Below are 286,564 nucleotides of genomic sequence, written 5' to 3' on the forward strand. Positions count from 1 at the left end.
TAATCTCTGAGGAGGCAGCATGAAGCTCCGTCATTCTGGATAGTGGTTGTCAGGAAGGCAAAAGCCCACCGCTGGGGAGAAAGTGCTCTGGGTTGTGTTGGGGTAAACAGAGTGTGTTTCTGTTACCAATGTTGCAGGAGAGGGAAATGTCACATACTAGGACCTGCAGGAGTCTTTAGGATAGACCGCCAAGGGAGGGTCCTTGGCTTCCCGAAGGAAACAATTCAAGAGCAAGCTAGAGTAAGGGGAAAGCGGGTTTATTTAGAGAAAACACGTTCCATTGGTAGAATGTGGTCATCTCAGAAAGAGAGAGCAGGCCCAGGGTGGTGGGGTGGAAGGTTTTTATGGGTTTAATGATTTCATAAGCTAAGGAGTGGGAGGAATATTCTTGCTATTTCGGGGTAGGGTGGGGATTTCCCAGGAAATGGGCCACTGCCCACTTTTTGGCCTTTTAATGTTCCTCCTGGGAACTGTCATGGCATAAGGGGGAGTGATTTTTGGTATTACAGTGAAGGTATAATGAGCTAAAGGTCAATGCAGACCATTGTCAAAGCCACCTTGGTTCCAGCCAGTCTTTATTGCATCCCAACAACTATACCCCTTCTTCACTATCTAGCGTTTGTGTCCTGTCCCTTTCCCTCCTATTTCACCAAGGCTATTGCCCTGAATCATTCCCCTACCCCACCCTCAAATGGAAACTATTACTCTTATCTAAGTTTCAGAAGGAAGCTGCAAAGAGAAACAAGAACCAGTTAGAACCAGCTAGGCCCAAAATGGTAGAAGATTTGACTTTCAGTAGACCTTGAGCCTCATTATACGCTCATTGTAATTCATGAACCTGCTACATGACACACCCACCAGCGCCATGAGTGTTGACGGTTGCCATGACAACCGGAAAAGCCCATACAAGGACTGAAAAGGAGAGCTGCATCAAATTGGGGTCCAAACCACACCCCTGTTCTCAGAGTCATGAATATTCCTCCCTCTTTCCAATTCCCTCCCTTTTACCTCGACCATCCTATATATTTGATGTCTCTGCCCAAATTGGGTTGAGAAGTTGATTTGTGAACTAGTTTCCCACTTCTCCATTCTTTGGCCATTGAACAAAGCTTGTGCTATTCCAGTCTCAGCATTGGTTTTGTTATTGGCTGGGCAAACTAACTGGAAAAAGAACCTCCCTGGCTGAGACAGGGGTTCTTGGCCTGGGCTAGGCCCCCGGTGTGGGTCCAGTCAACCAATTTGGTAACATTTCCACTTATTGGTAAAGCCAGAGCACAGAGCTTCTCACCAAAGCCACTTCTGAGCTCTGCCCCATCCCTCTCCTCATCATGGCCCATAAACCCCTTCTTGGGAGCCAGAGTTTCCATGCCCAGCACTGCGTGGTTTGATCTGATGATTACTTATGAGAACTAATATCTGAAAGGTCGGAGCCACAGGAGGTGTCCCTGTGCAGCACAAGTGGCAGGCGACCACTGGTGGCTGTGGACATATTCCAGGTGCTGCCTGCATGTCTGCCATTTACTCTTTTATAAATTTATTTTATTGGAACATAGTTGATTTACAATGTTGTGTTAGTTTCAGGTGTACAGAACAGTGATTCGGTTATACATATATATACATTCTTTTTCATATTCTTTTCCATTATGGTTTATCATAAGATACAGTAGAACCTTATTGTTTATCCATCCTATATATAATAGTTTGCTGCCATTTACTCTTTATATTAATCCCCACCCCCAAGTCGCAATCCTCAATTCCTCTGGGGGAGCTCTGAGCTGCTTTCCTTTCTCCCAGATGCCACACCTGAGGGTAATCCATTGTAGTCAGATTAATTACAAAAGTTGTCTTTTTACTAAAGGAAGTGGGCAGACTCTGGAAGCCTTTCATAATAATAGTCTCACAAGTAAAGGAAAGCACACAGATTCCAAGAACCAATGCCATTTGCATTTTGCTGGCACATGTGAGTATGATTCAAAGACTTAAATCAGGTGGCTTTCAAAAAAATTTTGCTCGTTTATGTTTCTCTGACAAGGATAATAACTCTAATGTGTGGCATTTACATAGTGCTTTTCATCAAGCACCAGCTCAATGTTTCCCTAACAGCTTCCAAAGTCCTCTTTGTCCAAGTTGCTTTGGTTCTTTTTGTTCTCAAGAGGGTTTTCCGGCACCTGTACCTGACTTGTGTCTCTTAAACTCAGGAGGGAGGTGGGCTTTGAGGAGGAGGCTGGGAGCCTTGGGGCCAGTGGCCATTCCCCAGGGTGTCAGGCCCTAGGCACAGTTCCCAGGGGCTCCTAAGGGGCACATTCTGTGTCCTCCAGGCCGTGCTTGACTGCCCTAAGGGGGTGGCCCCCCTCGTGGGCTGGGCACTGAGTGTTCCCTCCAGGCTGAGCAGGGATTTGTGGGGCTGTATCCCGGAGGTGCTGCAGACCACAGTAGCGTCCCTGATCTCAGTGCCTGGGGCCCAGCTCTCCTGAAGCAGCCAGTTGCTAACTTGTCGCACCAACTTCCAGCCTCACACCTATGGCCTCCCCTGGGGGCAGGGGGTGTGTGTCTTTCTCTGTGGGGCAGACACCTTAGCTCCCAGGCTCATTCCACATTCTCCAGGAAGCTTGCCCTGGGCAAGGCCAGAAGCTTCCCAGACCTTGGGTTTCAATGGTCTGCAGGAGCCCAGAGCATCCTCCCCAACTCCCCCTTTTTCCCCAGGGCTCTCTGCATGTCAGAGCCCAGGCTCACAGCCCAATCTCTCTTGGGAGCCCCAGGCAGCCAGGGAAGCCAGCGGGGTTGAAAGTCCACAGCTGAGATTACACCATGCTGAACTTTTAATTTCTGGTCTCCGAATCTTCATATAGCTTCCTCTCTCTTTGTCCTCAGGACCTTCCTATGAACTAGGTAAGACTCTGCCCACTGTGTTCCTTACACATAAGGGATCTCTGGCTTGTGAGGTGACCCAGGTCTGAGGTTACACAGCCAGGAGCCTTCAGACTTGCTTCCTCACTCGAAGGCCAGGAAGCTGATGGATGCTGCCCGTCTTCTCCTCTTGTAACCCAGCAGAACCCTACAGGGCCTCCCCAGGGCAGACTCCTCCCCCATATCCTCTGCTTTAGCTCCTCTCTGAAGTACCTAGATAATATCTGACACACATTTCCTCAGCTGTTTTACAGATGCTAAAACCCCCAACAAATGGAAGAAATTAACCACTTGATGACCATGAACACTGTAGCCCCCAGAACTATAGGAGCCTGAGGATTGATAATGTTAACCCCTGTGAGCCCACCGTGTTACCTCACCATCAACCAATCAGAAGCATGCACAAGCTGATCACATGTGCTGGGATGCCCCACCCTCACCTGGCCTTTAAAAATGCTTTCCTGAAACCCATCAGGGAGGGTATTTTGATTTCTCCATCAAATCTGAATGAGATCCTTGCTGGGTAGAGTAATCTTGGTTGTAGGTTTTTCTCCTTCATCACTTTAAATATGTCTTGCCAGTCCCTTCTGGCTTGCAGAGTTTCTGCTGAAAGATCAGCTGTTAACTTTATGGGGATTCCCATGTGTGTTATTTGTTGTTTTTCCCTTGCTGCTTTTAATATGTTTTCTTTGTATTTAATTTTTGATAGTTTGATTAATACGTGTCTTGGCGTGTTTCTCCTTGGATTTATCCTGTATGGGACTCTCTGTGCTTCCTGGACTTGATTAACTATTTCCTTTCCCATATTAGGGAAGTTTTCAACTATAATCTCTTCAAATATTTTCTCAGTCCCTTTCTTTTTCTCTTCTTCTTCTGGGACCCCTATAATTCGAATGTTGGTGCATTTAATGTTGTCCCAGAGGTCTCTGAGACCTGTCCTCAGTTCTTTTCATTCTTTTTTCTTTATTCTGCTCTGCAGCAGTTATTTCCATTATTTTATCTTCCAGGTCACTTATTCGCTCTTCTGCCTCAGTTATTCTGCTATCGATCCCTTCTAGAGTTTTTTTGTTTTTGTTTTTGTTTTTTTTGCAGTATGCGGGACTCACTGTTGTGGCCTCTCCCATCGCAGAGCACAGGCTCCGGATGTGCAGGCTCAGCGGCCATGGCTCACGGGCCTAGCTGCTCCATGGCATGTGGGATCTTCCCAGACCAGGACACGAACCCATGTCCCCTGCGTGGGCAGGCGGACTCTCAACCATTGCGCCACCCGTGAAGCCCTAGAGTATTTTTAATTTCATTTATTGTGTTGTTCATCATTGCTTGTTTCCTCTTTAGTTCTTCTCGGTCCTTGTTAAATGTTTCTTGCATTTTCTCTATTCTATTTCCAAGATTTTGGATCATCTTTACTATCCTTATTCTGAATTCTTTTTCAGGTAGACTGCCTATTTCCTCTTCACTTGTTAGGTCTGGTGGGTTTTTACCTTGCTCCTTCATCTGCTGTGTGTTTTTCTGTCTTCTCATTTTGCTTAACTTACTGTGTTTGGGGTCTCCTTTTTACAGGCTGCAGGTTCATAGTTCCCATTGTTTTGGGTGTCTGCCCCCAGTGGGTAAGGTTGGTTCAGTGGGTTGTGTAGGCTTCCTGGTGGAGGGGACTAGTGCCTGTGTTCTGGTGGATGAGGCTAGATCTTGTCTTTCTGGTGGGCAGGTCCATGTCTGGTGGTGTGTTTTGGGGTGTCTGTGGCCTTATTATGATTTTAGGCAGCCTCTCTGCTAATGGGTGGGGTTGTGTTCCTGTCTTGCTAGTTGTTTGGCATAGGGTGTCCAGCACTGTAGCTTGATGGTCGCTGAGTGAAGCTGGGTCTTGGTATTGAGATGGAGATCTCTTGGAGATTTTCACCGTTTGATACTACATGGAGCTGAGAGGTCTCTTGTGGACCAATGTCCTGAAGTTGGCTCTCCCACCTCAGAGGCATAGCACTGACTCCTGGCTGGAGCACTAAGAGCCTTTCATCCACACGGCTCAGAATAAAAGGGAGAAAAAGTAAAAAGAAAGAAAGAGGATAAAATAAAGATAAAATAATTAATAAGAAAAAAAAATTTTTTAAGTAAAAAAAAAAAAACGGAAGCACGGAATCCTAGGACAAATGGTGAAAGCAAAGCTATACAGACAAAATCTCACACCGAAGCATACACATACACATTCACAAAAAGAGGAAAAGGGGAAAAAATAATCTATCTTGCTCCCAAAGTCCACCTCCTCAATTTGGGATGATTCGTTGTCTATTCAGGTATTCCACAGATGCAGGGTACATCAAGTTGATTGTGGAGATTTAATCCGCTGCTCCTGAGGTTGCTGGGAGAAATTTCCCTTTCTCTTCTTTGTTCGCACAGCTCCTGGGATTCAGCTTTGGATTTGGCCCCGCCTCTGCATGTAGGTCTCCTGAGGGTGTCTGGTCTTCGCTCAGACAGGACAGGGTTAAAGGAGCAGCTGATTCGGGGGCTCTGGCTCACTCAGGCCAGGGGGAGGGAGGGGTACAGATGTGGGGCGAGCCTGTGGTGGCAGAAGCCAGCATAACATTACACCAGCCTGAGGCATGCCGTGCGTTCTCCCAGGGAAGTTGTCCCTGGATCCCGGGACCCTGGCAGTGGCAGGCTGCACAGGCTCCCAGGAAGGGAGGTGTGGATAGTGACCTGTGCTCATACACAGGCTTCTTGGTGGCGGCAGCAGCAGCCTTAGCATCTCATGCCCATCTCTGGGGTCCATGTTGTTAGCCGTGGCTCGCGCCCATCTCTGGAACTCCTTTAAGCAGCACTCTTAATCCCCTCTCATCGCACACCAGGAAACAAAGAGGCAAGAAAAAGTCTCTTGCCTCTTTGGCAGGTCCAGACATTTTCCCCGGACTCCCTCCTGGCTAGCCGTGGTGCACTAGCCCCCTTCAGGCTGCGTTCACGCCACCAACCCCAGTCCTCTCCCTGAGATCCGACTGAAGCCCAGCTCCCAGTCCCCGCCCACCCCGGCTGGTGAGCAGACAAGGCTCTCTGGCTGGTGAGTGCTGGTTGGCACCAATCCTCTGTGCAGAAATCTATCCACTTTGTCCTCCACACCCCTGTTGCTGCACTCTCCTCTGCGGCTCTGAAGCTTCCCACCTCCGCCACCTGCAGTCTCCGCCCGCAAAGGGGCTTCCTAATGTGTGGAAACCTTTCCTCCTTCACAGCTCCCTCCCACTGGTGCAGGTCCTGTCCCTATTCTTTTGTCTCTGTTTTTTCTTTTGCCCTACCCAGGTACGTGGGGAGTTTCTTGCCTTTTGGGAGGTCTGAGGTCCTCTGACAGCGTTCAGTGGGTGTTCTATAGGAGCAGTTCCACATGTAGATGTATTTCTGATGTATCTGTGGGGAGGAAGGTGATCTCCATGTCTTACTCTTCCGCCATCTTCCTCAACTCCTCCAGGGAGGGTGTTTTGAGCACTAACTGCCCAGGACTCCTTGATTGGTGCCCTGCAATAAATGCAGCACTTTCCTTGACCAAAATCCAGTGTCAGTATGTTACTGAATCCAAGTTCGGTCTGCTCACCACAGGACAGACCAATAATAGGGAGATGGCGTGTTGAGGCAAGGAAGAGAAACTTTATTCAGAAAGCCGAGTGACTGAGAAGATGGCAGATTAATGTCCCAGGGTACCATCTTATCGGGGTCTGGATGCCAGTTTCTTTTACAGAACAGAGAGGGGGAGGGGGTGAGGAAGTAAAATAAAAAGGTCATAAGGACCAAGATGGCAGACTAGGAGGACACGAAATTCATGTCTCTGCACAACTAGGGCACCTAACAGGAACCGGTGGGGGACCACGGACACCTAAGGTGACAGGAGGAACCCCCAGCGACCAGCTTGCAGGACCTTGGTTCTCAGGCCGGAGGTCAGACCCGAGCTCCTGTGGTGGGAGCTCTGAGTCCAAACCACTGGCCTAAAAGAGAACTTCAGATACCAGGGAATATTAATTGGAGTGAGGCCTCCCAGAAGTCCTCATCTCAGCATGAAGACCCGACTCTATCCAACTTCCTGCAAACTCCAGTGCTGGACGTCTCAGGCCCAACAACCAGTAAGACAGGCATACAGCCCCATCCATCAAAAAAAAAAAAAAAGAAATGACAAAAAAATATGTTACAGGGCTTCCCTGGTGGTGCAGTGGTTAAGAATCTGCCTGCCAATTCAGGGGACATGGGTTCGAGCCCTGGTCTGGGAAGATCCCACATGCTGCAGAGCAACTAAGCCTGTGCACCACAACTACTGAGCCTGCGCGCCACAGCTACTGAGCCCAAGTGCCACAACTACTGAAACCCATGAGCCTAGAGCCAGTGCTCTGCAAAAGAGTAGCCACTGCAATGCACCACAACAAACAGTAGCCCCCACTCACTGCAACTAGAGGAAGCCCATGCACAGCAACGAAGACACACCATAGCCAAAAAATAAATAAAATAAAATTTAAAAAATATATATATGTTGCAGACGAAGTAACAAGGTAAAAATCTACAAGACCAAGTAAATGAAGATGAAACAGGCACCTACCTGAAAAAAGAATTCAGAGTAATGATAGTAAACATGATCCAAAATCTTGGAAAGAGAATGGAGAAAATACAAGAAACATTAACAAGGATCTAAAAGAACTAAAGAGCAAACAAACAGTGATGAACAACACAATAACTGAAATTTAAAATACTCTAGAAGGAATCAGTGGCAGACTAACTGAGGCAGAAGAATGAATAAGTTAGCTGGAAGATAAAATGGTGGAAATAAATGCCAGGGAGCAGAATAAACAAAAAAGAATGAAAAGAATGGAGGACAGTCTCAGAGACCTCTAGGACAACATTAAACACACCAACATTCGAATTATAGGGGTCCCGGAAGAGAAAGAGTGTCTGAGAAAGTATATGAAGAGTTATAGTTGAAAACTTCCCTAACATGGGAAAAGAAATAGTCAAGCAAGTCCAGGAAGCACAGAGAGTCCCATACAGGATAAATCCAAGGAGAAACATGCCAAGACACATATTAATCAAACTATCAAAAGCTAAATACAAAGGAAAAATATTAAAAGCAGCAAGGGAAAAGCAACAACTAACATACAAGGGAATACCCATAAGGTTAACAGCTGATCATTCAGCAGAAACTCTGCAAGTGAGAAGAGAGTGGCAGGACATATTTAAAGTGATGAAAGGGGAAAAGCTACAACTAAGATTACCCTACCAAGCAAGGATCTCATTCAGATTCAATGGAGAAATTAAAACGTTTACAGACAATCAAAAGCTAAGAGAATTCAGCCCACCAAATCAGCTTTACAACAAATGCTAAAGGAACTTCTCTCGGCAGGAAACACAAAAAAAGGAAAAGACCTTAAATAACAAACCGTGAACAATTAAGAAAATGGTAATAGGAACATACATATTGATAATTACCTTAAATGTAAATGGATTAAATGCTCCAACCAAAAGACACAGACTGGCTGAATGGATACAAAAACAAGACCCATATATATGCTGTCTATAAGAGACCCACTTCAGACCTAGGGACACATACAGACTGAAAATGAGTGATGGAAAAAGATATTCCATGCAAACGGAAATCAAAAGAAAGCTGGAGTAGCAATTCTCATATCAAATAAAATAGACTTTAAAATAAAGACTATTACAAGAGACAAAGAAGGATACTACATAATGATCAAGGGATCAATCCAAGAAGAAGATATAACAATTGTAAATATTTATGAACCCAACATAGGAGTAGCACAATACATAAGTCAAATGGTAACAGCCATAAAAGGGGAAATCGACAGTAACACAATCATAGTAGGGGAATTTAACACCCCACTTTCACCAATGGACAGATCATCCAAAATGAAAATAAATAAGGAAACACAAGCTTTAAATGACACATTAAACACGATGGACTTAATTGATATTTATAGGACATTCCATCCAAAAACAACAGAATACACTTTCTTCTCAAGTACTCATGGAACATTCTCCAGGATAGACCATATCTTGGGTCACAAATCAAGCCTTGGTAAATTTAAGAAAATTGAAATCATATCAAGTATCTTTTCTGACCACAAGGCTATGAGACTCGATTTTAATTACAGGAAAAAAAACTGAAATAATACATACAAGCACATGAAGGCTACACAATATGCTACTAAATAACTAAGAGATAATGGAAGAAATCAAAGAGGAAATCAAAAAATACCTAGAAACAAATGACAATGAAAACACGATGACCAAAAACCTATGGGATGCAGCAAAAGCAGTTCTAAGAGGGAAGTTTACAGCACTACAATCTTACCTCAAGAAACAGAAACAAGTCAAATCAACCACCTAACCTTACACCTAAAGTGATTAGAGAAGGAAGAGCAAAAAAAAAAAAAAAAAAAAAAAAAAAAAAAAAAAACCCAAAGTGAGCAGAAGGAAAGAAATCATAAAGATCAGATCAGAAATAAATGAAAAAGAAATGAAGGAAACGATAGCAAAGATCAATAAAACTAAAAGCTGGTTCTTTGAGAAGATAAACAAAATTGATAAACTATTAGCCAGACTCAGCAAGAAAAGAAGGGAGAAGACTAAAATCAACAGAATTAGAAATGAAAAAGGAAAAGTTAACAATTGACAGTGCGGAAATACAAAGGATCATGAGAGATTACTACAAGCAACTATATGCCAATAAAATGGACAACCTGGAAGAAATGGACAAATTCTTAGAAAAGTACAACCTTCCGAGAATGAACCAGGAAGAAATAGAAAATATAAACAGACCAATCACAAGTAATGAAATTGAAGCTGTGATTAAAAATCTTCCAACAAACAAAAGCTCAGGACCAGATGGCTTCACAGGAGAATTCTATCAAACATTTAGAGAAGAGCTAACACCTATCCTGCTCAAAGTCTTCCAAAGTATAGCAGAGGGAGGAACGTTCCCAACTCATTTTTTGAAGCCACCATCACCCTGATACCAAAACCAGATAAAGACGCCACTAAAAAAGAAAACTACAGACCAGTATCACTGATGAATGTAGATGCAAAAATCCTCAACAAAATACTAGCAAACAGAATCCAACAGTACATTAAAAGGATCATACACCGTGATCAAGTGGGGTTTATCCCAGGAATGCAAGGATTCTTCAATATATGCAAATCAGTCAATGTGATACACCATATTAAGAAATTGAAGGATAAAAACCATATGATAATCTCAATAGATGCAGAAAAAGCCTTCGACAAAATTCAACACCCCTTTATGATAAAAACTCACCTGAAAGTAGCCATACAGGGAACCTACCCCAACATAATAAAGGTCTTATATGACAAACTCACAGCCAACATCATTCTTAATGGTGAAAAACTGAAACCATTTCCTCTAAGGTCAGGAACAAGACAAGGCTGCCCACTCTCGCCACTATTATTCAACATAGTCTTGGAAGTTTTAGCCACAGCAATCAGAGAAGAAAAAGAAATAAAAGGAATCCAAATCGAAAAAGAAGAAGTAAAACTGTCACTGTTTGCAGATGACATTATACTATATATAGAGGATCCTAAAGATGCTACCACAAACTACTAGAGCTAATCAAGGAATTTGGTAGAGTAAGATACAAAATTCATGTACAGAAATCTCTTGCATTCCTATACACTAATGATGAAAAATCTGAAAGAGAAATTAGGAAACACTTCCATTTACCACTGCAATAAAAAGAACAAAATACCTAGGAATAAACCTACCTAAGGAGACAAAAGACCTGTGTGCAGAAAACTATAAGACCCTGATGAAAGAAATTAAAGATGATACAAACAGATGGCGAGATACACCGTGTTCTTGGATTAGAAGAATCAACATTGTGAAAAAGATATATTACCCAAAGCAATCAACAGATTCAATGCAATCCTTATCAAATTACCAATGGCAAATTTTTACACAACTTGAACAAAAAATTGCACAATTTGTATGGAAACACAAAAGACCCCAAAGAGCAAAAGCAATCTTGAGAAAGAAAAACAGAGCTGGAGGAATCAGGCTCCCTGACTTCAGACTATACTACAAAGCTACAGTAATCAAGACAGTATGGTACTGGCACAAAAACAGAAATATAGATCAATGGAACAGGATACAAAGCCCAGAGATAAACCCACATACATATGGTTACCTTATCTTTGATAAAGGAGGCAAGAGTATAAAATGGAGAAAAGACAGCCTCTTCAATAAGTGGTGCTGGGAAAACTGGACAGCTATATGTAAAAAAATGAAATTAGAACACTCTCTAACACCATACACAAAAAGAAACTCAAAATGGATTAGAAACCTAAATGTAACTACAAATACTATAAAACTCTTCAAGGAAAACATAGGCAGAACACTCTATAACATAAATCACAGTAAGATCCCTTTTGATCCACCTCCTATAGAAATGGAAATAAAAACAAAAATAAACAAATGGGACCTAATGAAACTTAAAAGCTTTTGCACAGCAAAGGAAACCATAAAAAAGAAGAAAAGACAACCCTCAGAATGGGAGAAAATATTTGCAAATGAAGCAACTGACAAAGGATTAATCTCCAAAATATACAAGCAGCTCACGCAGCTCAATATCAAAAAAACAAACAACGCAATCCAAAAATGGGCAGAAGACCTAAATAGACATTTCTCCAAAGAAGATATACAGATTGTCAACAAACACATGAAAGGATGCTCAACATCACTAATTAGAGAAATGCAAATCAAAACTGCAATGAGGTATCATCATCTCACACTGGTCAGAATGGCCATCATCAAAAAATCTACTAAGAATAAATGCTGGAGAGGGGCTTCCCTGGTGGCACAGTGTTTAGGAATCCACCTGCCAATGCAGAGAACACAGGTTTGAGCCCTGGTCCAGGAAGATCCCACATGCCACAGAGCAACTAAGCCCGTGAGCCACAACTGCTGAGCCTGTGCTCTAGAGCCCGCAAACTGCAACTATTGAACCTGCATGCCACAACTACCGAAGCCCCCATGCCTAGAATCCATGCTCCGCAACAAAAGAAGCCACCACAATGAGAAGGCTGTGCACTTCAATGAAGAGTAGCACCTGCTCGCCGCAACTAGAGAAAGCCTGCACGCAGCAACAAAGACCCAACACAGCCAAAAATAAATAATAATAAATAAATAAAATAAAATAAATGCTGGAGAGGGTGTGTAGAAAAGGGAACACTCTTGCACTGTTGGTGGGAATGTAAATTGGTACAGGCACTATGGAGAACAGTATGGAGGTTCCTTAAAAAACTACAAATAGAACTACCTTTGACCCAGCAATCCCACTACTGGGCATATACCCTGAGAAAAACATAATTCAAAAAGAGTCATGTTCCACAATGTTCATTGCAGCACTATTTACCATAGCCAGGACATGGAAGCAACCTAAGTGTCCATAGACCAATGAATCGATAAAGAAGATGTGGCATATATATACAATGGAATATTATTCAGCCATAAAAAGAAATGAAATTGAGTTATTTGTAGTGAAGTGGATGGTCCTAGAGTCTGTCGTCATACAGAGTGAAGTAAGTCAGAAAGAGAAAAACAAATACAATATGCTAACACATATATATGGAATCTAAAAAAAAAAAAAAGGTTCTGATGAACCTAGGGGCAGGACAGGAATAAAGATGCAGACATAGGGAATGGACTTGAGGACACGGGGAGGGAGAAGGGTAAGCTGGGACAAAGTAAGGGAGTAGCATTGACATATACACAGTACCAAATGTAAAATAGCTAGCGGGAAGCAGCTGCATAGCACAGGGAGATCAGCTCAGTACTTTGTGACTGCCTAGAGGGGTGGGATAGGGAAGGTGGAAGGGAGACGCAAGAGTGGGGGGATATGGGGATATATGTATGCATATAGCTAATTCACTTTGTTATACAGCAGAAACTAACACAACATTATAAAGCAATTATACTGCAATACAGATGTTTAAAAAAAAAGGTCATAAGTCTTGAAAAATATCTCCTGGCTTGGCCAGCATCTAGGAGGGGATGTATTAATTTCTTTTCTACAGCCATTCACAGGTGGGCAGGGTCAGAATGTCTCCCTGTGAGCTAAACAAAGACACTGTAGTTTAACATTCAAGCAGAGGGGCAGGGTTCCCTGAGGCAGGCCATTATGTATGATTATAATAACAAAAGCAAAGGTTAAAGTAAAAGAATCAGATCCAACATGGAGTCAGATTTTGCTCTTCCCTGTTACAAGTAGAGTAGATTGGCTTTACTCGGACAGGTGAGTGGACCCCAGTTTGGTTTGGTAACACTCTTCCAGGCCCACCCCTCAGAGGGACCCTGAGTGCCACCCTTGGTCCAGAGGGCCTGGGTGAACCCCCACCCCCACCCCATGGGGCTGGCTGAGCCAGTTCAGTCTGGAGGGCGGCTGCAGCTCCAGGGCAGGCCGGGCATATGCAGTGCTGAGAAACTCCCATCCATAAAGTAAAATGTACTTTATTTGAAAAGAAATAGCCTTTAGGGACATCTCTACAACTGAGAGTACAAAATGAGTACAATTTACCTAAGAATGGCATGAAACAGTTTCTGAGTGATTCCTATGTGCCAGCCACTGTCTTTACTCATGAAATTCTCATAAGGACCCTGTGAGGCAGGTACTCTTACCATTATTCCTATTTTACAGATGAGGAGGCTGAGGCATGAAACGAGCAGGAGCCTGCAGGGACCTCCTGGGTACAAAAGCCTCTCTGTGTCCCATTTCTTCTTCTTCTTCTTCTTTTTTTAATATTTATTTATTTAGGATACGCCAGGTCTTAGTTGTCGCACATGGGATCTTCATCATGGCATGTTTTAGTTGTGGCATGTGGCCTTCTTAGTTGCAGCATGCATGTGGGATCTAGTTCCCCAACCAGGGATCGAACAAGGCCCCCTGTTTTGGGAGTGTGGAGTCTTAGCCACTGGACCACCAGGGAAATCCCCCCCATTTCCTATTTGTAGAAAAAGGCTTTAGTCTCCTAGGCCTGAGTTCCAAAGAGTAGATTCAAGCAGGTGCTAATTAGGGAAGTAAGGGGATACAGAAACAAAGAAAAAGCAGTCAAACAATAGTTCAGTGATAAAACAGAGTCCTAGGGATATACATTAACAATCTGATACATATCTTTTGAATTGTTCTGCAGGAACTAAAGACCCCCACCCAGGTGGAGGTCAGGCTGAGCACAAGTGTGTAGACCCCAGAGTGGCTGGAACCAGAAGATTGATTGAGATTCCTGCACTACCACCCTGTTACCTCACCACCAACCAATGAAAAGAAAGTCATAACCCCTGCAGCCCTCACCCAAAAACCCTTCCCTGAAAGCCATCAGGGAGTTTGGGTCTTTTGAGCATGAGCCACCTGTTCTCCTTGCTGGGCCCTGCAGTAGATATTTCTATTCTCCAAACTCCAATGTTTTGGTTTGCTTGGCCTCAATGTGCATCAGGCACACAGACTTGGGTTCGGCAACAGGTAGAGAAATAAGTAACTTGCCACAGAACTAGGGTTCAACCCTGTAATCTGGCCCTGAGCCCACACTCTTAACTATTAGATCACACTTCTGAAGATGTCTCACCAAAATGGAAAATATTTGAGAGCTAGAACTGAAACCACACAACTCAGATGGGATTCAAAACCAGTCAGAACTCAGATTGGGACTTGAACCCATGGGCTGGAACTCGAACTCACTGTCTTTTAATTGAGATTGCATACCTGGTCTCAGGACTTAATGAAGCTCAGGTTTTTTATGTCCCAGCACAGAAGGAGTTCAGCAAGAGGCAAAGTGATAGGTTAGAAGTGAATTTATTGAGAGAGATAATACATTCCGTACACAGAATGCGGTCCATCTCAAAAGGCAAGAGTGGCCTTGAAATATGGGGTGGTTAGTTTTTATGGGCTGTGTAATTTCATAGGCTAATAAGTGGAAGGATTATTCCAACTATTTTGGAGAAGGGGCAGGGATTTCCACGAATTGGGCCACAGCCCACTCTTTGGCCTTTTATGGTCAGCCTGGGAACTGTCAGGGTGCCTGTAGGAGGGTCATATGAGGCCCAAGGTCCACTGGAAGTCAAATTTTCTGCCATCTTGGGCCTAATCCATTCTAACCAGTTTATGTCACGTCCTATGGCTATGTCATTTTTTACTTTATTTATTTATTTTTAAACAAATTTATTCATTTATTTTTGGCTGTGTTGTGTCTTCGTTGCTGCGCAAGGGCTTTCTCTAGTTGCAGTGAGTGGGGGCTACTCTTCATTGTGGTGTGCAGGCTTCTCATTGCAGTGGCTTCTCTTGTGGAGCACAGGCTCTAGGCATGCGGGCTTCAGTAGTTGTGACACATGGGCTCAGTAGTTGTGGCTCACGGGCTTAGTTGCTCTGTGGCATGTGGGATCTTCCCAGAATGGGGCTTGAACCCGTGTCCCCTGCATTGGCAGGCAGACTCTTAACCACTGCACCACCAGGGAAGCCCCTATGTCATTCTTTTTAAAGGTTGTGCTCTGCCCCCTTCCCTCCTGTTTCAGAATGAGTTATGAACTAAATAATGCCCAGAGAAATTCAGTGCTAAATAAAAACCATTTGTAGGGGAGAGTGATGGGGGTGAGTGGGGCCCACAGTGAGTCCACACCTCAGGCCCCAAACACAAGGGCAGGCCCCAGGCAGGTGCCCCACAGGATTCTGACAGGGCCCCCCTGTGTCTGCTCATGCTGACTCCCCAGAACTGACCAGGGATTTGATCCTTTTCTCACCTCCTCTCTGCCTCTCCCCTACTTCCTAGAAGCTGTGCTGTTCTCTCTGCAGGACCACAGGTCTCTGAGCATTGTTTATCTTCAGGGCGCTGCTGACTAGGTGCGGGTAAATGTCTGGCCACACCTGGGTCAAAACCAACCCAGTCACCCACAAGCTGCCTGGGATGTTCTGAGTGGGCAAATCAGTGCCCTTCCTGAGCAGTGAAAGTAACTTTGGGTTTGCCTCTTGGTGGGTGTCGAGCCAAAATACACAACCAAGCCAAAGATGGACGGAAGGAAAGATTTCTTACTTGCAGCAAGTAAGGAGAACACTGGGGATCTTTCCCAAAGCAGTGTCTCCCCAGCAGCAAAATTGGGGAAGTCTTAAGCTAAGGGTACACGCATATTCATGAAGGGGCTTGAGCAGAGGAGAATTCAGCATAGAATTGGGGCAAAGGTTGAGAGTCCAAGCTTTAGCTGCCTGAAGTCATGAGGGTCAGAAAAGGTCAGCAGCATCATCCCTTGGGTTCTAGCCAGTCTGAGGTCTCAGCCTCTAGTCTCCATCCTCCACCTAGGTGGGGGCCTTAGTTCCTGAGGAACAACTCAAAGATAAGTATGGATGGTTATGTATATCCTTTGAGGAGGAACTAGGACTCTTTACCACTGAACTATTGTTTCTTAACTGCTTTTCCTTTGATCCTGCATTCCTTTGTTCCCTTAAGATCATTAACTACTGTTCAAGGGCAAGCATTGTGGCCAGGCTTAGATCCCAAAATGGCTTAAGCCAAAAATGGCTTCTCTTATGTCAAGAAAGCCATGCCTGGTTCTTTCTCCAGGGACCCCCTACCCTATCTGCTTACATTGGGGCATGCCTCTTTTCCTACCACGAGGTTCTATTTTCCTGGACACCTCACCTTGCTGGGCCTTTTCTTCCCTTTCCCTAAGTTCCTTAATTTAATATCTGGATCTGGTTTTCGGTTGAACCATTACCGACAGTGAAGGTGCTGGCTGATAAAGTGGTTATTTCTCCCGTGGTGTGAGTATTTTGAAAGGTCTGTGGCTAAGAAATCTTGTATCTAGGTGACTGCTTAATACATAGATTGAATGAATGATGAATGAATGAAAGGAGCCTTCCAGAAAGAGCCTTGTTCCTGTTCGGAGTGTGGCCTGCCTCACATCTGAGTTTTGGTAGCACAGGAGAGGTAACTGATTTCAGCTAAGCTGCTTGGGTCGTAAAAACAAATAGCCTTGCAGGTAACATGGAACCACAACACTGGGAGCCCTGGTGCTGGCCCAGGAAGGGGCAGCACTCGGGGCCAGCCAAGCACATTCCCTCACCCACGGGCCGGGGGCTCATCTCTGAATATCTGCTCTGTTCTCCTTCAGTCTCAGACTCACTGCTGCTTTTTCTCTCCATTTATCTGTTCTCTCCTTTATTTATCTCCTATAGCTCCTGCCTCTTTGTAGCTTCTATTTCTTCATCACTTCAACCTGGCAAGACCCCTCAAAGCCCTATCTCTCCTTCTTGGGCTTGTCCCACAATATGAACATTGATTTTATCCATATTCGCAAATTCAAATGCTTTTTAGACAACCAGACTAAGGCCACCAGGGACAAACCTGGGTCTTGACCTGACAAAGCAGGTTTATTGACCTATGGCAATGTGAGAGAGCTTGAAACCTAGCAGGACCCTGCGGGGCTCCTGGGCACGGAAGCCTTTAATGTCCCCCGTTTCTTGTAGGGAGCAGACCTTCCTTGACCTTCCCTGAGTTCCAAAGGGCAGATTTGAACAGTTCCTAATCAGGGAATGCAGAGACAAGGGAAGAGCAGCCAAGAAACCACCTGAGGCCAGATTAAAGGAACCAGAGAACCTCATCAAGATGAGCAGACCAGGGAGTTCCCTGTTGGTCCAGTGGTTAGGACTCTGTGCTTTTACTGCTGAGGCCCCAGGTTTGATCTCTGATGGGGGAACTAAGATCTCACAAGCCACGCAGTGCGGCCAAAAAATTAATGAATTAAAAAAAATAACCTTAAAAGAAAAAAGACTAGGAGACCACCTGAGACCAGATTAAAGGAGTGCAGGCCCTGTACACACCTTAATCTTGTCAGCAACCCCACCCTTGAACTATTGCTATACAACTCCTCACCAAATCCTCCTGGGTTGGGACACATAGTTTTTCTAGGCAGGAGACTGCTGTGTCCCTCTTTGCCTGGCAAAGCAAGAAAGCTGGTTTTTTCTACTTCACCCAAAACTCTGTCTCCGAGATTCGATTTGGCACCAGTGCACAGAGGCTGAGTTTTCAGAATCAAGCTCACACCAAAGGAGGCAGGAGGCATCTCACCAAATGCAGGAGAAATTGAGTAGAATACTGGGGAAGGGTAGAGTGTAGGTGATATTTAAATGAGCAGTATTTTTAGGCTCACAACAAAGCCAGGCTCTAGTGGGAAGGGGTCAAATCAGGTCTGGGCTACAAAGAGAACCAGGGCCCTCTTTCCTCAGAATCGACAAAGCCAGGACAGATGTGGACCACTGTGTCCAGAAAGCCCTTAACTGCAGCTCTGCACCTGGGCTGTAGACCCAGGCTGCCTCCCTGTGTCAAAATGACTGAGACCCTCCAGGTAAGAGGGGATGTTTCATTCGTATTGAAAGAATTTCAGAGTGAGATTTCTGACCATCTATGATTTTAGAGAACAAAGTTTCTCAGTGAGTGAAAACAGTCATTCAAGGAAGGGAGTTATGACATTTTACAGCTTAAGCCTGTCTTTGGGAGACACTGTTTTCCATCAGCTTTTCAGCTTGATTTATCTGTGTCTGTTATTCCAGCATAAATGGCCAAGCAGATTGTTATTTCACTTGGTCCAAGAGGGAGGATCGGATTGGCCCAGTCTATCTCTGCAGGCTGGGGCCCAGCTCAGGCACTGGGTGTCAGCTTGGGATCCCCCCAGCCTGAGTCCCCTAAGTTGGAGCTGGGAATGGGGAGCCATGGGCCCTCTTTAGGGCTGGCCTCCTGCAGGGGCTGTGGGTGCGGCCAAGATCATGTTTGTATGCCTGGCGTGGGGCAAGTAAATCCTGCACATGAAAATGGAGCTCCAGAGCTGAGCAAACTCCCTCATACAGATGGCCTGGCTCAGGTTCAAAGCATCAGACCGTCTCTACCAACTGGACCTGCTCTACTGCACCGGTCCAAGTGGAAGGCCTTAGGGTATAGGATAAACTGCTATAACACAAATCTGAAAACACAAGGCCTTAAACAAGATGGAAGTTTCTTGTCTCTCAGGTAACAGTCCAGGAACAGACAGGTGACCTAGGTGGCCAGCTCTGCCATCCTTATGGTTTCCACTTGTAGTCCAAGTGGCAAATGCAGTTCTTGCCAATGCCCCAGCCAACAGGGAGGGGAGAAGCGGGGAGCACACACTCAGTCCTTTTATGTGCAAGATTGGGAGACAGGATATGTTATTTCAGTTCACATCCTGGTGGCAGGGTTGGTCTCATGTGAAGGAGGCTGGGAAATGTCCTTGGCTTGGCAGCCATATGCCCAGGTGAGCCTCTCTTACTGTGGGAAAGCGGAGAGCAGACAGCCCCCAACACTCAGAGACATGGACCTTCAGGCTAGCCTCTTTTAGGCAAAAGCTTCCTCCCCTCTCTTGTCCCATCTTGGTCTCTGAAGGAACCAGAGATTTTAACACCTGAGCCTCCCTGCACCCGGACAAATGGTGAGCGGGCCGTGGATCCTGGCAGGGGTCTCGCTGCTGATGGCGATGAGAGCTTACTTCACCGTGTCCTCCTGCATTGTCCTTCATCACCCAGTCCCCTTGTCCACCCATCCCTGTCGCTTGATTTCAGATGCCTACCCACCCCCTCTTGCCTCCAAAGGGCTTTGGTGGGTGAAGCAGGCACTGCGCCAGGGTCCCAGGAGCACCAGAGCATCCTGAGGCTGGTCGCTGCCTCCAGGGTTTTTCCCAGCCTCCTCCAAACAGCCTGTTCTCTTCTCCCTCCCATGGGCCAAAAGGTGTGGGTCCAGGTGGGGACAGAGGGTACCGAGGCTGTGCTAGCTTTGTGCCCAGCCCCCTCACTGCATGCCCATCTGTGCAGCAGTCTTGGCTCAGTGACTGGCCACACTGGGGAGGCAGCTTTCTTCAGTGTCCAGAGCAAGCAGCAGAAGACAGGTGGTGTCCCAGGTACTGCAAGCACAAGCGCCATACCCGACCCAGATGTAGTCCTCCATAGCTGGCACCCACACTTGTCAGCCCTGATCCCCAAGCCCAGGCAGATGCCGCATCCCTGATGTGGTGGACACTCTTCTGACTCATGTCAGGACCAGAGGAAGTGTGTGGACAATGGACCACACACAATTATTGCACACAGACACCTCCCACCTCAACACTTGCTCTTACGTTCACATGGAGAAATGCCCCAGAGAAAGGAAGTCATCCTAAGGTAATAGTGACTTACCTGTGCATAGACCTGAAGCCAGTTTCACTGAATTTAAACCTAAGGTCTGCCACTTACTAGCTCTGGGGCCTTGAGCACATTATTTAACCCCTCTGAGTCTTAATTCCTTCATTTATAAAATAGGAGTAATAATGGGAACCCACTTCCTAGTCTTCACAGAGAAGATGAAAAGAATTGCTACATTAAAAGTGCTTATTTTGGGCTTCCCTGGTGGCGCAGTGGTTGAGAGTCCGCCTGCCGATGCAGGGTACGTGGATTCGTGCCTCGGTCCAGGAAGATCCCACATGCCGCGGAGCGGCTGGGCCCGTGAGCCATGGCCGCTGAGCCTGCACGTCCGGAGCCTGTGCTCCGCAATGGGAGAGGCCACAACAGTGAGAAGCCCGTGTACCGCAAAAAAAAAAAAAAGAAAAAAAAAGTGCTTATTTTTTCTTTTTGGCCATGCAGCTTGCAGGATCTTAGTTTCCCGACCTGGGGCCTAACCTGGGCCCTCGGCAGTGAAAGCGCTGAGTCCTAACCACTGGACCGCCAGTGAATTCCCTAAAAGTGCTTAAAACAGTGCCTAGCACAAAGCATTCAGTAAATGTTGGCTATTGTTACCTTCTAGAGCCCTTTGGATTTTTTTTTTTTTTAGATGTTGGGGGTAGGAGTTTATTAACTAATTTTATTTATTTTTGCTATGTTGGGTCTTTGTTTCTGTGCGAGGGCTTCCCCTAGTTGTGGCAAGTGGGGACCACTCTTCATCACGGTGCGTGGGCCTCTCACTATCGCGGCCTCTCCTGTTGCAGAGCATACGCTCCAGACATGCAGGCTCAGCAGTTGTGGCTCACGGGCCCAGTTGCTCCGTGGCATGTGGGATCTTCCCAGACCAGGGCTCGAACCCGTGTCCCCTGCATCGGCAGGCAGATTCCCAACCACTGCGCCAACAGGGAAGCCCCGGCCTTTGGATTTTAATAACGGATAATGACAATATGTGGCCTTGTGGAAAGACACTCAAGGGGTGGACTCTCACACACCAAGTTCCATGCAGGACTGAAACCCTGACACTTTCTTCCTCTCCAACCCCGTTCTTGCCATCATAGTCTTGGAGGACTTCACTGTCCAGGAGGATGTGCCATCCAATCACTGGCTTCTTGCCACCTGACCTCTTCTCCTCTCTTTCTACTTCTCCTATGTTCATAGTGGGGATATTGTCATTCCAATTTTCTTCACCTTGAAAAATCACTAACTCAAGGGTCCTATTATCTGACCACAACCTTCCATCCTCCCAGCTTGTCTATTCAGCTACCCCAGCTATAAAAGATCTTCAACATCATTAAAATATCCTGCCCATCCAGGTAATGTTCTCCTTATCCATCACCTCTTCCTCTCACTACTTCTTTTTTAAAAATAATTTTTATTGGAGTATTTACAATTTACAGTGTTGTGTTAGTTTCAGGTGTACAGCAAAGTGAATCAGTTATACATATACATGTATCTACTCTTTTTTAGATTCTTTTCCCATATAGGCCATTACAGAATATTGAGTTGAGTTCCCTGTGCTATACAGTAGGTCCTTATCAGCTATCTATTTTATATATAGTAGTATATATTAATAAATATACATACTACTATATATATTAACCCCAATCTCCCAATTTATCCCTCCCCCCTTTGTCCCCCCTGGTAACCATAAGTTTGTTTTCTACTTCTATGACTCTCTTTGTCATTACCTCTCTCTTGATTTATGGTTCATCTTAATCTGTGGTTCATCGCATCATTAATTTCAGTCAACATGCTAAACTCCTTTGCCTTCTGTCCTTTTATGCACCAGTCAGGCAAAATCCTAAGCCTGGATAATTCTGCTGTCCCTCTGCTGCCCTCAGCCAGTCAAGCAATGTTAGAGAAAATAAAGACCTGACACTAACATCTGTTAATGACTTACTGTATATCAGGCACTTGCCTAAGTGCTTCTCACATAATAACTCATTTACTTCTTCCAACGATCCTATGAGAAAAGGACTGTAGAGATGAGGCTCAGAGACATTAAGTAACCCATAAAAGTCACACAGTCCAGGTTTCTCTGGCTGAAAAGCCTAAACTCTAATCATTACATTAAATTGCCTCTTACATAAAGTCTCACAAAAACATCAGATTGCTACCAACTTATAAATTCATGGTCACCAACCTCATCAATGCCTGAGCTATAGCTATTTCACTCTCCACTACAGCTATTTCAAACTTTCATTCTTCTCAAATCTCTGATTTCCTGCCTTACCAGTCCCTTCAAGGTTTTATGCTAGAATAATTCCAAATTTTCAAGCACCTGAAAGGACCACAAACTCTGCAGTATTGGCAGTAGCTTGTTTAACCAAATTTGAGGGCTATTCTTGACAGGCAACCAGGTATTATCACTAAAGGCTTTCCCAGTTGAACCAAAGATGATGTCTTCACCTCTTAGATTTGGAGGAGGATGAAGAGGAGGAGACCATTTTTTAGGTTCAGCAGCCTCGTCAAGTGAAACAAATCTTCAATATCAAAGCAGTAGCAGAGGTCCCACTACTATCCATACTTTAGCATGTGGGTTGGCTACTGTTGCAGGCTCAGACCCAGGAATGCATCTGTCATCCTCAAACTGAATATTCACCCTCACTACCTATAGGATATTTCATTTCTCTGAAATCACTCAGGAGCTCAGGTTCCTTTATGATTTCAGGAGAAGAGATGACAGCAGTTCCCTGAGCACTACTATGAATTCTCCTACCAGGTACTATAGATTCATCATTGTAATATCCATCACCAACCAACCAGATACTACTATAACCTTCAGTAGCATCATAGGGGTGGCCAAACTCCTACAAGAGTGAGGAATCTCTCATAAAGTATATCACAGCCTGGTTTTGGAAGACCCTCTCCTCTTGCCTCTACCAAATCCCTGGCTATTATTTCTATTCCAGGAAATCCACCCTCTCACTTACCTTGCCTTCTCCTTTACCCTTCAAGCCTCAAGCACATCTCTGAAAACATTTTGGCCTCCTGATCAACGGAAACATTCCTCCAGGAAATTTATGGCTTAAGACCTCCATGAAAACCTCCTGATGGGGGACAGTTGAAGAGAAGTTTAGTGGACAGGCTGAAGAGATTAGATAGCCAGAGTAATAAAGACTACAGATGCCCAGGAACAGAAAATGTCAAGAGGCAGAAATTCATCTTCAAAGACCAGACTCTGCTGTTTATTTAAATGTAGGTAGCAGTAGATAGGGTGGAATGAAAAAGAATTAAGAGTCTTCCAGGCATGACAGGCAGTTTTGGAACTCCAGTCTGTACATCCTTACCCAAAACAGGTATGTAGGACACTTGAGGCTCACCAATTAGCTGATCTCTTATACAAATTAGCACAGGAATAGTCACATACTGACTCACTTAGTCTGGTCTGACTTGAGAGAAAGGAAAGATACATATGGAAAGTAGAGGAATGGGAATGGAACTGTAATGAGGCACTGGATGATGAGGTCAGCTAAATGGATAATATGAAAAGTCTATGAATATATGGAGACAACAAAAAATGTGTGTTGAAAGAAATGTGTTATGCAACACACTCCTTCAGTCAGGTTTTCTTATCTTGGAAGAAGAAAGTGAATAGAAAATGAGTTGGTGAGTAATTCGTTTCTTACTGTTCTTTGGAAGGAATTGGATAAAATAAATTATTTCTTCCTCATATGATTAGAATTAGTTTATAAAGTAACTTTCCTTTGGAATTTTCTTTAATGAAAGATTTTAAATTATAGAACCACTTTCTTTAAAAGTTTTAAGAATCTGTATCACTTTTTATGTCTAGAAATTTTATCTAAATTTTTTAACTTATTGGCAGAATGTTGTCTGTAATATCTATTTTTTAAATTAATTTTAACTTTCTAATTGTAAAATAAAACTGAAATAGAAAAATCACACAAAGGTATACTTCTAGTGAATTTTTTTTTTAAAGTTTAGCAAATTTTGATAAGGTCAGCAACACCTTTGTAACTACTAATTGGAACAATAAATAGCCACCCCAAGAGTCCCTCCATATGCCATCTCACTATCACTGCCCATGGCTAGCTAAATAAATAAATAAATACATAAATAAATAGATAAATAAACCACCATCCTAAGTTATAAGAATCAGGTTTTCAATGACCCAAGAATGCATCTTGAAACAATGTAATTTAGCCTTCCCAATTTTTTTTAACTGGCATGTCTTTTAAACCCCTTTTAATGCACAAATTTCAGTTTCTATCCCTTTTCCTCACAATATATCTGCTGAAGAACAAGGGCATTTTACCCAGAGTTCCACACATTCTGGATTTTGCTGACTGCATAGTCATGATGCAATTCACCATGTTCTTCTGTGCTCTGTAATTTCTACAAATTGGCAGTTGGATCCAGAGGCCTCATCAGATTCAGGTTTGATTCCTTTGGCAAGAACTGTAGGTTGGGTTGTTTGTGTTCTTTCATCAGAAATCATATAATACTTTTCTCCCCACACCATGGCTTGCTCATTGCATAGATCCACTAATTCACTGAGGGCTGAAAAATATTTTGATTCTGTAATTTGATTTCCATTCATTAGCTGAAATAATTTTATAAAGGAATGCTTCCTTCATCTATTACTTGGTTACTCAGAGATACAGTTCATATAGGAAAGACAGGATATAGTATTTGATTCTCTCCACATATTTACCATTTTTCAAGGTAATGAATTGGTTTCCATCATCTTCTAAATGTGACCAATTTTTATATTGTTATGAATTCACAAATATAAATGTATTTTATGGGCTTCAAGCAATTGCAATTATTCTTTTTGAAATTCAAGTTTGTATCAATTTTAGAAAGTGGAAATCTCTTCACATTGGCTCCTGGGTCCTTTTGATATGACAATAGTAGTCGTTAGCTTTCTTCATTCTCTTGCGTGATAAGATGCTCCAGGCTTATACATTTCTCACACCAAAATTAGAATCAGTCATTTAACAGAAAGTCTGATTAATTTTAGTGGGAACAGTATTTCAAGACCATGAGCTAGCTTGGATATAATGACTTCTTTAGTGGAACAGTTAGGAAAGCAAAATAAACTAAAAAGTATTCTTTTAAAATGAGTAATTTACATAAAATAAAATGCATCCATTTAAAGTATATAGTTCAATGAATTTTTACAAATTTATACATTTTTGTAACCACCACCCCAACCAAGGTATAAAACATTTTCATTACCAAAAATGTTATGACCTTTTTCAGTAAATCTACTCCCCCCACCAGAAATCACTGATATAATTTCCATTACCATACATTAGTTTAACCCATTCAAAAGAAAAGTATACTTTCCAATTATTAGATACTGTGTTCTTTAAATCCTCATTGAAATTTATATTTCTGTATGCTTGTTTCAAGTATATCCCTTGTAAACATTAAGTGTATACTTCTTTTTTTAAGGTAAGAAATGTATTTATTTAGAGAGAAACACTCCACAGAGTGTGGGCCATCTTAGAAGGCAAGAGCGGTAAGTGTATAAATTTTTAAATGTAGTTTGAAAAAGCTCCTTTGACTAGGCAGTTTGGCTTGTTTATATTTACTGATTATTAATATTTGGATTTACTTCTATAATATTTTGTTATTCATCCTGTTTATTTCCCCCCTTCTCTCCTTACCTGACTTTAGATCTTCCCTCTTTCCCTTTCCTTGCATATATATTACACACTCTATTTTTATTATTTTTAAAAGGTTATTAGGCCCGGAGGAAGATGGCGGAAGAGTAAGACGCGGAGATCACCTTCCTCCCCACAGATACATCAGAAATTCATCTACACGTGGAACAACTCCTACAGAACACCTACTGAACGCTGACAGAAGACCTCAGACCCCCTAAAAGGCAAGAAACTCCCCACATACCTGGGTAGGGCAAAAGAAAAAAAGAATAAACAGAGACAATAGGATAGGGACGGGACCTGCACCAGTGGGAGGGAGCCGTGAAGGAGGGAAGGTTTCTACACACTACAAGCCCCTTCGCGGGCGGAGACTGCAGGTGGCGGAGGGGGAAAGCTTCGGAGTAGCGGAGGAGAGCACAGCAACAGGGGTGTGGAGGGCAAAGCGGAGAGATTCCGGCACAGAGGATCGGTGCCCTCAGGCACACACCAGCCCGAGAGGCTTGTCTGCTCGGCCGCCGTGGCGGGCGGGGCTGGGAGCTGAGGCTTGGGTATCGGCTTTCAGTCGGAGCGCAGGGAGAGGACTGGGGCTGGCGGCAGGAAGAGAGCCTGAAGGGGTTAGTGCACCACGGCTAGCCCGGAGGGAGTCCGGGGAAAGGGTCTGGAGTTGCTGAAGAGGCAAGAGTCTTTTTTCACTTTCACTTTTGTTTCCTGGTGTGCGAGGAGAGGGCATTAAAAGGGCTGCTTAGGGAAGCGCCGGAGACAGGCGCGAGCCGCGGGTAAGGCGTGGACCTCGGAGACGGGCGTGGGCCGCCGCCGCCGCCGCCCACCGCCCGCCGCCGCCCGCCGCCGCCGCGGCCCGCCGCCGCCGCCGCCCCCGCGGCCCGCCACCGCCGCCGCCTGCCGCCGCCCGCCGCCGCCTCAGCCGCGGGGCCTGTGTGCGAGCGCGGGTCACTGTCCGCCCCACCTTCCGGGGGACCTGTGCACCCCGCCACTGCCGGGGTCCCGAGACCCGGGGACGGCTTTCCTGGGAAAGCGCACGGAGCGCCCCGGGCTGCTGCAATGTCACGCTGGCCTCTGCCGCCGCAGGCCCGCCCCACACTGCGCGCCCCTCCCTCCCCTCTGCATGAGTGAGCCAGAGCCCCCGCATCAGCGGCTCCTTTAAACCCGTCCTGTCTGAGCGAAGAACGGACGCCCTCTGGCGACCTACGCACAGAGGCGGGGCCAGGTCCAAGGCTGAGACCCGGGAGCTGTGAGAGCAGAGTCAGGGAAATCTCTCTGTGCAGCCTCGGAGGCAGCGGATTAAAGCTCCACGGTCCATTTGATGTGCCCTGCGTCTGTGGAGTGCATGAATGGACAGCGAATCATCCCAAATTGAGGAAGTGGACTTTGAGGACAAGATTTAAGACTTTCCCCCCTTTTCCTCTTTTTACAACGAATTATTCCAAAGTAAGGAGGTGGACTTAGAGAGCAAGATTTCAGACTTCTTGCCCTTTTCCTCTTTTTACAACGAATTATCCCAAATTGAGGAGGTGGGCTTGCAGAGCAAGATTTTTGATTTTTCCCCCTGCTCTCTTTTTGTGAATGTGTATGTGTAATCTTCTGTGTAAGATTCTCTCTGTATAGCTTGCTTCCACCATATGTCCCAGGGTTCTATCGGTCCGTTTTTTTTTTTCAATAATTACTTTCTAATTTTAATAACGCTACTATATTTCATACTTTATTCTATTTTACTTTACCTGCTCTTTCTTTTTTTCCTACCTTCCCTTCCTCCCTCCCTCCCTCCGCTCTTCCTTTCCTTCTCTCTTTTTCTTTCCTCCCTCCCTCCCACCCTTCTTCTTTCCACTTTCTTTTTCTTTCCTTCCTCCCTCCCTCCCTCCTGTCTTTCTTTCTTTCTTTCCTTCCTCCCTCCCTCCCTCCCTTCTTCCATTCACTCTTCCTTTTGCTTTCATTGCTCCCTCCCTCCCTCCTTTCCTTCTTGCTTTCCATCCTTCCTCACTCCCTCCCTCCTTTCTTTCTTTCTTCCTTCCTTCCTTCCTTTCTTCCCTTCTTCCTTTCTTTCCCTCTCTCTTTCTTTCTTCTACTAATTCTTTCTTTCTGCTTTTTCTCCCTGTTATTCTGAGCTGGGTGGATGAAAGGCTCTTGGTGCTGCAGCCAGGAGCCAGTGCTGTGCCTCTGAAGTGGGAGAGCCAACTTCAGGACACGGGTCCACAAGAGACCTCCCAGCTCCACATAATATCAAGCAGCGAAAATCTCCCAGAGATCTCCATCCCAACACCAGCACCCAGCTTCAGTCAATGACCAGCAAGCTACAGTGCTGGTCACCCTATGCCAAGCAACTAGCAAGGCAGGAACACAACCCCACCCATTAGCAGAGAAGCTACCTAAAAACATAATAAGGCCATAGGCACCCCAAAACACACCAACAGACGTGGACCTGTCCACCAGAAAGACAAGATCGAGCCTCAACCACCAGAACACAGGCATTAGTCCCCCCCACCAGGAAGCCTACACAACCTACTGAAACAACCTTAGCCACTGGGGTCAGACACGAAAAACAACGGGAACTACGAATCTGCAGCCTGCAAAAAGGAGACCCCAAACACAGTAACATAAGCAAAATGAGAAGACAGAAAAACACACAGCAGGTGAAGGAGCAAGATAAAAACCTACCAGACCTAACAAATGAAGAGGTAATAGGCAGTCTACCTGAAAAAGAATTCAGAATAATGATGGTAAAGATGATCCAAAATCTTGGAAATACAATAGACAAAATGCAAGAAACAGTTAACAAGGACCTAGAAGAACTAAAGATGAATCAAGCATCGATTAAAAACACAATACATGAAATAAAAAATACTCTAGATGGGATCAATAGCAGAATAACTGAGGCAGAAGAACGGATAAGTGAGGTGGAAGATAAAATAGTGGAAATAACTGCTGCAGAGCAAAATAAAGAAAAAAGAATGAAAAGAACAGAGGACAGTCTCAGAGACCTCTGGGACAACATTAAACGCACCAACATTCGAATTATAGGGGTTCCAGAAGAAGAAGAGAAAAAGAAAGGGACTGAGAAAATATTTGAAGAGATTATAGTTGAAAACTTCCCCAATATGGGAAAGGAAATAGTTAATCAAGTCCAGGAGGCACAGAGAGTCCCATACAGAATAAATCCAAGGAGAAATACACCAAGACACATATTAATCAAACTGTCAAAAATTAAACACAAAGAAATCATATTAAAAGCAGCAAGGGAAAAACAACAAATAACACACAAGGGAATCCCCATCAGGTTAACAGCTGATCTCTCAGCAGAAACTCTACAAGCCAGAAGGGAGTGGCAGGACATAATTAAAGTGATGAAGGAGAGAAACCTGCAGCCAAGATTACTCTACCCAGCAAGGATATCATTCAGATTTGATGGAGAAATTAAAACGTTTACAGACAAGCAAAAGCTGAGAGAGTTCAGCACCACCAAACCAGCTTTACAACAAATGCTAAAGGAACTTCTCTAGGCAAGAAACACAACAGAAGAAATATACCTACAATAACGAACCCAAAGCAATTAAGGAAATGGGAATAGGAACATACATATCAATAATTACCTTAAATGTAAATGGACAAAATGCTCCCACCAAAAGACACAGAGTGGCTGAATGGATACAAAAACAAGACCCATATATATGCTGTCTACAAGAGACCCACTTCAGACCTAAAGACACATACAGATTGAAAGTAAGGGGATGGAAAAAGATATTCCATGCAAATGGAAATCAAAAGAAAGCTGGAGTAGCAATTCTTATATCAGACAAAATAGACTTTAAAATAAAGACTATTAGAAGAGACAAAGAAGGACACTACATAATGATCAAGGGATCGATCCAAGAAGAAGATATAACAATTGTAAATATTTATGCACCCAACATAGGAGCACCTCAATACATAAGGCAAATACTAACAGCCATAAAAGGGGAAATCGACAGTAACACAATCATAGTAGGGGACTTTAACACCCCACTTTCACCAATGGACAGATCGTCCAAAATGAAAATAAATAAGGAAACACAAGCTTTAAATGATACATTAAACAAGATGGACTTAGTTGATATTTATAGGACATTTCATCCAAAAACAACAGAATACACATTTTTCTCAAGTGCTCATGCAACATTCTCCAGGATAGATCATATCTTGGGTCACAAATCAAGCCTTGGTAAATTTAAGAAAATTGAAATTGTATCAAGTATCTTTTCCGACCACAATGCTATGAGACTAGACATCAATTACAGGAAAAGATCTGTAAAAAATACAAACACATGGAGGCTAAACAATACACTACTCAATAACGAAGTGATCACTGAAGAAATCAAAGAGGAAATTAAAAAATACCTAGAAACAAATGACAATGGAGACATGACAAGCCAAAGCCTATGGGATGCAGCAAAAGCAGTTCTAAGGGGGAAGTTTATAGCAATACAATCCCACCTTAAGAAACAGGAAACATTTCGACTAAACAACCTGACCCTGCACCTAAAGCAATTAGAGAAAGAAGAACAAAAAACCCCCAAAGCTAGCAGAAGGAAAGAAATCATAAAGATCAGATCAGAAATAAATGAAAAAGAAATGAAGGAAACGATAGCAAAGATCAACCAAACTAAAAGCTGGTTCTTTGAGAAGATAAACAAAATTGACAAACCATTAGCCAGACTCATCAAGAAAAGAAGGGAGAAGACTCAAATCAATAGAATTAGAAATGAAAAAGGAGAAGTAACAACTGACACTGCAGAAATACAAAAGATCATGAGAGATTACTACAAGCAACTCTATGCCAATAAAATGGACAACCTGGAAGAAATGGACAAATTCTTAGAAATGCACAACCTGCCAAGACTGACTCAGGAAGAAATAGAAAATATGAATAGACCAATCACAAGCACTGAAATTGAAATTGTGATTAAAAATCTTCCATCAAACAAAAGCCCAGGACCAGATGGCTTCACAGGCGAATTCTATCAAACATTTAGAGAAGAGCTAACACCCATCCTTCTCAAACTCTTCCAAACAATTTCAGAGGAAGGAACACTCCCAAACTCATTCTACGAGGCCACCATCACCTTGATACCAAAACCAGGCAAGGACGTCACAAAGAAAGAAAACTACAGGCCAATATCACTGATGAACATAGATGCAAAAATCCTCAACAAAATACTAGCAAACAGAATCCAACAGCACATTAAAAGGATCATACACCATGATCAAGTGGGGTTTATTCCAGGAATGCAAGGATTCTTCAATATACGCAAATCAATCAATGTGATACACCATATTAACAAGTTGAAGGAGAAAAACCATATGATCATCTCAATAGATGCAGAGAAAGCTTTCGACAAAATTCAACACCCATTTATGATAAAAACCCTGCAGAAAGTAGGCATAGAGGGATCTTTCCTCAACATAATAAAGGCCATATATGACAAACCCACAGCCAACATTGTCCTCAATGGTGAGAAACTGAAACCATTTCCACTAAGATCAGGAACAAGACAAGGCTGCCCACTCTCACCACTCTTATTCAACCTAGTTTTGGAAGTTTTAGCCACAGCAATCAGAGAAGAAAAGGAAATAAAAGGAATCCAAATCGGAAAAGAAGAAGTAAAGCTGTCATTGTTTGCAGATGACATGATACTATACATAGAGAATCCTAAAGATGCTACCGAAAAACTACTAGAGCTAATCAATGAATTTGGTAAAGTAGCATGTTACAAAATTAATGTACAGAAATCTCTGGCATTCCTGTACACTAATGATGAAAAATCTGAAAATGAAATCAAGAAAACACTCCCATTTACCACTGCAACAAAAAGAATAAAATATCTAGGAATAAACCTACCTAAGGAGACAAAAGACCTGTATGCAGAAAATTATAAGACACTGATGAAAGAAATTAAAAATGATACAAACAGATGGAGAGATATACCATACTCCTGGATTGGAAGAATCAATATTGTGAAAATGACTCTACTACCCAAAGCAATCTACAGATTCAATGCAATCCCTATCAAACTACCACTGGCATTTTTCACAGAACTAGAACAAAAAATTTCAAAATTTGTTTGGAAAAACAAAAGACCCCGAATAGCCAAAGCAATCTTGAGAACGAAAAAAGGAGCTGGAGGAATCAGGCTCCCTGACTTCAGACTATACTACAAAGCTACAGTAAGTAAGACAGTGTCGTACTGGCATAAAAACAGAAAGATAGATCAGTGGATCAGGATAGAAAGCCCAGAGATAAACCCACGCACATATGGCCAACTTATCTTTGATAAAGGAGGCAGGAATGTACAGTGGAGAAAGGACAGCCTCTTCAATAAGTGGTGCTGGGAAAACTGGACAGGGACATGTAAAAGTATGAGATTAGATCATTCCCTAACACCATACACAAAAATAAGCTCAAAATGGATTAAAGACTTAAATGTAAGGCCAGAAACTATCAAACTCTTAGAGGAAAACATAGGTAGAACACTCTATGACATAAATCACAGCAAGATCCTTTTGGACCCACCTCCTAGAGAAATGGAAATAAAAACAAAGATAAACACATGGGACCTAATGAAACTTCAAAGCTTTTGCACAGCAAAGGAAACCATAAACAAGACCAAAAGACAACCCTCAGAATGGGAGAAAATATTTGCAAATGAAGCAACTGACAAAGGATTAATCTCCAAAATTTATAAACAGCTCATGCAGCTCAATAGCAAAAAAACAAACAACCCAATCCAAAAATGGGCAGAAGACTTAAATAGGCATTTCTCCAAAGAAGATATACAGACTGCCAACAAACACATGAAAGAATGCTCAACATCATTAATCATTAGAGAAATGCAAATCAAAACTACAATGAGATATCATCTCACACCAGTCAGAATGGCCATCATCAAGAAATCTAGAAACAATAAATGCTGGAGAGGGTGTGGATAAAAGGGAACACTCTTGCACTGCTGGTGGGAATGTGAATTGGTACAGCCGCTATGGAGAACGGTATGGAGGTTCCTTAAAAAACTAAAAATAGAACTACCATATGATCCAGCAATCCCACTACTAGGCATATACCCTGAGAAAACCATAATTCAAAAAGAGACATGTACCAAAATGTTCATTGCAGCTCTATTCACAATAGCCCGGAGCTGGAAACAACCTAAGTGTCCATCATCGGATGAATGGATAAAGAAGATGTGGCACATATATACAATGGAATATTACTCAGCCATAAAAAGAAACGAAACTGAGCTATTTGTAATGAGGTGGATAGACCTAGAGTCTGTCATACAGAGTGAAGTAAGTCAGAAAGAGAAAGACAAATACCGTATGCTAACACATATATATGGAATATAAGAAAAAAAATGTCATGAAGAACCTAGGGGTAAAACGGGAATAAAGACACAGACCTACTTGAGAATGGACTTGAGGATATGGGGAGGGGGAAGGGTAAGCTGTAACAAAGCGAAAGAGAGGCATGGATATATATACACTACCAAACGTAGGGTAGATAGATAGTGGGAAGCAGCCGCAGAGCACAGGGAGATCAGCTCGGTGCTTTGTGACTGCCTGGAGGGGAGGGATGGGGAGGGTGGGAGGGAGGGAGATGCATGAGGGAGGGGATGTGGGAACAGATGTATATGTATGACTGATTCACTTTGTTATAAAGCAGAAACTAATAAAAAAAATAGAAAAAGTTATTAGTATGCATATTTAACTTAAGGTCTAATAGTGAACAGCATCTTGACTATACTGTCAAACAATTCAAAGCTCTTAAAATGCTCTCGTTTTCAGTTTCTTTCCTGCTTGTATACAATTTTTAAAATTAATTAATTATTTATTTTTGGCTGCATTTGGGTCTTCGTTGCTGCACATGGGCCTTCTCTAATTGTGGCAAGCAGGGGCTACTCTTCGTTGCAGTGCATGGGGTTCTTGTTGCAGTGGTTTCTCTTGTTGTGGATAATGGGCTCTAGGTGCATGTGCTTCAGTAGTTGTGGCACGTGGGTTCAGCAGTTTTGGCTCGTGGGCTGTAAAGCGCAGGCTCAGTAGTTGTGGCTCACGGGCTTAGTTGCTCTGTGGCGTGTGGGATCTTACCGGACCAGGGCTCGTGCCCCCTACACTGGCAGGTAGATTCTTAACAACTGCGCCACCAGGGAAATCCCTTATATGCTACTTTTGTTCAGTATTTTATTTATTTCTTATAAGGGGGCTTAATTTTTTCAATATTTATTAAGATATTTCAAATATGACACAATTCACCCATTTAAAGTATACAATTAAATGGTTTTTACTATATTCACAGATAGGTACAATCATTACTACAATCAATTTTAGAACATTTTCATCACCTCCAAAAGAAACTCCATACCCTTTAGCTATCAATCCCTACCCCTAAGCAACCACTAATCTATTTTCTGTCTCTATAGGTTTCCATGTATATACATACCACATATTGTTTATACATTAGTCATTGATGGATAGTTGGATTATTTCCACCTTTTGGCTATTAGGAATAATGCTGCTATAAACACTGGTGTACAAGTGTTTGTGTGAAAATATGTTTTCATTTCTGTTATACACTAGGAGTGGAATTGCTTGATAATATGGTAAAGCTATGCTTAATAGTTTGAATAAGTGCTAGACTGTTTTCAAAAGCAGCTGCACCACTTTATGGTCTTATTAGTGGTGTATGAGGGTTCTGATTTCTCCACATGCTCACTCACACTTCTTATTATCTGACTTTTTAACTTCTAGCCATCCTAGGGGTTTTGCTTTGCATTTCCCTGAGGACTGGTGATGTTGAGCCGCTTTTCATGTGCTTATTGGCCATTGTATACCTTCTTTGGAGAAATATCTGTTCAGATCCTTTACCCATTTCTTAATTGGGTTATTTGCCTTTTTATTACTGAATTTTAAGAGATCTTTATGAATTCTGGATACAAGTCCCTTTTCAGATATATGATTGCAAATATTTTCGTCCATTCTGTGGGTTTTTACTTTCTTGATGGTTGGTATCCATTGAACAAAAATTTTTTTAAATTTAAATTTGGTAAGTCAAATTTATCTTTTTGCTGTTGCTGTGCTTTTGGTGTCATGTCTAAGAATTCTTTGCCAAACACAAGGTAATGAAGATTTTCCCCCATGTTGTCTTCTAAAACTTTTATAGTTTAGTTCATTTACCTCTTTGATACATTTTAATTTTTGTTATGAGGTAAGAGTCCAATTACATTCTTCTGCATGTGGCTATCTGGCTGAACCACTGACATTTGTTGAAAAGACTATTCTTTCCCCATTGAATTGTCTTGGCACTCTTGTTAACAAATCAGTTGACAAGAGATTTACAGGTTTATTTCTGGACTTCCAGTTCTATTCCAATGATCTATTTGTCATGGTGCCCATATTATGATGTCTTATCATTGCTTTGTAATAAGTTTTTGTTCTGTTTTGTTAATTTTTTTGGCCATGCTGCATGGCATGTGGGATCTAAGTTCCCCGATCAGGGACTGAACCTGCACCCCCTGCATTGGAAGTGTGGATTCTTAACCACTGGACCACCAGGTAAGTCCCTGTAGTAAGTGTTGAAATGGGAAGTGTGAAACCTCTTTCATTCTTCTTCAAGATTGTTTTAGCTATTCTGGTCCCTTGCAATTCCATATGAACTTCAGAATTAGCTTGTCAATTTCTACACAGAAGTCATCTTGGATTTTGATAGGGATTACACCAAATCTGTGTATGTTTGAGTATTGCCATATTAACAATGTTAAGTCTTCCGATCCATGAATGAGATGTTTTTCTAAGTACTTAGATCTTTTAATTCTTTGATGTTTTATACTTTTCAGAATAAAAGTTTTGCACTTATTTGGTTAAATCTAATTCCTTAGTTATTCTTTTTTGATGCTATTGTAAATGGAACTGTTTTATTTTCAGATCATTTATTGAAAACGTGTAGAAACACAATGGATTTTTATATATTGATCTTTTATCCTGTGACCTTGTTGAACATAATCTTTAGTTCTAGTAGATTCTTAGTGGATTCCCTAGGATTTTCCATATACAAAATCATGTCATCTGTGAATGGAGATACTTTTACTTCATCTTTTCCAATTTGCATGCCTTTTCTTTTTCTTGCCTAACTGCCCTGGCTAGAGACTCTAGTACAATGCTGAATAGTAGTAAGAGCAGATATCCATGTCTTTTTCCTAATGTTCGAGAGAAAGCACTCATTCTTTTACCACTAAGCATAATATGAGCTGTGGATTTTTCACAGATGCCTTAATCAGGCTGAGAAAGCTCCTTTCTATTCCCAGTTTGTTGAACCTTTTATTTTTTGTAGCATGAAAGTGTGTTGGATTCTGTCAAGTGCTTTTCTTCCATCTACTGAGATGATGTAATTTGTTTTTTATTGTATTTATGATTGATATTATGTTGACTTTCAGATGTTTAACTAACTTTGCATCCCTCAGATAAATCCTACTTGATCACGGTGTATAATTCTTTTTTATGTTGCTTCATACAGTTAGCTAGTATTTTGTTGATCTGTACATCCCTCACAGGAGATATTGGTTTGTAGTCTTAAGATGTCTGGTTTTGGTATCAGGGTAATGTCTCATAAAATTGGTTGGGAAGTGTTCCCTTATCTTCTATTTTTGGGACTATTTTGTGAAAAATTGACATAAATTCTTTAAAATCAGCAGTGAAGCCAACTGAGCTGGGCTTTCCTTTGTGGGTAGTTTTTTTGTTTTTAAAATTACTACTTCGAACTGTTCACTTGTTAGAAGCCTATTCTGCTTGTCTATTCTTTTCTTTAGTCAGTTTCAGTAGTTTTTCTACTAATTTATCCTTTTCATCTAGGTTATCTAATTTGTGGTCATACAATCATTCACTGTATTCTTATAATCCTTTTTTTGGGTGGGGGCGAGAACTAAGATCCCACACAATATGCGGGATCTTAGTTCCCTGACCAGGGATTGAACCCGTGTCCCCTGCAGTAGAAGTGCGGAGTCTTAACAGCTAGAGTGCCAGGGAAGTCCCACAATCCTTTTGTTTCTAATAAGATCAGTAGTAGGAGGGAAACATATACATACTACTACATATAAAATAGATAACCATCAAGGACCTACTGTATAGCACAGGGAACTATACTCAATATTTTGTAATAACCTATAAGGAAAGAGAATCTGAAGAATATATATATATATATATATATATATATATATATATATACATACATACATATATATACACACACACATATATGAAATATATATGAAACTGAATAGCTGTGCTGTACACCTGAAACTAACACAATATTGTAAATCAACTATACTTCAATAAAAAAAGACAAAAAGAAATCAGTGGTAATGTCCCATCTTTCATTGGATTCTAGTAATTAGAATATTTTTTTTTCTTGGTTAATCTAGCTAAAAGTTTGTCAATTCTGTTGATCTTTCCAAAGAATTAGCTTTTGGTCTTATTGATTTTTCTCTATTGTTTTTATATTGTGTATTTCATTAATTTCAGCTCTGGTCTTTATTTCCTTCCTTCTGCTTGCTTTAGGTTTAGTTTGCTCTTTTTTCAGTGTCTTAAGGTGGAAGGTTAGGCTATTGATTCAAATTCTTTTTCTTAACATAGGCATTTATAGCTACAAATTTCCCTCTAAGCAATGTTAGGTGAATTTCGTAAGTTGTTATATTTTATTGTGTCATTTTTATTCATCTCAAAGTATTTCCTGATTTCCCTTGATTTCTTCTTTGATCCACTGGTTATTTAGGAGTGTTGTGTTTAATAACCCACATATTTGTAATTTTTCTCAAACATTTTTCTATTGATTTCTGATTTCACTCCATTGTTGATGAAAAACATTTTGCATTACTTCTATCCTCTTAAAGTTATTGAGGTTTGATTTATAGTTTAGCACATGATCTCTCCTGCAGAACATTCAGGTGCGCTTGAGAAGAATGTATATTCTGTTGTCTGTAAAGAGTAGTATTTTACAGATGTCTGTTAGATCAGTTGGTTTACAGTGTTGTTGGTCTTGTTTCATTGCTGGTCTTCTGCCTAGTTGTTACACCCATTATCGAAAGTGCGATATTGAAATCTCCAACCATTACTGTTGTATTGTCTATTTCTCCCTTCATGTGTCAGTTTTTTGCTTTCTTGTAGTTTCGTGCTGTTAATAGGTATATATAGAATTGTTAAACCTCCATAGTGTGGACTGACACTTATTACTTTATAAAATGTCCCTCATACCATTTTTGTTCTAAAGTCTATTATCTCTCAAAGTATAGCCACTGCAGCTTTCTTGAGGTTGCTCTTTGCAGGACACTTCTTATTCCCTTCTATTATTTCAATCTATTTGTATCTTTGAATCTAAAGTGTATCTCCTGTAGACAGTATATAATTATTTTATCCAGTCTGACAATCTCAGTCATTTGATTGGATTGCTTAATCCAGTCCCATTTATTTTTATTAGTATCATTGGATTAATGCCTAAAATTTTACTTTCTGCTTTCTATGTCTCATGTCTTTTGTTCTATTCCTCCTTTAATGCTTTCTTTTGCTTTAAATGAATATTTTCCAAAGTAGTATTTTAATGCCTTTAATGTATTTTCACTGTACTTTTTGAGGGTTTTTAAAAGTTTTTCTGGGCTTTACCATATACATCTTATCATGATCAGCTACAGATTTCCTAAGCTAATTCCATATAGGAACATTACTCTTATATAGCTCTATTCCTGTTTCCTCCTTTTTGTAATATTATACATAAAATTCCATTAATGTTACAAACCCAAAAATACTATTATAATTATTTAACCTACTTAAATGTTGACAACATGGGTTTGAACTGCATTCCATTTACACATGGAATCTTTTCAATAAACACATATTATAGTACTACACAATCCACAGTTGGTTGAGTCCATGGATGCAGAGCTGCAGATATGGAGGGCCAACTATAATGTTATACATGGATTTTCAAATGCACGAAGGGTCAGTGCCCCTAACCCCATGTTGTTCAAGGGTCAACTGTATAGCAATTTCCTTATGCTAATACAATTCCTACCCACCTCCTTTATGTTGTTACTAGCAACTACAATACACATACCTTACATTTCAGTATGGGCCCAATGACATATACATATTCTTTTATACAGCTGCTTTTTATAACAATTAAAGAAAATATACATTTATGCTGTCTTCTATAATTAGAGAATTATACAATATCTTATATAATTATCTTTACTGTTATGGATTCAAATTACCACATGGTGTCATTTGCTTTCAACCTTAACTCCTTTTTAAGTATTTCTTGTAAGGCAAGTCTGCTAGCAACAAATTCTCTCAAATCTTGTTTTATCTGAGAAAGTCTTTATTTCATCTTTATTTATGAAAGACACCTTTGCTGGATATAGCATTCTTGATTGACATTTTTTTCCTTTGAGCATTCTGAATATGTTACCCATGGTCTTCTGGCCTCCACTGTTACTGTTGAAGTCAATTGTTAACCTTGCTCCCTTGAAGGTAGTTGTTTTTCTCTTGCTGCTTTCAAAATATTGTCTTTAACTTTTTTTTTTTTTTTTTTTTTTTTTTTGCGGTACGCGGGCCTCTCACTGTTGTGGCCTCTCCCGTTGCGGAGCACAGGATCCAGACGCACAGGCTCAGCGGCCATGGCTCACGGGCCCAGCCGCTCCACGGCATGTGGGATCCTCCCGGACTGGGGCACGAACCCGTGTCCCCTGCATTGGCAGGCGGACTCCCAATCACTGCGCCACCAGGGAAGCCCTATTTGGTTCTTTTTAATATCTGTCTCCTTATTGATATTCTCCATTCGATGTGACATGGTCATATTTTCGTTTAGTTTTTACCATGGTTTCCTTTAGTTCTACTTTCAAGTGTCTCTCTTATAAATCCAACATCTTGTCACTCTCACAGGCAGTTTCTGTTGCCTGCTTTATTTCCAGTGTATGAGTTATACTTTCCTATTTCTTTGCATAATTATTGTTTGTCAGGGACTGAAGATTTTAGATAATATATTGTAGCAATGGGTCCTTCCCCTCCCTCACCCCCAGGGATTGTTATTTGTTTAGTGACTGGCTGTATTTTTAGTGAAATGTACTCCTTCCCCTCTCCCAGCATTAAGCTTTTGATGTATCTCCTCAAGAAGGCACAGATTTGTATATAATCACATTTTCCTTGGGGTTTGGTAGGGCTCCCTTGTTTCTTTGACCATGCCCAGCTGTTAAACTCAGATACCTGCCAGCTGCTGTATTGTTTTCAACAATGTTGTGGGGCATAAAATGCTCTATAAATGAATCCAATCATATTTTGTCTCCTTTAAAGGCATAGAGGTGTTTGAAACTTATCTCAGGATGGCTCCTTCAATCTGCCTTATTCCATGGTCTTCTCCTGCAAACTAGTTTACCTACAGTTTAGACTGTATTTTGAATTTCTTCTCAGTTGCTTTTTGCTACAACCTCTAGTGTTGTGCTCTCACGTTTGAAGTTATTGATGCTCTGTTGCAAATGAAGTCTTCTTTCAGCAGAGATTAGGAGATATTGGTTTCATAAACTGCTTCTCCAAGGTAAAATCTCTAAGCCAAGCACAGTCCAATCTCTAGTCCACGCATAGCTTGAACAATGTCAAACTTTTGAGTGACAGCCCTACTCCAGAAGCTCAGTGGTGGAAGTGGAAAAGCAGCCTGAGGCCTCAGCTTGTCTCTCCTGGCATGGAACCACCACTTCATGAGCCAGGGCAGAGGTGATCAGTGTCCCAGTATTCTAAGCATGACACACTCAAGGTGGAGCCTCCATTCTCTGAGTGCAGACTGAATAGAAGAAGGGAGCTCCCACTTCTCAGCCACACTCAAGACTTAACCTCAGCAACAGGTAGCTGGGGGCAGGATGAGAAAGACTGATATCCTGCTTTTCCCAGGTAGAGAGCCTTCCAATTGGGAGCTGCGGGAGAGGAAGCCTGTGTTTTTGGCTGCAGCAAAGAGCTGACATGTCACAGAGCTGACAAAGGGGTGGGGGTCTTGGTTCAAGTATTATAGATTCTAAACATTCGAACAGAATTTTCATAGGTTTTCTTGAAGAGATGTTTCTTCACCTGCTGTTCACGCACAGAACCATATTCAGAGGCTTTATGTGTTTTATTTTGTTAATAATTTTTGGGGACTTGCCTGGTCCAGTGGTTAAGAATCTGTCTTCCAATGCAGGGGATGCGGGTTTGATCCCTGGTCGGGAACTAAGATCCCACATGCTGCAGGGCAACTAAGCCCACAGGCCACAACTACTGAACTAGAGAGCCCGCATGCTGCAACTACAGAGCCCATACGTCCTGAAGCCCACTCACCACTACAGAACCCTCGTGCTCTGGAGCCTGTTCACCACAATGAAAGATCCTGTGTGCCACAACTAAGACCAGACACAGCCAAAAATGAAATAAAAATTTTAAAAACAGGGTTGTTTTTTTTTTTTGCCAGTTTCCGGGGAGCGAGGAAGTAGAGCTCCTCATGCTGTCATGCTGTAAATCATTCAGTTCTTCTTTTAACTTGCAAAAATTGACATCAATATTGTTTTACAAAGTTTACTTTACCCTCATTAACCATTTTCTTTGCTCACTATTCCTTCTTGTGTCTTAGATCTTCTTTCTGCTTTTCTTGGAGTAAACGCTTAAGACATTCATTTAATGAAGATATATTGGTAGTAAGCTTTTTTTTTTTTTTGCTGTATGCGGGCCTCTCACTGTTGTGGCCTCTCCTGTTGTGGAGCACAGGCTCCAGACGCGCAGGCTCAGTGGCCATGGCTCACGGGCCCAGCCGCTCCGCGGCATGTGGGATCCTCCCAGACTGGGGCACGAACCCTCATCCGCTGCATTGGCAGGTGGGCTCTCAACCACTGCGCCACCAGGGAAGTCCAGTAGTAAGCTCTTTTTAGCCAAAACGTCCTTCCTTTTTTTTCTTGATAGTTTTGTTGGGTACAGAATTCTAGGCTAACAGCTTCCTCTCAGTATCTAAAATATTATTCCACTGTCTTCTGGTTTTTACTGTTGTTCTTAAGCACCTGTAAGGACTAATTACTGTTACTTCTAGGTAAGGTCTTCTCTTGCTCCTTTAAGACCCTCTATTTTGGTGGTCTGCTTCATAAGGGTATTGCTCTGACTTCTCACTTTTGTAGGTTCTAGACTTTATCTTCCAGAACTTAGCTCAGATCTAGCTATTGACTTATTTCCCAGACTCCACAAATTTGAGGATGTTTGACTTTAATCAAATTTTTAAATTCTCAGCCAAAATACCTTCAAATATCATCCATAACCATTCTATCACCTCTTTCTCATACACTATTAGATGTTCACTGACCTTCTCCACATGTTCTTGATGTCCTTTAACCTCTCCTTCACACCCTCTGTCTCTGTAACGCACTGCATTCTGTATAATTGCATCTTGGTCTTTTATTTGTTGTTTTTCGTGTCCAAATGTTTTACTTTTTTTTTTTTTTTGCGGTACGCGGACCTCTCACTGTTGTGGCCTCTCCCGTTGCGGAGCACAGGCTCTGGACGTGCAGGCTCAGTGGCCATGGCTCATGGGCCCAGCCACTCCGCGGCATGTGGGATCTTCCCAGACCGGGGCACGAACCCGTGTCCCCTGCATCGGCAGGCAGACTCTCAACCACTGCGCCACCAGGGAAGCCCTACTGTTTCAGTCCTACTGATCATTTTCCTTCTCATGCGCTCTTGTTATCCCCCACCTCCACCATTTTTAATACTCTTGTTCCTTCTCAATTTGTTGATGTTCTCTTCTTTTCCCTGTATAGTATTTCAATGAATCTAAGCCATTAAGTATTGAAGGATACACCATTTTTTTGTACCACTAACATAACCAAAATATACAATGCCATCTAAATTTTAGAGATGTTAATTTTTAAAAATGTCTTTGAACACATTCATCCAATAATTCAATAGCTGCCATCGTTAGAGGTCAAAACCTACTGTTTCTCCTGATTTTAAAAAAATAATTTCTCATTTTTGTGACTCTGAATATGAGTCCAAGACTATTGGAACACTACCTATGAAAATTATTTGAGATTGGGTCTAAAGTGCTTTCTGTAAGAGAGTATTAACATTAATTCTGTTAAGTGTCTAAAGCCACTTCTAACCTGAAACAACTTTAATTTTTCTGACTCCACAAAAGTATGAGTCTGGGGCTTCCCTGGTGGCGCAGTGGTTGAGAGTCCGCCTGCCGATGCAAGGGACACGGGTTCGTGCCCCAGTCCGGGAAGATCCCACATGCCGTGGAGTGGCTAGGCCCATGAGCCATGGCTGCTGAGCCTGCGTGTCCGGAGCCTGTGCTCCGCAACGGGAGAGGCCACAACAGTGAGAGGCCTGCGTAGCACCAAAAAAAAAAAAAAAGTATGAGCCTGTGTTGGCTTATGGGTTCAAATTCTCAGGGAAGATTTTTTGTCTTCCCTCCACCCAGTTCTCTCTCTGAGGTAGGCTATCCTGGTTCATTCCTTCACTGAGTATATAATATTTTGAGGTTCCAGGTTTTGGAAGAGTATCTCACTCAGACTTCACACTTATGTAGGCCCTATGCTTTGTCACCATTTTAAAGTTTGGCTCATTCCAAAGTCCTCAGGACACCTGGAGCAGTTGTCTTCTTTAATGCTTACTTCTCTGGATTCATGCTTTTTGTCCTCCCCACCCCAAATTAATTTATTTTGAAAAATTTCAAGTCTCCAGAAGTTTGAAACAATACAATACGCATCCATCTACCTACCCTTAACTGATTTCAGCAGTTGTTATTCTGCCACATTTGCACTATCATACACACACACATTTTGCCTAACCATTTACAATAATAAAATACTTCATCCCTACATATTACAGCATGCCATCTCCTAAGAAGATTTCCAATATAAGCACAAATCTATTATCACACCTAAGGAAATTAAACATTCCATATCACTTAAGAGTTCATATACAAATTTCCACAGCTGTGCCTAAAATGTCTTTAATGACGGGGATTATTTAATTCAAGATCAAATCACAGTTCATGCATTTCATGTCACTGTTTGATCTAGAATAGTCTCCATACCTGTTTTACACAGCAGTTACTTTAATAATTCACATCAGGCATCTCTGTAAATGTCCTATATTCCACTTTTGTCTATTTCACATGATTAGATTTAGGTCAAGTCAAATACTTTTGGCAAAAATGCTACAGGTGATAGGGTGGAGCTTTGAGCATCTTTCTTCTTTCCTGGCTTAGCAATGCATTTAAAGAAGGTTTTTGTTTGTTTTTAAGTGAATCTTATCCAGCATTTCACATGTTTGAACCACCAGAGTTCCTCAGGGCATGCAGTCTGCCATACTGTCAGAAACTGATGTCCCTATGTATTGCCTTTCCAAATCAACAACAGTAACATATTTGTAAATGAAAGAACAGTGATATATTTACCACCACCTGAGCCCAAGTAATATGAAAAGGGTAAGCTTGAGACAAAACCTGGCATTAGGTACTGTATCCTACCAATTCATTTTTTGCATTTTTTATTTCCTAAAAATCTAGAGCAAAATATGGGTATATGCTGAGATCTAGAAGTCTAAGGACCAATTAAATTAGTGAAGGACAAGTTTAACTACTTAAGAGTTGAGGATAGATTTAAAAGCCTTGGGGTCCTGTACTGAAGTCTCTTCTTGTTTCATCAATAAAAAGGGAGAAATTATATTTATAACCTTCCCCCTTTTCATCCCAATAGCAGGAAGAAGAAACAGGAAAAAGGAAGCTATATGGTTGTTGAGAACTTACTATATGTCAACCCTGTGGCTACAAAGGATCTTGTGTCCATAGCAATTCCATGAGCTGCATATGACTATCTCCATTTCACAACACAAATAATCAAAGTAAAACTCTGGGCTCACAAAGATCAGTAAATCTATCACTTCAAATCAAAAGGTTTAAACCAAAGTCTCCCCAATGGCCAAAATCCATGCTTTTTCCACTACACGAAATACATCTAGAAAGATGATAATTTGGAAGTTTCATTCTGATATTTTACTTGATTATTCATGGCCATAAGCTCTGTATAACCTAAAGAAAAACCAAAGTCATATTTCTTGAAAGAACAGTCTACACTCAGTCATTAATCTAACCCACTGAACTCTTGCTGCTGCTCAAACTGGAGCAGGTCTTACCAAGGTCATCTATGGCTTCTGCATTCCTAAATTCAATAGCCACTTTAGCATTACTTCATCTCTTGCTCCAATACTTTATCACTGATACTTCATACCCCTTCTTGCCACCTTTTTCTCTTGTCTTCCATTATAGCTCTCCTGGCTTTCTTCCATGACTAATCCAAGGTATACCTGTGGAGTCTTTTTTCCTACTCCTTAAATGTTGTCACCTCTGCTATCATTAAGTATTCTACCCTTCTCATTGTATAAATTTCCTAAGCAATACCATACGCTTACATTGTTTTAGTTACCAACTACTATGCAAGTGACTCAACTCTGACATTTGTTTACTGAATGCCTACTGTGTGCTAGCATGCCTACCGTGTGCTAGGCATTCAGTGATGAATAAAACAGACGTGATTCCTGATGCATCTTACAGGTTCTATCTGCAGCCCAAGGATTTTTTGTAAGCACCAGAACTATGACCTACCTGCACCTTAATTTTCCAGAGGTACCTTAAACTCAACAAATCCCCAAGTCTTTTCCTCTCTCCCCCCTTTATTATTTTAATAGGTACCACATAAAATACGCCGTAGGCAACTGCGTGGCCTCAGTTATTGGTCTATTTCACTTTTTAAATCTCTAAAATTTGACTGCTATTTTCCATCTCCACTGCCAGACAGCTAGTTCAGGGCTCACCTAGATTACTCAAAGCCTACAATTGTCTCTTCACTACCAATCTCCTCGTAACTCATTCTTCATAATTAAAATGATCTTTCAAAAAGGCATGCCTGATTATGTCAACTCACCAAGTCCCATCGTGCTTAATATTTTTCAGGGGCTCCTTCTTGCCCTCAGTGAAAGCCCCAAACCCTTTAACATGACTTTCAAACCCCTCTGCTTGAAAAGGACACTGCTCATTTCTCCAGCTTAGTATTTTACTACTCCAACTTACATTCTATTCCAGACTCTATTCCAGCCAAACTGAACTTTTCAGGTCCTGGAATACATAGATGTTCTCTTTCTTTTTTAGGCTTCTGTATATTTATTCTCTTTTCCTTTTCTCTTTCACCTGGTCCTATCTTTTATGAGTGAGAGAGATCGCTTCCCTGACCAACAAAATTTGGGGTTAGATCCTTTCCTATGTGTTAATCCCTATCATAGCACTCATCATTCTCCAACAGAGCCTAAACACGTGAGGGAAGAGACTGTATTTTATCTTGTTCATGACAATATCTCCAGTGCCTCACACAGAATATAAATTTTTAAAATAAATTTAAATGATTAAGTATCAACTCAAAGAGGAAGAAAAAAAAGAAATTCATTTGAAAACTTTTTCAATTTTCTAATTTAATAGAAATAACCAAAACAATGTGGCTTTCAAACAAAGCTTTAAACTAATCTAATACAACTTCTACAACACATTCCAGAGCATTATAACAAGAAATATTTACAGGCAGCTAATGTATTAAATAACCATGAAAAGAAAATCTTGCTTTTATTACACACCAGCAAAAAACACAGGAACGGAACAATTAGAAACTGCAACCTTGTTTTAAAAAATTAAATATGATTATTTAGAGAATACAATACCACAGAAACAGCACTTTTTCTTTCAGAATCATATTGACGGGTAGTTAACTATGTGCAAAAATAATAGTAATTGTAATATTAGTAATAATAATAATGAGGGGAGAAGAGTTGAAATACTGGAAGCAAGGAACTAGTAAGGATGTGAATTTAACCCTTTCGTGTGTAGGTATGTCTACATAGAAAATCAACAGGCTTTCAGATTGCACAAATCTTTTTGTTATAGGCTTATATACATGTTTCACTGTGATTTAAAACATAGTTAATACCTACATTTTTCAGACCAGGAGCAGACATGCATTTCGTTCTTAAGATTGAAATTTAGGCCATACTTGAAAGGGAGTATTGCAGTGGCACTTAAAAAATCATTTCAGTGCCTTCCCACATACAAATTTGGTGAATTTAAAAGAACAACATTTTTAATTTTAAAGATCACTTGCTTTCTAGAAAAGGGCTAAACTTAATTTTGTACATTTTGTAGTTGGATCATAACAAATATATCCAAATTGACTTATTTTCGAAGATAATTTTGTTTCTCAGATACAATAAAAAATATATAAAAGACCACGAAGGCAAACACAAGGAACTAAATGGAAGAAATGTTATACATGCATTTTGACCAAATAAAAGAAACCATTATATCCAAGAGTACATGTTGAAATCTGAAAGGTCTATGTAAACTGTGGCATATAAATTTTTTCTTAAAAAAGTACCTTCAATTCTTTTACTCAAATGCCTACTTTTAAAAAAATATGCAACTTTCCCCAATTTTTAAAATAAAATGCCACAATATATTGTCATTAGCTCCAGCATACATTAAATTCCTTAATTTTTAAAAGATAGACTGGGTGATATGCATACAAACTTTCCTATAAAATCACCATCCAGGAGAGGATTATGACATGCTATTAGGCAACAGACTTAAAGCAGTGTTATTGCTTTATCAAGGAGGAGATAACTGTGAGAGAAATAAAACATCCAGGTCTGGTATCTGATCAAGCTGCAATACCCCTTAAACCTTGGATCACCTCCAGCAGATTATTAATATAGATGGTATAAGAATTCATGGTATGAATTAAAACTTGATTGTTTTAATTAGGGAAGTTGGCGAGGTTAGATTTTATAAAACTACTCACTGATCCAAAGTTAAGTATGCAAATAAGCAGTGCTGACCTCAAGAAATGAGATTTTTATACTTCATGTGTTGTATGTGAGTGGGCATGGGTACAGGACTTTAAAAGGCCAAGAGAGAGGGGGCCATAGCATCTACTCCCATTTTGAATACTAAGAGACTGTTTAATAACGTATGGTAGGCCACAACCCAGGAGCATAGTCAGAAAACCTAAGTCTACTGGCTTATTAAAACTAATCACTAATAGTTATATGGCAGGATACCTGCTGAGGTAATCGGTAAATCTATAGTTTGCACACCATAAATCTTTTGCTTCTATTTAAAAGCATTATTTCTTTGGATTAACTAAAAATCTCAAAGTGTTACAACAAAAAATTAGAATTAACTAACTTTAAAATTTATTTAAAATTCCCTTATATAAGAATAGAAGTCAGAAAGTACCTTGTTGATTCCAAAAAGAATAATTTCAACAGTGGATTCAAAGCCTTAACCTTTCTCTGTGGTAATGATTTGATGTTTCAATATAGAGCATGACCTACAATTTAACCATACTTTGGAACACATACATGCTTCACCTTGCAAAGCAATTCCTTCACTCAGTGCTAAAAAAAAGACAAATTTAAGCCAGAGGAACAGACTGAGGAACACTTTGTTCTTAGTGAAAATGAAAAATGGAGTGTGGTGAAAGTTTGCAAGCTTTTAAGGAAACATTTAACATCTACAAATCAAAAATACTGCCTTTTAACAAAGAATACAAATATAAGGGAGTATCAAAACAAACTGCCTTCAGGGATCAATATTCAATGTTTGTCTTTTTAAAACATAAATGAGCAGGAAAACATGTAAGATATCTGAATATCAATTAAAATTTTTATACTTTTTTACAGTCATATTAGTGCTGAACAAATCAACTTAGAAACACAACGATAAATGTGCAAGAAAAAAGCTTTAAAGAAATCTAAAGTGAATACCTTCACTTAAACGTGGTTTGTTGCTAGCTATATAATTTAATAGTAATTCCTCAGCTGTATGAACTACCTTCTGTTAAGAGAAATGAAGCCTGTCAAATGCTGGCAATAAGTAGCTTTTTAAGAACTAATCTTAAATTAAAAGAAAACAAAAACGCCATCTAACATGGAAATGTTTTGAATGAAACACATTACCTTTAAGGCCACAAATATCAAGAAATAAATATTTACTTAAAATTTTTGTTTCTGCCCCCGTTGGTAAAACCTATTATCTAAGACTCGTGAAAAGGATTCATATGAAGAGCAAGGATAAAATATTAGAACTCAGTGGCTTGGCAAAATGAAGTTATACTGTTACTCATCACTTTCCAAAAATGTGCCCTTTGCTCGGTTCTTTGTGACCGCCTGGAGGGGTGGGATAGGGAGGGTGGGAGGGAGACGCAAAAGGGAGGGGATATGGGAACATATGTATATGTATAACTGATTAAATTTGTAAAATAAAAAAAATTAAAAAAAAAAATGTGCCCTTTGGTAAGTCTCCTGATAAACTGAAATCATGAATGTTGTGGGAAAGAGGAAAATGCACACAGATAAAGGCATTTTTAAACAATTTTCTCCTTTTTATAAGAAACCTGTTCTTAAGAACTTAAAATTTGAGTAAAATTATAAAAGTTTGGTATATGTTTTGAAGTTTAACTTATAAGGAAACTGAAAAAGAAGCTAAAAGAAAGCCACAGAATGAAGTCAACAGCAATAATAAAACCAATATACCATCAGAAGGCTTGAATCATATTCATTTTTATCCCCACCACTTGTTAAGAAAAGAAAAACAACCCAAAGAAATTTGTATAATAACTTCTTTAGAGCACTTTATTTGATTCAATATGCACTAAAAAATATTAACCTCTTAGACAATTATGTCAAATAATTTTTTCTGAGTAGTCTACTGTCTGAACTGTTCAAGCTGAATTTTTAAAAAGGCAAATGATTTGCCACAAATCTGCTGATGTCTGAAAAATATCTAATGGCAAGTCTTCTATTTTGGTCACTTTACATTCTAACATGTCCATACAAAAGTAGGACTAAAATTTTTAACTCAACAAAAGAGAAGCCTGTACACAGTCTAGAACACGCATCTTGGATCTGAGCATCACAAATGAAGAGAAGAAAAATGAAACAGAGCCAAGGTGGTTTATCTGCCTCGGGCGCTAAAATCAGAGTAGTAAAGGTGGGTTTACTCCAGTAACCATTCAAGTGGGGATTGATTGGCTCATTTTCAGGATATACTTACAGGTCTCTTCTACGTCCTTTAAGCCCCCAGTCCATGCAAATGTCCCACTTGGTGGACGGATGAGTACTCTAACCCCACCGGGTTTATTTCAATATTTTGATATTTTAATAATAAGCTGCTTCTGAAGATTTTCTGAGAAGTCTGTTCTCTATTAAAATAAGATAGAACCTCAAAATATGAATGTGAACATTAGAAATAGACAGCATATATTACAAACCCATTCTTGATAGGAACATTAGTAAGAATACATATTAGCTTAAAAAACAGGCTCAGCAAATGTTGCTGATCTGCCAGAAGTTTTAGTTCACTATTTACAAATAAGACAAAGTGAAATACAGAAAATTTTACACATTTGGTAGTTGACAGATTACTGTTTGCCAATAGTGGTCTATCAGAAAACCGATATGAAGGAAGACTGGATAAGAGCCAGCTGTCACCGTCTCAATCAAATTTTAAATGTACAGAAAACTAGATTAACTTTCAAACAAACATTCTACCTTTCACAGGAATAACTATGATCAGATGATTTGATCTGGAAGTGCAATTCTGTGGAAGTGTCTTCTGGAAATGACTACTGTAAATGATCTGCTACTGAAAAGTTACCATATTTATTTCAGTAGAACATTAAAGTTGATTAAATGATGATCAATGGTCACGTTTCCTAGACTCTTAAGTATGAACAGAAAATAAACTACTGTTGAGTTCTTTAAACCAATATAAAACTAAGGCCCAACAGCATCAAAATGAGAGAAAATATAACAGCATGATGCAATGCACATCTGCACTGACATCAAAGTGGAATCTGAGCAACTTTGATTTTTAACTAGAAAATAAGCCAGTATGTATATGTATGGAGGGGGAGGCATAAAAGTTGGTTTAATAATTGTGCACTCTACTCCAAAGAGACAATTTAACCAGTGACATGACCCTTAAGTACTTGAACACTCAGTATCTGCACCAATCAATACCAAGTGATCATCAACATCTGCCCATTCTAACAATCAGAACCATTCTCTGTGGTAACAGAAATCTTCAAGTCATTTTACTTTCACTTTTGTTTTTACTTTTAAAGTTGCAAATAGAGTCCTTCCCCCCTTTCTTGACAAGAATGTGTTTTCTGTCCATTATTTCAATCTAATACTGTGTAAAAGCTATTAGCTTCTTCAAGGAGGTGCCCACTGTAGGCAGGATATTCCAGCAACACTTAAATAAAAGTTTTTCATTCTTTTCTTTTTTTAAACAATTGATTTAAGTTCATGTCATTTTACTTTATATGTACTGGTCTCTCATCTGACTTTAGGCGTTTTCTGCGGGGCTGTATAAAGTCTTCATCAGAGTCCTCAGTTACCTCACCATCATCCTCTTCCTGCTCAAACTCTGGCAAAGGTGCGAAGGTCCTGTCTGAGTAGATCTCTGTGAGTTTATCTTCAAAGTACAATGCAACTGCTTTCCCTGCCTGAGCTACTTCTGAATCAGCCTGCAAGCAAAAGATAGGAATATTCACCTATTGGTAATGCATATTCCTTCACCAAGTTTGCATGGTCTGAAAAGCTTACCTTCAAATTAATCTCTTGTGTTTCTGCATAAACTTGAACAACTTTCATCATCTAAAAAGGATACCAGAGTCAAAAAAAAAAAGGGAAATTATAATCCTTTCTAAAGTTATAAGACTGCATAGGATTGGCGACGAAAGTCAGCCATACTAGGAGGAACAAATTGCTATGACCAGATCAAGTGCTTTCTAAAATTATACAGAACATGGACCCCCTTTCTTAACAAAGCTGTTACTAAAGCTACTGCAAAATTGTCTCAAATTCTGAATTAGTGAGGTCAACCTGAGTAGGAGTTGGTTTGAATACATCGAGAAAAATATTTGTGAAAAAAATGATATAAGAAATATTTTTTTAAAAACTGCCAAACTTTCAACAACCACTAAGTCAGAATTCTATCTGTATGGCAATTTGTTAATCATAATTTAGTTAACTATTTTTAAAGCAGATAAAATAAGTCTTCTTCCTGGCAAATGTTAGCTATGGTTCATGAAGGTATACTTAATTGAAAATAATTTAACTGAATTAGAAAATAAGACAAGAAACTTGGGACTGTATTAATTTAACTTCAAGTGAGTGAGGTTTTACTATATTCTCTGTGGCACATTGCTATAAAGGTGACCAGAATTTGTCACCTAATAAGAAAAAATTTTTTTTATTTTAAAAAGTCACCTAAATGCTTCCAGAGGCAACTATGAGTACACTTTAAATGATTCAATTTGAATTTTTAATAACATTACTATGGCACCCAAATTTTATCAGCAATAAAGATTTTAGTAGTAATCTTTTTGAAGATTTTGTGGATTCTCATCCATTTTCTTCTCTTATAATAATGAAAATATTCCTGAACAATAAGAGACTTGAGCTTCCCAAAGATAAGAAAAATTTCCTTGAAGGAGGTAAATATCTATCACATTTCTTCTAAAGGTATGGATAGCTCATCTTTATTCTCAAAAAAATACGTAACCAAAGTTAATGAAAGTCACATTGCTGAGATCAGATAACTCAACATTATACACTCTGGGCTACTATTCAAGATGAGCCACGTGAGTTTATAATTTTAAGGTTCTATATTTATATGGTCAATAACAAAATCAAAGGACACTGGTACAAATGTCTTTCCTAAATGTACCCAAAATGTAGGCTTGTCTGTAATCATTTCCCACAAAATATACTTAACTACAGACTATCTTCTATACTTATCTCAACCCTCAACATGTACAGAAAGGGATATCCAATAATATTCTTAATTTATTACATTATATTTAAGTATATACTTCAAATTATACACAGTAAACTTTCTTCTTTGGAGCTGTGGATGAAATCAAATTTTACTTTTGACAGAACTGAAGCAGAATAAATTTTAAAAATCAACTTAGAAAAATCTCTTGGCAGGAAAAACAAAATCCAATAACCAAGTAAGCAAACAAATAAAAACTACTAATCCAAGACTCTATAGTTTGGAAGCTAACATACTTCATTAAACCTTTCACAGTTCTTGAAGATCAAACGAACATCAGCCACAAAGTCATCTGGGATTTGGTAGTGTTGGGAATGTTTTTTCTGAAGCTTCTTTTTCACGGTGGATAAATCCATAGGTTTCTTTATAATTTTATAGTAGTTTGGTATCTAAAGAAACAAATAAGGATAGATAAGGATTCTCAAAAAAATGCTGAAGTGTTTAATTTGAAAATGCAAAGCATATTAATTTTAGAGAAAAACATATGTTGATTGAGCCAGCTGCATGCAAATTTTGAGTATAATGAATTGTACTTTAAGTCTTCTGCCACAAGCACATCATGAAAATCAAATCATATGCAGAATATGTGGCAGTGTCCATGGTTAGTGAAGGACCCAAAGTTCTATCTTTAATAAGAAAATTTGGAAAAAAAAAGCAATCAGCAAGGGTAGCTAACCACTAGTGTTAAGGACAAATCTAGCCCATCAGAACTGTATGACTCCTGTTTTTTTTTAAAAAAGGGAAAAAGATTACAAAATGTATTGTTATTATTAGAGTATGGTATCTTTTAAAGGATAAAACCTTGTATCACAGAGAACTCTGGACATAACAATAGAGGGGAAAAGACTGTAGTAACACAAGATAAATTTTAATTAATCATTTAGGATTATACTTGGGAGTTCTGGCTGCAACTCTTGGCCAAAAATTTGTATCCTTGCAAAATAACTGAACATGGAGAAACTATTTAAATAGTTCATGAAAAGAAAACATTGCAAAGTAATCTACTGTAAAGTCCCTAAACTTGAAGAACAGACAGACAGACTTCCTGGTATCAGATGATTACTATCTGAACAAAACATCTTCCTTGTATCTAGATCTTTTGTACTTTAAAATCCATTCCTGAGCCTACCCAGTAAACAAATTACTATTCAATGCTCTATAACAGGCCTGGTATCCAATATTATCTTAATTCAACAACTGACGGCAAGTAAATATGTGTTGCATATTCTTATCCCATTTATAAGGCACTGAGCATCCCTGATATTCCTTTTACTATGGAATTTTAGAGCCTTTACTCCTTACAAAAATCTCTTGTAAGATAAACAAAGGGCATTGGCTTGTAAATTTTCCCACAGTCTTCTCTTAATCTTGAATGTTCATAAAAGAGGGCTTATGAAGCAGAACAAGTATGCAAGGTTCAACTTCACACTTTTATTCAAATTAATACTTTTATAGAGTTATTTTCTCCCTAAGATATAGATCCTAGAATCAATCATAGAACTGGAACCTTAGAAATAATTTAGTTCAATATTCCCACTGTACAGTTAAAAAAGTAGAGGCAGGGCTTCCCTGGTGGCGCAGTGGTTGAGAGTCCGCCTGCAGATGCAGGGGACACAGGTTCATGCCCCGGTCTGGGAAGATCCCACATGCCGCGAAGCGGCTGGGCCCGTGAGCCATGGCCGCTGAGCCTGCGTGTCCGGAGCCTGTGCTCCGCAACGGGAGAGGCCACAACAGTGAGGGGCCCGCGTACCACCAAAAAAAAAAAAAAAAAAAAAAAAAAAAGTAGAGGCAGAAAATTATGTAATTTCCCCAGTTATAAGGCTGGTTAATGGCAGAATTAGGAAAAGTTAAGTCTTCTGATTCCTAGTTCAAGACTCTTTCCATTATACCTGTACCTGTATCCTTTATGTCCATTTTAAAAGTATTGGGCTGTAACAGCTTTTGGAAAAACCCAAACGAACTTTTTGGCCAACCCAATAAAAGAGGAAGTGGAAATTAAATTCATTAAGTTTTTATCACAGCAATGGTCTTTAAAAACAAACTGCAATTTTAACAAGTGAATCTCATAGCCATTTAGCCCTAATAACATCACAAGTACTTCTTATTACTCAGAAATTTTATCAGGTACTATGCTAACACATTTTACACAGGTTATTGTACAGAATCCTTGAAATAACCCAATGAGGGAAGAAACAGTATTAGAAAAGAGAATTTGAGCACCTTGGTTGAGGAGATTATTCAAGCCTGAGTTTTAACATTAGCAGTCTAAGGCCACAGCCCATACTCTTAAGTATTATACTAAAACTTCTTAAACACGAAGGTACTAAGGTAAACAACTCACCGAAGCAGGAACTGGCTCCTGGAATTCAATACTTAATTCATGGCAATAGAGGTAAAGCAGAAGACGTTCACACTTCTGGCCCAAGAAAAGAAAAGAAAACCCATGAAATGTTTTCCCTCTAAAAAGATATTCTTAAGAATGAGAACTTTATCAGTACAAAGCATTATTACAACACACTGAAGATAAGCCTCCTACATACTAGCTATCCAACTAAATATATACCCAAAGAAAACTACCTTGTTTTCTATTTAGGTTTGAGACTATGACTATCTTCTGTCCTACTTTAAATGAACTTATCAAAGACAGAGTGCCTTTGTTCTTATCTGATAACTCAGGTAATTTACCTACTATTACCTCTTAACTATTTATACAAATAGAAAGGAGTCATTAAAGCAACATACAGCATTTTGTACAACAATTTATGATTGTTGCTACTCATTTTAATTCCCTGAGGCAGGCAAGACACATGCTATTCCCTTTCTTGAAAGGATTCTGCTCAGGCTCAAAATTAAATAAAAACTGTCTGTGTCTTCTCAGTCCAATTCTAGAATTTTGTTATACAATCAGAAGTAAATTGATATGCATTTTACATTTATAGTGTTTATATGCTTAAACTTCTTTTTAATATCCGTTTTTATATTCTAAACACATACCTTCTCCTCAAAGATAGTGGAAGATGGATTTTGCAAGTTTATACATTAGATCAAAGCCAAATGTAACTGTAATGACCACAGAAGTACATGAAAGATATTTTGTCTTTGTAGATCAGACTATAGACCAGATCAGCAGAAATCTGAGTGAAATGATGAGAGGATTCTGGATTTCATTCTTAATATGATGAGATGCTATTAGAAGATTTTAAGCAAGGAAGTGATAGACCTGTTTACATATTTAAAAAAGAATACTATGTACTGCATAGAAAATGGATTGTAAGGGGGCAAGAGTAGAATCAGGGAGTTCAGTGAAGAGATATTACAATAGTGCAGATGAAAAACTATGATGGCTGTCTCAGAAGGTAATGGTTGGGGGAAGTGAGAAAATGGTATTATAGTCATTCCTGATTCTTCTATTTTTAACAGATTTCTGGCTTGAGCAACAGAGATGACTAGTGGTACCATTTGATGATGGGAATTACTGAGAGAGGGATGCAGTTTTTTATGTCATTATTTTCTTGCTTTTATTGCTTTTGCTTTAAAAAATAATAATAATAAATAAATAAATTTATTTATTTATTTTTGTCTGCATTGGGTTTTCGTTACTGTGTGGGGGCTTTCTCTAGTTGTGGCGAGCAGGGGCTACGCTTTGTTGCGGTGCACAGGCTTCTCATTGGGGTGGCATGTCTTTGTTGCAGAGCATGGGCTCTAGTAGGCACATGGGCTTCAGTAGTTGTCGCTCACAGGCTCTAGAGTGCAGGTTCAGTAGTTGTGGCGCACAGGCTTAGTTGCTCCACAGCATGTGGGATCTTCCCGGACCAGGGCTTCAACCCATGTCCCCTGCACTGGCAGGTGGATTCTTAACCACTGCACCACCAGGGAAGTCCCCTGCTTTTGCTTTTTGAAGGAGAGGATTAGAAATCAAGATTTTGGCTGGGAAATGTTAAGTATGAGGAAGCTAGATATAAGAGCCTAGAGCTGAGGGCTACAGATAAAGATTTCAGAAATTATGAACATACTATCAGATAATGATATTAAAAAATGAAAATTTATCAGGTTATATGTACATTACACTGAAAAAAAAAAAGACGTATAGCCACACAACTACAGAATCCCTAATAATAAATCAACTTATTTGACACTTACCCTTTGGTCCACGGGGCTTAACCCCTGTGCAGTTTTCCCCTTCTTACTATGTTGCAAATTATCACAATCATATTCAACTTCTGGTTTCCCAATATCTCTGCAAAATGTGCATATCCAGTCCCCACTAAAGAAGGAAATAGGCAATTAGTCCATGTAATTATAACAAAACCCACTCTAGGGAAGCTAGTTCCCTAGAGGTTAAGTCTCCAGTTTCTTTGTTTTCTTTCCTTTCCAGTTTTTGTGGAAAAGAGAGGTACTATTTTTGCCACATCTCATAAAGTTATGTGATAAAAGCTTCCCCAAATGTTTCCATTCTTCAACTGATTACCTTCTGGAAAGCAATATAACCCCACTATCTCTATTTAAAAGGTGTCTGCCTCTTCATAGCACAAAGCTGATGATCAGCACTTGCAGCATAAGACCAATTCTCAATACCCCAGTATGACCATGACAGTGACCTCATATGCATGAAGAAGAAAGGAGTACACGATACAGTCCCTCAGGTATCTTGTACTGTTTTGGCATGTATTAAAGATGCCAAAAATATAACAATTACTTTTTCATGGCCAGTCTTTTAAATCTGCTCAGTCAATAGTTTTTTGTATCAGGATTTCTATCAAACCATAAACTCCAATTTGATTACTTCAAATGCATTCTCCCCTTTCTCTCCCCCATCATATATATATTCTAAGTCTAGGGATTATATTAAAACTGTGTCAACAGTTTCAATTCCTTCCAAAGCATCTGCCTTTGAGAGAAAGCTTTCAGTGGCAAAATTCTAACGTTCCAGCAGATGTTACTATCCAACGGAAACAAAAATATGAAAAGCCTTAATTTCAAGACCAAAATGCCAATTTTTTTCTAAAAGAGTAAAGAAAAAGAAGGTCCTTAATACATCTGTGGCAAAGGACTACACCTTTTAAGATTTAGGTAAGACTTACAATGCTTCAGAAAAGTATTCTGGCACTGTTCATATATCCACTACTTTTCTAATACTAAAGGCTGAATTTTTCAGAAAGGGTAGCATTAATCAACTAAAATCATTACTTCTCAGGAATCGGAGAAAAAATGTGAATCTTTCATCTATAGGCAGAAAGAAGCTCGGTTTTCCCAAGGACACTGGCTTATTTTCAATTAAAAAACCAGGGGGTTAGGGTAGGGGAAGAAGGAAGGCTTAAAGAAATAAGTATGATTCTACTATTTTATGGTCTCTGAAATCAATTTGAGACGAAATACCACGAACATAAATATGTTAAATGGAAGGGAAGAAAAAGAGCTTTTCTAATCCAAACTCTACTACTCATAGATGCAGAAAACTAATCCCTGAAAATCAGTGAACCACCCAAGCTAATTAAGTTAGTTCACTACAGAATTACGACCAGACTACAGGTATCGTAACCCAGCCCATTTGTTCTGCTGTATTAGCTGGAATCATCAGCTTGCACTGGATGCTCATCAATGAATGTTTTAATACTTGAAATCAGACTTAGCTGCCAAGGGGGTCATATAGTCTGAGGACAATGCTCATATGTTGCCCCAATCTTTATCTTTACCGTACCATCTTCTCTTCTAAATAACGAATTCAGTAACTGTCCATTCCAAAGTTAATGACTAAAAGACATTCCAAACAGGAAAAGTTGAGAAAGTTGAGAAATCTGCACACTGTGCTTCAAGCAGGCACTACCAACTAACAGCTTCCAGTAGTCAAGATGAAGCTATTCCTCAAAAAATTCAAGACAATAAAGGTATTTTTACAAAGTACTTGTTTTTTTTCTTTAAAGTGTCTTTCAAGAGCTTTCAAACATTAGAAAAGCAAGTTTTTGGTAAGATCCAAGAGTTGCCTCAAACTGAATACTATTCATAAATAAAGCCATTATTATAGACCCTATTAAAATTGATGGCAATAGATTAAAAAATTATCTTCAAGAGGAAATCAACTAAGTTTCTCAATACCCTAGTCTCTTGCACCTCATAATTTACAGGTTTATCTAATTTGCTTATATTAAGTATAAATTGAAGGCCAGGAAATAGTCTTTTTTTTTTTTTTTTAACGTTAATGCACAACTTAGATCTTGGACATTTCTTCATTCAGCTGTTAAATTTCTCTAGAAGGTAATGGAGTAATAGGCAGTCATTAAGAAGGCCATCTGCCCTGAATAATTTTGTTACTTATTTAGCTTATAAAAATAAACAACAAAAAATCATAGTTATTTCACTTGTACCTTGGAAAGCTAAGAAGTGTTGGAACATGACAAGTTAGATGAAAGACCTTTGGACATTTTTCACAGCACAAGAGATCCCCTCCATTTTGGCAGACAGCACACCAATCTTCATTTGGGTCATCATCTTTGCTGCTGCCATCTCCTCCAATCCTTGCCGACCTGTGCATGAGACTTCGAACTGGGGACTTTCCATTAACAAGGCTGTTGAGCCCTGACTGTTTGCAGCTTTCATTCACATCTGCAGGTTCAGTTTTCACGTGGTTTTCCAGGCCTGCTAATGCGTCCAACTCACTCTCCAGATGCAGGCTAGTTGAAAGAGGTGGTGTCAAGCTACTCTCAGGACTGCTCAACTAAAACAAAGCAAGGACAAATTCTTGAAGAATCATTTAATCTATACTGTTCGCAGTGTGTGCGTGCATGCATGTGTGCCTCAGAGTGTTTAAAGTTTTGTCAACATGTATATACAACATGAAATACTGACATAACTTAAAATTATTTTGGAATCTACTATTATTTATTATAAAATTATTTGAAATCATATTAGTAACATAAAAGAATGAAAATAACCCCGAAGTTATTCAGACATGTTAATGTATGATTTTAGGGAGCAGTCTCTGTAATACTGGTTCACTTGGATAATAAAGGAATTAATTAAACTGTTAAGCACATTGATTGGGAAGTGAGCATAGGGTTATACTTTTCCTGTAGAGAGCTGACAATTATACACTATTTTTCACTCAACAATCTGTCTCACAGCTTTTTCTTCCCCTTTATATTGGCTTTTTTAACCATTTCTTTTAATTGAAGTATAGTTAATTCACAATGTTGTTAGTTACAGGTGTACAGCAAACTGATTCAGTTATATATACATATGTGTATATATATGTGTGTGTGTATACACATACACACACATTTTTTTCAGATTCTTTTCCATTATAGCTTATTACAAGATATTGAATATAGTTCACTGTACTACACAGTAGGTCCTTATTCTCACATAGCTTTTGAAAAGCATTTTGAAATATTCTTCTGCCCACTTATCATTCTACTAATATAGGAAGGTTGTGACAATGTAAAATCTTTCACCACCATTTTGCACTGTTTTTAGGGGGTACTTTCCAAACTAAGTTCTGAATGAAGAGATAACAGTACTCTCTAAATCTACATAGTTGAAATTTCTATGTGCCAACCATGTAGAAAATGAGATGTAAGTGTAGGTAGGAAGAAAAAACCAAGATCAAAATTTCTAAATAAGAAGGGACTTGGGCCTTCCTTCATTCTATACTATAAATTTTATAAAATGTTCTACCTGAGGAATTCTAAAATGGTTAATAATTCATAAGCCAAAGGCAATCTTCTCATCACAAAACTCTGTGAGCATTAAACTTCTTTCATGTCAGCGGTCGTAATCCTGAGCTCACCGGTCCAGGGAAAATAGCCAAGGATTTTTGCAGCTTGAGTCTCAATGTGACTATTGAAATTATTAATAAATTCAGAACAAGTCAGAACCCAATTTAGAATCATGGCAAAAATAATGACCGATTACAACTAAAAGTTGAAACAAGTCCTTAATACAAGTAAGTCTTTTCTCATCAATTACAGTTGACACTTAGATGAAAAAATTCAGTTAGAAAAAGAGATATCTGCATTATACCACGCATAAAAATTCAAAAATGAATACAGGTCCACAGGACCACTAACCAGACTAATACACGCAGAGGTGGAAGAATCAGTGAAGTGACCTCCTTAAATCCCTGACAGATTCCACTGGGAACTTACCATGCAGGCACTCCTCCTGCCATCCTCTGTCTTTTCCTGTTTCACAGCTCCTGAAAAGCTACATATTTCATCTTCAGTGCCAGGTTCTTGCTTGACTTTCACTTGATCAGACTTGAAACTAAGACCTGTCTTCTCAGCAGTTCTTCCTGAAGACCCACAGCTAACAAAAACAACAAATAAAGGTCACATATGTTTGACTGTATGGTGTGCATAAAAACAATTATATGAAAAGTTTGTTAAGTTATATGAAATGTTCATTAAACTGAAAACAATTTATTAACTTTATAGCAGATAAGGATACTTCATAATGCAATTAAAAGGAGTGTATTATAAACTTGGCTTAAAATTTTTAAAAAACGTAGGTCAAACTTTCAGAAGACCTGAAAAATACATTTTATGGTCTGAGGCACTTATATCATTTAAGGAATCTAGTAAACAATCATTTTGTCTAGGCTATTAGTATAGTGATTGCTTCTCTCTATAATATGAGAAGTTTAAATTTTTCTCTACCCCCAAACATCTGAAGGAAACCTCAATAACAGTGGTTCATGAAGTGTCCTCAAAGGAATCACTGTTTCAGCTTTTGAGTCCTTATCTGAATTAATGGGATAATAGGCTAAGAGGACAGGTACATGACTAATTGGTTCTATCTAGTCCAAGCAAAACCACTGGCAAGAAAAGTGAATAACTAAGTCTGTATTACTGTCGAAAATGAAAACCTTTTTCACTCAATTTGTACTTTTCTTCTAAAACTACTGATTATTTAAAGTATAATTTAAAAGCCAAGCAAGTATATAATATAGAACCAGTCTTCAAAATGCATACACACATATATATATATACAAATACAGAACATTCATATATCTGAAATAAAATCTTTCTTACATTGCACTAAATTATTCAAACTAAAGAATAAAAATCAGTCATTTATTACATTTACCTTTAAAACACACACACACTCTTTCCACACTATCATTTCTTTTTCTTAATTCTTTTTTTTTAAGATTTATTTATTTATTTAATTTATTTTTGGCTTCCTTGGGTGTTAGCTGCGGTACACGGGATCTTTCATTGTGGCGAGCGGGCTCTTCGTTGCAGTGCACGGGCTTCTCCCTAGTTGGGGAGCGCACGCTTCAGGACATGTGGGCTCTGTAGTTTGCAGCACACAGGCTCTCTAGTTGAAGCACATGAACTCAGTAGTTGCGGCACATGGGCTTAGTTGCCCCATGGCATGTGGGATCTTAGTTCCCTGACCAGGGATCAAACCCGCGTCCCCTGCATTGTAAGGCAGATTCTTTACCACTGGACCACCAGGGAAATCCCCCACACTACCATTTCTTAGCTCTCTGCCCACCAAAAAGGCATAAGAAACTATGAACAATTCAGTAGCAGTGAGTGCCCCTAGTACCCAGAAGACTGTCTTGAAGCACCATTTCCCCACTAACATGACCAGGATTTCCTAGAGAAATTTCTGATTTCAGGCCTGAGGCAAGAAATGTACAAGATGAACCTGGAATATCAGGACAGGAAACAAGAATGCTTTCAACAACTACTGGGGTTACAGCAAAAGAACTATGAAGCCAACTTGGAAAAGTTCTGATAGGACAAATATGGAACAATTTAAGCTTCAATAAAAATAACTATAATTTTAGAATATATAAAATATGTTTAAATATATAAGCCCATAAAGTTAATAACATTCATTGGTCACTGTTGGAGGGTGCTGGGAATCAACTCATTATTATAAAAATAGGTAAATAAAGAGAAAGTATCAATTTATTCTGTCCTTCCCATAATCAAATAGCTGATGGCAGAAAATTTCTCTTTACAGAAGTATTCTAAACTAATAAACAAAGAAGGTATGATACAATAATTAAAATATCATTTTTAAACTAGTAAAAAAAAAAAAGAGCTAAGGCAATGATCATTAATGGGCGTTATCACAAAAGAATCAACAAAAGCAACCAGACATTTTGTGACTCTGAAAGAAGTACACATCACCACAATGAAGTATTCTCCCTACCCCTTTCCCTCAAATCAAACCTGAATCTAATCAAACCTCCTGATCTAAATACCAATATAGAGAAAAAAACAGAAGGTAGTGTATTTAAATGACAAGACGGGGAAATGAGGAAAACTCTGTAAGAAAAACAATACATTTCTTCAACAAATACACTGAGTTTGACCTTGATATATGGGTTGATGGCAATGTATAGTGCCTATCTGAATCTGATTCAAAGAAACAATTAAAAAAAAGCATTTATGAGAAAAACTGGGAAATCTGAACATTAACTAGAGCTCTACTGATTATTAGAGAGTCAGCTATTAAATTTTTTTAGGTGTGATAATGGTTCCATAGTTATAAAACTTTTAAATTCTTACCTTTAAGTGATATATACTGAAAAAACCACAAGTAAAATGATAAAATGTCTGAGATTTATCTCAAAATAATTTAGAACGGGGGGAATGGGTAGGAGTATAGAAGAAATAAGACTGGCCATAACTTGATCATTGTTTTTTTTTTTTTTTTTTGCGGTATGCGGGCCTCTCACTGTTGTGGCCTCCCCCGTTGCGGAGCACAGGCTCCGGACGCGCTGGCTCCGGACGCGCAGGCTCAGCGGCCATGGCTCACGGGCCCAGCCGCTCCGCGGCATATGGGATCCTCCCAGACCGGGGCACGAACCCGCATCCCCTGCATCGGCAGGCGGACTCTCAACCACTTGCGCCACCAGGGAGGCCCCATAACTTGATCATTGTTGAAGATGGGTGAAAAGTATACAGGAGTTCATTATAATAATCTACTTTTTAGAATACGTATTTGAAATTTTTCTTGATAAAAAGAAAAAATAAAGCTATTAATAATGTAAATACTCACCTGCCTCGACTACCAGTACTAGAAGTACTAGGGGGTCTCACAGGTGTGTGAGAATTGGATAAACCTGAAAAATAATAAGTCAAAATGAATAACTATGCAGGTAAGAAAATTCAGAATTCTACCGACTAATTACAGAATTCAAGTATCATAAGGTAATTCAGCAATTCCTGGAAATCAGCCCTTGTCTTAGTCTCTAAGTCAAGGATTTCATGTGTTATTGTTGACAGCTATCAATCAGTTTCTCTCAGCTGAGCCCAGATACCATTCTCAGAATCCTCTCAGAGCACCACTATTCAATCAATGGAAACTACCGTTATCAAGAGAAAGCTATTTGCTGTCCCATGCATTTGGTAAATATCTACCTAGATTCTTATTAATTATTCTTCCTTTTAAAAGTCCTGGAATACTTATATTAAACCTCAAAAATAATATGATGCAAAAAATGTATTAATGATGCATCACATGAAAAACCCACATTTAGAGCTGAACTACTCTTACTGTAGAAATAATGAGGTGGTATGTTTCAGTAAGAAACCATGAATATATCCCATAACCACTTCTGCACTGTCAATCTATTTGGAGATGCTTTAATCACTCATTCATGTAATAGGGTTAATAAAACTGGGATTTTGGAAGAGGTCTATAGCTCAGGACCTGATTAGTCACATTTTAATAGTTTCCAGTAAATTTTAAGTTTTTAACTGCAAATTGAAAATTCACTTGCCCTTCCTCAATTCTTGCTTTTTAAACAAATTTTCAATTTTTTTTATTATTTAACAAAGTGTTTTAAACTTGGATTTAAACCAAAGAATTCTTCAAATGACAACCTGTATTGTAAAATAGAAGGCATAGAAATTAAATTCATCTACAAATCCAGCAAAAAACATGAATATAACTGGGGGTTGAGGGAGGGGTACATTAGAGTTCTGAACAGTGTACACTACAGATATATATTATTATTTCAGTTTGCTGAAGCTTGCCCGCAGTATTGAAAGAAAAATAATTAGAACAATCAGGAAAAAAAAATGTTACTGCAATGGTTAAGTATATGTCTCAACTTGGCTAGAATATGGTACCCAGTTGTTTGGCCAAACACCAATCCAGATGCTGCTGCAATGGTATTTTTTAGATGTCACTGACACTTAAATCAGTAGACTCTGAGTAAAACATAATGAGAGTGGGCCTCTAATTAGTTGAAGACCTTAAGAGAAAAGACTGAGGTCACCAGAGCAAGAAGGAATTTTGCCTCGATTCAAGACTAGCATCAATTCTTCCCTTTGTCTCCACCCTGCTAACTGCCCTGTAGGTTTCAGAATCGCCAGCCCTAACAATCAAGTGGACCAATTAATTCCTTAACCTCTGTCTTCTCTCTCTCTCTCTCTACACACACCTCTCTCCTATTGGTGCTATTTCTCTGGAGAACCCTAATACATATACCGAGAGATACTTTTTTAAGGTGTTAAAGAAATGAGACAGTACCTCAGTTGACTTTACCTGATGATCCTGGAGATAGGGCAGAGGGTCCTGGGGAGGGATTCATGGTGCTTGTGGGCTGTGGGGGTAGGTGACTGCCTGAGATGTATCTACTTAGTAGATTATCTAAACTACTTGAACCAGCATCTTCCAACTAAAGAAAAAGAACAAAAAGATAAATATGCTTTGATTAAAAAAGAGAAGTTATTAATTTCATTAGTATAATCATTTATGCTCACAGTTTACTAATAAACAGATTACCTTATATCAAACTTGGCTTAATTGTTGCTTCCTTATGCTCCCTCGAGGACCCAAATAGTATACAGTTTATGTGAATATAGCTATAATTAATATGCTTCAGTAAATGATTGGGAGCTCAAGACAAAACCCAATAACCCACTAAATCCTTTGTGTTTTACTATGAAAATACCTCTGACACACTCTTACATTTTTGCCTTTTTTCAAGGTTGATGCAGGATCCTGTTTTCAGCATCCTGCCCCTAGTATCAGTATCCATGGTCCTGCCAGAATCATTCAACTAAGTAGGTACAGAATCATGTCAGTACCTAACTTAAGTGCTTTGAAAAGTCTGTATACTCAACGGAAAGCCTTTAGCCTGGGATATAAGTTCCCTTATTACACACAAAAAAGCCAGCAGTCAACAGGAAAACTGAGCCCTTTTCACACTTTATATGCAGAAGGTTAAAGCCAGAGGAGCTCGCACTGTGACTGTGAGCTGGTTCCCAATTTGAATATCAGTCCCCTGTTTTTAAACATCCCACCCACAATGAAGAACTGTGATGATGAAATGAGAAAATATTTATGTAAGAAATAGTAACAAACACTACTTAATTATGAAAATTACCTTAAGAAAAATTTTATACTATTCCATATCAGAGATAGTTAAACTATTCTTACTTAAGTAACTGCTAATCTTCTTGCTTACTGATCTACTTTTACCCACACCTGCCTCTTTTAATCTTCTACTAGAGGCAAGATTACTTTTTAGGCAAATCTACTTCTCATTCAAAACAGAAAACTGGGGACTTCCTGAGTGGTCCAGTGGTTAAGAATCCGTCTTGCAATACAGAGGACGCCAGTCGATACCTGGTTGGGGAACTAAGATCCCACATGGCATGTGGCAACTAAGCCTGCACACCGTGACTACAGAGCCCATGAGCTCTGGAGCCCGCGTGCCACAACTAGAGAGCCTGTGTGATGCAACTACTGAGCGAGTGCACTCTGGAGCCCAAGCGCCACAACTAGAGAGAAGCCCGCGAACCACAACGGAAGATCCCACATGCCCAACTAAGACCCAATGCAGCCAAAAATTAAATAAATAAATAAATATTTAAAACAAACAAACAGAAAGCTGAACATATACATTTACTTCTCACTCTCCTCTCAAAATCACACTGATTTTCAAGGCTATAAAACAGGAAAGAATGGCATCAAAGTAGAAACTCTGAAGAAAACTATAGACACAAACCAAGGTAGGATTGGATTGATATAAAAATGATCAGAATAAAGCAGCTCACAACACATTACAGGCAAGGGAGGACTCTCCTAAAGTAAATTGTTTTCATCATAAATATAAGTTGACCTTATCAAAAAAGTGGGTACAGAGGGAATGTACCTCAATATAATAAGGGCCATTTATGATATGCCCACAGCTAACATCACACCTAACAGTGAAAAGCTGAAGAAGTGAAAGCTTCTCCTGTAAGATCAGGAACAAGACAAGGATGCCCACTCTCACCACTTTTATTCAACATAGTATTAGAAGTCCTAGCCAGAGAATTAGACAAGAAAAAGAAATAAAAGGCATCCAAATTGGAAAAAAAGAAATCAAACTGTCACTGTTTGCAGATGACATGATATTATATATAGAAAATCCTAAAGACTCCATCAAAAAACTGTAAGAATAAATGAATTCAGTAAAGTTGCAAGACACAAAATCAATATATGAAAATCTGCTGCATTTCTATATACTAATAATGAACTATCAGAAAGAGAAATTAAAAAAACAATCCCAGGAGAGTTCCCTGGTGGCCTAGTGGTTAGGATGCCAGGCTTTCACTACCAGGCCCAGGTTCAACCCCTGGTCAGGGAAATGAGATTCTGCAAGCCATGTGGTGTGGCCAAATAAAGCACATCACACACACACACACACACACACACACACACACACACAGAAAAAGAGAAAGAAAAAAAGAAAACAATCCCGTTTAAAATCACATGAAAAAGCATAAACTACCCAGAAATAAATTTAACCAAGGAGGTCAAAGATATCTACACTGAAAACTGTGAAACACTGATAAAAGAAACTGAAGAAGACACAAATAAATGTAAAGATACTCTGGGCTCATGGATTAGAAGAATTAATATTATTAAAATGTCCATAATACCCAAAGCAATCTACAAATTCAATGCAATCCCTATCAAAATTCCAACGGTATTTTTCACAGAAATAGAACAATCCTACAATTTCTGTGGAACCACAAAAAAACCAAATAGCCAAAGAAATCTTGAGAAAGAAGAAAGCTGGAGGCATCGCAGGCCAGGATATCAAACTATATTACAAAGCTACAGTAATCAAAACAGTATGGTGTTGGCATAAAACCAGACATACAGATCAATGGAACAAAATAAAGAGGCCAGAAATAAACCTACACCTATATGGTCAGTTAATTTTAGACAAAGGAGCCAAGAATATACAAAGGGGAAAGGACAGTCTCTTCAATAAACAACGTTGGACAGTTGGAAAACTGGACAGCCACCTGCAAAAGAATGGAATCAGACTACTATCTTACACCATACACAGAAATCAACACAAAAGGGATTAAAGAACTGAAATGTAAGACCTGAAACCATAAAACTTCTATAAGAAAACATAGGCAGTAAGCTCCTGGATGTTGATTTTGGCAATCATCTTTTGGATCTGATTCCAAAAGCAAAAATAAACAAGTGGGACTACATCAAACTAAAGAGCTTTTGCACAGCAAGGAAACCATCAACAAAATGAAAAGGAAACTTACTGAATGAGAGAAAATATTCACAAATCATATATCTGATAAAGGGTTAATATCCAAAATACATAAAGAACTCATACAACTCAATAGCAAAAAATCAAACAATCCAGGGACTTCCCTGGAGTCCAGTGGTTAAGACTCCGTGCTTCCACTGCAGAGGGTGTGGATTCGACCCCTGGCTGGGGAACTAAGATCCTGCATGCTGCAAGGCACAGCCAAAAAAACAAAACAAAAAAACCCTCAAACAATCCAATTAAAAATTGGGCAGAGGGACTTCCCTGGTGGTCCAGTGGTAGAGAATCCACCTTCTACTGCAGGGGACGCAGGTTCGATCCCTGGTCGGGGAACTAAGATCCCACGTGTGCGAAGCAACTAAGCCTGCACGACACAACCACTGAGCTCATGCACCTCAACGAGAGACCGGGCATGCTGCAAACTACAGGGTCCTCACACTCTGGACCCTGAGCATCACAAGCACAGAGCCCACATGCCCTGGAGCCTGCATGCCACAACTAGAGAGAGAAAACCCGCAAGCCACAACTAGAGAGAAGCCTGCATGCCACAACGAAGAACCTGCACCACAACGAAAGATCCTGTGTGCCACAACTAAGACCCAACGCAGCCAAAAAAAAAAAAAAAAAAAAAAAATTGGACAGAGCACCTGAATAGACATTTTTCCAAAGAAGACATAGAGATGACCAGCAGGTACATGCAAAGGTGCACAACATCACTAATCATCAGGGAAATGCAAATCAAAACCACGACAAGCTATCACCTCACCCCAGTTAGAATGGCTATTAAAAAGACAAGAGGGGCCTCCCTGGTGGCGCAGTGGTTAAGAGTCCGCCTGCCGATGCAGGGGATACGGGTTCGTGCCCCGGTCTGGGAGGATCCCATATGCCGCGGAGCGGCTGGGCCCGTGAGCCATGGCCGCTGGGCCTGCGCATCTGGAGCCTGTGCTCCGCAACGGGAGAGGCCACAACAGTGAGAGGCCCGCATACCGCAAAAAAAAAAAATAAAAAATAAATAAATAAATAAAAAGACAAGAGATAACAAGTGTTGGTAATGATGCAGAGAAAAAGGAACCTTGTGCACTGTAGTGGTAATGTAAATTGGTACATCCACTATGGAAAACAGTATAGAAATTTCTTTAAAAATTAAAAATAGAACTATCATATGATCCAGCAATTCCACTCCTGGGTATTTATATGAAGAAAAAAAAAAGAAACAAAAACACTAACTTAAAAAAAAATTTTATTTATGTTTTTGGCTGCACTGCACGGCATGCAGGATCTTAGTTCCCAGACCAAAGATCGAACCCATGCCCCCTGCAGTGGAAGTACAGAGTCTTAACCACTGGACCACCAGGGAAGTCCCCCAAAACACAAATTTGAAATATATATGCACCCCCATGTTCACTGCAACATTATTTATAATAACAAAGTTATGGAAGCAACCTAAGTGTCCATCAACAGATGAACAGATAAAGCTACAGATGAATGAATAAAGAATATGTGCTATATCTATATACACAATGGAATATTAGCCATAAAAAAAAAGGAAACCTTGTCACTTGTGACAATATGGATGGACCTGAAGGCATTGAGCTAAGTGAGATAAGTCAGAGAAAGACAAATACCATATGATCTCAGTTATATGTGGAATTTAAAAACAAACAAACAAACAAACAAACAAACACAGAATCAAGCTTGTAAATAGAGAGATAGATCTGTGGTTGCCAGAGTTGGTAGGTGGGTGAAATGGGTGAAAGGAATCAAAAGGTACAAACTTCTAGTTATAAAATAAATCATAGGGAGGTAATGTACAGCATGATGACTATAATTAATACTCTACTGTATATCTGAAAGTTGCTAAGAGAGAAAATCTTCAAAGCCCTCATCTCATACACACAAAATTTTTACACTATGTATGGTGACTGATGTTAACTAGAATTACTGTGATAATCATTTTGCAATGTATACAAATATCAAATTACTATGTTGAACAACTGAAAATAATATATGTTACATGTCAATTATACCTCAATTTAAAAAAAGGTAAACAGGCCTTTCTCAGAAAAGCCCTTTAAAAACCTCATCTCAAAGACATAAAAGGGGGCTTCCCTGGTGGCGCAGTGGTTGAGAGTCCACCTGCCGATGCAGGGGACACGGGTTCATGCCCCGGTCCGAGAAGATCCCACATGCCGCGGAGCGGCTGGGCCCGTGAGCCATGGCCGCTGAGCCTGCGCGTCCGGAGCCTGTGCTCCGCAATGGAAGAGGCCACAACAGTGAGAGACCCACGTACCACAAAAAAAAAAAAAAAAAAAGACATAAAAGGCTAAAGGTGAGAGTTTGCCATGGGCTAGCTAGAGGGACGATTAAGAGATATTAGGAGTTGTGCCTGCTCAGTGGTCAGAGCTACTGGCCAAGGATTCACTTGTAAGCTGTAACTACAGGAAAATCCCTAGCTGCAACTAGAGTTAACTAGAGGATTTGTGAAGAGGGGCAGTTCCTAACATGGGCCACAGATAAAATTTGCGCTATATCTCACCTAAACATAAAGGAGGAGAGGATGATTCAAAACAGACATGAAAGTCACAAGTTACCTACTTCTACTCCCACTCCCACTCCTTTTATTCTCTCCCACCTGCGATTTATATCTCTGGCCAGAGAGACAATCCTAAGCTAGAAGAGTGGAAAGATTAGGAAGAGGCAAACCGCCAAGTACATAAAAGGGCTTCCCTGATGCCACTACAGCACCAACATGGAAATGCTAGCTTAAGTATTTACCTCGATATTTCACCAGACATGGATGAAGAGTCACTATAAATAAAGTTAGAAGTCTAACGGGAAAAATATTAATTAACATATTCATTGAACCAATGTTTTTTAAGCATCCTTAAATAACTGCATGGAATAGGTAAGTATTATATAAATAATTTCTATGAATTCAAAGGAAAAAGACAATCCACAAAAAAATTCAAATAATCAGTGAACCTGAGAAAAGATAACAAACCACATGAATAAAAGAAATATAAATGAAATAACCAAACATCATTTTTACCTATCATATTGGTAAAGATGGAAGACAGCCAGTACTGGGGACACAGTACAGAAATGGGTATTCTATAACATTTAAATTTACATGTGAATATCTGAAAGATGCACATTGTTTTCCCAAGACTTCATATTATCCAGTATAGTATCCAGATAAATTAAGTACATATTTTCCAAATACAGAAAATTGTTTACAAAGAATTTAATATATTAGAATACTACATCTATTAATTATAATCTAATCTGAACAGATTCTAATATTCATTTAGCTACTGAAAAAGTATTTAGGTTCATCATGTATCCCCTCAAGGTCAAAATTACTACCACATATTATAACTCCACTGGAGACGGATAGTAGAGTGAAATACAAAATAATTCAAGTTGAGAGAATTCTCTTTAAATCAACTTCTACTCTATACTGGATAGCTGTAATGATCAGTATTAAGATATATCAACAAATACCTGAAATTGCTTTGTATTTATTTCCTGTCTGTGTTGCATAGTTAATGCTACTTTGTCTGCTTGCTGTGTAACCTCCCCCAGGATTCTTTTCTTTTCCCTATACCATGGAAACTACAGGATAGGAGAAAAAGTAGATGATTCTTCAAGAGATGACAGGTTTGCTTCCCTTTCTAGTTTTGATTAATATGGTTAACTACTTCTTACTGTGGTTGTACTTTTGTGGTACCCACCTCTAATTGCTCTTAAAAGCAGGTGACAATAACGAGCGTTGGCAAGGATGTGGAAAAATTGAAATCCTCATACACTGACACTGTTGGTGGGAATGTAACATGGTGCACCCACTGTGGAAAAGAGTTTGGCAGTTCCTCAAAAACTTAAACATACAATATGACCCTGAAATTCCACTCCTAGAAATTTACATAGAGAACTGGTAACCTACAAGTTCACAAAAACTTACACACAGAAGTTCATAGCAGCATTATTCCTAATAGCCAAGAAGTGGAAACCCATCAACTGATGGATGGAGGAACAAATGTGGTATATTCACAGAACGGAATATTCAGCCATAAGAAGGAATTAAGTACTGATACATGCTTCAACGTGTTTGGACCTGATAAACATTATGCTAAGATAAAGAAGCCAGACACAAAAGGCCATATATTGCATCATTCCATTCATACAAAATGTCCAGAATAGGCAAATCCATAAAAACAAAGTAAATTTGTGATTTCCAAGGGTTGGGAAAGAGGGAAATGGAGAGTGGACTGCAGATGGGTAGTTTCTTTTGGGGTGATGAAAATGTTCTGGATTAGTCAGTGGTGATAGTTGCACAATCTTGTGAATGTACTAAGAACCACTGACTGAATTGTATGTACATTTTTTAAAGTTGGATTTTATGGGTATGTGAATTATATTCAGTTTTTTAAAGCAGTCAATACTTTAATAAATCAGTAAATAAAAATAAGGTTAGGCATTATGTCTGCAAGGAAGAGATGGTTCATAAGAGAAGGTATGGATTCTGCTCCTTCTACCCCACTTTAAAAAACTAAAGATGGGAGGGGATATATTCTGGAGCCTCTTGTCTTGATTTCAAAGTTCTTCTGGGAAAAGATGACAAGGAAAATCTAATAATGACCCATTTCCCTTATGATGCCCAGCTTTTCAAAGATGTGGAGCATCCATCCTTCCTCTGTCTGCTCTCTGTGGGAGTGGCCCTAGCAGATTATGTTAAGTTTGACATGAGCAACCTTTCTTTTCCATTTGAAAGTTTCTTAAGAATTGGAACAAAGTCTTGTTTCTTTTTATCTTCAATGTCCAGGCACTTTAGCATGAGTGCTTAGTAAAACTTAAATGACTCCTTTAATACTGTACCTACCTCTCTCTGGTTGCCCAAAGGCCCTTAATACTCTACCTTTCCAGGCCTATGATCTCAAACCACCTCCTTGCTATCTCTATGGACAGAAGTGGGGAGAGAACTGGACTTTCTCAGTTCAGTAATCAGGAGCTAGGCTTTGAATTCCAACTTACCCATTTACTGGGTGACACTGAGAAAGTCACTAACCACTCTTACTCTCTTCCATGAAATAGGGATATTATATATCATATAAGATGATTTCAAGCATTAAACTGAAAGTTTATAAATTATAAGCTTACAACTTATAAATTTTACTTTTTATTGATTTTTCCAAAATTTTCCATTCTATATAGTAGTCCAGTACTCTCAACACCACTACAGAGGCTTCCCTGGTGGCACAGTGGTTAAGAATCCGCCTGCCAATGCAGGGGACACGTGTTCGATCCCTGGTCCGGGAAGATCTCACATACCACAGAGCAAGTAAGCCCGTGTGCCACAACTACTGAAGCCCACGTGCCACCAACTACTGAAGCCCGCGAACCTAGAGCCCGTGCTCCTCAACAAGAGAAGCCACCGCAGTGAGAAGCCTGCGCACCGCAACGAAGAGTAGAGAGTCACGGGTCCTAGTGTCTTAGTAATTTCACTGCTCCTTGTTCCCATGGTGACCCCTGACTCTGAATAACTCATACAATGTTTGAAATGACCCAGTACAACCTTCAAGTTTTATATTTACATTTAAAAATAAAATGCTTCTAATTCAAATGAATTTATGAAATTTCAGAAGGCACTGAATGATATTTTTCTTCAGGAAAACGCTACAGGTGAAAGGGACAAGACAGCTCAGAGGCCCTTCCCATTCCATCTTCTACTCCTCATTATTACTTCCTCTCTCAGTAAACACCGCCCCCCCCCGCCACATGCCTAATATCTAGACCTTCCAATCTCTTCCTTTCTCAGTACAACCTGTTTGCACCCAGGGTTGACTATCCCTTTTGGACCTAATAGAAGACTGACAAAAATTTAACTGTGTTTTGGTACTGGGTCTCCTCTCTGGATCTAAACCTACATCAGAAGTGCTTCATTTAACACAAAGTTTGCCTGCTGGCAGATGACAGAAAGATCAGCAAAGCTGACACTCTGTAGCTTTAAAATACTGAGGAGTGTTAGTTTTAGCACACATAACTTTTTAAAATTCAAATTAATTATACTCTACTTTTTGGAAATTTCAAAAAAAATATTGCTCCTGAATTAAAAAAAACAAAAACAACCAGAAATATATATTCTAAGTCCCTAATTAACACAAGGTTTTAAATCTCTCACTCAACTTAAATACAAACCTGTATGGGTGGAATATCTGGCAGCGACGGAAGGTTTTCTGGATTGGTAACTGAAGGAATTAGTTCTATTGCTGTAACAGATGGGCTGGTGGGACCTCGATTTGCATTTGCCATAGTAGCTGTAGTAGGGCTGGTTGGATTGACTGGGTTGTTGTGCACCGACACAACAGGAAAGGGTCCAGCATGCCCTGGGTTTGAGTGCTGTTAGGAAAAAAGATGTTATCATTACTTGATCTGCCAGGATATCCAAATATGAACAATACCTTGACAACAAGTTTCAGTTTAGGAAGGATACACAAGTTCAGAGTTTGATACCTCTGGCTGAGAGACAAAGAAGTAGGCCCTCTCAAACTTATGCAGGAAAAATAAAATTCAAACTTATCATTTTTCTATTTATTTTTGTGTAGTATTTAGAAAAAAATAGACTTGCCAATAATTGTACCCTGTCAGACTGGTGATATGGTTTTACTTCATAACAAAGATCTATATATAAATAGATGATCTGGAAGCCCCTAAGGTTTCCAAACATCAGACCAGGAAAGCCACTGTTCAGCCTATATTTCACTTTGACACTTTTGTCTTTTTTAAAATAAAAATAATTAATTGTATAATTGTGTATTATGTAACTGATATGATAGAAAGAACAATGAATTTACAAATGGAAACGTTGGTATCAATTCCTGACTCTTAATACTATGTGACTTTAGGCCAAATCACAATCTTGGTAATTGAGAAATGTGGATAATGATGAATGAAAATGGATACCTGTCTTTATGAGGAGTGTTATGAGGATCATTTAAGATAGTACACAGATTAAAATCTTTGGGAAATAAATTACTATACACATATAAATCATCTGAAGTATTTAAAAACTTAAAATTCTAACATTCAGTGACTTTTGTAGGGGCCCAAAAGTCTAAGGACAATGTTCTGAGATGGTTGGTTAATCCAATTATGTAGCTTCTGCACCTTTCCAAAGGGTGTACCTGCCCCCTGGTAATACTTGAAGGCTTTCCAAGTACACTAAGGGGTACATGGATATGTGAATACTTTTAAGGAAATTAAAGTCTAGGTAGTTGACCTTCATATATACTTTTTTCCTGAAGAAAACCCAATTTACCTAAAAATGTGCCATGGTTTGTGAGTTCTTTTTTCCAACTACTTCTTTCACAACTGCCCTTCTCCTCCAAAAACAAAATACAAAACAACACATCTTTAACTCATTCCCAATCTTATCTAGCATATTGCCCCAGGGTGAAAAACAAAACAAACAAAAAATCTTCTGAAGAGACAGACAAAGGTACAGTTGAAAATAAAGGTGTCAAGTTGCTGACAAAGTGCCTGGCTCTGAAACCCAGGTAATCTTTGAGTGGGTTCTGATACTTGGTGATCAACAAAAACAAAGAAAGACCTGAAGAAGTTGTCAACTGATAAAAAAAGATTTTTAAAATCGTTTTGAATTCCCAGATACAAATTTTTGTGAACAAGTTTCCTGAGCATCACATAAAAACAACAACAACAAAAAAAACTAGTAATAAAAATCGGCGTCGAATTCTGACTTACTCTAACAGTACAAGGTAACAGACATACAAACATGCATAAATGAAGGAAGGGGAAAGTCTTCATGTATCTAATAAAGAAATGTATATCTAAAAGAATTTTATTTTTGTTTCCTAATAATCTTAAACCATGTAAATATATTGTTTAAACAACTGTATGGGAATAATTGTAATGAAAATTTGGTCTAAAGAAAAAGTTTTAAAGTTTAATAACTGCATTATAAACTGGAAATTTAAGAATTTTCAAATTGCAACAGACATCTTTCCAGCAGAAAATTGCAACAAACTGATTCACAAGTCTATCAAACTTGGGAATATCTTAAATCTGTATCTTAAATATATTAAGATAAAATTCTGTAAAAGTAGAACAGAAATTCAAGTCCATAGGGAAAAGGGAGTATATAATTTTGACTTTCAAAAAAGAACTTGCCTCTGTATTTGGGACTCCAGTGGATCCACTTACAAGAATAATGTAAGGGTTTTACTTTATAATGTCAATATTTACAATATGCTAAACAGTATGTCCTTTGCAACTACTTAAACTTAAACTTGTAATGGAAGTTTTAAACGTCAACCTTCAAATGTGAGGGAGTGTGTATTTTTCAAAAGTCTTTCTGGAGGTAACTGGGCCAAAAAGTTGAAGGATCGCTGATCTAGGACTTCAGTGTGCAGATCGATCTGAGTCAGTAAAAGTTCACATATTTATGAGTACTCCCCTCCTGGAAATTTTGATTCAGTGGATATGGTTCAGAATCTATTTCAGACATGGTTCCCCAGTCATTCTGATGGTCTTTAAATCATGCTTTGAGAAACATCACTCTGACAATTATAAAATGACCTTTATTTTTTATATAACTAGAAATCCTATGCAAAAGTAGCCTCATATTTATAATCTACCTCCTATACAAATATAATCTACTATTCAAGCAAAGATTAGAAAACATGCCTCTAAACACACTTATTTTTAAGAGTAGGTATATCCATCCTAAAAGGAACAATACTGAGTGAAGAGAAAAAAACAAAGTCAAAATGTCACATTAAAAGAGCAGAGGAACAATTTTAGGAAATTAAAGTTTTAATCTTAATTCTACCATTGTCTCTTATGATTGTGGGTACATAACAAGCTCCTTTGTTTTTCACTTCTGTAAAATGAATCAGTTGGACTAGATCAGAGATTCTCAACCCAAAGTATACAATGGGTTTAATGACATCAAAGAAACTCTTAAAATTTAATAAAAATTTATCGACATTTCTCCAAAGAAGACATACAGATTGCCAACAAACACATGAAAAGATGCTCAACATCACTAATCATTAGAAAAATGCAAATCAAAACCACAATGAGGTATCACCTCACACTGGTTAGAATGGCCATCATCAAAAAATCTACAAACAATAAATGCTGGGGAGGATGTGGAGAAAAGGGAACCCTCCTGTACTGCTGACGGGAATGTAAATAGATACAGCCACTATGGAGAAGAGTACGGAGATTCCTTAAAAAACGAAAAACAGAACTACCATATGACCCAGCAATCCAACTACTGGGCATATACCCTGAGAAAACCATAATTGAAAAAGAGTCATGTACCACAATGTTCACTGCAGCACTATTTACAATAGCCAGGACATGGAAGCAACCTAAATGTCCATCGACAGATGAACAGATAAAGAAGATGTGGCACACACACACACAATGGAATATTACTCAGCCATAAAAAGGAACGAAATTGAGTTATTTGTAGTGAGGTAGTGAGGTGGATGAAGTCTGTATGAATCTGTTGTACAGAGTGAAGTAAGTCAGAAAGAGAAAAACAAATAGCATATGCTAACGCATACATATGGAATCTAAAAAAAAACGGTACTGACGAACCTAGTGTCAGGGCAGGAATAAAGATACAGATATAGAGAATGGAGTTGAGGACACATCAGGGTTGGGGGGGGGGAAGCTGGGATGAAGTGAGAGAGTAGCACTGACATATATACACTACCAAATGCAAAGTGGATGGCTAGTGGGAAGCAGCTGCATAGCACAGGGAGATCAGCTCAGTGCTTTGTGACCACTTAGAGGGGTGGGATAGGGAGGGTGGGAGGGAGGCTCAAGAGGATGGGATATGGAGATATATGTATACATATAGCTGATTCACTGTGTTGTACAGCAGAAACTAACACAACATTGTAAAGCAATTATCCAATAAAGATGTGAAAAAAGAATTTAATAAAAATTGTATGTATATTTTTCTGGGACAAGAAGATACACAGCATTAATCAAATTCTCAAACGTATCAATGACCACCCCTCCCTCCACCCCACAACTGATTAAGAAAACTGTTGTCTTTTAGTTTTAAAATTATATGATTCTTACAAATGGAACTCTAGGCATACTTGTCTTTGGAGGTGTGGCTGCATCATGGAATACTGAGGGCCACTGTGCCTGGGTATCCCTGGTATTCGGGCAGCATTCTGAGCCAATCTCATCTGATGGGCTTGGAAAGCTCCACAGTTCATGTTGCCTCTTTGCATTGCTTGCACACTGATCAATCTTGGAGGCTGCAAAAGGCAGAAATTGCATTTATGTAATAATATTTATAAATTTATCTTTCAATTATAAAACGTTATGATAATAATTTTGTCAGGATAGAAGGGCATAAAGTAAAAAGTGTAAGTCATTTTCCTCATCTCTTGCCCCAATCTCCTTCTCTCAGTATATATGTTTTAAAGCCTATCAGCATTAACTTAATCAACCCTGGATTAATATTTTTGATTTGGATGGGAGGGAGCAGGAAAGATACAGGGATGGAAATGATTTGAACAAAAGCCTAAAGAACATGTCAGATCTTAGGAGGGAACAACATGGCTCTTTGGCCCAAAACCACGTTTAAACAAAAAAGATCTGGTATAGAGGCATAAAAATGTGTATACCTCCATAGTACTAGTGAGTTAATTTTGTTTCCCATCGTATTTACTTCTTGTCCTTCCTCACACCTCCCCCACATCCCTGCCATACCCAAGGCAAATGTTTAAACTGACCTTTGACCTCCGTCCCCATCAGTAACTTTGAAATGTGTAACTCATCTATATAGGACAGAGTGTACTCTCAAGGTCTTCATAATTTATACCAATAGTGCAGTGATATAATAATACTCGCCTGTTGTTGTAACATCTGAGGGGCTGCTTGTCTAGGGTGCTGCTGTGTTGTTGCTGTTGTTGTTGGTACAGGTGCAGGTGGCTGCTGCATCCTCATCTGTTGCAACTGCTGATGTTTCTGTGCATACACTTGTTGTTGCATGTGCTGGAGCCGAAGCTGTGCTAAGTTAATCTGTCCAGGGGTTTTACTAATGTGGTTTGTCCCTGGTGGAACTTGCCCAACTACAACATTAGGAGTATAACCAGGAGCTGGTTTACTCTCTATTACTAGATTACCTGAAGGATTTAAAAAATGAGAATAATTTGCATGTAATCAACTAACATCTACTTTGTGGGTTAATCATTATATTTTCCCCTTTCCTCTGACAACTATCACCACTCAAAGTTTCCAACAGCACAGCAGGGATGGGAGCTAGGTTTAAAGATGATGAAGATCAGAAACCTAATATAGTCCAAAGCCAATTAATTGACTTTTGATTACTCAGAATAATATATTATCTGCCCTTATTTTTGACACAGATGTTCAGAAAATTAAAGAGCTGAAAGAGACAGTATTAGAGGAGGCCCATCTAGGCAGTCTAAATCATCTCTAGCCTGAGAAGATTCAAGGATACTCAAGATTGCTAATACTGATTCCACCTGTCTTTGGATTGTCAAAATGTGCAGGGCAGAGTACTATATTGCTACAAAACTGTCTTCTGTGGAAATGCTGAATGTTTTAAACTACTTATACCCTTGGAGATGACAAATTCTCCTTCCTTTTTATAGAGCCAGGTACTTTCTAGGTATAGAAGGCAAATTTTAGTAAGGTTTGATCTAAGGTAGAGTTGGCAAACCTTTTTCCTGTAATGAGCCAGATACTTTAGGCTTTGCAGGCCACATAAAATCTGTCGTATACCCTTTGTTTTTTACTTGTTTGCTTTTACAACCCTTTAAAATGTAAAAACCAAACTTAGGTACCACGTCACACAAAAATAGTTTGCCGATGCCTGATCTAAAGGTATAGCAAATGAATATACACAAAGATTACATTTTTTTTTACAAAAGGCCAGCCACTTCTGCTTTTACAGCTTCCAATGGTGAGGACTTGACTATTCTGAAAATGAGTTTAGTCAATCTGTAGACAGCTCTAATTGTTGGTTAGTTTTGGGGGGTTTTCTTTTACTTTAAATTGAGCTGGTTTTGTATGTCTATCTGTAACTTAAGGCCCTTTGGTCCACACTGTGGAGTAACAAAAGCAAAGTCCATTTGTCTTCCATGTGAAAAGAGCTACTCTTATCTTTCAAACATTCCTCAGAACATGGCATTCGGACACATCAGCATACTGGATGGAGGTCCTCCTCAAGTGGGCAATTTTATACAATTAATACATAAGCTATTAAGCATGTAAGAAATTCTTCCAAAGACTAAAGACCCATTTGGTAAGTTTCTGATATGTAACACTCAATATCAACTTTAAAAGATGTGGGGAAAAAGTTAGAAATGATATGTAATTTAAAAAACTATACAAAGGAGACCCTCAACATTCTTAAAGTATATATATAATTATATATACTTAAAGATGTAATGAACATAGCTGAGGTAAGTTTCCAATGAAGAACAAATTTTCCAAAAAGTTTACATGTTAGAATGAAGTTTAAAAACTTTAAGTATCTAAAATTTGTTGTAGATGCTTTCTGCTCCTAATTCAGTGTTCCAAGTTATAGCCATAAAACGAATTATTTCTCACCTAAATTGACTACGTTCTTTGCCCAGAAGGTGGGATCACAATGGAAACGTATTGCTCCATTAGCAGCAGGGACAGGATCACACCGTGCTTTCAAAATATGGCGCAATTGAAAAGTAATCTAAAAGGGAAAAAATTCATATTAGTCTTAAAATTAAATATCACTTGAGAAAACATACAAGATAAAGACATGAAAGCTCATGCAGCCCCACAGTGTCCATCTCAGATGAGACAGTATCAGTGTTTAAAAAACGATATTAGCAATCGAAGGCACATGCTTGAATTTCTGCCATTTCTGGTGATAAACTACATTATACTACTAGGTATCTCCAAAACCTATGATTGACTCAAGACTTACTGTATGATTCCATTTATATGAAATTCTAGAAAATGAGAGAAATCAGACTAATAGTTGCCTAAGGCCAGGGACAGAGAAAAATAAGAAAACTTTTGTGGGTGACGGAAATTTTCTGTATTTTGAGGTGATGGTGATAACTTTTACTAAAATTCAAAATCTATACTTTAAACAGGTGCAATTCACTGAATGTAAATAACATCTTAATAAAGTCAATTTAAAGAAAAATAAGATACTATGTGTCTCACCAGTCGCTTGCTGTACAGTAGTGCCGTGCTGCTACCACTAGCAATTGCCCAGTTTGTAAAGTTCATAACATGCTTCACCTGCCGGGAAAGGCCTGTGATGTCATTCTGTTGCTGTAGTAACTTCATCTGTCTTTCTTTTGTAACATTCTGAAACAGAACAAGAGGTTCACTGAAGAATTCTGTATAAAAAAATCAACTCATAATTTCTATTGCAAGTGAACACAATACCTGTATTTCTTTTTAAAAATGGGAGAACTTAATAAGCTCCTCATTATTTAATGAGTCTATGATCAAGGAAAAAGTCACTAACAAAAGTGGGACCAAAACTTAGTTCTATAGTCGTCCAAAATAGACATTCCACATACAGAAATTAATGTTAGTGATATCTCCCCTTCCCTTCAGAAGATGAAGAGCCTTTGTTAAAAATAGTATTAGGCTAATCTAATATATAGAGCCTATGACATATGAGCTGACTTTTAGAAATAATTTTATATAAGCCTAACACACTTCTCAGGCCAAAGAAAATTTTGTGGTGCATGGCATGAGGCTGAAGTTAATTAAAATCTCTTATTTTCAACATTTAAGGCAAAAGGAGAAAGATGAATTCCAGAGCTCTAAGAGTAGAGCTAGGGAAGCTTCTTATATGACAAAAGTTCATAAAGAACAAGGGAGTAAGTGAGGGTGGAAGGAAAGACCAATTTGAGGAAAGTGCTGCAAAGGAAAAATAAACTGCTTTCTGGGAACAAAAATTCCCAGAAGGGACAGGTGATGTCCTATGTCCTTTGACATTCAGCATACTGAACAACTTGCCTCTTCGTTCTTAACCACTTTCTTACAAAAATGACTCAACTGGGTTTACTGAACAATTTTTTCCCTAAGGAAATAAGTTACTCATTTTATAATGTAAATCAATGGATAAAAATATTCAAATGACAGAAGTTTCATTTACAACTTCCCTGGAAATCATCCCTTTTATAAAGCTTTTAGGAAAACCTCTATCTTACAAAGTTTAGAAACACAGTGCACTAGAAGACATCTACTGCTTAAATCATTAGCATGTTAGAAATATGTGGCAGATTTATCAGTAGGTATTTGTGTATATTTTAGCATTAAGAGGCATCTTTTTAATTCAAAAGTTCTTGAAATGGTTTCAGAACATTACTTTAGACCTATAATTAAAATGTATTTACTGTAAGATAAAAGGTATCAAAAATAATTGCTTGCTCATGCTCTCCATTTACAAGCTCCTTCTGAAAACAAAAATCTATTAGGGTTAACTGCAACTCAGCTGGATATACAACAGTCACAAGAGACCTCAAAATTTAACAATATGTGTGAGAGTACTTTTAATTTCACAATTGTGTCTCAATGGCAAGATGTATTTCAAAAGACAGAAATTCAGAAATAATTCTCTGTTGACATTTATTTTATTTATATGTAACTGTGTCTAGTATTTCAACAATTTTCTATGAAGGAATGGAACAGAAAAAAAATCTATGAAAAATTTGAGGTTAATAGTAATTAAAAGTTAAATAATCAAATATTCATGTAATTTAAATTGTTACTATTCAATGGTGCTTTAAACATAACCCCGTATCATCTAAGCCAACTTAAAAGCACAAAATTTTGAGAACCAGCCAACTATGGTCAGTAGAGTCTTTGATTAAAACTTAATTTAGATTTCACAAATTGACTGGATTCTCATCTAGAAATTTACATTCACATATTACTCTCAATATACAACACAAAGACCTAATATAACAAAATTATGAGTAAAGTTTAAGTTTCAAAATGAGCAGCATTTTAAGCAAAACTATGGAACATTTAAAAAATAAAGTGAAGAACACACATGAGTCAGTAAGACTCCCAATATACATTCATATGTAAAAGTTAAATTGAGAACCTATCTTGTGGGGAGAAGAGAGAAGAGAGAATGTGGCAGGTCAGCTTTGTCTTCATTTATATCACATTTGAGTAATAATTCTTTCATTCCTAAGAGAACAACACTATCTCCTAACTGATACAACTTAAGTGTTGAATTGGGCTGCAAAGTAACTAACTTGAAAAAGGCCTATTTTCCAACAAAAAACACACACAAAAAATTTTTTAATTGACTTTACTTTCATACCCACCCCCAACCAACCTAAAAGAGCTTTCAATAAACATTAAAAAACAGCTAAAGAGCAAGAGAAGCAGTTTTTGTTTTATTTTGGCTTTGAATCATACCTCTAGCTGCTGTAACAGAGATTTTCCTTTCTTATTAATTTCATTGATAAGGGTGAAAATGGCCACTTTAATTTCCTGTTCTACTCGTTTGTTAGTCTCATTTACTTCTTTTATCCTGAATAAGAGAAATGCATCATTAGGTTATAGACTTATCCTATGTCTCTGAATTACCAACTGTTACAGAAATTCATCCAACTGGGCACTTAACCGAGTAACTAAAATTAAACCTTTGTCAAATGTACAACTTATGTTTTGGCAGACCTGACCACTCAATTTGGTCCAAACAAGTTATGTATGTAGACAAAGAATGGATTAAATATTTATTAATTTTAAATTAAGTTCATAAAGGACAGTTTATTAATCTAGATGGCAATCTCCTTTAGTTTCTATGACGTGAATGTGATACACAAACAACTGACATCAGTGATTGCTGGTTAGTTTCAAATATGGCACATTGTTCTTGAGAAGCATTAAGATTAAACAGAACCAATGTGCAAAAAAAAATGTTGCAACCAACACTACTATTATCTTTTGAAACAAGAGGAAGCTTAGATGCATTTAGTTTCACTAAAACTACTTCAAATGTGAATTCAGATACACTCCTCTTCCATAGGTTTTTCTCAAAATGATTTCCTACTGTATACGGTTAAGGGAATAAAACATTTTCATTCCTTTTTTTAAAAATAGCTGTTAGATGTTTTAGAAACAGGTATAAGCTCCCATGTAGTTATGAAAGTTCTGGCTGTAAATATGAAATAGCCAATACCTTGCTATTTATAAAATAGGAAGAGAAGAATTCTACTAATATAACTACATAAAATGTTAAACAATCATAAGATGGTAACTTTAAACCTTTATACATTCTACTTCTGTACAAACTATAACTGACACTTTCAACTGCTAAAACTGCCTTTCATTTACCAAATTCAGATTTGAATAACTTGAATACACCGGGTCAAAAATGTAGTTTTCCCTCCTTTGTACTTCAGGCACTGATTTAAAAATTTTATTCAATTTTGTCCTTATCTTATTAAAATGAGTGGAAGACATTTTTAAAAATTAGAATGCTGATCACTAGTGGTAAGAACACATGACCTTAAAACGATTTAGCCAAAGGTTGAAACCATTAAGCATGCTGAAAGCAAACTCCCCTGGATTTAAGCATGTATATGTTCAATTGTGAAGGCAGCAAAAAAAAATGAATGTACATTAAAAAATGGAGAAAGGTCATCGAAGAATCTAACAGGAGAACTATAGACATTTTATTACTTTAATACTTTTTTTTTAAGCTTTCTGGAGATGAAATAATCTCCCCAACCCTTGGCAATCTTGTAAACTTCACTTCTCTACACAGATTCAGGAACATATATACAAAATATACGTATAAAAATATTGGATTGCCATATGAATTATCTCACTATCCTTTCTCTGGAAAGGACATCCATCTGTAATTTATAAGAAGACAGTTATCCTCTCCAATATCATCTACAATATATCAGCAATATAAAAAACATCCTGACGTATCCACGAGAACTAACCATGACTAGTGTATATCTATATATTTACATATTAACTACAACCTCTGAGGAGCCTTTATTTTCCTTTGGTATCACTTTTTAAGATGAAAGTTATAAATTCTTACTAATATCTAATGTACTATTTTATAATGTATCAATAATATACAATGTACTATTCATTCATTCATCTTCAATACTTTTTGAGTATTTACTATGTGTCATTTTAAATCATCATAAATTAACTTTAATACTCTACAAGTCTCAAAATTTGTGAATCTGAAGAATAAACACGTATCAACCCTATTCATACCTCTAGGAACATATGGGTTTTAATTATGCCAGCTCCAAGTGTTTGTCTTTAAGGACTCCTTTAAGAGTCCTAATCTTCTTAATTTACTCACTATGGAACTTAGTCCCACTTTGCGGCATGCAGGATCTTAGTTCCCTGACCAGAGATTGAACCCGTGCCCCCTGCAGTGGAAGCATGGAGTCTTAACCACTGGACAGCCAGAGAAGTCCCAGTCCTCCTTGCTTTATCAATAAATTTAGTTTATTCAGAAACGAACGAAAACAGGATTTTTAAAAACTGATAGTGTTATTGATAAAATAACAAAAGCTACAATTTGAGGGTTTACTATATGCCAGAAACTGTGTTCTCATAATAATACCACTAAGATAAGTACTGTTTTTAATGCTTGTTTTACAGATGGAAAATTAATTTGTCCACCACTGTTCATACTCTCTCCTGTCTTCCACACAGTCTCTAGTTAAAATTTTGTAATTCAACTCTCTACATATTAATTGGTTTTTCTACATTTAACTAAAGCTGACAAAGACTAGAGTAGAGTCATATTAATTATAAAATAGTCAAAGATGTATCCTAAAAGAGTATTCAAAATTTGAAGCAATTAAATTCTCTTTAATTAACAATGATCATAATCCAAACTCAAACATATCATTTACCCCTCCAAAACAATGTTTATTATATATGCTTAATACAGAAGAAAAACAATTTAAACTGGACCCATCGTGTTTAATAATCCTTAAACTAAAATTATAGTTTTAAGGAAACACACTTACCTATTCTGCACCTGAGTAGCTGCAAAATGAACATAATTCTTCTTCTCAAGAAGCTTAGCCAGTAGATTCTCAATTGCACCTTTCTGGTTTTGAAAAGCTTCTTCTAAAAATTGATACCTTTAAAACAAAAACAAAAATTACATTTAAAATGGAAAATTTACGATTACGATTTGGAAATGAAAAACTGCTGCATGAGTCAATCTTGAATCTTTACTTAAATGATCAACATTCTATGCTGGCCACACATCCCCTATGTTACCAGCAACTTTTAACTACCAATCCCCTTTCCCTCTTAACCCGACACTGTGAAGCCACTATTAAGACCAAAAAAATTACTCAAAACTGTTCAAGTGCTCTTAAATTAGAGTTTTGATTCAGGATTGCATTTTTATAAAAATCTAAATACTGGTGTAAGCTGTATACATTTTAAATCATAAAATACAACCACATTGTACAAAATACTTTCAAAGGTGGGAAAACCACCCACAGTTCCAACAACATAAAATCGCTGCTACTATTGTAATATCTAGTTCCTTAGTCTTTTCAGTCACAATGTATGTGCAACTCTGCACCTGACTTTATTCTTTATCTTGTCTTCGCAATTACCACTTGAAATAATTTTTCAGTTCTAGACTGTAAATATTGTCAAACTTTTCCAAAAGGGTTATATCAATTAAAAATATGACCAACACCAGAGTTTTATTTTAATTTTGTCAACAAAGTGGTATATGTTAAGATTTGCTAATATTATAATAGTGAAAATTAGACAGTACAAGACTACAGTTCTTTGTTTGCTAGGAAGGCAGAAAGGTTTTCTTTGCTAGTTTTATTACCTCTGTGTAAATTGCTCATTAAGTCAACAAGCATTTTAGGGCTTCTTCTATATGCTAGGGATACATGGGTAAAAAAAATCCATTATTGTTCATATTTTCATAATAAATAGGCACAAATATGAAATGATACTACACTGTGAAATGAGCTATACTGGAGGCGTACATAGTCTGCAGTAAGAACACAGTGTCTATGATGAAATAAATCAAAGACAATACAAATAGATGGAGAGATATACCATGACTATACACCCAAAACAACCTACAGATTCAATGTGATCCCTATCAAATTAGCAATGGCATTTTTCACAGAACTAGAACAAAAATTTTTTACAATTTGTATGAAAACACAAAAGATCCCGAAGAGCCAAAGCAATCTTGAGAAAGAAAAACAGAGCTGGAGGAATCAGGCTCCCTGACTTCAGACTATACTACAAAGCTACAGTAATCAAGACAGTAGGGTACTGGCACAAAAACAGAAATATAGATCAATGGAACAGGATAGAAAGCCCAGAGATACACCCACACACAGGTGGTCACCTTATCTTTGATAAAGGAGGCAAGAATATACAATGGAGAAAAGACAGCCTCTTCAATAAGTGGTGCTGGGAAAACTGGACAGCTACATGTAAAAGAATGAAATTAGAACACTCTCTAACACCATACACAAAAATAAACTCAAAATGGATTAAAGACCTAAATGTAAAACCAGACACTATAAAACTCTTAATGGAAAACATAGGCAGAACACTCTATGACATAAATCACAGCAAGATCCTTTTTGACCCACCTCCTAGAGAAATGGAAATAAAAACAAAAATAAATAAATGGGACCTAATGAAACTTCAAAGCTTTTACACAGCAAAGGAAACCATAAACAAGATGAAAGAACAACCCTCAGAATAGAAGAAAATATTTTCAAATGAAGCAACTGACAAAGGATTAATCTCCAGAATATACAAGCAGCTCATGCACCTCAGTATCAAAAAAACAAACAAACCAATACAAAAATGGGCGGAAGACCTAAATAGACATTTCTCCAAAGAAGACATACAGATTGCCAACAAACACATGAAAAGATGCTTAACATCACTAATCATTAGAGAAATGCAAATTAACACCACAATGAGGTATCACCTCACACCGGTCAGAATGGCCATCACCAAAAAATCTACAAATGATAAATGCTGGAGAGGGTGTGGAGGAAAGGGAACCCTCCTGCACCATTAGTGGGAATGTAAATGGATACAGCCACTATGGAGAACAGTATGGAGATTCCTTAAAAAACTAAAAACAGAACTACCATACGACCCAGCAATCCCACTACTGGGCATATACCCTGAGAAAACCATAATTCAAAAAGAGTCATGTACCACAATGTTCATTACAGTAATATTTACAATAGCCAGGACATGGAAGCAATCTAAGTGTCCATCGACAGATGAATGGATAAAGAAGATGTGGCACATATATACAATGAAATAGTACTCAGCCATAAAAAGGAACGAAATTAAGTTATTTGTAGTGAGGTGGATGGACCTAGAGTCTGTCATACAGAGTGAAGTAAGTCAGAAAGAGAAAAACAAATACTGTATGCTAACGCATATATATGGAATCTAGAAAAACGATACTGATGATCCTAGGGGCAGGACAGGAATAAAGATGCAGACGTAGAGAATGGACTTGAGGACACGGGGACAGTGAAGGGTAAGCTGGAACGAAGTGAGAGAGTGGCATGGACATATATACACTACCAAATGTAAAACAGATAGCTAGTGGGAAGCAGCCACATATAGCACAGGGAGATCAGCTTGGCACTTTGTGACAACCTAGAGGGGTGGGATAGGGAGGTTGGGCGGGAGGCTCAAGAGGGAGGGGATATGGGGATATATGTATACATATAGCTGATTCACTTTGTTGTACAGCAGAAACTAACACAACACTGTAAAGCAATTATACATCAATAAAGATGTATTAAAAAAAAAAGGAACACAGTGTCTAAATCTGCCTCAACACCAAGGAATGCTTCACAGAGAAGTCAGAACAGAATTATCCTATGCTAACTGAAGAGGCATATTTGGAGAACAACAAATACTTCAACATACCTAGAGAAAGCCGTGAAAAGATCAGAATGTGAGACAATAATAAAATCCAGAACCAGACTGTGAAGAGCTGGGTATACCATGCTAATTTTTGGATTTTCGTTTTTCAGTAATAGGAAACCCTTGAAGAATTCCAACCAAGATGTAATAATCAGACTTACATTCCAGGAAAATCATCAGACAGAAATATAAAAGATCTGAAGAAGAGAGATGGGGAAGACTAGCTAGAACTCTAAGACAGTAGCTCAGATGAGTTATCAGGGTATGGTACTAATTGGTATAGCTGAATAAACAAACTTGAACAATGGACTCTGTCACAGAGATCAGCATCTTTGGTGATTTGAAAGTTTAACTGGAGCCATATAAAGTAACATCCATGGTTTAACCTAAAAACTGAATGCCTAGCTAAGGCAAAGTCAAGAAAAGATCACCGGAAATGAGAAGTTCAAGGTACAGACAAAGTTATAATTGTCTATGTGGACACAAATCATTAAAGTAAAAGCAGAAATTGAGATGAAGAGGAAGCCTATGAGCATCTAGATGTTTGGGCCTTCAGTGAAGGTCTCGGTTAAGGTAAATATAGGAGGAAAGGCTATGAAGTTGTTAACAAAAGGAAAGTTTGCTAAATGGAGGGGATCAAGAAGTGAAGGAAAAATTGAGAGAATTAGAAGGCAAAATTTAGAGCAACAGGGGGATTGTTGTTATACAGAACAGCTGGCTAATGAGGATTTTATTTTGTGTACTAAGAATTTTTTATTGTAGTAAAATACACATAACAAAACAAATCATTTTATGTTTTAAGAATATTTTTAAAGCAAAAAAAAACTGCCTACAATGTAAAGTCTAGCACATTATAACTTGTATGATATATTAATTAAACAGCACAAAACCATGTGAGTATTTTAATTTAAAAGGCTTTTAAAAGAGGTTCTACTTTTACATAGGTGAGCAGACTATTCCTTCATTGAAGAAACACTGAAGGAACAACATCTGATTTATTTCCTATACCATAATTTCTCTATGTCCAAAATGAAATACTTTGTTTAATCTGTACAGATGAAGCAGGAATATGAGATTTCCATGCTAACCCTTTTGACATAAGCTTACATTGTGAGGAAGAAAAGATCTTCTGACCCAGAGTTTAATTATGTCAGCAAATAAGAAGGCATTTGGCAGAAAGGTCAACAAGTATCATAACTCACAAAATTTTAATTCATAAAATTTAACCCTGCACACTTTTATTTCTTTTATCAACTCAAAATAAATATTTCAGAATCCTGTTTCTAGAAATGTCTTGCTGTATTCATATGAACAAGTAGCAAGCAAACACACCATGATACACCTAGGTGAAAGTATGTGTCTGTCCTTTCCTCCCCTTATACAGGAGTTGACATCTGCACTGGATGTTAAAGGATGAGTAAGAGCTTTCTAGGTAAACAAACTTGGGAGGAAGGTAAGAGCTTTCACTGGGGGGAAAAATCTGAATGTACAAAAGTACACAGTTCTGAAGCCACCTGTCATTTTCAGGGCTAAGGAAAAGAAGACAAAGCTGGAAGAGATGGGGAGGTACCAAATGTTAAAGAGCACTGTAAATTTTGCTGAAGTTGGACTCATATAATAAATAATAGTGAACCATCAAGAGATTGATAAAACAGTGACAATCAGGCTTGTTTCTTTCCACTTGAATAAACTTCAACTGTATTATTAGAAGAAAGATACTAACTAGAGCTTGAAAAACAAAAGAATATGGAAGTAGTTTTGGCTACAAGCTACTTCTGATTCTCTTAGCTAAAAGAATAAACTAACACTGAATTTTCTTTTTTGAACTGATCAAAGTAATAGCTGAAATACTTCAGAAATGGGGGGAAAGAATAACCAATAAATGGATTAAGCATAATTTTGTTAATATGTAAATATATCAAGCAATTTCTTAGATTTTAATCCTGCATATGAAGCAGTGATTCTTAACATGGAAGTCTTAGCCACATTGAGCTATTTTCAGTATTTCAAAATGTCTAGGTAAAAATTATGCATGCCCATGATTTACTTATGATGGGCCTTATAAGTTAAGACTTTCTGTGCTTCTGGCTAGAATTATAGAAACTCAGTATAACATATATACCACTGATTATCATGTTTTGGAGAGAATCATCGTGTGTGTGTGTGTGTGTGTGTGTGTGTGTGTGTGTGTGTGTAATTTATTGAGAAATAAATTATTATTTAATGCAGTTTGCTAAGAAGTTTTTGAAGAGAGGGCTCTCTTAAGTATGGGAAATGAATAAAAGGGTTTTTTTTTCAGGTTGAGAATCACTTAGCTATTAACTGCAAACTAACTTTTAAATGCACATTTAGAGTCTTACTAGGTTCTGAGTTGTACAAGGATGCTACTCTATTTGCCAATTACAGTATTATTCTTAGTAACTGTCAGAGTGTTTAACAATTGATAAGATTTTACTCTGGCACTTCTAGGGAAATATATCATCTTAGTTTGTATCCAAATTGACTATCTACGGAAACATTTTTTAAAGCTGATATGTAGTAATTCTGACTCAGTTTCTTTCTTAATTCAGTTATTCCATAAAATTTCATAAATAAGAATTACATAAAATTACATAAATTTTCAAGCATATATTAAACTACAGATTCAACCCCACTGAACCTATCATCCACTTGCAAAGAGCATCCATTTATAGCCAATTTTGTCAATATACCCACCTACTCTATCCTCAAGATTATTCTTAAAAAATTCCAAACATCATATTTTATCTAAGCATTTATCAGTATAGAAATGACAACAATTAGTCTGTTTTGAGAACTTACTCTGTTTTCAGGCACTTCGTGAAGTATCTGACATGGATTCTCTCATTAAATCTTTAGAAAGACTTAATGACTAGGTACTATTACTGTCTGCACAGTAATAGATGACTTGGACAACTTTCTATGTCTCAGTTCTTCAGAAAAATGTGTTAATATTCATCGCATTTATCTTACAGGACTATTCCAAGAATTAAATTGATCGAAACAACACAAAGCACTTAACAGTACTTTGCTCACTAAAGCACAGTAAGAGCTTAAAGCCAGTTATCACCGCTATTTTTTTTTTTTTTTTTGGCGGTATGCGGGCCTCTCACTGTTGTGGCCTCTCCCATTTCGGAGCACAGGCTCCGGACGCGCAGGCTCAGCGGCCATGGCTCACGGGCCCAGCCGCTCCACGGCATGTATCACCGCTATTTTTAGCAATAATTTTAAATGATTTGCACTGTTAAAATAAAAAACTTCAATCCTTCAACAACAGCAAAAAGCCTACAATGTATATAAAGACATCATAAAGAGTGTTTTTGAGAATTTTTAAATGAGGCTATCTATGTTCCTCATTCAAGACAATATATGAAAGGGAGATGATTATGTCATAAAGGTTCAGAAAGAGCTGCAGAGAGCATGCACTCTGAGCAACCATGATGAGAACCAAAAGGGTAGAAATCTCAAGAAAGCTTCGGGAAGATATCAGGATTCTCACATAAATAGAACAAGAAACAAACGCCAACTGTAATTAAATCTCAAAAGGAACACAGTGACAACTGATGTTTCAGTTACTTAAGACTTCATTAGTAGAACAGGCTGTTACTTTATATTGCTGCCTTTCTTCAAATTCACTAATCTTTTCTTCTGTAACATCTAATCTGCTATTAATCCCATCTGAAATCAAACACAGAAAAAAACTGGGGGAGGGGACAAAAGAGGAACAGTGAGTTTTAAGACAACTGTAATAACACTAATATATGTATGAGTCGCATCCCCAAATGGGAAGGGAGAGGGGGGAAAAATATTGGAAGAAATTATAACAATGGAGTAAAATTTCCCAAATTTGATGAAAACTATAAAACCTATATAGATCTAAGAAGCTCAACATCCTCCAAGCACAGGAAACATTAAAAAAATTACACAACGGTATATTATTTCCAAACAGCTTAAAGCCAATAATAATAAAAAAAAAATTTAAGTTCCTAGAGGGAAAAAGATACATTAGAACAGAGGAATAAAGATAGAACAGTAGACTTCTCAATGGAAACAATGCAAGTCATGATAGAGTAGAGCAACATCTTTAAAGTACTGAAAGAAAACTGTCAGCCTAGAATTGGTTACACAGCAAAAACAGCTTTCATATATGAAGGTGAAACTTTTGGGGATGATAAATATGTTCATTATTTTGATTGTGATGATGGTTTCACATAACTATGCCACCATAAGGCAGAGATCTAAAGGAGCTATGAGCTCAATGTAAGGATGTAATAAGAGTAACCTGCTCCTCTACCAACCCTACAGGACTAAAAGAAAGTTACAATAATGCTGTGGAAGAGGAGAGGGAAGAACCCTTAGAAGTAGCAGTCATAAAGCACCCAATGTGGATTTTTAGACAAAGTGCACATCATCTGGTTGTCCGAAACAACTTCATTCTGGATATTTAATGGTCCCAACCTGGCAGTGCTTGTATGCACTGGCAAAAGGAAATTCAAACCTTTACTGAAGAAAGCATCATAATTCTGGACAAAGTATGTGCATAAGTAATTTTCAAGGAAAATGAGAAGTTCATAGTTTAAAATAGCCATATATATATAAAGAAACAAAGCACCTTGAGCAACAGAAAAACAAAGAGGAAGAAAAGACCCACTAACAAAAGCAAAATATCTCTACTTACTATATTTAAGGAATGAAACACAAGCTACAACTATTTTTAAATGGGGGTAAAGAATACAGAGGACTTCTAACTTTTTGGGGTAACTCCCTGTGAATCTCAAAAATAAAACAAAAAAATCTCATATCTCAAAATATAATTTTTTAAAAGGGGGAGTAACAGATTTAAATTTTTTTAAATGCAATGAATGGATTTTAATGAAAGTTTAACATAACCAAAGAGAATATTCATAAACTGAGACTGTTCAGAAGAAAACACCTGTTTTACATTTAGAAATAAAAAAAGAAAAAAGGGGAAATACGTAAGTTAAGAGACATGGAGAATGGTATAAGGGAGTCTAACATACAGAGGTTAGAGTTCCAGAAGGAAAGACAAGAACACAACAGATGCATTACTTGGTGAGATTACTGATTGAAAGACACAGTCCAAAGATTGAGAAAACCAAATCAAAAGAGGTAATCCTAAAAAGCAGTCAGAAAATGAAGACAGGTTACCTTCAAAAGAATAACAGGTAGAATGTTTGCTGAACTCTTAAGGGCAAAAAGGCAAATGTACTTGTACAACCAATGTGCTAATAACAATAAAAAATAATTGACAACCTATACATAAACTGCTATACAAAGCAAAAATATATTTCAAAAAATGAAAGCAAAATGGAGATATTTTTAGACAAACTAAAACAAAATTCTCTGCCAGGGGATGTTTAGTGAAGATTCTAAAAATAATAAACTTCAGGCGAGGAAGATGAATCAAGGTAGAGGTCTGAGAAGGTGGAAGGAAAAAAACAGAAAGTGGGGAAAAAAGTGAAATAAATCTGTGAAACACTATACTGTACACTTTTAACTTACACAATATTGTACATCAACTATACTTCAATTAAAAAACAATTTTAAAGAGTAAAAAAAGTGAAGTAAATCTAAAACACTATATAAACTCAATAATAGTGTATTGAACAGGGGTAAGAAAACAAAGAATTGAAATACATTATAATTACAAGGAGAGTAAAGGAGAGAGAGGAATAAAGTTTTTTAAAATTTTTTAACTGAGGTACAGTTGATGTACAATATTTTGTTTCAGAGGTACAACAAAGTGATTCACAATTTTCAAAGGTTATATTCCATTTAGTTATAAAATATTGGTTATACTCCCTGTGTTGTACAACATATCCTTGTAGCTTATTTCTTTTATACTTAGTAGTTTGTACCTCTTACTCCCCTACGCCTAATAACCTCTCCCCACTTCCCTCTTCTCACTGATAACCACTAGTTTGTTCTCTATACCTGTGAGTCTTTTTCTTTTTCGTTATGTTCATTGGTCTGTTTTAATTTTTAGATTCCACATATAAGTGATATCATACAGTATTCTGTCTTTCTCTGTTTGACCTACTTCACTTAGCATAATACCCTCCAAGTCTATCCACGTTGTTGAAAATTGCAAAATTTCATTCTTTTTTATGGCTGAGTAATATTCCTCTGTGTGTGTGTGTGTGTGACACACACACACACACACACATATTATATCCTCTTTTTCCATTCATCTGTTGATGGACACTTAGGTTGCTTCCATATCTCTAGCAATTGTAAATAATGCTGCTATGAATGCTGGGGTGCATGTATCTTTCCAAATTAGTGTTTCCATTTTCTTCAGATATATTCCCAGAAGTAGAACTGCTGTATCATATGGTAGTTCTACTTTTAGTTTTTTTGAGGAATCTCCATACTGTTTTCCAAAGTGGCTGCAGCAATTTACATGCCCACTAACAGTGTTAAGAGGGCTCCCTTTTCTCCACATGCTCACCAACATTTATTATTTGTGGTCTTTTTGATAATAGCCATTCTGACAGGTGTGAGGTGATATCTTATTGTGGTTTTGATTTGCATTTCTCTAATGATTAACGATGTTGAGCATCTTTTCACATGCCTGTTGGTCATCTGTATGTCCTCTTTGGAAAAATGTCTATTCAGGTCTTCTGCCCATTTTTTAATCAAGCTGCTTGTTTTTTTTTTTTTTTTTGATGTTGAGTGGTATGAGCTGTTTATATATTTTGGACATTAACCCCTTATCAGTCATATCTCTTGCAAATATTTTCTTCCATTCAAAAGGTTGTCCTTTTGTTTTGTTGATGGTTTCCTTTGCTGTGTAAAAGCTTTTAAATTTGACTAGGTCCCATTTGTTTATTTTTGCTTTTGTTTCCTCTGCCTTAGGAGACAGATCCAAAGAAATACTGCTACAGTTTACAACAAAGAGCGTTCTGCCTATGTTTTGTTCTAGGAGTTCTATGGTTTTTGGTCTTACATTTAGGTCTTTAATCCATTTTGAGTTTATTTTTGTACATGGTGTTACAGAATGTTCTAATTTCATTCCTTTACATGTAGCTGTCCAGTTTTCCCAGCACCACTTACTGAAGAGGCTGTCTTTTCTCCAGTGTATATTCTTGCCTGCTTTGTCGTAGATTAACTGACCGTAAGTGTGTGGGTTGATTTCTGGGCTCGCCATTCTGTTCCATTGATCTGTGTCCATTTTTGTGCTGCTTTGATTACTATAGCTTTGTAGTACACTCTGCAGTCAGGGAGTGTGATACCTCCAGCTCTGTTCTTTCTCAAGATTGTTTTGGCTATTCAAGGTCTTTTGTGTTTCCCTACAATTTTTAAAATTGTTTGTTCGAGTTAATTCTGTGGAAATTATCCTCGGTATTTTGATAGGGGTCGCACTGAATCTCTAGAGTGCCTTGGGTAGTATGGTCATTTTAACAATACTGACTCTTCCAATCCATGAACACGGTATACCTTTCCACCTGTTTGTACCCTCTTCAATTTCTTTCACCAGTGCCTTATAGCAAGGGTCGGTCCCCAACCGGGCTGCACAGCAGGAGGTGAGTGGCAGGCGAGTGAGCAAAGCTTCATCTGTATTTACATCTGCTCCCCATGGCTCACATTACCACCTGAGCTCCACCTCCTGACAGATCAGCAGCAGCATTTGATTCTCACAGGAGCACAAACCCTACTGTGAACTACACACGTGAGGGACGTAGGTTGCGTGCTCCTTTTGAGAATCTAATGCCTGATGATCTGAGGTGGGGCTGAGGTGGTGATGCTAGCACTCAGGAGTGGCTGCAAATACAGATTACATTAGCAGAGAGATGTGACTGCACAGAGACCATAATAAATCAATTGCTTGCAGACTCATATCAAAACCCTATCAGTGAGTGGCAAGTGGCAAGTTGCATCTTAAAGAGTAGACTGGACATAAGCAATACACTTTGGGTTTCACTGTCTCCCATCACCCCCATATGGGACCATCTAGCTGCAGGAAAACAAGCTCAGAGCTCCCACTGATTCTGCATTATGGTGAGTTGTATAATTATTTCATTTTATATTACAATGTAATAATAATAGAAATAAAGTGCACAATAAATGTAATGGGCTTGAATCATCCCCAAACCATCACCCCACCCCCACCCCCAGCCCAGGTTCAAGGAAAATTGTCTACCATGAAACTGGTCCCTGGTGCCAAAAAGGTTAGAGACTGCTGCCTTATAGCACGGGCCTTTTATCTCTTTAGTAGGCTTATTTCTAAATATTTTATTCTTTTTAATGTGATTATAAATGGGATTGTTCCCATAATTTCCCTTTCTGATAGTTCGTTGTTTGTGTATAGAAATGCAACAGATTTCTGATATTAATTTTGTACCCTGCAACTTTACTGAACTCATTGATGGGCTCTAGTAGTTTTTTGGTGGGGAATGAAGTTTTAAACTGGTCTGAAATTATTAGGCAGTGGGTGATCATATTAAGTACAGACTTTGATAAGTAACAATTAAGAGAAAAAAACAGTATGAATAACTTTGGAGCTAGTAAAATGGGAGGAATGGAATTATGAAAAATACTTAGCCAATCCAAAAGAAGAAAAAAAAAAGGAAAAATAAAATGGGAAGGAAAATAAGAAATGATGAAATGGTAGATTTAAATGAAAATATAAGTACAGTTGAACCTTGAACAATGCAAGGGTTAATCTGCATATAACTTACAGTCAGCACTCCCAATTCAGGGTACCTCTGCATGCAGGGATTCAACCAACCAGACTGTGCAGTACTGTAGTATTTACTATTGAAAATATCCACGCATAAGCGGACCTATGCAGTTCAAACCCATCCATGTTGTTCAATGGTCAACTGTACTTACATTACATTTAAGTCACTAAGTCAGCTAAAGAATAAAGATTCTTAGGCTTAATTTTGAAAAATCCAACCATATTTGTTCATAAGCAACAAATCCAGAACATAAGGATAACAGCAAAGCAGAAAGTAAAAATGAAAGGAAAAAGGTATACCATGCAATTCACTAACCAAAAGAAAGCTGGCAAACAAGACAAAATTCAAGGCTAACATAAGAGGTCAACTCAAATGGCTCAATTCACCAGTAAAATCATTTTAAGTATGTTCCTGACAACATAGCTTAAATGTATAGAGAGCAAACAGTGATAAAACAAGAAGAATTTAAGAAATTGAGAATCATAATTGGAAATTTTAAGACATCTCTTAGTAAAAGAACAAACAGAAGACCTGAGGCTATAGATAGAACACAACATACTTGAGTGTAGAACACTACCTGAAGTACAATATACATTCTTTTCAAATACACACAGAACCTCCAAAGAAAGCAATTTTAGACTAGGCCAGAGGTCAGAAAACTTTTCGTGTAAAGGTCCAGACAGTACATATTTTTAAGTTTGCAGACTCTAAGGCCTCTAACACAACTGCTCATCTGTTCCTCTGCCTTCATAGTAAAGAGAGAAGCCATGGTAGCATGATTGGATTTGGTCTATAGGTCACAGTTTACCAATGGGTGGGTGCACTAGCCCATAAAGTGTTAACAAATTTAAAAAGACTGAAATAATACAAGCCACATACTCTAACCACAATGCAAATAAATTAAAACTCAAAGGGGGGAAAAGAAAAAGGTAAGTTTTCCATGTGTTTGGAAGTTAAAAAACAAAAAACTATTCTATAACCAATCCACTGTTCAAAGAAGAAATTATAATGGAAACTAGAAAATATTTTGAATTAAACTGTCAAAATTCCACGTAACAAACTGTAAGATAGGACGATGGCAGTACTTAATAGGAAATTAACATCTATTAGGAAAAGGGATGAAATTTAGTAAGCCAAGCATTCATCTCAAGAAGGGAGAAGATAGGGACTTCCCTGGTGGCGCAGTGGTTAAGAATCTGCCTGCCAATGCAGGCGACACAGGTTCTATCCCTGGTTTGAGAAGATACCACATGCCACAGGGCAACTAAGCCCATGCACCACAACTACTCAGCCTGCACTCTGTAGGGCCTGCGAGCCACAACTACTGAGCCCACGTGCTGCAACTACTGAAGCCCGCGGGCCTAGAGCCCATGCTCCACAACAAGAGAAGCCACCACAATGAGAAGCCCGCGAACCTAAACGAAGAGTAGCCCCTGCTTGCCACAACTAGAGAAAGACCACACGCAGCAACAAAGACACAATGCAGCCAAAAATTAATTAACTATAAAAAAAAGAATGGAGAAAATAAACTTAAAAGCTTTTTCACAGCAAAGGAAACTGTAAACAAAAGAAAAAGACAACTCTCATAATGGGAGAAAATATTTGCAAACAAAGTAACTGACAAGGGATTAATCTCCAAAACATACAAACAACTCATGCAGCTCAGTATCAAAAAAAACAAACAACCCAATCGAAAAATGGGCAGAAGATCTAAACAGACACTGCTCCAAAGAAGACATACAGATGGCTAAAAAGCACAATGAAAAGATGCTCAACATCACTATTAGAGAAATGCAAATCAAAAGTATAATGAGGTATCACTTGACACTGGTCAGAATGGCCATCATCAAAAAATCTACAAACAATAAATGCTGGAGAGGGTGTGGAGAAAAGGGAACCCTCCTACACTACTGGTGGGAACGTATAATAAATTGGTACAGCCACTATGGAGAACAGTATGGAGGTTCCTTAAAAAATTAAAAATAGAGCTACCATGTGATCCAGCAATCCCACTCCTGGGCACATACCTGGACAAAACCATAATTCAAAAAGATACACGCACCCCAGTGTTCACTGCAGCACTATTTACAGCAGCCAGGACATGAAAGTAACTTAAATGTCCATCAACAGAAAAATGGATAAAGATGTGGTGTATATACACACACACACACACACACACACACACACACAATGGATTATTACTCAGCCATAAAAAAGAACAAAATCATGCCATTTGCAGCAATATGGATGGACCTAGAGATTGTCATACTGAGTAAGTCAAAGACAAATATCATATGAAATCACTTATATGTGGAATCTAAAAAAAATGGTACGAATGAACTTATTTACACAACAGAAATAAAGTCACAGGTGTAGTAAACAAACTTATGATTACCAGGGGGTAAGGGAGAGGAGGGATAAATTGGGAGATTGGGACTGACAATATACACACTACTATATACAAAACAGATAACTAATAAGGACCACAATTACTGAGCCCACATGCTGCAACTACTGAAGTCCGCGCGCCTAGAGCCCGTGCTCCGCAATGAGAAGCCTGAGCACCTCAACGAAGAGTAGCCCCTGCTCGCTGCAACTAGAGAAAGCCCTCGCACAGCAACGGAGACCCAACAGAGACAAAAATAAATAAATAAAATAAATAAATAAATAAAAAGATATTAATAAAACCTGGTATCAAGAAATTTGAAATTTTAGACAAAAATGGACAAATTTATAAAAAAATAACTTTGCAAAACTGATAGAAGAAACAGAAAACCTGAACCACAGAGAATCTGAATCTATGTTAAAAAATCAATATAACCACAAAATTCCTATCCAAAATACCCTAGAGAAACAAACGCACCTGTGTCCCAGGAGACGGGAAGGAATGTTTTTATTTTTTATACTAGCCAAAACTAGAAACAACCCGAATTACTATCAATAAAAGAATGAATTAACTATAGCCAAGAGGTTCCCAAACTTTTTCAGATCATGGTGCCATTTAGCATCTCAGCATTTTTTTTTCACAGAACTAAAAGAAATACCTAACAAAAATCCAGATTTTTAAAGATATTTTAGTTATTCTTTAAACCGTACTTTTAGATACTTTTCTGTGTGTGTGTGTACGTGTGTGTATATATACATATATATATATCTTGTGATTTTTTTTAAGACTTTTTAAAAGTATCCAGTCAATGAATTCTTCTGTTTGCCCTAAGCATTCAAAGGGTAGAAACACCACAGTAAACAAGACAAAATAGGGTCCCCTTCTTCATTTCCTTACATTCTAATTAATCAGAAAACCAAAACTTAAATAGACTGATGTGACAGAGAGGATATGGATGGTTAAAAATTCTAGATTGGGTATAGAGAAAAAGGTTCTTTAAGAGTGACATTTATGCTAAGATCTCAAAGATAAGAACTAGCCATACAGAGATCAGAGATGAACCATAAATGACGAGAGGCAGGTTTGCATTGCTGCAAAGAAAAGTGACCAACCAATACGTTTCTTACTTTTGTAATAATTTTACCAATTAACAACATTTTTACCAACATACATCTCAACCTATCTGTCCCTTTGCCAAATGGTAACTGATGACTCTGAATGTTTCTTTCTCAAATATTCTCTCCCGATATTCCTCTTTTTCAATCTCTCTTAGCCATACTCAATTCTTTTTCTAGTCATAAGCAATCATTCTACCAGGTGACTGACTCACTGAGCCTATGTATTCCTCAGATAGTTTGATAGATCCACAAACTATGATATTAAAATTAACAAGTTTTTTTTCAGCAAACCCAAAATGAATTAACTATTTTTGGAGGTAACTGCTGAAATGAACTGCTATTGAACCATATATTATACTCAGTCTCAAGTCTCATAAAGACTCCCAAAACAGCAAGGACAGTCTCAGTTTTTGTATTATTGTACAGTCATCACCTAGCATGGTACCTGGTACATGGTGAGCACTCAAATACCTACTGAACAAATGAGCTGAATGAATACTGAACTTAAGTTCAATAAACAAGCTGCTTTTTCTCTGACAATAAATGCACCTCATGAAAACAGTATGTTTGGATAGGAAATCTTGATTTGTTGCCATAGCCCTTCCTGAGAAGACTGATGGTAGATACGAATTTGTATGTCATTTCTACTAGCTAGTTGGATCACATCTGAAAGGCTTTTTTGAACTTTAGGAGAATTTACAGCAAAACTAAAAACCCAGTTTGGCAAAAGTTCTTCTGAAGTAGTTGTTCTCAATCTCCACTGAATAACAAAAACCACCTGGGATGATTTACCAGTATTCCTAATATACTGTAAAAAAAATTTTTGATACCCAGGATGTCATTTAAGATTCTTATTTAACCAGTCTAGAGCCAGGCTAAGGCATCTGTATTTTTTTTAAAGCTCCATAGGTAGTTCTAATATACATATAGGATTGAGAATATATTCTCTAAACCTAATCTATCCATTCATTTGTCCTCCCGGTTTCTTTTTCCCCAGTACCAGTAAGTCTTTATTCATTGAATTTTCCCAGGGAAAAGAAGGGGAAGGGAAAAGGATCAGCATGTGTGTTACAAAATGATAGCAAATGGGAAAGGAAGTACCTGGCACAGCAAAATCAACCATCAAATAGAACACTCCCCAGATGGAATCGCCAAAGCTCAAGCGGGCTCAGTCTCCTGCAGTTCAGGAATGTGGGGAAGGGATGAGGGAAAGAACAGACAGGTACATGCTTTTCTACCCTCCTTCCCTCCCCATAAATTCAAGATTTCACACAAAGCTTTGGTTTCTAGCAGTAAACATGGAATTACATTCATCCGTCTCCTATTAAACAATCTTGTGGCCACTTTACGTAAGTTTCTTTCACCTTCATAAAAGTTCCTGAGTGACATGGATATACATTCATCTTTCCTTTTGTGGTCTCCCGACCCCACTTTCTACATGGAAGACCCCCTCATTGCTTCTCTCTACCCTAGAATTAGAGATTAAAGTAGGTTTTAATCCATCCAAAGACAACAGTCTGTTTGGCATGAATCACATCAAGGAATGGTCATGATTCAAGAGACTGGGAACAAGGGATGGAGAGTTCTTGCTTCAGGATTTGTGCACAAATCATTTAACTGCAGATACTACACAAATTAAATGTATGGTGTATGGGTTGTTTGTGGGGGGAGGAGGGGCATGATGGGGAAATAGAGGAGGGGGTAGGAATCTAGTGTTTAGGACAGAAACTCGTGTTCGAAATAGGAGAAGGGGAACACAAAATAAAAGTGTGGTTCAAGAGCCCCCCCAGTTCAAGAAGAGAGGCCCCCAAGCTTATGTTTCAGATCTTTCTGCCTGGTGCAGAACCTTTTGTCAAGGATGCTTTGGCTATTTTTCTCAATATAAAAAGAAGTTTGTAAACAATGAAAACCCCAAAAGAACATGGAAAAGATCAACACATTATATTTACACAAACTAGGCCACCTAGCAATCACCAAATCAGCTACTTGTGAAGTCCTATGAAATCCAAATACAATAACTAAAGGGGGGCAGCAATTAGCGGAGATAAGAACCCAGGATCAGACGTACATCACCCAATGAGTTCTACTGCATTTGACCCGTTACAACAGTGAGGTGGGTTTGCAGTGATCTCACAGCATGTAAACAACACCCACTCTCCTTTAGCTACCATGACACTAATAACTGCTGCAGCAGGGCAGGACGCTGGCTCTGGTAACCACAAAGAAGCCATCGCTGATGGTCTCTCTGGAAGCCAAGGAGGAAAGGTCCAGAATTGTTAAAGGTTAAGGATCTTGTCCTTGCTTCATATATCCATACCTGGGCAGCCCAAGATGAGTACAGAGGCATCGTTCTTAAAACCTATCCTTACCAACTCACATTTTTTTTTACAAAAACACACACTTATACCCTGTTGTGCATATAGGCCTAGGCTAATGCAGTGAAGGATGGATCTAGTATGTAAAGCGAGTCCTGTGCCCTGGGATTAGAGGTGTGGAACAGGAGCCCTTTATCACACATACAGACGGGCCTTCGCCTAATCTTGGCTTCCCCTCTCTGCGCCTTTTACCTGGCCCAGCCTCTCCTAACCTCTCTGCACCACCTTTTCCTGTTCAGACTAATTTCCAATCTTTCAGTAGAAGGAGACCAAGTCATGGGGCAACCCAGTTAAAACCTAGTCTCCCATGAAACACTTAAGATGGAGGAGTTTCAAGAGGACACTATGGCAGAAAATCCAGCTCTAGTTGGCAAAAATGAGGTAGCTCAATAGGCTATATACTCCAAATAGTTGTTCTCTCTGGTGATACAGTAACAAAAAGTATTCCTGCTGTGCAGACTCGGAGCTGCTGCCAACTTATCCCTGAGACTGCTCACATACCTCCTAAGAACACAGTGCAGGAATGAGGGCCTTAGATTAAAGTACACAAAAATACAAAACTAGAATATTTATATTATGGAAAAAAAAGTTAAATGCACAAGATACGTCATCCCCAAACAGCTAGCGCAGTTGGCATCCTGGAGAAAGTGGGACACAAGGTACAGTCATCCGAGGGAGCAAATAAATAAAATTTTATTGGCCCAGAATGGGGTAGGAGTGAGCTTAGAAGCAGCAGGTCTGCAGCTGTTCCCTCAACCACCCCTTTCACCTATCATCACACAACTCACTGCTTGGGACAGTTCTCAGCACCCTATCCCAAGAAGGGGTTATGAGAGACAAGATGTGGAAAACCCTGCCTTACCCCTGAGACATTCCCTCCCAAAGAATGTAGTGGATTGCGGTTTGGGTCCATCAATCTGGTCTCCTGCTTAATCTTTTCACTTTGGCATGGGAAATATTATTCCATATCCTTCTTTAAGAGTACAACAGGGCTTCCCTGGTGGCACAGTGGTTGAGAGTCCACCTGCCGATGCACGGGACATGGGTTCGTGCCCTGGTCCGGGAGGATCCCACATGCCGCGGAGCGGCTGGCCCAGGCTAGGCCCATGGGCCATGGCTGCTGAGCCTGCGCGTCTGGAGCCTGTGCTCTACAACAGTTGAGGCCACAATGGTGAGAGGCCCACGTACCGCAAAAAAAAAAAAAAAAAAAAAGAGTACAACAACTTCCTTATCCAGGTCACTTTCAAAAGCTGGAGATTCTGGGGGTGGAGACTCAGATAAAGCATGCAGGGAGGGTTATGAGATAAAACATGAAGGGAGGGTTACCCTGCAAAGCCCTCACGTGCATCTGGATAGAGCACGATTGGAGTTCCTTTGCCTTACCCCTTCCCCCCACCAAGAGGGAAGAGGGGGTGATGTTGTGGACCCCTGCCCGAGATACATGGCAGTGCTAGCCGCCCCTACCCACCCTGTCCCCACTTTCTCCACACTGCCAATTGATGCCTGTTCCTCAAAACTTCCTGATCAGGCTTCCCTTGTGGCGCAGTGGTTGAGAGTCCGCCTGCCGATGCAGGGAACATGGGTTCGTGCCCCGGTCCGAGAAGATCCCACATGCCGCAGAGCGGCTGGGTCTGTGAGCCATGGCCGCTGGGCCTGCGCGTCCGGAGCCTGTGCTCCGCAACGGGAGAGGCCACAACAGTGAGAGGCCCGTGTATCGCAAAAAAACAAAAAACAAAAACAAAAACAAAAAATTTCCTGATCACAAAACGTCCATCCATTTTTTAAAATTTAAAAGCCTAATTCCAAGCAAAGGTATTTCTTTAGGAAAATATTTTAGAGAAATTTCACTTATATAGTTCCAGTCAAGTGACCATCACTATAAACTATACTTCTGTTACTCTTTAACAAAAATGTCTGATATTAGATTCTAAGCAACCATACTCTCTTAAACCATATTGATCCTCAAAAACAATCTACAAACACCCTTCTCTAACTATACAGAAAACTGCAATCAGGGATTAAAAAATATTAAGGTGGAACAAAGGTGACTTCCACTATTAACCATGACAGAATAACTGGCACCAGACTAGCCCTGCCACCAAAAACTATAAAACAAGACAGAAATACATGATACAACTAAATTCAATCATTGGACTACATGCAGAAAAATTCTGCAGTTCCTTAGAGAGCACCTGTCTGTCTGTACAATTACATGATAACAGCACAGAGGGCTGGAGACTAAGCAGAACACAGAAGTCTCTCTGTGCTGAGGAGGCAGAAATTAGGGCTTGGGACAACCTGAGCCACTGAAATCCATGGAGCAAGGCACTAGAATGGAAGGAGCTGTGTGGGGTGAGATTGGGGAGTGGGGGTGAAGGGAGAAGGAAAAGTGAATTCCTCCTTCCTCCCAAGTCCTTAGCCAACATCTGGGCTGTACATACACAGGATGAAATTATGCAAGGATTAACAGAGAGCAGCTGCTATAAAGCTGACATTGTAAGACAGAAACTAGAGGTCAAGCAGTTCTGGGAGACAGAATTCCAGCTGAGCCAGGGGAGGAACTGATTTTGTTCAACTCCCCAGGCACCTACCTGAGAAATCAGAAAGCCTACACATTAAATGAAAGGACTATACTTGGAATAATTTCTATCCTAGGCCTATCCTGTCCTAACAAAACCTAAAATCAAGCCTTCACAAGGTCTTCCAAGAAATAGATTTTAGAAGCTGAGAGGGGCTTGGGGAATACCTTGGCTTTCCGAAGATCCTTCCTAACAGAGGATAAAACCAAGCTTACACAAGATCAAGGTGATCAGCCAATAATTTAACTGCCTGCTAGAACAACAATCAACAGTCTGCAGAGGAGGATAAAAGAATTCAGAGTTTCTATAATATATCATCCACAATGTTCAAATCTCAATTAAAAATCACTAGGTATTCCAAGAAACAGGAAAGTATGACTCAAAGGAAAGAAAAACATATTCAATAGGCACTGTCACCAAGATAGTCCAAATGCTATATTTAGCAAAGATCTCAAATGGGCTACTGGATATTTATTTAAAATTTAAATGAAAACAGGTTCTTAATGAATGAATTGATCATAAATCCCAGCAGAGAAATAGAAAGTATTTTAAAAAATGGAAATTCTAGAAAAGTATAATAATTGAAATAACTCACTGGATGGGTCTGGTAGCAAATGGGAGATGACTGAAGAAAGGGTGAGTGAAAATGAACACAAATGAAAAGTTATAAAATCTGAAGAAGGGGGAGAATAGACTGAAGGAAAATGAACAAAGCCTCAGGGACCTGTGTGACAAAATCAAGGGTCTAACATACATGTAACTGGTGTCCCAGAAGACAGTAAGAATGTGGAGAGAAAATTTTCTTTAAATGGCCAACTTTCCAAATTTGATGAAAACCATAAACTTATAGGTACAAGAAGTTCAGTGAAACACACACAGGATGAACAGAATGAAATACATACCTAAAAACATCATGGTTCAAATGGTGAAGACCAAAGAAAATCTTGAAAGCAGCCAGAGAACTGTCAAACAACATTCAGGCAAGAACAGTATGAATGATATAATTAAAAACAAAGATGGCCAGAATACAAAGTAATGACAGCTTTTAAATGTTGAAAGAAGAAACTGTGAATCCAGAATTCTATAAATAGTGCAAATATCCCTCCAAACTGAGGATGTTCCAATGAATGGAAGCTAAGAGTATTCATTGCCAACAGATCTACAAAACAAGAAATGCTGAAGAATATTCTTCAGGACAAAGGAACATGATAAAAGATGTAGAGAAACAGTAATGGTAATAAATAGGTAAATATAAAAGACTGGGCTTTTATTTTCTCTCCTCATAATTTCCTTAAGAGTCTAAACGTTAAAAAAAACACTGGAAGGTAGGGTTTATAATGCATTTATGAATAAATGATACAGCATTAGTACAAAGGATGAGGATTTGATAAACGGAATTATTCTTTTGTAAGGTTATTTGTGAAGTAAGAAATAGTACAATATTTTAAGTAGGCTTTAAGTTAAAGCTGCGTATCATTAGCCCTAGAGCAATCACTGAAAATAATAAAGAGGTACACCTTAAAAAGCCAAAAGTAGATATAAAATGAAATACCAAAAAAGTTTTAACTTAAAAGATGGCAGGAAAGAAACAAAAGAACAAAACACAAGAGAAAATAAAAAACAAAAAGTTAAACCTAACCTTATCACTAAATACATTAAATGTAACAGGATTAAACATTCCAATTAAAAGAGCAAGAGCTTCCAATTAAAAGAGAGAGCAAGGAGCCTATAAGTTTATGGTTTTCATCAAATTTGGAAAGTTGGCCATTTAAAGAGCAAGGAGCCCTCAACTATTTATGCAATAAAAATACACAACATATAATTGATAATTCCTATATTCAGGCAGCACCTCTTTCTTCCCTCTATCTATATTAACAAATATTTGTTCATTAGATGAAATGTCTAAATTTGTGTCAAATACTGTTATAGGCTCCTGGGACTTAGTGAATAAAACAAAGACACCTACCCTCATGAAGCTTACATTCTAATGGGAAGAACACAAAAAATAAAAACAAGCTATAAATTATAGAATATGTTTAGAAGGTGATAAGTGCTCTATATAAAAAAATACAGAGCAGGATAAGGCAGATTAGGAGTGAAGGGGCAAAATGCAATTTTAAATACAGTGATCAGAGTAGATGTCACTGGCAAAGTTACATTTAAACAGAGACTTGACGGATATATGAAAGTTAGCTATGCAAACGGGTGGAGCAAGAAAGTTCTAGCTAGAGAAAATAGGCAGGTAACAGCATCCCTGGCATGTTTTAGAATCAGCAGGAAAGCCAGTGTAGCTGTAGCAGAGTGAGAGGTAAGAATAGTAACAGATGAAATACGTGTATATAGGCCTCTATAAAGAATCTGACTTTTACTATTATTGAACAGGAGAACCACTACTTCTGGGCAGGGAAAAGTCTGATTTGAGATTCACTCTAGTGGTTCTGTTAAGAATAAACTGAAGAGGGACAATATTAGAAGCATGGGGATGATTTAGGAGACTACTGAATTCATTTCATACAAGAAATGATGGTGGCTGAGACCAGGCTAGTAGCAATGGAGCTAACAGCAATGAGGCAGTAGAAGTTGTGGGATTCGGGGATATATTTTAAAGGTGGAGCCAAAAAGATGTTCTGATATGTTTGGGTTTGGGTATGAGAAAACAGTGGAGTCAAGGATGATGCCAAGATTTCTGGCCTATGCAACAAAAAAAATGCAATTGCAACAAACTGAGATGGGGCAAGGCTGCCAGTGAAAAAGGTTGGGAGAAGGTATCAGCTCAATTTTGGATAAACAGTTGACCCGTGAACAATGCAGAGGTTAGAGACTCCAACTGACCGTGCAGTCGAAAACCCAAGTATGACTTTTCAGTTGACCTGACCCATGATTCCAATTCTGCGGATTCAACCAACCTTGGATTGTGTAGCACTGTAGTATGTATTTAGTGAAAAAAATCCACATATAAGTGGACCCACACAATTCAAACCCATGCTGTTAAAGGGTTCACTGTATTATATGAGAAAGCAGACACTCACGTAGAAATGTTACAGTCTGTAGAACAGACAAATCTGAAAGTTCAGGAGACAGTACTAAGCCAGAAATAGGAATTTGAACATCACCAGCATATGGATGGTATTTAAAGCCATAAGACTGTAGTGGCAGATCATGGAGTAAGGCCTGGCACATTCAAAATTAGGAATCCAGAAAAATGAGCAAATGAGACTAAGAAGAAGTAATCAGCGTGGTAAAAGAAAAACTGAAAGAATGTGGTCTCCTGGTAGCGAAGTAAATGAAATGTATTAAGGGAATGATCAGCCATGTCAAATGTTGCTAATATATAAGGTATTAAGATGATGACTGAGAAATGACCTTTAGGTTTAGTAATGCAATGGTTATTGGTGACCTTGAAAAGAACACTGTTGGGAGAATGCTGATAGTCAAACATGTATATTTAAGAGAATGGGACAGGAGAAAATGGAGACCATGATTATAAGCAATACTTTCAAAAAGTTTTGCTGCAAAGAGCAACAGGGGCCGTTGCTAGCAGGTTAAAAGTAGGTTAAAGAGAAAGTCTTGTGTTTTCCTTCATTTTAAAGATGGAAGAAAAAATAGCAGAATATTGAAATACTGATGGGAGTGACTGCTAGAGACTGAAAAAACTGAAACCGGCAGAGAAAAGGCCAAACTGTTGAAGCAATGTCCTCACCTACATAAAATGAGATGGAATCTAAGTGTGTATTAATTGGAGCAACTGGCTTTATAGAGGAAGAGAGTTTAATTAAGATAAGACAGAATTGTAAAAATGTGGGTACAAGTGTTTGCAAAAAAGTAAATGTGGTAGAGGGAGTCTGCACAAGTACTCTTTTGATTGTTTCATTTTTCTCAATAAAGTAGGAAGCAATACGAATATTTGGGAGTGAGAATAGAGGGTGAAAGTTGGCCATTTAAGACAGAAAAGGTGTGAATGCACAGTACGACTGCCAGGCAACATTAGGGTCTATCTGAGGTTAAGTGGTCATGAATTGAGAGTGAGACCAGCTGGTGTCATTATGTGTTTTTTCTCCTGTGATATTCCACTGCATAAGCGAAGCATGATGGAAGTTGAATTTAATCAGGATGGTGGTTTTGCCAAGGGAGTTCAACCAAGTGGGATATGGAAGTCAAGGCTAAAAGCAAGGGAGTGAAAATGATTAGCCATTAAATTAAACTGAAAATTGGTTAAGTGAGAACATAAAGAAATGAGGTAAAGTGAAAGGGTAGTACAATCAATGGATTAAAATAAGTCACTGTACGGTGAATAACTGCTAAAGTAGAATGATGGGATATGTGCTTACAAAGAGGAATGCTTAAAACTGAACATAATTATTGGAAATGCCAAGGTCTGGTATATGGTCTCAGGTGTGAGTGGCAATGTAGAGGGCATAAACCTTAGAAAGGAGTTCAAAAAACAAAGACCAGAGTGTCAGAAGGATCAAATCTAAGTATATTAAAATTGCCAGGAATTAAGACAATAATAGAATACCACAGATTGCCACTGAGTTAGGAACTAAAGTCTGTAAGAGATAAAGTGGAATGACCCAAGGGTTTTATGTGACAGTATCAATGAGGGACAAGAATGATGGCACTTGAGATTAACATTTAGAGATTTTTCAGGGAGGAAGGAGGAAGAATGGTCTAAAAAATAGCAAAGAGAAGACCTACCTCATATCTCCAGGCCTAGTTATACATGGGATGTCAAAGAAAAAACAGCCATGGGGCTTCCCTGGTGGCCCAGTGGTTGAGAGTGCTCCTGCCGATGCAGGGGACACGGGTTCATGCCCCAGTCTGGGAAGATCCCACATGCCGCGGAGCGGCTGGGCCCGTGAGCCATGGCTGCTGAGCCTGCGGTCCGGAGCCTATGCTCCGCAACGGGAGAGGCCACAACAGTGAGAGGCCCACGTACCGCAAAAAAACAAACAAACAAACAAAAAAACCAGCCACCAGTTAAAAAGACTGCAGAGGAAGCAATGTCCTAGAGCCCTGTTTCCATTATAGCAAAGGAGGTACAGAAAGGGGTCAAAAAGGAGGTTGAGGATATAGAAATCCTGCTGATGACAAACCATGAATCACAGAGAACAAAGTAGCAGAAACTGCCACGTGGGAGCCTTATGGGAATTAAAGCATGGCAGATGAGGGGAGACCTGGGAGTGTGGGGCTTTTCTTGGATGACAAATAGGGATAAAGAACATAATAATATTAGTCCTAGCAGATTTAAAGCAGATAATAATGGAGAAATTGCAAATATTGGTGGTAAACAGGGGTGGGGCCTAGGGCTTTCTCTTTTAATCTGTTAATGGAGAAGAAATTCTAGTTCTAGCAAGTCAACCACATCTTCACTCCAGATGAGGATAGAAGAGTCAGAATTGTGTGGTCTTAGAATGTGAAGGTTTAGTCATGACCCTCATTTCGGGAGACGCAAACTCACTCCAAATGTATATGTTACATCTTGCCTCATGATGACAGAGTGAAGGGAACAGAGAAGTTCTGAGAAGGTACACTAAGTGTGAGGACCTTCTCCATCTGTGATGATGGGGGCAGAAGGTCTATGGGATGCCTTCCAAAATGATAGGCCTTTATTATATAGCTTTATCAATTAAACACAGTTAAGAATTCAACACATACCACCATCCTCCCTACTTCTATCAAGCCCAATCTGATTTTATCATAAAATAGTCAGTGTTTATATTACTACAAGATCTCAAATTTAATATGGCCAAAACTTAACTATCAACTCCCTAAATACACCTAACAAACCATGTCTTCCCACAGTCTTCCACACCTCAGTAAATTCAATCCTAATCTTCCATTACTCTTGGTAAACTGAAAGCCAAAACTCTTGGTGTTCTTGGTAACTCATACAATCCATATATCAGCAAATCCACATTATCTTTTTCAGGCATCAAATCCAAGTTCAAAATATATTTAGGACTGGATTATATCTTTATATCTCCAGTGTTAGTCTAAACCACCATTATTTCTTGCCAAAATTATTGAGAACAACCTCCTAACTTAAGCTCGTGATTCTGTCCTTGCTCTTTCTTTAACCTCTCCTCACTAGAGCAAGTGTGATCCTTTTAAAACAATCAGTCAAATTATTCCACTGCTCAAAAAACTGAGCATATGACTCGGAGTAAAAAGCAACACTCTTACCATAACTTACAAATCACTGAATAATTTGGCCCTTCCTGCCCCTGAACTCATCTGATAGCAATCTTCTCCTTGTTAACTGCACTCAGACCATACAGTCACTCAAAGATGTCAAATATGCTACTATCTCTGGCCCTTTGCACTTGCTTTCTGTCTACCTGAAGCATGTTCCTCACTACCAAATTTAAGCAAAGCCTGCTCTCATTCTTCCTTCAGTCTCTACTCAAATCCCACTTCATCACCGAAGCCTTTTGAAACCACCCTAATTTAAAATAAAAACCTACAAACCTGCAGGCTCACATGCTCTGTTCCAAATTCCCAGCTTTATTTTTCTCTATGACAATTACCATCTGATATATTCACTATTTGTTTGACTCTACCATGAAAAATTAAGTCCTTGGGGACAGTGACTTGACTTTGTTCACTGAAATATACCATGCCTGGCACTCAATAAGCATGCAACTATTTGTTGAATTAATAAATGATTGTAAACATTGTCCACTGATGAGCCAAGGAGTATAATAAGAGTAATTTCTTTTCTTGAACTTTTTTTTTTGCAATTGACTTAATTCTCAATGTACTGATTCCTAATGTTTCTCATGTTCCATCAGGTATGTTAAAAACTTGTCAATATTATTTTTCAAATGACCTAATGTAACAAACTTAATAGAAGTGGTTCCATTTTCTTCCTGGAGACATCTTTAATGGGGTCCTTAGTCCTCATGCTTCAGTCTAAACTAGCTCCTGCACAGCTGTCATTCTGGGCATTCCCATTCACTTTCTTGGTTTATTAACATTTCTGTGGATCACATTCTCTAATAGCTCTCCAGAAAGAGGTGTATGGGAGGCAGTTTCTGAATCCTTGCATGCTGAAAAATGTCTACAGCTTACTCTCACACTGACTAAGTTTAGATATAGAATTCTAGGTTGAAAATCTTTCCCTCTCACCCCACAACTTTTTAAAAAAAATTTTTATCGCCCCCCCCAACTTTTGAAGTTACATTTCCAGCATCTTCTACCTCCTAGTATTGCTATTTTTAAAGGTCATATTTAGATTTCCATTTCATTGCAGGTAACCTACTTCGGTTCTTTGGAAACTCTGTTGATCTTCATTTTAACCCATAGCATATCGTCATTTTATGATGATAATACACAGCTTTGATAGAAGCCTTTTACTATCAGCATACTGAGCATTAAATGGGTCATTTCAGATTGGCAATTCTAGGTTCGTAGGAGAATTTCTTGTATTATTTATTTGATAATTTCTTTCATTTCTTTTTCTATAATTTGTACTAACTGGCAGTTGATCTCCTGTAATTTTTAAATCTTTTTAAAATCTTCTTATTTTCTAGGAGACTAAATAGAATTTATCTACCAAACCTACTGATTTTTTTCACCTATCATACATCCAAGAGCTCTTTCTTATTTTAATTTTTTTTGGCGGGGTGTGCCACATTGCTCGGCTTGTGGGATCTTAGCTCCCAGAACAGGCATCAAACCCGACCAGGGATCGGACCTGCACCCCCTGAAGTAGAAGCAGAAGTGTGGAGTCTTAATCACCTGACCTCTGGGGAAGTCCTTTTAATTACTCCTTTTGTGGAGATTCTATCCTTAATTTGTGACCAGTAGCTTGCCATTTTTCAGAACATCATAATTTTTATTTCACACTTCCTTTTGCCCTTGTATTATGTTATGTCCTTTCATGTGGGCAGCTGTGTCAATCAGAAACACGTACAGCTGTAGGGACTAATAGTGGCTCATATAACAAGACCAAATGTAGGCAGTTGATGGTGTTAGTTTAACAACATCAAAATTAGAATCACTGAGATAATCCTGGCTTTATCCTCCTGGTATATAATGGTGTCAGAATTCCAGGCATCACATCCAAATTCAAGGAAGGAAAAAGGAGCAAGATGGATGACACCAGCAACATCTGTCCCTTTTGTCAGGAAGGTAAAAACTTTCTGAAAATCACCCTCTAAACAGAATTCTGTTTCTATTTTGGGGGCATAAACTGTGGATCAGAGGTACCCTAACACCAGGAATGCTGAGAAAGGAAATACTTAGATTTTACAGTCCCTATATTTGAAGCAAGACAATGAGAGAGAGAAGTTGAGAATTCTCAACTATGCCACAATGGATGGCATATGATAGTGGCTCTCATCAAATGTCAGATGATCCTTCCATCCATTCATATCCTTTTATATTTAAATATACTTTAATATTTTAGTATTTACTTATTTATTTGGCTGCAATGGGTCTTAGATGTGGCACACGGGATCTTCGTTTCGACATGCAAACTCTTAGTTGAGGCATGCGGGATCTAGTTTCCTGATCAGGGATCAAACCCAGGCCCTCTGCACTGGGAATGGGGAGTCTTAGCCACTGGATGACCAAGAAAGTCCCTAAATATACTTTAAAACTGCTCAGAATCATGTGTGAGAGAGAGAGAGCAGAACTTATGAACTGATGGGCTTCACTGTAAGGCAATCTTTTTCATCAGAAATGAACCCCAAATGGCAACATTAGGAGGCCTCTTCTAATTATTCACTTTCTCCAGAGAGTGACAAAGCCTCTAATTCCAGAAAGCAGAGTAGGGAAGCATAGTGAAATGGAAAAGTTCACTACTGGCAATCTGGAAGCAAGTTGAGGTAAGTGAACGTCTCACAGTTTAGTGTGCAGATTGATCCTTTAATCTCCCCAATTTCAGCCAAGTACCTTATCCCCACCTTCAATCTAGACCACCAGGGAGGCCCCCAAAATTCTTAAATAGAGTAGGTAAGTCAATAATGATTCTGGAATGAGGCTAAATTTTAATCAAAGAAAAATTCACAGGTTTCCCTGGTGGCTCAGTGGTTAAGAATCCTCCTGCCAATGCAGGGGACACAGGTTTGAACCCTGGTCCGGGAAGATCCCACATACCACGGGGCAACTAAGCCCGTGCGCCACAACTACTGAGCCCACGTGCCACAACTACTGAAGCCTGTGCGCCTAGAGCCTGTGCTCTGCAACAAGAGAAGCCACTGCAATAAGAAGCCCAGGCACTGCAACGAAGAGTAGCCCCCACTCGCCACAACTAGAGAAAGCCCGCGTGCAGCAATGAGACCCAATGCAGCGATAGATAGATAAATAAATAAATAAATGAAAAATTCACATCTTTTTGATACAGTTAAGATTCAACATAAGAACCTAAAAGAAATACAACGAAATCAAGCTAAGCAAAGAATAAAAATAAAAGAGAACTGTGAGAGTTAGAATATTTTTAAAAAGAATAAACAATTTCAAAAACTGGATCACTAAAATGACTAACAGGGACTTCCCTAGGTCCAGTGGTTAAGAATTCTCCTTTCAATGTAGGGGGTGCAGGTTTGATCCCTGGTCAGGGAGCTAAGATCCCACATGCCTCGCAGCCAAAAAACCAAAATATAAAACAGAGCAATATTGTAACAAATTCAGTAATGACTTTTAAAATCGTCCACAACAAAAAAATCTTTAAAAAATAAAATAAAATGACCAATAAAGAGACTCAAATCTATGGCTAGGCTAATAAAGAATAAGGAAATAAACTCAGCTATTCAACATTATAAACAAGAAAGAGATAGAAACACAGACTTTTGTAAAATCTTTATGGTCTACTTCTAAGCAAGTATGTTTTAATTTATTTTTTTTTTATTTTTAAACTTTTCTTAATGGCTTTTTAAAAAAATTTTATTTATTTATTTAATTTATTTATTTTTGGCTGCATTGGGTCTTCATTGCTGTACATGGGCTTTCTCTAGTTGCAGCGAGCAGGGGCTACTGTTTGTTGTGGTGCATGGGCTTCTCATTGTGGTGGCTTCTCTTGTTGTGGAGTACAGGCTCTAGGCGCGTGGGCTTCAGTAGTTGTGGCTCGCGGGCTCAGTAGTTGTGGCTCGCGGGCCCTAGAGTGCAGGCTCAGTAGTTGTGGCGCACGGGCTTAGTTGCCCCGCAGCATGTGGGATCTTCCCAGACCAGGGCTCGAACCCGTGTCCCCTGCAATGGCAGGTGGATTCTTAACCACTGCACCATCAGGGAAGCCCAAAAGTATGTTTTTAAAACCTCTACTAACTGGTGGGATTTTCTAAGAAAATATATATTATCATAATTGTGTGAGTGACTCAAGAAGAGGTGGGAAACCCGACCTGATCAATAAGCATGTGAGAAGCTAAGCCCCTTAAAGAACTAGCCCTAAAAGGCCTGAAGTCCAGACAGGGAAACGGGGTGGGTAAGATGGAACGAAAATGTTAGGGAAGACAAGGCACAGAAGTAAACTGGCTTTTAGAAGTAGTTCTCCTGACAGTGTTCTGTAAGTTAAGAAATAGCATTTGTGGGCTTCCCTGGTGGCGCAGTGGTTGAGAGTCCGCCTGCCGATGCAGGGGACACGGGTTCGTGCCTCGGTCCAGGAAGATCCCACGTGCTGCACTCCACAACGGGAGAGGCCACAACAGTGAGAGGCCCGCGTACCGCCAAAAAAAAAAAAAAAAAGAAATAGTATTTGTAAAGGCAGAGAAGTTTAAGACAGGGGGTTACCTACTGTAAGAGTGCAAATAGGAGATAACAGATTGTGTACTAAAGAATTTAACCTTGCCCCAAGAGAAGTCTGGCCTTTGCCCTCAGCAGCTGCGAGGGGTCTCTAAGCCCTTGAAATGTACTGTCCGACAAAAGTATCTTTGTTTACTTGGGCCATATGCTAATGATATGATTTATGGTAGGGTGTTCAGGTCACACAGTATCAGCTCAACCTCAGGAGGGGCTGGAAACCAGTCAACCATGTGGCCAGTGAACTACATCTACGTGACAGAGTTCCAAAAAAAATTCTGGACACCAAGGCTCATGCAAGCCTCCTTGGTTGGCAATATTCTCTTCATGCTGTCACATATCATTGCTAGGAGGAGTTAACTACATTAAGAATTCCACTGAGGGGGCTTCCCTGGTGGTCCAGTGGGTGGGACTCCCCACTCCCAGCACTGGAGTCCCATGTTCGATCCCTGGTCAGGGAACTAGACCTTGCACGCATGCCGCAGCTAAGGGTTGGCATGCCACAACTGAAGATCCCATGCGCCGCAGCTGGGACTCAGCGCAGCCAAAATAAATGGATGAATAAATAAATATTAAACAAAAAAAAAGAATTCCACTGAGAAGACACAATTGGAAGTTCCACATTTAGAACTCTCCTAGACTACTCTGCTCCATGTCTTTCCCTTGGATGATTTTAATCTGTATCCTTTCACTGTAATAAATGTTAACTGTCAGTATACATCTTTCAGTGAGTTCTAAGAAATTACTGAATCTGAGGGTAGTCTTAAGAAATCCTGAACTTGCAACTGATGTCAGAAGTGAGAATGAATAAGATAAATTTAAAAAAAAAAGCACAAATGGTTTTGGGGATCCCCAAATTCTGCAGTTGGTGTCAGAAGTGAGGGAGGACCTGTGAATTGTTTCCTAACTTCATAGTTGGCCTCAAAAGTGAGATTCACTAGAACCATCCTGACTCATTGAAACTTTTGGTTGGGAAGAGGAAGGAAAAGATGACAAGGGTTATGAACCTTTGATTCCTGGATGACTATCTAGTCACTCATGGTATGGAACTACCGCTGCAGTTATTAGAGGTAAAAGTTACCAACACAAAGAACTTAGAAACTGTTGCTCCAACTCCCTGGATAAACAAGGATATGCAAACTAGTAAGAAACAAGGTAATTAAACAATTCCTTGGTTATTGTTATCTGTAGCAGCTAAAATGAAGAGTGTATTGGGACAGATCCTGACACTGGGCAAAGTTTAGATTTCAGCCAGTCTGAGCTACAGCCACTAGCCTCAGAGCCATTCCAAAGGGAAAAATTAATGCTGGGAAAATAGACAGCACCTCTATGACTTCCAGTCACAAAGTAGTCCGGGTTGAGGAAAGACAAAATCAAGAAACTAATGAAACCAGAGTTTACAATGCTAAGGAATTATCTCATTTTGTGGATTGACATTGTATGCTTCCTGAAAAAAACCTTTACTAAAATATTGTAAGAGTGACTGATTACTTAGAGGCAGTATTGTTGATTTTGAATGCTGCAGAACAGAACAGCAATGTTTGAGCTGATGCAGGACCCACAGCTCACTATGGAACCACAGATGGCTATACATAATCTAGACACACAGCAGGTGATTCCTGAGGGGACAGCTAGCTTGGTGGACTGGATAAAAGCCCCTGTGAGGTTTTTTTTTACTCTCAGACAGGTGATTGTCCTTCTCCTATAAATGCCAAATAGAACTCCCCAGAAGAACTGGTTGATATGCTTCTTACACAAGCCACGCCAGATTAGCATTATGCAGAGCAGGATGTTCGTCTACTGAGGATTAGCATTATGCAGAGCAGGATGTTCGTCTACTGAGTATGTCTCCTACTAAGGTCAAGGTAAATAATGTGATTAAGGGGGACCCTTGTACATGGGCACCCCCATGTAATTTTACTGCTGCAAAACCTAGCAATAATCTGAGAAGCCTCATTAGATTTGTCTCAGCTTTATGGGCCTTACAGATGTTAAGAAAACTAGTGATTCATGAGAAAATAGGGAAAGACAAAGAGGAGAGTCAAGGGATTTACCCCAGCAGGATGGAAATCTTTAGGTGGCTGTTAAAAAGGGAGGGGGGGAAGGTGGTGAATAAGGCAGACAATGATGGGGTTGAAACAAGGGTCTTAAAGTAGCACTCTTGGAGGTTGGGTGGACCAATGGGAGCCACTGCTGGTCCCCAACATTAAAGGGTATTAAACAACTGTTGTATTTACCCCAGCATGAAGAAATTTTAAAAGCTGGAAGGCAAAGATGACAATGAGAAACCTGACCTTGTACTGCCTGGAGCAACGAATCCATGGATCAATCAACCTGAAAACTGAAGGAGAGACCAGGGTCTTCTGGCTCAAACCCCAGCTGGAAAACACAAGGCAATATGCACTTGTGTGGGTAAAACAGCCAGGGGGTGGATAAGAGACATTTCCGGGACTCCCTGACATGGGAGCCCAATGTGCTACGATTCTAAAACCTGCTGAAGACCTAATGGGAGCTAAGGTTAGATTGGGAGGAGAGGGATGGTTGATAGGATTAAGGTGATGAAGCTTGGAATATATGAACAGACTTTATGTGAAGTAGTTACATCTCTCCTTTATGTGACTATGTCACTGGAATGGATATTATGTCTGACTGGTACTGTAAAACAGAAGACATACAGGTTCACCTTCAGGTGAGTCTTGATTAGACATGGTACATGGAAACCACTAAAACTGTCCAAGTCCAGGGACTCCCCTGGTGGTCTGGTGGCTAAGACTCCACGTTCCCAATGCAGGGGGCCGGGTTCGATCCCTGGGTAAGGAACTAGATCCCACATGCCGCAACTAAGAGTTTGCATGCCGCTACTAAAGATCCCGCATGCCGCAACTTGAAGATTCCCGCATGTCGCAACTTGAAGATCCCACGTGCCACGACTAAGACCCGGCACAGCAAAATACATACATACATAAATATTTTTTTAAAAAAACAAAACTGTCCAAGTCCACAGAAGTTGTAGACCTGAGACAGTATAGGATACCTAATGGATAAAATGAGATTACAACTTTAATGACAAATTAGAAGCTGGAGTACTAGTACCAATGAATTCTTTGTACAATAACCATGTGTAGCCTGTGAAAAAAAGCAAATGTTTCATCAAGAGTAACAGCAGACTATTAAAGTTTGAATAAAGTAGTGCCACCATAGCATCAGCAGTCCTTGATACGGTTTCAACAATACAAAAAATATATACAGCACACTAAAAAAGAGTGGCACTCAGTGACTGAACATGCAAAATTTTTTTTCTAACTCTGCAAAAGAGCCAACAGCAATTTTCCTTGATGTGGAAGGACCCTAATGTATGTTTACTATACTGCCACAGGGTTATTTCAATTCACCAGCTCACTGGTATGATTTGTTTAGAAGAGATTTAGACTTGATGCAGGTCCTGAGTGTAAAAATATACTATATTAATTTCATGATAATATCAGAAACTAAAGATGAAGGTAAGACTGACTCAGATGCAACTGCGACACACATGACCTCCAGAAGCTCCTGCTAAATATAGCAAAGGTCCAAGGACCTGTCCAAACTGGTGAAATTCTTAGGAATAACCTAGGCAGGAGCCACCCATGACATTCCACAGGTGAAAAAAAATAAACTGCTTCTGCCACCTATCCCTAGAACTAAACAAGAAGCCAACACTTGGTTGGTATATTTGAATTTTAAAGAACACACACTCCATATCTGGGAATATTACCAGCACCAATCAATACAACTACCCAAAAGAAGGTCATATTTGAACGGGGGCCTGAGCAAAGGCAGGCCATGTCTGAACTGCAAAAAGCAGTCTTTCTCATGATGCTTTTGGGCCCCTGTGATCCACACTCGGACATGATTTTCGAAGTGTGAGCAACACGTACCTACACAGATTGAAACTTATGGCAAAAACCTCTCAGTGCCACTCAGCAGAGACCCATCAGGATTCTGGACCAGAGAAATTCTGGATACCATGGTAAAATGTATGTCATTTAAGAGAAAATTACTAGCTTGCCATTCGGCACTGAGACTGACTCTATGACTGAAGGACACAAAATAACCATGAAACCTGAAATACTCATAATGTCTTGGGTGACAGGGGAACACTCTAATGAGGAAGGCAAGGCCCAGAAGCATTCCACATAAACAGAGATGGTCTGTGCAGGAACATGCAACCAGGAGGATGCAACGAAGTATTTATTGTATTTATGAGCAGGTAGCTGGCCTCTTTTCCTCTAAATATAACTTTTGAACCACCAGAGGAGCTGCTGAATGCTATGATCACATAGGTGGTGCTCTATAAAGTCTATTAGCTAACAAAGAGCTGCTTGGTTTATGGATGGTGGTTCCAAGGTGAACAGAAAGCATCCTGTTTACAAGGCCACCACTCTAACTGAAGACGGTATAAGTAATAACAAATCATATTAATGAGGTGGACTGCATGCTGTTATCCCCTATGTTTGGGTTTTTATTGAACTCTGCAGCTGGTATTAGAAGAGAGGGTGGTCTTGTGGACTGTTTCCTAACTTTTGTACAGATGATAAAGAGAAAGAATCTGGTAAGACTTAATAATGAACACTTTAAACTTTGACTATGGGGTATCTTTGAAGAGTGTTTTTAAAGGGGGTGGGGTGAGTGGGGTTTAACTACATGTTAGCCAAATGATACTGGCAGCAATGTGGACAGAATGAATTTGACAATATAAAACTCAAAACAGGGAGACTAGTTGTAAATGTGCTATGGTAACAGGAACCTAGGCTTTTAAGTCCAATGCCATTGGTTCCACCAGTCTATCCAGGAAAATTACAGTGTGAACAAACGAAAGAAAAGGGAAGAACATTCAAGAGGTAATTAGGACTTGGATATGAGTAGTAAAGGAAAGTGGTGAAGGAAAGGGAAGAATGGATCATGGTTAAACTTTGAGAGGAGTGGCTGAAGCTATTCGTTCACAGGATAAAGGATGCCATGTTCCTATTCTTTCTGTTTCACACCATCAATGTAAAACGCCATAAGAAATCTAAACGTTCAAAGATCTGACTGCAGCTGTGAGAAAGTAATTTAATGTCTTACTGAGATTACAAGACAAGAGTAAGATTTGGACCTCAGGTGAAGGCATTCACAAGATTAGTCACCTCAAGCACAACATGAGCCAATTCATAGGTAAGATGAGACATTTTGTAACAAAGGATACGAAAGTTTAAAGTAGCATTTCTACACAAATGTTCTGTAAAACAGTAAGAGGTGCCTTGGAAAAGAAAAAAGAGCATTACCTCTATGAGGTCAAGTTTGAAAGATTCCATACACTGTATTCTATATTCTGAATACCACATGGGAGGAAATGAGCATATGGACTAAAATAGATCTGGAGTCCAAATGCCTGTGTTCAAATCCTGGCTCTACCACTTATGGGGACACCTTGTACAGATTACTAAAGCTTTCTGTGAGAACTCTCGCTCACCTTTAAAACAGTCAGGATATCAGTACCAACACTGTATGGGTGGTTGGTGTGAATTAAACAAACATGCACCATTAGGAAAACTGCCTGGCACAAACTACAGATGCAATACTTGTTAGTAAACAGAATTAATGTATCCCCTTCTTTTAGAGGATTCCAAAAAATTCCAATGGCTCTAATGAACTAAAAGGTCTAAGACATCCTAGAGTTAAACAACAAATATTTAAGTATGGTTAATCAAACTTAACATCTGACTAGAAATTTCAGTACTTTCCAGAACAGTTCAGATGTAACAGGCTGGTGATAAGTGAATACTATTGTATCCTGAGGGTAAAAGAAGGTTGAAAGACAAAGCTACGTATTAATGAATTAGTAATTATGCTACTTAGATGCTTATAAATTCCTAGTTTTTCTACAAACTGTAGATCCAATATGAAAGCAGTATATTTATGCTTTGATGTTAAAATGGGTATCACTTAGCCACACCCATGGAAATATCACCTTTTAAGACAACAGCCCAGAGCCTAAATCCCACAGAACACTTGAAAAAAAGTGTATTTGAACCAGAGGCATTGCATACAAAGAAATAATATAACTCCATTCTTGCAACCCAAATCCATGTACTGATACATTTTCAACAAATATCCATAAAACAATTAAATATGAATATGGAAACCATTAAATAATTTATCAAAAATATATCTTGCTCTAAGACATAAAACACAAAACTGATAATTTTAAAAAGCTAACAAAATTATAGAATAAATACTTGCTTTAGGAAAAATAATTTAACAAGAACTTTTTATAATATTTCTTGATAAGCAATTATGACTTCTGTACCTATGTTCTTTGTGTTCCAATAGCTGACAGTCTCTACATGTCAGCCTATCACATGTTTCACAGAAAAGTTTCAACTGTTCTTGTTTGTGTACAGGGCAGAAAACAGGGCGCTGACCAGATGCTCCAACAGACTCTGCAGTAAAATAAAACACATATTTTTAAACTAAACAAGATTTTTGTCTAACTTTCTAAATTCTTACTGATATTGGTATCAAAAGCTTATAAAGATAAGTAAAAATGCTATAGAGGAAAAAGAGGAAGATTAATAGTAATCATTAAAACTGCTTCTATCTTACCTGAGACATCTTCTTTCTTCCTGATCAAGTGATCTTTAGTGAATTTTACTCTTTGATGTGCTTCAATACATGTCTTACATAGCCACTCTCCACATTCTACACAAAAGCCAACTGCACTTGCATTGTCTTCACAACTAGTACATACCTAAAGGAGGAAATAAATACTAAGCTACATTAAATTTACAAAATATAGATCCACAAAACAAAAAGGTGAAAACTTTCTAACTTGCTGTTAAATATACTAATTCACTGTACCTGGAATAAAATTGTTTTGTTATCCATTTCTCTTCAACAAAATCCTTTCCCTTCCAGATCAAACATTCAGGTAGGTTAAAAAAAGTCTCAGAACACAAAGTCTATACAAGATTTGAATCTTTAAATAATGACTTTTAATCTAATTTAACCAGGTCTGAGGGTGTAGAATAAAGATACCCTTCATTTTCAATTTGAAAGATGAAACTAAGGCATAACTACCCTAAATTATGTAACAATTCAAGCATGTTTTCTTATAATTCATATTTTCATATCAAGATAGGAATATAAAGAAAAATTGAGAAGCATACCTGTTCTGATTTCTCATCAGAACTGCTAGGAGCTTCAGATGTATCTTTCACAAAATAATTATCCACAAGGTCTATCTGTCTGCATTCTTGGCGGCATACTGGGCACCGTATTACACCAACTACAACACAAAACAACAACATTAAGAAATATTCTTCAGAAAAAATAAGGAAATTGTACATGATGCCTACATGGGAACTACTCATTCATATATCATAAACAAGAACAAAGAAATGAGCATTAAGAGCTGAGTAAAGTAAGTTATTCCACTAAGTTATTACACTGGGGAAAATGATATCTTATTTAGGAAGAGAAAATAAGCATTAATATGCAAAAAAACTTTAAGGTGCTTCGCTATTACACTATGTGGTTGTAATAACGGCCCCCAAAGATATCTAGGTCCTAATGCTTGGAAAACCTGTGTCACTTTATACAGCAAAGGAGATTTTGCGAGTGTGATTAAATTAAGGATCTTGAAATGCGTATGCTGTCCTGGATTATCTGATAGGCCATAAATGTCATCACAAGTGATCTAACAAGATGGAGGCAGAAGAAGATTAGACTACAGAAGAGGAGAAGGCAGTTGACAATGAAAGCAGAGATTAGAGTAATGTGCTTTGGAAACAGAGACACAGCCAAGGAATGCAGGTGGCTACTATAAGCTGGAAAAAAAGAAAAAGAAAAAGAAAATGGATTCTCTCCTCAGAGCCTCCAGAAGGAACAAGACCTGCCGACACTTTGACTCTAACACAGTAAAACTGATTTCAAACTTCAGCCTTGAAGAACAGTAAGAAAATAAAATGTATGTTGTTTTAAGACACAAGTTTATGGCAATTGTTACAGCAGAAATAGAAATACACAATCTATCATCTTATAAATTCTGACTTTGTTCAGAACTACTTGAATTCATGCTAATGTGGGAAGAAAGATCATCTGTGATGTAACCTGCTAGTGTTCTAGCATCTATCAGAACAAATAAACCTGCCGAGGTTAACATATGGAAGTTAAATTTAACTGTAAAATAGCATCACAGTCAACACAACAAACTGACTACTATATGTCAGCCATAAACTTGAGAACAGCATATGACTCAATCCTTGCTTTTAAGAAAAGGTTCAAGACTAGGATATAATTTTTACAGTTTATACTATGCATAACTATAGGACGCACCATACAAAGACAAGGCTATAAATAGTCCAAAGAGCTGTGCATACAGGAGGTACAGCTCAGTGGTAGTGAGACTTAGGTGGTGGGTAGAAGGAACTATATACTCTACTTACCACTGTGTGTGTGTGTGTGTGTGTGTGTGTGTGTGTGCGCGCGTGTTTGTGTGGGCATTCACATTTGTGTATGTAATCCACTCCATTTTCTTTGAAACTTCTAAAATTAAAATATGGGAGAATTCCTGTATGTGCAATGATAAAATTTTTGAAAATTTTAGGAAATCAAAAATTCTCCATGCTCCACCTTGATTTATGCTTGAGTTATGTGCTATATTTCCTTTGAAATCTTTGGTTATCAGTAGTTTTACTAAAATTTTGAAGAATCCACTTTCATCTGCTTTCTGCATTTCTTAATATAGGTTCGTAAGACACAGCTTGTTGACAGCATAGTTTCCTAAATGCTGCAGGTTTGCAGCCATTACCACTTCAAAGAGGTTTGAATGAAGGAACTTTTTTTCCTTGTTAAAACAGTTCCTGTTTCTATAGAAACTTCATTTCTAGATTAACCTGTGATGGATGTGCTACCATAATTCAAGTATATAGTTCTTTTTTTTTTTAATCTATCAACTACTCATTGTCATCCACTAGTAAAGACATTAAAGATGCAGCAAGCATCCAGAGGGCAGACAGCAGAAGCAAGAAAAACTACAATCCTGTAGCCTGTGGAACAAAAACCAAATTTACAGAAAGACAAGATGAAAAGACAGAGGGCTATGTACCACATGAAGGAATAAGATAAAACACCAGAAAAACAACTAAATGGAGATAGGCAGCCTTCCAGAAAAAGAATTCAGAATAATGATAGTGAAGATGATCCAGGACCTCAGAAAAAGAATGGAGACAAAGATCAAGAAGATGCAAGAAGGGCTTCCCTGGGGGCGCAGTGGTTGAGAGTCCGCCTGCCGATGCAGGGGACACGGGTTCGTGCCCCGGTCTGGGAAGATCCCACATGCTGCAGAGCAGCTGGGCCTGTGAGCCATGGCCGCTGAGCCTGTGCTCCGCAACGGGAGAGGCCACAACAGTGAGAGGCCTGCATACCACCAAAAAAAAAAAGAAGATGCAAGAAATGCTTAACAAAGACCTAGAAGAATTAAAGAACACGTAGAAGAACTAAAGAACAAAAAACAGAGATGAACGATAACTAAAATGAAAAGAACACTAGAAGGAATCAATAGCAGAATAAATGAGGCAGAAGAACGGATAAGTGACCTGATAGACAGAATGGTAGAATTCACTGCTGAGGAACAGAATAAAGAAAAAAGAATGAAAAGAAATGAAGACAGCCTAAGAGACCTTGGGGACAACATTAAATGCAACAACATTTGCATTATAGGGGTCCCAGAAGGAGAAGAGAGAGAAAGGACCCAAGAAAATATTTCAGGAGATTATAGTCGAAAACTTACCTAAAATGGGAAAGGAAATAGCCACCCAAGTCCAGGAAACACAGAGAGTCCCAGGCAGGATAAACCCAAGGAGAAACATGCCGAGACACACAGTAATCAAATTGATAAAAATTAAAGTCAAAGAAAAATTACTGAAAGCAACAAGGGAAAAATGACAAATAGCATACAAGGGAACTCCCGTGAGGTTAATAGCAGATTTCTCAGCAGAAACTCTACAAGCCAAAATGGAGTGGCATGACATACTTAAAGTGATGAAAGGGAAGAACCTACAACCAAGATTACTCTATCTGGCAAGGGTCTCATTGAGATTCGATGGAGTAATCAAAAGCTTTACAGACAAGCAAAAGCTAAGAGAATTCAGCACCACCAAACCAACTCTACAACAAATGCTAAAGGAACTTCTCTAAGTGGGAAACACAAGAGTAGAAAAGGACCTACAGAGACAAACCCATAACAATTAAGAAAATGGTAAAAGGAACATACATATCGATAACTACCTTAAACGTGAATGGATTAAATGCTCCAACCAAAAGACACAGGCTTGCTGAATGGACACAAAAACAAGATCCATATATAAGCTGTCTACAAGATACCCACTTCAGACCCAGGGACACATTCAGACCGAAAGTGAGGAGATGGAAAAAGATATTCCATGCAAATGGAAATCAAAGGAAAGCTGAAATAGCAATTCTCATATCAGATAAAATAGACTTTAAAATAAAGAATGTTGGGCTTCCCTGGTGGCGCATTGGTTGAGAGTCCGCCTGCCGATGCAGGGGACACGGGTTCGTGCCCTGGTCCGGGAAGATCCCGCATGCCGCGGAGCGGCTGGGCCCGTGAGCCATGGCCGCTGGGCCTGCGCGTCCGGAGCCTGTGCTCTGCAGCGGGAGAGGCCACAGCAGTGAGAGGCCCACGTACCGCAGAAAAAAAATAAAAAAATAAAAAAAAAATAAAATAAAAATAAAGAATGTTACAAGAGACAAGGAAGGACAATACATAATGATCAAGGGATCAATCCAAGAAGAAGATATAACAATTATAAATATATACGCTCCCAACATAGGAGCACCTCAATACACAAGGCAACTGCTAACAGCTATAAAAGAGGAAATCGACAGTAACACAATAATAATGGGAGACTTTAACACCTCACTTACACCAACAGACAGATCATCCAAAATGAAAATAAATAAGGAAACAGAAACTTTAAGTGACCCAATAGACCAGATAGATTTAATTGATATTTATAGGACGTTCTATCCAAAAACAGATTACACTTTGTTCTCAAGTGCGCACGGAACATTCTCCAGGAAAGATCACATCTTGGGTCACAAATCAAGCCTCAGTAAATTTAAGAAAATTGAAATCATATCAAGCATCTTTGCTGACCACAACACTATGAGATGAGAAATCAATTACAGGGAAAAAAAACTGTAAAAAACACAAACATATAGAGTATAAACAATACGTTACTAAATAACCAAGAGATGACTGAAAAAATCAAAGAGGAAATCAAAAAATACCTAGAGACAAATGACAATGAAAACACGACGATCCAAAACCTATGGGATGCAGCAAAAGCACTTCTAAGAGGGAAGTTTATAGCTACACAAGCCTACCTCAAGAAACAAGAAATACCTCAAATAAACAATCTAACCTTACATCTAAAGGAACTAGAGAAAGAAGAACAAACAAAACCCAAAGTTAGCAGAAGGAAAGAAATCATAAAGATCACAGCAGAAATAAATGAAATAGAAACAAAGAAACCAGTAGCAAAGATCAATAAAAGTAAAAGCTGGTTCTTTGAGAAGACAAACAAAATTGATAAACCATTAGCCAGACTCATCTAGAAAAAGAGGGAGAGGACTCAAATAAAATCAATAAAATCAGAAATGAACAAGGAGAAGTTACAACAGACACCACAGAAATACAAAGCATCCTAAGAGACTACTACAAGCCACTCTATGCCAGTAAAATGGACAACCTGGAAGAAATGGACAAATTCTTAGAAAGGTATAACCTTCCAAGACTGAACCAGGAAGAAATAGAAACTATGAACAGACCAATCACAAGTAATGAAATTGAAACTGTGATTAAAAATCTTCCAACAAACAAAAGTCCAGACCAGATGGCTTCACAGGTGAATTCTATCAAACATTTAGAGAAGAGCTAACACCCATCCTTCTCAAACTCTTCCAAAAAATTGCAGAGGAAGGAACACTCCCAAACTCATTCTATGAGGCCACCATCACCCTGATACCAAAACCAGACAAAGATAATACAAAAAGAGAAAATTACAAACCATTATCACTGATGAATACAGATGCAAAAATCCTCAACAAAATACTAGCAAAGAGAATCCAACAACACATTAGAAGGATCATACATCATGACCAAGTGAGATTTATCCCAGGGATGCAAGGTTTCTTCAATATACGCAAATCAATGTGATACACCATATTAACAAATTGGAGAATAAAAACCATATGATCATCTCAATAGATGCACAAAAAGCTTTCGACAAAATTCAGCACCCATTTATGATAAAAACCCTCCAGAAAGTAGCAGAGAGGGAACTTACCTCAACATAATAAAGGCCATATATGACAAACACAGCCAACATCATTCTCAATGGTGAAAAACTGAAACCATTTCTTCTAAGATCAGGAACAAGACAAGGTTGCCCACTCTTGCCACTATTATTCAACATAACTTTGGAAGTTTTAGCCACGGCAATCAGAGAAGAAAAAGAAATAAAAGGAATCCAAATCGGAAAAGAAGAAGTAAAATTGTCACTCTCTCCAGATGACATAATACTATACATAGAGAATCCTAAAGATGCCACCAGAAAACTACTAGAGCTAATCAATGAATGTGGTAAAGTTGCAGTATACAAAATGAATGCACAGAAATCTCTTGCATTGCTATCACTAATGATGAAAAATCTGAAAGCAAAATTAAGGAAACACTTCCATTTACCACTGCAACAAAAAGAATAAAATACCTAGGCATAAACCTACCTAGGGAGACAAAAGACCTGTATGCAGAAAACTATTAAGACACTGATGAAAGAAATTAAAGATCATACCAACAGATGGAGAGATATGCCATGTTCGTGGATTGGAAGAATCAATATTGTGAAAATGACTATACTACCCAAAGCAATCTACAGATTCAATGCAATCCCTATTAAATTACCAATGGCACTTTTTACAGAACTAGAACAAAACATCTTAAAATTTGTATGGAGACACAAAAGACCCCAAATAGCCAAAGCAGTCTTGAGGGAAAATAAACAGAGCTGGAGGAATCAGACTCCCTGACTTCAGACTATACTACAAAGCTACAGTAATCAAGACAATATGGTACTGGCACAAAAACAGAAATATGTATCAACGGAACAGGATAGAAAGCCCACAGATAAACCCACGCACCTATGGTCAGCTAACCTATGACAAAGGAGGCAAGGATACACAAGAAAAGACAGCCTCTTCAATAAGTGGTGCTGGGAAAACTGGAAAGCTACATGTAAAAGAATGAAATTAGAACACTCCCTAACACCATACACAAAAACAAACTCAAAATGGATTAGAGACCTAAATGTAAGACTGGACACTATAAAACTCTTAGAGGACAACATAGGAAGAACACTCTTTGACATAAATCAAAACAAGATCTTTTTGATCCACCTCCTAGAGAAATGGAAATAAAAACAAAAATAAACAAATGTGACCTAATGAAACTTAAAAGCTTTTGCAAAACAAAAGAAATTAAAAGAAGACGAAAAGACAACCCTCAGAATGGGAGAAAACATTTGCAAACGAATCAATGGACAAAGGATTAGTCTCCCAAATATATAAACAGCTCATGCAGGTCAATATTAAAAAAACAAACAACCCAATCAAAAAATGGGCAGAAGACCTCAAGAGACATCTCTCCAAAGAAGACAGATAGATGGCCAAGAAGCACATGAAAAGCTGCTCAACATCACTAATTAGAGAAATGCAAATCAAAACTACAATGAGGTATCACCTCACACCAGTTAGAATGGGCATCATGAGAAAATCTAAAAACAACAAATGCTGGATAGGGTGTGGAGAAAAGGGAACCCTCTTGCACTGTTGGTGGGAATGTAAATTGATACAGCCACTATGGAGAACAGTATGGAGGTTCCTTAAAAAACTAAAAATAGAATTACCATATGACCCAGCAATCCCACCATTGGGCATATACCCAGAGAAAACCATAATTCAAAAAGACACATGCACCCCAATATTCACTGCAGCACTATTTACAATAGCCAGGTCATGGAAGCAACCTAAATGCCTATCGACAGACAAATGGATAAAGAAAATGTGGTACATATATACAGTACAATATTACTCAGCCATAAAAAGGAACGAAATTTGGTCATTTGTAGAGATGTGGGTGGATCTAGAGGTCATACAGAATAAACTTAACTCAGAAAGAGAAAAACAAATATCGTATATTAAAGCATATATGTGGAACCTAGAAAAAATGGTACAGATGAACCAGTTTGCAGGGCAGAAATAGAGACACAGATATAGAGAACAAATGTATGGACACCAAGGGGGAAAGTGGCGGGGTGGGGGTGGGGGGGGATGAATTGGGCGATTGGGATTGACATGTATACACTAATATGTATAAAATGGATAACTAATAAGAACCTGCTGTATAAGAAAATAAATAAAATTCAAAATTCAAGAAAAAAGATGCAGCAAGCTTATTTTCTAAATGAAATAGGCATTTTCATATTTATTATTGCACTTTTGGTTATGCAAACACTTCGATGATATAAATGTTTTTGTCCCCCATAAATCTGGTCAGAAATCACTTTTGATTTTGTTGATTAAGTTAAACAATCTACAGTAGGATAGAGTACTAGGTACAAGTGGTACAAACGAAGATAAAAGACTACAATAAAAATGCTAGATCTTAAAATAGAAACTGGTTTATGCACTAAACGTTTTGTGCTCTGGTCTAATATTAACATGTCAGGACTTCCCTGGTGGTCCAGTGGTTAAGAATCTGCCTTCCAATGCAGGGGGAATAGGTTTGATCCTGGTTGGGGAACTGAGATCAGTTCCCTGCATGCTGTGCTGCATGGCCAAAAATTTTAAAAATAAAAATAAAAATCCTGTCATTAAAAAAACAAACAAACATGATGTCTGTGTAAAATGACAAAAAGAACCAGTGTTGAATCACGTTATATTTCTTGTCATTCTGCATTATCCCAGATTGCTAAATGTGTTCTTTCCAAGAAGTTTGATTGAATTACTGTATACATTTCCTGTCCTATGTGACAGTTCTGTCACTGTTAGAGATTTCAGTAATTAAAGTGGGAAACAGCTTAGGTTATTTTCCTTATCAAAACTATGTTCCCTGGAGCCACATTGTTATGATGGTTTTCATGCTCCTGTATACTGGATGTCTCAAGGTGAGTGCAGTTCAGGGGATCCTTTCTAATTACAGGAAGGTACTTCTTTCCTTCAACACTGTGATCTGACCTGTGACAAATCTGTACTATACACTATGTAAATGGCTAACAAGTCAATTGCAAACCAACTGAATGTACAAAATCTTAGTGCTGGTGCTGAAATCTCTTCAGAATAGTCATCATGATGTCAAAGTTTCGAAATCTGCAAGCATCAAGTGTCAATCAAAACTAAAGATGAAACACTAGTGCATATTGAATTCTCATCCTTTAGGTGTACTTCTTTTTAGATTTTTTGGTTCTCAGCAATTTTTACCATAATGTTTCATTTAAATTTCCTATATACTAACTTCGTTTGTGTGACTGAAATAAAACTGCAGTATATTAAAAAAAAAAAGGGTTCAAGACTAGTATATGATTTTTATAGTTTATACCACGCACAACTATAAGAAGCAGCATACAAAGACAAGGATATAAACAGTCCAAGAGTTGTACATATAGGAGGTATAGCTCAGTCGTAGAGCATTTGACTGCAAAGAGTTGTACATATACAAACTACAGTAATTTATATGGTAATTGTAATGGAAAATGAAAACAAAATGTCATGCTAAAAGCAGGAATATCAGTCCCTCAGCAGACATACATACATTGGTAAAACAAACTCAAATTTACCATTACATATGAAAACAAAATATTGTTTTTATAATACGAAATGCATACAAAGATCCTGCTCAAAGGAAATGCATAAAAACAATTTTTCGAATCAAAGGAAAAAACAGTATGGTCAGGAGAAAGGGGGAAATGAATACAGATATTTTTACACCTAAGATGGCATGAATCAAAAACCATCGTAGAGTGACTTCCCTGGTGGGCCAGTGGTTAAGAATCTGCCTTCCAATGCAGGGGAAGCAGGTTCAATCCCTAGTTGGGAAACTAAGATCCCACGTGCCATGGGGCAACTAAGCCCATGTGCCTCAACTACCAAGCCTGCACACCACAACTATAGAGCCCGTGCGCCACAACTAGAGAGAAGTCTGCGCACCACAATGAAAGATCCTGTATGCCACAGCTAAGACCCAATGCAGCCAATAAATGAATGAATGAATGAATGAATGAATGAATGAATAAATAAAATATTTTTTAAAAATCCTGGAAACCTACAGCATAACTACAGAGGAGATGAGGATAAGTAATTTAGGAGCAAAAATACCCGAGCAACTAACTTCTTACAGTGAATAAGGTAAGTTTTTACTGAAGAGGTGACATTTATACATGGTCTTGAAGAATCAACATGCATTCACTAACGTGCAAGAAAGAGTATGCTTGGTTGGCCTGGGTTCATTAAACCCCACGCATTCCTAAGGAAGGCCTTCAACACTAACCCTTGATGGGCATATGGGAGATGGCCTTTGAACTCTTGGAATATTATGCCTGATGAAAGCGTTTCTGTTTGCCTGAGGCCTTGGGCCATCTGTATTCAGTTTTACCTGTGGGGTTGGCTGAAGTCCAGTAGGTGTTATCAGTTCTGTGGATGCTGCATCCCTATATGACTGAGTCTTCAATAAAAACCCCAGACAAGGGCTTCCCTGGTGGCGTAGTGGTTAAGAATCCAATGGCCAATGCAGGGGACACGGGTTTGACCCCTGGTCTGGCACAATCTCACATGCCAGGGAGCAACTAAGCCCGTGTGCCACAACTACTGAGCCTGAGCGCCTAGAGCCTGTGCTCCGTAACAAGAGAAGCCACCGCAATGAAAAGCCCGCACACCGCAACGAAGAATAGTCACCACTCACCACAACTAGAGAAAAGCCCACACGCAGCAACGAAGACCCAACCAATGCAGCCAAAAATCAAATAAATAAGTAAATTTATTTAAAAAAAAACCCAGACACAGAGGTTCATGTGAGCTTCCCTGGTTGGCAATACTCCTCCTGCATATTGTCATACATTGTAACTGGGAGAATTAAGAATCTCCCTGTGCAACTCCACTGAAAGGAGACACCTGGATGCTTGCATCTGCTTTCTCCTGGATTTTACACCATGCACTTCTTCTCTTTGCTAATTTTAATCTGTATCCTTTCACTGCAGTAAAATCAACCATGAGTATAAGAGCTTTTCTTAATTCTGTGAGTCCTTCCAGCAAATCACTGAACCTGAGGATGGTCTTGGGGACCCCCAACAAAACAAGGAAAGGAAGAAACAGCATGCAAACCAAGAAGAGCAGGTGCGAAGTTCACAAATGGAAAAAAAAGGAGTCTATAGATAGAAAACTGTATGTATATATAATTATATATATGTAAAATATTGAGAAGGTTCTTAAGAAATTTGTAACATCTTTTTTTTTTTTTTGCATTACGCGGGCCTCTCACTGTTGTGGCCTCTCCCGTTGCGGAGCACAGGCTCCGGATGTGCAGGCTCAGCGGCCATGGCTCACGGGCCCAGCCGCTCCGCGGCATGTGGGATCCTCCCAGACCGGGGCACGAACCCGTGTCCCCTGCATCGGCAGGCGGACTCTCAACCACTGCGCCACCAGGGAAGCCCTGTAACATCTTAATGAAGGAATATCTCTGAAGGAATATCTCTGAAGAGACATTCTGTTCTGAGCAAGAAACATTCAATATATAAAAGTATCCATTATACTTTTATGTATGATTTGATGCAAGTCATACCAGGTTTTGTTTTTTGAACTCAATAAGCTGACTCTTAGATTCTTACCATTTCTACTTCTACCTGGCAAGCTGACATCACAGTTTATGACTTTTTATCTTTTTCAAAAAATGTAGATGGTAAAAGGATACCTAAACATTGCAGAAGAAACACAACCCAAAGTACAGGAGGAATAGAGGGATACATTTGAGAAAGACTCTTATTTGCCATAAAGGTTTTCAGAGAAGCTTGGAATTCAGAAATCTAAGGCATGAAAGAACCCCCAATGAGACACAGGAAAATTTAAGTCTGCAGACCATCAGACAAACCCATTCTTATGCTGACTACTTACTTCTGTCAGATTACCCAGCAGCCAAGGTGTCTTGCCACCAAAACAAAAAGAGTTGAAGCTTCTTTAGGGATCTTTCTGCTATTTACTTCTATATTTATAAACAAATTTTTAAATTATATAAATGTTTGTGTTAAAAATGTGAGTCATTTTCCATTCGAGTTTATGAGTAACAATGCCCTTGTAATTAGTGATCAGATGAGCGTGCTCCTGACTCAATCACTCAGTACTAGTTGTCATGTTGAGTTTTGATTACTATGCAAAACTGAAACCCAAACTTCAAAGCCAAAGCTACCGACCAAGTTTTTTTGTTTTGTTTTTTTAAATTTTTATTTATTTATTTTCATTTTTGGCTGCGCTGGGTCTTCGTTTCTGTGCGAGGGCTTTCTCTAGTTGGGGCGAGCGGGGGCCACTCTTCATCGCGGTGCACAGGCCTCTCACTGTCGCGGCCTCTCTTGTTGCGGAGCACAGGCTCCAGACGCGCAGGCTCAGTCGTTGTGGCACACAGGCCTAGTTGCTCTGCAGCATGTGGGACCTTCCCAGACCAGGGCACGAACCCGTGTCCCCTACATTGGCAGGCAGATTCTCAACCACTGTGCCACCAGGGAAGCCCCTACTGACCAAGTTTTATGCATAACGTCTCTAGAACTGATTTCATTACTTCAAAGTTCTGAGAGACTCATTCATACCTATTAGATTAATTTCTTTTAAGTGTCAATTTACTAAAATGTATAATTTATTGGGGGGGTTGTTTAAAGGCTAAAGTAGACAAGTCTACAAACTAGTTTATCTCCACAGTGTTGTTAACTGGAATTTAGCTTCATTAAATTGGTGGACTTCTATTCAAGATGGATCACTAAGCAGATCTAAGACCACCTGACCCCCAACTCAAACACAGAAATGGCTAACATATAACAAATTAAAGGTCTAAAAATATATAACTGAGTCTACAACCAAGAAGTCAAAATTTGAAGTGCCATAAACAAAAAGGGCACTCAAAGCCTAAGTGGTAAGGCAGTGATGTAAGTGGGCCACAGGGGTTATTGTTACCACCGTTGGGAAAAGGAAGACAAAGGTTAAAAGTTGAAACTGAACTCCCTCAATAAAGCCATAGGGCAGGCTTTAAGTACTCTAAAACCTAAAATCCTTGCCAGCCGTGGAGTCATCCACAAGAAGCCTGAACACAAACAAGCTTCCTGCATAGATACATAACCAAAGTGTGTACTACCTGCACAGTACATAGAAAGGCCAAGTCAAGAAACTAATAAGAAGCTTGTCTAGGAGTAGCTTCCAGGTTGGTGAACTTGGGGATATTCAGGAAGAGTGACATACTTAGTGAGCATGGAAGGTCCACACCTTTTCCCACATACCTTGCCCTATGCATCTCTTCCATCTGGCTGTTCCTGAGCTATATTCTTTTATAATAACTGGTAATCTATCCAATGCCAGATGACTTAGAAGTTCATGTAGTGATGCAATCTCCAGCCCTGAACCTTCGTGTCCTGGCACCAGTTCTTCTGAGATTTCAGAAACACTGAATGGAAAACTGGAAGTAAATCTATTATGAACCAGAAGGAACCCAAGGAAACCAGTCCATCATACTAGTCATCTTTCCCAAGGCTGAACTCAACGTTTCTCTTCTGTTCTCTATCCTAAGTTCAAGTTCTTATTTAAAATCTCCTTTTAATCAACTCAGAACTCCAAACGAAATGTCCACGAAGCAGAAGTCATTATTTTTGCCTAACAGCTACTTGTTTTCCTGGGATTCTTCTTTAGGTAAGTAAATTCACATATTCATTCAACAACAACAAAAAGAAGCTTGTCTGGACCCTTACAAACACAAAACCATCTCATTAGAACTCCTCCCAACCCAAGGCACAAGTGGAACTCCCACTGAAGATAAGCTCATAAATAAAACTACAATGCACATGAAGAAATTTCAGTACTATTATAGTCAACAAATACAATAAACCAAGAAGTAGAAACCTAATCCACAGAAGACAATCAGTCTGATAAAGACTTCAAATATGTGTAAAATTTTCACAAAGTGACAAATGGGATCTATGAAAATGGGTAGATCTGAAAAAGAATCAAGAAAATAAAATTATTGAATAAACTCACAACACGAGTTAAATAATAAGTGATAACTGTAAAAAAAATTATCAAGGTAGAAGATAGATATGAAGAAATCACATAGAATTCAACAGAGATAAGGAGAGATAGAAACCACAAAATAGAAGAAGCAAGCTAAAGAACTGAATGAGACTTTCTGGCGGTGACAACCTCCCCACAAGAACAAGCCTCTCACAAAGGATCTCCTTCATCCCTCTCCAGAAAAGAAGAAGAAACACAAGAAGAAGCACCTGGTGCAGAGCCCCAATTCCTATTTCATGGATGTGAAATGCTCAAGATGCTATAAAATCACCACTGTCTTTAGCCATGCACAAACATTTTTTTGTGTTGGCTGCTCTACTATCTTCTGCCAGCCTACAGAAGGAAAAAGCAAGGCTTACAGAAGGATGCTGCTTCAGACAGAAGCAGCACTAAAATCACCCTGAATCAAGATGAATGGGAAACCATCCCAATAAATACATTTTGGATACTAAAAAAAAAAAAAAAAAAAAAGGCGGTGGGGACTGAATAAGAAACTCTAGCATGTGTCAAATAGAAGTTCTAAAAGTTCATGAAGGAACTGAAGTAGAGATGCTAAAGAGATAATAGCTGGAAATTTCAGAACTAAAGAAATGAACCCTCAGATTGCAATCCAAGTCCTGAGCAGGGTAAATAAAAATAAATGTGCACACATAAACACAGCAAAAATGAAGAACTTTTTTTTTTTTTTGGCAGTGCCATGTGGCTTGCAGGACCTCAGTTCCCTGACCAGGGACTGAACTCAGGCCACGGCAGTGAAAAGCCCAGAATCCTAACCACTAGGCCACCAGGGAACTCCCGAAAAAAACTCTTAATAACTACTAGTAATAGAAGAAAATCAGACTTACACCTGACCTCATCAGTAAAAAAAAAAACTGTCAAAAGATAACACGAATGTTTATCTTCAAAGCTGTTAGAGAAAATAACAGTCAACCAGCAATCTGTATCCTGATTAATGTTATTCAAGAATATAAGCAAATCAAATTATCAGACATATAACAGTACTTATTCATTGCTGTAAGAATAAAGCATTAGACTGAACCATATAAAACTGCCAGTATTTGACCACTTGTGACCTGCAAATATGGTAATTTTATACAGTTCAACCTGATATTTAAGAACATGGAAAAATACTTAGAAGTTACAAAAATTAATGAGCAAAGGCATCAATAAAACATATTGAGGGCCTCCCTGGTGGCGCAAGTGGTTGAGAGTCCGCCTGCCGATGCAGGGGATACGGGTTCGTGCCCCGGTCTGGGAGGATCCCATATGCCACGGAGCGGCTGGGCCCGTGAGCCATGGCCGCTGAGCCTGCGCGTCCGGAGCCTGCGCGTCCGGAGCCTGTGCTCCGCAACGGGGGAGGCCACAACAGTGAGAGGCCCGCATACCGAAAAAAAAAAAAAACATATTGATATCTAAATGCATGGGCTAAAAGTAAATATTATATAAAAGAGAGATTAAAAAATTAAATTAAAATACCAAAATATAATAATCTGTTCTATTATAATTAAACTTCAGCTTTAAAAAATCATTCTAATTACAATATGAATGGAAAATTGAGATATGATTAAAATTATGTCAATTAAAATAAGGTAAAAACCTTACCTTAACAAAATAAGCAAAGGCCTTGAAATTCAATCACACAAACTGGAGAGTCAAATTTCAGAAATTCCAGGCATCTCTATTAGTTGGCACCTTTTTTTCCAGTCTGATTCACATAAATTGGCTCAGGAGACACTGGGGACACAGGAACTCTCTGCCACCCCACAATCCTTGTCAGATGTTTCCCGGCCCAACTTTGCTCTACCTTGTACTTCTGCCCTTATCCCAGGAAGAATTTTAACCTGCCCGTTTGAAAACAAAGGCTGTGCTGGGGACAGGAAATAATCAAATTATATCTATATTTGCATTAGTACAAGGTTTTACTGTAAGATCAGGTAGTATTTACTGGGAAATTTATATGTATTAGTTCATTCAGTCCTCGTAACAGCTTTGTAAAGTAGGTTCAATTACTATCCCCACTTCAAAGGTGAAAAAACTGAGGTTCAGAGAGATTAGATAATGTTCTCAAGCTATTTGACAATGTAAATGGAGGGGAGAGGAGACCAAGGTCTGAAACCTAAATGTCTAAACCTACAGCCAATGCTCTTAAAACCTATGCTAAACTAGCCCTCTAATTAAAAGGCTCGTCTATTAGTAACAAAATAAGAGACCAAACTAAGGAAATCATAAGAGAAACGTAGATGATAATTTAGAGGCAGAACTGATTTACTTAATGAATGAATATGTAAAGATGGAGAGGTAACAGTTATAGCAAGGGAAGAAATTTGAAATTCTAGATGATTTGCAAGTTTCTGGCATGGGTAATTCATGGATAATTACACAATTACTCAAAATGAGGGAAAAGTAATTTTAGCCAGATGTAATGAATAAGTTTCGGATAGACTGTTTAGCATAGTTCTAGAACTGAAGAGTGTGAATCACCAGCATATAAGTATTTCAAATCTGAAGTGCAGTTATGATTAGTGAAGGGAGAATAGGATCAAGGACAATACCCCTTTGTACACCAATATTTATGGGTTAAGCAAAAGAAAAGGAGGTCTCAGATTTAGGAGACAAATTCCAAACATCTTCAACTGCAAATCCCAATAAGTACATTTTACATGAAACACATACATGTAGCTGAAATAAATGAAATCAAACAAGGGTCAACTACTTTTTCCATTAACCACTCATGATCCTGTTGTGCCTGTAGCAATTTACTTTTAGAATCACACACTATCCTTAAGTATCAGCTGACTCTTGGCATAACCTAACAATCTTTTTATTCAGCCCTAGTTCTCTTTCCCATACCATGGAGTAGTTAGTTCAAATCTTCAATCATCAATTCCCCTCCTTTCCCTTAGAAAGTAATTATGAATGAAAAAATACAGACATGTTTTTCAGGTGGAGAAGGGAGTGGAAGGGAATTTACACCTATGGCCTCTAATTACCTAAGTGGGAGGCCAGATCAAGTGATGAGGGTGAGTCTTGTGAGTTGACTGTTGAAAGTCTGAATTGAATAATTCAGGGAACAGGAAAAAGAGGCTGGAGAGAATAAGATTAGTGGGTAGTGTCAAGAGCCCCAAGTTTGAAAGGTATAACCATTCCCAATGCTAATTCCTCCCTTCACCTTGCACCTATCTCCCGTTCATCTCTATTCCTTCCCTGTGTGCACACAATAGTAGGCACCTAGGAAGAAGTACATATTTGCTAAGAAGGAAGAAGGCAAAAAATAACTAGATCCTGAAGCAACAAGTCACTGATCTTTTCCACAGAAATTTTTTAACAGTGGAGGTAGCAGCACAAAGATTTGTATATGAATACGGGGGAGCTCAAAATATGAAATGTTAAATATGTTGCCCATTCTTACAAAACAAGCTGTCAATAAAGAGAGCGAAAGAATGGAGAGGCAGAATAAAGTAGTATACTGCTTTATACAGGAAAAAATTGGAGATATAATACAGAAAATAACTAAATTAATTTATAATCAAATTGGCTTAACCCTACAAACTAATACCATACAGAATGTGTATTTAAATTATTAGTAGTACGTATCCAGTAAGTCTGCACAAGTCAGTTTTACCACTGTGGTGATCAGTTTGTAATGTATAAAAATATCGAATCACTGTCGTACACCTGAAACTAATGTAATACTGTAAGTCAATTATGCAAAAAACTGAACACTTGTCATGTACAAAAGAATATTTATAACACATATGCAGGCTGAGCACAATAAAAGAAAAACTCGAAAAGCCAAAAAAAAAATTTTTTTTACCACTAAATATAGAACTGGCTTAAGCTGAAGTCATAGTTATATATGGCCACTTATGTGTACAAATGATCATATAAGACCTAACACTGATTATCAAACATAAAAATATATTTAGGAAATACAGTAATTAAGCATGGATGTTATCATAAAGCTTCTTGGTATTCTTTAAGCTTCCTAATTCTTAAAGATAGATCTTTAAATTAAAATTCAAAAACCTAACATACTCAGAAAATTATGAGTAAATTCATTACCAAATATAGCAATCTAATTCCAGTACTCAGCATTGTTTGAAATAAGGTTGAAGTTTTTTCAATATTAAGAGAAACTTGTGTAAAAAATAACATACTTTTAAACTGGTAATGGGGGCAAGTTACACCCTGCTAGCTACGAAAAAGCACAGTTTAAAAAATAATAAACAGTTCAGCCAATAACTTATTAAGAATGATTTTTATACTTCTAAAGGAAAAGAAGGAGAAAGCTATAGAGATAGTATTTGTACTACAAAGCATAAAATATAAACCACCTGGTCCTTTACAGAAAAAGTACTGAACATCTAGTTTGAATGAATGATTTTTCACTAACTCACGAACTTCAAGATAGTTCTTGAATTCAAGTACTCAAATCCAAAACTAAAGGAATTCTGAGTCTTCTTTGTGGATACAGCTCACAGGAGAGAGGGCTTCAATCTGTGTATACATACATGTGCTTACTTGCATGCACCTAGGTTTTCTTTACTCTCTTTTCATGGGGGAAGGAGGCATGGAACTGAAAAGTCCTAGTGGAACCTGGAGCCTTCACTATGAAGAGCCAGGATTCCATGGCTGCCTGGTTCACCGCATCTACTTATTCATTGCCTCCTTTAGGAGGCCATCTGAATTTTGCACTGACAGGTTCAGTCAGTCAGTCCCTGGATCATGAGGACTGTTCCAACCCCAACTGTACAAGCTGAGCAGGGAAACAGTAAGGCTCTGCTACTCTTGGACTAAGGTAATTAATTTGAAAATGTATTTATTAAAGGGCAGCTGAAACAAAGTTTATCATGTCTTTCATGGTCTGCTAGTTCACCACTGACCAATAAAACCATCCCCCACAAAACTGACCCTGTAAAGGGAGCCATACTCATGAATAGGCAAAGAATAAGTATATTCCATCTGAGGAGGTTCAGTAACTTGAGGGAGACCAAGGTGAACAATCAGAACCAGCTGACTGGCTCCTACTGAGGCAGAACTAGTGGAAGAAACAAAAGAGAACTTGACTAGAAAAAAAAAAGCTTACTCGAGAAATGCAATTAGAATATACATTGCAAGTACAAAAAAAAGAGCTCTGCTAAAATTAAATAAATGTGATTTTCATTTATAAAAACAGAAGACCTGAAAGAAAAAAAAAGGTAACTTCTAAGAAGCAAATTAAGCAAATTAAGAAACATACCTAAAACAAAAGAAAGGTTTAAAGAGAAAAGAATAAACAAATAAATATCAGCAAATGGAGGTGGGTGGAAGGAGGTAGAACCAAAAAAAAAAAGAGGAAAAACAGTATAGCATTAGATAAGTCTAATTTGACCTCAAAAAGCATTAAATAGGACAAGGAGAAATTTTATTTAACAGTGAAGTATACAATCCATAAACTGTCATAAACTTTTATGCAACAAACAGGATGCCAGCCACAAACAAAAAGTAAAAATATGTGAATATAGACAAACCTAATGGTAAAACATAAAATTTAGTGGCTCTTGAACTCATATATCCTTATCTAAATTCTGAAATCCAGAAAATTTTGATGAAAGTTTAGTTTCAAAACACATTTAGGGAAAAAGACCTGACCTGAACTGGCATGAAACTATATCTTTATGTCCCTACTAAGTGTAAATACTGCTGCAAAATATTAAGGTATTTCATTACAAGGACACTACCACAGACCCTGCTGAAAGGTTAAGTACCTCTTTCCTCTCTAAAATATGAAAATTTATGTATCCCAATAGGCACTTGACACAAAGCTGAATCCATGAATGGAATCTTTTAACATAAAAATAATAAAATATTTTTGTTTTCATATGTCCATAAAACTTTAATCATGTAACCTGGCCATGACAAAAAAAAGTAAAAGGTTTTACCTGACTATATATACGGACATAATCCAATAACTCTAACAATCAATCAATCAATCAATCAATCAATAAATAAATAAAAAAGAACACAAAAGAACTGAAATGATTCCTAAATAAGAAATGATATTCTGGCTCAAACAGGAAATTTTTTAGTGAAAAAAATTTTAAACTACCAAAATGGAGAATATTTTATAACTTTTTATTTTATAACAAATTATCACTCAGCAAAATACAAAGGGAGGAAAATATTTGGCCTTTGTGCCTTTTCTTATAACAATTAATGAACATGAACTTATCTTTTAAAGATACACATAGTTCCAGTTAAACTACTGAAGTCAAAGAAATTTTTGAAAGAAGAAAAAAGTGACTCCTGATGTATAAGGGAACGACAATAAGATTAACAGTAGATTTCGCAGAAACAACAGAGGCCAGAAAGCAATGGGATGACATATTTCAAAGTGGTGAAAGAAAAAATTACCAACCAAGAATTCTATATTCATCAAAACTAACCTACAAAAATGAAAATGAAATAAAGAAATCCTCATATAATCATGGGTTGAGAGAATTCATTTCAAGTTGACCTGTCTTGAAAGAAGATCCTCAGGTTGAAAGAAAGTGTCCTCAGACAGTAACTCAAATGCCTATAGAAATAAACAGCACAGGTAAGGTTAACTAAGCTGGTAAATGTATTAAAGAATATAAATTTATTTGTTCTCTTCCCTTAACTGATTTTTTTAAAGTTGCATAAAACAATAATAGCACAAAGGAGGAGAGAGGAAATGGAGTCACACTGGCTAGCACCAGGACATAACACCAAACCATAACCCAAACCCCCAAAGAAATTAGAGTACCAAAAATGGTAAATATATACAGGTTAATAGGAAAGACTATGTATTTTTTTCTTTCTTCTCTTCTTTAAAAACCATAAAAGTGTATAAACTATGACTATAACAGTATTGCTGGGTTTATAGCATGTAAGTGGAACATATGTAACAACAGTAGCACAAAGGAAGGAAAAGGTAATAAAGCAGCCACACTGGAGAAAGTTTCTATATTTTACTGAAATCAAGTTAGTACTAATCTAAAGTAGACTGTGATAAACTAAGAGACATACTGGAATCTCTAGAGCAATCACTAACAAAGGAATTAAAATGGAACACTATGAAGTATCTATGTAATACAAAAGAACACAAATAAGGAAGAAACAAAAAAATACATTACATAGGAAACAAATAGCAAAACAACTAACACAGATTTGATCATATAAATAATGATAGTAAATGAGAATGAATTAAGCACTCCAATCAAAAGATAAGATTGTCACACTAGATACCAAAAAAAAAAAGATTAAATATATGCTGCTTACAAGAGACACACTTTAGATAACAAAGACATAAATAGGATGAAAGAAAAAAAGATGCAAAAAACATGTCATGGAAACTGTTACTATGCAAGAGCTGGAGTAGCTATACTAATATCAGATAAAATAGTTTTCAAGAAAAAAGTTACTAGACACAAACTGAACATTTTATAATTATAAAACTGTCAATTCTAAGGAAGATATAATTATAACCATATGTGCACCTAACAAGACTGCTACAAAATATATAAGAAAAGCCTAGTAGAACTGAAGGGAGATGGACAAAACAAAGCACAAAGATGAACAAATGAGTGGGGGAAAAAACACACAGGCCCACTACCTGTGAAACATTATCAAGTGGTTTAATATATGTGTAACTGGAATTCCAGAGAGGATATAAAAAAAGATCAGAAAATATTTTTTAAGAGAAAATGGTCAAATGTTCTCCAACTTTAACAAAAATAACCCAAAATTTAATAATCTCTGAGGATTATACCTCTAAATAAAACCATGCCAGGAACTCCCCAGCAGTCCAGTGATTAAGACTCAGCACTTCCAATGCAGGGGGTGAGGGTTCGAACCCTGTTCAGGGAACTAAGATCCCACATGCAGCATGGTGTGGCCAAAAAAACAAAACAAAACAAAAAACCAAACAAAGAACAACCCACACCAAAGCACATCATAAAATCAATTGCTAAAAACTAATAATAAAGAGTACACCCTAACAGCAGAGTAGGGGAAAAGACACATTACATACAAAGGAACAAAGATAACAATGACAGCACACCTTTCATTAGAAGCTACAGAAGCCAGAAGCTGTTAATGGAATGCCATCTTTAAAGCAGTGAAAGCAAAGAAAACAGACACATGAATAAACAAACCAACTGAAATTACAAACTACAGGGGGGAACACAAACAGCAAAGATTACAGACATAGAATTAGTGTATAAATATAAAATGAATGTTTAATGTAATAAAAACAGAATAGCATTAATTATGACCAAGGGAAAACAATACAAAAATAGATTGAAAAAAACCCCCCAGAAATTAAGAAACAAAAACAACTAAGTAATAAATTTAAAAGCATTAAAATGAATGGAGACCATGACAAAGATAAAAGTATAATGAAACTTTTCAGTACACTTTTGAATGTAATTTAAAAAAATAACAAGGTAGTAAATAACACAATACATTCTGGAATAAAAACATATGTTTTTAGTATTAGTGTAGAATACTGACAAAATTTAATCTTGTATTTAGTTACCAAAAACAAACAAGAAAAAAACTTCCAATTCAGACTGTACTGATTTGTACAGTCCACATCTTGATTATGACCCAATGAAAATGTTTACAAAGTAAAAATAAATGAAATGGTCACATACACAAAAGGCAAAAGAAAAATGGATTCCAGTTGGAAATACAAACTAAAATTACAAGCTCTCCAGAAAACAGTGTAGCAGAAACAGCTAATACTCAAAGACATTAAATCTATCCTATCTTTCAACCTAAATGTCTATCAACAGATGAATGGATAAAGAAGATGTAGTATATATATACAATGGAATGTTATTCAGCCATAAATAATGAAATAATGCCTTTTTCAGCAACAGAGATGGACCTAGAGATTATATTAATTGAAGTGAGACAAAGACAAATATCATATGATATCGCTTATATGTGGAATCTAAAACAAGGATACAAACTTATTTACAAAATAGAAATAGACTCACAGACATAGAAAACAAACTTATGGTTACCAAAGGGGATGGGGGGGTAAATTAGGAGTTTGGAATTAACATATTAACATTACTATACATAAAACAGACAAACAATGGGAATTCCCTGGTTGCCTAGTGGTTAGGATTCTGGGCTTTCACTGCCATGGCCCAGGTTCAATCCCTGATCAGGGAACTGAGATCCTGCAAGCCACACACCATTTTTAAATTTCCAAATCAAGATGGTTTTACAGAAGAGTAATGTTTAAATAACAGACCAGCATTCCATTATTATTTAAGCTAATCTACAAAAAGAGTGAAAAAAGGAAAATTCCCAATTCATTTTAAAGTCCAACATTACTTTAACATTAAAAGTTGGCAAAAACAACGCAAAAGAAGAAAATGGCAGATTATTCTAACATACTGATTAAAATATTGAATAAAATACAAGTTGATCATAATATTCTTCTGACAGATTACCAGATAGATTACTAAACTTCATATAGGAATTCAAGGATTATCCGACAGCAAAGATATTAACAAAATAATCATATTAAAACAACTAAAGGAGAAAACCATACGGTTATATAAGTAGATGCTAAAGTGGCATATGATAAAATTCAGATAATAAAAACTCTAAGGAATAGAAGCAAACAACTTAAATATGAGAAGAATCATTTCCCCCAAACCATCAAATAGCATTCAAAAATAGCAAAACATTAAAAAACTTTTCAAGTCAGAAACTAACAAGCACGACTCATCAAAAAGGCAATACAACAAAATAATGTCCCAAACTCTAGAACCAGACTAATTAGGATTAAATTCTAAGCCCATCCCCTTCTGCACTGTGTGACTTTGGGTTAGCTTGTTAACCTTGGAGTCTAGGTTTCCCATTTGTAAAATAAGGATCGTAATAGTACCTACCTCAAGGGGTGTTGGAAGAGCACATGGATTAACAAATGTAAACTCCAACACACAGTAAGTACTCAGAAAATGGTAGCTATTATTATAAGTTACAATTTGTCTCAAAGATTTTACAGCATCACTGTGTAACAGACCTTTCTATAATAATGGAAATGTGCTATATCTGTACTGTCCAGTGCAGCAGCCAATATAACAAGTGGCCACTGAGCACTTCAAAAGGTGCTCAGGGCCTCCCTGGTGGCGCAAGTGGTTGAGAGTCCGCCTGCCGATGCAGGGGATACGGGTTCGTGCCCCGGTCTGGGAGGATCCCATATGCCGCGGAGCGGCTGGGCCCGTGAGCCATGGCCGCTGGGCCTGCGCGTCCGGAGCCTGCGCGTCCGGAGCCTGTGCTCCGCAACGGGGGAGGCCACAACAGTGAGAGGCCCGCATACCGCAAAAAAAAAAAAAAAAAAAAAAAAAGGTGCTCAGCGTAACTAACAAAATAAATTTTTTAATTTTAGTTAGCTAAAATTTAAATAACCACAAGTAACTAGCGGCAACAGTACAGGACAATTCAGACCGAGAAAAAATATCTGAGATATGACTTTTTTTTAAAAAGACTAAAACGTTTTCAATTTTTGAGAAAATAAAATTTATAAGCAGCTCATGCAGCTCAATAACAAAAAAACAAACAACCCAATCCAAAAATGGGCAGAAGACCTAAATAGACATTTCTCCACAGAAGATATACAGATTGCTAACAAACACATGAAAGGATGCTCAACATCTTTACTCATTAGAGAAATGCAAATCAAAACTACAATGAGATATCATCACACACCAGTCAGAATGGCCATCATCAAAAAATCTAGAAACCATAAATGCTGGAGAGGGTGTGGAAAAAAGGGAACACTCTTGCACTGCTGGTGGGAATGTGAACTGGTACAGCCGCTATGGAGAACGGTATGGAGGTTCCTTAAAAAACTACAAATAGAACTACCATATGACCCAGCAATCCCACTACTGGGCATATACCCTGAGAAAACCATAATTCAAAAAGAGACATGTACCAAAATGTTCATAGCAGCCCTATTTACAATAGCCCGGAGATGGAAACAACCTAAGTGTCCATCATCGGATGAATGGGTAAAGAAGATGTGGCACATATATACAATGGAATATTACTCAGCCATAAAAAGAAACGAAATTGAGCTATTTGTAATGAGGTGGATGGACCTAGAGCCTGTCATACAGAGTGAAGTAAGTCAGAAAGAGAAAGACAAATACTATATGCTGACACATATATATGGAATTTAAGGAAAAAAATGTCATGAAGAACATAGGGGTAAGACAGGAATAAAGACACAGACCTACTAGAGAATGGACTTGAGGATATGGGGAGGGGGAAGGGTAAGCTGTGACAAAGTGAAAGAGCGGCATGGACATATATACACTACCAAACGTAAGGTAGATAGCTAGTGGGAAGCAGCCGCATAGCACAGGGAGATCAGGTTGGTGCTTTGTGACCACCTGGAGGGGTGGGATAGGGAGGGTGGGAGGGAGACGCAAAAGGGAGGGGATATGGGAACATATGTATATATATAACTGATTAAATTTGTTATAAAGCAATATATATATATATATATATATATATATATGCTAGATGAGTAACTGAACGGATGGGTGTCAGCTTCCCTGAAATAAAGAAGCCCACAACCTCAGCAAGTGGTAGGATTACCAGGACAGAGTCTAGATCCCATTACAGAGGCCACCTGGAGAAGACCTAGGGGCCTGCAAGCTGTCCAAAGATGGAGGTGAGGGGAAGAGCATGGACCCACATGCAGCTGGTTCTGAGAGGGAGGATGATGTCCATGAAGCCACTGGTTAGAGGCCCCTAGGTTCAGCTGAGAAAGCAAGGTGCAACCTAAGCTCCACCTCTGCCAGCTCTTACGCGGGCCTCTCACTCTTGTGGCCTCTCCCATTGCAGAGCACAGGCTCCGGACACACAGGCTCAGTGGCCATGGCTCACAGGCCTAGCCACTCTGTGGCATGTGGTATCTTCCCAGACTGGGACACGAACCCACGTCCCCTGCATTGGCAGGTGGACTCTCAACCACTGCACCACCAGGCTTCAGGATTTTAATTCTTCTTGCTTCTGGTGTCTGCCCTCTGGTGGATGAGGCTATCTAAGAGGCTTGTCTGCCTTGCATCAGCCAAACACAAGTAGAAGCTTCAGCATGAGTGGAAGATCACCTTTCTGGGCCAGAGAGCTGGGCAGAGAAGGGTGAAGAATCAATCTGGAGGGGAAATGCAAAAGAACCATCGTGGATAGGTGTATCATAAAGGTCAGGAAGATGTGTCTGGATGAATTGCAGGGACCTAAACTCTGTCTACTTCAGGCTCCCTTAGTTCCGGGATGGAGAGTGGGGAAATGGCCAATACTTGCTCCTGGATGACAACCGAGGAGCTGATTCTTCGGTGGAATGGAATCAAACAGATCCTGGTTTGAATCCTGGGTATGTGCCCTTGGGCAAGCTATCTAGCCTGCTGTGCATTCACTTCCTCATCTGTAAAATGAGCATGAGTATAGTGTCAGCCTCCATGGGGCTGCTGTATGTGTTCCATGCCAAGGTACATCAAGCTGCACACCCAGTACAATCAACTGTCAATTTTTAAATTATCTGGTGCTGCAGACCCCCCAGACCTTTCCCAGTGGACCCCATGAGCATTCGACTATGATGCTTTTACAATGTATAAATGTGTTGCTGTCTTATTCAAAAAAAAAAAAAATTGACAGCTAGCCAACTTCCACTAATGGAAGAATGAAAAGTGAATCCTCGGAATTCCCTGGTGGCACAGTGGTTAAGAATCTGCCTGCCAATGCAAGAGACACGGGTTCGATCCCTGGTCCAGGAAGATCTCACATGCTGTGGAGCAACTAAGTCTGTGTGCCGCAATTACTGAACCTGTGCTCTAGAGCCCGTGTGCCACAACTACTGAAACCCGCACACCTAGAGCCTGTGCTCTGCAACAAGAGAAGCCACCGCAATGAAAAGCGCACACACCGCAACAAAGAGTACTCCTCTCGCCATAACTAGAGAAAGCCCGTGCACAGCAACGAAGACCCAACGCAGCCAAAAAAAAAAAAAAGAGCGAATCCTCCCCTAAAAACTTGACGAAACTGTCACACATGAAGAGCCCACCTATTTCAAAGCACTGGGAAACAACCATTATGAGACAAAATGCAGTGCTTATTCTACAAAAAACTGCTAGAGTTTCTGGTAAAAACAGTGGAAGGCACTGGCCTTCTTGCCTGAGGATGATCCTAAAAACAGCAGCTTTGTTCCCGTACCATATACAAAAATAAACTCAAAATGCATTAAAGACCTAAGTGTAAGACCAGACACAATAAAACTAAAACAAAACACAGAACACTCTTTGACATAAATGGTAGCAATATTTTTTGGATCTGTCTCCTAAGGCAAAGGAAACAACAACAAAAATAAACAAATGGGACCTAATTAAACTTAAAAGCTTTTGCCCAGCAAAGGAAACCACCAACAAAACAAAAAGACAACCTACTGAATGGGAGAAAATATTTGTAAATGATATGACCTATAAGGGGTTAATATCCAAAATATATACACGGCTCATATAACTCAATATCAAAGGAAAAAAACCCAATTAAAAAAAATTGGCAGAAGACCTGAATAGACATTTTTCCAAACAAGATATACAGATGGCTGACAGGCACATGAAAAGATGCTCAACATCACTAATCACGAGAGAAATGCATATCAAAACCACAATGAGGTATCACCTCACATCTGTCAGAATGGCTATTATCAAAAGGACCACAACAAATGTTGGTGAGAATGTGGAGAAAAGGGAACCCTCCTACACTGTTAGTGGGAATGTAAATTGCTGCAGCCACTTTGGAAAACAGTATAGAAGTTCCTTAAAAAACTAAAAATAGGGGGCTTCCCTGGTGGCGCAGTGGTTGAGAATCTGCCTGCTAATGCAGGGGACACGGGTTCGAGCCCTGGTCTGGGAGGATCCCACATGCCACGGAGCAACTAGTCCCATGAGCCACAACTACTGAGCCTGCGCGTCTGGAGCCTGTGCTCCGCAACAAGAGAGGCCGCGATAGTGAGAGGCCCGTGCACCGCGATGAAGAGTGGCCCCTGCTTGCCACAACTAGAGGAAGCCCTCGCACAGAAACAAAGACCCAACACAGCAAAAATAAATAAATTAATTAATAAACTCCTACCCCCAACCAAAAAAAAAGAAGAACATTCACTTAAAAAAAAACTAAAAATAGAACTACTATATGATCCAGCAATTCTACTCCTGGGAATATATCTGAAGAAAATGAAAACACTAATTTGAAAAGATGCATGCACTCCAATGTTCATAGCAGTATTATTTACAATGGCCAGGATATGGAAGCAACCTAAGTGTCCATCAATGGATGAATGGATAAAGAAGAACTGGAAAAATACACACACACACACACACACACACACACACACACACACACACACACACACACACAATGGAATACTATTCAGCCATAAAAAAAGAATGAAATCCTGACATTTACAACAACATGGATGGATCTGGAATGTACTGTGCTTAGTGAAATAAGTCAAACAGAAAGACAAATACTGTATGTTATCACTTATATGCTGAATCTAAAAAATAAAACAATGAATGGATATAACAAACAGAAACAGACTCACAGATATGGAAAACATATCAGTAGGGAGAGTGAAGGAGGAGGGAGGAGGGGCAAGATAAAGGTAGGTGATTAGGAGGCACAAACTACTATGTATATAATAAATAAGCTACAAGAAGATATTGTACAGCACAGAGAAAACAGCCATATTTTATAATAACATTTTTGTTTTTTATTTTTCTTGTTTTTCTTTATATAATAACTTTGAATGGAGTACAATCTATAAAAATATTTATTCACTCTGTTGTACACCTGAAACTAATGTAACACTGTAAATCAACTATACTTCAATTAAAAAAAAAAGCATAATAGCAGCTTTGCTGCCATATGAAGCAGGATCAATTAGGTCAGGAGGGCAAATGTGAGCAGAACATTTGCCAGCTAAAAGTAGGTATCCAAGTTAGGAAAGAACAGCTTCCCTATACTGTAGCAGCAGCACATTCAGAAAATTAATATAAGACACTTAAAATGAGAGTCACAGAAGAACTAAGACAAACTCTCCACACATAGTTGGCTAACTAAAAGGGACACCCAAGAAAGCCCAGCAAAAATGAAAGGCCAAGTGAGACTAAAAACTGGCTGCAACTTTTAATGTGTTTCCCAAACTAAACAGAGACGGATCATCAGTGGTGTGAGGCTGATAGGCTCAAGGTATTTGACCACAACTTCCACCCAAAGCACTGGCTGAACACCAAGCTATGCAGATACAGAAGCGAACCCTAGGAAGTCAGGCTAAATGATTAAAGTAAAAATACTGAAAAGAGATATCAGTGGCTGTAAGCTGTACAGACTCCATACTTCAAGCAAGTTACTAAAAAATACCAACAACCCACAGAAAAATAAAGCAGAATTCATAGTTGCTACAATATAATATAATCTAATTGACAAAACATACAAAGAAACAGAAAAGTGTGACTGAACCTGATGGTGCGGGTGTGGGGGGTGGGGAATCAGTCAACTAATCAACTGAGTCCAGACACTGGAGTTAGAAGACAAAGATTTCAAAGCAGCTAAGAATAAAGGTACTAAATAAAATACAATGGCAGTACTCAACATACAGGAAGTCTCAAGAGAGAACTAGGAACTATAATAACAATCCATAAGATGAAAAGTACAACATCCAAAATAAAAATTTCATCATACAGCTACGCTCAATAGTAGACCTGAGAGACTTCCCTGGTGGTCCGATGGCTAAGATTCCACACTTCCAATGCAGGGGGCCCAGGTTCGATCCCTGGTCAAGGAACTAGGTCCCACATGCATGCCTCAACTAAGAGTTTGCATGCCGCAACTAAAGATCCTGCACGTAGCAACGAAGATCCCACATGCCACAACTAAGACCTGGCGCAGCGAAATAAATAAGTAAATACATTTTTAAAAAACTGTTAGAAAAATTGCAGACTTGAGTGAGCCTGTAGGTATCCAATCCTTAAAAGAGGGAAAAAACCAAAAGAAAAAAAAGAAAAAAAAAGAAACGGCTTCTCAGAGACCAGGGAGACAAGATCAAGAATCCCAACATAAATGTAGTGGAAGTCCCAAGAGATGAAGAGTAAGGAGTAGGAAAAACGTTTGAGGAAATAATGGGCCAAAAACATCCCAAACTTGATGAAATACATTAATCTGCAGAGTCAAAAGGTGGAAGAACTCTCAAGCATAATAAAACAGAGAATCAAACCTTGATTTATCATACTCAAAACTGCTGAAAGGCAAAGGTTTTCAAAGAAAATCTTGAAAGCAGCAAGAGAAAAACAATTCATCACAGGCAGAGAAACAATAATACTGACATCTGACTTTTCATCAGAAACAATGGAGACCAGAAAGCAATGAAATGACATATTTAAAGTAACTGAAAGACTGTAAAAACAAGAATTCTATATAAATCAAAAATATTCTTCAATATGAAAGCAAAATAAAGAAATCCTCAGATAAACAAAAATTAATAGAATGTCGCTAGCATATGTGTACCACAAAAAATACTAAATGAAGCCCATTCAGGCTGAAAAGAACTGAAATCAGACTATAACCTGAATCCATAGGATGGAAATGAGGAGCATTAGAAATGGTAAACATGGGAAACACAAAAGACTATTTTTTCCTCTTAATTTCTTAAAAAAAAAAACCATAAGATTGTTTAAAGCAATAATCAGAACAATGTACTGATAGTTTTTAAACATACAAATGAAATAATATGACAATAGTTACAAAGAAGAGAAATGGATCTATAGCAAAGTTGCTACATTTTAACAAAATTGATACAGTATTACCTTGAAGTGGCATGTAATAAACTAGACATATAATTGCTAGAGCTAAAACACAAACAAAGTAGAAACAAAATGAGAGAAAAATTTAAAGAACGTTGAAAATACTGGTGAACACAAAAGATTTAGTAAAAGGAACCAAAAACTGACATGACAAAGATAGAAAACAAACACCCTAAATCCAACCATATCATTACTTACATTAAATATAAGTGGACTAAGCACTCCAATAAAAAGGCAGAGGTTAGACTGGGTAAAACACAACTATGTGGCATCTTAAATATTCAGACCCAGAGACACAACAGGATGAAAGGGAAAAAAAGGAAGAAGATATACCATGAAGATAATAAACATAAGAGAGGTGGAGTGGTTATATTAACATCAGGAAAAACACTCTCAGTAAAACGTATTACTAAACACAAAGATAAACATTTTATATGCTAAAGGACCAATACATCAGAAATGTCTAACAATTATACATGTATATGCACCTAAAAAATACATTAAGCAAAACTAATAGAATGCGGGAATTCCCTGGTGGTCCAGTGGTTAGGGCTCCGAGCTTCCAGTGCAGGAGGCACAGGTTTGATCTCCGGTTGGGGAACTAAGATCCCACATGCAGCACAGCGCAGCTAAAAAAAAAAAAACCAAAATAAAACCAAAAAAACCTAACAGAATGAAAGGAGAAATGAACAATTCAACAATGTCAGATGGAGATTGCAATACTCATTTCTCAGAAACTGATAAAAGCAACCATCTTAGTAAAATATAAAAGCCTTGAACAACACTGTAACCAACTTGATGTAACTGATCTACACAAACACTCCACACAAAGACAGTAGAATACAAATTCTACTAAAGCACAAATGAAACATTCTCAAGGACAGAGCATGTATTAGTCCAAAGATGGGCACTAATACTAAGGCCCATGGGCCAAATCAAGCCCAGTCTGTTTCTGTATGGCCCACAGGCTAAGCAGTAGTTTACATTTTTCAAACAGTTCTGAGAGGATTTTTACCTCCTGACACCAAATACCTGGTATCTTTTCTAACACCACTTCTCCAACTCTCTGACACCAACTGGGTGTCTAACAATTCAATTCAGTTCCGACCTTAACTACCTGTAGTTAGCATTAAACTCCACAAATGGAAGGGCTGTCTCACAAGACTGCCCCTACTACAGATGCCAGTCACAAGTCCTAGGTTGACACCAGTACTTCTGACAAACCAGTGATAAAATTCAAAGGGTTTCCACAATTCCCTCTTCAGGTTCAATTACAAAATGACTCAGAACTCAGCAAAGTGCTTAAATTACTATTACTGATTTATTATAAAGGATACAACTCAGAAACAGTCAGGTAAAAAACATTCATAAGGGCTTCCCTGGTGGCGCAGTGGTTGAGAGTCCACCTGCTGATGCAGGGGACTCGGGTTCGTGCCCCAGTCCGGGAAGATCCCACACGCCGCGGAGCGGCTGGGCCCGTGAGCCATGGCCGCTGAGCCTGCGTGTCCGGAGCCTGTGCTCTGCAACAGGAGAGGCCACAGCAGTAAGAGGCCCGAGTACCGCAAAAAAAAAAAAAAAGACATTCATAAGATAACGAATAGGGAGGAATGAGCACAGAGCTTCCTCTCCAGGCATACTACTTTACCAACCCCTGGATGTCTGCACCAGCCCAAAGCTCTCCAAACCCCATTGTTTAGTTTTTCTGGAGGTTCCATTACATCAGCATGACTGACTAAATCACTGCACATTTGTGACTGATTTCTATCTCCAGACTCTCTGCCCTCCCTAGAGGTCCAGGAATTTCAGCCCCACCCTCTAATCACATGGTTGGTTTCTCCTAGCAGCACTCATCCTGAAGCTATCTAGTAGGCCTACTTAGTTGTTTTCTTACCATAACTTCAGGTATGGTTAAAAGGGATCTTTTATAAATAATGAAAGAAGCACCTATCATCTCTATCACTCCGTCTTAAGTTCTGTGTCAGGAATGAGGGTCAAAGCCCAAACATATTTTTTTTCTTTAGCCACACAGCTCGTGGGATCTTAGATCCCCATCCAGGGATTGAACCCGTGCCCTCGGCAGTGAAAGTGCTGAGTCCTAACCACTGGATAACCAGGGAATTCCTACCAAACACATAATTCAAATTGTCCGGGGGGAAGAGGAAGTAGGCTACAACAGAGACCTTGTGTGGTATATAAAGCCTGAAATACATATTATCTGGCCCTTTAAAGGAATACTTTGCCAACCCCTGTGCTGGTTAATAAGACAAATCTCAATAATTTGAAAGGGTTTGAAATTCATAGTATGTCCTCCTACCACAACTAAATTTAATAAGAAAGTAACAACAGGGGCTTCCCTGGTGGCGTAGTGGTTGGGAATCCTCCTGCCGACGCAGGGGACGTGGGTTCATGCCCCAGTCCGGGAGGATCCCACATGCTGCGGAGAGGCTGGGCCCGTGAGCCATGGCCACTGGACCTGCACGTCTGGAGCTTGTGCTCCGCAACAGGAGAGGCCACAGCGGTGAGAGGCCCACGTACCGCAAAAAAAAAAAAAAAAAAGAAAGTAACAACAGAAAGAAAACTGGAGAGCCCAAATTTTTTAAAGCTTAACAACCAAATTCTAAATAACTCATGGATAAAAGAAATCACAAGGACTATTAGAAAATATACTGAATTGAATAAAACTTAAAATTAATATGTATAAATTCACAGGATGCAGTTAAAGCAGTACTTAAGAGTCCAAAAGAAATTCTGGCAAATGTTCTATATCTGCTATGTCCAATGGGGTAGCCACTAGACACATGAGCTTAGTGAACACCTAAAATGTGACTACAATGACTGAGGAACTCAACCTACTACTTTAACTTTAATTTTAATATTAATAGTCACACATGCGTGTTAGGTAACACATTTGATGGCACAGGCTTAGAGAAAAATTTTTTTCATTCATTCATTTATTTATTTATGGCTGTGTTGGGTCTTTGTTGCTGTGTGTGGGTTTTCTCTAGTTGCGGCAAGTGGGGGCTACACTTCATTGCGGTGCGCGGGCTTCTCATTGCGGTGGCTTCTCTTGCTGTGGAGCACGGGCTCTAGGCACGTAGGCTTAAGGAGTTGTGGCTCACGGGCTCTAGAGCACAGGCTCAGTAATTACGGCACACAGGCTTAGTTGCTCCACAGCATGTGAGATCTTCCCGGACCAGGGATCGAACCCATGTCCCCTGCACTGGCAGGCGGATTCTTAACCACTGAGCCACCAGGGAAGTCCCGAGAGAAATTTATAGCTTTACAAATATACTAGAGGACTTTCCTGGTGACAAAGTGGTTAAGAATATGCCTGCCAATGCAGAGGACAGGGGTTCGATCCCTGGTCCGGGAAGATCCCACATACCGTGGAGCAACTAAGCCCATGTGCCACAACTACTGAGCCTGCAGTCTACAGCCCGCGAGCCACAACCACTGAAGCCCACATGCCCTAGAGCTGGAGTGCTGCAACTACTGAGCCTATGCGCTGCAACTACTGAAACCCATGCACGTAGAACCCGTGCTCCACAACAAGAGAAGCCACCGCAGTGAGAAGCCTGCACACCACAATGGAGACTAGATCCCAGTCACTGCAACTAAAGCCCACACGCAACAATGAAGATCTGACACAGCCAAAAAAAAAAAAAAAAAAACTAGAAAGGCAAAGTAATTTTTAACCAATAATCTGAACATGTAAATCAGATTCTGCAAATCAACCCAAATTAAATAGACTGAAATAAAGATCAGAGTACCTATCAGTGGAGGGAAAGAGGATAAAACCAAAAGATGGTTCTTTGAAAAGATCAACAAAATTGATAATTAGCTGAATGGCAGGGATAAGGTGCAGGTAAGGAAAAGAAGGGAGAAAGGGAAGAGAAGAAAAAGAGGAAGATATTTGAGGTTGGGGTACAGAGACACACACGGACATAGATTGATTTAGAGGTAAAAAAGAAAAAAGATTACCAAAATCAACAGTATACAACAGAGGACTTAACAACAAACCCTACAGAAATGAAAAAAATTAAAGGAATATTATTAAAGTTTTTATACCTAGTTAGACAATTTAAATGAATCAAATTTCTAGACAAATACTAACTACCAAAACTGGCTCAAGAAAACAGAGAAACTGAATATACTAATACCAAATAAAGAAACTGGATAAGTAATTTAAATCTTCTAGAAAAGAAAGTCCAGGCCTGGTTGGTTGTTTCAATGGTAAATTTTCTTAAGGAAGAAATAATACAAACCTTACACAAACTCTTTAAGAAATAAAGAAGTCACAACTAGGGCACCTACCAGGCACCAGTAGGGGACCACGGACACCTTAGGAGACGTGAAGAACCCCCAGTGACCAGGTAGGACGTGGGGCTTGTGGGGAATGAAGGGGGAGGAGAAGTGGAGGCAGAAAGGGACTGGCGCCCCTGAGGGGTGCCTGGGGGAGAGGAAGGGATCCCACGCCCAAAGGGGGAAATTGGGGAACCACTGGGAGGGCAAAGGATCAAAAGGGAGCATTAGCCACGTTTCCCATGCCCACTTGGACCCCCAGGAACCTGTTGAGATCCTGAGCCTGATCCTCTGCCCACCTAGGCTCCCTACAGCCACACAGGTCCTGAGGGAGTGGAGAGGGAAGGAGGAGCAAAATTAAAGGCCAGAACTCCGGGACTGGCACTCCTGAGGGGTGGCTGGGGGAGAGAAGGAGTTCCTACACCCAGTGGGACCCACCCACGGTTAGGGAATCCAGCAGCCCAGCGGCAATGGGAGACCCTGGGGGAGATGGTGGGGACAGGTAAGAAGGAATGGAATGAAACGGGGTCCGTGTTTTCCCTGTGCAATTAGGCACCGAGAAGCCAGTTGGGCTCCCAGACCTAATTCTCTTCCCTCGGAGCCACGCTCCTGCTGTGCAGAGGCCAAGCCACACCCCCAACAAGAGCCCTACCACTACACTAGGAGACCCCCTCCAAGGAGCTGGGCCTAAACGGCACCCGCACAACCTCACTCAGGGCCCTACCTCCAAACTCCAGAACACCACTCCAGGGGCCCTCCTTCGCACGTGCTACCTCTCCCCTTCTGGGCAGATCCTAAAGAGAGGCCCCGCCCCACACTTGAACATCACCCTGCACTAGGCCCTGCCCAGGACCCCCCCACCGGCCTATGCCCAAATGTCACCACCCCCACCCCACGTAGGTCCCACCCCACTCAACATCTCACCCCTAAGTTCTACACCCACCTCTGCCTAAACTCCGCCCCCACAGCCAAGGATTTTTTTTTTTCTGTTTTCCCCTTTTAGATTGGGATTCTGTTTTACCTTGTTGATTCTTTTATATTTTTATTTTTCCTAATAAATCTTTTATTTTTCTAATTTTATTTTGTTCTTTATACTTTGTTAGTGATCTCTCCTTTTAGATTGTCCCCTCCTTCTTTTGCTTTCTGTTGTGGTTTTATTTTATCTTGCTGAAATTGTTTCAATTATAGTTTTATTTTTCCTAATATATATTTTATCTTTCTAACTTTATTTTGCTCTTTATTCTTTGATATTGTACTGCTCCTTTTTTTTTCTAGCTTTCTTTCTTTGAATCTTGCAGGATCTTGGTTCCCAGGCCAGAGGTCAAACCCAAGCTCCTGTGGTGGAAGCTCCGAGTCCAAACCAATGGACTAACAGAAAACCTCAGACACCAGAAAATATCAATCAGAGTGAGGCCTACCGGAGGTCCTCATCCCAGCATCAAGACCCGGCTCTATCCAACTGCCTGCAAACTCGAGTGCTGGATGTCTCAGGCCAAACAACCAGTAAGACAGGAATACAGTGCCACCCATAAAAAAAAAAAACTGAACAGCAAAATAATTTGTTACAGATGAATAAGCAAAGTAAAAACCTACAAAACCAAATAAATGAAGACAAAATAGGCTACCTACCTGAAAAAGAATTCAGAGTAATGATAGTAAAGATGATCCAAAATCTCGGTAACAGAATGGAAAAAATAAACATTTAAGAAGGATCTAAAAGAACTAAAGAGCAAACGAACAGTGATGAACAACACAATTACTGAAATTAAAAATACTCCAGAAGGAATCAATAAAAGAATAAGAGAGGCAGAAAAATGGATAAGTGAGCTGGAAGAAAAAATGGTGGAAATAACTGCCAGGGAGCAGAATAAAGAAAAAAGAATGAACAGAAAGGAGGACAGTCTCAGAGACCTCTGGAACATCATTAAACGCACCAACACTCAAATTACAGAGGTCCCAGAAGAAGAAGAGAGGAAGAAAGGGTCTGAGAAAATATTTGAAGAGATTATTGTCGAAAACTTCCATAACATGGGAATGGAAACAGTCAATCAAGTCCAGGAAGCAAAGAGAGTACCATAAAGGATAAACCCAAAGAGAAACACGCTGAGACACATATTAATCAAACTATAAAAAATTAAATACAATGACAAAATATTGAAAGCACCAAGGGAAAAGCAACAAATAACATAAAAGGGAATCCCCAGAAGGTTAACTAACAGCTGATTTTTCGGCAGGAACTCTGCAAGCCAGAAGGGAGTGGCAGGACACATTTGAAGTGATGAAAGGGAAAAACCTAAAACCAAGATTACTCTACCCAGCAAGTATCTCATTCAGATTCCACGGAGAAATTAAAACCTTACATACAAGCAAAAATTAAGAGAATTCAGCACCACCAAACCAGCTTTACAACAAAAGCTAAAGGAATTTCTCTAGGCAGGAAACACAAGAGAAGGAAAAGACCTACAATAACAAACCCAAAACAATTAAGAAAATGGTAATAGGAACATATATATCAATAACTACCTTAAATGTAAATGGACTAAATGCTCCAACCAAACCACATAGATTGGCTGAATGGATACAAAAACAAGACCCTTATATATGCCGTCTACAAGAGACCCAAATCAGACCTAGGGACACATGCAGACTGAAAGTGAAGGGATGGAAAAAGACATTCCCTGCAAATGGAAATCAAAAGAAAGCTGGGGTCGCAATTCTCGTATCAGATAAAATACACATTAAAATAAAGACTATTACAAGAGACAAAGGAGAACACTACATAATGATCAAGGGATTAATCCAAGAAAAATATATAACAATTGTAAATATTTATGCACCCAACATAGAAGCAATGCAATACATAAAGGAAATGGTAACACCCATAGAAGGGGAAATCAACAGTAACACAACAATACTAGGGGACATTAACACCCCACTTTCACCAATGGACAGATCATCCAAGATGAAAATAAATAAGGAAACAAGTTTTAAATGATACATTAAACAAGATGTACTTAATTGGTATTTACAAGACATTCCATTTAAAAATGACAGAATACACTTCCTTCTCAAGTGCTCATGGAACATTCTCCAGGAGAGACCATATCTTGGGTCACAAATCAAGCCTTGGTAAATGTAAGAAAACTGAAATCGTATCAAGTATCTTTTCCGACCACAACACTAAGAGAATAGATACCAATTAAGGGAAAAAACTGTAAAAAACTACAAATACATGGAGGCTAAACAGTACACTACTAAATAACCCAGAGATCACTGAAGAAATCAAAGAGGAAATCAAAAAATACCCAGAAAAAAATGACAATGAAAATATGACAACCCAAAACCTATGGCATGCAGCAAAAGCAGTTCTAAGAGGGAAATTTATAGCAATATAATCCTACCTCAAGAAACAAGAAAAATCTCAAACAACCTAACCTTACACCTAAAGCAGTTAGAGAAAGAACAAAAAATCCCGAAAGTTAGCAGACGGAAAGATCAGATCAGAAAAAATGAAAAAAAAAAAAAAAGAAACAAACAATAGCAAAGATCAATAAAACTAAAAGCTGCTTCTTTGAGAAGAAGAACAAAATTGATCAACCATTGGTCAGACTCACCAAGAAAAAAGGGAGAAGACTCAAATCAACAGAATTAGAAATGAAAAGAAGTAACAACTGACACTTCAGAAATACAAAGGATCATGAGAGATTACTGTAAGCAACTATATGCCAATAAAATGGATAACTTGGAAGAAATGGACAAATTATTAGAAAAGCACAACCTTCCAAGACTGAACCAGGAAGAAATAGAAAATATAAACAGACCAATCACAAGCACTGAAATTGAAACTGTGAAAAAAAATCTTCCAACAAACAAAAGCCCAGGACCAGATGGCTTCACAGGCGAATTCTATCAAACATTTAGACAAGAGCTAACACGTATCCTTCTCAAACTCTTCCAAAATATAGCAAAGGTGGGAACACTCCCAAACTCATTCTATAAAGCCACCATCACCCTGATACCAAAACCAAAGAAGTCACAAAAGAAGAAAACTACAAGCCAATATCTCTGATGAACATAGATGCAAAAATCCTCAACAAAATATGAGAAAACGGAATCCAACAGCACATTAAAAGGACCATACACCATGATCAAGTGGGGTTTATCCCAGGAATGCAAGGATTCTTCAATATACGCATATCAATGTGATACAGCATATTAACAAATGGAAGGATAAAAACATATGATAATCTCAATAAATGCAAAAAAAGCTTTCAACAAAATTCAACACCCATTTATGATAAAAACTCTCCAGAAAGTAGGCATAAGGAAAACCTACCTCAACATAATAAAGGCCATATGTGACAAACCCACAGCCAACATCGTTCTCAATGGTGAAAAACTGAAACCATTTCTTCTAAGATCAGGAACAAGACAAGGTTGCCCACTATCGCCACTATTATTCAACATAGTTTTGGAAGTTCTAGCCACATCAATCAGAGAACAAAAAGAAATAAAAGGAATCCAAATCAGAAAAAAAGATGTAAAATTGTCACTGTTTGCAGATGACATGATACTATACATAGAGAATCCTAAAGATGCCACCAGAAAACTACTACAACTAATCAATGAATTTGGTAAAGTTGTAGGGTACAAAATGAATGCACAGATATCTCTTGCATTGCTATAAACTAATGATGAAAAATCTGAAACAGAAATTAAGGAAACACTCCCATTTACAACTGCAAGAAAAAGAATAAAATACCTAGGAATAAACCTGTCTAAGGAGACAAAAGACCTGTATGCAAAAAACTATAAGATACTGATGAAAGAAATTTAAGTTGATACAAACAGATGGAGAGGTATACTATGTTCTTGGATTGGAAGAATCAACATTGTGAATATGACTATATTACCCAAAGCAATTTACAGATACAATGCAATCCAATCAAACTACCAATGGCATTTTTCACATAACTAGAACAAAAAATTGCACAATTTGTATGGAAACACAAAACACCCCGAATAGCCTAGCCAAAACAGTCTTGAGAAAGAAACAGAGAGCTGGAATCAGGCCCCCTGACATCAAACGATACTACAAAGCTACAGTAATCAAGACAGTATGGTACTGGCACAAAAACAGTAATATAGATCAATGGAACAGGATAGAAAGCCCAGAGATAAACACATGCACATATGGTCACCTTACTTTTGATAAAGGAAGCAGGAGTATACAATGGAGAAAAGACAGCCTCTTCAATAAGTGGTGCTGGGAAAACTGGACAGCTACATGTAAAAGAATGAAATTAGAACACTCCCTATCACCATGCACAAAAATAAACTCAAAGTGGATTAAAGACCTAAATGTAAGGCCAGACACTATAAAACTCTTAGACAAAAACATAAGCAGAACACTCTATAACATAAATCACAGCAAAATCCTTTCTGACCCACCTCCTAGAGAAATGGAAACAAAATCAAAATTTAACAAATGGGACCTAATGAAACTTAAAAGCTTTTACACAGCAAAGGAAACCATAAAAAAGATGAAAAGACAACCCTCAGAATGGGAGAAAATACTTGCAAACCTAGCAACTGAGAAAGGATTAATCTGCAAAATCTACAAGCAGCTCATGCAGCTCAATATCGAAAAAAACAAACAACCCAATCCAAAAATGGGCAGAAGACCTAAATAGACATTTCTCCAAAGAAGACATACAGATTGCCAACAAACATGAAAACATGCTCAACATCACTAATCGTCAGAGAAATGTACATCAAAACTACAATACGGTATCACCTCACACTGGTCAGAATGGCCATCATCAAAAAATCTACAAACAATGCTGGAGAGGGTTGGAGAAAAGGGAAACCTCTTGCACTGTTGGTGGGAATGTAAATTGGTACAGCAACTATGGAGAACAGTATGGAGGTTCCTTAAAAAACTAAAAATAGAACTACCATACGACCCAGCAATCCCACTACTGGGTATATACCCTGAGAAAACCATAATTCAAAAAGAATCATGTACCACAAACTTCACTGCAGCACTATTTACAATAACCAGGACTTGGAAACAACTTAAGTGTCCATCAGCAGATGAATGGATAAAGAAGATGTGGCACATATATACAATGGAATATTACTCAGCCATAAAAAGAAACAAAATTGAGTTATTTGTAGTGGGGTGAAAGGACCCAGTAGAGTCTGTCATACACAGTGAAGTAAGTCAGAAAGAGAGAAACAAATACCATATCCTAACATATATATATGGAATCTTAAAAAAAAAAAAAAAAGGTTGTGATGAACCTAGGGGCAGGACAAGAATAAAGACACAGATGTACAGAATGGACTTGAGGACATGGGAAGGGGAAGGGGAAGGTGGGATGAAGTAAGAGAGTAACACTGACATATATACACTACCAAATGTAAAACAGACAGCTAGTGGGAAGCAGCTGCATTGCACAGGGATATCAGCTCAGTGCTCTGCGATCATCTAGAGGGGTGGGATAAGGAGGGTGGGAGGGGGACGCAAGAGGGAGGGTATATGGGGATATACGTATGCATATAGCTGATCCACTATGTTATAAAGCAGAAACTAACACAACATTGTAAAGCAATTATACTCCAATCAAGATGTTAAAAATAAAAAAATTAAGGAGAAGAAAATTCATAATTCGTTTTAAGAGGCCATGTTATCAAAGACATAAGATGACAGAGACATCACAGACACTATATCCCCAGAAAATTAGACTGGAGAACAGAAATGTAATAGAAGAGGAGACAAGGATCATTCCCAAGCTTCTTGCTTAGGAATAAGAAGAATAAAAAAGGGCTTACAAGAGGAGATTCAATAACTTTTGAGACAAGTTCAATTTTAAATATGGCAAATCTGAAATGCATCTGGGTCATTCAAGAAAAAGGCAGTTGTGTTAAAACTGTGCTTGAGTGAGACTGCATGATGATAATATAATGTTTTATTCTGAAGTAATGGCCTACCTGACAAGACTTCCTGTACTCTTAATAGCTTCTTAGCTGATATGTATTTTTACATTTCCTAGTAAAAATGATGTAGTAAGTGTTTAATATGTTAGTAATTTATGGGTTTTAATGAGTTACCATTATATAAGCATTTATCTTGTTCAAAATTCTAATCATGTCCATGTTCTACTAATTCAAAATAATTATAGAAGACGAAATGGTGGAAAAATATTATAGCCAAATACCCTTGACCACAACTCTCTGACCTGTAAATTTTCCCATTTGCAAAAATAAATTATATCGGGAATTCCCTGGTGGGCCAGTGGTTAGGACTCCAAGCTCTCACTGCTGAGGGCCCGGGGTTTGATCACTGGTCGGGGAACTAAAATCCCACAAGCCACGTGATGCAGCCAAAAAACAAATAAAAATAAAAATAAGTAAATAAATAATAAATTATATTGATCATCCCTTCAATTGTTAAAATTAAGTGCTTATTCAAGTCTCCCAAACCCAAACATGATACCCTGAGATCAGAAATCATCTAACACTGCCTTGCATAGAACAGGAATTGAAGCTAGAATTCAATGAGTCATGATTCTGTAATTTCACACCTATAAAGTGTAAAATGTCAGGACCTAAAGAAATCCTCAGTATATCCACTTCAACAAATAGTGTTGGGAAAACTGGATTGCCACATGCAGAAGAATGAAACTGGACCCCTGTCTTACACCATACACAAAAATCAACTCAAAGTGAATTAAAGATATAAATTTAAAATCAGAAACTATAGAACTCAAAACATAGGGGGTAATAAGTTCCTTGACATCAGTCTTGGCAATAGTTTTAATGGCTTTCATCAAAAAGACAGATAAGTGTTGGTGAGGATGTGGAGAAAAGCAAACCCCTGTGCACTGATGGTACAGCCATTATGAAAAACAGTATGGAGGTTTCTCAAAAAATTAGAAACAGAACTACCATATGATCCAGCAATCCCACTTCCGGGTATATATCCCAAAAAAATAAAAAAGAAAATGGGATATCAAAGAGAAACCTGCACTCCCATGTTCATGGAAGCATTATTCACAATAGCCAACATAGGGAAACAACCTAAGTGTCCATCATCAGATAAATGGCTAAGGTAAATGTAGCATGTGTGTATACATACATACATACATGCATACAAACAGTCTCACTCACACATACACACACACACAAAATGGAATAGTATTCAGCCATGAGAAAGAAGGAAATCCTGCCACTTGTTACAACATGGATAAACCTAAGTGAAATAAACCAGACAAAGACAAATACTGTATGGTATCACTTATATATGGAAGCTAAAAAAAAAAAAAATTTAAGTCAAACTCAAAGAAACAGTAGAAAAGTGGTTGTCAGAGCCCAGGGTGTAGAATACAGGAAGAGAGAGAGGTTTGTAAAAGGATACAAATTCTCTGCTCTAAGATGAATAAGAACTGAAAATCTAATGTACAACATGGTGACTATAGTTGCTAACACTGTATTATATAATTGAAATTTCCTTAGGGAGTAGAACTTAAATATTCTCACCTATAAATATAAAAACATGAGATGATGGATGTGTTATTACTGAATAGACGGGGAGGGATCCTTTCACGATATATATGTACATCAAATCATTATGGTGTACATTTTAAATATCTTACAATTTGTCAAATATACCTCAATAAAGCTGAAAAAAAGGGAAAAAATCCTCATTATCTCCACTGTCGTGATCTTAAACAAACGACATTTTAGTTGAAGCAGATATTTTTTCTTACCTAAACTACTAAAAATAACTCCTACCCTCCATGTCAGAGGGCAGTAACAGGGAGCTGAACTTCCACACCCACGTGGCAATAACAAGAAGGAATAAGACAGTGGAAGGTGAGGCAAGTCATCACTCTACTTCCAGTCTCTGCTAGGCTAAAGTCTCAGGAGGGTAGATGAGATTCCACCCTTATCCTGCAACAAAAAGGTGGTTTGAGTCAGCCCTATGCTTCCTCTTTCCCTTGTGTCAGTGGGGCTGAGTGGAACTGAGCAGACATGGCAACAAAGTTGTATGAGTTCATATCTCATTTTGGGGAACTGAAATTTCACCTCATCCATTTGCAACAAGGCAGTGAAAGTCAGCACTCCAATTCTGCTGGAAAAGTGACAGTAGAGCTCAGTGAGAAGCTGAACATACACATCCATTTAATCAGCATGTCCTTCCACAGGAAGACTACTTGCTTAAAAAGATTAAATATGACCTCAAGTATCAGAACATAATATCCAAAACATCACAATACACTAAAAAATCAGTCAAACTAACAACGAGAAATATCTAATTTAAATCAAAAAAGACAACTGATGTATGCTCAAGAGAATCAGATGTTAGAACTGTATGACAAAGAATTTAAAGATATCAACATAAAAGGGCTTCAAAAAGCAATTACAAATTATCTTGAAACAAATTTTAAAACAGACCAAAGAAACAGAAGTTATAGAAAAAGCCAAATGGTAATGATATAACTAAAAAATACAAGAACCAAACTTTGATAAACAGCCTCAATAGTAAAGTGAAAATGACAGAGAATAAAATCACTGAACTTCAGACCAAATCAATATAATTTACCCAAAATAGACGAAAAAAAATTCAACAGTCTCAAGGACCTATGGGACAATAAGAAAACAGCTAACATTCATATCACTGGCATCCCAGGAGAGGAGTGGAACTTAAAAAGTATTTCAACAAATAATGGCTGCAAATATCCCAAATTTGCCAAGACATAAACCTACAGAATGAAAATCCTTAAAAATTCCAAACAGGATAAATCCAAAGAAATCTACACCAAGACCCGTCATTAAGTTCTGAAAGCTTACAGGTAAAGAAAAAACCATGAAAGCAGCCAGTGATTGCATTACAAGGGAAAATCAAATTCAAACGGCAGTGGATTCCTCAGTGAAGGACAGAAGGAACTTGTACAATGTTGTTCAAAGGCTAAAACAAAAGAATGCAACCACAAATCCTGTACGCAATAAGAAGTATCCTTCAGGAGTGAACGAGAATTAAAAAGGCATTCTCACGAAGCACACTACAAAAATTTGTCACTGGCAAACCTACCTTTAACATAAGATTAAAGGAAGTTTGCTAAACAGAGAAGACTTGTTAACAGAAGGAACTTCAATTTTCAGAAGAGAACACTGGAATGGCTAAGAATGAGGGTAAACATAATACTTCTCATGAGTGCCTTAAATCTTATATGATAGCCGATGTTACAATTACAACATTATCTCACAAGGTGCTATATGTAGAAGAAATATTTAAAAACAATCCTATTTTACAACTAGGAAGGATAAAACGATCTAAATAGAAGTAAAGTTTCTGTACTCAGCTCCAAATGGTAAATCATCAATATAAATAGACTCTAAGTTAAAAATGAGCATTACAATATTTAGAACAACCACTAAGAAACTACTCAAGCACTATACAAAACTATATAAAACTATACGAACACAACACAAATAAAGATGGAATCTTAAAAAAAAAAAGGTTAGGTAACCCACTTGAAGGCAAGAAAAGAAACACAGAGGACTCAAACAAAAAAATAAGACATTTAATCCCTAGCATATCAATAAGTGCCTTAAAACGTAAATGGTCTAAATACACGAATTAAAAGACAAAGACTGGCAGAATGGATAAGTTTAAAACATGATCCAACAATATATTCTCTAAAAGAAATCACTTCAAACAAAAGACATAAGTACACTGAAAGCAAAAAGACAGGAAAAGACACACCATGAAGATATTAATTTTCTTAAAAAGCAGGACAGGAACAGTTTTTGAAAAGGTAGCGGGAGGAGCTCTGCAGATGCCTTGCTGGGGAAATAACCATAATTGGGAAAAATGATTTTTTTTTAAATAACCATTTAGGGCTTCCCTGGTGGCACAGTGGTTGAGAGTCCGCCTGCTGATGCAGGGGACATGGGTTCATGCACCAGTCCGGGAGGATCCTACGTGTCATGGAGCAGCTGGGCCCATGAGCCATGGCCGCTGAGCCTGCGCGTCCGGAGCCTGTGCTCCGCAACGGGAGGCCACAACAGTGAGAGGCCCGCGTACTGCCAAAAAAAATAATGATAATAACCATTTAAAATCTCTGGAAATTGTCCTAAGAGCATACAGTTTAAAAAAAGAAAGAAAGAAACATTTACTTAAGAAAAGCTACTAGATCTTGGTAGATAAAACAGCAAATCCGTGGCACTGAAGCCACAACCCACTCCCCAGCTCCCCACCAACTCAACACAATGAAAGCAACACTCCAGGTAGATACGACCAAAAAGACCTTTCCCACAGGCTCCAAGTCAAGGTCTACGATACCTTCCCCAAAAGGGGCAGGCCATCAGCATTTCTCATCCTGCACAGCTCTGGACTACAAATGCTAAATTCAAGGCAGTGCAACCAAGGGTCAGGAATTCCCTTTCTCCACACAGCCCAAATATATAAGGCACAACTCTATCCCAGGCACAGTAGGACTAAAATACAGTGGCAGTTGGCTGACTTGCTTGGAATGCAGAGGCTCCATGCCTAAGAGAGGCAAGCCAATAAGACCAGAGACAACTGTACTTCACCTAGTATCCTGCTCATACAGTAGGGAAGTCACCCCAAGAAATGAGGCACTGGCCCCACCTACAGCTTCAGAGCAGTGACTCAGAGAATTTACACAGGGGAAGAGGTAGACTATAAGAACAAAAAGCTCTGAAGTTCCTCCGAGAAGAACTGACTTTACTTGGAATAGAATATGCAAAAGTTCAAACCTAAGAGCACTTCCTGAAAAAAAATTTTGGTGGCAAGCAACTAAGAGGAAGTTGAACTAATGATGAAAAATCTGAAAGAGAAATTAAGGAAACACTCCCATTTACCACTGCAACAAAACGAATAAAATACCTAGGAACAAATCTACCTATGGAAACAAGAGACCTGTAGGCAGAAAACTATAAGACACTGATGAAAGAAATTAAAGATGATACAAACAGATGGAGAGATATACCATGCTCTTAGATTGGAAGAATCAACACTGTGAAAATGACTATACTACCCAAACCTATCTACAGATTCAATGTAATCCTTATCAAACTATCAATGGCATTTTTCACAGAACTAGAACAAAAACTTGCACAATTTGTATGGAAACACAAAGACCCTGAATAGCAAAAGCAATCTTGAGAAAGACAAACGGAGCTGAAGGAATCAGGCTCCCGGACTTCAGACTATACTACAAAGCTACAGTAATCAAGACAGAAATATAGATCAATGGAACAGGATAGAAAGCCCATAGATAAACCTATGCATATATGGTCATCTTACACAAAAATAAACTCAAAATGGATTAAAGACCTAAATGTAAGGCCAGACACTATAAAACTCTTAAGAGGATAACATAAGCAGAATACTCTATGACATAAATCACAGCAAGATCCTTTTTGACCCACCTCCTAGAGAAATGGAAACAAAATCAAAATTAAACAAATGGGACCTAATGAAACTTAAAAACTTTTGCACAACAAAGGAAACCATATAAAAGATGAAAAGACAACCCTCAGAATGAAGCAATATATTTGCAAATGAAGCAACTGACAAAGGATTAATCTCCAAAGTTTACAAGCAGCTCATGCAGCTCAATATCAAAAAAAACAAACAACCCAATCCAAAAATGGGCAGAAGACCTAAACAGACATTTCTCCAAAGAAGATAAAAGGATTGCCAACAAACACATGAAAGGATGTTCAACATCACTAATCATTTGAGAAACGCAAATCAAAACTACATGAGGTATCACCTCACACCAGTCAGAATGGCCATCATCAAAAAATCTACAAACGATAAATGCTGGAGAGGGTGTAGAGAAAAGGGAACCCCCTTGCTCTGTTGGTGTCATTGTAAATTGGTACAGCCACTATGGAGAACAGTATGGAGACTCCTGAAAAAACAGAATAGAACTACCATACGACCCAGCAATCCCACTACTGGGCATATACTCTGAGAAAACCATAATTCAAAAAGTCGTGTACCACAATGTTCACTGCAGTTGTATTTACAATTGCCGGGACATGAAAGCAAGCTAAGTGTCCACTAACAGATGAATGGATAAAGATGATGTGGCACATATATATACAATGAAATATTACTCAGCCATAAAAAGAAACGAAATTGAGTTATTTGTAGTGAGGTGGATGGACCTAGAGACTGTCATACAGAGTGAAGTAAGTCAGAAAGAGAAAAACAAAATGCCATATGCTAACACATATATATGGAATCTAAAAAACAAAAAAAGGTTCTCAAGAACCTAGGGACAGAACAGGATTAAAGATGCAGACGTAGAGAATGGACTTGAGGACCGGGGAGGGGGCAGGGTAAGCTGGGACGAAGTGAGAGAGTGGCATGGACATATATACACTACCAAATGTAAAACAGACAGCTACTGGGAAGCAGCCGCATAGCACAGGGAGATCAGCTCAGTGCTTTGTGTCCATCTAGAGGGTTGGGATAGGGAGGGTGGGAGGGAGATGCAAGAGGGAGGAGATATGGGGATATTTGTATACGTACAGCTGATTCACTATGTTATACAGCAGAAACTAACACACCATTGTAAAGCAATTATATTCCAATAAAAATGTTTAAAAAATTGATGTAGAAATAAAATATACATTTAAAAATGAAAAAAAAATAAGAGGAAGTTGATAACGTTCATGAGAAAAATAAGCTAAACCACAGGCCAAATGTTTATCAGGGACCCAAGGAAACTGAACCTAAAAAGGAGCCCACCTGGGGTCATAACAAACCTCAAAGACAACCTCAAAAACTACCTTGGAAAGGGGTCTGAATTTCATTGTAACAGACTATGGAAAAAGTTATGTCCCAGGGCACTGTCAGAAACAACAGAGAAGGACTTCCCTGGTGGTGCAGTGGTTAAGAATCTGCCTGCCAATTCAAGGGACACAGCCTCAATCCCCAGTCCGGAAAGATCCCACACGCCGTGGAGCAACTAAGCCCATGAGCCACAAATACTGAGCCCACATGCCACAACTCCTGAAGCCCATGCACCTAGAACCTATGCTCCGCAACAAGAGAACCCACCATAATGAGAAGCCCACACACCGCAATGAAGAGTAGCCCCCCTTGCTGCAACTAGAGAAAGCCTGTGGGCAGCAACAAAGACCCAATGCAGCCAAAAATAAATAAACAAATAAATAAATTTATTAAAGGAAAAAAAGAAAGAAACAACAGAGCCACCAGACCACGATTAGCAGAGCCTAACAGCTTGGTATGATATCAAGAGAGACAGAGAGCTTAACAGGTCAAGAAACTAAACAAAGAGCCCACCTAAAATCATGATATCCCAGGTTGACTACACATGCCCAAGATTAAGCCCTCTGACAAGAGATAGCAGAGGCTTCACACTGTAGTGGAAAATAAAGCTGACTTCACTAAAATGATCCCGTCCAGTCACTAAACAAATAAACCAATTGGCAGCCCTGGGGGTGGGGGAGATTAGTATCACAAAAGAAGTCAGAAATGGAAAAATGGAAGAACAAAGAATATGAGAAAAAGCCAAATGGCAGGCATAAATGCAAGTATATCAACAGTAACATTAAGTGTAAATGGATTAAACAATCCAACCAAAAGACAGTGATTGTTAGGCTGGATTAAAAACAAAAATAAGACCCAACTACACACTGTTTACAAAAGACAGTACATAAATAGGCTCAAAGCAGAAGGGTAAGAAAAGATACAAACAGCAACCATAAGAAAGATAATGGCTATACTAATTACAGTACTTCCTAATCCCCAGAGTCTGTTGAAGAATGAAAGACCAATGTACAAAACTCAATTATATTTTTATGCAGTGAATGACTAAGGAACATGAAGTAACAGACAATTTTAAAAAAATGAAATTAAGAAGACAATTTCACTTGCAAGAGCATTAGAAAGAACACAGTATAGTTGACCCTGAACTGCATGGGTTTGAATAGCACTTATACATGGCTTTTTTAAAAAATTGTTTTTAAAAAAAATTTCGGCTGCATTGGGTCTTTGTTGCTGTACACGAGCTTTTTCTCTAGTTGTGGCGAGCGGGGGCTACTCTTCGTTGCAGTGTGCGGGCTTCTCACTGCAATGGCTTCTCTTGTTGCGGAGCACGGGCTCTAGGCACGTGGGCTTCTGTAGTTGTGGCTCACGGGCTCTAGAGCGCAGGCTCAGTAGTTGTGGAGCACGGGCTTAGTTGCTCTGTGGCATGTGGGATCTTCTTGGACCAGGGCTCGAACCCATGTCCCTGCATTGGCAGGCAGATTCTTAACCACTGCATCACCAGGGAAGCCCATGGATTTTTTTCCAGTAGTAAATACTACAGTACCACACAATTCATGGTTGGTTGAATCTACAGATGCAGAACCGTGGATATGGAGGAAACAAACTGCTTACATGGAGGGTCGACTGTAAGTTATACACAGATTTTTGCCTGCTCAGAGGATTGGCACCCCAAACCCCATAATGTTCAAGGGTAAACTGTACTTAGAAATAAATTTCTTAAAGCATAAAATCTGTATTCTGAAAACTATAACATATTGTTGAAAGAAATTACAGAAGACCTAAATACAGGCATACCTCGAGATATTGTGGGTTTGGTTCCAGACCATCATAATAAAGTGAGTATCACAATAAAGCAAGTCACACAAATTTTTTGGTTTCCAGGTGCATATAAAAGTTATGTTTATACTACACTGTAGTCTATTAAGTGTGCAACAGCATTACATATTTTAAAAAATGTACATACACATACCTTAATTTAAAAATACTTTACTGCTGAAAATGCTAACCATCATCTGAGCCTTCAGCAAGTCGTAATCTTTTTGCTGGTGGAGGGTTTGAAATACTGCAAAAATTACCAAAATATGACAGATACATGAAGTGTGCAAATGCTGTTGGAAAAATGGTGCTGACTGACTTGCTTGATGCAGGGTTACCACAAAACTTCAATCTGTAAAAAAACGCAGTATCTACAAAGCACAACAAAGCAAGGTATGCCTGTAAATGTAAAGATGTCCCAGATTCATGAATCAGAAAACTTAATATTAAGATGGCAAAACTCCTCAAAACTGGCTTACAAATTCAACACAATTTCTATCAAAATCCCAGATTACTTTTTTGTAGAAATCAACAGGCCAATATTTGACTTTCCAAATTCATATGGAAAGTCAAGGGACCTAGAAGAGAAGAGCTAAAATAATCTTGAAAAAGAACAAAGATGGAGACTTACTACCAATTTCAAATCTTACTACAAAACTACAATGAGCAACACAATTTGGTTCAGGCATAAGGATGCACAAAAACAGTCATCCCCCAGTATTCATGGGGGATTCGTTCCAGGACCCTCATGGATACCAAAATCCACAGATGCTCAAGTTCCTTTTAAAAAATGAAATAATATTTGTATATAACCCACACACATGCTTCCATACACTTTAAATCATCTTTTGATTTCTTATAATACCTAATACAATGTAAATGCTATGTAAATAGTTGTAAATACAATGTAAATGCTATGTAACTAGTTGCCAGGGTGGTTTTGCACTTTGCAACTTTCTGAAAAATTTTTTCCCAAATATTTTCTACCTGCAGTTGGTTGAATCCATAGCTGTGAAAGCTGCAGATATGGAGGGCCAACTGTAGATGAATGCAATGGAACTGAGAGTCCCAAAATAAAAATTCACTTAGACAATTCAACAGGGAAAGAATAGCCCTTTCAATAAACGGTACTGGGACAGGTGTTCCCTGATGGCCTAGTGGTTAGAATGCTTGGCTTTCACTGCTGTGGCCCAGGTTCAATCCCTGGTCGGGGAACTGAGATACCACAAGCCTTGAGGTGTGGCCAAAAAATAAACTAATTTAAAAAAAAAATGGTACAGGGACAACGAATAAGCACATTAAAAAAAAACTGAAGCTGGATCTTTACCTCACACACAAATTTTACATACAAAAATTATTCAAGTGCATCATGGATCCAAAAGTAAGAGATAAAACTGTAAAGCTCTTAAAAAAAAAGTACATTTTCATGATCTTGGGTTAGGAAGTGGTATTTTAGATATGACATTAAACACAAAAGCACAGGAAAAAAATATTAAATTTGACTTCAGCACAAAAGTTTTTGTGCTGTCAACAGTATGAATGCAATTCATGCCAAAGAGATGTACACTTAATAATGGATAAAGAGGCAAATTTTGTTACAGCTTTTTCTACAATAAAAAAGTTAAAAAAAAATAGCAAGATGTTAAAAAAAATTGTGTGGCAAATGATACCATCGAAAAAATGAAAGACAAGATACATTCAAGTCAGATATAAGGGTTTACTATCCAGAATATATAAAGAACTCTGACAACCTAATAACATCAAGTAATCCAATTAAATAATGGGCAAAAGTCGGAACAGACATTTCCTCAAAGAAGATATACTAATACAGTAAATAAGCACTTGAGAAGATGCTCAACATTATTAGCCATCAGGAAAATGCACATCAAAACCACAATGAGACACTATCTCACACCCACTGGGATGCCTCTAATAAAAAAGACAGAATAACAACTGTTAGGAAGATTATGGGGAAAAAAATGTAACCTTCATACACATTGCTAATGGAATACTGCAAAATATTAGACACATTGGAAAACAGGCAGTTCCTCAAAAGACTAAGTATAGAGTTACAATATAACCCCAAAATTCCACTCCCAAATATATATACAAGAAAAGTTGGGAATTTCCTGGTGGCACAGTGGTTAAGAATCCGCCAGCCAATTCAGGGGACACGGGTTCGATCCCTGGTCTGGGAAGATCCCACATGCCAAGGAGCAACTAAGCCTGTGAGCCACAACTACTGAGCCTGCGTTCTAGAGCCCACAAGCCAAAACTACTGAAGCCCGAGTACCTAGAGCCCGTGCTCCACAACAAGAGAAGCCACCTCAATGAGAAGCCCGGCCTGCACACCACAACGAAGAGTAGCCATCCACTCGCCACAACTAGAGAAAGCTCACCCACAGCAACAAAGACCCAATGAGGCCAAAAAAAAAAAAAAAAAAAAAAAATCTGTTAACCTTTAAAAAGAAAAGAAAAGTTAAAACAGGTATTTCCCTGGTAGCACAGTGGAGAGGACTCCGAGCTCCCAATGCAGAGGGCCCAGGTTCGATCCCTGATCAGGGAACTAGATCCCACATGCATGCTACAACTAAGGATCCTGCGAGCCACAACTAAGGAGCCCACCTGCCGCAACTAAGACCTGGGGCAACCAAATAAATAAATAAATGTTTTTAAGAAAAAAGGAAAAGTTAAAACATATGTTCATGCAAAAACTTGTACAAAAAGGTTCACAGCAACATTATTCATAATAGTCCAAAAAGGGGAAGGAACTCAAATGTCCATCAACCGATAAATAAACAAAACATAGGACAGCCATAAAATGGAGTATTATTCAAGCCTAAAAAGAATAATGTGGGACTTCCCTGGTGGTCCAGTGGCTAAGACACCACGCTCCCAATGCAGGGGGCCCTGGTCAGGGAACTAGATCCAATACGCCACAACTAGAGATCCCACATGCCGTAACTAAAACTAGAAGATCCAGCTTAGATAAATTAGATAGACAGATATTTTTTTAAAAAAAGAATAATGTGCTAACACTGCTACAGCATGTATGAACCTTGAAAGCTTTGTGCCAAATAAAAGAAGCAAATTACAGGGATTCCCTGGCAGTCCAGTGGTTAGGACTTGGCACTCTCACTGCGGGGGCTCTGGGTTCAATCCCTGGTTGTGGAACTAAGATCCTGTAAGTCAAGGGACGCAGCCAAATTAAAAAAAAAAAAAAAAAAAAAGCAGCAGTCACATAAGACTATATACTCCATGATCCCATTTATATGAAGTGTGCAGAACAGGCAAATCTATAGACACAAAAAAGTAGATCAGTGGTTGTCTAGATCTGGGAGTGGGTATTATGGGTAAATGGGGAGTGACCATTAATGGGTACAGGGTTTCTTTTTAGGGTAATAAAAATGTTCTAAAATTGAGGTGATGGTTACACAACTCTGTGAATATGCTAAAAACCGTTGAGCTGTACACTTCAAATGTATTAATTACAATCACCCCTCCATATCAGCAGGTTCCTCATCTGCAGATTCAACCAACCATGGATAAAAAACATTCAAAAAGAAAAAACTTCCAGAAAATTCCAAAAAGCAAAACTTTAATTTGCCACGTGCTGTCAACTATTTACATAGCATTTACATTGTGTTAGATGTTATAAGTAATCTAGAGATAATTTAAAGTACATAAAAGAACAGGTTACATGCAAATACTATAGATTTCAGAACAAAAAATAAAATATCTCCAAGATACGATTTTAAATGAAAAAATTGGGGACCTCCCTGGTGGCCCAGTGGGTTAAGACTCCAAACTCCTGATGCAGTGGGCCTGGGTTCGATCCCTGGTTGGGGAACTAGATCCCACAAGGATGCCACAACTAAACATGCTGCAACGAAGATCCCGCGTGCCTCAACTAAGACCCGTCCCAGCCAAAATGAATAAATCTTTAAAAAAAAAATAAATGAAAAATTTTAATGTTTCCATTTACATAAAACAGAAAAATGATTTGGGGTTTTCTTTTTCTTTTATTTTTTCTTTTTTTTAACTTTTTATTTTATATTGGAGTATAGCCAATTAACAATGTTGTGATAGTTTCAGGTGCACAGCAAAGGGATTCAACCATACATATACACGTATCCATTCTCCCCCAAACTCCCCTCCCATCCAGGCTGCCACATAATACTGAGCAAGTTCCCTGTGCTACACAGTAGGTCCTTTTTGGTTATCCATTTTAAACACAGCAGTGTGATTTTTATTTGTATTTACATAGGGTTGGGTCTCATTATTCACAGTAGTTATGTTTTATAAAGTTGCTACAAAAAGGAATTAGTGGATACTGAACCATCACTAGGAGAAACACAGGGTTAGGTTCCTGCGAGAGTCTGGTGAGAACATTTAAATCAACCAATCAATACACTACCTTGTTTTATGTGTATTTGTTTAATATACTTTAGTTAATATATTGGGTTTGCCAAAATGTTCGTTCGGTTTTTTCCATATGATGGCTCTAGTAGTACTTAGTTGTTTTTAACTTCATTCGAAACAGTTTTGTTAGACTGTATTGTGACAGCTGTCATATCAGCATGCATTAAAAAAAAACATCAAAATTGGTGCATTTTGTGTAGCCATTTTAATATTGAAGATGGAAGAAAAAAGCAACATTTTTGGCCTATTATGCTTTATTATTTCAAGAAAGGTAAAAACGCAACTGAAATGCAAAAAAAGATTTGTGCAGTGTATAGAGAAGGTGCTGTGACTGACTGAATATGTCAAACGTGGTTTGCGAAGTTTCATGCTGGAGATCTCTTGCTGGATGATGCTCCACGGTCGGGTAGACCAGTTGAAGTTGATAGCGATCAAATCAAGACACTGAGAAACTCAACATTATACCATGCGGGAGACAGCCGACATACTCAAAATATCCAAATCAAGCGTTGAAAATCATTTGCACCAGCTTGGTTATGTTAATCGCTTTGATGTTTGGGTTCCACATAAGTTAAGCAAAAAAAACCTTCATGACCGTATTTCTGCATGCAATTCTCTACTGAAACGTAACAAAAACTTTCCAATTTTAAAACAACTTGTGATGGGCAATGAAAAGTGGATACTGCACAATAATATGGAATGGAAGAGATCGTGAGGCAAGTGAAATGAACCACCACAAACCACACCAAAGGCCAGTCTTCATCCAAAGAAGGTGATGTTGTGTACATGGTGGGATTGGAAGAGAGTCCTCTATTATGAGCTCCTTCCGGAAAACCAAACGATTAATTCCAACAAGTACTGCTCCCAATTAAACCAACTGAAAGCAGCACTCGACGAAAAGCATCCGGAATTAGTCAACAGAAAACGCATAATCTACCATCAGGATGACGCAAGACTGCATGTTTCTTTGATGACCAGGCAAAACTGTTACAGCTTGGCTAGGAAGTTCTGATTCATCTGCCATATTCACCAGACATTGCATCTTTGAACTTCCATTTATTTCGGTCTTTAAAAATTCTCTTAATGGAAAAAACTTCAATTCCCTGGAAGACTGTAAAAGGCATCTGGAACAGTTCTTTGCTCAAAAAGATAAAACGTTTTGGGAACATAGAATTATGAAGTTGCCTAAAAAATGGCAGAAGGTAGTGGAACAAAATGATGAATATGTTGTTCAATAAAGTTCTTGATGAAAATGAAAAATGTGCCTTTAAAAAATATATTTATTTATTTATTTGGCTGCGCCAGGTCTTAGTTGCAGCAGGTGGGCTCCTTAGTTGTGGCTCACAGGCTCCTTAGTTGTGGCATGCAAACTCTTAGTTGCAGCATGCATGTGGGATCTAGTTCCCTGGCCAGGGACTGAACCCGGCCCCCTGCATTTGGAGCACGGAGTCTTAACTACTGCGCCATCAGGGAAGTCCCAAATGTGTCTTTTATTTTTACTTTAAAACCAAAGGAACTTTTTGGCCAACCCAATATAATCTTAGTTCATTAACACTGAATTCAAGCCCAAAGCACTATAACTCCAATAATACTATAAATCTCTGAAAAAAGCTTATCTAACATGTATTTTCTCAATAAAGCACACAGTCTTCTTGCACTTAAGAATACTAGACAGGGAATTCCCTGGCAGTCCAGTGGTTAGGACTCTGTGCTTTCACCGTCAGGGCCCAGGTTCAATCCCTGGTCGGGGAACTAAGATCCCACAAGCCAGGGATGTGGAGTGCAGCAAAACAAAAACAAAAACAAAAAATCCTCAAGAGCACTTCCCCTCTATGCTTGGGGGCCATTTTAAGTAGTGAAATCACCAACCAAAAAAGCACAAAAATGAGAAAAGCATGGCACAAAACAGACCACAAGAAGGACCGGAGTTTCCAGCATGAAAGCTGAAAAGAAGGCAGAATATTACCATGTTCTCCCTAAGCTTGGAACATGTGCATGGAACAACTGGAATTTTTTGCCACTTTGCACGTGTCACAAATGAAAAAGTGCCACAATTACTGATTTGGGGGTTACAAATAAATTTTAGTGAGTAGATAAATTCTAAAATACAGAATTCACAAATACTGAGAATTGAGTCTATATAGTTTTTAAATCTCTGGAAGGAAAAACAAAGTTTTTTAAAGTAGTTTTTTATTGTGGTAAAAATACATATACATAAAATTTGCCATTTTAACCATTTTCAGGTATCCAATTTTACAGCATTGAACTACATTCACAAAGTTATATAACTATCTAACCATCACTGCCAAACTGTCTTCCAAAGTGGCAGCACCACCTTACATTCCCACCAGCAATGTACAAGAGTTCTAATTTCTCCATATCCTTGCCAACACTTTGATTTCTTTATTAGACACACCCTAGTAGATGTGAAGTGGTATCTCATGATTTTGATTTACATCTCTAATGACTAATGATCTTGAGCATCTTTTCACGTGTTTATTGGCCACATGTCTTCTTTGGAGAATTGTCTATTCAGATCTTTTTGCTCATTATTTAATTGAATTTTGTCTGAATTATGTTGTAAGCATTCTTTATATATTCCAGGTACTAGATTCTTATCTGAGTCTCCTATTCTTGTAGGTTGTTTTTTCATCTTCTTGATAATGTCCTTTGATGTACAAAATTTTAATTTTGATTAAGTCCAGTTTATCAACTTTTTTGTTTGTTACTCATGCTTTTGGTGTTATATTAAGAATACACTACCAAATCCAAAGTCATGAAAATTTATCTCTATGTTTTCTTTTGAGAGTTTTATGGGTTTATCTTCTATATTTAGGTTGTGGATCCATTTTGAGTTCATTTTTTTAATATGGTGGGAGGCAGGGGTCCAACTTCATTCTTTTGCATGTGGAAAATCCAGTTGTTCCAACATCATTTGTTGAAGAAACTATTCCTTCCCCCACTAAATGGATTTGGCACCCCTGTCAAAAATCATCTGGATGTACTGGGAGGACAAATAGACTATTAACACATGTTATATATTGGGGGAGATAGGAACTGGATGAGGACAAGGAGTAGAAAGAAGGCTTCTCACTATTTAGCTCTGTATACTTTTTAAACGTTTGCGCCTTGTGAAAGTACTACTTATTCAAAAGCTAAAATAAATTCAAGTTTTAAAAATACAATTAAATAGACAAGCCACAGAATAGGATGTATATCTGACAAAGGACTCATGCTTGGAATATATAAAGAACTCCACGAAAACATCTGGGAAAAGGCAGACAACCCATAGGAAAAAAAAGTATGGGCACAACTTGAACAGGTATATCACAATAAAAGATATCCAAAGGCCAATAAACATAAAAAAGCGTGCTCGATTTTACAGTTTACCAGGGAAGTGCAAATTAAACTGCAATGCTATCCCATTACACTACACACCCATCAGAATGGCTAAAATGTCAAAGACAGATAATGTTATGTTTTAGTAAGAATATAAAGCAATTAATCTCCAACACTACTGCCAGAAGTGTAAACTGATATAACCACTTAAGAAAACTGTTTGGCAATATCTAGTAAAGCTGAACTCATGTGCAACTTATGACTCGGCAAGTCCACGCTAAGATACGTAATCAACAGAATGTGTGCATATGTTCCCCAAAAGACATGTTAAATGAACACATTCGTAATAGTAAAAAACTATAAACTCAAATGTCCACTGACATTTGAATGGATGAATAAATTTTAGTACATTTATACAATGAATGCTGTGAAGACAATGAACAAGCTACAATCATAAGCAATGTGAATAATCTCACAATGTTGAGCAAAAGCAGTCAGTCACAAACTAGTACATACTGTTTAGTTCTACTTAAATAAAATTTTAACACAGGCATATTAACCCATAGTATTAGAAGTTAGGTTCACAGGTAGTAACAGGAAGGGAACACAAAGAGTACAGGCTTGCTTATAGGGTGCTAATAACGTACTTTCTCATTCTGGTTGCTAGACTTACAAATGAGTTTATGCGTATTTACTGAACTATATGCTTTTGATTTTTATACTTTCATTTATGTATATTTAAATAGCACATTTACTTTAAAAATTGCACACATCATTAAAAGTAAACCAATATTTTAGTCTCCCATCGCAAAACTACTCTGTATGAGCAAATCTGTTTACTACCTTGACCATGCTCTCTACTGAAAAGGCAAAGTTTTCATACAACTTTTCTTTGGCATGAGATTGTCTTTTCCCAAGCTTCTGCAAGGATTAAGCAAGTTGTGTTATGTTTTATGTCACATTAAATGACCCACTGGACTCAACAGTTAGATCAAACAGACATCAAATGTGCCACCATAACAAAAATTAATTTCACACTGTTCAGAATCTGGCAGTAGACCTGTGAAGTGCTCAAGTGTAACATGACGCTATGACACATCAACTGAGAACCATTCACCTAATTCCATTTTGAACATGTAAAAACTTGAGTGTTTTTAGAAGTGAGAAGAACAGGTAGGTAAATTTCAGAAGTATGTTATAATACGGGTTTGGTACAGAATTAGTAAAATTCTGAAGGCACCTATACCATCAGTTAAACAGACTTTTGTGAACTTGCTAATCACCATTTTTCAGCATTTCAATCACTTTACCAAATCTGACTAGACAATTCTCTTACTTTTTCCCTTACTAGTAAAACTACTAGTCATTCTAATGATGCTTAATTCTTTTTTTAAAATTTTTTTTTTGAGGCAAAGAATACAACTTTATTTGGGAAGCCAGCAGACCTAGAAGATGGCAGACTAGTGTCTCTGAAAAACCATCTTCTAATGATGCTTAATTCTTATTAAAATATTACATCGCTTACTGAAACACTCTAAAGGAAAAAGTTTACATAAACAGTTAAGCTTTTAAAACTATGATTTATAACTAATTATAAATTAATTATATCCAACTCAGATAAAAGTAACTAATCAGATTCCGAATAAGGGCAAAGGTAGAAAACTGGCAGTCTGGTATCATCTGATCAGGAAGGAGTATTTTTTTTTTTTTTTTTGCGGTATGCGGGCCTCTCACTGTTGTGGCCTCCCCCGTCGCGGAGCACAGGCTCCGGACGCGCAGGCTCCGGACGCGCAGGCTCAGCGGCCATGGCTCACGGGCCCAGCCGCTCCGCGGCATATGGGATCCTCCCAGACCGGGGCACGAACCCGTATCCCCTGCATCGGCAGGCGGACTCTCAACCACTTGCGCCACCAGGGAGGCCCAGGAAGGAGTATTTTTTAAGTTTAAATTTTACTGCTTTTAGGCAAGGCAAGCTTTGATACTCCGTAAGCCTTACACTAGATGCCCCTGAAGGCATCTATCTGAGGCTGGTCTATTCTCTCCACACGGAAGAGCCACTTTTAGGTAAAATTTTACCTGTCTGCCTCAGTTCATTTGTTTAAAAAACAAAAGAGAATAATATTACCTGAGAAAATTGTTATAAGCAAATAAAATAACGTAAAAAAAATTTAAACTGAAGCTGATATTATTCTACAGGTAAGGAACATGAAGTCTAGTCAGATTCAAATAAACCTACCCTTATCTAATTCTCTCCTGCCGTTACTAATTCAGATACCCCACCTTGAAACCATACAACAAAGTAGGGAATGGAAAACAGAAAGAAAATTGGATCAAAGTTAAAACAGCCTGGATTACAGCCAAAAGCCTAAGAGCCAAAATCAGTCACACTGTATGTACATGAGAAAGGAGACCATCACCTGCCAACCAACATTAAGAGTGAAAGCTGTGAATTTCAGCCATGACTAATCTCTACTTCTGAGCCATATTTCAAAGTAAAAAACCGTGGTTTCATTTTTTTACTTTTAAGAAATTCTGCCACGATGAAATATTTCATTCTAAATTTTCTAATTTATCTGTCCAATGCTTTCCTGTGAATTGGGAATATCATGTCCCATACTTAGTCTGGTATTGTCCACATATGTTATACTTTTTTAGCAAAGCTATATGGTAAAAGTGCATAACATACACTTTGCCATTAAAGGAAAATAACCCACATTCCACTGTGTCTTAAAAGTGTGACATTTTAAATCCACAATTCTCTTGTTTGAAAAGATAAGTATGCACTGGTAACAAATATTTTTGTAAATGTCATGCTATACTTACACATATGCCTATCAATTTATAACTATTTCACTGCAATCTGTAGTGCACCAAAAGTCATTAAAAAGCAATAAATAACACACAGAGTCTTTGTCACAACTACTCATTTTGCCACTGTAGCATGAAAGCAGTCATACACAATACATAAACAAACGGGCTTAAATGTCTCCCAAAAATTTAACATGAAAACAAATTTGAATTTCATAAAATATTCACATCACAAAGTATTCTTCTTTTGATTTTTTTTCAATGATTTAACAATGTAAAAATCATTCCTAGCCCACAAGTCATATAAAACCAGGCAGCAGGAAGATGGCGTAATAGGAGGACATGGAATTTGCATCTCCTCACAACTAGGGCACCTACCAGGAACTGGTGGGGGACCATGGACTCCTAAGGGCACAGGAGGAACCCCCAGCGACTGGTTGTTTCACTCATAGTTTTACTTTTCCTAACATATTTTTTATCTTTCTAATTTTTTTTTATTCTTTGATATTGTACTGCTCCTTTTTTTCTTTCATTTTTTTTTAACTGTGCCACGAAGCTTGCAGGATCGTGGTTCTCAGGCCAGAGGTCGGGCCCGAGCTCCTGTGGTGGGAGTTCCGAGTCCAAACCACTGGACTAACAGAGAACCTCAGAGGTCATGGAATATCAATCAGAGAAAGGCCACCCGGAGGTCCTCATCTCAGCACCAAGACCCAGCTCAATCGAACTGCCTGCAAACTCCAGTGCTGGATGTCTCAGGCCAAACAACCAGTAAGACAGGAATACAGCACCAACAGTTTAAAAAAAAAAAAAAAATATATATATATATATATATATATATATATATATATATGTTACAGAGGAAGGAGCAAGGTAAAAACCTACAAGACCAAATAAATGAAGACAAAATAGGCAACCTACCTGAAAAAGAATTCAGAGTAATGATAGTAAAGATGATCCAAAATCTCAGTAACAGAATAGAGAAAATACAAAAAACATTTAACAAGGATCTAGAAGAACTAAAGAGCAAACAGTGATGAACAACACAATTACTGAAATTAAAAATACTCGAGTAGGAATCAATAAAAGAATAACTGAGGCAGAAGAACGGGTAAATGAGCTGGAAGATAAAATGGTGGAAATAACTGCCAGGGAGCAGAATAAAGAAAAAAGAATGAACAGAAAAGAGGACAGTCTCAGAGACCTCTGGAACAACATTAAACGCACCAACACTCAAATTACAGAGGTCCCAGAAGAAGAAAAGAAGAAAGGGTCTGAGAAAATATTTGAAAAGATTATAGTAGAAAACTTCCCTAACATGGGAAAGGAAACAGTCAATCAAGTCCAGGAAGCAAAGAGAGTACCATACAGGATAAACCCAAGAGAGACACGCTGAGACACATATTAATTAAACTATCAAAAATTAAATACAAAGAAAAATACTGAAAGCAGCAAGGGAAAAACAACAAATAACATAAAAGGGGATCCCCAGAAAGTTAACAACTGATCTTTTGGCAGAAACTCTGCAAGCCAGAAGGGAGTGGCAGAACGTATTTAAAGTGATGAAAGGGAAAAACCTACAACAAAGATTACTCTACCCAGCAAGGATCTCATTCAGATTCCACGGAGAAATTAAAACCTTTACAGACAAGCAAAAGTTAAGAGAATTGAGCACCACCAAACCAGCTCTACAACAAATGCTAAAGGAACTTCTCTAGGCAGAAAACACAAGAGAAGGAGAAGACCTATAATAACAAACCCAGAACAATTAAGAAAATGGTAATACGGACATACATATCAATAACTACATTAAATGTAAATGGATTAAGTGCTCCAACCAAAAGACATAGACTGGCTGAATGGATACAAAAACAAGGCCCGTACATATACTGTCTACCAGAGACCCAAATCAGATGCAGGGACGCATACAGAATGAAATCGAGGGCATAGAGAAAGACATTCCATGCAAATGGAAATCAAAAGAAAGCTAGAATAGCAATTCTCATATCAGACAAAGCAGACATTAAAATAAAAACTACTGCAAGAGACAACAAAGGACACTACATAAAGATCAAGGAATCAATCCAAGAAGAAGACATAACAATTGTAAATATTTATGCACCCAATACAGGAGCACTTCAATACATAGAGCAAATGGTACCACCCATAAAAGGGGAAATCAACAGTAACAAAATAATACTACGGGTCGTTAACACCCCACTTTCACCAATGGACAGATCATCCAAAGTGAAAATAAATAAGGTAACACAAGCTTTAAAAGACACATTAAATAAGATGGACTTAATTGATATTTATAGGACATTCCATCCAAAAACAACAGAATACACTTTCTTGTCAAGTGCTCATGGAACACTCTCCAGGACAGACCATATCTTGGGTCACAAATCAAGCCTTGGTAAATTTAAGAAAACTGAAATCGTATCAAGTATCTTTTCTGAACACAACGCTATGAGGCTAAATATCAGTTACAGAAAGAAAACTGTAAAAAAATACAAACACATGGAGGCTAAACAATACGCTACTAAATAACCAAGACATCACTGAAGAAATCAAAGAGGAAATCAAAAAATACCCAGAAACAAATGACAATGAAAACACGATAACCCAAAACCTATGGGATGCAGCAAAAGCAGTTCTAAGCGGGAAGATCATAGCAATACAATCCTACCACAAGAAACAAAAAAAATCTCAAATAAACAACCTAAACTTACACCTAAAGCAATTAGAGAAAGGAGAACAAAAAAACCCCAAAGTTAGCAGAAGGAAACATCATAAAGATCAGAACAGAAATAAATGAAAAAGAAATGAAAGAAACAATAGCAAAGATCAATCAAACTAAAAGCTGATTCTTTGAGAAGATAAACAAAATTGTTCAACCGCTGGTCAAACTCATCAAGAAAAAAGGGAGAAGACTCAAATCAACAAAATTAGAGATGAAAAAGGAGAAGTAACAACTGACACTGCAGAAATACAAAGGATCATGAGAGATTACTACAAGCAACTATATGGCAATAAAATGGATAACTTGGAAGAAATAAACAAATTCTTAGAAAAGCACAACCTTCCGAGACTGAATCAGGAAAAAATAGAAAATATAAACAGACCAATCACAAGCACTGAAATTGCAACTGTGATTAAAAATCTTCCAACAAACCAATGCCTAGGACCAGATGGCTTCACAGGCGAATTTTATCATTTAAAGAAGAGGTAACACCTATCCTTCTCAAACTCTTCCAAAATATAGAAGACGGAGGAGCACTCCCAAACTCATTCTATAAAGCCACCATCACCCTGATACCAAAACCAAAGATGTCACAAAAAAAGGAACTACAGGCCAGGGCTTCCCTGGTGGCGCAGTGGTTGAGAGTCCGCCTGCTGATATAGGGGACACGGGTTCATGCCCCGGTCCGGGAAGATCCCCCATGCCACAGAGCGGCTGGGCCCGTGAGCCATGGCCGCTGAGCCTGTGCATCTGGAGTCTGTGCTCCGCAACAGGAGAGGCCACAACAGTGAGAGACCCGCGTACCACAAAAAAAAAAAAAAAAAAAAATCCTCAACAAAATACTAGCAAACAGAATCCAACAGCACATTAAAAGAATCATACACCATGATCAAGTAGGGTTTATCCCAGGAATGTAAGTGTTCTTCAATATATGCAAATCAATCAGTGTGATACACCATATTAACAAACTGAAGCATAAAAACTATATGATAATCTCAATAGATGCAGAAAGAGCTTTCAACAAAATTCAACACCCATTTATGATAAAAACTTGCCAGAAAATAGGCATAGAGAGAACCTACCTCAACATAATAAAGGCCATATATGACACACCTACAGCCAACATTGTTCTCAATGGTGAAAAACTGAAACCATTTCCTCTAAGATCAGGAACAAGACAAGGCTGCCCACTCTCACCACTACCGTTCAACATAGTTTTGGAAGTTTTAGCCAAAGCAATCAGAGAAGAAAAATAAATAAAAGGAATCCAAATTGGAAAAGAAGTAATTGGCACTGCTTGCAGATGACATGACACTATACACAGAGAATCCTAAAGATGCAACCAGATAACTACTAGAGCTAATCAATGAATTTGGTACAGGAGCACGATACAAAATGTATGCACAGAAATCTCTTGCATTCCTATACACTAATGATGAAAAATCTGAAAGAGAAATTAAGGAAACACTCCCATTTACCACTGCAACAAAAAGAATAAAATACCTAAGAATAAACCTACCTAAAGAAAGAAAAGACCTGTATGCAGAACACTATAAGACACTGATGAAAGAAATTAAAGATGATACAAACAGATGGAGAGATATACCATGTTCTTGGGTTGGAAGAATTAACATTGTGAAAATGACTATACTACCCAAACCTATCTACAGATTCAGTGCAATCCCTATCAAACTACCAATGGCATTTTTCACAGACCTAGAAAAAATTGCAAAATTTGTATGGAAACACAAAAGACCCCGAATAGCCAAAGCAATCTTGAGAACGAAAAACGGAGCTGGAGGAATCAGGCTCCCTGACTTCAGACTCTACTACAAAGCTACAGTAATCAAGACAGTATGGTACTGGCACAAAAACAAAAATATAGATCAATGGAACAGGACAGAAAGCCCAGAAATAAACCCACGCACACATGGTCACCTTATCTTTGATAAAGGAGGCAAGAGTATACAATTGCGAAAAGACAACCTCTTCAATAAGTGGTGCTGGGAAAACGGGACAGCTACATATAAAGGAATGAAATTAGAACGCTACCTAACACCAGATATAAAAATACTGAAAATGGATTAATGACCTAAATGTAAGGTTATAAAACTATAAAACTTAGAGGAAAACAGAGGCAGAACAGTCTATGACAAAAATCACAGCAAAATCCTTTTTTGATCCACCTCCTAGAGAAGTGGAAATAAAAACAAACAAATTGGACCTAATGAAACTTAAAACCTTTTGCACAGCAAAGGAAACCGTAAAAACAGATGAAAAGGCAACCCTCAGAATGGGAGAAAATATTTGCAAATGAAGCAACTTACAAAGGATTAATCTCCAAAATATACAAGCACCTCATGCAGCTCAATATCAAAAAAACAAACAACCCAATCCAAAAATGGGCAGAAGAACTAAATAGCCATTTCTCCAAAGATATACAGATTGCCAACAAACACATAAAAAGATGCTCAACATCACTAATCATTAGAGAAATGCAAATCAAAACTACAGTGAGGTATCACCTCACACCAGTCAGAATGGCCATCATCAAAAAATCTACAAACAAGGGCTTCCCTGGTGGTGCAGTGGTTGAGAGTCCGCCTGCTGATTCAGGGGATGCGGGTTCATGCCCCAGTCTGGGAGGATCCCACATGCCGCGGAGCGGCTGGGCCCGTGGGCCATGGCTGCTGGGACTGTGCGTCCGGAGTCTGTGCTCCGCAGCGGGAGAGGCCACAGCGGTGAGAGGCCCGCGTACCGCAAAAAAAAAAAAAAAAAAAAAATCTACAAACAATAAACGCTAGAGAGGGTGTGGAGAAAAAGGAACCCTCTTGCACTGTTCGTGGGAATGTAAACTGATATAGCCACTACGGAGAACAGTATGGAGGTTCCTTAAAAACCCAAAAATAAGGGCTTCCCTGGTGGCGTAGCAGTTAAGAATCTATCTGCCAATGCAGGGGACACAGTTTCGAGCCCTGGTCTGGGAAGATCCCACATGCCGCGGAGCAACTAAGCTCGTGTACCACAACCACTGAGCCTGCGCTCTTGAGCCTATGAGCCTCAACTACTGAAGCCCGCAAGCCTAGAGTCTGTGTTCCTCAACAAGAAGCCACCACAATGAGAAGCCCATGCACCTCAAGGAAGAGTAGCCCCCACTGCTGCAACTAGAGAAAGCCCACACGCAGCAACAAAGACCCAACTCAGCCATAAATAAATAAATAAATAAATAAATATAAGTTTTTTTAGAAACTAAAAATAGAACTACCATATGACCCAGCAATCCCACTACTGGGCATATACTGTGAGAAAACCATAATTCAAAAAGAATCATGTAGGGCTTCCCTGGTGGCACAGTGGTTGAGAATCTGCTTGCCAATACAGAGGACACGGGTTCGAGCCCGGGTCTGGGAAGACCCCACATGCAGCAGAGCAACTGGGCCCGTGAGCCACAACTACTGAGCCTGCGCGTCTGGAGCCTGTGCTCCTCAACAAGAGAGGCTGCAACAGTGAGAGGCCCGCGCACCACAATGAAAAGTGGCCCCCGCTCGCTGCAACGAGAGAAAGCCCTCGCACAGAAACGAAGACCCAACACAGCCAAAAATAAAAAAAATAAAAAATAAAAAATAAAAGAGTCATGTACCACAATGTTCACTGCAGCACTATTTACAATAGCCAGGACACGGAAGCAACTTAAATGTCCTTCGACAGTGGTATAGATAAAGAAGATGTGACACATATATACAATGGAATATTACTCAGCCATAAAAAGAAACGAAATTGAGTTATTTGTCGTGAGGTGGATGGACCTAGAGTCTGTCACACAGAGTGAAGTATGACAAAGAGCAAAACAAATAGAGTATCCTAACACATATATATGGAATCTAAAAAAAAAAAAAGGTTCTGATGAACCTAGGGGCAGGACAGGAATAACATGCAGATGCAGAGAACAGACTTGAGGCCACGGGGAGGGGGAAGGGTAAAGCTGGGACGAAGTGAGAGAGTAACACTGACATACCTACACTACCAAATGTAAAACAGATAGCTAGTGGGAAGCAGCAGCATCACACAGGGAGATCAGCTCGGTGCTTTGCGACCACCTAGAGGGGTGGGATAGGGAGGGTGGGAGGGAGACGCAAGGTGGGGGGATATGGGGATATACGTATGCATGTAACTGATTCACTTTGTTACATAGCGGGAACTAACACAACATTGTAAAGCTATTATACTCCAATAAAGATATTGAAAAATGACAACAACAACAACCAGGCAGCAGGTTAGATTTGGCCCATGGGTAGTATTTTGCCAACCCCTGATCTAAAGTAAGGTCCAACAATTAACAAGCACAGAACTTCCAATTAGCATTTTATTGCCTCACTCAAATAGGAAAAGAACCAAAGATTATCCACTGTTTAAGGAAGCCTTTGAGACAAGAAGAGATAAAGATAGAAAGAAAAAAACAAAGTTAGAAAATAAAGTCAAGGACTTCCCTAGTGGCGCAGTGGTTAAGACTCCGTGCTCCCAATGTAGGGGGCCTGGGTTTGATCCCTGGTCAGGGAACTAGATCCCACATGCATGCTGCAACTGAGAGTTCACATGCTGCAACTAAGAGTTCACATGCTGCAACTAAGACCCAATACAACCAAATAAATAAATAAACCAATATTTTTTTTAAAAAAAAGAGAAAGGGAAGTAAGAAAATAAAGTCAAGGTGATCTTTCAGAATGTCAGTTGAATAAGAAAGTAAACAGAAGGGGAATTCCCTGTTGGTCCAGTGGTTAAGACTTGGCACTTTCACTGCAGACAGCCCCGGTTCCATCCCTGGTTAGGGAACTAAGATTCCACAAGTGGCTCGGTGAGGCCAGAAAAAAAAAAGAAAGAAAGAAAGAAAAGAGAAGGAAAGCATAAAAGAAAACGTAGGAGAGAGTATGAACCCACGAGCTCCAACATTCAAATAGAAACAGTTCCAAAACGAGTGAGGGAAAGCGGGGCTTGAAGGGGAAGGGCATGAAGAGAGAGGGTCCTTATGAAAATATTTTTTAAGTTTAAACTTTTTCTTACTATAAATGAAGAGTAGAAGACTAACAGAAAAAGCACAGTGAACTTTTAAAAACGATGAAAGGAAAAAAAATAGAAACAATCACTGTATTCCAGAAAAGGATAAAGAAATATTTAAAGGTTCCAGGATGGCGGAAGAGTAAGACGCGGAGATCACCTTCCTCCCCACGGATACACCAGAAATACAGCTACACGTGGAACAACTCCTACAGAACACCTACTGAACGCTGGCAGAAGACCCCAGACCTCCCAAAAGGCAAGAAACTCCCCACATACCTGGGTAGGGCAAAGTGGAGAGATCCCCACACAGAGGATCGGTGCCAAGCGGCACTCACCAGCCCGAGAGGCTTGTCTGCTCGCCCGCCGGGGCGCGCAGCGCTGGAAGCTGAGGCTCGGGCTTCGGTCAGAGCGCAGGGAGAGGACTGGGGCTGGCGGCGAGAACTCAGCCTGAAGGGGGCTAATGTGCCACAGCTAGCCGGCAGGGAGTCCGGGAAAACTCTGGAGCTGCCGAAGAGGCAAGAGGCTTTTTCTTCCCTCTTGGTTTCCTGGTGCGCGAGGAGAGGGGATTAACAGCGCTGCTTAAAGGGGCTCCAAAGAAGGGCGCGAGTCGCGACTGAAAGCGCGGAGCCCAGTGACGGGCGTGGGACGCTGGGGCTGCTGCTGCCGCCGCCAAGAAGCCTGTGTGCGAACGCAGGTCACTGCCCACACCGCCCTTCCGGGAGCCTGTGCAGCCCGCCACTGCCGGGGTCCCGGGATCCAGGGGCGGCTTCCCTGGGAGAACGCACGGCGCGCCTCGGGCTGGTGCAACGTCACGCCGACCTCTGCCACTGCAGGCTCACCCCGCACTCCGTGCCCCTCCCTCCCGCCCGGCCTGAGTGAGCCAGAGTCCGCGAAGAGGCTGCTCCTTTAACCCTATCCTGTCTGAGCGAAGAACAGACGCCCTCCAGCGACCTACACGCAGAGGCGGGGCCAAATCCAAAGCTGAGACCCAGGAGCTGTGAGAACAAAGAAGAGAAAGGGAAACCTCTCCCAGCAGCCTCAGAAGCAGCGGATTAAAGATCCACAATCAACTTGATGTACCCTGCATCTGTGGAATACATGAATAGACAACAAATCATCCCAAATTGAGGAGCCCGGAGTCAGTGCTGTGCCTCTGAGGTGGGAGAGCCAACTTCAGGACACTGGTCCACAAGAGACCTCCCAGCTCCATATAATATCAAACGGCAAAAATCTTCCAGAGATCTCCATCTCAACACCAGCACCCAGCTTCACTCAACGACCAGCAAGCTACAGTGCTGGACACCCTAAGCCAAACAACTAGCAAGACAGTAACACAACGCCACCCATTAGCAGAGAGGTGGCCTAAAATCATAAAAAGTCCGCAGACACTCTAAAACACACCACCAGACGTGGACCTGCCCACCAGAAAGACAAGATCCAGCCTCATCCACCAGAACACAGGCACTAGTCCCCTCCACCAGGAAGCCTACACAACCCACTAAACCAACCTTAGCCACTGGGGACAGACACCAAAAACAACGGGAACTACAAACCGGCAGCCTGCAAAAAGGAGACCCCAAACACAGTAACATAAGCAAAATGAGAAGACAGAAAAACACACAGCAGGTGAAGGAGCAAGATAAAAACCCACCAGATCTAACAAATGAAGAGGTAATAGGCAGTCTACCTGAAAAAGAATTCAGAATAATGATGGTAAAGATGATCCAAGATTCTATTTCCCAGATCCAAAATCTTGGAAATAGAATAGACAAAATGCAAGAAACAGTTAACAAGGACCTAGAAGAACTAAAGATGAATCAAGCATCAATTAAAAACACAATACATGAAATAAAAAATACTCTAGATGGGATCAATAGCAGAATAACTGAGGCAGAAGAACGGATAAGTGAGGTGGAAGATAAAATAGTGGAAATAACTGCTGCAGAGCAAAATAAAGAAAAAAGAATGAAAAGAACAGAGGACAGTCTCAGAGACCTCTGGGACAACATTAAACGCACCAACATTCGAATTATAGGGGTTCCAGAAGAAGAAGAGAAAAAGAAAGGGACTGAGAAAATATTTGAAGAGATTATAGTTGAAAACTTCCCTAATATGGGAAAGGAAATAGTTAATCAAGTCCAGGAGGCACAGAGAGTCCCATACAGAATAAATCCAAGGAGAAATACGCCAAGACACATATTAATCAAACTGTCAAAATTTAAACACAAAGAAATCATATTAAAAGCAGCAAGACAAAAACAACAAATAACACACAAGGGAATCCCCATCAGGATAACAGCTGATCTCTCAGCAGAAACTCTACAAGCCAGAAGGGAGTGGCAGGACATAATTAAAGTGATGAAGGAGAAAAACCTGCAACCAAGATTACTCTACCCAGCAAGGATCTCATTCAGATTTGATGGAGAAATTAAAACGTTTACAGACAAGCAAAAGCTGAGAGAGTTCAGCACCACCAAACCAGCTTTACAACAAATGCTAAAGGAACTTCTCTAGGCAAGAAACACAACAGAAGTAAAAGACCTACAATAACGAACCCAAAACAATTAAGAAAATGGAAATAGGAACATACATATCGATAATTACCTTAAATGTAAATGGACTAAATGCTCCCACCAAAAGACACAGATTGGCTGAATGGATACAAAAACAAGACCCATATATATGCTGTCTACAAGAGACCCACTTCAGACCTAGAGACACATACAGACTGAAAGTAAGGGGATGGAAAAAGATATTCCATGCAAATGGAAACCAAAAGAAAGCTGGAGTAGCAATTCTCATATCAGACAAAATAGACTTTAAAATAAAGACTACTAGAAGAGACAAAGAAGGACACTACATAATGATCAAGGGATCGATCCAAGAAGAAGATATAACAATTGTAAATATTTATGCACCAAACATAGGAGCACCTCAATACATAAGGCAAATACTAACAGCCATAAAAGGAGAAATCGACAGTAACACACTCATAGTAGGGGACTTTAACACCCCACTTTCACCAATGCACAGATCATCCAAAATGAAAATAAATAAGGAAACACAAGCTTTAAATGATACATTAAACAAGATGGACTTAATTGATATTTATAGGACATTCCATCCAAAAACAACAGAATACACATTTTTCTCAAGTGCTCATGGAACATTCTCCAGGATAGATCATATCTTGGGTCACAAATCAAGCCTTGGTAAATTTAAGAAAATTGAAATTGTATCAAGTATCTTTTCCGACCACAATGCTATGAGACTAGATATCAATTACAGGAAAAGAGCTGTAAAAAATACAAACACATGGAGGCTAAACAATACACTACTTAATAACGAAGTGATCACTGAAGAAATCAAAGAGGAAATTAAAAAATACCTAGAAACAAATGACAATGGAGACACGACGACCCAAAACCTATGGGATGCAGCAAAAGCAGTTCTAAGAGGGAAGTTTATAGCAATACAATCCCACCTTAAGAAACAGGAAACATCTCGAATAAACAACCTAACCTTGCACCTAGAGCAATTAGAGAAAGAAGAACAAAAACATCCCAAAGTTAGCAGAAGGAAAGAAATCATAAAAATCAGATCAGAAATAAATGAAAAAGAAATGAAGGAAACGATAGCAAAGATCAATAAAACTAAAAGCTGGTTCTTTGAGAAGATAAACAAAATTGATAAACCATTAGCCAGACTCATCAAGAAAAAAAGGGAGAAGACTCAAATCAATAGAATTAGAAATGAAAAAGGAGAAGTAACAACCGACACTGCAGAAATACAAAAGATCATGAGAGATTACTATAAGCAACTCTATGCCAATAAAATGGACAACCTGGAAGAAATGGACAAATTCTTAGAAATGCACAACCTGCCAAGACTGAATCAGGAAGAAATAGAAAATATGAACAGACCAATCACAAGCACTGAAATTGAAACTGTGATAAAAAATCTTCCAACAAACAAAAGCCCAGGACCAGATGGCTTCACAGGCGAATTCTATCAAACATTTAGAGAAGAGCTAACACCTATCCTTCTGAAACTCTTCCAAAATATAGCAGAGGGAGGAACACTCCCAAACTCATTCTACGAGGCCACCATCACCTTGATACCAAAACCAGACAAGGATGTCACAAAGAAAGAAAACTACAGGCCAATATCACTGATGAACATAGATGCAAAAATCCTCAACAAAATACTAGCAAACAGAATCCAACAGCACATTAAAACGATCATACACCATGATCAAGTGGGGTTTATTCCAGGAATGCAAGGATTCTTCAATATACGCAAATCAATCAATGTGATACACCATATTTACAAATTGAAGGAGAAAAACCATATGATCATCTCAATAGATGCAGAGAAAGCTTTTGACAAAATTCAACACCCATTTATGATAAAAACCCTGCAGAAAGTAGGCATAGAGGGAACTTTCCTCAACATAATAAAGGCCATATATGACAAACCCACAGCCAGCATCGTCCTCAATGGTGAAAAACTGAAACCATTTCCACTAAGATCAGGAACAAGACAAGGTTGCCCACTCTCACCACTCTTATTCAACATAGTTTTGGAAGTTTTAGCCACAGCAATCAGAGAAGAAAAGGAAATAAAAGGAAGCCAAATTGGAAAAGAAGAAGTAAAGCTGTCACTGTTTGCAGATGACATGATACTATACATAGAGAATCCTAAAGATCCTACCAGAAAACTACTAGAGTTAATCAATGAATTTGGTAAAGTTGCCGGATACAAAATTAATGCACAGAAATCTCTGGCATTCCTATATACTAATGATGAAAAATCTGAAAGTGAAATCAAGGAAACACTCCCATTTACCATTGCAACATAAAGAATAAAATATCTAGGAATAAACCTACCTAAGGAGACAAAAGACCTGTATGCAGAAAATTATAAGACACTGATGAAAGAAATTAAAGATGATACAAATAGATGGAGAGATGTACCATGTTCTTGGATTGGAAGAATCAACATTGTGAAAATGACTCTACTACCCAAAGCAATCTACAGATTCAATGCAATCCCTATCAAACTACCACTGGCATTTTTCACAGAACTAGAACAAAAAATTTCACAATTTGTATGGAAACACAAAAGACCCCGAATAGCCAAAGCAATCTTGAGAACGAAAAATGGAGCTGGAGGAATCAGGCTCCCTGACTTCAGACTATACTACAAAGCTACAGTAATCAAGACAGTATGGTACTGGCACAAAAACAGAAAGATAGATCAATGGAACAGGATAGAAAGCCCAGAGTTAAACCCATGGACATATGGTCACCTTATCTTTGATAAAGGAGGCAGGAATGTACAGTGGAGAAAGGACAGTCTCTTCAATAAGTGGTGCTGGGAAAACTGGATAGGGACATGTAAAAGTATGAGATTAGATCACTCCCTAACACCATACACAAAAATAAGCTCAAAATGGATTAAAGACCTAAATGTAAGGCCAGACACTATCAAACTCTTAGAGGAAAACATAGGCAGAACACTCTATGACATAAATCACAGCAAGATCCTTTTTGACCACCTCCTAGAGAAATGGAAATAAAGACAAAAATAAACACATGGGACCTAATGAAACTTAAAACCTTTTGCACAGCAAAGGAAACCATAAACAAGACCAAAAGACAACCCTCAGAATGGGAGAAAATATTTGCAAATGAAGCAACTGACAAAGGATTAATCTCCAAAATTTATAAGCAGCTCATGCAGCTCAATAACAGAAAAACAAACAACCCAATCCAAAAATGGGCAGAAGACCTAAATAGACATTTCTCCACAGAAGATATACAGACTGCCAACAAACACATGAAAGGATGCTCAACATCTTTACTCATTAGAGAAATGCAAATCAAAACTACAATGAGATATCATCTCACACCAGTCAGAATGGCCATCATCAAAAAATCTAGAAACCATAAATGCTGGAGAGGGTGTGGAAAAAAGGGAACACTCTTGCACTGCTGGTGGGAATGTGAATTGGTACAGCCGCTATGGAGAACGGTATGGAGGTTCCTTAAAAAACTACAAATAGAACTACCATATGACCCAGCAATCCCACTACTGGGCATATACCCTGAGAAAACCATAATTCAAAAAGAGACATGTACCAAAATGTTCATAGCAGCCCTATTTACAATAGCCCGGAGATGGAAACAACCTAAGTGTCCATCATCGGATGAATGGGTAAAGAAGATGTGGCACATATATACAATGGAATATTACTCAGCCATAAAAAGAAACGAAATTGAGCTATTTGTAATGAGGTGGATGGACCTAGAGCCTGTCATACAGAGTGAAGTAAGTCAGAAAGAGAAAGACAAATACTGTATGCTGACACATATATATGGAATTTAAGGAAAAAAATGTCATGAAGAACATAGGGGTAAGACAGGAATAAAGACACAGACCTACTAGAGAATGGACTTGAGGATATGGGGAGGGGGAAGGGTAAGCTGTGACAAAGTGAAAGAGCGGCATGGACATATATACACTACCAAACGTAAGGTAGATAGCTAGTGGGAAGCAGCCGCATAGCACAGGGAGATCAGCTCGGTGCTTTGTGACCGCCTGGAGGGGTCGGATAGGGAGGGTGGGAGGGAGACGCAAAAGGGAGGGGATATGGAAACATATGTATATGTATAACTGATTAAATTTGTTATAAAGCAAAAAATTAAATAATAAAAACATAATAATAATAATCACATACTGGGCTTCCCTGGTGGCGCAGTGGTTGAGAGTCCGCCTGCCGATGCAGGGGACACGGATTCATGCCCCAGTTCAGGAAGATCCCACATGCCGCGGAGCGGCTGGGCCCGTGAGCCATGGCCGCTGAGCCTGCGCATCTGGAGCCTGTGCTCCGCAACGGGAGAGGCCACAACAGTGAGAGGCCCGCGTACCGCAAAAAAAATAAATAAATAAAAATAAAAAATTAATCACATACATTAAAAAAAAAAAAAAAAAGGTTCCAAGAAGAGGTAAATAAAACCCAATTGGGGTTGTACCAGAGAGCAAAATCAAGACTAGCATGAGCAACACTGACTACTTTAAAACACAGGAAGAGATACCTTCAAAGATCTGAGGAAAAACAAATTTTAACCTGGAATTCCATATCCAGTCAAACTACCATTTAAATAGAAGAAAAAAATAAAGAGCTTCAAAAATGCAAAGGCTCCGAAATTTTACTCTTAACAATTCTTTCTTAGTATGTACAAACAAGGGATTAAACAAAGAATGGGGAAGCCTGTGTAAAATAATTAGAAGCAAAACTCTCTTCATAAGGCAGGCTTGAAAGATTACACCCTCAGTTAGAAGGGTGCATAAGCAAATAATAATGATAGTAAAACTTTAAAAAAAAATAAATCAATTAGCATAGAAAAAAAAAACTGTCACTCCCTGGTTTCAGAGTGAGGGAAAAAATTTTCTCCTGAGAAGTTTCAAATACAGGTTAGCCTATAAGGTAAACTCTAAATCAACAACTGCCGTTCTAAGAAACACCAAACTAAAAATTAACATCAGTGAATTTTCACTGGTGGTACCTGACAGAAGCAAGGGCAAAATACTCTTTGGAGGCTTGTTTCCAAAAACCAGGTCTGGCAGGGTTCATAGTTAAAGCCCTAGTAAACACACTCAAACTCCAAAACTATAAAACACTGGAGAACACCATCTACAATAATCAGGAATAGGCAGAAGCAAGTAATAGTAAAACAGGACCTCAAGAACTTTAGATAATGGAATTATCAACTATAAATATGAAATCAGTACACTTCAGATATTTAAAAAATAAAAAGTAAAATGAAAAACAAGAAAACAAAGCAAACTCAGCTAAATGTAATTTAAGGGAAACCATTTATAGTAAAAACAAAATATAAAATATATCAGAATAACTCATAAAAGACGTGCAAGACTTTGCTAGGAAAAAAGCTATATAATATTCAAAAATAAAAGATTTAAGCAAATGGAAAGGCATGCAATGTTTCTGAACAGGCAGATACCATATTGTAAAGATAGCATTTTCTCCCAAATTAATCTATATATTCAAAGCAATTCCAACAAAAATGCTGACAAGTTTTTAAAATGAACTTTCACAACATGATTCTAATGTGTTTAAGAGCTAAAAGCCAAGATCAGTCAAGATAATCTTTAAGATGAACAAGGTATATGTGGAGGCGGATGAAATTACCTTAATGAATAACAAAGTTTACTATAGCTTTATAATAAGCAATAAAGGCAGAAAAATGGGGGGGGGAAAACTGATTTTTAAAAAACCTCTCATATATCAAAAGACAGCTCTCTAAAGAGTAAAGGAAAAAGTCAAGTGTATTAGTTTATTGCTGTGTAACAAACTACCCCAAAACTTAATGGGGTAAAACAATAATTCCTTATCTTTCAGTTTCTTTGAGTCAGGAATCTGGGAGTGATATGGCAAGTGGTTCTCTCTGAGACTCTAATGAGGTTGCAGTCAGATGTCAGCCAGGACTGCAGTCACCTGAAAGCCTGACCATGCTGGAATATCCACCTCCAAAGTGGCCCATTCCCATGGCTGGGACGTTGGTGCTGGATGTTAAAAGACCCCAGTTCTTTACAGAACTGCAAGAGTGATAGTTGTTTTCGCCTAGAACAAGGAATCCAAAGAGTAAGGAAAAAGCTGTATACCTTTAATGAAGCCTCAGAAGTCACTGTTAATTCTGCTATACTCTCTTGGTCACCCAAACAAGCTCTGAGTCCCTGTGAGCAGAGACTAAAGAAGGGTGTGAATACCAGAAGAGAAGAACACTGGGGCCACCTCAGAGGCTGGCTACCACACTAAGCCATAGTAGGCTAAGAATAAATCTTCAATTTACATAACCAACAAAGGATGAGTATGTAGACATTATCAAGAATTCTTGTAAATCAAAACAAAAAAACGTTAGCAAACTAAAAAAAATATAAGACATGTGGACAAGTAATTCACAGAAGCAACAACATAAATCGCACGTAACAAGCATTCAAAAAGTATTTGTCCAGGGCTTCCCTGGTGGCGCAGTGGTTGAGAGTCCGCCTGCAGATGCAGGGGACACGAGTTCGTGCCCCGGTCCGGGAGGATCCCACATGCCGCGGAGCGGCTGGGCCCGTGAGCCATGGCTGCTGAGCCTGCGAGTCCGGAGCCTGTGCTCCGCAACGGGAGAGGCCGCAACAGTCAGACGAAAAAAAAAAAAGATGTATTTTTCCCTAGAACCACATAATTCATGCTATTTACGTATCATAAAGGCATATAATTTAAATATTTTTCTAAAAATGATGCATTTATGTTCATTCATCCTTGTTTTTTCCCACTTCCCCTTGAGACCAATGTCCATTCTGGAAGCTGGCTAAGGATGAAGGTACAATTTGTGGCCACAGAGGAGACACAGATTAATGTATCCAACACCATGATCCCAACCTCAGAACTTGTCCTCTGGAAAATAAAATGATAGAACTCAGTCAAGCAGTAATATATATGAAAAAAAAATCAGCAGATCTACAGCACGCTATTTACAAAAGGTCAATTTTAGTTATTAAGTACTTTTTTCCTCTTTACATTTACATTTTGGGCAAGCTCTTTATGAACTGTGATGGGTACCCCAAAATGAAGGACTATAAATGCATGAATCTGCCACCTTCTACTATTCCATGGTCTGACGCTCTTCCTAATGACTTTACATTATCACTTGGTTATAGCCCCTTTAAAGAAGCAGGTCTCTGGACTTCCCTGGTGGCGCAGTGGTTGAGAGTCCGCCTGCCGATGCAGGGGACACGGGTTCGTGCCCCAGTCCGGGAAGATCCCACATGCCTCAGAGTGGCTGCGCCCGTGAGCCATGACCCCTGAGCCTGCGTGTCCGGAGCCTGTGCTCTGCAACGGGAGAGACCACAACAGTGAGAGGCCCGCGGACCGCAAAAAAAAAAAAAAAAAAAAAAAGCAGGTCTCAAACTTTTTGGTCTCAGAATCCCTCTTACATTCTTAATCATCAAGGACCTAAAAAGCTTTTGTTCAGATGGGTTTTATCCATCTATGTGTACAGTATTAGAAATAAAAATTGAGGATTTTAAAATATTTTATTTAATATTGTAATAAATAATTGTTAATAGCAAGTTAATAATCTGTTTCCTTAAAAGTAAATATTTTATTAATTCATTTAAAAATAAACACATTAAAAAATAATAAATAAAAATAAACACACTGCATGTTTAAATAACATTTTTAACAGAAATAACTAATTTCCAAAACCAAAAAATTTTTTAGTAAAGAGTGGCACTGCTTTCACTTTTAAATCTCTTTAATGTTTAGTTTAATAGAAGATGTCTGTATATATGCTTTTGCATTTAATCTGTTGTGAGAGATTGTTTTCTTCGAAGACTATAAAGAAAACTTGGCCTCATATAACCATGTACTTAAGAAAAGGGAAGAGTATTTTAATAGTCTTTTCAGACAATCTGTGGATATTCTTCTTTGATACACTCAAAAAATTTAAAGTGTTTTTATTTATCTCTTAAACATCAGTTGCAATGTGAAATTTCAAACTATAGAGATGAACTTTTACTACACCCTTACATTAAAATCTGTTGGTCTACTTTGCACTTTGAATCTTTTTCTTAAGCCTGATTTTGTAACATGATGCATTGGTCATTTGGGAAATACTGGTTCACTATGTAGATCTTCCAAATGTTGACATTTCATTGCACAATATCAAAAAAAAAAACACTGTTAATATCACTACCAATCTCATCAGAAAAGGCTTTAAATATTGAGAAGCTGTCAAGCTCATGGTGGCATATACAGGTTTCCCAAAAATCCTAATTTTCATTTAAAAGCTCAATTTTTGTCATTGGCAACATATAACAACATCAGTTGTTTCTCTTGAAGTGACAAGGCTCAATTCATTCAGTTTTAAGAAAATATCTGCCAAATATCCATTCTTGAAAAACACAGTTTGTTACTCATTCTTTCAAGTAAAAATTATTTTCCAAGAAAAAAAGCAGCTAATTCAACTTGGAATTCAAACAACTGCACAAGTACTTTTCTTATTGCACTTCCGTCTGCAGCAGAAGCACTTTATGCATTATCCCATTTCTTCACACAGAATATTAAGGATAGAGATTTTAAAAATAGGGACGTCCCTGGTGGTCCAGTGGGTACGACTCCGTTCCCGATGCGTGGGGTCCAGATTCAATCCATGGTCGGGGAACTAGATCCTGCACGCCGCAACTAAGAAGTCCGCATGCCACAACTAAGACCCGGTGCAGCCAAAATAAATAAACTAATTAAAAAAAAAATTTAAAAACAAGTTTCACTGCTTCATCAAGGACATAAAAGTAAAACTAACGTAATTTTTGTTGGTGGCGGTGGTTTTACTCTAAGTATGTGATGGTAAAGTTACAATAACTTTTAGAGTGCTTCGGAGGCACTATCTTAATTCCTGCTAAGGTGCCAAGCAGTCTTACCCATCATTGCTTTTGTATTATTTATACAAATGTCAGAACAGTGAATAAGGCAAATAATGAATCAGTGTTATAATGAAAACAGTTTCAACTCTGCCAACACCTGAAAGGGTATCAGAGACAATCCCCCCTACCCCCCAACTCAGAGTTTCATGGACCAACTTTGAGAATCTACTTTAAGGTACTATTCTCATTTAGTGTCTGCTAAGAGGAGTATATATAAGGAAATGAAAAGCAGTTAGACTCCCCTAACTGAAATTTTTGGTGTACAGATATTAGACCTTGTAAAAACTTAGGATTTAGAACATTAGTTTACAAGTTTTTACACTGTAAGTTTTAGGCAGCTGAAGAGAGGTTTGGAATACAAATGACTTTGTCTGGTGTGCTGTACTTCATTAGATGTCAGAAAAACCTAGAAAAACACCAACAATTTGCCTTCCTGCCTCTTCTTTTCTGCTTACTGTGAGATAGAGGTAATCACAAAGGCAACAGCAGTACAATTTATTGGGGGCTTACCAGGCGCCAGGCACTCTATGAAGCAATTTACAATGTATTAACTCATTTAATCCTCACAATTAACACTATGAAATAGGTATTATTATTAGTACTCTCAATTTATGGATGTTAAGTAACATCCAGTCATTCTAGTAGTATATAGAGCTCAAAAATGAATGCTGGCAGTCTGACTACTGAATTGTGTACATTTCACCAACCACAATGCCATAAGATATTAAAAAGTGTTTTTCTTTGATACGTCTTTAGTGACTGATTGCTGATGACTATGTTATCATTCAAAAACTCAAGCATGTTTATGTCAAACAGAGCATTAGAGAAAGTAGGACCTAAAAAAATCCCGAAACAGATAAGCCACACCCAGAACTAGCAAACTGTTAAATATTACATGTACTCCTGGGACAAGAACTTCCAAGAGCTCAAACAGATGATTCCCCTGAGTGGCTCACCATGCTCAGTGATAAAACAGAACCACTGTGAGGAGGTGCTCTTCACACTATACCCAGAGGTATTTCCTCCCACTTACCACATGACTGTTGCCATCTCAGACTTTCCACAAAAAGTTGAAGATTCAGAAGCAGAATCATTTTTCTACGTTGATTATTCCCCACAAAAGGTAAGAATATTAAACTTATGTAGATGTAAAAAGTTAGCATAAAAGACAGTAACAGAATCACAGAGAATTTTACTGGATAGGAGCTCAACTTCATATTGCAAACCTGGAGAGGCTGTCTAGGTGAATTGCCCAAGGCTACACAGCATATTAACAGCAGAAACCAATGCAAGTTACTCCCAGTCCAGATAATCATCCACATCACCATGCTGTCTATGCCTTACTACAAAAGTCTCACCTCCTTCAAGAGTTCATTTGAGAGGTTGTTCAGATGCATCAATACATATTTGTATTTTTACTGATACATTATAGATTTGTACATACCCACTACTGATAACTATTCTGACTGAACCTGAAATAAACCTAAAAAAAATAAAATAAAAATCACAAAAGCACTTTAAAAAGCTCACAACTGAGATTCAACAAATACTAACTAAATTATATATTTTGATTTTCCTAATATTCCAACAGCACATAAATCAGTCTTTCTCCTCAAAATATTTAAATCCATGTCTCTCAAAGTGTGGCAGGTTCCAGAATCAGAATCACATGATACTTGTTAAAAATTCAAATCCTAGTGTCATCCTCAAGTCAATTGAAACAGTCTCTGAAACTCCCAAAATGGTATTTTAAAAAGCTCTCCAGATGATTCTTATTCATCCAAAAGCTATTTATTGAACATTCACTCTACAATATTCTAGTGGGAAACAAGGAACAAACGAGTAAACAAAAACAAGTAAACATTCTGGATTTTAGTTGTCCTATGAAGAAATAAAGGTAATATGTCAAAGAGTGACCTGGAGGACTACAACTGTCCCTCAGCAATCTCAGGGGATTGGTTCCAAAACCCCCATCAGATACAGAGAGCCAACTGTACCTTAAAAGAGGCAGCCAGACACAGAATTTTCAGGGCAGTGAAAATACTGTGTATGATATTATAATGAGGAATACATGTCATTATACATTTGTTCAAACCCTCAGATTGTACAACACTAATAGTGAACCCTAACATAAACTGTGGACTCTGGGTGATTATGATATAGGGCCATCAACTCGAAAAAATATACCACACTAGTGAGGGATGTTGATAATGGGAGAAGCTATGTAGGTCTGGGGAGAAGGAATATATGGGAAATCTCCATATCTTCCGTTTAATTTTGCTGTAAACCTAAAACTGCTCTTTAAAAATAAAGCCCTAAAAAAAAAAAAAAAGTGATCAAGAGAAGATCTTTTTGCAGAGGCAACATTTGAAGTGAGGAGCCCTTCACTTAAAAACAGTGGTTCTCTTGGGGTTTTCCTGGTGGCGCAGTAGTTAAGAATCCACCTGCCAATGCAGGGGACATGGGTTTGAGCCCTAGTCCGGGAAGGTCCTACATGCCACAGAGCAACTAAGCCCCTGTGACACAACTACTGAGTCTGCACTCTAGGGCCCACATGCCAGAACTACTGAGCCCACGTGCCGCAACTACTGAACCCCGCATGCCTAGAGCCCGTGCTCTGCAACAAGAGAAGCCACCGTAATGAGAAGCCCGTGCACCGCAACGAAGAGTAGCCCCCGCTCACCGCCACTAGAGAAAGCCCGCACGCAGCCATGAAGACACAACACAGCCATAAATACATAAATAAATAAATTTTATATATATATAAAAAGAATAGTGGTTCTCAAACTTAGTGTGCATCAAAATCACCTAGAGGACTTACTAAAAATGATTTCTGGTTAGAAGGTCTTGAGTGGGGCCCAAGAATTTGCATTCCTAACAAGATTGCAAATGATGCTGATGCTGCTAGTCCAGAAACCACACTTGGAGAATCATCGATCTAAAGGGAACACCTAAAGGGTTTGAATAACTCTGGTGTGTTAGAGAAACAGAAAAAAAGTCCATTAGAAGGGAGGGTAATGTCATTGTTTCGGGACCACTTAAGATGGCAAATTAAACTACTGTCTATGGATACCCAGACCAGAAATGGAATCACAGGTTGTTCAATAATACCTTACATTTGCAAAGCATTTCACAGTTTATAAAAGCATTTTCACTTTCATTATTTAATACGATTTAGTGAGATATAAGTGAAGGACTATTAGCTACATGTAGAGATAAAGAAACTGAAGGACAGGGCTTCCCTGGTGGCGCAGTGGTTGAGAGTCCGCCTGCTGATGCAAGGGATATGGGCTCGTGCCCCGGTCCGGGAAGATCCCACATGCCACAGAGAGGCCGGGTCAGTGAGCCATGGCCGCTGAGCCTGCGCTTCCGGAGCCTGTGCTCCGCAATGGGAGAGGCCACAACAGTGAGAGGCCCGCGTACCGCAAAAATAAATAAATAAATAAATAAAGTGTGGCTCAAAGTGTGCAATTAATCAAAGAAAAAATACGATTTAAAAGAAACTGAAGGACAGAAACATGAACCTGAGGGAACCAGAAAACAATTAAGGGGCAGAACTATGTCCCCTGACTCCAAATCCAGTGTTACTTCCAGAACAGCATGTTCGATTTTTTTAAACAGCAAAGCAAAGGATACATACAGGAGTTAATACTAAGTTACTTTCTAGACTCCCTGCCTAAAAACATGATGGCTTCCAGACTTAAATTTGTTTTAGATACCAGTTAGAAAGCAACACTGCCTTAAAATTGACAGTATTTAGTCCCATCTACTTATTTCTCCTAGTTCAAAAACAAAAGATGGAGAAATGAAGAGGGAATTTACACACTATTATTCTCTCTCCTGCATAAGCAACACAGAGCTAATTTCATAACCTCAGTGCCTCAGCCACATCAATCAAACACAATTTTCATCTTGTGTTTACTCTAAATCTCTCACCTAATCCAGGTTCCCACAAGAACACTGAATCCTACATGTCTTACTACACTCAGTGAGGCCATGAGCAGTTAGTTATACACCCATTATCCACCCTCTATAGACCCATTATCATTTAGAATCTTCTCCATCAATCAAACCGTTACTCTTAACATTCTTACCTGCAGATCTCAATAATACTTCAAACCCCAAACTGAAATCACTATATCGTCCCTCCACCCCCCACACACCTGCTTCTGTGCCTGAATTCTTTTATCTGCATTAATAGCACTGCCACCCATCAAACAAGAAACCTGGAACTTGGCCTAGACACGTGTGTCTCTCTCACTCCAATCTCACTTGGCCTCTCATATCCATTCCCACAGCTACTTACAATTAGTTACCACTAACAATAAACTAGCTGCCATTTCACTAATAACTAGCACGTACTAGTCACTTAACACACTTCATTCTATCAATAACTGTATGAGGTAGGTAATTTTGTCCTTGTAAAATTAATCTGTCCAAGTAACAAGTAGGAAGTGACAAAGCAGGCATCCAAACTCAAATGTTTCTCCCAAAGTCTATACCTTTCCCCCATACCAAAAACACTTCCTTCTTTAACACCTTATATCAGTCCTTTACTACCTACTCCAAATGCTAATTTCTCCCCTAGATTACTGCCAGGATTCTCCTAACTGGCCCTGCCTTGGATCTTTTCTTCCCTTACCCTTCAATGTGCCCCCCAGTGATCTTTCTAGATCACAAATGTGATCCTTTTATCTTCCTGATATAAAAATCTGTTAAGGACTCCCTTTAATCTATCTACACTGTACAGGATACATTCTACAGGATGAATCCCAAACCCTTTAGTACAGTTCCACAATCCCTTCCTTACCTGAAGTTCCAAAATTCAAAAGCTTTGAAATTTTAAAGTTTTTTCATAACTCTGCAACAAAACCCACCCTGAATTGCAGGAGGTTATTCGTCTATCCCATTAGAATGATATTCACTGTAGAAACATTAATATTTGATAATGAGTTGTTAACCCAGACCCCGCTGGAGTGTTAGAGACCTTACCAGGAAAAAGAAAAATTTCCAACCTATTCTGATGTCTAAAACACACCTGGTCTCAAGGGTTTCAGATAAGGCACTGCAGACCCCCTACCTATTCAGCCCATCAAACCAACTTAATTTCCACCAATCACCTTACACATCGCTTAGCTCCAGGGATGTGTAAGGTGCTCTGTGCCCTGAAAACTCTCCAACCCAGGGAGCTACTCATCCTTCAAGAAACCTACTCAAGGGTTTCCTTTCAGTGAAGTTTCCTTGACCTTCTCTTGATTGTGCCACAACCACTGTACCAAGGACCCACCTCCACTGCTGTACCTTACATGTTTGTTTCCCCTATGTTGGACTGTGAATGAGCTCTTCATGGAGTATTTTATCCAATTCTATCTAGCACAGTATCCGGAACACTAAGTGTTCATTAATGTACAATGAACTGAAATTCATGCCCAGTTCTCCCTCACTCCCAATTCCCTTCAAAGTTCATTTCTCCTTCACCCCTAAACCTCAAGATTTTTCCCTACCCATGCAGGCCCCTCACAGCTATTTTGCTTCCAGAGTTCCTCCTTCTCAATGTCATCCTATAATTACTCTCTACCAGACGCCTTCTCGTAGCCCCAAATTCTCTAATGCCCTTTAACCTCCCTAGTCCTTCTTTCCCCTAGCTTTGAACAGATCAAATCCTCTCCCTCTAAGGCAATTCATCCTCAGTGCCCTTATCTCTTAACTACTACCTCAACACCTCTCGCGCCTAGGCCTTCCCTCCAAAATGCTTCTCACAAGCGGATTCCCAGACCCCCTCTTCTCTCGCAGTCCGTTCCACCCGCTCCCGAACCTGCGCTCGGCCAGAGTCCACCCCTTCCCGGCCCGTATCCGCACATCGCGAACCTCCCCTGCAGCCGGTGTCCCCTCCCCCAGCCTCCCGCAGCCGGCACCCCTCCCTTCACCCTCCCCGTATCTCTGGAGGTCCAGCTTCTCGGGAAACTGTCCCAGGAGTGTCTTTCACCTCAGACCCCTTAGGATTACGCCGGTCCGAGCAGCCCCGGGCCCGAACACCTCCGTCCCCAGATCCTCCTCGGCACCGCGAATCCCCTTCGGCCCAGACCTCGGGTCGGGCCTCCCGCTCACCTTGCTGGATGTCGCCGTTGCTGCCCCCCGGGATGGGCACGTTGAGTTGGCGCTCGGGCTCCGGCAGACAGCGCAGGCAGAAAGAGTGAAGACAGGGCAGCAGCTTGGGCTCCGCCTCACGCCGGCTCTGCAGGCTCTGCTGACACACGGCGCAGGTGTCCAGGAGCGAGGCTGGCGGTCCTGGAGGCGGCCCCGCCGAGGGACCCGGAGCAGGAACCGAAGCCGGAGCTGGGGCCGGCGTCGATACCGCCCCCCCGAGAATTCCAGAGCCCACTGAGGCTGCAGGGGCTGAGGCAGCCGGGGCCGAGCCCGAGGAGGCCGCGGCCACCCCCTCGTCGTCGGGCCCGGCCGCGCCGCTCTCCGCGCCGGCCCTGCCGCCTTCCTCCTCCTCCTCCTCCACCAGCACCGCGGCGAGAGGCGGCTCCGCCTCCTGCGCCGCGGGCCCGGCGGCCCCGGCAGTTACCGGCGCGCTGCTGCTGCCCCCGCCGCCGCTCTCAGCCTCGCCACCGCCTTTGTTTTCCGCCATGTTTTCCTCTTTGAACCCGCCGGACCGCCCCGCGCCGCCCGCCGCCGCCGCCGCCGCCCCCAGCCCCAGCCGCAGCCGCAGCGAGAGCGGCCACCGAGAGCGAGCAGGCAAGCTAACGAAGAAACGAGAACGCGCGCGCACGCGGCGCCCCGACCCTCGCGTCGCGCGGTTGCAGGAGGGCGGGCGCGGCGCGCGCACGTACGCACGGACGTCCTCCGGAGGGAGGCGGGAACTTGGGGCGCGGGCGCGCAGACGTCCTGGTCGCCCTTCCTGACCTCAGTGGCCGGCGCGTGGAGTCCGCCCCGTTGCAGTTCGGCTCGCAGTGAGCGTTTAAAGTCAGAGGCTCTCGACGCTGAACTACCTTTGGTCGAGGTGGTTAAGAGCTCGGCCGCGGCGATGGTGCAGGGAAGAGCGGGCAAGGGTGGGAGGCCGGGGCTGGTTCCTCAGTAGTGTCTCTAGGGCGGCGAGGTCCCCAGAGGCGGGCGCGTCTCCGCCGAAACCTCACTCGGCGCGGGGTCAGACGCCTTGGCCTCCTGGCTCCGAGGTGCCGACCTCCTGGGTCTCTGTGCTTTAACTGGCCACGTTCCTTTGGATGGTTGTGTCTCAGGGGAGCAGTAAAATTAGGATTTTTGTTTTTGACTGGTGGCGTACCAGAAATAGGCTGAAAAGACCCAGAGAGGAAAAACAGCTATTTTAACAGCTATTTTTAGCTTCTTAAGGTGATTGATTCTCTGACGTTGCTACGCTTCAGAAAACCAATCAACTGAGAAGCTTTTTCAAAGCAGAGCTGTTCCAGGACCACACCCCAGACCTACATCAGGAAATGGGGGTGAGCTCATGAATGTTGAAAGCGCTTTGGCTGATTCTGATGTGCGTCAGTTTAGGGAGTCACGATCTAACCAATATTATGTCCTGAGAGTCTCACTTAGTGCCCTGGCGGGAGTTGGGTTGCAAATGCCTTAACAGTGTCGGTAATAGACGCTTTCAGGAAGGGTCTTTATTGAGAAACAAGTACTACGGCTGTTTTAATGTTAGGATTGTGAAGTGCTTTCCTCTTCTGACAGTGTTCCCAAGAAACCGTTATTCTTGAGCTGGTAAAAGTCCTTAAAAGAAACCACCTCGAAACATTTTTCATTTATTCGTTAAAAAATAGTGACCTCGGGCTTCCCTGGTGGCGCAGTAGTTGAGAGTCCGCCTGCCGATGCAGGGGACGCGGGTTCGTGCCCCGGTCCGGGAAGATCCCACATGCCGCGAAGCGGCTGGGCCCGTGAGCCACGGCTACTGAGCCTGCGCGTCCGGAGCCTGTGCTCCGCAACGGGAGAGGCCACAACAGTGAGAGGCCCGCGTACCGCAAAAAAAATAAAAATAAAAAAAAAATAGTGACCTCTTACTATGAGTCAGGTAGTGTTTTAGAGATGCTAGGATTACAGCAAAGAGCAAAGGAGATCCTTACTTTCGAGGAGTTTGCAATCTGGAGGAAGAGTGACATAAATATATGCAGGGAGGGATAAATGCTATGAAGGAAAAAAAGCAGAGTAAAAGAGATTAGAGATGATTGGGGAAGGCCTCGGCTGATAGGTGAAGAAGCTTATGGTTCTCTTGCAGAAAGAGTGTTCCAGGCAGAGGAACAAACAGTAAGTACGAAGGGCCTGAGGCACAGTCTTGGCTTGTAAGTGGAACAGCAAAGAGTCTGTGTGGCTGGAGTGGCTTGAAGGGGGAAAGAGTAGTAGAATATGACATAATAGAATTAAAGGGGCCAGGTCATATACAGAAATGGCCTTCAACTTTTTAAACTTCTGTGCCCTGGAAAAGAACTTTGAAAAACTATTTTCTCCCTCGAACATTATAAGTTGACTCTTAACATTTTTCATCAGGAGTGTAAATAGTTGCAAAGAGTGCCATTTCTGACATTTTGCAATACCAACATTTTTTAATTGTCACATTACTTTTAAATCTATTCAATGGAAAGGTAAACAAGTAGTTTAACAAACATCGTCATCCATTTTATTTTTTTTTATTTTTTTTATTTTTTGGTACGCGGGCCTCTCACTGTTGTGGCCTCTCCCGTTGCGGAGCACAGGCTCCGAATGCGGAGGCTCAGCGGCCATGGCTCACAAGCCCAGCCGCTCCGCAGCATGTGGGATCTTCCCGGACCAGGGCACGAACCCATGTCCCCTGCATCGGCAGGCGGACTCTCAACCACTGCGCCACCAGGGAAGCCCTGTCATCCATTTTAAAAGTACATGATCAAAAATGTTCTATTTCATTAAATAAATATTAAACATGAAAAGTAAAATGTTAATTGGGACTGTCTTTTAATGAGATGACATATTTTTTTTTAGTTTGTGTAGGCATGGATGTATATAACATTACTAGGAAGAGATAAAGTCCTGTATCAATTCCATTTTTCATTTTTATTGACATAAGCACTGCATTAAAAAATGCATGTATACATATGTGTATATATATGAATTAATATAAAATTAAATATCTTAAAACTATCCTTGTGTACCCTTTGGAAAAATTTCCTCCACTGTAGTACCCGAATACTCATACTCCAGTTTTAAGATGCTGAGTGAGATAGGAAATCTTGGATGAGTTTTGATCAAAGACTCAAAGTTGTGAAAAGAGTCACTGTGGCTGTTTACTGTAGAAATGACTTGTAGGGGGTCAGAGTGGAAGAAGGAAGACCAGTTAGGCTGCTAATACAATAATATTTCAGCCAAGGAATAATGGTGGATTGAACCAGAGTGGTATCTGTACAGGTGGTGAAAAATAAGGTGTATATATAATAAAGAGCAATAAAGACTTTTCTCCAAATTCACTTCAAAAAAACAAATTAGTGGACCAAATTTCTCAACCAAAATCTTTGTTTCCTTGCATTATTCTTAATCTTTTGATGCCTGCTACCACTTGCCTTTATTAAAATCTAGTACAAGGGAATTCCCTGATGGTCCAGTGGTTAGGACTTCATGTTTCCATTACAGGGAGCATGGGTTTGGCACATGTCACACAGCACAGCCAAAAAAAAAATATATATATATATATATATACTATAAAAATCTAGTATAAAAGTGCTTGGTTTTTTTAACACTTAAAAAATTTTTATTTATTTACTTATTTATTTTTGGCAGCATTGGGTCTTCATTGCTGCGTGCAGGCTTTCTCTAGTTGCAGTGAGCAGGGACTACTCTTCGTTGTGGTGCGCGGGCTTCTCATTGCAGTGGCTTCTCTTGTGGAGCACGGGCTCTAGGCGCGTGGGCTTCAGTAGTTGTGGCACACGGGCTCAGTAGTTGTGGCTCACAGGCTTAGTTGCTCTGCAGCAAGTGGGATCTTCCCGGACCAGGGCTCGAACCTGTGTCCTCTGCATTGGCAGGCGGATTCTTAACCACTGCACCAACAGGGAAGCCCAAAAGTGTTGTTTTTGAAAACGATATAATTTTATAGAGAGCAAACTATCCCCCCACCAATATAATTTACTGTGTGCTCTGAGAATGCAGTGCCTGGAATTAAATTGTCATGGAGTACTTGGGGACATTGAATCAGCTACATTCTCGATTTGCAATGGGAGCCCAGAAATCTTGCAGGAGAAATTGTGAAATCCTAAGGCTGACGTATGATATGGACACACCTGTCTGATGGAGAGACTGCATTGCATGGAGGTTGAGTCTGTGCTGGAGCCAGAATGCCTAGTTTGAAAACTCGTTCTACCACCTAGCTGTGTGATTTGGGGTAACTTACTTCGCTTGCCTCAGTTTCCTCATTTGTAAAAGGACTTTTGTTACTAGTAGGATCTATTTCAAGGTTGACAGTTAAATATTTGTAAAGTGCTAACCGTATCTGACGCGTGGTAAACATGACATGAATGTAAAAGTAGACAGACCTAAAGGTTCATGAAGGGAACAGAACTGGAGGGAGAAACAAAGATACCTCAGAGAGAAATCTCAAGAAGAGAAACCATGCTGTGGGCTGAACTGAGCAGCGAGTATAAGGATCCAGCCATTCCCCTAACCTAGGCTATCTTTTACCCGTGACCCGCTTGCCCAAACATAAGAAAAACAGAGTTCTGAAATAAAGGAGAGCTATCAGTAGATGCCTAGTAGCTCTGCTGTGGAGAAAACTGCCCTGATATTGCTGGTAACCAGAAGTGAAAAGAACTTTACAATTGTCCAGAAAAGAGAAAGAGCACTGGGAATGACATAGCCAGGTGAGCAATGGTGAGAGCACAGCAGGTTGGCAACAGTGAGGCAGAGTAGCCCAAGAATAGCGTGAAGGTTTGCAATGGCTGGTTCTGCCACTCTCGGACAGAGCAACTCTGGTCATCAGCAGGAATGGAAGAGGTCATCAAGACCAGCAGAGGAATGCTGAGCTGCGGTTAAGATCTGGGGCATTTCTGGGGAATCCCAGTGGTTAAGACTCCACGCTTTCACTGCCAAGGGCTCAGGTTCAGTTCCTGGTCAGAAAATTAAGATCCTACAAGCCACGTGGCGCAGCTAAAAAAAAAAAAAAAAAAGATTCGGGGAATTTCTGTTAATGTGCCATATTAGCAATCATGAGTGGGTAAGGCCAGGGGATATAAAGGGGACATCTTGTGATTTAAAGTTCACTTCTCTGAACACAAGTACATAAGCACATGTACCTTGGATTAGCATATCCTTGCACTTAGCAGGAAGTCCAACTTCAGAGCAAGGACCTTCCTAAAGCACATGTCAAAAAACCAAAATTTAAATGGGTGATATTGAGAAGGGCAAGATTTTTGTCCAGAAGTATGCCCAGTGCCACACCGTGGAAAAGAAAGGCAAGCATAATAAATGGTCCTGGATGGAAGACAGGTCAGGCCCCTGGGATTCTCTTACACTGATGCCAACAAGAACAAGGGCATCACCTGGGGAGAAATGTACTTGGAGAATCCTAAGAAGTACATCCCTGGAAAAAAATGATCCTCCCTGGCATTAAGAAGAAGACAGAAAGGGCAGACTTGATAGCTTATCTCAAAGCTTCTAATGAGTAATAGTTGGCCCACTGCCTTATTTTCTTATAAAACAGAAATGTCTCAACTTCTTTTATGTGTAACATATTTAAATTGATCTCATATACCAGAATTCAGATCATGAGTGGCTGAAAGAATATTTTTTTGGATAGTCCTGATTTAAATAAGATGGCTGTGGTTAAATTAATATGATCAGCTTTTTGAATTTTGATAGGAATTCCAGTTCAGCAAGTACTGTTACTGTTTCCCTCTTCTAAAGGTATAATTAGACTTGATTGGTAATATCGAACTTTTCACAACGATGGTGAATGCCATCTCAAAACATATAGGATATTGGTTTTAATTTAGGTTTATAGAACTGATTATATGAGTATAATATTTAAATACTGGGAAAATCGCTTTGTTGTCTCATACAATTGAGCAAGACTCACCTGCATTTCAGTTTGTGTTCATTAGGCTTTAAAGACCTGAAGACAAGGTAGAAATATCCATTTTATCTTTTTGGTCTTAACTATGCCAATCCAAAATTCCCTGTATCCAAAATGTTGCCTTTGGGGAATTCCCTGGCAGTCCAGTGGTTAGGATTCCACGCTCTCATTGCCTAGGGCCCAGGTTCAGTCCCTGGTCTGGGAACTAAGACTCCACAAGCCACGCAGTGCGTCCAAAAAGAAAAGAGAAAAATAAATAAAAATAAATAAATAAGTAAAATGTTGCCTTTTACTTAATGAAAGGCATTTTAGTGTGGTTTATGTAAAATGTCAAAGAATATTTAACACTTCTCACATTTTATAGATGATCTATAAGGTCAGAGGCTTTTAAAAGTCAGTGTGACAAGGTATAATAGCAAGTTAAACTTTGCTTTTAAATCCTTTACTATCTGAGTGAGACTGAGTTATAATTCAGGATTGTCTTTAAACAACTATTCAAAACGACATGAAACTATAAAACTCCTGTATATATGTGATTGGTAATGGTGTCTTTGCAAACTCATTAGTGTATTAAAGTAGAGGAGATATACCATCAGCACAAATTTGTAGATTTTGTGATCATAAGGCTTAAGATAATTAAAAACAAGATCTTAGAACAAATAAAGTTCACTTCTCAGCATTTCATGATGTGCAAAGCACCCTTTGACTTCCAGGTGCCAAGTTGTCTGAGTTTGAGAACCACTAGTACCAAGAAAAGAGGGACAAGTGGCAGAGTTCTGAGTCTAATTGCTAGCTCTTTGGCTTTTCTGTGTTTCTAAGGCCTTCCAGGGGCACATTGTTAATCCCAGTAATAAACAGGACATTTGAACAGCAGTTTACAGTTTACAAAGTGATTTCACACACATTATCTCTAATTCTTGCAACCAGTAAGATACATTCCAATTTAGACACTAAACAGACTTCATAATGTGAATGTACTGTAATATGTTAGCTGTCTGTTCTTACACAATAAGGTTATTTTCAACTTTTTGCTATTATAAACAATACTGGGATAAGCATTGTGATGAATAATACTTTGCACGTCTATAGTTATTTTTTATGACTATTCCTAAAGATAGAATTGCTGATTCAACAAGTATATCCATTGTAAAAATTTTTAATATATAAATTCAAAGGGTTCTTATTAGGTTATTAAATAACTAGATTATGTTTGATGTATTTTGCTACTATAAATAAAGGTAAATTAACCTGCAATCTTTTTTTTCAAATTTGTTTCTCTGTCTAAAGTTCTCTGTTTCCTCACATCCCACTTATTCCTCAATCTAATCTGGCCTGGCTTCCCATTTCCATCACTCTACTAAAACAGCTCTTGCTAAGGTCATCAAGGACCTCCATTTTTTTAAATCCAGTAGACATATTTTATTCCTAACCTTACTTGTTTTCTCCAAGGGATTTCACACCTTTGACAATCCCCCCTTCTAGAATCACTTACTTCCATGGCTTTCATGACACCATACTCTGGTGGTTTTCTTCCTACCTCTTGGACTGCTGTTTTTCTTTTACATACTGTGTCAGGGTCCCCAAAAACAGACTAGAAGAACTCATAGGACTCAGAAAAGTTGGTATGCTCATGGTTATGGTGTATTACAGTGAAATGATACAGATTAAAATCAGCAAAGGTAAAAGGTCCATGGAGAAAATTCCAGAAGAAAACAGGCACAAGGTTCCAGGTGTCTCCTCCCAGTGGAGTTGCACAGGCACTAATTCTCCCAGCAATGATGTGTGACAACACTTTTGTGCAGTGTTGCCAATCAGGGAAGTTCACCCAAGCCTTGGTATACAGGGTTTTTATTTTGGGGGAAGGTCTGTCCCATAAGCATGGATCACCCACATAACTGACCTCAGCTGCTCAAATTCCAGCCCACAGAGGTCAAACTGATACATCATGCTCCAAGGCCTCAGGCATACTAAAACAGATGATCAGCATAAATCACATTGATAGCTTAAACTATTCAGTCAAAGTGATACAGTGTGGCCCAAGGCCTCAGGCATACAGACCATTCTTACAGGCAGAGTATTCCAAGGGCTCAGAGGTTATCATCTCCCAGGAGTCAATCAAGAACAGTTCTAAAAACAAGACTTTCTTTGGAGTGTGCAGGGTTTGATCAATACAGGCCTACAAAGTTAGCACTTTGCTGTACTCAGACTTATTCAGTGTTGGGCTTTCTGAAATATCAGCTCTAGAACCCCTTCTCTTCTCAATCAATTTTCTTCCCCTAGGCAAACTCATCCATGCTTTAGCTTCATTTGCCGTCCATACAGTAACTCCCAAGTGTATGACTTTAGCCCAGGTCAGTTAATATCTCCACGTGAATGTCTCAAAGGCACTGCAAAGTCAGCATGTCCAAGACTTAGTAATCTTTTCCCCAAACCTCCTCATCTTCTTCCACATTCCCTATCTCAATAAATGGTGTTTTGAGCTAGAAAGAAAGATATTTAGAAGATACATTAACTGATTTTATTGACAGATTACATACAGGAGGGGGTCGTCCTTAAAACCTACAACTTCTTGGGCCTCCCTGGTGGCGCAAGTGGTTGAGAGTCCGCCTGCCAATGCAGGGGATACGGGTTCGTGCCCCGGTCTGGGAGGATCCCATATGCCGCGGAGCGGCTGGGCCCGTGAGCCATGGCCGCTGAGCCTGCGCGTCCGGAGCCTGCGCGTCCGGAGCCTGTGCTCCGCAACGGGGGAGGCCACAACAGTGAGAGGCCCGCATACCGCAAAAAAAAAAAAACCTACAACTTCTTACCACCCATATCTAATCTTTTACCCAGTCCTGTCAATTTGACTTTCTAAATATTTCTCCACATCCCTCCATTTCCACTGTCACCACCCTAAGCCAGCTTACCACCCTCAAGATATCACAAGTCACATGTATTGTGACTCCCCTGTAATTCACTGTCTAAACTGGAGTTGAGTAATCTTTTCAAAGGAAACTGATCCCTGCTTCCCCAATCCTTATCTTCATGGCTTTCTCTTACTCTTAGGATGAAAAACAAAATCCCTAAGGGCCAATAAGGCCCCGTTTCATCTGGCCTAGACTACCTCTCTAGCCATACAATGTCCCACTTTTCCCTTGCTTTCTACATTCTGGCTACATTGGCCTTTCAATTTCTTCACTGTGCCGTGCTCTCTCTTGCCTCAGGGCCTTTGCACATTCTGTACTCCAAGTGAAATGATTGCTTCTCCTACCACCACCACCACCACCACTACCACCCACTTTGCAGAGTTAATGCCTACTCAAACTTGAGGTCTGAGCTCAAGCAGTGCTTCCTCAGAAAGCTCCTGTCTAGATCAGTTTTTTTTTGCTGGATATCCTCATTGATCCCTCTTTCTGGGACTTCCCTGGTGGCGCAGTGGTTAAGAATCTGCCTGCCAATGCAGGGGACATGGGTTTGAGCCCTGGTCTGGGAAGATCCCACATACCGCGGAGCAACTAAGCCCGTGTGCCACAACTACTGAGCCTGTGCTCTAGAGCCCGTGCCCAGCAACAAGAGAAGCCACCACAGTGAGAAGCCCATGCACCGCAACAAAGAGTAGCCCCCGCTCACCCCAACTAGAGAAGGCCTGTGAGCAGCAACGAAGACTCAAGGCAGCGAAAAATAAAAAATAAAGTAAAACTAAAAAAAGATTCCTCGGGCTTCCCTGGTGGTGCAGTGATTGAGAATCCTCCTGCCAGTGCAGGGGACATGGGTTTGAGCCCTGGTCCAGGAAGATCCCACATGCCGCGGAGCAACTAAGCCTGTGCGCCACAACTACTGAACATGCACTCTAGAGCCCACGAGCCACAACTACTGAAGCCCACGTGCTTAGAGCCCGTGCTCTGCAACAAGAGAAGCCACCGCAACGAGAAGCCTACACACCGCAACGAAGAGGAGCCCCCGCTCACCGCAACTAGAGAAAGCCCGTGCGCAGCGACAAAGACCCAATGCATCCAGAAACAATAAGTAAATAATTTTTTTTTAATTAAAAAAAAAAAGATCCCTCTTCATAGCTACTTGTAAGGACCAGTATAGCATAATGGTTAAGAGCAGGGGCCAGACAATTTGGGTTTGAATTCCAACTCTATCACTTACTGGCTGTATGACCTTGGACAAGTTACTTAACCTCTCTCTGACTCAGTTTCATTTTTCAAGTGGGTATAATAGTGGTGGGCATAATAAAACTATATACATATTATAGTACATATAATACATTATTTATGATTAAATTAATGCATGGAAAGAGTTTGGAATAGGGACCAACAAATATGAGTACATAATATTTCATTTTATCATTAAGGTCTCAATTTGCAATAATGCATTCATTAGTGTGATTATCTGATTGATATTTGTCTCATTAAGCTCCATGAAATCAGGGATGATATCTGTTTCTGCTTATCATTTTATTCATGGTACCTGGCACATGGGTGCTCATAAATATTCAATAAATTAATAAGTGATTTTTAAAAAATTAATTAATTTTGGCTGTGCAGGCTTCTCTAGTTGAGACACACAGGCTTAGTTGCAGTATATGGGATCTTAATTCCCCAACCAGGGACCTAACCTAGGCCCCCTGCATTGGGAGTGTGGAGTCTTAACCACTGGACCACCAGGGAAGTCCCAATAAGTGATTTTTAGAAGTAGAATTATATTGGATCAAAAAAAAGTACATATTAAATGTTTTCTGATCAAAGGAAGGTTTATCTTTGTTTATAAGAAGGAAGAGACTTGGCCATTTTTCTGCTTAAAGAAAAGAACTAATAATAATCCAGAATTTGAAAATAAAGGAAATAAAGGAAACTTTTACCAAAGCAGACTCCCTAAGAATCTGGGAGAAAATAGGATATAGAACACATGATGGGGAAATTAGCCTTGGAATAAGAGAAAGAATATCACTGCCTGGAAATTATGGGAAAGAAGATAGAGTACTGTGGAGATGTAGGTAATTTTGTGCCTTAGGGGATGTGGATAGAAGAGTAGGAAAAGCCTGTGTAGCCACTGAGAAAGAAGCAAGGCTGTATGCTGAGAGAGGGGCATCAGTAAGGTTAGTTGGGCAGTTAGAATTCTTTTGGATGCAAGTAACAAAAGATGGTGGAAAGAAGGGTTATTGCGAAGGCAATCAGCATTGTCTATTATAACTGATAAATATGAAAAATAGTCACTGAGCTCTTCTTCTTACCCGTTTCTTTTCCCTTCCCCAGCCATTCTGCCCAGAAGCCATTAAGTGGGATCAACAATGCGGGTATTTGTGCCTGAGAGGGAGAGCAGCTGTGCTCAAGGGCAGAGTCAGAGACTAAGCAGGGTTACCCCCTGGGGAGAGGGGTCAGCCTCTGCAGGATGAAGAGAGAGGCTTCTACATGGGAGGTTGGGCCATCAGGAGTTTGGAGAACAAGCAGGGTGAAGAGTGTGTCCATGCAGGGGATTATCACCCAGCACAGACAGTCAAAGCCAGAGAAGAGTGGCTTATCACCCAGCATGGGACATCAGAAGCCAGCACAGGGTGAGGAGGGTGGCCAACACAGGGGGATGGCCTGGCCCTGGCATCAGAGCCCACGATGGATGGGGAAGGCATCTGTGTAGAAGGAAGGCCCAGTGTAGGGTTTTAGGCTCTGAGCAGGGTCAGGAAGACATCCAATGGGAGAACAGCTTTGCATGGGCAGGGGTTAGCCCAGCATAGGGTAGCCTGAGAGGGTTAAGAAGGGCATCAGTGCAGGAACGGAGCCCGTCATAATGTGTCAGAGCCTTGGTGGGGTGAGGACATCCTCCTCAGTTACAAATATGGAAAGAGAAAACTAGAACAAACTCTGCAATGCTGGGTTGGAATTGTGGTATCTATGTGTCCTCATGGGTGTCAATATATAGAGATAGTTATAGAAATAAATACATAAATGAGACATAAATGTATAATTGTATATGTATGTATATATAATGGAAGCAAAAATTTTACCTCTACCCTCTTAAGGTCTCTGGTTGGGCCTGAGAATTAAATTGACATAAGACAGATTAAGGGACTTCCCTGGTGGTCCAATGGGTAAGACTCCATGCTCCCAATGCAGGGGGCCCGGGTTCAATCCCTGGTTGGGGAACTAGATCCCGCATGCATGCCACAACTAAGAGTTTGCATGCCGCAACTAAGAGTCCACATGCTGCAACTGAGTCTGCATGCCACAACTAAGAAGTACACATGCCACAACTGAAGATCCTGCATGCCACAACAAAGATCTGGGGCAGCCTAAATAAATAAATATTTTAAAAAAAAAACATTAAGAGGAGAAAAGCATACAGATTTATGTAATATAAGTTTTACGTGACTTGGGAGCCCTCATAAGGAAATGACCCAAAGCAATGATGAAACCTAAGGGCTTATATATTAAGTTGAACAAAGAAAGGCAATTGTGGAAGAGTAACTTAAATATATGGGGAGACTAAAGGAAGATAAGAGTTATTTTAACAAGGTCTGTTGTACACAATTTTCTCAGCATCAACTCTCTAACTCTGGTGATAAGAATGTGTCTTTCCTCCTGGTATAAGGAATACATCTTTTACATGGGGGTTTCATCTCCTGCTTTCAGGTAGAAAAGGGGAAGTCAGAACACCCTTCCTGCACCTGCTGTTTTTTAAGAATATTTTGTTCAAAATAATCCTTAGGCCATAGCACATAAATCCTTAGCACATTTTGGGGTGGCATATTCTGCCAGCCTTTACATATTTACGTGGATGTATATGTGTGTACGTAGAACATATATTCCTTAGGTCTCTCCACTGAGAGGCTTGGGAGCAACAATACCCCAATAGCAACAAATACACCTAGCACATATTGTACATCAACAATACTTCAGTAAAAAAATTAAATTAAAAAATAAAATTAGGGCCTCCCTGGTGGCGCAAGTGGTTGAGAGTCCGCCTGCCGATGCAGGGGATACGGGTTCATGCCCCGGTCTGGGAGGATCCCATATGCCGCGGAGCGGCTGGGCCCGTGAGCCATGGCCGCTGAGCCTGCGCGTCCGGAGCCTGCGCGTCCAGAGCCTGTGCTCCGCAACGGGGGAGGCCACAACAGTGAGAGGCCCGCATACCGCAAAAAAAAAAAAAAAAAAAAAAAAAAAAAAAAAAAAAAAATAAAATTAAAGTAGATGTTACAGATTCACAGCCCCTCATTTACAATTCTAAAACTTCACAGGTTTTACAAATCAGAAGTTTTTTGTTTTTGTAATTTTTTGGCAGTAAAACCTAAAGTCTGCTAAAAAAAAAAATAATAATAATAATAATAATACACCTAGCACCCAGATCCTAGCTCTTAAATACCCTTCTCTTTTAAAAAGAACTAGAGCCCTTTGGTGAAATGGCTGATTCCAAGCCTACAGCAGAGAAAACAGAAGATGAGCCTGGAATATTTTATTATTGCAGGTAAGGAAGTCTTCATAAAATGATGGTAACACGTTAAAAGGTAAGAAAAGCCAGCTTTAATAAGTTTTGAGTAGCCAAATCTGGAACAATTTGAGTATCAAAATAAGTAATGATAGGAACAGATTATAACCCACTGAATAAAATAGGAAACCATGAATCCAAACTGATGAAAAGAAATAAATCAAAAGTTTGTTGAGGAAATTTTATTAACGTAGCCTCAAAGTTTACATATTTGCATAATTTAGTATCTCATTTATATACTTAACGTAGTGTCAAAATATTACAAAATATTTATTAATTACAAAGAAAAAAGGAGTAACTTTTTAGTGGAGAAGAGTATCAGACACTGCCTTAATCACGAATTGAATTTAAGCCACCAGTAATGAGACAAATTAAAACTATATTAGGATGGCATGAGAACACAGAACACAATTCTTTTACATTCCTGTTAAAATTGTATAACCTGCATCTAGTCATGAGGAAGCATCACATAAACACAAACTGAGAGATAGTCTACAAAATAGCATGTCTCCAGTATTCAAAATTCCAAGGTCATTTGGAAACCACGTTAAGAAGATGGCAAAGCTGCAATATGGAAGAAGCATGGGATCTTGAATCACTATCTATCTACTGATCAGGACCATTGGTTTTGGAATTTATGGGAGTGATAATTAAACTTCTGCTTGAGCCACTATTCACTTGGAGGACCAAAAGAAAACTATCAAGGTCACAAACATCAAGAAGAGACTGAGGAACTATTCCAGATTGAAGGAAATTTAAAAGACTGACAAAATGCAAATCAAAACCACAATGAGATACCACTTCACATACATTAGGATGGCTATTATCAAAAGAAAAGAGAAGAAAAAAAGAAAACAAGTGTTGGCTTTTATGTAGAGAAATTGGAACCCTTGTGCATTGCTGATGGGAATGTGAAAAGGTGCAGCCACTCTGGAAAACAATATGGCACTTCCTCAAAAAATTATACTTAGAATTACCATGTGATCCAGCATTACCACTTCTGGGTATACACCCAAAAGAACTGAAAGCAGGAACTTGAACAGATATTTGTACATCAATGTTCATAGCAGCATTATTCACAATACCTAAAAGTTGGAAACAACTCGTGTCCACTGATAAATGAATGTATAAACAAAATGTGGTACATACATACCATGGAATATTATTTAGCCTTAAGAAGAAAGGAAACTCTGACACATGCAACAACATGGATTGAACTTGAAGACATTATGCTAAGTGAAAAAAGCCAAACACAAAAAGACAAATATTGTATGATTCCACTTATGTGAAGTACCTAGAATAGTCAGATTCATAGAGACAGAAAGCAGAATGGTGGTTGCCATGGCGTGGGAAGGAAAAAAAATGGAGAATTATTGCTTCATGGGTATGAAGTTTCATTTTGGAAAGATGGAAAAGTTCTGGAGATAGATGGTGGCGATGGTTGCACAAAATGTGAATGTATTCATGCCACCGAGCTGTATATTTTTAAATGGTTAAAATGGTAAATTTGTTTTGATACAAAGGACATTTCTGGATCAACTGGTAAAACTTAAATGGGTCTGAGGTAGTAGTGATGTATGGTCTTGATAGTTGTGCTGTGGCTACTTAGGAGAATATCCTCATTTGTAGGAAATACTTGAAAATATTTGAGAATGATGGGGCATCTCTGTTTGCTCTCAAATGAGTCGGGAAAAGAAAAACACATTTTTCTGCTGTGCTTATAACTCTTTAACATACTTAAGATTATTTCCCCCAAAAATTTAAAGGTAAAATTAAAAGTGGAAATTAGCAGTGGTCTGTTAAATAGTTGAGAAAAATGAATCCTGGGTTAGCTTTACCACCAGGATTTAAGCACAGGTCTCCTAGATTATAGCCTTGGAGCACTTTCACATAAAGTCAATACAATGTTAATAAAGACTCCATTGTAGTACGTATTTTTTTATATATGGTGTTTTATTTGTTAAAGGTTTGCTTTTTCTAACTACCTAGCACATTACTGTGTTATGAATCACCATTCTCTAGACGATGTATCCTTAGGAAAGATAGCCATAACTTAATTATAAGGAAAAGAGAATGGAAATAGGAAACCAAGGCTGATGGACAAAAAATTGTGTCTGTATTCTAAAACTAACTATAAATGATTTAAAAAAAATTTTTTTGTTATTTTGTATTATACTTGTCATAGAAATGTGTGGGTTTACTAGAGGAAGTTAGTTACAACTAACTTCCCTTAGTTGTAAATATACTATGGTCAATAGAAAGTGCTGCCTACCTTTATTTTTTTATTTTTTTTTTTTTGCGGTACACAGGCCTCTCACTGTTGTGGCCTCTCCCGTTGCGGAGCACAGGCTCCGGACGTGCAGGCTCAGCGGCCATGGCTCACGGGCCCAGCTGCTCCGCAGCATGTGGGATCTTCCCAGACCGGGGCACGAACCTGTGTCCCCTGCATCGGCAGGCAGACTCTCAACCACTGCGCCACCAGGGAAGCCCTGCCTACCTATTTTAAATTACTTTTATATTTTATTTGGCCTTAAAAAGGTTGTCTTTTATTATGTAAATATACAAATTAATCACTGAAAGGAATGGTCCAGGGATTGGACCATTTGGAATTGGCATAGAATTTCTAAGTAGATTGATGGCTAATGTCACTGAAAAAGCAGGGAAAAATTGGGATCCGGAAATGGCCTTGGTGGATAGGTGGGATGGTCTGGGGCAATTCTTCTCAAGTTAATGGACAGAGGGAAGATGTCAAAGGTCAGGGGCCAAATCTGGCCTGCTTTTGCATGGTCCCAGAAGGTAAGAATGATTTTAATGGATGAATATTTGCAACTGATCAGAGCCCCCAATTAATTAATGTTATTCCTAAAAAAAAAAAAATCATTCTTCTCGTTAGTAGACCTTTTATATAAAAACCCACGTAATATCCTTGAGTTTGCCACTTGGCCTTCAAAGTCTAAAATATTTACTATCTGCCCCTTTACAGAAATGTTTGCTGAGCCTTGTTCTAGAGGTAGAAAAATGGTCTATGTTCATGTGAAGAATGGAGTTGCAGCAAAAGTTGGAATTCTTGACAGACTCAATTATTTGTGAAGAGTTGTCTGCCGAGAGTGATGGAAAAGTGGCTGATAGGGAATAAAATAGTTGAAAAGTTTTGAAATAATTGCTGTGGGAAGTGCCCACATATGATAAAGGGACAGTTCAAATCATGGGGAAGAGTTAGATCTTAATAAGTGATGTTTGTGCAACTGGCTAGTCATACACAGCAAAAAGAAAATTAGGTCGTTACCTCACTCCTTTGCCAAATAACTGTGGATAGATGAAAATTAGAAATGTGACAGAATGAAAACATTAAAGTACCAAAAGGAAGTTTGGGTGAATGTCTTTTATAAATTTGGTATGAGAAATGTCTTTTGAATCTTGATGAAGATTTAAGAAATAAAAGTTGAGGTCGTACCTTTGACTACATAAAAAATTTAAAACAGGTATAGCCCTCCTCCCTTAAAAAAAAAAGATATTCAAGGCTAAAAAACAATTCACAAATGGAAAAATATGTACACAACATACATGATAAAGGATTAAGATCATATCTCTTAACAGTATTTTTTATTGTTTATTTTTAAATTTTTAATCAGATGAAGTTGATATTCTTTGTTCTATGAAGGCTGTCTTAGTTATGCAGATGTAATTGGTGAAGGCACCCACTGTCCTGCAAGAAGATTCTAAAAAAACTTTTTGGTGTGTTGAACTTCCATGGTGGTGCAGTGGTTAAGAATCCGCCTGCGGGCTTCCCTGGTGGCGCAGTGGTTGAGAGTCTACCTGCCAATGCAGGGGACACGGGTTTGTGCCCCGGTCTGGGAAGATCCCACATGCCGCGGAGCGGCTGGGCCCGTGAGCCATGGCCGCTGAGCCTGCACATCCAGAGCCTGTGCTCCGCAACGGGAGAGGCCACAACAGTGAGAGGCCCGCTTACCGCAAAAAAAAAAGTATCCGCCTGCCAATGCAGGGGAAACGGGTTCAAGCCCTGGTCCAGGAAGATCCCACGTGCCGCAGAACAACTAAGCCCATGTGCCACAACTACTGAGCCCGGGTGCTGCAACTGCTGAAGCCCACGCACCTGGAGCCTGTGCTCTGCAACAAGAGAAGCCACCGTGATGAGAAGCCCGCGCACCACAACAAAGAGTAGCCCTCACTCGCCGCAACTAGAGAAAGCTCGCGTGCAGCAGCAAAGACCCAACACAGCCATAAATAAATAAATTAAATTAAAAAAAAAAAACTTTTTGGTGTGTGTGTGTGTTTCTTTCCAATTAACAGCTGCCTCACCTTAGTTTTACCTAGTGGGTCACTGGGGAGGATGTGAATCATTTTGCCTTAGAAGCCTGGTACCCATAGGGAAGAGGAGACCAAAAACCCTTTATGCTCACCAAGATCTGAAGTTAAGGAGAATTTATGTGGATGTGCAAAGACTCATTGGCAAAGGAGGACTGAGTAGACACAAGTTCTAGTTCTCTCTGTATTTGGCTATTAAAAGAGGTGCCCTTTAGGCTGAGTAAGCCCCCCTCAGTATTCTTGGAAATCAGTGGAGACGAGGGAAAACCACAGTGGAGAAAACTAGACTTTCTTCTAATAGGGCATGTGGCAGGCCTTGAAAATTAATGGATGTACTTGACCACATTTGTACCTTGAGTTTGTGGAGCAGATCATACTAGTTACACTAGTATAGAAAGAACTCTTTTAAAAATCAAGAATAAAGGTCCTACTGAATAGCACAGGGAACTATATTTAATATCCTGTGATAAACCATAACGGAAAAGAATATAAAAAAAGTCTAAAATTAAAAAAAAGAAAGCTACTGAACCACCACCCCAAAAAAAAATCAAGAAGAAAAAAGCATTCAATATAGAATAAACAAAAAGCATGACCAACCAATCATATGAGAATAAAAATAAATGCATATTAAGTGCATGAAAATGTCAAAGGTGCACGGGTAATCAAAAGAACTATACAAATAAAAAGTGACATTATTTGTCACAGATCAGATGGTTCAAGAAAATATTATTCAGTGTTGTAGATGTGCAAAAAATATATATATATTCCCATGTACTGTAAGTTAAGTGGTATAACACATTGTCATTCTGTATTTAAAAATAGTATATATATTTGTTTAATTTTAGAAAATAAATAGAAGAGGGATTTCTAAGGAAATAATTGGGCAAGCACCCAAAGATATGAGAACATTTGTTGTAGAGTTGTTAGATAGTATATACAACTCATGAGTACAATAAATTAATTTGTGCCTTGGAGTAGAGTTCAGTAAAAGAGATTGGTGCAATGCCTTCCAAATTTATGGGAGTCCTACAATTTCCCTTTTTTTTATGTCTATATTATTGAAAGCTCATTTACTGCCCTCCACTACCAAGTCCTACCCCCAGCTATGCCTAAGTTGCTGGAAATGCTGTCAGGTATTCTTAACAAGAACAAAAGAAAGCAGTATCAAAGTTGAATGAGAAGGAAAGAAAAAGAGGGTTAAACCGAGAGTAACCATCAGATCCATTAAACTATAACTTGCTTAAAAATAATAAACTAACCTGCTTTCACTGATCAAGCTCGCTTTGTTTTTACAAAAACTTGCATATCCTCCAAGCGTCATGTAGCCTAAACAATGTCACGAATCTTAAGATGTTTGCCCAAGTTGTTTTTCAGGAACTTAGTCAGCTGTTGTTCATTTCGAGCTAGTTAAGACTTGCTGGGACCATGGACCCTCCAACTGGACACGCACAAGTGTCCAATTGATGATGACCTTTTGACATCAGAGGGCCAAAAACTCCACCTTCAGCACATGGCTAATGCCGCCATTTTCTAAAAATGTGTCGAGGCTTCCCTGGTGGCGCAGTGGTTAAGAATCCACCTGCCAATGCAGGGGACACGGGTTTGAGCCCTGATCCAGGAAGATCCCATATGCCGCGGAGCAACTAAGACCGTGTGCCACAACTATTGAGCCTGTGCACTAGAGCCCACGAGCCACCACTACTGAGCCCATGTGCCACAACTACTGAAGCCCAAATGCCTAGAGCCCATGCTCCGCAACAAGAGAAGCCACCGCAATGAGAAGCCTGCGCACCACAACAAAGTGTAGCCCCTGCTCGCCACAACTAGAGAAAGCCTGCGCACAGCACCAAAGACCCAAAACAGCCATAAATATATAAATAAATTTTTTAAATAAATAAAAATGTGTCCAATGAAGAAGCATGTAGCTTAGTTTCGCCTGTGCGAAACTTTACCTCATCTTTTCCTTATTTCCAATCACAGTGTTTGGCTTGCTGTGTGTCAGGCAAAGGAACTTGGCCTGGTAACAGGAAGAAGTGGGATTTTCCAGTCTACAAAAATTTTGACTGTCTATGGCTATAAGGAACTGAAGGATGCCTCCTGGTCTTTTGTATTAGCACGAGGGAAATCCTAGTGGGCTTCACATGAAATGTAAATATGATTTAATCATTTCTAGAAAGCAAACTATTTACCGACCCTTTCCAGGTCATTACTAACAGCTCCACTTGGACCAATTCATATGCACTTGTTCTTTATGTATAATGGAAACCATATAACTTATCATCTAAACCAAAATGCTTGAGAATGAAAGGGGATGCTGTTAATAATTATGCTGTGATTGTCCTAGGAAAACCAGGGCAAACAGTCACCCTATTTATATACCATATGATTTTGCCATGCTGCAGGGGGAAAACAGATCTAATTGAGTTCAGATATTAGTAGATGTAAATTGAAGTAAATTGAAGCACAAATCAGATAGATAGCTACCTAGCTAGAGGAATATTGATTTGTGAAAGATGTAGAGACACATGGCACAATAATTTTAACAGATATCCATTTTGTAGTATAATACAGTCCACTAAATTTTCTTTTTACCTGGCTTCTACTTCACAAATAGGCTGATTTTATTACAATGACTTTAACAATTTTGAAAAATGCTGTTGCTAGTTCTTTAGACTCTTGTCCTTTTGTTACCGAACCAGGTTCACTTGCCCCATAGACGCCAAGGTTTGCAGCAGAGATAGGGTTTATTCATGAGACAGCCAAGCAAGGAGACAAGGAGAGCAAATCTCAAATCCAGCTCTCCCAAAGGCGAGGGGTTTTGAATATTTATGGATAAAGAGCATAGAGTGGTCAGAGGTGCAGGGGAAGGTGACTGGAGGTAAGAAAAGAGGAAGTGAGGTAAGTGTTGCTCTGCACAGGTGCAACTGGGCTTCATGCTCCTTCGTAGGATGTATGTTCAGAAAATGGCGGTGTTAGCATGATCTAAGGGTAGAATTTTGGCCCTCTGACTCAATAGGTCACCTATGGAACACTCAAGCAGGCCCGGTTAATGGGTCCATGGTCTCAACCGGCTTGATGTGGACAAGAGCTGACTCACTTCCTGAAAAACAGTTTGAGCACACATCTTAAGACACGTCAGAGATGCTATCTATAAGGGGGTGGTGAAGGGAGTCTTGTGATACATTGTCTAAGCTACGTGAAGCTTGAAGGGCATGCAGTTTTGCAAGCTTGATCATTGAAGACAGATTACAGTTTACTAGACAAGGAAGTTAGTTTAATGGATATAACTAATGACCATCCTCAGTTTCACTTTTACATATTTTAAAATCTAAAAGGGAAGGAGTGGCAGATACAATAGATAGGCTCATTCAGCCTTCATTTCAAACCCTTTTTTGCTTACCTTAATCTACCGTAGAGGCTTGTGCTCCCAGACCCTCTTGTTGCTAAGTGTGACCATGTGCCTCAATTCAGGCTAATGAGAGTTAAGTGGAAGTCTGCTGCTTCTTATTCCTTTTCCTTCTTCCTGTTTGGAATGTATAAAATATTTGAGGCACAGCATCCATTAGCAAGAAAGCAGAACAGGACTGCTAACGAAGTGGTTTCTTCTTACTGTATGTGTGCGTTGGGTTTTTTTGGAAAAAATGTGTACATATTTGTATTTCTCCTTTTTTATTTTACAAAACTCAGCACACCATATATATTATTTTGTGGCTTACAATTTCACTCCTCATTAGTACAGAGATCTTCCTTTTTCTTTTTAATGGCCACATAGTATTCCATTCTGTGAATTTTAAAATCAAACCTCAAATTTGAATAAAAAGAAAAACAAACTTCCAGTCCTTCCCTCCCCACCCCCAGAAGGACTATGAGTTTGGGATTAGCAGATGCAAACTATTATATATAGGATGGATAAACAACAGTTCCTACAGTATAGCACAGGGAACTATATTCAGTATCCTGTGATAAACCATAATGGAAAAGGATATGAAAAAGAATATATATATATATGTATAACTGAGTCACTTTGCTGTACAGAAGAAATTAAACACAACATTGTAAATCAACTATACTTCAATAAAATTAAAAAAAGAAAAACAAATAAACTTAATTGTATATAAAATGATATAACCTCAGGGACTTCCCTGGTGGCGCAGTGGTTAAGAATCCGCGTGCCAACGCAGGGGACATGTGTTCGATCCCTGGTCCGGGAAGATCCCACATGCCGTGGAGCAACTAAGCCCATGCGCCACAACTACTGATGCCTACGCACCTAGAGCCCATGCTCCGCAACAAGAGAAGCCACCACAATGAGAAGCCTGTGCACCACAACAAAGAGTAGCCCCTGCTCACTGCAACTAGAGAAAGCCCATGTGCAGCAACAAAGACCCAACGCAGCCAAAAATAAATAAATAAAATAAATAAATTTTTTAATGCTTAAAAAATACTTTATAAAATGATATAACCTCAGAAAGAAAAATAATTCAAATAATTTTGAGTACAGGTTTCTCACTGTACACATTTAGTGGGGTATGATTTGAAGACAACTAAAATGAAATCTTAAAATTCTACTTAGAAGATTTGTTGTTGGTAGTGATATTGGTGTTGCAACTCTGAAACTCTTGTGCATAATATAAGGAAGAGCAAATAATTGATATTGAGACCCTGGGTTTTCTCTGTGGGAGAAGGAAAATAAAATATGGAATGGGGGAAAGTGAGGAAAGACCTTGTGATGTTTGGTTTTTGTTTTGTTTTATTTTTAAGTGCATTTCCTAGCTTTGTCCACTGAAAAGGGCTAGAAGCAATGACAACCCAGAACAATTTCTAAATATTATTCTCCACTATAAAGAATCAGAACTCCTTAAAGAAATGGCTGAAACCAGCTCTGGGGCAGAGAAAGCACAAGGTAAGCCTGCAGTGTTTGGCTGTGCCAGAAAGCAAGGAACTGTTCAAAGACTATTGGGAACAAAAGGACAAAGAAGCCAATGTGAAGGATCTCCCACTGTCCAAATTTGAGACAATATGGGAATCAAACAGCATAACGATGGTAAAGGATTATAACATGCTAGGATTTTTTTTTTAATTCCACAAGTTCACAGTGACATGAGAGAGAGGGAGAGAAGCAGATGATGTTGATGCCTTTTTCCACATTACCCTCAACCGCCTTGAATTCTTTTCTATCCAGAGTTCCCATCATTCTGACAGATGCCCACCTTTCTGCTCTGCCTGAGGTCTTTCTCAGGAACCACTTAGAGTGTATGGCTGCTGAGGGAGGCAATGGGAAAGTGCAGAGGGTTAGGAATGGGGGGATAGTTAATACATCCAGGGCAGCTCTTAACTAACAGGTGTTGGGATTAGCAGCACAATTATAAGGAATTCAAACATCATTTCTCAGTGGGACTGAGCCCCAATTATCCACAGCAGAACTGTTCATTGATAAACCATTTACTGGCTTTTCCTCCTTGCCCTGTCTAACTTTCCCCATCTCCTCTGTTCCTCTGGTATCATCTCCCAAATAAACTACCCACAACCAGGTTTCTGTGTCAGGGTTTGCTTTGGAAGGACATAAAGTAAGAGTTAAAGAGACTAGATAAAGGGGGAAAGGGTAAGCTTGTATTATAGAAGAATGTCAGCTAATACATATAAAAGGAATGATAGAATTGGGAAAATCACCATTTTGCAACCTCGAATTAAAATTTGATTCAGGCAAGAACTGTTAATTTATGCTAAAATTATTATGAAAGGTTAATAGGAAACAAGATATTCACATGGTCTCAAAGTACCACCCACCCCTCAGATTACTTAATGATTACAAGGAGATATATGTGTTAAGTGGAAAGACTGGTCACCACCTCTACCAAGTTGTATTAGTCAGCTCAGGCTGCTATAACAAAATACCATAGATTGGGTGGCTTAAATAACAGGAATTTATCTTCACAGTTCTGGAGGCTGGGAAGTCAAGATCAAGGTCCTGGCCAAACTGGTTCCTGGTGAGAGCTCTTTTCCTGACTTGTAAATGGTCACCTGCTTGCTGTATCCTCACATGACAGAGAGAGAGAGAGGCAAACTCTTTGGTGTTTGTTTGTTTGTTGTTGTTGTTTTTTGCAGCACGCGGGCCTCTCACTGTTGTGGCCTCTCCCATTGCGGAGCACAGGCTCCGGACGCGCAGGCTCAGCGGCCATGGCTCACGGGCCCAGCCACTCCGCAGCATGTGGGATCTTCCCGGACCGGGGCACGAACCCGTGTCCCCTGCATCGGCAGGCGGACTCCCAACCACTGCGCCACCAGGGAAGCCCTTGGTGTTTCTTTTTTTAAGGACACTAATCCCACAATAAGGACTTCATCTTCATGATCTTATCTAAACGTAATTACCTCCCAAAGTCTTCATCTTCAAATACCATCATTTTGGGGGTTAGGGCTTTAACTTATGAATTTTGGTGGGACACAGTTCGGTTCATAACACCAGAGATCACACTTAACATCACAATAATTGGGTAACCTAACATTATGTGCCTTCTGATTTTATGCAAAAAAGGGTACAACATGTATTTTTGCTAAAATATTTCATTTATTGCACTAATGGAGAAACAAAGAAATAAATCCTGGGACTTCCCTGGTGGTCTACTGGTTAAGACTCTGCACTCCCAATGCAGGGGGACGGGTTCCATCCCTGGTCAGGGAACTAGATCCCACATGCCACAACTAAGACCCGGCACAGCCAAATAAATAAAAATAAATAAATATTTAAAAAGAAAGAAAGAAGAAAAAAAGAAAGAAATCCTGAATGTGGAACGTTCTACAAGAAAACTGCCCCAGACTCTTCAAACAGCCTAATTAAACATTTTTAAAAAGCCAGGAGAACTGTTCTAAAACTTTAAAAGAGTAAAGTGACATAACACCAAATGTAAATTGTGAACCTTGAAAAAAAAAAAGCAACTATAAAAAAGACATTTTACAGACAATTGGGAACATTTAAATATGAACCTAATATTAGATGATTAGACATTATTGTTGATTTTCCTAGATGTGATAAAAGTAATGTGGTGGTAGGAGAATATCCTTATTCTCAGGACAAGCATGCTTTACCCCATTTACTTAGGGGTAAAGTAATATAATATCCACAACTTACTTCCAAAAGGTTTAGCAATAATAAATGAAGTAATAAACCGTTTAAAAAATAATAAATAGATTAAAAATTAAAAAATAAGGCAAGTGTGACAGAATGTTAGCAACTGGTGAATCTAGGTGAAAAATGTTCATTGTGCTATTCTTTTAAGTTTTCTATAGGTTTGAAATTTTTTTAAAAACTGAAAAAAGGTAAATATTATATAGAAGCCATATAAATGTTGTTTTTGTTGTCAAAGTGGAAAAATGGATCCTTGTGAATGCCTTTATTCCAAGTCTCCCAGGCCAATGTGTCATCTCTTTCATGCTCTATGATGCTGAATTCTAGGGCTTCAATAAAAAGCTTCTCTGGGACTTCCCTGGTGGCGCAGTGGTTAATAATCCACCTGCTGATGCAGGGGATAAGGGTTTGAGCCCTGGCCGGGGAAGATCCCACATCCTGCGGAGCAACTAAGCCCGTGCGCCACAACTACTGAGCCTGCACACCTAGAGCCCACGCTCCGCAACGAGAGAAGCCACCGCAATGAGAAATGAGAAGCCCACACCGCAACGAATAGTAGCCCCGCTCACCGCAACTAGAGAAAGCCCACGTGCAGCAACAAAGATCCAATGCAGCCAAAAATTAATTAATTAATTAATTAATTTAAAAAAAAAGTTTCTCTAACTCTTGACCACTCCCCTTAAAAGGTACTAGGTCATTCCTAATGTTTCAGTATTATGAATATATTTTATGTATTATTCCTTTTATATCCTTAAATACTTGCTTAGAATATCTGCCATTAATTCTAAGGATCCTTAATTAAATGATAGTTTCTAATTCAGAAGGCAATCACTACCACAGGTCCATGGTTACCAGTTACATGGTTCCTTTTAGACCTGGTTCTGTGCAGATTCATGTTACCCAACTTCAAGTTCACTTTCCCTGCTATTCAGCAGTTCTCTAGTCAGCTCCTTTTAACTTACTGTAAAGCAAACAATATGTTTTTTTAAGACATCAGTTTCTTAAGCCCTCATTACACAACTATGCCTTCCTTTTCCTAAAATTAATATTTATTGACAAGTAATACAAGAACATGTTATCTTTATAAAATGGTGGAACATTGCAAGTTTAACTAACTTGTGACCATTTATATTTTCTGCTTATTCTGTGCTAGGCACTATTCTAGTATACATAAAAAAGACAAAAATCCTTGCTCTCGTGGAATTTACATGCTAACATGGGGAAGCCAGACCCCGGATTATTTAAAATATATAATTCATGATTGTTCTAAGAGCTATAAAGAAAATAAGGCAGGAAAGAGGAAAAGGGACTGCAGAAGAGATTATTTTGTGCAGTGTTCTGTAGTTTAGCCTTTCACCTCTTTGGTTAAATTTATTCCTAGGAATTTTATCCTTTTGGATGGTATTATAAATGAAATTGTTTTCTTAGTTTTCTTTTCAGATTGTTTGTTGCTAATATATAGAAACACAACTGATTTTTGTGTATTGATCTTGTATCCTGCAACTTTACTGAATTCATTTATTAGCTCTAATAGTTTTTCTGTGGATACTTTAGGATTGTCTATGTGTAAGATCATGTCATCTGCAAATATGGATAGTTTTACTTCTTCCTTTCCAATTTGGATGACTTTTATTTCTTCTTCTTGCCTAATTTCTTTGGCTGGAACTTCCAGTACAAGGTTGAAGTGACAAAAACAACTATCCTTGACTTGTTCCTGATCTTAGAGGGAAAAGCTTTCAGTCTTTACCATTGAGTATGATGCTAGATCTCAGACTTTTATAAATGTCCTTTATTAGGTTGAGGAAATTCCCTTCTATTGGTAATGTATGCTCTGGAGTTGGATTATATTGTTATAAAGTATATTATTGGGGCAATTGGTAAAACTTGAATGGGGTCTGAGGTTTACATAGTGTTAATTTCCTGATTTTGATGATTGTAATGTAGTTATATAGGAGAACAACCTGTTTGTAGGGATCACACACCAAACTATTCAGGAGAGTTGTGCATCATATGCTCAAATGAAAGTTCTCTGTACTATTCTTGTTATATATCTTGAAATATATTTTTCTGTGAGTTCAAAATTACTTCAATATAAGTATATTTCTTAAGTAAACATTTTTGTTCAAAGAAACCCACCATAGACAAAGTTTAACAAATGACTGAATGAGATATTTGCAATCTAAATTCAATAAGGGATTAATATCTAGAATACAAGTAAACTCTGGTATATTAACAGGGAAAAAAAATCAGCAACCCCTACAGAAGAATGAACAAAGGATCTGAAGAGATAATTTAGAGAAGAAGAAACTCAAAAAGCTACTAAGCATATGAAGAAATGCTCAGATTCATTGATAATTGGACACATTTAATTTGGGACAAAACTGATATGTCATTTTAGTTACTGTATTAACTGGGAACCTTCATGCCCTGCTAGTGGGGAATGTAGCCTGGTGCACCCTTGTGGAAAGCACGTTTGCTCAGATTAGTCAAACTAAAGGTAACCGTCCTCTATGTCCGACAGTTTCCCTCCTGGGTATATATCTCAAATTCTCCCATGGGCCTATGCAAGGAAATATATAAGGATATTCACTGCAGTGTTATTTGTGATCATGAATAACTGGAGGCTGTCTGGGTGTCCCTGCCTGGGAGAGGGGGTACTTACCATGGAGATCCATGCAGAAGTTGGTAGCAACAGACTAATTATATAGCTAGCAACATGGATGGTTCTTAAAAACATGTTTTTAAGTAAAAATCATAAGAAACTGAATGATACTGTACATTTTAAAATGGTGAAGATAGTAAATTTTATGGGTTTTTTTAATCACAATAAAAAAAAGACGAAATGAGAGGTACTACAAAACATGATTTTCCATCTTTGTTAACTAAAAATAACTCATACTAAAAAGCTGTATACATTTTGTAAGAACAAATACAAATAAAAAGATGTACTTTAAAAATAACTATTTAAATTATTTATCATCTGTTCTAATTCCTCTGCTTCCTTAGATAGATGTGATTTCCTCCCCTACTTTTTCTTCCTTTTTGGCTAGTTCTACTCTCTTTATTTTAACCCGCGAGTGCATGTTTCCCTGGGTGTGATGGCCACGTCTTTTGGGCACTGCCTACTGGGAAAGGTTGGAAAGCCAGACCATAGTCTTTGTCAACCCAGAGAAATTTAAGTAGAGAGAAGGGGAGGAGTCCTAGGTGCTACAAAACTAGTGAAGCACACCACCTCCCCTTGGTCTAAGCAGCAATTCAGCATTTGGACTTCACTGTCAAACCCTGTGGGAGAAGAACCACTAGGAGGAAGTATTCCCTGGATTGTCATCTACCAGCCATGGTGGTTTGGAGAGTAAGAGAGTAGGAGTAGTGCCCATGGCTAGCCCACCCCCACTGCTTTCCTAACTCTTCACTCTAGCAGGGTTTTGTACTGCGATAAATTCATCCCTGGACCGGAAATACTGGACGGTAGAGATTTCTGCAATAAAGGTTGTCAATGATTGTTCCAATGCCAAGGGTATGGACAGGTAAGACGAATGTAAGTTGTTTTTCTCCAAGTTACCCTCTTAGAGCCAAGACAACACTCTGTTCTAGGATGCACCAGCACTACCACCTAGATCCCCCCAACACACACACACATACTATTTCAAAACAACCTTTTAGGGCTTCCCTGCTGGCGCAGTGGTTGAGAATCTGCCTGCCAACGCAGGGGAGAAGGGTTCGAGCCTGGGAAGATCCCACATGCCGTGGAGCAACTGGGCCCGTGAGCCACAACTACTGAGCCTGCGCATCTGGAGCCCGTGATCCGCAACAAGAGAAGTCAAGACAGTGAGAGGCCCGCGCACCGCGATGAAGAGTGGTCCGCGCTCACCGCAACTAGAGAAAGCCCTCGCACAGAAACGAAGACCCAACACAGCCAATAAATAAATAAATAAATTTATTTTTTAAAAAAACCTTTAATCTGCTCAGGGGGTTCTTATGGTTTGCTTGTTATTTCCTGGAAACCTATAGTTTCTCGAAGGTTAATCTCAAGGGGAGGAGCCAACAGCCTATCTATTTCACCATATTGGTCAAAAGATGCCATTAAACACATTAGAATGGGAAAGAAAGGGAGTTGGGACTGGGCAATGGAGTTAAAAGGGAATGAATGAATAAGTAAACAGGAGATGGGCCCTGAATGGGGCAAAAAGCCACATAGTATTCACGGTTTTATTATAAAATATAATTATTATTATAAAAAATAATAACTCCTTGCCCCATCACACTCTACTCCGATTTCCACAGCCCCAAACATTCAGCTCTTTCAGATTTTTCTTTTGGTACTTATCTTGTATTTCTAAATAACGTTTTTAAACTCTCCTTTCTTTTTTTTTTTTTAGAAATTCTTTTTTTTGGGGGGGGGGGGTGAGGGGCCACGCTGTGAGGCTTGCATTATCTTATTTCCCCAACCCAGCCCCTTGGCAGTGAAAGCGTGGAATCCTAACCACTGGACTGCCAAGGAATTCCTTAAACTCTTATTTCTTGATTTTCCAATTTTAGATGCTTTCCATTGACCATAGAGGGAGATTTTTGTGAAACTAACATGGCTTGTGTTTCAGAGTCCCTCACTTTCACAGGTCCTTTTTAAGGCCCCATTCTTAACTTCAAACACATAACTTTGTATTACTTTTCTTAAAGACCATCCCTCGAATCATATGTTCCTCTGGCCCTACAAAACTCGAATCCATCCCTGATTTACTACCGAATTTGGACAATGAGGACTTAGCTAAGTTATATCCCACTCCCTTCCACACACACCAAAACACATACATTTCCCTTCCTCGATCTCACACAATTATATTATGTTTTTAAATTTTAGGTCATCTACCACGTTTTAACCCACAGATGCTCTTCCTTGTTATCTTTTCCACATGATCTTGTTTTGTCTTATGGGTGTGAAACCGAGCAGGACCCTGTGGGGTTCCTGGGCACGGAAGCCTTTCCGTGTTCCCATTCCTTGTTTGTAGGGATCAGACTCCAGCCTCCATGACCTTCCCTGAGTTCCAAAGGGCAGATTCAAACAGCTGTTGATCAGGGAAGGGAGGGAATGAAGAGACAAGGGAAGAGCAGCCAAGAAACAATACTGCAGCCTTGAGGCATGTTCCTGGTTCCACCTCAAGTAATACACATAATATCTTTGAGCTCTTTATAGAACTAAAACCCAACAAATGGAAGTTGTCAGCATTCTTCCTACCAGAGAAGACCACCTGAGGCCAGATTAAAGGAACCAGAGGAGCTCATCAGGAGATTATCTGAGTCCAGATTAAAGGAGTACACACCCTAATCTTGTCAGCAAGCCCACCCCTGTACTATTGCTATACAACTCCTCACCAAATCCTCCCAGGTTGGGACACAACAGTTTATGAGGACAGGAACCTGCTGTGTCCACCTTTGCCTGGCAAAGCAGTAAAGCTATTCTTTTCTACTTCACCCAAAACTCTGTCTCCGAGATTTGATTTGGCACCAGTGCACAGAGGCCGAGTTTTTGGCATCAGATGCAATATTTTATCTCTCTAGTAATATTGCAGGGTTTGTTTTGTTTTGTTGGTTGGTTGGTTGGTTTTATAGTTTAATTTAGTTTAGTTTAGTGTAATTCCCTAAATGGTCTCTGTTTCCTCTAAGCTCCTTCTTTCTTCATGGTCTGTTTAGCCCTCTCTCTTACACTGTAGACTTTTCTTAAATGGGTGGTAATCCAATCACATTTAAGAGTGAGGTACTTAAAAACTGATCAGGAACTCAGATGGGGGAAGTTCTGTAGATGGTGGGTGTGGTAGGCAGGCTCTAAAATGGCCCCTAGTGACCCTCAGCTCCCAGTAGTCATGCCTTCGCAGTGAAGGATTATTCCAAAGAGAGCCTGGTCTTTGCCCTCAGTTCCTGGGAGGTCAGTTCTAAGCCCTTGGAATATTCTGCCTATTTTATTCACCTGGAGGCCTAGGGCCATGCAAGGTAGTCTAAGCTAACAATGTGATTTATGGTGGTGGCTCTGGACCATGCAGTAACAGCTCAACCTCCAGAGGAGCTACAGACTAAGGTTAGCCAGGCAGGCAGTCAATCATGTCTACATGACTAAGCCCCAGTACAAATTCTGGACACCAAGGCTGGGGTAAGCTTCCCCAGTTGTCAGTGTTACATGTGTATTGTCACATATCATTGCTATAAGAAGTAAGCACTATCTGCACAACTCCTTGGGGAGAGGAAGACTGGATGTCCTGCACTTAAACTCTCCTGGACACTGCCTTATGTTCCTCTTCCCTTGGGTGATTTTGATCTGTATCCTTTCACTATAATAAACCGTAACCAAGAATATAACCACTTTTAGTGAGTACTGTGATTCCTAGGAAATTATCAAACCTGAGGGTGGTCTTGAGGACCCCTACATTTGCAGTGCCTTTGTGTAATCCTTTCCCTTTGAATGTTGGCTGGACTTACTGACTCACTTCAAGCCAACAAAATATGACTGAAGTGATGGGATGTCACTTCTGAGATTAGTTTATAAATAGGCTGAGGCTTCCATCTTGGGTATTGTAGACAATAGCATCTTTTTTTTTTTTTTTTTTTTTGCGGTATGCGGGCCTCTCACTGTTGTGGCCTCCCCCGTTGCGGAGCACAGGCTCCGGACGCGCAGGCTCCGGACGCGCAGGCTCAGCGGCCATGGCTCACGGGCCCAGCCGCTCCGCGGCATATGGGATCCTCCCAGACCGGGGCACGAACCCGTATCCCCTGCATCGGCAGGCGGACTCTCAACCACTTGCGCCACCAGGGAGGCCCTGACAATAGCATCTTTCTTGTATTTCTTGCCCAGGGAGAAGACAGCTGTCATGTCCTGAGCCAGCTCCATGGAGAGGCCCACTTGGCAAGAGTCCAGCAGCCACATAAATGTGCTTAGAAGTGGATCTCACTTCAGTTGAATCTTCAGATGAAACTGCAGCCCTGGCTGACAGCTTGCCTGCAGTCCCACAAGAGACCTTGAGCCAGAGGTACTCAGATAAGCCATGATTCTTAACTTAGAAGCTATGAGATAATAAATGTTTGCTGTTTTAAGCCACTACGTTTTGGAGCAATTTGTTACACAGTGGGCTACAATGTAAAGTGAATAGGAGGATCCTACGCATTGAGTATCCAGAGTTGTTTTTATCTGTAGGTATTTTTCCTGAGGCCATTCAATTTCTTTGAAGAAGAACTCTCCAATCTCCCAGAGAATATATGCCTGGCTGCCTGAGTTCAGGGGCCAGAGCTGGAAAAGGGACCAAACTTTCACTTATTCCCTCCATTTTTAGCCCCAAGGCAACCCCCTGCCCTCTAGTGTGTTTGGGTGCCTAATTCTGAAGACTTTCCCTCGTCATCTGTCTGGAGAAGTTGTTGTAGCTACACTCAGGTGGAGAGGGGGCCTGGTGGGGCTAACGGCTCTGTATGTAGACTTTCAAAATTTTTCCTTGTTTTCAGCCCAGATCCTTATTCTCACCTTTTAAAGTAACTAGGGTCATTCACAAAAATCAACCCCACAAGAGTTACAGATCTACCATGAAAAACAAAACTATAAAACTTTTAGGAGATAATATAGAAGAATATAATATCTTTATGACCTCAGGAAAGAGAAAGATACCTTAATATAGTTTTAAAAAATATAAATTATAAAGGAAAAATATTATAAATTGGTCTACATGAAATATAAGAATTTTGTTCATCCAAAAACACCATAAAAAGAGTAGAAAGACAAGACATATATAGTTACAACACATATAATCCACAATAGGTTTATAACCTAACTATATAAAGGTATCTTAAAAATCAGTAAGAAAACAAAGGCAACCCACTGCAAAAATATGGGCAAAAAGCCCTGAACAGGCAATTCGCAAATAAGGACATTAACAAACATATGAATAAGTGCTTAATGTGGTTAGTAATCAATGAAATGCAAATAAAAACCTAAGTGAGGTACCACAACACATCCAGTGTACACAATGCAAATATCTAAGAGCAGAAGCGTGATTAGTAAGTTGTTATGTTCAGACAATAGAATACTATCCTTCCAAGAAGATGCACAAACTAAAGATACATGTAACATAATGAATGAATCTTGAAACACATTTATAAATAAAAGAAGCAAGATATGAAAGGATAAATATAGTAAGATTCTATTTATATAAAGTACCAAATTAGGCAAAACTAGGAATGTCTACATAGATTGTAAAACTACATATATATTTTATGTATATATAAAATATATATACAGGCATACCTCAGAGATATTGCAGTTTTAGTTCCAGACCACCACAATAAATTAAATATCACAATAAAGCGAGTCACATGAATTTTTTTGGTTTCCCAGTTATATAAAAGTTATGTTTACGCTATACTGTAGTCTATTAAGTGTGCAATAGCATTATGTCTAAAAAAAATGTACATACCTTAATTAAAAAATATTTTATTGCTGGGCTTCCCTGGTGGCGCAGTGGTTGAGAGTCCGCCTGCCGGTGCAGGGGACACGGGTTCGTGCCCCAGTCTGGGAGGATCCCCATGCCACGGAGCGGCTGGGCCTGTGAGCCATGGCCGCTGAGCCTGTGCGTCCGGAGCCTGTGCTCCACAACGGTAGAGGCCACAACAGTGAGAGGCCCGCATACAGCAAAAAAAAAAAAAAAAATTTATTGCTAAAAAATGCTAAATACCATCTGTGCCTTCTGTGAGTCATAAGTTGTAACATGAAAGATCACTGATCACAGATCACCATAACAAATATAATAATAGTGAAAAAGTTTGAAATATTGTGAGAATTGCCAAAATGTGATACAGAGACACAAAGTGGGCAAATGCTTTTGGAAAAATGGGGCTGAGACATCTGCAACAACATGGATATAGAGGGTATTATGCTAACTGAAATAAGTCAGACAAAGACAAATACCATATGACTCCTCTTATATGTGGAATCTAAGAAAACAAAACAAATGAACAAATGTAACAGAACAGAAACATAGATACAGAAAACAAACTAGTGGTTGCCAGAGGGGAAGGGGGTGAGGAGAAGAGAGAAATAAGTGAGGGAGATTAAGAGATACAAACTTCCAGTTAAAAAATAAACGAGTCTTGGGTATAAAATGTACAATGGGCGGAATATAGTCAATAATTATGTAATATCTTTGCATGGTGACATATTGTAACAGCTGATCATTTTGAAACATATAGAAATGTCGAATCACTATGTTGTGTTACAGGAACTAACATAGTGTTGTAGGTCAGTTATACTTCAGAAACAAGCAAACTCAGAAAAAGAGATTAGATTTATGGTTACCAGAGGTTGGGGGAGGGGGAATTGGATGAAGGCAGTCAAAAGGTACAAACTTTCAGTTAGAAGATAAACAAGTACTAGGGATGTAATATATGACATGATAAATTAACACTGCTGTATGTTATATATAAAAGTTGTTAAGAGAATAAATCTTGAGTTTTCACCACAAGGAAAAAACATTTTATCTATTTCTTCAATTCTGTATCTATATGAGATGATGAATGTTCACTAAACTCATGGTGGTAATCATTTCATGATGTAGGTAAGTCAAATCATTATGCTGCACACCTTAACTTTATACTGTGCTGTATATCAATTATATCTCGATAAAGCTGGAAGAAAAATTTTAAAATAAATAAATAAATAAAATGAGGAAAAAAATGGGGCTGATGAACTTGCGCAACACAGAATTGCCACAAACCTTCACTTTGTAAAAAACGCAATATCGATGAACCACAATAAAGTGAAGTGCAATAAAATGAGGTATTCCTGTGGAAAAAAGCATGTAATTACCATAAAAGTCAGGATAGTGGTTATCTGTGTGGGAAAGAGATTATGATCAGGAAGGAATGCTAGTAATGTTGCATTTCCCGGACATGGAGAGTGTTTAAGGAGTGTGTGCTTTATAGTGATTGGTTATTCTGTATATTTTATGTATTTTTCTGTAGGTCTGTTATACTCAGTAACCAGAAGTTTAATTCTTTTTTTGTCTTCTCTACATTTTTTGTTACTGTAGTTCTGCTATTTAAAATGCTCTGTTTCATTTTTCTCAAGGTTACCTTTATAATTAGACCTTTATATACTATCTTTTCCCCCTTTTTGTTTAAGCAATATTTATTACTTCCCTGCCATGCACAACATGAGCCTGTATCTTATTCCTCCTCTCTCACCTTCTTCTCTTCATCCAATTTCAATCAGTAACGTTACATGACTCCGGGCATACTTTTGTGCCATTAAACATGCTTATCCTATTCCTACTTGATTTGTCACCCTTAAATGATACCTTTTGATTCTGAGCTCTTACAGGTGAAGTTTTTCAAAACTTATTCTACTTCCAAATTGTTTCTCTCCTCCCATTTTCTGATGGTTCTAGTTTTCCTACACCGTCAGAGCCTGTAACATTGTGTCACCCTCAATCACACATTTATGTTTCTTATCTGTACCCTTATTTTTGCTTATTTGGTTTATATCTTAATTGACTCTCACTGCCAGCCCTTTAGCTAAAGTTTACCCACGTTCTCTGCTGGCTGCGGTTAGTTCTTGAGCAGTTTCCTCAAGAAAGGTTTGTATAATCAATGTCTTTTGGGCTCTTGCTGACTTAAAACTGTTCCTCTGTAGCCTGAAGAACAGTTTGGCTGAATAAAAAATAATCTCTGGTTTTCTTTACTTGAGTATATTGTACATATCGCTTTTGTGTTTTCTGGCATTCAGTTTTGCTGTTTGGGGAAGCCAGTTTGTTTTTCTTTCCTTTCAAATGACTTTATCATTCTACCTGGCTCACCAAATAATTCTTCCTTGAAATTTGGATAAATTCACTTTTTACTTCAATTTGCTTACTGATCGTTGGTTCTAGTAGTTCTTCTGATAGCCACTGAAATGACTGAACAAAGGTTATGCCAAGAACAAAGACAGAGGCCAAGGGCTTTCTTTAAGCAGTATTATCACCCTGGTCAAAAGTAATCCTGCCCCTGTTAACTCTATTTTTCTAGACCGTTGATAGGTAGCAGCATGAAAAAAAAAAAAAAGAGGTATAATTCACATGCAATAAATGCACATATTTAAAGTGGACTATTTGATAAGTTTTAACATAGACAGTTTTGGAATATGTAGGCACCCTAGGTTTGGCTCCCAAAGTGTGTGAATACACATGATCCTCCTTGACAGCCTGATTTGACCACTAACTCTCTGAGAAGAAAAAGAAATTTCAACCTTCCTCCAAAGGAAAACTAAACAATACACACAAAAGGATGCTAAAATCCCCCAAATACCAGCCTGAGGTTTTGCCTGAATTTTCTTTTAAGTCTCTTTTTTTCATTTTTTAAAAATAAATTTATTTATTTAATTTATTTATTTTTGGCTGCACTGGGTCTTCATTGCTGCGTGTGGGCTTTCTCTAGTTGCGGCAAGCAGGGGCTACGCTTCGTTGCGGCACGCGGACTTTTTTCATCACAGTGGCTTCTCTTGTTGTGGAGCACAGGCTCTAGGCATGCGGGCTTCAGTAGTTGTGGCACATGGGCTCAGTAATTGTGGCTTGCAGGCTCTAGAGTGTAGGCACAGTACTTGCGGTGCACAGGCTTAGTTGCTCCGCGGCATGTGGGATCTTCCTGGACCAGGGCTCAAACCTGTGTCCCCTGCATTGGCAGGCGGATTCTTAGCTACTGCACCACCAGGGAAGTCCCTCTTTAAAGTCTTTTTTGGGGGGACACTAGTGTCTTTACTTGTATTTCATCCCAAACTTCTTTCTTTTGAAATATAATTTATTTAAAGTGTTTGGATAAATAATATATAATTATTATTAACATATGTTAATCATTTATTGTGTGATTACCAGATAGTCCAAATTTTGAAAGGCTCTTTAAGAATTCAGAAAATACAACCCACCACAATGATAAAAGAATCATTACCGGGCCTCCCTGGTGGCGCAGTGGTTGAGAGTCCGCCTGCCGATTCAGGGGACACAGGTTCGTGCACCGGTCTGGGAAGATCCCACATGCCGTGGAGTGGCTGGGCCCATGAGCCATGGCCGCTGAGCCTGCATGTCCAGAGCCTGTGCTCCGCAACGGGAGAGGCCACAACAGTGAGAGGCCCGCGTACCGCAAAAAAAAAAAAAGAATCATTACCATCCTTTAAAACTGTGCATATATATATTTTTTATAAAGGACTTGAACTTCAGTAAGTCCTGAGACTTAACTGTGCGGTTTCAGTGGGAAGATTGTGGGTTCGAGTCCCATCTGCAGTGTGGTTTTGAGACAGGAGGGAAGGGGGCAGGGCACAACATTTTTTTAAAAAATAAATTTATTTATTTTATTTATTTATTTTTGGCTGCATTGGGTCTTCACTGCTGTGTGGGCTTTCTCTAGTTGTGGCAAGTGGGGGTCACTCTTTGCTGCGATGCACAGGCTTCTCATTGCAGTGGCCTCTCCCGTTGCAGAGTGTGGGCTCTAGGCATGTGGGCTTCAGTAATTGTAGCACATGGGCTCAGTAGTTGCAGATTGCGGGCTCCAGAGCGCAGGCCCAGCAGCTGTGGTGCACGGGCCGAGCTGCTCCGTGGCTTGTGGAATCCTCCCAGACCAGGGCTCGAACCCACGTCCAAGGCATTGGCAGGCGGACTCTCAGCCACTGCACCACCAGGGAAGCCCTAGACCCATGTTTTTGTAATGTTAGTGTCTAGGTTCTGAAAGAATCAGCTCATAAAAGCCACAGCATACAAATTATACTATATCTAAGTTATAATTTTATGTTCATATTACATATAGGTATTCCCCAATATATTCATAAGTGATTCCCAGACATTTTTGGTTCATCACTAAGGTTTTTATCCTCTTATAAAACAAATACTTTATAGTGGAGAATCCTGGCAGATACCAAGTGATCAAGGTTAACATCACCAGTAATATAGAAACATCATGTTGTACCCCTGATATGATGCACTAAGAAGGGTACATCACCTTGTAGTAGCCTTCCCAATAATGTTGAACCTCAATAATTACAGGAAAACATCAGATAATTGTGGGATAATTGTCCCAATTGTGGGGTAGCCTATAAAATAACTGTCCAGTATTCTTCAAAAGAGTCAAGTTTTGGGAATTCCCTGGTGGTCCAGTGGTTAGGACTCTGTGCTTTCACTGCCGAGGGCCTGGGTTCAATCCCTAGTCAGGGAACTAAGATCCTGCAAGCCATGTGGCATGGCCAAAAAAAAAAGATGTCCAGTTTTGCGTGTTCATTCTTTTTAAGAGTTGTAATATATTTAATAGTATGAATGTTCCATAACTTACTTAATCAGTTCTCCATTAACACACACTTAGGATGGTTTTTCACTACTACAAACAATACTTCTGTGAGTACTATTCTACATGTAGTTTTGGGTCCTTTTGCAAATCAAACTGTAGAGTTCATTCTTGGATCAAAGAGTATATGCATTCAGGAAAAAATTACAGGTATTATCAAATTTCCTTCTTAAACAGCTATAATGGGACTTCCCTGGTGGTGCAGTGGTTAAGAATCCACCTGCCAGTGCAGGGGACACGGGTTCAAGCCCTGGTCCAGGAAGATCCCACATGCCTCAGAGCAACTAAGCCCATGTGCCACCACTACTGAGCCTGTGCTCTAGAGCCCTCAAGCCACAACTACTGAGTCCACATGCCACAACTACTGAAGCCCAAGTGCCTAGAGCCTGTGCTCTGCAACAAGAGAAGCCACCACAATGAGAAGCCCGTGCACCACATCGAAGAGTAGCCCCTGCTCGCCGCAACTAGATAAAGCTCACAAGCAGCAACGAAGACCCAACACAGACAAAAAAAAAAAAAATGGCTATAACAATTTATAATACGTTTTGTTCCAACCTTGCCCTCAACATTATGAAAGTTTCTTTTCCCCCAAATCATCTGCAACACTGAGTATTGTCAATTATTTTTATATTGACCAATTTTTTTTTTTTGACTACACCACACGGCTTGTGGGATCTTAGTTCCCCAACCAGGGATTGGACCTGGGCACTCAGCAGTGAAAGTGCAGAGTCCTAACCAATGGACTGCCAGGGAATTCCCTATATTGACCAATTTAATAGAATAAAAAGTGATGTACTGGAAGGAGGATTCTGGGAAGATAGTGAAATACAAAGCACTAGAAATCTGTCTCCCTACCTACACAACAATTGCACTGGCAAAATCTGTCTGGCATAGCTATTTTGGAACTCTGGCATCTATAGGAAGTCTCACAACTTCCAGGGGAAGTCTTGGACAGTAAATTGTGGTTAATTTTGGTCAATTTAAGCTCTTAGCTCAGTAGCAGCTAGTTATCCCCTATATCCCAGTCCCATAGTAGGCATCTGTGCAGGTGTTTCAGGACCAATGTGTGGAGCTTGTGGGAGCCAAGGCAAGCAATAAGGATCTTGTCCTCTAAATACTGGGGATCTGTGTTCTAATTGATGATTGCTGCTTCTGATCATGGAAGTTCAGACACAGATATGGGCAGCAATTGTTACGCCCTGCCCCACATTGTTACAAGCCTCTCCAGCTCTGCCTGAAATGACTTCCAAGGTATTTAAAGGACTGATGCCTTTTTTCTTTACTCTTTATTTTCCTCTTGTTTCACTTTTGGGAGCCAGACTAGGACATTTAAGGACATTTAAGGACTAGGATATTCCAAAGCAACCACATATACAAAGTCATTGTGCATGCCGAGGGGAAGGTGCAGGCTCAGAAAAGACTTGAGAAGACCCTAAGTTTACACTTCAGGTTTATTCCTAGCACAGAGATATCTAAAATAATCAAAAACAAAAATAAAAACAAAAGCGAAAAACAGCAAACCCTGGGGAAGAAGGAGAATCTGATTTCTAGAGTTCCCATATTACTAGTTTCAAAAGTTCAGTTTTCAACAAAAAATCACAAAACATATAAAGAAACAGTAAAGTATGGCCCACTGAAAGGAAAGAAATAAATCAACAGAAAGTGTCCCTGAGAAGGACAAAATGGCAGACCTATTAGACAAAGACTTTAAAATAACTGTCTGAAAGATTTCCAAGGAGATACAAAGTATAAAATGAAACCAAAAAGAAATTCTCGGGCTTCCCTGGTGGCGCAGTGGTTGAGAGTCCACCTGCCGATGCAGGGGACATGGGTTCGTGCCCCGGTCCGGGAATATCCCACATGCTGCGGAGCAGCTGGGCCCGTGAGCCATGGCCGCTGAGCCTGCGCGTCCGGAGCCTGTGCTCCGCAACGGGAGAGGCCACAACAGTGAGAGGCCCGCATACCGTAAAAAAAAAAAAAAAAAAAAGGAAATTCTGAAGCCAAAAGTTACAATAAATTAAATGAAACATTCACTAGAGGAATTCAATAGCAGATTTGACCAGGCAGAGGAAAGAATCAATGAATTTGAAGATAGGATAATGGAAACTATGATGTCTGAGGAATAGAAAGAAAAAGAAGAAAACTAAACAGAATCTAAGGGACCTAGGTGACAACAGCAAATGGACCAATATAAACATTGTAGGAATCCAAGGAGAGAGGAAAGAAGGCAGAGGTATTATATGAAGAAATAATGGCCCCAAACTTCTCAAATTTGAAAGACATAAATATAAACATCCAAAAAGTTCAATGAATCCAAATACAATGAACTCAAAGAGACCCACACCACAGTACAATTATAATCAAACCATCAAAATATAAAGACAAAGAATGAATGTTGAAAGCAGTAAAAAGAAGTGACTTGACCCAAAGGGTCCTCAATAAGACTATTAGCAGATTTCTCATCAGAAACTTTGGAGATCAGAAGGCAATGGGCCAATATATTCAAAGTGCCAAAAGAAAAAAATGTAAACCAAGAATCCCATAACTGGCAAAACTGTCCTTCAAATGTGAGGGAGAAGTTAAAACACTTTCAGATTTAACAAACAAACAAACAAAAAATACTGAGGGAGTTTGTTATCACTAGACCTACTATAAGAAATGCCAGAGGGGGTCCCGCAGGTTGAAATGAATGGACAGTAGACAGTAACATGAAGCTGTATGAGAAAGAAAGTTCTCAGTAAAAGTAAATACATGAGCAATTATAAAAGCTAGTTATCATTGTAACTTTGGTTTGTAACTTCGCTTTTTGTTTTCTTTTTTTTTTTTTTTTTTTGCGGTACGTGGGCCTCTCACTGTTGTGGCCTCTCCCGTTGCGGAGCACAGGCTCTGGATGCACAGGCTCAGCGGCCATGGCTCACGGGCCTAGCCGCTCCGCGGCATGTGGGATCTTCCCAGACCGGGGCACGAACCTGTGTCCCCTGCATCAGCAGGCGGACTCACAACCACTGCGCCACCAGGGAAGCCCCATTTTTTGTTTTCCACACAACTTAAGAGACTTTAAAAAAAATAAATTTATTTATTTATTTATTTTTGGCTGCATTGGGTCTTTGTTGCTGCGCGCGGGGGCTACTCTTCCTTGTGGTGTGCGGGCTTCTCATTGCAGTGCGCAGGCTTCTCATTGCAGTGGCTTCTCTTGTTGAGGAGCATGGGCTCTAGGCACGTGGGCTTCAGTAGTTGTGGCTTGTGGGCTCTAGAGCGTAGGCTCAGTAGTTGTGGTGCACGGGCTTAGTTGCTCCGTGGCATATGGGATCTTCCTGGACCAGGGCTTGAACCTGTGTCCTCTGAACTGGTAGGTGGATTCTAAACCACTGTGCCACCAGCGAAGTCCCTTAAGAGACATTTAAAAAAAAAAACAATTATTTGCCTAAAAGCTAGTATAAGTGTAACTTTGGTTTGTAACACCCCAAGTTTTTAAGTAGTTTGATTTATTACTATTTACCTTTATGGCTTCTGGGTTTTTAGATGTGCCTTTTAACAAAGTATTCATCACTCCAAGAAGTTAAAATAATTCACCCATAGTGGTGATCATTTTGTAAAGTATAGAGATATCAAAACACTATGTTTTGCAGCTGGAACTAACATAGTGTTGTAGGTCAATTACACTTCAGTAATTTCCTAAAAATCACCTATACTTTCTTCTAGTGCTTTTATTCTTTACATTATAATTTTTAATTTATCTAGAATTTATGGTTATACAAAGAATAAAGAAGAAATTTGATATGTATATATTTTTTTCAAAATGGCCTTAAAATTTTGAGTAATCTATCTTTCCCCACTGATTTGAAAAAAAATATGTTAATGCATACTAAATTTTACGTGCATTTCAGTCTATTTTTTCTACTTTCAGTATTCTCCTTTGATCCAATTTAGGTCCCTTTCTGCATCAGTACAAATATGCTTAAATTACTATAGCTTTATAATAGGATTTATTATCTGGTTATTTGGTATGGCTAGCCACCTGTTATTTATCTTTGTCAGATGATACCTGGCTCTTCTCAAACATTTATTCTTCTAGATAAACTTATCACTTCATGAAATCCTAACCAAATAAGCAAATAAACACAAACCAATTAGTATCTGGGTTTGGAGCTACATTGAAATTACAGATTGATTTTGTGAAGAACTGGTATACTTATAATCTGTTTTAGTCTTCCTAGCCAAAAACATTTAAAAATTTTATTCCATTAAAAATATATTTCATTTAGGGGCTTCCCTGGTGGCGCAGTGGTTGAGAGTCCACCTGCCGATGCAGGAGACACGAGTTCGTGCCCCGGTCTGGGAAGATCCCACATGCTGCGGAGCGGCTGGGCCCGTGAGCCATGGCCGCTGAGCCTGCGTGTCCGGAGCTTGTGCTCTGCAACAGGAGAGTCCACAACAGTGAGAGGACCACGTACCACACACACACACACACACACACAAATATATATATATATATATATATATATATATATATATATATATATACTTTTTTCATTTTAATAAATAACTCTTGAATGCCCAATATGCATTAGATGCTCTACTAGACATCAGGGAAACAAAAATTAAGACATGGTTGGGAGTTTCCTGGTGACCTAGTGATTAGGATTCCAGGTTTTCACTGCTGTGGCTGGATTCAATCCCTGGTCGGGAAACTGAGATCCTGCAAGTCTCGTGGCGTGGCCAAAAAAAAAAAAAAAGACATGGTCTCTAGGAGCTCACATCCTGGCTGGGAGGACTGACAAGTAAACAAGTAGTTCTAACATAATATGTGATAAGTAAATATAAAAGTATGTCTACAACTTAGAGAACAGATACAGAAGAACATAACTGTCACATGGAGAAGGGTATCAGGGAAGGCTGCCAGGAGGCCATGACCCTTACCTGCTCCTTGAAGGATGAACATAAATTCATCAGCAGCAAATTGGGGAAGGTATTCTAAGGAGAGGACAAAGCATATGAAAAGGGACAAAACAATGAAAGGGTATGTCATGATAGGTTTGGAGAATTATGAAAATTTCACTATGGCTTAAGAATTGCATTCAGATAATGAATTGGCAGATGAGCCATAAAATATAACTTGTCTTAAATTTAGAAACAGTAGCAGAACTTAATATGTGCCATGTAGTGTTCTACGCATTCTATACACTTCATGTGTGTTAATTCACGTATTCCTTACAACAACTCTCTGAGACAGGTTCAATTGTGTGTATTTTTCACATGGGAAACAGACACAAGGAATAAATAAACTTGCCTGAGGTCACATAGCTATAGGTGACAATCAAAATTTACTCCTGGAAATCTGACTTAACCACTAGGCTCACTATCTGTCTCTCTCTGAAAAGCTTTGTATGCCATGGTAAAAAGTTTAGCTTTTAATTATAGGTAACAAAGAGCCAATAGAGAATTTTAAAGAAAGTAATGACTTATTAGTTTAATTTTGGGAGGAAGATTACTTTGGTAGCAGCTTTGAGGGTGAGTAGTAGGAAAAGATGGTTACAAGGAGAACAGGGAAGAATCTATTCCTATCATTCAGAGATAAGGAGGACCTGAATTCATGACAAGTGGCAGTGAATACAGAAGAGATCAGGATTAGTATGACATGCCCAAAGTAAATGAATAGGATTGGGTGGTCAGTTGGATATAAGGATTAGAGGGGTATCAACACCTCTCTTGCAAAATATCTAGGTGGAGTTGTCTAAAGACTGCTGGGGAGAGGGAATTCCCTGGTGGTCCAGTGGTTAGGACTCAGCGCTTTCACCACTGGGGCCTGGGTTCAGTCCTTGGTCGGGGAACTAAGATCCCACAAGCTGCGTGGCATGGCCAAAGAAATAAAACCTGCTGGGGAGAGAGTCAGGCTAACGATACAGATTATTGAGTCATCCTGATTATTGGTGGTAATTGAAGCCTATGGGACTAGAAACCCCAGGTAAAACAATGGAACAGAGCTTTAGGGAATACCAACATGTAAGCAATGAGCAGAAGAAGAGAAGTAGCCTCTAAAAATAACAGATAAAGACCTGTAAAACAGGTAGGAAGATAATTAACAAAAAACAGAAAGCAACAAATACCATAAAAGAGGTACAAACAAAGTAGTATGGGAGTTCAGAGGAGGATTATAACTTAATCTTTCTGAGCCTCTGTTAAGTCATCTGTAAAATTAAGCTGGACTAAGTGGTCCCTGAAGTCTCTTTTGTCTCTAAACCTCTGAATCTATTCAGTGTCTACCATATGCCCACTAACACAAGAGATGGTATGAGAAGATGCAAGGCACAAACCCTGCTCTGGAGGAGCTTTCAATCTACTGGGGACCCTGGCCTCCTCCCCCTCCCCACCACACACTAAAACAACACTGGAGATGAAGATCATTTATTTATAATTAAGGGGTGAATTTTGTGGCATAGCCTGTGGGATGCAAATTCAGAGATGAGAGTAAGATAATATGTACATAAAAGTTTAATGGAAAAAGAGAGTGGAATTGGGCTGGATTTAGATAGAGAAGAGGAGAAGCATGGAGAGAAATAAAGATGTGAGTCCACTTGCTTGACTGAACTTGAAGATCTCAGTTGGGAATTCATGGGAAGTAGGGTTTTACTAGGTAGTGCAAGGTCAGATTATGGTGGTTCTTACGAACCAGAGAATGGGGTTTAGAATTGACCTGGAGTGAGCAGAGAGCTATTATAGATTCTTGTTCAGGGCTGGGATATATTTAAAGTACAGGACATAGGTAATTTGATCGATCTCAGCTAATTTTACCCCACAAAATGTTTACTGCTATATTATACTTTATTCCACTGCCAATTTCAGTGTTGTGGATGCTGGGGTGTGCTGCCTAAATCACCCTCCTTAGGTCTGAAGCACTCTAGCTTCTGGGAGAGTAGACAGCTGGCAACTCTCAGCTAAGTCCTTCTGTGGAACTTACCTTGGACTGAAGACAGCCACCTTGTCCAATATCATGCTACCTCACCAGGAGCAGCCTACCTTCAACAGTATTTACAAAGGCCCAGCCAAGCCATCCCAGTTCAGAAAAGCTGAAAAGTGTCATCCCAGTTCCAGAGTTCCCAGTAGGGATTGATCCAGGTCTTTCTTGCAACTGTATCACAGTTCAGCTTCCCATCCGGCCCACTCCTTCTTCTTTCCCTCCTCCACAGGTGTTGATCCCAAGAACACTTCCCTAAGAAACTTTTTGCATGCTAATTTCCGCCTCGGATTTTTTTTCCTGGTGAACCAAATTGCAACACCCAAGACAATAATATTTTCACTCAACTCTTCATCTATTCTACTTAACAATTTAACTGAAGAAAATTTATGAACTCAGATTTTGGTTTGAGCAGTTTTCCTCAATAATGTTGACATTTGTAGTTTAGAACACCAAGATCTACCTTTTATAAAACCTGTAATATCTAAGATCACATAACTTTTTTGGCAATATAGGTCACTTCAGTTTGTGAAGAGAGTACAGCTACAAACAGCTAAGCATAAATAATGAATACCAATCAAAAGGAAATACTGAGTTGGTGGTAACTGTGGCTTGGCAGGCTAATGGAGCACATTGCTGGGTGTCTTGTGTAGTAATATACTTGCAAGTCACAGGTGTTCTGCAGAGGTGGTCCATAGCTGAAGATTTTACAGAGTGCTGTTCCAGGTCACGAAGAATCATGACACGGTCTGATTTTTTTTTTTTTTGAAGTTGTCCAAAATATCTTACTTTTATATATTTTGCACTTAGCACTACTTAAAAAAAAATCACCAACAATTATACTACCAGATGGCTCTCAGCTAAGCACATTACTGTCTTGAAAACACCTTGAACAAAGTTCAGAAATTTAAAACTTGGAATAAAAATGGGTAACAAAATATTACCATCCTAAAATTGGTGGTAAAGTGGTTACCATTGTTACAATGGTTGCCTCAAAGTGTCCACAGCATCAAAGTGCCTGTGAAAAGTATCTTGCTAAGACAATGACTGGTCTGGCAGCTTTTTTTTTTTTGGCCACCCCGCACAGCTTATGGGATCTTAGTTCCCCGGCCAGGGATTGAACCCTGGGCCCACAGCAGTGAAAGAACAGATTCCTAACCACTGGTCCACCAGGGAATTCCAGGTCTGACAGCTTTTGAGGGAAGGAAGTGGTATGGAAAAGGGATGGAGAGATTGGCCATCTATATTGCTGATGGGCTACGGCCACTATTTTGTCCTTATGATGCCTTGTTTTTCAAAATGTCCTTTTCTTAACAAGATTAATAGATGTAGTTTAGAAATAAGTAACACTCAGTGCTCACTGAAATTACCAAGTTTTTAACACTGAAGTAAATAGGCTTACATTGCACTCTTTATAATACATACAGATTCAGTAAAGGGAAACATCCATTGAAAATGCTGGGTCTGCAACTGACATATTGCCAAAGAATAAATTATATCCTGTGCTGTAATTATGTATTCAGAAATAATGAATACTAGGAGAAAATAGCAAAGTAGTAATTATGCCAATTACAATTGATTAGTTGGTATTAACATTAAGAAATGTGCTCATTTTATTATACTCTCTTATGCCACATGAAGGCTCTGATATATGAAGATATCTCATTCCTCTTTAAAATCCCTTTTTATAATTGATTAAATTCAGTGAACTCAGAAGAATACTGGGAATTTGTATTATTACCCATGATGAAATTTTATTTAGTTTTGCTACAATTTTCATTGCTTTATGTTAGTCTGTTTTCTAATTTTCTAATCTGTTTCTCCTGTGCTATTGGAATACTATCATTGCATTTTTTTAAATCACTGCATTTTTATATAGAACAAAATAATGCAAAAGAACTGTAATAAGTGGAGTGCCTCAATATTCACTGTTGTTTACTTTTTGTTAGAAATTGAGATTAAATGTGGCAAAGTGATTGCTGTTCTATACAGAGTAGAGCTCTGTTTCTAGGCAGATCTACAAAGTATGAATTTGTTTAGCAGGACAAGATGATAATCCAGTGAGTTGGGTGCCCTTCATAGTTATAACACTGAAAGTAAAGTCTACTTGAAATTAAATTTAACCTCTGAAAAAAACAGAAGGATCCTTCAATATGTGAAACATCAGAGTAACTTAATTATCTCCGTTTTCTCAAGTCATGAAATGGAGAGCAGACAGGTATTACGAATTGCTGCATAGGTAGTTTACTTAACTTTTTATGACCTTGTGCCCTCTATGGTCAGACAAGAATACTACAAGAAATAAGCAGTTTCTCTCTTAAAGTAAGAGAGCATAACAGAATGTGAATTGAAGGAAAGACCTTCAAACTTAGTGAAAAGTACAAGACAAAATAAGGCAAGGAATATTTTTTTTTTCAGTATGCGGGCCTCTCACCGTTGTGGCCTCTCCCGTTGCCGAGCGCACAGGCTCCGGACGCGCAGGCTCACGGGCCCAGCCGCTCCACGGCATGTGGGATCTTCCCGAACCGGGGCAGGAACCCATGTCCCCTGCATGGACAGGCGGACTCTCAACCACTGCGCCACCAGGGAAGCCCAGGCAAGGAATATTTACATGTGGCTAGATAGATGTTCTTAGGACCAATTTTAGTGAGTGGTTAAGATTTAATTATAGCGGGACTTCCCTGGTGGCTCAGTGGTTAAGACTCCGTGCTCCCAATGCAGGAGGCCAGGGTTTGATCCCTGGTCAGGGAACTAGATCCCACATGCATGCCGCAACTAAGAGTTCACATGCCACAGCTAAGGAGCCCACATGCCGCTACTAAGAAGCCTGTCTGCTGCAACTAAGACCCAGTGCAACCAAATAAATAAATAAATAAATAAATAAAGATTTAATTACAGCTATAAGCAAAAGCCTAACATATATGGTCATTAACAGAATTCAATTTAAGAAAGTTATTTCCTTAACTGTACACACTTTTTTCCTTTGAAAGAATTTGATTGCATAGTATGGAGGATAAAAGGAAGACTGAGGGAAAATGAAGCTGAAGGTTTTTTTTTTCTCTTTTTAATTGAAGTATAGTTGAGTCACTATGTTGTGCTAATCTCTGCTGTACAGTGACTCAGTTATACACATATAGACATTCTTTTTTCATATTCTTTTCCATTATGGTTTATCACAGGATATTGAATATAGTTCCCTGTGCTATACTTTAGGACCTTGTTGTTTATCCATTCTAAATGTAATAGTTTGCATCTACCAACCCAAACTCCCAGTCCATCCCTCTCCCTCCCCCCTCCCCCTTGGCAACCACAGGTCTGTTCTCTGTGTCTATGAGAGTGTTTCTGTTTTGTAGATAGGTTCATTTGTGCCATATTTTAGATTCCACATATAAGGGATATCATATGCTATTTGTCTTTTTCTTTCTGACTTACTTCACTTAGTATGATAATCTCTAGTTGCATCCATGTTGCTGCAAATGGCATTATTTCATTCTTTTTTATGGCTGAGTAGTATTCCATTGTATATATATGTACCACATCTTCTTTATCCACTCATCTGTTGATGGACATTCAGGTTGTTTCCATGTTTTGGCTATTGTGAGTAGTGCTGCTATTAACATAGGGGTGTATGTATCTTTTTGAATTATAGTTTTGTCCAGGTATATCCCAGGAGTGGGATTGCTGGATCATATGGTAAACCTATTTTTAGTTTTCTGAGGAACCACCATACTGTTTTCCATAGTGACTGTACCAACTTACATTCCCACCAACAGTGTAGGAGGGTTCCCTTTTCTTCATACCCTCTCCAGCATTTGTTATTTGTAGACTTTTTGATGATGGCCATTCTGACTGGTGTGAGGTGGTACTTCATTGTAGTTTTGATTTGCATTTCTCTAATAATTAGTGATGTTGAACAGCTTTTCGTGTGCCTACTGGCCATCTGTATGTCTTCTTTGGAGAAATGTCTATTAAGGTCTTCTGCCCATTTTTCGATTGGATTGTTTGGTTTTTGTTGTTGAGTTGTATGAGCTGTTTGTATATTCTGGAGATTAAGCCCTTGTCTATAGCATCATTTGCAAATGTTTTCTCCCATTCTGTGGGTTGTCTTTTCGTGTTTCTTTTTTTCCTTTTTTTTTTTTTTTATGGTTTCCTTTGCTGTGCAAAAGCCTGTAAGTTTGATTAGGTCCCTTTTTTTTTTTCTTTTCCTATTGCCTTGGGAGACTGACCTAAGAAAACACTGGGGGACTTCCCTGGTGGTCCAGTGGCTAAGACTCCCAATGCAGGGGGCCTGGGTTCAATCCCTGGTCAGGGAACTAGATCCCACATGCTGCAACTAAGAGTTTGCATGCCACAACCAAGAGTTTTCATGCTGCAACTAAAGATCCCACATGCCACAACTGAAGATCCCACACACCACAATGAAGATCCCACACATGGCAATGAAGATCCCGCATGCTGCAATTAAGACCCAGCGCAACCAAATAAATAAATAAATATTTAAAAAAATAAGGTCATGTTACAACATACTACATACATTAAAAAAAAAGAAAACATTGGTATGATTTATGTCAGAGAATGTTTTGCCTATGCCCTCTTCTAGGAGTTTTATGGTGTCATGTCCTATGTTTAAGTCTTTAAGCCATTTTGAGTTTGTTTTTGTGCATGGTGTGAGGGTGTGTTCTAACTTCATTGATTTACATGCAGCTGCCCAATTTTCCCAGCACCACTTGCTGAAGAGACTGTCTTTTCTCCATTTTATATTCTTGACTCCTTTGTCTAAGATTAATTGACTGTAGGTGTGTGGGTTTATTTCTGGGCTCTCCATTCTGTTCCATTGATCCATATGCCTGTTTTCATACCAATACCACACTGTTTTGATTACTGTTGCTTTGTAGTATTGTCTGAAGTCTGGGAGAGTTATGCCTCCTGCTTCCCCCACCCCCACCCGGATTGCTCTGGCAATTCTGGGTCTTTTATGGTTCCATGTAAATTTTTGGATTATTTGTTCTAGTTCTGTGAAAAATGTCATGGGTAGTTTGATAGGGATCACATTAACTCTGTGAAGCTGAGCTTTTTACTGTCTTGAATTATGTAACCTTAAACTCCATACCCAAATTACTTGACCAAACATTTTTAAGATCTAGAGAGAGAAAATTTTATATGAGGGTATTAGCACCCCTCCTTCTCCTACTGTATTCCTTTTCACTTACTGAGATATAATGGGACATTTGGAGTACCACCCATTTTATTTCTAGGTCCTGCAGAGTGAGATTATATATTCACATGAACAAAATTTGGTTGTAACAAAATGCTGATGCCCATTTTAAAGGCATTTTATCTTTAGCAAACTGTATAATAATTAATATTACTAGCATACTTCTTTCTTTTCTCTTCAATTGGTTTGACATTCTCTTGAAATTAATTTTTTAAATGATGGTGCAAAATCAGCTTTGGGAAAACCAAAGTATAACTGAAGGTAACTCAAAACATTGCAGTTGATGATAATGGCTTTTACTGTACAGTAAAATCCCATTTTAATGAATATGTATTGCCATGTTGTATCCAAATCTCATTAAAATGGAAATTTCCTGCTACTGTGCACAGACTATTTAACCATTTAAGTAAAATAAGTACTAAGCATATTGTTCACATCATATCAGCCCAGAATTCTCCTTTTTCCTCATTTGTATACCACCCTTTCTTCTAATGTAGCTTAACAGTAATTTATGCTATGAAGTTAGATAAGTCATCAGTGTCCAGGTGTAAGATTCTTGGTTGGTAAAATGTGGAAATTAAGAGCATGACTTGCACCAACAAGGACCTATTGTATAGCACAGGGAACTATATTCAACATTTTGTAATAACTTATATGGGAAAAGAATCTGAAAAAGAATATATATATATATATATATATATATATATATATATATATATATATATATATATATATATATATATATATATATATATATATATATATATATATATATACCACTGTGCTGTACACCTGAAACTAACATGAGATTGCAAGTCAACTATACTTAAAAAAAAAAAAAGGGCATGACTTGCAAGTTGCAGACGTCACTTCAGTTCCTATCTCACTGAATACAACCTAGTCATGTGGCATATGCACATGATTAGATGGGAAATTGGGAAATTAGTTTTTAATTGAGCAGCCATGTGCCCAGCTAAAACTTCTATTATAGGAGGGGATAACATATATCAGAAGGACAAGTTGTAGTCTCGGCTACAGTAAGTCACTGAGAGAGTAAGCTGAGTTTACCCCTTTCCCTCTCAAAAGACATACGAATCCAATCAAGTCAGATAGACATTATAGGGGAATCTTGAATTTATATAATATATTTAAAAGACAGTTATTTAAAACTTCAGATACTGACCTACTGTTAATAACAAATTTCTTATCTGTCATCTCTCAACAAATCACTACAGCAAGGTTACGAGCTGTTGACTTTTATGGCTATTTCCCAGCCCAAACTATATAATAGACCAGTAAAAACATCTCAAATTTTCCACTGCTGGGAGTTCCCTGGTAGCCTATTGGTTAGGATTCAGCACTTTCACTGCAGAGGCCGGGGTTCAATCCTTGGTGGGAGAACCATCCAGCAGGCCGCTTGGTACGGCCAAAAAATTTTCTCCACTACTAAAATTATATAATAAACATGTCTATTACATTTTTCTCGATAAAGAAAAACACTGGTACTTCCCTAGTGGTCCAGTGGTAAAGAATCCACCTTCCAATGCAGGGGACACAGGTTCAATCCCTGATTGGGGAACTAAGATCCCACATGCGGTGGGTTAACTAAGCTGGTGGGTCAACTAAGCCCCTACACCACAACTACTGAGCTTGCGCACCTCAACAAGAGAGCCCACAAACTACAGAGCTCACGGGCTCTGGACCCCATGCACTCTGGAGCCTGCGCACCACAACGAGAGAAAACCCACACACCACAACCAGAGAGAAGCCCGCGCACCACAACAAAAGATCCTGCATGCCTCAATGAAGATCCCACATGCCGCAACTAAGACCCAACACAGTCAAAAAAAAAAAAAAAAAAAAAAAAGAAAAGAAAAAAATGAAAAAAGAAAAGAAAAACATCATGGGGAGTAGGTGGGTGAAAACTTTATCATAGTGGGCAGCTAAGTCAAAGGAGTTATCTTTTTTTTTTTTTTAAAGAAGATGTTGGGGGTAGGAGTTTATTAATTAATTTATTTATTTTTGCTGTGTTGGGTCTTCGTTTCTGTGCCAGGGCTTTCTCTAGTTGTGGCAAGCAGGGGCCACTCTTCATCGCAGTGCACAGGCCTCTCACTATCGTGGCCTCTCTTGTTGCAGAACACAGGCTCCAGACACGCAGGCTCAGTAGTTGTGGCTCACGGGCCTAGTTGCTCTGCGGCAGGTGGGAATCTTCCTAGACCAGGGCTCGAACCCGTGTCCCCTGCATTAGCAGGCAGATTCTCAACCACTGCACCACCAGGGAAGCCCAAAGGGGTTATCTTTTAACCTAGGGAAGATTCAAAGTGTAACAGGTTATTTTTGTTTACTCAACTTCTTTCTCTCCTGATGGTGGAAGCACCATCCTCATCTTACTTTGAGGAATTATCACTCCAATCCAATCAACTGCCAACTATAGTACCCTACCACAAGACCACACTTATATGACCACAGCCTGGCCAATCATACTACCCCAAATCCCTGGCCATACCTCTGAGTCCAAGGATTGAACATGGAATCCAGACGTGGTCAATTTGAACTCTTCTCTAGAATCATATATACTGATACACTTTCTTTCCTCTGAGCTTGGTGAAGTGGGATGGTGTAAGTCTGTAGCTGCCTTGTACAGAGGAAGCCTATCTGTAGGAGGAGAGAATAAGGCCAGAAAAGGAGAGAGAAAAAAGAGATGAAAAACAATTAGGATGACATAGATTCCCTGCATTTAGCTGACCCTGCAGTCAGCTCCACCTCTGTCCTCACCAGTTAAATGAGCCAATAAAGACCCTTTTACTGCTTAAGATAGTTTTAGTTAGCTTTCTGTCACTTGCAAATAGAGTTCCAATATGCAGAATTACATTCTAAGGATGGAGGAAACAAAGAGGATATAATGTAATAAATGTTAGTCCTTAGGGTAGAAAATAGGGTAAAATATATACATCCATTCATAAATGTTTACAAGGTATCCCATTAGTTTATCTTATTCATTTTGATTCTATGTATTGAAATTAAATGAAATTTGGGGTTTCTATCTGTGACCATGTGCTCTTCTGGCATTAAATTAAAATAGTACCTTCTAATACATGGAGTGGCTATCTTTGAGTGGTGGGTTTATGAATAATTTTCATTTTCTTCTTTTTTGCCTGCATTTTCTGAATTGCCTATGATAACCATTTTTTTTACCATTTGAATCAAACAGTTATTTTTATTATTTACTACTGTATTAGTTTCCTATTGCCGCTGTAGCAAATTACTGCAAACAGTAGCTTAAAGCAAAACAAATGTATTATTTTATCGTTCTGGAGGTTAGAAGTCTAAAACTGATCTATAAGGCTGAGTTTCTCTGGGAGAAGAACATTCTAGGGGCAGTTTGTTTCCTTTTCTTTTCCAGTTTCAAGAAGCTACATACATTCCTTAGCTCATAGTCCCTTTCCTTCATCTTCAAATCCAGCAGTTTAGCATCCTCTCTCCTCTCTGATCTCCTACTTCCCTACTATAAGGACGCTTGTGATTACACTAGGCCACCCAGATAATCCAGGATAATCTCCCCATTTCAAGAACCTTAACTTAATCACATTTGCAAAATTCCTTTTGCCAAGGAAAGTAACACACTTATAGGTGCCAGGGATTAGGACATCTTTGGGGGCCATTACTCAGCCTACCACAGTTAGCTACATGTAAATAAACATGAAAGGTAATTAACATAAAAACTGAGAAGCATAACCTAGCTATGTAAAGAGAAGGTATCTTAGTCCATTTGGGCTGCTATAACAGAAATACCATAGACTGTGTGGATTAAACAACAAACATTGATTTCTCACAGTTCTGAAGGCAGGAAATCCAAGATTAAGGTATTAGCAGATTTGGTGTCTTGTGACAGCCTACTTCCTGGTTCATAGACAGCAGTCTTCTCACTGTGTCCTCATACGGCAGAAGGTGGGAGGGAGCTCTTTGGGGTCACTTTTATAAGGTTACTAATACCATTCATGAGGGCTCCATCCTCAAATACCACCACACTGGAGATTAGGTTTCAACATATGAATTTGGCGGAAGGCACAAATATTCGGTCTAGAGCAGAAGGCAATATTTCAGTGGGTTGGATGAAGACCGCTGGGAGAAAATAAGCTGAACAATCTCTGGGTTATGGTCTGGCTTTATCTTCCCTAACAGCTACAAGAGCCTCTTCTGGGGAAGTTAGGCAACAAGGCTATAAGTGAATCCTGGGAGACGAAAGACTCATCAGCATTGTTGGGCTTTCTGGCAAAGCTAGAATATAGGCTAGGGGCTGCACCTTTGGCAGGAATATGTTCAGGAGATGAACTCCTATGAATTTTCTACTTCTAAGCTCTCCAGAAGTAGGATATAGCAGAACACTTCCAGCAGGTCAAGGAGGGGAGAACAGGAACTTCATCAGGACAGAGAGCAAGCCAAGTGTAGGTCAGAAATGTGGGCCAGCTCACCTGGGCATCCTGCTCCTCAGGGTATAAGGATGGAGCCATTGTAGTGGACACCCTTGTAATGAGAGCTCTCAAAATGTTAGTCTCTTGAGTCATACTATTCCAACCTGAACTGGCTGCCCTCTATTGAGTGTACAGATATAATCCTGAGATCCTCTTTCACCAATCTCTTTGGAAGAGTCCCTTTACCTTTTCCTTGTGTTGGGTCAGAAGAGCACATCCTCCAGTAGCTCCTTAAGATGCTCAGGAAGTAAATGTTTTCAAGATCTCACTTGACTGAAAATATCTTTATTCTATCTCCACACTTAACTGTTAACTTGACTATACATAGTGTCCCAGATTGGAAATTTTTCGTAATTCTGAAGGTACTACTCCATCGGCTTTTTAAAAAAAAATTTATTTTGGGCTGTGTTGGGTCTTCGTTGCTGCATGCAGGCTTTCTCTAGTTGCAGTGAGCAGGGGCTACTCTTTGTTGCTGTGCACGGGCTTCTCATTGCGGTGGCTTCTCTTGTTGCGGAGCATGGGCTCTAGGGTGCGTGGGCTCAGTAGTTGTGGCTCGTGGGCTGTAGAGCTCAGGCTCAGTAGTTGTGGCGCATGGGCTTAGTTGCTCCGTGGCATGTGGGATCTTCTCAGACCAGGGCTTGAACCTGTGTCCCCCGCATTGACAGGCTGATTCTTAACCACTGTGCCACCAGGGAAGTCCCTCCATTGTCTTCTTTCTAGCTTCCAGAGTTGATGTTGAGGAGCCTGAAGATATTTTGATTGATTTTTTCTATGTAGCAGGTCTCCTTTCCCCCAGATCTTGCAGAATGGGCTTTGTTGTTGTTATATCATTAATCATAAACTTAACTCCGTGATCCAGTTAGATTTGTGATAAGGAAAACATGGAACCCAAAGAACTGCAGTAAGAGCACAAAGGTTATAGGAGGTTGTGAGTAGATGGGGGTGGAGGGGTGTTCTCCTGAGCTACGGAAGAAATCGGCTCGTAGTTAAGATCAAACACGAGTCAAAAAAAAAAATTTTTGGCCACACCCTGCAGCTTGCAGGATCTTAGTTCCCCGACCAGGGACTGAACCTGTGCCCTTGCAGTGAAAGCATGGAGTCCTAACCATTGGACTACCAGGGAATTCCCTCAAACCTTTTAGTTGTCCACAGTCAGCAATAGTGATCTTCCTGCCGGTATTGCTATTATTCATGGACCCAAAACACTCCAAGCTTCCACAACATTCATATCCTCTTTTCACCTCGCCAAAGACCACATGTTTTCCAACCAACCATTCAGTCTTGGCAGTGCAGATGAAAACTGGAAACGATGGGCTTCTTATTCAAAAAGGATGCAGTTCAGCTGAGGTTGAATCTGGGGAGAAGGGAGAGAAGGGACAGAGGAGGATTGGAACTTGATTTGACAGAACAGTCATGTCTACCTGGGGAGGGATCTTTCTTGCATACATCAGGTTCAACCTGATGTAAATTACACTCTATTAAAATTGCATACACGCATATAAAGCGTTACACAGGATGTGAAGCCGTTCACAGAACCCTTGAAGCCATTCATAGATCTTTAGCCACTTTAAAATACTTAGTATATAACCTTTCAGGTATTTGCCCATATGAGAGAAAGTCACTTTTGTATATAAATTCCTAAATAAATTTAGAAAAGTTAGAAAAATGGGGAGGGTGGGAGAAGGATGTTTTTACAGAAAGCTAGAACATAGAAAAATCCTAAATCACACTAGTAGTTTTCCCCTTGAGTGTGGCTAACTTTGCAAAGTGTATTATCACCTCATCTTAAAATTTTTAAAAATCTGTTAAGAGGAAATTAAAATGTAATTCCTTCCCCCCCCCATCTCATCATAAAGAAATATGTAGCAAGCATTATCCTCAACAGTTTTAACATGCTACTGAATTCTCCCCAGGGTTTAGGTTTAGACCATTGTGATGCACTTTGTTTTGTTTGGCTGTGCTGTGTGCTGTGTGCTGCACAACTTACGGGATCTTAGTTGCCCAACCAGGGGTCGAACCTGGGCCCCCTGCAGTGGAAGTGTGGAGCCCCTTGCTGTGATGCGTTTTGAATACCGATTCTAAATCTTTAAAGATTTTTAAACTTCATCACTATACCTTTTTTGATGTTTCATAAGTACTTCATATGTTTCTCTAATTTATTGTCCTCCGTAATTAAGCAGTCAACAGCTCAAGACCAATGAGCTTCCGACTGAGGCTAAAGATTTGCCAGTTCCAGCATATCTCATATATCCATTTCCCAGTCATTTTTATTTTAAAAAGAGCAACATATGAAAATATTCAATAAATTATATAAATACTGCTATACAAAAGATAAGTAAAACTGAACTGATGGATGGTATGAGCTCTACCTTATAATATGAAATATTTGATAGCTTACATATGAAACTCCATACTTACTGTATAGAGAAGGTATGAGTGCAATACACAAAAATTTTAAGATGATTTTTAAAAAACCATAAATGAGGTTACATTATACAAATTATTCTGTAACCTGTTTTTCCTATACATGTACCTTCAAAACCACTGACCCATAATATTGTCAATTATACCTCAAAAAAAAAAAGGCACTGACCATTACCAACATAATAGGTTTAAAAAGTTCTAGGTTTAATTTGTATTCTTAATGTTAAACATCTTTTAATTTTTTTCTGGTGAGTGTTCACCTCTCAGTGATTTGTAAAAGGTCTCTGTACAGTAAGACTTTGACCTTATTTGATATATTGCAAATATTTTTTTTCTGAATTGGGCAGGAATCTTTTATACTTTTTAATACTTTACAAGTAGAAGGGTAAGAGCACAACCATGGTGCTAGACTACTGGGTTCAAAATTTGGATGATGCTTTCTAGCTAATAAAACTTCAGCAAATTAATCAGCACCTGTTACAGTTTGTGTATGGGAACAACAGTATGTAATTCCATAGGCTTTTGTGAGGATCCAATTATTTTTCTATTCATGTAAGTTTAGTTCATGTACCTAAAGTGCTTGGAACAGTGCTCAGCACATACTAAGCTTTATGTGTTACTTATGATGATGATCATCATAGATGACATATATGGAGTCACTGTATTTCTTTAGTCTTGTTTGGTAATTAAGAAGTCATTTAGAACTACCTCTTTCATTTTATTTTGGCCGCACTGAGCAGCATGCAAACTTCCCCGACCAGGGATCGAACCCGTGTTCCCTGCATCGGAAGCACGGAGTCTTAACCACTGGACCACCAGGTAAGTCCAACTATCTCTTTATTTGAAATACTTATAAATCAAAAGTTTCCAACTTCTTGTACATGTTGAAAACCTTCAATAAAGATCTCTTGGGTACAAAATATGGTCCTGGTGACTCAAAATTAATTCTACAAACATTATTATAAAGTCATACTTATTTTGAAAGTCTAAAGTTCTTTTTTTTTTTTTTGTACGTGGGCCTCTCACTGTTGTGGCCTCTCCCGTTGCGGAGCACAGGCTCCGGACGCGCAGGCTCAGCGGCCATGGCTCATGGGCCCAGCCGTTCCGCGGCATGTGGGATCCTCCCAGACCGGGGCACGAACCCGTGTCCCCTGCATCGGCAGGCAGACTCTCAACCACTGCTCCACCAGGGAAGCCCGAAAGTTCTTTTTTTAAATGGCAAAAACACAAAACAAAACAAGCCACCACTATGTTGAAATTTTTTATTTTGCTGAAATGTACAAACAATATAACAGTCCACATTCTATGCTTTCTAAACATGTAACCACTGATGATTTCCATAAGATGCTGTTGTTCTTCACAGTTCAGATGTTTGATCTTCTGTGAAAGCCCAACATGCCTTCCTTTCTACCCACCAGATTAGTCTTTTTCAGAAGTCTTGCCGTATGTTTTCTTTGTTTGCCTCTCCATGTTGCTGCTTCATTTGAAAGAGTTCATTTTCTAATTGTACAATAGTCCTTTCAATCTCATAATTCTTACTGACCAGGGATACCCAACTAGAAAAAAAAAAAGGGGGGGGGAAATTACTTAATGTGAACTTTCCCTTATAAGATTTTCATAGTATATATATATTTTCAGCCAGGGTCATAACACTAACCTTCACTTTTAGCTTTACATTTTCAAAAACTGAGGTGTAATTAGGCGGGAAAGTGAGTAAAGGGTGTATAGGACCTCTCTATTACTTCTTAAAATTGCATGTGAACCTACAATTATCTCAAAATAAAAAGTTTAATTTAAAAAAGAACAAATTAGAAAGAGCTGAAGAGATATGAAAGATTGAAGTTGGTATTTAATTGGATTAACAAAAAAGGAGAGAAAATAGGGCAGAGGCAATAAAGAAAAATGATGAAGAAATTTCTACAACTGCTAAGATAAAATTCCATAGATTCAAGGAATCTTCCCCTTCCCCCAGAAAAAATCTCTAGGACAAATGAAAAGAAACACACATGTACATGTAGATTATATTATTTTGAAGAACAGTGTGGAAAGATGCATAATAGACTGATAACATGGGGTACTTAGAGGATGAGGGGAAGGTGGAACAAGGACAATGATGTGGGTGATGGAGGCAGGGAGGTTAGGGAAAGAGCAAATCAAAAACCAAAAGAAATGATAAAAAAATCATGACTATATTCAGAGACTTGTACAAACTTATTTGAATACATGAAGAACAACATTAAAAAAACAAAATATATAAACAAAGGGAAAAAACCCCTGAGACACATAAAATTATCAAGAAAGTATGGAATCTCCCTCCTGCAAGAGTTAAAAAATAGACTTTTTTCCTTTTAAAAGGAGAATATAGGTAAAATCCTATTCAGAGCAGAAGTACTGGACAGAAAGCAGGGTGCTCTAAGATCAGAATAAATTAGCAGTGGTTCAGTTTTTGTTTATAACTCTCATTTCCTTCCGAGCCCATACTTCAGAAAGAGGAAGAGGCGGTGAAGAGTGGGATTCAGAAAACAGCATTTCTTTGACACCTGTAGCACCCCATTTGAATACTGTTTGAATTATTTTGTTGAATCTTGATCTTAAAATGTGCTAAGCTATTTCAAAGGTGATGGGATTGTAGATACTCACGTTGACTCCATTTCTCTTAATTTAGATCCAGCTGTAAGTTGCATGTTCTTTCGCTGCCAGTTTAAGTCTTGAATATGTTTCCTGTAAAAAAAATTATTTATACAACCCACCTACATTCTAAAGTAAGACTAAAATCAGCAGAAAAATCTATAACTAATATAATATATCTTTAATCCTTTGAGAAGAACAGATATATATATGTGTATATATATATACACATATATAGTCATAGACTAATTCCAGGAAATAACTTACTTTTTTTTTTAACTTTCTTCTCATTATTTTTCAATTACAAATTTCATAAAACATGCTCATGGTGAAGAATTAAATACACACACACAAGCATGCACACAAACAGATTAAAAATCCAAAGTCCCTCCTCCCATGTGCTTCTCCTTCTCCCTGATAACTTTTGTTCAGTTTTTGGTGAGTGTCTTTCCAGATTCTTTCCTGTATATGTATGTGCATGTATAGATTAGGGTGTTTTGTTTGCTTGTGTTTTTAACATAAATCAGATTATACATGTTATTCTACAACCTTTTCCCCTTCTAAAAGTACCTTTTCAATGTCTGCAGACTTGCAAACTGCAAATGACCTGGTAATGTTTTCAGACCTCTGGTCTATTTCTCCTCAACTCAGGTAGGGCAAACCCAATACTAGACACTGGACAGAGTGGATCATCAATTATTTACTGTCATATGACTATAGTGCAATGGTTCCTTTTTCTTCTCATTCTATTTATTAAGATTCACCTCAACTTTGTTCTAAAATAAGAAGAAAAACAATTTACCTTAACTTCTGGAGCTCTTTCTGTGCATGTTCAATCATATGAACTAGATTTCTAAAAAAGAAAAAGAAAATCAGATTAATGTACATTAAAATCACGTAGTACCAACTAAAAGTGTACTATCTAGTTGATACAAGGTCAAGTTTTTCTGCTAAAAATAGTTAATATTAGTTGAGCTCTCTGTGTCAAACACCATGTTAGACACTCTATAAAACTAATTTAATTCTCGTAAGAATTCTTTGAGGTAGGTATGATTATCCCTATTTCACATGTTAGGACACTATACTCAGAAAGATGAAGTAACTTGGTCAAGGTAACATGGTTAAGTGTCAGAGGTGAATTCTACTTCAGGTCTTTTAAACTCTTGAGCCTAAGCCATTTACTGATATTCTGATTTTGTGTACTTACATCATGTCTTAAACTGTTATTGTCTTTTCATAGACAAGATGGGAAGTATCTGATGAGTGCACTCATTTACACTCCCTTTTATCTCTTTATTTCTTTACCTACATTTATCTTGTCACTCTCCTGTCTACTGCTAGCTAGAGAGAAGAAAAAAACTGTGTGGAAGGCTATAGATTCAGATTCCAGTCCAAGTCAGCTCTAATGAGCAGAGGGGAGAAGTTGAGCCATAGAGTTCCATGTGATTATTATCATTAGAGAAGTGATTCAAGGGTAAAATTCAAAATCTTTTCCTAAATAACAGCTTTACTGAGATATAATTTACATACCATATTAATTCCCTCTTAAGGCAGGAGAGTCCATTTCAACCACATTGGCCCTACTATGCTCTCGCTCTAGATCCAGTATTGTTTCCCGGCTTTTGTGACTCAAATTTCCTGCTGCCCTTCTGAGTTATTCTCCTACCTCCACTGAGTGATTTCCTATAACTAACTCCAATTCTCTAGAGATTTGGTCTTCAAAAAGTGGTGCCTCTCCAGCTTTCCTTTAGCTCATCCCAATTTCCCTGACTTTGACACTTATTCCATGCTGAGGACAATAAAGCTTAGTACTCTATTCCTGACCTCCGACAATTAATAGGGAGCTTTCTTTTGAATCACCTCTTCCTGAAAGCCCAGTTTGTGGTCTTCTCCCTGCTTCCAGCCTCCCTCTTAAGTACACAGGTTTCTCCTCAAGTACTCTGAATGCTGAAACTGATCACACTGCATCATGGGAGTCAGAAGACTTGGCTTCTAGTCCCAGCTCTGCCCTAAATAGCTATGTTTCCTTTGATGAGTCACCTGACATCACTAGGGCTAAATCTGTTTATTTGTAAAATTAGGGGCTGACCTTGAAGGTTTCCCCTCAGTTTCAAGTACAGAATTCTCTCCTTATTAATGAAATACTATTTTTTTAAAGCAGTTCTGCACCAAGACCTACTTAGAGCTAAAAGCTCTCTGCCTAGCATATTTGACACCCTCAAATCCTATCATGAAGAAAGAAAATATAGTACAGCTCCTCTGGAGAAGCATCCATTGGGTTTGAAGGAGACAAAATATGTGCAGGAGAATGACCAACACTATAAAGTGTTATGTAATTAAATGTAAAACAAGTGATGTGCATAATAATTTGTATAGTTACTCAGAAGAGAGAGAGAGTACCAGAGGCAGAATTTTAATCAGGGAAGAAAAGGAAACAGATTAAAGTTGGGCTTTAAATAAGTTGAATTTGGGTAGAATAGTTAAAGGTATTCCAGGAGGAGATAAGGCCTGAGTAAAGGTTCGGAGGCAGAGTTTATGATAATCACCAAGGAGAGGACTAGTTTGGCTGGAGTGAAAGTCTACAACTGAGGTATAGCCTTTTGCTTTGAATATCATGTTAAATAGCCTGGACCTTACCTTGTAGGTAAGGGAAAATTATTAAAGTTTTCTAGGCAAGATGAAAGCAATGCTCTCTTCAATTTAATGCCTCCTCCCCACCCCCCTTCCCCTCACCTATGTTCTCCTCCATTCCTGGAATGTTCTTGCTCTCCTTTAAACATCCAAATCTCACCCTTTTCTGGAACCCCTGTACACTGTTGGTGGGAATGTAAATTGGTGCAGCTACTATGGAAAATAGTATGGAGGGTCCTAAAAAAAAAAAACCTAAAAATAGGACTATCACATGATACAGCAATTCCACTCCTGGGTATATGTCCGGAAAAAATGAAAACTCTAATTCGAAAAGATACACGCACCCCAATGTTCACAGCAGCACTATTTACAATAGCCAAAACATGGAAGCAACCCAAATGTCCATCAACAGATGACTGTATTAAGATATGGTGCATATATACACATATACAATGGAATATTACTCAGTCATAAAAAAGAAATACTGCCATATGCAGCAATGTGGATGGCCCTAGAGAATATTATGCTTAGTGACATAAACAAATTGGACAGAGACAAATATTGTATGATGCCACTTATATGCAGAATCTAAAAAATAATACAAATGAAAATTCATGCAAAACAGAAACAGACTCACAGATATAGAAAACAAACTTGTGGTTAGCAAAGGTGAGAGAGAAGGGGAGTAGGGACAAATTATGGATATGGGATTAACAGATACAAACTACTATATATAAAAGAGATAAGCAACAAGGATATACTGTATAGCACAGGGAATTATACCCGTTATCTTGTAATAACCTACAGTATAATCTGCAAAAATACTAAATCATTATGCTGTATACCTCAAACTAACATAAAAATCAACTATACTTCAATAACCCCCACCCCCATCCCCTAATCTCACCCTTTTATAATGGTCCTAATCCTTAATGTCCCTTTCTTTGGATCTCTGTAGTTTATGGACCACAACACACAATGCAGCACTTGCCCCCATACTGCCAAAAATGAACTACTAGTTATCTGGCTTAGAATATCTTGCCTCCTCAACTAGATAAAGCTTCCTGAGGACAAAGATCACATTTTTCCCCTTTGTGAAATACACATTTTGGGGATTGATTTGTTCTCAAATTTCTTAATCATCCCAACCCCATTTTCCCTTTATTTTCCTTGCAACATATTCACAATAGAAACTGAATTGTTTGTTCTGCAGTTTCTTAAATTTGGAATTTTGTCCAAAGATCCTTATGTGGCCAATAGAAATTTAAACATGATTCTGAAAACTTGAGAAAAGGTATTTATTATTTTGTGATTTTTGCTTTACTGTTTCAGGAATCATACTCTAACAAATAGTTTTATGCACAGTTGTGACGTTCAATGGGCTTTTCTCCTTAAACTGTTAATAGAAACTCGGGATTTTGGGGCTCAAAGGAGCCATGGAGATCATCTGACCACTGAGTTTTACAAGTTGGAAACTGAACCCTAAATAGATAACAAAACCTAAAGCTAAAGCTAGTTATATGGAACAGAAACAGGAGCTAGTGGCACTTTTGTTTCTGGTGTTAATTCTCTACTTACAGTCAATTCTCATCATTTGCAGATTCTGTATATGTGAATTTGCCTACTCACTCAAATTTATGTGTAACCCCAAAATCAATACCTGCAGTGTTTTGTGATCATTCATGGACATGCTCAGAGTGGCAAAAAATTTTAGTTGCTGGGCACGCACATTTCCAGCTGCACTGGAACAAGGAGATACTCCACCTTCTTGTTTCAGGTCTCATGCAGGGATGACCAAAGGATAGAGTTTGATTTCCAACTCTGGCAAGTTACTTAACACTTCTGAACTTTATCTTCTCTTTTATAAAATAAAGAAAATACAGAATCTGCCAGGATGAGCTGTTTTAAAGGATTTAAGATTATAATCTATCTGAGATGTGTATATATACATATGTACATATTTCTCCCAGGAGAAATGGTTCAGTATTTGTTAATTCAGTATTCAAGACCACTTTATAAAGCACAACATGCAATGAGAGCTAACTGTATAAGCAACCCCCCACATTAAGGATTACATTCTACCAAGCTACGATTTGTAAATCAGACCTCAGAACTCATTATTGCAACATTACACAACAAATGTGTTAGGTTTACATCCCCTTAAACTTTGAGATGGGTCTCAAAGCCTTTCATATGGGTTGTAGTTCTAGGACATGACCCCAAGTGAAAGTCCAGCTATATTATTTTTATCCCACTTCTCCTACTCTACTTCCCACATTAAAAAAACAGACTGGTGAGTGGTCTTAGCACTGCAGGGTCGGGGGCAGAGGGGGTGCAGGGCCTGTGCCTCGGTCCCCTGCCTTCATTCGCTCTGGGGTCACCACTGGCAGTGCCATAAAGGAGCCAGGCGCCGTCCAGAGAGTCAAATCTCCACCCAGCATGGGGCACGTTTCTCCTCCAGCTGTAAACACGGTATTTCTTAAGTAAATATTTAATACACTCCCTCAGAAAGGCAGCCATGGGGGCACGAACCACACGTGGGTGAGAGGAAAGAATTCCATTCTCTTGTCCCAGTGCCTCTGGGATGAGAAGGTGCTAAGGCCTGCGACCTTAGTCCCGGTGCCCAGGAGGGGGCAGATGGAGCTGGTCTCCAAGGAAGAGACTGCATCCTCCCAGCTGGAGGTAAGAGGCAGGACCTGCTGGGGAGGAGGTGGCCGAGAGTGCACCTGTCTGCAGCACAGCCCTGTCCTCAGCAGAAGCTGCTAGTGAGCACCCTGTGGTGGCTGGGGGTCAAATGCCTGGCTGCAGCTCTTAGGAAAGGATGGGGCAAAGACCGGGGAGTTCATCCTCCTACGAGGCTATCTGTGTGTGTGTGGGCGGGGGGGGGGGGGTGAGAGTTTAAGTGGCAGATGAACACCGAGAGGGAGAAAGAAGCCTTGTACTGCTAACTGAGCCAGGCGGTCGGGCGGAGAGGGCAACGGAATAAGGCACTATGATCTGTCTTGCTGATTCCTCTCACTGAGGGGGATGGAGCTCAGATCTGTAGGGCTGAGGCCCAGATCCTCCCTCCAAAGGCTATCCTTTTCACAGATCCCAGGAGACAAGAATAACTGACTGCTATTTTAAGGGTTGGAAACTCCTAGAACTTGGACAGGACTAACAAATTGGTGGCGCTGAGATGATGGCAGCCGCTCTGGCGGCTGCCAGGCCCGAGACCCAGGTAAAAGGCAGGAAGAGACGACAAGGCTGACTCCAGTGGGAAGAGGTGAAGAGTGGCTAAGGGAGAGGACGGCTACCTGGGCCTAACTGAGGCTAGTGTGCCGACTGGGCAGAGCCAGCCTTGACTTCGGGCTGACTTCCACCCGGCTGCTGGGTGTCCGAGGTGGATGAAGTGGAGAACAGGGGAGGGAGAAGAGTCAGGCACTTGGGGCTAACAAGCTGGGCCTCAGAAGCTAGGGAAGGAGGTCCTGCCACCAAGCAAGGACGGGCTTGATGGCAGGACCTGTGGAGGCTGGCTACCCCGACTGAGGCTGCCCACCTCACCTGAAAGGTATGGCCACCTGTGACCTACAGCTCCAAGACCTTAGTCAGAGCTAAGAGACCTGGGGAGGGCAGAAGGGAAGGATAAGCAAAAGGTAAATAACCTGTTAGGCTTGAACCCTCACTAGGACTTCAGAGTGTGGGCTGCGGCCAGGGACAAGTGAGGGTGCCAAGTCCGGGGACTGTTTTTCCCACGTGCTCATGGACAGACAGACAGTTGCCCCCGAGGGAAGGCGGGGAGGTGGGGCAGAGAAGGGGTGCGCACTGCAGTCAGGGGATGTGCTCTCCCAGCTGCAGCTCACAGTAGACTCTAGGTTGTCTGAGAAGTCAGAGGGAAGAGACAAGAGACAGGTAATGACAAAGAATTTCAGCTGAGGCAGGGGAGGGAGGGGCCTGGTCACCTCCTGCTGCCCTGCTGGATCCTGCTAACCACAGCTAGCCATCTGCCCAGGAGGAGGAAGAGGACTTGAGAAAAGGCGGAAAGAATGTGAGCAAACATACTGCTGAGTTTGCAAGTCTGGGCTGATGCTGTGCTGGTCTCTCCTCAACTCCCAGGGCCGAAGGGCTGCGGCTCTCGGGGGAAGCCCTCCTTGGTCACATACCAACTTAAATGCCCTCCAACATCTCCCCTATCCATCCTATGCTGGTTTAGAGAAAACAAACAAAACAACTAAACACAAAAGAAGAATTCCTTTTCCCTTCCTTGCTTTGCTGTAATGGGGTTAGAAGCCAGGTGAGGGGCAACAGGGACAGCTCTCCTTCTCCTGCCAAGGGGAGAGGACACCCCACTTCAGAAGCCCAGGAGTAGGGAGGTTGCGAGAGTCGTTGGAGAGCGAAGAAAGGCTACAGACAGACACTGGAGGTGGGATCACAGGGTCACAGCCAACAAGCCCACAGGCACCTAATGGCCATGGTCCACCCCGTCAGCCAGGTCCATCCTTTCCCATCAGACACATTTACACTGAGGGTAGCCCCTAACAGTTAAGTCCCTGCAGTGAGGGAGATGATGGTCGACATTGTCACCATATGTGACACCACGGGGCCGGCACACAGGGCACGCCCCTCACTGTGAGGAGATGACAGTGGCAGCCGGTTCAGGACACCCTGTTCTTATGGCAATGGTCACAACTGGGTCTTGGGGACTCAAGCGGTGTCTGATGACCTGGACATCTGGCGGGTACATCTGGGAAGACGACGATGCAGGAGGCAGGAAGTGATGGGTGCCAAGCTCACAGAAGTGACAGATGCCTGCCGAAGACCCAGCTGTGTCCCAGGCAGAGGTTTGGCACAGTTTTTTCTGGGAATCATCCTCTGGGAGGAAGATCACTAACAGAAAGGTAGGCTTGAAAGCTGGGGTGGGCTGGCCGTTAAAACACCAGGCTGTACGAGATGATCACCCACTGTCCCTTTCCCCCTCAGAACTCCTGGTTTTAAAGGGCAGCAGAAGGAATGGATTCCCTCTGTAAGTCCTGGTGTGGCCCTGGGCTTCCAACTGCTTAAAGAGGACAAACCCAAAATACAGATCTTCTTTCTTGAGTTCTCCTGGCCAAGCCCTGGTCCTCCCCTTTCAGGTGGTTCTTGGCCTCTATCATCTCCAAGGCCCAAGGGCCAGCCAGGAGCAGGCCACCAGGGAGTCCTGCAGTTCCTGCACCTGGTGGGGAGGCAGCACAGAGGCCTCATTGTGGCTTCATGCCCCCCATTCCAGAAGAAATCCCCAAATTCTCCATGGAGGGGCAGGCCTTCTCTGGGGAAGTGAGGTGTTATAAGCAGAACTAAGAGATGGGTAAAAGAAAGAAGACAGGAAAAATAAAGGACAAAAACAAAATAGCTCCCTAACCCCTTATTAAAATTAAAAATGAAATTTATACATATGTTTTGTCCATTTTGAGTTTCTTTAAAGAAACTGGTGCCTGTCCACAGCATAGCTTCCTGTTCTTCTGAAGTCTTAATCGTTTAAATGTTTTTTAAAAAGCAGGGGAAAGGAAGACAAAAAATAAAAAAATTAAGCAAAACTAAAAGGAGGGGGAAAACCCAAACAAAAGCTTCACATTGCTGGAGATCCAGCTGTTGGGAGATTGCCAACCGGCCAAGCCACCGCCTGTACCCTCTGCCATCCTCTGTGCGAGACATGATGAGACTGTGGGTCCTGAGGATCAACCTAGTTTAAAAACACCCAAGATGCTTTGCCCTGAATTTTAAGCAGCACATGTGACCCACTACTGGGCATATACCCTGAGAAAACCATAATTCAAAAAGAGTCATATACCAAAATGTTCATTGCAGCTCTATTTACAATAGCCAGGACATGGAAACAACCTAAGTGTCCACCATCGGATGAATGGATAAAGAAGATGTGGCACATATATACAGTGGAATATTACTCAGCCATAAAAAGAAATGAAACTGAGCTATTTGTAATGAGGTGGATGGACCTAGAGTCTGTCATACAGAGTGAAGTAAGTCAGAAAGAGAAAGACAAATACCATATGCTAACATATATATATGGAATTTAAGAAAAAAAAATGTCATGAAGAACCTAGGGGTAAGACGGGAATAAAGACACAGACTTACTAGAGAATGGACTTGAGGATATGGGGAGGGGGAAGGGTAAGCTGTGACAAAGTGAGAGAGTGGCATGGACATATATACACTACCAAATGTAAAATAGATAGCTAGTGGGAAGCAGCCGCATAGCACAGGGAGATCAGGTCGGTGCTTTGTGACCACCTAGAGGGGTGGGATAGGGAGGGTGGGAGGGAGGGAGACGCAAGAGGGAAGAGATATGGGAACATATGTATATGTAAAACTGATTCACTTTGTTATAAAACAGAAACTAACACACCACTGTAAAGCAATTATACTCCAATAAAGATGTAAAAAAAAAAAAGACAATTATTTATCAAAATGACCACAAAAAAATACTTAGCATATTGGTAATATGTTATTAGCAATGTTCTAAATCACCTATTTGAGTGGTGGGTTCTTGCATGTTTGTTATATCATTAAACTGATAAATTGAGGGTAAAATACCTTACCACAAGTGTGATGACCTTGGAATACAACCAGCGATTCCAAAATACATAGCATAGTCCAAGAGTCTAAACTGATCCAGTTAAGGACACAGATCCTAAGAGGTTCCAAATCCTCAGGTCCAGGCCCAAGTCCTGGCCCTTCCTAGCCTAGCTCTGACTCTCCAGCCCCGCGGAATTGCTGATTTCTCTTCCCCTGGTTCTCCCTCCCAGGCTGCAGCCCCCTCTCTCCAGTACCTTAATCACTAAGATCATGAGTTCTGCTTCCTGGTTTTCCACAGGCACTTCCAGGCCTCTACCTGCTGCCAAGGGAAGGTGCTGGATGTCCCTGGTACCCATCCATCTGTATCTCCTTGACCCTTTCCTAGGGAGGGAGCCCCTAACAGGACAGCGTGTGGGTTTTGAGGTTAAAAAAAAGCTGGGTTTGAATCCCAGCAATAATTTACTTGCTATGTGATCTTGGATAAGTCTTTTAGTCTCTCTGAGTTTCAGTGTCTTCATCTTCAAAATAGGAACAATAAAACTTAGGGGAAAAAAAAGATGTGGCACATATATACAATGGAATATTACTCAGCCATAAAAAGAAACAAAACTGAGTGAGTTATTTGTAGTGAGGTGGATGGACATAGAGTCTGTCATACAGAGTGAAGTAAGTCAGAAAGAGAAAAACAAATACCGTATGCTAACACATATATATGGAATCTAAGGAAAAAAAAAAAAAAGGTCATGAAGGACCTAGGGGTAAGACGGGAATAGACACAGACCTACTAGAGAATGGACTTGAGGATATGGGGAGGGGGAAGGGTAAGCTGTGACAAAATGAGAGAGTGGCATGGACATATATACACTACCAAACGTAAGATAGCTAGTGGGAAGCAGCTGCATAGCACAGGGAGATCAGCTCGGTGCTTTGTGACCACCTAGAGGGGTGGGATAGGGAGGGTGGGAGGGAGGGAGACGCAAGAGGGAAGAGATATGGGAACATATGTGTATGTATAACTGATTCACTTTGTTATAAAGCAGAAACTAACACACCATTGTAAAGCAATTATACTCCAATAAAGATGTTAAAAAAAAAAAAGAAACAAAAAAGGCTTCTTACTCATTATACACTTTCCAGGCATTGCATCCATGCTGTGACATTAGTTCCAGATTCTCAATTCGAACCGCTTGATGCTCTAACTGGGCCATAGAATTGTTTACGCATTCTTGCCACGCAGTAATGTCATTTTTCTGACCCGAGGAAGGGGCTGGAAGTTCATATCTGAAATTAAACAACAATGAAATAAAACCACATATTCCTCCAAACCTTTCTTTCTCCTCCCAACAGAATGCCTCATGGGTCTATGCACACTGTAAAAACTACAGAAGACTGAAGATAAGATGCAGACCTTGCAATAATAAGAAATCTATTTATCCTAAGAAACAATCAATTTACAAATAAGATTTAGCATCATTATACACAGTAACAAAAAACTGTTCACTTCAATGAACAATTCAATAAGCTACACTGTGCATTCATATAACATACTGTTATATTAGCTATTAAATGTTATTAAAGAATAGTTAAAACATTAAGATGTTTGTAATACATTAAGGGAAAAAAGGATAGAAAAAAATATGTACCTACATCCATCCACCCTCCCACCCACGTACCTACACCCCTCTAGAGAAAAAATGGCAAAGGGATATAATAATTTTTACATTTTGAACTCAGGCTTTTCTCTGTCTTCATAACACCCAGTCCTTCAACACTGCCAACAGAGCCGGCAACATACACGCTTCATAAATCTCAGCTCATTACTGAGTTACTACAAACTAACTTCTAATTTCCATTTTGTTATTTTTACTAGGTATTGTAAAAACTCCAAATCATTCCTATGAAAAATTGAGGGATATGCAACTGGGATTAAGAAGTGATAAACCATTTTGTTTAAAAACAAAAAAAAAACAAAAAACAAGCTTTACACATGCTTCATGAATGCAGCATTTTGGGAACTTCTAATCATAACCCACAGTAAGAAATATTTTACACTGTGATCCAGTACACAGATACACACAGCTGAACAGACGTTTCACAAAACAAAACTTACCTTTACATGCAATGTGTTCTGATATTTTCTATCCTACTTCCTTAAAAAAGTGCTGTGGTGTCTTAATAAACTTAATTCACAATCTACTGCTTAAAGGATCGTGACCTACTTATGGGTTCAAAATATACTGTTATGAAGGAGTTACTATCATGAAAATCTTTAGAGCAGAAGCACCTGGAAACAGGAGAACTGAGGAGTCCTAGGAGTTTTCCTGCCTTTATCATTCAAGCCAGATAGGAAATGGAGCACAAGAAAAGAAAAAATCTGGTCCTTCGGTTCTATAGACTCAAATCCCTCTTTTAATCTGTACATATGCTGAGAGGATAACCCTATTGTTCATGTGGCCCTCTCTGCTCTGCCAGATTAGTTACTGGTTCTCATAATTTCATAGTCTTCTTAGAGCTGAAGGGGACCTCAGATGTTAAGCAACCCAATTCTCCAATTTAGTGGAAGTAACAAAAGGGTGTTTTGTTTTTTTTTCCTGAAACAGTTTTGTAGTAAAGTGGTGTGGGAAGGGAGACAGTAGAACCAAAGTCAAACTATGCAGGTACTGAGTTTACTAATGTTGCCTGTGTAGAGCAAAGCACTACATGTCTAATCAGGAACGTTTCCTCGGGAATTCTTAAACATGAACTTAGTTACAATTTACCATTCCCCTGTTATTGGATTTGAAAATAGTTTGCTTTTTTTTTTTTTTTTTTTTTGCGGTACACGGGCCTCTCACTGTTGTAGCCTCTCCCCCGTTGCGGAGCACAGGCTCCAGACACACAGGCTCAGCGGCCATGGCTCACGGGCCCAGCCGCTCCACGGCATGTGGGATCTTCCCGGACTGGGGCACGAACCCGTGTCCCCTGCATCGGCAGGCGGACTCTCAACCACTGCGCCACCAGGGAAGCCCTAGTTTGCATTTTTAAATAATGGTGCAAAGAATATTTTTGAACATTAACACAAGATTATATGAACCACTATTATAACTATTACACGAAAAAACATAAATGCATAAAAACAGACAAGAATTTTTTCTTTTGCACATTTTAACATGCCTACAGCAGTTTTACTAATAAATTAAAATTAAACAATGATTTGAGGCCAGCTGAACCCAGAAATAGGACTTACCGTTTCATACTGAGCAATTCAATTGGTTGTCGAGCAGCCAATCTTTCAAATTCATTTCTCATTATGTCGGTCTGATGTGTAAATTGAAGAAAGAATTATTTCCAAAATCATATCAACAAACTGTATTACTATCCATTATTAACGGATCATTTCCCTTCCCCCCAGGTCTTCTCTGCAGTCAGTGCTCTCTAGAATCTGGAGAAGTGCACAGGCACACACACACTTCATATGTAAAGGGGCCCTCAGAGAAAAGGATTAATCCTAAATCAGTGGTTCTCAGTCCAGCACACATTTAGAATCAAATAGGAGTTTCGAAAACAATTCCAATACAATTCACATTATCACTCCTCTCCCCCACTACAGGACATGATTATAACTTTTGCTTTTAACTCACCAGTTGATCGTAAAGTCAAGCCAGTGTTGAGAACTATGGATCTAAGTATTCACGGGGGGCATGGGAAGAGAGAAGAGGACTTGGGACATAAAATAATTTGCTTTAGCGCTATGAGCCTAAACCTATACTTTCTTTTTGATCCTGGCTGCTCTTTTCACTTTACTCTTTGCAAAGGAGTAACAGGGGAAGGGACAAAAGGACCTGGTTCTGCTGTTTGCTCTAACAATTTTACTATTTTTTAAAAAATGTGAGGTAGCTCTACCTCTTTAAGTCCAGTGTTTTGGTCAACATCCTATTCCATTTAGACTAAAGAGAAGGCAAAAAAGACCTTCCAGAGGTCACATTCCTTGCTTAAAAAATGTGCATTAAGCATGTCTTCATTGGAGAAAGCCTTTTTTTGGACTATTGCTGAGTTTCACACAACTCTAAGAAAATGTGGTTACTTAGTTTCCTGCAGAAGCTAAGGCATTCTAGCTAGAAGGCTATGCACAGCGACAGAGTAAAAACTAACAATTAGGTAAGACAGAAACTACAAAAATATAGTACAAGCCAGTCTTCAGCCACATAACATCACATGGGCTAGTAAGTGACAGATAGGGCATTTTAACTCAACTCTCTTCAAAGAATGAGCCAATGCTCACAGGGCTAAGTCATAAGAAGAACTCCAGGCATGAATTGCACACATTAAGCATTCATTATACTGCCTTAGGCACTCTTCATACATTCAGTGATAAATATCTGGGTTCCTATTGCGTGCCAAACACTGTTTAGGTGATGAAAATACAGTGCTGAAGTAGACAAAAGAGATCCCTGCTCATAGAGCATTCTCATTCTCAGCTTAGACAGGCTTTCCTCAGCCATCCTATCTAAAGCAGTCACCCAGTCACTCTATATCACATCATTACTTTAATTCTCTGTATAGCTTTATCAATAATTTGATATTTTCTGATTTATCTGTCTCCACACTCTAGAACTTAAACTCCTGTTCCCCAATAACTCTAATAGAATCGATTTTCAAAAATAGTTGTTAAATGAATTAATGAAAGAGCAGTTCAAAGGCAGTTTGAGGAGTGCTTAAGGTCTTGGGCAAATTAGTTAGCCTAAGCTGCAGTTTTCCCATCTAAAAAATTGGGATAAGCATACAGTTATATAGTTCACAGAGCTGTTTTTAGGACTGAGACAGTGAACCCAGTACACTATTAGCTTCTACTATTAGAAAGCGTTAACTAATCAGTATACTAATTATAAAGACAGGAAACATAGCTTGTATCTAAAAGAGGTAAAAAGAAAACTGGCTCAAATATTTAAAGTTTGTGACTGAATGCAGTTATCTAAAACTTTTGGAAACAAGCTAATAAGTACCCATTACTGTCCTTAGTTCTTTTTTTTTTTTTTGTTTGTTTGTTTATTTTTACTTGTTGACAGTTTGCTTTATTTATTTATTTATTTTTGGCTGTGTTGGGTCTTCGTTTCTGTGCGAGGGCTTTCTCTAGTTGTGGAGAGCGGGGGCCACTCTTCATCGCGGTGCGCGGGCCTCTCACTATTGCGGCCTCTCTTGTTGCGGAGCACAGGCTCCAGACGCGCAGGCTCAGTAATTTTGGCTCACGGGCCCAGTTGCTCCGCGGCATGTGGGATCTTCCCAGACCGGGGCACGAACCCGTGTCCCCTGCATCGGCAGGCAGACTCTCAACCACTGCGCCACCAGGGAAGCCCCTGTCCTTAGTTCTTAATGTGATAACATCTATATTTGGGCAACATCATTTACAAAAAGCATGGGAAAACAGCATGCCATAGGAACACCTCTCTCCTACTTAAAACTTAACCAATATTTTTTTCATGTTACCTCAATAGGAAATCCTGCGTTTTAATAACAGAATTCTTTCATAAATAAATGGTTAACTGAAATGGGGGAAAAAAACGGATCATGTATGTACTAAAATGCCTAACAGAATCCATTAACTTAGAAATGATATTTTACATTTCATTCAGCTAATTAGACCCTAAATAGTATTTTGGGTGCACCTCTAGGCTAAATATCTAAATGGTTTGATATGGTTCACTTAGATATGATTTATCTACAGTTATTCACGTCCACCCAGTACTTTTGATACAAAGGCCGCCCTCCAGTGGTTCTCAGAGGCTTAGGTAATTAGGCTTTTGTAAATATATTTAAAAACCCTAGATCACTTGTTTTACAGTAGTCCTTAATTAGAGAGAAGAGGATCCCTTTGAGAATTTACGCAATAAACCTATCTCGGAAAAACGTAACACTAACTTTTGCATTGTTAGGTCAGTTCGCGGAGCCCCAGAAAGTCCTTCCGTGGATCTCAGAATAAGAACCCCGGGGAAGGCTTATCTGTGTAGCTATTTTCAACTGACTGACAATACCTATACAACAGGGTAAGTAGTAGCTAAGCAAGTAACAGTTAAAGCTGGAATTTAAAATTGACTTCTACGTGGCGAAGCCTCTCGATCCAAGGATTCACAGGATCCTGGTTCATACGCTAGGCTCAAAAACATCAATCACACTTACTTCAAAAGCGGAATAATCCGGGGCTGTCAGGTAGCTCAGGTAGTTCTTGGTAGGTCGGTATCTGCGTGTTTCCTCCTCCACCAATGCCGCAGCCTAAGAACGAGAACAGGGGCCAGGGTAGAGGCAGCAAGTTGTTAAGCGATTCTTCCAGCACTAAGGGCCAGCGAGCGCTGAGTCAGTTACACAGACACCCCGAACTTACCGCTTCCCGCACACCAGGCGCTTCATAACCTTGGTCAAAATACGGCAGCGCATCCACCACCACCTCTCCAGCCACCAAACCCGTACCCGCCATTCTTAGGTTCGCCGGAGTTTTCCGAGTCTGCGCGGGCTCAGGTTCACTAAATACTCCTGCGCCCGACGCTAACGTAATGACGTCCCCTGCGCATCAGCTTTGGCGCCTGCTAAGTTAATTCTGAGGGCGCGCTCGCTAGAAATTGCCCGGCCATTTTGTTTTGGTCGGACTTGACGTCACGTCGTGGTTTCCCCTAGTCAGCGGTACATCTCAACTTCCTGTCCCTGCGTGCTCTACCGTTTTGCCTCCGACTAGCAGCAAAGTGGAGAGGAGTTGGGACTTTTGGTTTCTTCCAGGACGCTGATATCTGGGTGGGGAATCCTTTAAAACTTTTGGAGGGAAATGGCTGCAGGATTTGGCGGGGAGAAAGATACTGGTTTCCCACCTCGGCTTTACTCTCCTAACCTTCCACCTTCCGTTAAACTTCTCTCCCTTTGCACTTCCTTGCTGTACCCCCACCATTCTGCGTTCTCGGCGCCCCGAGGGTCTTTGCACTAAGTGCAGTTCTTTCACAGATTCTGGAAGTGGGCGCTAGTCTCCAGTTAAAATTGCGAAGCTTTAGACTCTGCGTAACAAAACGAACCTGATCTCGCCCCCAGGGCGAGATAACTGCCCGCGAATCCCATCTTTTAAAAAGACTG

The 286,564-nt window shown here is 39.2% G+C and overlaps 2 protein-coding genes and 2 pseudogenes across 3 annotated transcripts; 2 read left to right on the forward strand and 2 right to left on the reverse strand.

Annotated features, from left to right (window-relative positions):
- The first annotated feature begins 20,070 nt into the window (after positions 1–20,070).
- Positions 20,071–23,442, forward strand: LOC132503503 (trafficking kinesin-binding protein 2-like; annotated as a pseudogene).
- Positions 23,443–49,339: 25,897 nt separating this feature from the next.
- Positions 49,340–210,974, reverse strand: TRIM33 (tripartite motif containing 33). 2 transcript variants are annotated; one of them, XM_060090300.1, is made up of 20 exons: positions 210,413–210,974; positions 124,365–124,483; positions 123,802–123,946; positions 123,506–123,638; positions 86,328–86,444; positions 83,731–83,845; positions 81,505–81,651; positions 80,905–81,022; positions 79,177–79,451; positions 78,414–78,578; positions 74,473–74,673; positions 65,253–65,385; positions 63,759–63,822; positions 60,884–61,043; positions 59,105–59,454; positions 56,883–57,006; positions 55,084–55,158; positions 52,979–53,131; positions 51,509–51,559; positions 49,340–51,429 (listed from the first exon to the last, which is right to left on the reverse strand). In XM_060090300.1, the coding sequence occupies exons 1-20, from the start codon at positions 210,936–210,938 to the stop codon at positions 51,217–51,219; spliced, it is 3,384 nt and encodes a 1,127-aa protein (XP_059946283.1). In that variant the 5' UTR covers positions 210,939–210,974; the 3' UTR covers positions 49,340–51,216. The 2 variants fall into 2 exon arrangements, with proteins under 2 accessions (XP_059946283.1, XP_059946285.1); XM_060090302.1 differs by lacking the exon at positions 51,509–51,559.
- Positions 210,975–215,666: 4,692 nt separating this feature from the next.
- LOC132481803 (cytochrome c-like) lies at positions 215,667–215,949 on the forward strand (annotated as a pseudogene).
- Positions 215,950–268,920: 52,971 nt separating this feature from the next.
- On the reverse strand, positions 268,921–286,092 carry BCAS2 (BCAS2 pre-mRNA processing factor). Its single transcript, XM_060086619.1, has 7 exons — positions 285,831–286,092; positions 285,629–285,721; positions 282,702–282,772; positions 280,595–280,756; positions 271,095–271,145; positions 270,305–270,385; positions 268,921–269,220 (listed from the first exon to the last, which is right to left on the reverse strand). Exons 1-7 carry the CDS (start codon positions 285,921–285,923, stop codon positions 269,094–269,096), a joined length of 678 nt encoding a protein of 225 aa, XP_059942602.1. The 5' UTR covers positions 285,924–286,092; the 3' UTR covers positions 268,921–269,093.
- Between the last annotated feature and the right edge of the window lie 472 nt (positions 286,093–286,564).

Source organism: Mesoplodon densirostris, chromosome 2 (genome assembly GCF_025265405.1).
Source record: "Mesoplodon densirostris isolate mMesDen1 chromosome 2, mMesDen1 primary haplotype, whole genome shotgun sequence".
Taxonomy (NCBI): Eukaryota; Metazoa; Chordata; class Mammalia; order Artiodactyla; family Ziphiidae; genus Mesoplodon; species Mesoplodon densirostris.

Excerpts from the sequence above, each read along its gene's own strand:
- TRIM33 (XM_060090300.1), bottom strand. The coding sequence starts at position 210,938 with ATGGCGGAAAACAAAGGCGGTGGCGAGGCTGAGAGCGGCGGCGGGGGC. Across the intron at positions 53,132-55,083 it reads AGGAGCCAGTTCCTGCTTCG|ATACCAAACTACTATAAAAT; the intron begins GTGAGTTGTTTA and ends TTGTTTCTTTAG. Across the intron at positions 51,430-51,508 it reads CACAAGAGATTAATTTGAAG|GCTGATTCAGAAGTAGCTCA; the intron begins GTAAGCTTTTCA and ends TTTTGCTTGCAG.
- BCAS2 (XM_060086619.1), bottom strand. The coding sequence starts at position 285,923 with ATGGCGGGTACGGGTTTGGTGGCTGGAGAGGTGGTGGTGGATGCGCTG. Across the intron at positions 285,722-285,830 it reads CGCCTGGTGTGCGGGAAGCG|GCTGCGGCATTGGTGGAGGA; the intron begins GTAAGTTCGGGG and ends TCTCGTTCTTAG. Across the intron at positions 282,773-285,628 it reads CGGATTATTCCGCTTTTGAA|ACCGACATAATGAGAAATGA; the intron begins GTAAGTGTGATT and ends TTTACACATCAG.